The 244,832-nt window shown below is 45.9% G+C and overlaps 4 protein-coding genes across 23 annotated transcripts; 2 read left to right on the top strand and 2 right to left on the bottom strand.

The window, feature by feature from the left end:
• The first annotated feature begins 29,921 nt into the window (after positions 1 to 29,921).
• CISH (cytokine inducible SH2 containing protein) lies at positions 29,922 to 40,217 on the top strand. The gene is made up of 4 exons (XM_048857712.2): positions 29,922 to 30,024; positions 30,489 to 30,795; positions 36,167 to 36,393; positions 36,911 to 40,217. Exons 2-4 carry the CDS (start codon positions 30,749 to 30,751, stop codon positions 37,411 to 37,413), a joined length of 777 nt encoding a protein of 258 aa, XP_048713669.2. The 5' UTR covers positions 29,922 to 30,024; positions 30,489 to 30,748; the 3' UTR covers positions 37,414 to 40,217.
• Positions 40,218 to 63,320: 23,103 nt separating this feature from the next.
• On the bottom strand, positions 63,321 to 168,448 carry HEMK1 (HemK methyltransferase 1, mitochondrial release factors N(5)-glutamine). Of its 13 annotated transcripts, none has more exons than XM_048857816.2 (13): positions 168,242 to 168,441; positions 167,641 to 167,787; positions 165,657 to 166,171; positions 165,025 to 165,116; positions 163,869 to 163,962; positions 144,659 to 144,820; positions 137,652 to 137,716; positions 129,809 to 129,858; positions 128,209 to 128,314; positions 126,421 to 126,516; positions 123,637 to 123,750; positions 123,260 to 123,294; positions 120,621 to 122,397 (listed from the first exon to the last, which is right to left on the bottom strand). In XM_048857816.2, exons 3-13 carry the CDS (start codon positions 165,906 to 165,908, stop codon positions 122,363 to 122,365), a joined length of 1,101 nt encoding a protein of 366 aa, XP_048713773.1. In that variant the 5' UTR covers positions 165,909 to 166,171; positions 167,641 to 167,787; positions 168,242 to 168,441; the 3' UTR covers positions 120,621 to 122,362. The 13 variants fall into 13 exon arrangements, 11 of the variants coding, with proteins under 11 accessions (XP_048713773.1, XP_074986720.1, XP_048713772.1 ...); XM_075130619.1 differs by having other exon boundaries at positions 166,064 to 166,171; positions 168,242 to 168,370; XM_048857815.2 differs by lacking the exon at positions 167,641 to 167,787.
• A 2,113-nt stretch (positions 168,449 to 170,561) lies between these two features.
• Positions 170,562 to 191,651, top strand: C7H3orf18 (chromosome 7 C3orf18 homolog). 2 transcript variants are annotated; one of them, XR_007357763.2, is made up of 6 exons: positions 170,562 to 171,057; positions 175,437 to 175,844; positions 179,146 to 179,171; positions 181,023 to 181,152; positions 187,236 to 187,573; positions 190,642 to 191,651. XR_007357763.2 is itself a non-coding variant. In XM_048858781.2 (5 exons), the coding sequence occupies exons 2-5, from the start codon at positions 175,611 to 175,613 to the stop codon at positions 187,314 to 187,316; spliced, it is 471 nt and encodes a 156-aa protein (XP_048714738.2). In that variant the 5' UTR covers positions 170,562 to 171,057; positions 175,437 to 175,610; the 3' UTR covers positions 187,317 to 190,605. The 2 variants fall into 2 exon arrangements, 1 of the variants encoding a protein (XP_048714738.2); XM_048858781.2 differs by lacking the exon at positions 190,642 to 191,651 and having other exon boundaries at positions 187,236 to 190,605.
• A 7,759-nt stretch (positions 191,652 to 199,410) lies between these two features.
• Positions 199,411 to 239,245, bottom strand: LOC125640350 (uncharacterized). Of its 7 annotated transcripts, XM_075130613.1 has the most exons (8): positions 239,026 to 239,245; positions 234,747 to 234,852; positions 234,241 to 234,288; positions 225,928 to 226,160; positions 219,368 to 219,451; positions 217,883 to 217,930; positions 208,526 to 208,616; positions 199,411 to 203,035 (listed from the first exon to the last, which is right to left on the bottom strand). In XM_075130613.1, the coding sequence occupies exons 4-8, from the start codon at positions 226,018 to 226,020 to the stop codon at positions 202,950 to 202,952; spliced, it is 402 nt and encodes a 133-aa protein (XP_074986714.1). In that variant the 5' UTR covers positions 226,021 to 226,160; positions 234,241 to 234,288; positions 234,747 to 234,852; positions 239,026 to 239,245; the 3' UTR covers positions 199,411 to 202,949. The 7 variants fall into 7 exon arrangements, with proteins under 7 accessions (XP_074986714.1, XP_074986712.1, XP_074986713.1 ...); XM_075130611.1 differs by lacking the exon at positions 234,241 to 234,288; XM_075130612.1 differs by lacking the exon at positions 234,241 to 234,288 and having other exon boundaries at positions 234,747 to 234,847.
• Between the last annotated feature and the right edge of the window lie 5,587 nt (positions 239,246 to 244,832).

Below are 244,832 nucleotides of genomic sequence, written 5' to 3'. Positions count from 1 at the left end.
CATGAGGCTGAAGCCCTGATACCTCCCACCCTGCTGGGCAGAAGCCCCTACTCCACCACCCTGCTGCAACGCAGAGGTCCTGAGCTCCTTTCCCTGCAAGTCTGGTAGGTGGAGAATTGGGGGAGGGGGGACCTCCGCGAGCCGCACTTTAACTGTAAAAGAGCCGCATGCAGATCACAAGTCACAGTTTGGCCACCCCTGCCATATAATGTTAGCGATGTTTTGAACAGCAGACAGTAGCAGCACACTGCAGTCGTCTCTCAAATCACATTGTATGCCAAGCTCACCCAGAGGAACTGAATGTAAGTTCTGCACGGATGGCTGTGTTGCGATCCAGTAGGCTGAAATGACCCAGTTCCCGTGACTGAGATCTCATACTCATAACCTGCAGGGATGCCCTGCATCACAGAGAAACATCTGTGAGCAGGCTGCCAAATACGTATATGCATCTATCGTGTCCAGAGCTGTGCTAACATACAAAGGCTTCCATCTCTTTGCCACCTCACACTGCTAGTCCACATGGCAAATGTACTGACCTAGAGAGCCAGCTGAGACTTTTGCTATCTGCCACACTTAGCCTGCTGGACTTTTGTGCTGGCTCCAGCTAACCTCAGTGTAGTGGCTGTCTCACATCATCATCTGAAGAGCCACTGGACAGGCAAGAAACTCAAACAAATGGGATTCTGTTCTCATCTTCTCACAGGACAACTATTATGGAGTGACTGCTATTCACTCCACAGTTACGGTTGCAGCTAAGTTTCTGTTTAAAGCTGAATTTTTGCATCCTCTCTAAAATCCACAGGAAATTTAAAATCAGCTTGAAAATTGGTAGGTCGGGTCTGGAGCGAGGGAAACTTTGAATTCCTTTGACCAAGAGGTTCCCAACATAAGGCACCCTAAAAATCAGCTGTTTTAAAGGTACAAAATTCTTTGAACACTTTTTGTGAACAGCTATGGAAAAAACAATGAGTAGGAATACAGCAAACATATCTCATTAGATTCCCCTTGATAAGATCCAGTGTGTGGTTGCAAAAGCAAGGTCTACCATTTGAAATATAAAAACGTATCAGATCTTGGTTTTGGAAGTAAAAAGCAGCAGAACTAGGGGAACTACACAAAAAGGAGGAGGTTAGTGAAACAGAAATTAAAAGTGAAATCCCTGCAAGCTGCATGGAAATGGTTTAAAGACCCCATAACAGAGGCTCAACTTAAATGTATACTCCAAATTAAAAAAACATAGTAAGAGAACCAAAAAAGTGTCACTGTGGCTAAACAACAAAATAAAAGATGCCGTGAGAAAAAGGCACGATGCAAAAAGGCATCCTTTAAAAAGTGGAAGTTAAATCCTAGAGAGGAAAATAGAAAGGTGCATAAACTCTGGCAAATGAAGTGTAAAAATATAATTGGGAAGGCCAAAAAAGAATTTGAAGAACTAGCCAAAGACTCAAAATATAGCAAACATTTTTTAAGTACATCAGAAGCAGGAAGCCTGCTAAACAACCAGTGGGGCCACTGGACGATCGAGATGTTTAAAGGAGCACTCAAGGATGATAAGGCCATTGCGGAAAACCAAAATGAATTCTTTGCCTCGGTCTTCACGGCTGAGGATGCGAGGGAGATTCCCAAACCTGAGCCATTCTTTTTAGGTGACAAATTTGAGGAACTGTCCCAGATTGAGGTGTCATTAGAGGAGGTTTTGGAACAAATTGATAAACTAAACAGTGGGGCTGTCAAGCGATTAAAAAAATTTATCGTAATTAATCGCACTGTTAAACCATAATAGAATACCATTTATTTAAATATTTTTGGATGTTTTTTACATTTTCAAATATATTGATTTCAATTACAACACAGAATACAAGGTGTACAGTGCTCACTTTATATTTATTTTTGACTAAAAAACAAAAGAAATAGAATATTTCAATTAACCTAATACAAGTACTGTAGTGCAATCTCTTTATAATGAAAGTGGAACTTACAAATGTAGAATTATGTAGAAAAAAAACTGCATTCAAAAATAAAACAATGTAAAACTTCAGAACCTACAAGTCCACTCACTGCTACTTCAGCCAATCACTCAGACAAACAAGTTTCTTTATATTTACAGGAGATAATGCTGCCCACATCTTTCACATGGCGTTCGCATGGCACTGTTGTAGCTGGCATCGCAAGATATTTATGTGCCAGATGCACTAAAGATTCATATGTCCCTTCATGCTTCAACCACCATTCCAGAATACATACGTCCATGCTGATGACAGATTCTGCTCGATAACGATCCAAAGCAGAGCAGACCAACGCATATTCCTTTTCACCATTTGAGTCAGATGCCACCAGGAGAAGGTTGATTTTCTTTTTTGGTGGTTCAGGTTCTGTAATTTCTGCATTGGAGTGTTGCTCTTTTAAGACATCTGAAAGCATTCTCCACACTTCGTCACTCTCAGATTTTGGAAGGCACTTCAGATTCTTAAACCTTGGGTCAAGAGCTGTATCTATCCTTAGAAATCCCACATTGGTACCTTTTTTGTGTTTAGCCAAATCTGCTGTGAAAGTGTTCTTAAAATGAACATGTGCTGGGTCATCATCTGAGACTATTACATGAAATATATGGCAGAATGTGGGTGAAACAGGAGACGTACAATTCTTCCCCAAGGAGTTCAGTTACAAATTTAATTAACACATTATTTTTTTTAATAAGCATCATCAGCATGGAAGCATGTCCTCTGGAATGGTGGCCGAAGCATGAAGGGGCATATGAATTTTTAGCATATCTGGCACGTAAATACCTTGCAACACTGGCTACAAAAGTGCCATGTGAATGCCTGTTCTCACTTTCAGGTGACATTGTAAATAAGAAGCAGTCAGCAGTATCTCCCGTAAATGTAAACAAACTTGTTTGTCTTCACAATTGGCTGAACAGGAAGTAGGACTAAGTAGACTTGTAGGCTCTAAAGTTTTACATTGTTTTGTTTTTGAATGCAGTTATGTAACAAAAAAAATCTACATTTGTAAGTTACACTTTTACGATAAAGAGATTACATTACAGTACTTGTATGAGGTGAATTGAAAAATACTATTTCTTTTATCATTTTTACAGTGCAAATATTTGTAATAAAAAATAATATAAAGTGAGTACCGTATACTTTGTATTCTGTGTTGTAATAGAAATCAATATATTTGAAAATGTAGAAAAACATTCAAAATATTTAATACATTTAAATTGGTATTCTATTGTTTAACAGTGTGATTAATCACGATAAATTTTTTTAATCACAGTTAATTTTTTTGAGTTAATCGCGTGAGTTAACTGTGTTTAATCAACAGCCCTACTAAACAGTAATAAGTTACCAGGACCCGATGGTATTCACCCAAGAGTTCTGAAGGAACTCAAATGTGAAATTGCAGAACTACTACCTGTAGTCTGTAACCTATCATTTAAATCAGCTTCTGTACCAAATGACTGGAGGATGGCTAATGTGACGCCAATTTTTAAAAAGGGCTCCAGAGGTGACCCCAGCAATTACAGGCTGGTAAGCCTGACTTCGGCAGTGGGCAAACTGGTTGAAACGATAGTAAAGAACAAAATTGTCAAGACACATAAATGAACATAATTTGTTGGGGAAGAACCAACATGGTTTTTGTAAAGGGAAATTATGCCTCACCAATCTGCTAGAATTCTTTGAGGGGGTAAACAAGCATGTGGACAAGGGGGATCCAGTGGATACAGTGTACTTAGATTTTCAGAAAGTCTTTGACAAGGTCCCTCGCCAAAGGCTCTTAAGAAAGTAAGCTGCCATGGGATAAGAGGGAAGGTCCTCTCATGGATCAGTGACTGGTTAAAAGATAGGAAACAAAGGGTAGGAATAAATGGTCAGTTTTCAGAATGGAGAGCGGTAAATAGTGGTGTCCCACACGGGTCTGTACTGGGTCCAGTCCTTTTCAATATATTCATAAATTATCTGGAAAAAGGGGTAAACAGTGAGGTGGCAAAATTTGGTGACGGGGAAACAAAATGGCAGATGAAATTCAATGTTGATAAATGTAAAGTAATGTACATTGGAAAACATAATCCCGAGTATATAAATAAAATGCTGGGGTCTAAATTGGCTGTTACCACTCAAGAAAAAGATCTTGGAGTCATTGTGGATAGTTCTCTGAAAACATCCACTCAATGTGCAGCGGCTGTCAAAAAGGCTAACAGAATGTTGAGAATCATTAAGAAAGGAATAGATAATAAAACAGAAAATATCATGTTGCCTCTATATAAATCCATGGTACACCCACATCTTGAATACTGCGTGGAGATGTGGTCGCCCCATCTCAAAAAAGATATATTGGACTTGGAAAGTTTCAGAAAAGGGCAACAAAAATGATTAGGTATGGAATGGCTGCCATAAGAGGAGAGATTAATAAAACTGGGACTATTCGGCTTGGAAAAGAAATGATTAAGGGGGATATGATAGAGGTCTATAAAATCATAGTTTGGTGTGGAGAAAGTAACTAAGGAAGTGTTATTTACTCCTTCTCATAACACAAGAACTGGGGGTCACCAAATAAAATTAACAGGCTGCAGGTTTAAAACAAACAAAAGGAAGTAATTTTTCACACAACCTGTGGAACTCCTTGCCAGAACGTAAGAATGGCCAGACTGGGTCAGACCAAAGGTCCATCTAGCCCAGTATCCTGTCTTCTGACAGTGGCCAATGCCAGGTGCCCCAGAGGGAATGAACAGAACAGGTAGTTGTTGGGGACACTGGGGCATGGCCACTAGGTAACTTGAGGGGATGGAAGACCACCAGTGTCAATGAAGCCCCCTCGCACTAGGCCCAGGTGTCCTTGGTCCCCCCTCCCGCCTGGAGGCACTCGCAGCAGCTCTGCGTACTAGGCCCAAGTGTCCTTGCCCCCCCCCCCCCCGCCTGGAGGCACACAAAGCAGTTATGCTGAGAATCTGCAACAATATGTTGCAGAGTCAGACTGCCTGAAACTAAGCAAGGCCACACAGGGCAGATATGGAAGAACAATGCTGAATAAAGCAGCTTTATGTATAGTTTAACAAATGATACAGAGAACCAGGGAACTAGCTGGGAACTGGATTGGCTGGCTATATGGATACTTAGGGCAGCTTGCTATTGGATAAGTATGCTGGGGAAAAGGATGTATAAAAGCCTGTTTCAGAGGAACAGCCGTGTTAGTCTGTATTCGCAAAAAGAAAAGGAGTACTTGTGGCACCTTAGAGACTAACCAATTTATTTGAGCATGAGCTTTCTCACGAAAGCTCATGCTCAAATAAATTGGTTAGTCTCTAAGGTGCCACAAGTACTCCTTTTCTTTTTATAAAAGCCTGTGTAACTTCCTGCTCTGGGTACAGGATTTGAGATTCAAATTTCCCTGTACCTTTTTGAAGATTCAAATAAACTTTTCTGCTTCTCTACCCTGTTGTGATTATTGGGTGTAGCACACCGGGTCGCGAACCAACTCAAGCTGTTGTTCAGCCTCTCGGCAGTGTGGCTGCTAGTGTGGAGGCAGGAAGAGGCCTTATCTCTGGGGCTGTCACAGTAGTTCTGGGGCCACCGTAGCTCCTTACACAGCTTCCTCAACAGGCAGGCCTCCTGCAGGATAATCAACAGGGGGGACTATTGGTCTGACAAGCCAAAAGGAACCTCATCAGAAAGGCACTACCTGAGGAGGAGGAAAATCACTTCCCTTGAGGCCAGGGGGCATTTCTGTGGGGGCTACATGGGGAAAAGAAGAATGCTAGAGGGCAGGGTTGATTCCTTCTATGCTGTGGCAGACTGTCTCGCCGGGTGTTCAATGATCGCAACATCAGAACACACACTAGACTTTTAGTTTATAAAGCAGCAGTAATCCCAACTCTCCTTTACAGCTGTGAGACTTGGGTGACCTACAGAAAATATCTGAAAAACCTGGAAAGCCAGCACCAGCACTTTCTTTGGAAGCTCCTCAAAGTGAGAGGATCGCCACACTAATGTCAGGGTCCTCACAGAGGCCAGCATCTTCAGTGTTGAGGCCCTGATTATCCAGCACCAACTGAGGTGGAGTGGGCACTGTGTGTGCATGCCTGAGGTATGCTTACCAAAACAACTGCTGTATGCCCAATTCAACAAAGGAGAAAGGAAACGGGAGGCCAAAAGAAATGCTTTAAAATCATCCTCAAGATAAACATCAAGAGATCTGGTGAAGACTTGTCAGAGAAGAAATGTCCACTTTTGAGGGAAAAGGTCACAGAAAAATGCCAGAAAAGAAAGGACAGACCACCATCATGCAGCAATTGTGGCCCAACCCTGACTTCCAACGCTAGCTATAACATCTGCCAATGAGCCTTCGGCTCAAGGATCAGACTCCTCAGGCACCAAAGGACCGAAAAAAAATAACACCTGTGAAAGAGATCATCCTTGACCTCGAGGGATTAACGACAATGATGGAGGGATGTTTGGGGAGGGAGGGGAACCAGCAGGAATAAGGAAGGGAAAGGGTAATGAATGGGTACATGAGGGCATGGATACTTTGCCCCCCATTAGTGTTGCCAGGGCAAGGGAACAGAACCCTTACCTGCAGGAGCTTTAGACATTTTTCTGTGTGTCTCTATCTCCCCAATCTGTGAAGATAATGTCATTGAAAGTCTCCCCAACTATTATCCATCCCTCAGCCTGGTCTTCGTACTTTTCCTTAGTCATGTTGCAAATAAGTGAGTAGTGACTGGAGAATATAACCGACTATATATATATATATAGTAGAACCTCAGAGTTACAAACTCCAGAGTTTCAAACTGACCAGTCAACCACACATCCGAAAGCAGCAATCAGGCAGCAGCAGAGACGAAAAAAAACCCAAAAAACAAAAAGCAAATATAATACAGTACTGTGTTAAACGAAAACTACTGAAAAAAAGGAAAGGAAAAGTTTGGAAAAAAGATTTGACACAGTAAGGAAACTGTTTCTGTGCTTGTTTCATTTAAATTACTGTGATTAAAAGCAGCATTTTTCTTCTGCATAGTAAAGTTTCAAAGATGTATTAAGTCAATGTTCAGTTGTAAACTTTGGAAAGAACAACCCTAATAATTTATTCAGAGTTATGAACATTTCAGAGATATGAAAAACCTCCATTCCCAAGGTGTTCATAACTCTGCGGTTCTACTGCATATAAGAATGCTATAATATGTGGTGCAATCAGTGATGCCTATAGTTAAGGTTACCTGACACTTTCCATTTTAAGACCCCATTTTTCAAATCCTTATAATTTTGTTAAATTCAAACCATTCAGGCTTAAAGTTTCTATGCCAGGTGTCTGCCTAAGGCAGAATTTTTGGGGAAATTTTAAGCTAAAATGGTTCTGAGAATGAAGTTAGGGAAAAATACATTATTTTGCTTACATGAAAATATCCTTACAACTGTTTAGTTGAGAAGATCTACCACCTCCATCCTTTGGCGCAGGGACTTGATATTTGGCACGCTGTCAGTTATATGCCTTTTGTCACCACCATTAAAATTCATTACATTTGGCCAAGTTATCAGCCTCTGAAAAATCTGTTTGCACATGCTCAGTAGAGACTCATTTAGTTTGTGCTGGAAATGGCCCAACTTGATTATCATACACATTGTAAGGAGAGTGATCACTTTAGATAAGCTATTACCAGCAGGAGAGTGGGATGGGGGGAGGTATTTTTTCATGCTTTGTGTGTATAAAAAGATCTTCTACACTTTCCACAGTATGCATCCAATGAAGTGAGCTGTAGCTTACGAAAGCTTATGCTCAAATAAATTGGTTAGTCTCTAAGGTGCCACAAGTCCTCCTTTTCTTTTTACTCATTAGTTTGGCAGTTAAATTCTCTGAAGATTCCATCTGCACGGAACATCCTCCCTCCCCTTGCATCTCTTGCATACCAGCTGGACTGCACATGTGCCAAAAGTGCCATCCTTACACAGCATGTAAGTGTGTGTGCTCCATGCTGGGACTGCAGGAACTTAGCAGGGCTTTCCCTGCAATTGATCCCACAAGCTGCCGGGCCTGCTGTGGCATCAGGCATCAGAACTGAAAGCAGGGAAACCAATCTCTTCTGTGCTCTTAATGCTCCCCCTGCTGGCACCCAGATGGCCTGGAGAAGGGGAATTCAGCCTGATTCCCTAATGCAGAGGAATGAGGAAGACTGGCAAGGGGGAAGAAATGCGGGGACGGGGGCAGGAACAGGAACCCGGGGGGGTGAGGTTGATAGGAATCAAGGGAAAGGGGGTTCGGAGCTGGAGGCAGGGACAGAAATGAATGGGTGCTAAACCAAGCTCCCCACCCAACTCCCTTTCCCCGCAGCACCTCTCGCCCATCCATGGCCCTGCTGATCCACTCCTCCCCCACCCTCCAAGTGCCTGCTGGCCCACATGATCAGCTGTTCTGCGTTGTGCAGGAGGCGCTGGGAGGGAGGGAAAGGAGCAGGGACGGGGCGCGTGCAGGGGAGAGGGTGGAAAGAGGCAGGGTGGGGGCGGAGCGGAGATGGGAGAGGTGGGGTGGGGCGGGGCAGGGGCTTAGGAGAAGGGATGGAGTGGGGGCAGGGCCTGTGGCAGAGGGTGGGGTCGAGTACCCCCTTCCCCCGGTAGAAAGGAAGTTGATTCTAATGAATACAGGTACAAGGTGGGGAGAGGGGCAGGAGCAGAGGAAGGGAGTAGGAGTCAGGTGAAGGGACAAGGTAAACTTTTCCTGTGTCCTATAATCCAGATAGTCTAACTGGGTGCAGTATGATATATTTCTGTACCTGCTCATTGTTCACCCATATCTGTAAAATAAACATTTGCTGACGGGGAGGTCAGCTTCCCTAGTGTTCTGTGGCCTTATTATTGAAACAATTCATCACAGCTCAAGCATAAGAATGGTCTTCCAGCAATGGCTAGTGCCAGATGCTTTAGAGGGATTGAACAGAACAGGACAATTTTGAGTGATCCCCTGTCGTCCAGTCCCAGCTTTTGGCAGTTGAAGGTGGGGTTGCATCCCGGACCATCTTGGCTAACAGCCATTGATGGACCTATCCTCTGTGAACTTACCTAATTCTTTTTTAAATCCAGTTATAGTTTTGGCCTTCACAACATCCCCTGGCAACAAGTTCCACAGGTTGACTGTGGATTGTGTGAAGAAATATTTCTTTTTGTTTGTTTTAAACCTGCTGCCTATTAATTTCATTTGGTGACCCCTACTTCTTGTGTTATGAGAAAGTGAATAAGGACGTGTTATTTACCCTTTCTCCACAGCAGTCATGATTTTATAGCCCTCTGTCATATCCCTCCTTAGGGTATGTCTACACTACGGAATAAGGTCGAATTTATAGAAGTCGGTTTTTTAGAAATCGGTTTTATAAATTCGAGTGTGTGTGTCCCCACAGAAAATGCTCTAAGTGCATTAAGTGCATTAACTCGGCGGAGCGCTTCCACAGTACCGAGGCAAGCGTCGACTTCCGGAGCGTTGCACTGTGGGTAGCTATCCCACAGTTCCCGCAGTCTCCGCTGCCCATTGGAATTCTGGGTTGAGATCCCAATGCCTGATGGGGCCAAAACATTGTCGCGGGTGGTTCTGGGTACATATCGTCAGCCTCCCGTTCCCTCCCTCCCCCCGTGAAAGCAAGGGCAGACAATCATTTCGCGCCTTTTTTCCTGAGTTACCTGTGCAGACGCCATACCATGGCAAGCATGGAGCCCGCTCAGGTAACCGTCACCCTATGTCTCCTGGGTGCTGGCAGACGCGGTACGGCATTGCTACACAGTAGCAGCAACCCCTTGCCTTGTGGCAGCAGACGGTACAGTACGACTGGTAGCCGTCATCGTCATGTCTGAGGTGCTCCTGGTCGCCTCTGTGAGGTCGATCAGGAGCGCCTGGGCAGACATGGGCACAGGGACTAAATTTGGAGTGACTTGACCAGGTCATTCTCTTTAGTCCTGCAGTCAGTCCTATTGAACCGTCTTATGGTGAGCGGGCAGGCGATACGGACTGCTAGCAGTCGTACTGTACCATCTTCTGCCGAGCAGTCATGAGATGTGGATGGCATGCAGTCCTTCTGCACCGTCTGCTGCCAGCCAAAGATGTAAAAGATAGATGGAGTGGGTCAAAACAAGAAATAGACCAGATTTGTTTTGTACTCATTTGCCTCCTCCCCTGTCTAGGGGACTCATTCCTCTAGGTCACACTGCAGTCACTCACAGAGAAGGTGCAGCGAGGTAAATCTAGCCATGTATCAATCAGAGGCCAGGCTAACCTTCTTGCTCCAATAAGGACAATAACTTAGGTGCACCATTTCTTATTGGAACCCTCTGTGAAGTCCTGCCTGAAATACTCCTTGATGTAAAGCCACCCCCTTTGTTGATTTTAGCTCCCTGAAGCCAACCCTGTAAGCGCCCCTCCCAGCGTCAGAGCAATGGCAAACAATCGGGCATCTGAGAGTGCTGTCCAGAGCAGTCACAATGGAGCGCTCTGATGGGGCTAAAACATTGTCGCGGGTGGTTCTGGGTACGTGTCGTCAGGCCCCCGTTCCCTCCCTCCCTCCGTGAAAGCAAGGGCAGACAATCATTTCGCGCCTTTTTTCCTGAGTTACCTGTGCAGACGCCATACCACAGCAAGCATGGAGCCCGCTCAGGTAACCGTCACCCTATGTCTCCTGGGTGCTGGCAGACGCGGTACGGCTTTGCTGCACAGTAGCAGCAACCCCTTGCCTTCTGGCAGCAGACGGTGCAATACGACTCGTAGTCGTCCTCATCGTGTCCGAGGTGCTCCTGGCCGCGTCGGCTGGGAGCGCCTGGGCAGACATGGGCGCAGGGACTAAATTTGGAGTGACTTGACCAGGTCATTCTCTTTAGTCCTGCAGTCAGTCCTATTGAACCGTCTTATGGTGAGCAGGCAGGCGATACGGACTGCTAGCAGTCGTACTGTACCATCTTCTGCCAGGCAGGCAAGAGATGGGGATGGCTAGCAGTCGTACTGTACCATCTTCTGCCGAGCAGCCATGAGATGTGGATGGCATGCAGTCCTTCTGCACCGTCTGCTGCCAGCCAAAGATGTAAAAGATAGATGGAGTGGGTCAAAACAAGAAATAGACCAGATTTGTTTTGTACTCATTTGCCTCCTCCCCTGTCTAGGGGACTCATTCCTCTAGGTCACACTGCAGTCACTCACAGAGAAGGTGCAGCGAGGTAAATCTAGCCATGTATCAATCAGAGGCCAGGCTAACCTCCTTGTTCCAATAACAACGATAACTTAGGTGCACCATTTCTTATTGGAACCCTCCGTGCAGTCCTGCCTGAAATACTCCTTGATGTACAGGCACCCCCTTTGTTGATTTTAGCTCCCTGAAGCCAACCCTGTAAGCCGTGTCGTCAGTCGCCCCTCCCTCCGTCAGAGCAACGGCAGACAATCGTTCCGCGCCTTTTTTCTGTGCGGACGCCATACCACGGCAAGCATGGAGCCCGCTCAGCTCACTTTGGCAATTAGGAGCACATTAACCACCACACGCATTATTCAGCAGTATATGCAGCACCAGAACATGGCAACGCGATACCGGGCGAGGAGGCGACGTCAGCGCGGTCCCGTGAGTGATCAGGACATGGACACAGATTTCTCTGAAAGCATGGGCCCTGACAATGCATGCATCATGGTGCTAATGGGGCACGTTCATGCTGTGGAACGCCGATTCTGGGCTCGGGAAACAAGCACAGACTGGTGGGACCGCATAGTGTTGCAGGTCTGGGACGATTCCCAGTGGCTACGAAACTTTCGCATGCGTAAGGGCACTTTCATGGAACTTTGTGACTTGCTTTCCCCTGTCCTGAAGCGCATGAATACCAAGATGAGAGCAGCCCTCACAGTTGAGAAGCGAGTGGCGATAGCCCTGTGGAAGCTTGCAACGCCAGACAGCTACCGGTCAGTTGGGAATCAATTTGGAGTGGGCAAATCTACTGTGGGGGCTGCTGTGATGCAAGTAGCCCACGCAATCAAAGATCTGCTGATATCAAGGGTAGTGACCCTGGGAAATGTGCAGGTCATAGTGGATGGCTTTGCTGCAATGGGATTCCCTAACTGTGGTGGGGCTATAGATGGAACCCATATCCCTATCTTGGCACCGGAGCACCAAGCCGCCGAGTACATAAACCGCAAGGGGTACTTTTCGATAGTGCTGCAAGCTCTGGTGGATCACAAGGGACGTTTCACCAACATCAACGTGGGATGGCCGGGAAAGGTGCATGATGCTCGCATCTTCAGGAACTCTGGTCTGTTTCAAAAGCTGCAGGAAGGGACTTTATTCCCAGACCAGAAAATAACTGTTGGGGATGTTGAAATGCCTATATGTATCCTTGGGGACCCAGCCTACCCCTTAATGCCATGGCTCATGAAGCCGTACACAGGCAGCCTGGACAGTGGTCAGGAGCTGTTCAACTACAGGCTGAGCAAGTGCAGAATGGTGGTAGAATGTGCATTTGGACGTTTAAAGGCGCGCTGGCGCAGTTTATTGACTCGCTTAGACCTCAGCAAAACCAATATTCCCACTGTTATTACTGCTTGCTGTGTGCTCCACAATATCTGTGAGAGTAAGGGGGAGACGTTTATGGCGGGGTGGGAGGTTGAGGCAAATCGCCTGGCTGCTGGTTACGCGCAGCCAGACACCAGGGCGGTTAGAAGAGCACAGGAGGGCGCGGTACGCATCAGAGAAGCTTTGAAAAACAGTTTCATGACTGGCCAGGCTACGGTGTGAAAGTTCTGTTTGTTTCTCCTTGATGAACCCCCCCACCCCTTGGTTCACTCTACTTCCCTGTAAGCTAACCACCCTCCCCTCCTCCCTTTAATCATTGCTTGCAGAGCCAATAAAGTCATTGCTGCTTCACAGTCATGCATTCGTTATTCATTCATCACACAAATAGGGGGATGACTACCAAGGTATCCCAGGAGGGGTGGTGGAGGAGGGAAGGAAAATGCCACACAGCACTTTAAGCACAGCACTTTAAAAGTTTACAACTTTAAAATTTATTGAATGACAGCCTTCTTTTTTTTGGGCAATCCTCTGTGGGGGAGTGGCTGGTTGGCCGGAGGCCTCCCCACCGCGTTCTTGGGCGTCTGGGTGTGGAGGCTATGGAACTTGGGGAGGAGGGCGGTTGGTTACAGAGGGGCTGCAGTGGCAGTCTGTGCTCCAGCTGCCTTTGCTGCAGCTCAACCATACACTGGAGCATACTGGTTTGGTCCTGCAGCAGCCTCAGCATTGAATCCTGCCTCCTCTCATCACGCTGCCGCCACCTTTGAGCTTCAGCCCTCTCTTCAGCCCGCCACTTACTCTCTTCAGCCCGCCACTTACTCTCTTCAGCCCTCCACCTCTCCTCCCGGTCATTTTGTGCTTTCCTGCACTCTGACATTATTTGCCTCCACGCATTCGTCTGTGCTCTGTCAGTGTGGGAGGACAGCATGAGCTCGGAGAACATTTCATCGCGAGTGCGTTTTTTTTTCTTTCTAAGCTTCACTAGCCTCTGGGAAGGAGAAGATCCTGTGATCATTGAAACACATGCAGCTGGTGGAGGAAAAAAAAAGGGACAGCGGTATTTAAAAAGACACATTTTATAAAACAGTCGCTACACTCTTTCAGGGTAAACCTTGCTGTTAACATTACATACATAGCACATGTGCTTTCGTTACAAGGTCGCATTTTGCCTCCTCCCACCGCGTGAACGGATTTTGGTTGAATGCCAGCAAACATACACTGCAATGCTTTGTTCTACAGTGATTCCCCAGTACGTGTTGCTGGCCTGGAGTGGTAAAGTGTCCTACCATGAAGGACGAAATAAGGCTGCCCTCCCCAGAAACCTTTTGCAAAGGCAGAACCGCAAATGCCAGGGCAAAGTAATCCTTTCACATGCTTGCTTTTAAACCATGTATAGCATTTTAAAAGGTACACTCACCAGAGGTCCCTTCTCTGCCTGCTGAGTCCAGGAGGCAGCCTTGGGTGGGTTCGGGGGGTACTGGCTCCAGGTCTAGGGTGAGAAACAGTTCCTGGCTGTCGGGAAAACCGGTTTCTCCGCTTGCTTGCTGTGAGCTATCTACAACCTCCTCATCATCATCTTCTTCGTCCCCAAAACCTACTTCTGTATTGCCTCCATCTCCATTGAAGGAGTCAAACAACACGGCTGGGGTAGTGGTGGCTGAACCCCCTAAAATGGCATGCAGCTCATCATAGAAGCGGCATGTTTGGGGCTCTGACCCAGAGCGGCTGTTCGCCTCTCTGGTTTTCTGGTAGGCTTGCCTCAGCTCCTTCAGTTTCACGCGGCACTGCTTCGGGTCCCTGTTATGGCCTCTGTCCTTCATGCCCTGGGAGATTTTCAGAAAGGTTTTGGCATTTCGAAAACTGGAACAGAGTTCTGATAGCACGGATTCCTCTCCCCAAACAGCGATCAGATCCCGTACCTCCCGTTCAGTCCATGCTGGAGCTCTTTTGCGATTCTGGGACTCCATCATGGTCACCTCTGCTGATGAGCTCTGCATGGTCACCTGCAGCTTGCCACGCTGGCCAAACAGGAAATGAGATTCAAAAGTTCGCGGTTCTTTTCCTGTCTACCTGGCCAGTGCATCTGAGTTGAGAGCGCTGTCCAGAGCGGTCAGAATGGAGCACTCTGGGATAGCTCCCGGAGGCCAATACCATCGAATTGTGTCCACAGTACCCCAAATTCAAGCCGGCAACGTCGATTTAAGCGCTAATCCACTTGTCAGGGGTGGAGTAAGGAAATCGATTTTAAGAGCCCTTTAAGTCGAAATAAAGGGCTTCATTGTGTGGACGGGTGCAGGTTTAAATCGATTTAACGCTGCTAAATTCGACCTAAAGTCCTAGTGTAGACCAGGGCTTAGTCATCTCTTTTAAAGTCTAATCGTCCAAGTCTTTTTAATATCTCCCCTTATGGAAGCTGTTCCTAACCCTGATAATTTTTGTTGCCCTTTTCTGTACCTTTTCTAGTTCTAATATTTCTTTTCTGAGATGGGGTGACTAGAACTGCATGCAGCATTCAAGGTGTGGGTGTACCATGCATTTATACAATGGCATTATGATATTTACTGTCTTATCATTAAGGCTGCATCTCTGTCACAGAGGTTGCGGAACTCATGGATTCCATGACTTTCTGTGACCTCCGTGACTTCTGCAGCGGCCAGTGTGGCTGACCCCAGGGCCAGCTGCTCAGGTGACCCCAGGAACAGCCACAAAAGCTGCTGCTGGAGCGACCCCGCAGCCAGCCACTCAGGCGGCCCCAGGCAGCTGGCTCTGGGGATCGCCCGAGCAGCAGCCAGTGTGGTTGGCCCCGGGGACCGCCTGAGCAGTGGTCCTGGAGGCGGACAGAGCAGTGACCCTGAGGGTGGCTGCACCAGCTGCTGCTTGGCAGCCCCTTTCTCCTGGCACCGGGGACCGTCCAAGCAGCAGCCAGTGGGGCTGGCTTTGGGGGGCCCTAAGAGCAGCGGCACCCTGGCGCCCCCCAACTAAGATTTAGTCAGGGGTATTTATAGTAAAGGTTGTGGACCGGTTACAGGCCTTGAATTTTTGTTTATTGCCTGTGACCTATCCATGACTTTTACTAGAAATACCCATGACTAAATTGTAGCCTTACTTATTATCTGTATCTTTCCTAGTGGTTCCTAACATTCTGTTAGTTTTTCTGACTGCTGCTGCACATTAAGCAGATGTGTTCAGAGAACTATCCATGATGACTCCAAGATCTGTTTCTTGAATGGTAACAGATAATTTACATCCCATCATTTGGTATGTATAGTTGGGATTATGTTTTCCAGTGTGCACTTATCAACATTGAATTTTATCAGCCATTTTGTTGCCCAGTCACACAATTTTGTGAGATGTCTTTGTAACTCCTTGCAATCAGCTTTGTACTTAACTATCTTGAGTTATTTTGTATTGTCTGCAAACTTTGCCCCCTCACTGTTCACACCCTTTTCCAGATCATTTATGAATAGATGGAACAGCACAGGTCCCAGTAAGGACCCTGCTATATACCTCTCTCCAATGTGAAAACTGACCATTTATTCCTACCCTATTTTTCCTGTCTTTTAACCAGTTACTGGTCCACAAGAAGATGTCCCCTCTTAGCCCATGACTCCTTACTCTGTTTAAGAGCCTTTGGTGAGGGACCTTGTCAAAGGCTTTCTGGAAGTCCAAGTACACTATATCCACTGGATCACCTTCGTCCACATGTTTGACACCCTCAAAAAAGTCTAATAGATTGGTGAGGCATGATTTCCCTTTTACAAAAGCTGGATTGACTCTTCCCCAACATATTATGTTCATCTATGTGTCTGATAATTGTGTTCTTTCCTATAATTTCAACCAATGTACCTGGTACTGAAATTAGTTTTACCAGCCTATAACTGCCCGAATTGCCTCTGGAGCCTTTTTTAAAATTAGGCGTTACATTAGCTACCATCTAGTCATCAAGTACAGAGGCTGATTTAAGAGACTGGTTATACACCACAATTAGCAGTACTGCAATTTCATTTTTGAGTTCCTTCAGAACCCTTGGGTGAATACCATCTGGCCCTGGTGACTTATTATTGTTTAATTTATCAATTTGTTCCAAAACCACCTCAATCTGGGCCAGTTCCTCAAATGTGTCACCTAAAAAGAATGGCTCAAGTTTGGGAATCTCCCTCATAAACTCTGCAGTGAAGACTGATGCAAATAATTCATTTAGCTTCTCTGCAACGGCCTTGTCTTCCTGAGTGCTCCTTTAGCTCTTAATCATCCAGACTGTTTGGCTGGCTTCCTGCTCTTGATATACTTACAAAAAGTAACAGCTATTTTTATTTTTTTTATCTTTTGCTAGTTGATCTTCAAATTCTTTTTTGGCCTGCATAATTATACTTTACACTGGACTTGCCAGAGTTTATTCTATTTTCTATTTTCCTCAGTTGGATTTGACTTACAATTTTTAAAGGATGACTTTTTGCCTCTAACCACCTCTTTTACTCTGTGATTTAGCCATAGTGGCATTTTTTTGATCCTCTTACAGTTTTTTTTAATTTGGGGTAAATATTTAGTTTGAGTCCTAAATAGTTTCCATGCAGTTTTCAGACATTTCACCCTTGTGACTGTTCCTTCTAATTTCTGTTTAACTAATTTTTGCGTAGTTCCACTTTTTGAAGTGAAATGTTTGGTGGGTTTCTTTGGTATTATCCTCCCTCCCCGCCACCGCCCCAGGATGTTAAATTTAATTACATTACGGTGGTTATAACTGAGTGGTTCAGCTATATACACCTTGTGGACCAGATCCTGCCCTCCACTTGGGACTAAATCAAGAATTGCCTCTCCTCTTGTGGGTTCCAGGACAAGCTGCTCCAAGAAGCAGTCATTAATGGTGTCTAGAAATGTTATCTCTGCAACAGATCCTGAGGTAAAATGTACCCAGTCAATATGGGAATAGTTGAAATCCCCTATTATGGGGTTTTCTGTAATCTCCCTGAGCATTTCGCAATCACTGTCATCATCCTGGTCAGGTGGTCAGTAGTATATTCCTACTGCTATATTCCTAATATTCAAACATGGAATTTCTATCTATACAGTTTGTATGGTACAATTTGAGTCATTTAGGATTTTTACTATATTTGACTCTCTGCTTTCTTTCACATATAATGTTACATTTCCTACCACCGTGACCTACTCTGTCATTCTTATATATTTTGTACACTGGTATTACTGTGTCCCATTTATTATCATCATTCCACCACGTTTCTGTGATACCTATTACATCCATATCCTCATTTAATACCAGGCACTCGAGTTCATCCATCTTAGTATTTACATTTCTAGCATTTGTACAAAAGCACTTAGTTGTCTGCCTTCATGTGATATAATTGAATGGGACTCTTTTTCATTTGACTGTCTCTTCAGTTCCTACTGTACTTTATCAACTTCCATTCTCTCCTCTCTACTGGGATATAGAGTATCCCCTTTAATAAATCCTTGCCTAAGGAATATGTCTGTCTGAACCATGGGCTCCTCTGCACCAGTTGGCTTTCGCTTCAGCCCTCAGTTTAAAAACTCTTCTATGACCTTTTTAATTTTACATGCCAGCCATCTAGTTTTGTTTTGTTTTAGGTGGAGCCCATCCTTCCTGTACAGGCTCCTCCTTTCCCAAAAGGTTCCCCAGTTCCTAATAAACCTAAATCATTCCTCTCAACACCATTGTCTCATCCACACATTGAGACCCTGCTGTTCTGCCTGTTTAACTGGCCCTGCACATGATACTGGGAGCATTTCATAGAATGCTACCATGGAGGTTGGACTTTAATCTCTTATCTAGCAGCCTAAATTTGGCCTCCACGACCTCTCTCCTACCTTTCCCTATTTCATTGGTACCTACATGTACCACAACCACCGGCTCCTCCCCAGCACTGCACATAAGTCTGTCCAGGTGTCTTGAGAGATCCACAACCTTCACACCTAGGAGGAAATTCATCATGTGGGTCTCCTGGTCATCATAAACCCAACTATCTATATTTCTAATAATCGACTCCCCGGTTACTACTACCTGTCTCTTCCTAATAACTGGGGTTCCCTCCCCAGGAGGAGCATCCTCAGTGCGAGAGGATATCCCAACATCATCTGGGATCATTTCCCTCCACTCCAGCTTGATGTTCTCCTTCCCTGAGACTTTTATCGTCCTCAACAGCACAAAGGCTGTCAGACTGGGCTCGGACCACTCTACTGTGTCCCTGAAAGTCTTGTCCAGGGGTCGGCAACCTTTCAGAAGTGGTGTGCCAAGTCTTCATTTATTCACTCTAATTTAAGGTTTTGTGTGCCAGTAATATATTTTAACGTTTTAGAAGGTCTCTCTCTATAAGTCTATATTATATAACTAAACTATTGTTGTATGTAAAGTAAATAAGATTTTTAAAATGTTTAAGAAGCTTCATTTAAAATTAAATTAAAATGCAGATCTTGTCAGTTTGGTGTGATCTTTGCCCTTGCTTTTCCTTGCTGAGTTTTCCAATGTCTGGCACGTATTTGGATACTTTAAGCTGCACACAGGCTTCTGAGTGAGCAGTTGTTAACCGGCTCAAAGAGGGACAGAGGACATATTTCATGTGTGAAAATACCTGTTCACACAGGTATGTGGATCCAAATGCTGAAAGCACTGCAAATGCAATTTTCTACAAACAGTTAAATTTCACTGGCAGGGATGTCCAACAGGTCAGAATAGAGGCCCCATGATCTCTCTCGGTAGCTTCAAGTGCACTTTGCAGATCTCCAAATTTTGATGCCCACAATTCTGAGCTGTTAAACTGAATGAGCTGCATTTCAAAATCTTCAACACCCATCCACTGAAATACAGACAAATCCAAGTCGCTTTTGTTGGAGACCCCAGGGCATGGCCACTAGTTAAGTCGAGGGGATGGAAGGCCATAAGGGTTGAGGAAGTCTCCCTGCTGAAGGCCTAAGGGCTTCTTCTCAACCCCCCTTAATAGAATTCAGGCCTGGCTGGTTTGAGTAAGCTCTTTTGCTCTTAAAATAATGTTGCGGCCGCAGATAATGCCTCATAGTGTAAGGTTTGCTGACGCCAAGCTAAAGATAATAGGAGATAGTTACAAGGCCAGACAGAATGTGTTGGTTGTTTAAGTTGCTAGGAATGCTTGTTAGAGGTTGCAGGAAATAAACATTGTTGTAACCCATATAAGGAAGGCAGAGTATTTGTGCAAAGTTTTAATTGGCTGATGTGTAGTGCAGTAGCATTAAGGAATATAAAAGTGTGTGTAATGACATGCTCTGGTGTGCAGGATCTGAGATTCTATTCTCCCTGTACCTTGTTTGCAGCTGCAAATAAACTTTTCTGCTTCTCCACCCTGTTGTGATTATTGAGTGAAACACACTGGGTAACAAACCCCTGCTGCTGTTTTGCCTCTCAGCACTGGGTGCCGGCAACAGCTTTTGGTGCCCAACGTGGGGCGACGAGGCTGCAATTTAGCCTTGCCCGGATCCCTTCCGGAGGTCGAGGATTGCAGCAACAACCGACGCCCAGCGTGCCCTGGTGAGTTCATCGGGGGGCCTCAGAGGAGACGCAGTTTGATCGACCCCGGAGGGCACAACGGTGCAACGCACTCACATAGTGGAGAAGCAGCTGTGGGCAACGGTGGGGAACCAGTCCCTTGGATAAAGTAGAAATCTTTTGAAATCTGGATTATATGATCTGTTGGAACCTGGGGACGCCCAGAGTTACCCTGTAGGTATGGGACAGGAACAGAGCACGGGAGGTAGGGTACGGTGCACGCCCCTAGAGTGTATTTTAGTAAATTAGAAGGTATTTGGATCAGATCCAATGACTAAGGGTAAACTGAAGCGATTTTGTACAGTTGACTGGCCTCAGTACCAATTAGAATTCTGATTCCAGTTCTTGCATGTACATTCCAATCTCATCGACACTGACAGTGCAACGTGTCGATAGCTCATTTACGTGTTGGAAGTAGCGGAAAGTTTAAGTTTGAATATCCCGAGACAAAACTGCTAGTATTACAACAAATGACTTCCAGGCTTCATAAAGACCCGGAACCGTTTGCCCAGTAGCCTGGAGACAGAGGTTGAGTTCCTTTAGGGGAGCGGAGATGTCAGTTAGACACATGAGCTTACACAGCCATTTTTCATCATCCAGTTTGGGGTAGTTTTGTCCTTTTTCTGACAAAAGGGCCTTGATTGCATCAAAACAGTTTACAAAGCGCACCAAAACCTTGCCACGACTTAAGCCACCAAATGTGGCTGTGAAGTGGGATGTCGCTTTTAGCACTGTCCATCTCTTCTAGCAAAGCTTGAAACAGTCTGAGTCAAAGCAGATCGAGCAACAAGGAAATTCACAATTTGCACCACTGTATTCATCATATTATTAAGCTCTGAATTAGAAATTTTAGCACACAGGTTTTCTTGATGGATGATGCAGTGAAATTTGACTGTCAGACGGCCAATTTGATCTTCAAGTAACTTTTACAAATCCCTTCTGTTTTCTGACCATGGCAGGAGCACTGTCTGTCACATAAAATATTTTTCTGATGTCAACTCCTCGTTCTTCAAAATGGTTTAGAAAACTTTCTACTATATCTTCTCCCTTTGTTGTGCCACGCAGGGGTTTTAGGCAACAAAGTTCCTCTTGGATTTCATCAGAAGCACAATATCTTCCAACAACTGCCAAACATGGAACGTCGTTTATATCCACGCTCTCATCAACTGCAACACTAAACACTGCTGTATCTTTTAATGCAGTTGTCTGCTTTTAGTTAATGTTTTTTCTGCCATTTCGCTTACGCATCTCCCAACTGTTCTGGCAGAGACAGGCAGTTCTTTTATTCCAGATACGATCATATCTTTATTTGGCAAATCATTGAACAAAACCTCCGAACTGCTGAGAAAAACTTCTTTCATATATTCCCCAACTGTAAATGGCTTTCCAGTTTTTGCAATGCACTGTGCAATCTTGTAACTCCTTCTGTGGCTTGATTTTTACTTACATTTCAGTATTTAAAAACACTGCTTTGCTTCTCATATCCTGCTACTGCCTTTTTTGATTGATTCAGTCTTGTCTGCTTCATCAAGAAAAGTGTTGCTTTTTTTTGTGCTTCGTTTCAAAATGGTGTCAAACACTTGATGTGCGACAAACACCACTTTCACAACAGAAAGCATAAACAGCACGGTCCTTCTTTTGAATGAATCCAAATGTGTCTATCGAAGAAGACTGAAATGAATGGACATCTAATTTTGCTTTCTTAGGAGCTAACATTTTGTCAAATGTACCCCTCAACTCACAGTGGGGAAAAAAATTGCAACAGACAGCACGCACCATGTCAAACACAGTGCACTGTTCCACGTGGCGTGATAGTTCTGTAAGCAGCAAATCAGGACTTAAAAATATCCCAGTGGCGCTGGAACAATTTTTAAGGTGGGGGTGCTGAGCTGTGCCCCCTCTTGCCCCTGTCTGCACCCCTCACTGCCCCAGGCTGGGACCAGTGGGCCACAGCTGGGGGCGGCTGCAGAACGCCGGGCTGAGGCCAGGAGCAGAGCCCCAGGCTGGTGGTTGGTACCCCGGGCCGGTGGTTGGTACCCCAGGCTGGCAGCGGAGCCCCCCAGACCAGTGGCGAGGACCTGGGGCTGGCAGTGGGCTGAGCAGGGCTGGTGGCTGGTACCCTGGCTGGCAAGGGGCCGGCGGACGGTACCCCAATCCGGCAGCAGGCTGAGCAGGGCTGGCAGCTGGGACCCCGGGGCAGGGCGGGCCTTACCATGAGGCAAACTGAGGCAGCCGCCTCAGGTGCCAGACTGGGCCGGGGGGGACATACCACTAGGACCCAGAGTGTAGAAAATTGTGTCTGCTGCTGGTGCACATGTATTCTCTCTGCTCTAGATGCACAGAGCTCGTGGAGTGCTGTGCTGGAGGAAGGAGGGCACAAGAGACATAACAGGCAGGCAGGAGAAAAGGTGAGAGGGAACAGCAGAAAGCAGCAGGAGCTGCAGGGAGAGAGAGGCGGAGGAGCCTCTTGTGTACCTCTCTAGCACCCCCAGGAGCCTGGACTGATTAACACCAGCTTCTCAGGGAGCTTCCTGTTTCTGCTGCTTCCCTGAACCCACTGGAGGAGAACAGGCAGTCAACTGAAGCAGTAGGAGCCAGTTAGGTCCTTAAGACGCTGATATCTTCCCTCACTCAGGCCCGGCTACCAGCCTGCTTATTTGTCCCCTTTAACTGAGTGTTGAGAGCCACTATAGCCGGCACAGAACAGCAGTCATGAGTGAAAGAAGAAAATGGCCTTCCAAGGCAGCATTCAGAAAAAGAAAGAAAGCAAAGAAAGCTTTTCTATCGAAGCAGGAAGGAGCTCTCCTGAGATACATAGACACAAATGTTCACGGTGAACCTTCTGGCCCCAGTGAGGATGTGAGTGGTGAAGAGATGCCTGATCTTCCAGTTAGTCAAGAGTGCAGGTGACCTGGCAGCTTACTGCAGCATCCATATCTTCATCTCAAATGGATGTAACCCTGCACATTCCTGAAGAAAAGTGTAGATCAGAGAAGACTGCGGTGGAGGTGCAAGCAACAGCTGCTGCTGAGTTCCTTAAGTCTAGATGATCCAGGACTGTGGACCCACTTGAGCAGTAGCGTGAGAGACTTCCTTGTACTGCATGGGCCACAGCAAGGGAAAAACTTCATGTTCCCCAAAGACAATGAAAATAGAAGTTTCCATCCAACACATTACTGGTGTGAAATCCCCAATGGTGACAAAGTGGAGAGGCCATGGCTTATGTACTCAAAAATCCAGAATGCTGCATACTGTTTTTGTTGCAAACTCTTCCAGTCTAACGTTCCAGCCACATTGGGTTCGACAGGAAGAAAGGACTGGAAAAATCTGGCAAGAAATCTGGCATGCCATGAGAAGTCAGCAAATCACCAGAGAGCATTCCTTAGGTGGAAAGAGCTTGAGATGAGACTAAGGTTAAAGGCCACCATAGATGATCAGCATCAAGAGAAGATTGCATCAGAGTCTCTTTACTAACAAAATGTTCTGAAAAGGCTCACTGCCATTGTGAGAATGCTTGCTTCCCAAAACCTAGCACTGCCTGGCACTTCAGATCAGCTGTATGTGCCAAACGAGGGAAACTTCCTTAAAATTCTGGAGCCGATGACTGAGTTTGATGCTGTATTCCAGGAGCATCTAAGAAGAGTCACCACCCACCACTATCTTGGAAAAACAATTCAAAATGAGATCATACAGTTACTGGCGACAAAAGTCAAACAGAAGATTGTGGCACATCTGAAGTCAGCAAGATATTACTGTGTTATTCTGGACTGCACACCTGATATCAGCCATATGGAACGAATGACTTTAATGGTGCGTTTTGTAACAACAACAGAACCTAGTGAAAATGTCCCTGCAATGGTGACTGTCAGAGAGTATTTTCTAGAATTTATTGACATTGATGATACAAAAGGGGCTGGTAATGACAAATGTGCTTCTTAAAAAGCTGGAAGACACGGGAATTGCGATAGCTGACATGAGAGGTCAGGGCTACGATAATGGTGCCAACATGAGAGGAAAGAACAGAGGAGTGCAGACACAGATCAGAGAGTCAAACCCTCGCTTTTTTTGTCCCATGCAGTTCTCATTAATTGAACTTGGTGGTCAGTGATGCAGCATCAGCTTCTAGTGTGGCTGCTGAATTTTTTAATGTAATTCAAAACATCTATGTATTTTTCTCTGCATCAACTCATCAATGGCAAATTTTGAAGCAACATCTGGGAACATCCTCTCTGACACTGAAACCACTGAGTGCCACACGATGGGAAAGTTGAGTGGAGGCGATAAAGCCTATCAAACACCAAATAGGGAAGATAGCTGATGCCATAGCTGCCATTATGGAGGAAAATGCTATGACAGGAACTGTTCATGGGAGAACAGAGGCAGAGGGAAACGGAATCACCAGAAACATACATAACTTCAAATTTCTGTGTGGCTTGGCTTAGTGTTGTGGCATGACATACTGTTTGAAATAAATGTTGTAAGCAAGAGACTCAAGGTATTGACCTTAATATATCTGGAGCAATGGAAGAACTGGACAAAGCAAAGTCATACCTACAGTCTTACTGCTCAGATGAGGGATTTTAAAACGTTCTGAAGACTGCACAGAAGTTGGCAGAGGAACTTGACACTGAAGCTATTTTCCCACCCATTCAAGAATACAAGAGTCACCGAAGAAGAAGACAACATTTTGATTACAAGGCACGGGATAACCCCATAAGAGACCCCAAACAACAATTCAAAGTTGAATTCTTTAACCAGGGGCTAGACTGTGCAATACAGTCAATTGAAGAACGTTTCATGCAGCTCAAGAAACACAGCAGTATATTTGGGATGCTGTATGCTTATTCCATAACTCCTCACTATACCTGAAGAAGACCTACACCAGCAATGCAGGGCACTAGACACAGTGTTGATACGTGATGACATGTGCAATATTAATGTGAGTGATTTAGGTGATGAACTGAAAGCTCTTTTTCAAGATACATTTCAGCAGGATCAACTCCAAAGGCTATTCTGGAATATATGTGCACAAATAAGATGACCACCCTCTTTCCAAATGCTTTTGTTGCTCTGCGCATACTTCTAACACTTCCTGTAACAGTTGCCAGTGGAGAATGCAGCTTCTCCAAGCTGAAGTTAATAAAAACACATCTATGCTCCACAATGACACAGAAGAGGCTGGTCAACCTTGCAACCATCTCAATAGACCATGAGCTGGCCCAGACTGTGGACCTTCAGGAAGCAGTTCAAAACTTTGCAACCAAGAAGGCACGGAAAGTACCACTTTGATTACTCAATGCCAGTGTTTACTATGCAGACAAGAAAAGTTACATTTGTTGTTCAGGCGTTTGAAAGTTAAGTGTTCCTTAACATTTTTGAAAAAGGCATTTTAAGTTATTAGTTCTCCTTTATTGGGGTAGGTAGCAGAGCAGTACCATGAGAGGAGTAGAACAGGAAGAAGGCAGAATTGAGACCTTTCCAAGTTTTGGCCCAAGCGAGGGGGCATGGGGGCGTCATTTGAGCTTCGCACCTCAGGTACCAAAATGTTGTGGGCTGGCCCTGCCCCAGGCCAGCAGCGTGCTGAGCAAGGCAGGCAGCTGGTTCCCACGCCGGCAGCGGGCCGCCGGCCGGGTTCCCACGCCGGCAGCGGGCCGCCGGCCGGGTTCCCACGCCGGCAGCGGGCCGCCGGCCGGGTTCCCACGCCGGCAGCGGGCCGCTGGCCGAGTGGGGCTGGCGCCGGGACCCTGGCTGGCAGGGGGCCAGCGGATGGAACCCCAGGTCAGCAGCAGAGCCCCGAGACTGGCAGCCAGGAACCGGGCCCTGTGAGTGCCACTGAAAATCAGCTTGCGTACTGCCTTTGGCACGTGAGCCATAGGTTGCCGATCTCTGGTCTCGTCTATGTGCATCGCTGTCTCCCTTAGCTCCTCCCGTTCAGCCACTCAGTTCTCAAAAGCCAGTACTCAGTCTCTGAGGGCCATGAGTTGATCGCACCAAATATACACACATGCCACCTGCTCACAAGGCAGGAAATTGTACATGCTGCATTCAGTGCAATGAATTGGATAGCCCCCATCTGCTGTTGCATTTCTGCCTGCATTATTTTTACTGTTGTGGGGTTTTTTGTTCGTTCTTTGTTTTGGGGGGGATTATTGGCCTAAATTTAGAGTGTGTTTGTTAGGCGTGACTGGCTCTCACGCTCCCTTGCAAAACTCCGCTGTTTCCTGCTCCTGTTTGCTAGCTCCTCTGGTGGCTTAGGAGGTGGCTTGTTAAACCTGCAGTTAGCTCTGCCTCCTTGTGAAGGGATCCTACAGGGATTAGGGATCAAATGATAGCAGACTGGAGCAGTTGGGTTAGATTTAAGGCTGTTGTGAAAACCTGACCTATGAATTTCCTGTCCTTTGTGGGTATAACATTTTACATTTAGGGGTAAATGGTGCATGTGAAACATTTCTGGGCCTGATTCTCATTTACAGTAAGGCCACTTTACACCCCTCTGGCAGTGTGAAGCAACTTTAAAGTGGGCAACAATTATATTTAAACCCACTTTAAGGGCCATTTGCACAACTAGAGTCGTGTAAAGTGTCAGTGAAAAGAAGAGTCAGGCCCATTTATCCTTTCGTATATACAGGCATTTACCAGTAGATGGTGATAGTGTGTTGGTGGAATTTCCTAAGGGAGGTTGTCATCTTATTCACTTTTATATTTTTTACTTCCCATTATCATTATTGTAAACCCTCCCAAAGCTTTGATATACTTTGAAATTCTCTCTTAAACGAATTCTCTTCCATTTGGTCAGCAGTAAGTAATGCTGTGTCTTTTAAGTCCCAATTCAAAGTTCTTCTTCTCCATTGACCTGTATCTTTTGCAGACATTTACACCAGTGAGCGCAAAGAGGGTATAGAATCCTACCTAGTCGGAATGGCAGTGGGTTACACTGGCTTTGCACAGGGGTAGATGATTACTCAAGGTGAGGGACAATGGTGAATCAGGCTCTCTGTTTTGTTTATTACCTTTTTTGTGCATTGGTGCAAGCATCAGGGATGTCAGGAATGGGAATGAGAGGCAAGATTCTCAGCTGATGTATCATGATGTAGAGCTATTGAAGTCAATGGAACTTTGAGGATCTGCCTCACCATCTGTAAGTTAAATACAGACAGAAAAGGGAGTGTGTGTAGATCTGACTAAAATGTGGCTGTTCTCCTTCCATATTTCGGTGACAGGTTTTAGTAATAGATCTAGTACTTAGAAACAGGACATTCACTGGAACAGATTTACCCACCACCTCTCAGGGGATTACCAAACTGAGTTACATATATACACACACCAGTATACTTCTTTACTGCTGTGCACACCCACATACCACCACTCCCACAGCACCAAAGAACTGAGTTATCAAATTGAGTGCATTTGTTGATTCTTGGCATTGGCCACTCAGTACTTAGTTATGTACTCCTACTCCTCGGGGAGAGAGAGAGAAGTGTTTTTCAGAAAATGGCCACTAGATAGAGCCTGATTACAAACCTAAGAAATCTGTGAAGATGTCTCTTCCATGTCCTACTGGAGCTGCAGTGCTCCTGCCTAAAATATAATAAATCTATAATCTCAATGAGGAGAGATTAGAGGCTATGAGGAGAGATTAAACAGGCTAGGACTTTTCAGCTTGGAAAAGAGGAGACTAAGGGGGGATATGATAGAGGTATATAAAATCATGAACGGTGTGGAGAAAGTGAATAAGGAAAAGTTATTTACTTGTTCCCATAAGAACTAGGGGCCACCAAATGAAATTAATGGGTAGCAGGTTTAAAACAAATAAAAGGAAGTTCTTCTTCACTCAGCGCACAGTCAACCTGTGGAACTCCTTGCCTGAGGAGGTTGTGAAGGCTAGGACTAGAACAGGGTTTAAAAGAGAACTGGATAAATTCATGGAGGTTAAGTCCATTAATAGCTATTAGCCAGGATGGGTAAGGAATGGTGTTCCTAGCCTCTGTTTGTCAGAGGGTGGACATGGATGGTAGGAGAGAGATCACTTGATCATTACCTGTTACGTTCACTCCTTCTGGGGCACCACTGTCGGTAGACAGGATACTGGGCTGGATGGACCTTTGGTCTGACCCAGTATGGCCATTCTTATGCTCTTAACTCCTGTTCATAACTGAAGAGGAAGATGCACTGTGAATGTAAAGGTTAGTCATTGCCAGAGACTACTACCTGGAAAGTCAGGAAGATGCAAATGGAATTTTTTGGCAGCTTGTAGGGGACCTGCTCTGTTCTCTTCCCCCTTCCCTTTTCCTGAGGCTACATGGCTACGTTAAAAGTGTCTCTGAAGGTAGGGGGAATCACTGGTTTTATAAACCTTACCCGGAGGCTAGGATGGCCTTCAAAGACTAGGAAATTCCCAGGTTACGAGGGCACTTGGCCACCCTATACAGCCCAATGTCTAGTGTTCAGCTGTCTTTCTGACTATAAGAGACTCTTCACTGGCACTCTTGTAGACAGTCACAGTGGAGGTTCCAAGGATTCAATTTCTCTAGAGCAGAGGTCCCCAAACTATGGGGCACACTCTCCTAGCGGGGCATGGAGGAACATTTTTGGGGGGGAGGTGTGGCTGGGGCCAGGCCAGCCCTTACAGGGGGGTGGGAAGGGAGCACCACCCAACTCTGGTCCTGGCCCTGGCCTCAGCCCATGTCTGAGGCTATACCCCCCTCTTCCACCCTCAGCTGTGGCCCCAGCCTTGGCCCCCTTACTCCTGTCTGCATCCCCCACCCCTCAACCAGAGCGGCCGGGAGGGGCACGGACAGGAGTAAAGGGGAGTGTGAGGTAAAGAGTTTGACCACTGCTCTAGAGCTCGACCTGCTTACTGTCTTATCCCTTAAGGTGGTCCCCACAGGTCAGTGGCTGAGATGCATTGGCCTGGGTGGTATTGAATTTATTCATTTATCCATTAATAAATCTAAGTGGAAAACAGAAAAAGGTTTCTAACCATCAGAGGAGTGAGGGTCTGGAACAGCATCCCAGTAGGAGGAATGGGGGCAAACAAACTAACTAGTTTGAAGAGGGAACATGATAAATTTATTAATAGGATTATAGGATGGGCTTGCCTGCAATAGCAGGAACTGGACTCAGTGACCCAGGAAGTTCCTTTCAGTCTTACCTTCTATATTCCTTAGAAGGCGTTTGCTCAGCTGTTGCCCCTGCTGTCCTTGTGTTGTGAATTAAAGAGGAATTATCTCTGGGGCTGTCAACTCAGCACCTTTCACCTTCACCAAATCCACTTGGAAAACATGAATCTGTGTTGAAATCTCAGCCTGTCTGGCCAGACACTGCCAGGTTGGTGAGGAAAGGGAAAGATTGTTTGTTTTTATGAGAAAGCGGGGGTATTGGCAAGGTTGATGCTTCAAGTTAAAACTAGAGGAGGGGAAATTTCTTGATCACAGCCTTGTGGTACATATCAGCCTAACAAGGAGGTTACTTGCTGATATTTGCAGCAGGGGGTGCATTACAGCAACTCTCTGTTTTTACATAGCCATCTGGGAATGGTCAGCGAGGTTTCTAATCTCGCTTTTTCCTAGTCATATGCACTCCAGAGAATAAAGGGCCCCTGGTGATTGTAACTGCTGCCTGCATTTCCCTCCCTCTTTTCTACTGTGTGCGTGCGTTTCTCTGTGACTGTGGGGCTGGGCTCATTGCAGCTTCCAGCGTCAGCCCAGCCTCATTCGCCTCTGATTGGCAGAACTCTGAGGTCCAGCCCAGCCTCGGTTTGCTCTGATTGGCAGAGCTCTATGGTCCAGCCCTGCTTTCCTGGAAAGTTCTTGGAAATCTATCAAAGGTATTTCTTTGAACACATAGAGGGACAGCAGCCAAATGCTTTATAAAACAGAAAACAATTTACAACTTTTCAGCTGGGTCCCTGGAAGGAGATGACCAATCTGACCTGATCCTGCCTTTTTCCTTGGGGATTTTGGTATATTTTGGAGGCTCTTCCCTTCCCTCTTCCCCCCCCCCCCCCCCCCCAATTCTCTGGAGTGCAGTGCTGACATAAAGATGTCCATTATGGACACGTCTATTTATACTTTTTGTTTTTTAATGTCAGAACAGTGATGTGAATACAATACAATTCCAGGAATCCGTCACTTCCTGGAACAGATTAAAAGGGGCAAACAAAAGATTACTTAGTTGTGTTTTTTTCCAGAGCTTCATTACTCCTGGAGCCAGCGTTCAAGTAGGTTGCAGCTCTCCCAGTTCTACATTCAGGGAGATTATTTATTGATATTTATTGTTATTTCGGAGGAGCTTTATCCTGACTTGAAAGGTCGTTCTGAAGGAGATTTCATTCCTTCTTTTAAAATCGTTTTTCCTTTTCTCTGGTCATTTTAATTTGTTTTTCTTTTTAATCAGAGCAAGAATATATTTTCTTATCTTCAACAGTACCAAGACTGCGCATATTTTCCTAGCTAAAGTTGCTGAAAAATCAGTAAAGTCTTTCTCTGGGCAGCCTGATTTGCTTTCTGCTTGGCTTCTCCCGGTGTGTGAACTCCAGAGTGCCGTGGGAGAGGTTTGTTGGGAGCAGTCCAGTCTTTTCTTCCTGTGAATTCCTAACTAAAGACTTGTCCTAGCCCCTCTGGGGAACAAAGAAGAAGAAGGCAAGAAAAGGGGGAAGACCCTTTCCCCATCCTATTGAAGACTTAATGCGTTTTTCCTGGTCCTGGAGTGACATGATCCTCTGTGTTCAGGGGTAAGATTCCTCGCAGCCTTCATTTTAAACGTTTGATTTGAGAATTGTCAATAACAGACTCTGGGGCAGATCCTCAGCTGGTATAAACTGGCGTAGGTCTATTCAAGTTAATGGGGCTATGCTGATTTGCACCAGCTGAGTATCTGGCCCTCAGTACATGTGGGTGTCTTGTATTTCTGGTTTTTTATATCTTTTGTCCAAGAAGGGCATGAACGGACACCCTGATATCCATGCTCTCTCTATAGCTGAGAAATCACATGGCACTCAAGGTCCTTACAGGGTAAACATTAGCTAGGGGAAAAATCTGACTATGCTATACAATGTATCATATGTAAAACTACAGAGGGCAGAAGCACAGAATAATAGGAGCTATCCGATTTCTCCATAGAAACGAACTATTTACTACCTTAAAAGCTTTTCAGGATTTTTTTTTAAACTGTCCTTGTCTAATTCTAAATGAATATATAGAATGAATGCATATTTCTTCTTGGATAGCTTTTCTATAAAAGATTGTGTGTGTGTACACATACATGTGTATACATACAGTGCATTATAAAAATTTAAGATGGGGAAAAGCCCTAGTGCCCCAGATAGCCAATAAGGTGCAAATAAATTCTTGTGCATGCCTAATTTTATCATGTAAGTACCCCTGGCTGGCGCATGCATATTGGCATTTGCATGCTCACATGGCCAGTTAGGCATTAAATGGGTCATCTACATATGTACGTACCTGATCTGCATGAATATATCAGGCATTTGTGCACTTGGAAATATTTGCAAGCTCCTACCTTCATTAATGTCTGGCCATTATGTCATTTTAACCATCCTGTCTGCCACTAGAAGATTTTCCTCACAGTGTTATACTTCTGCTCTGTCTACTTTTAAGTGACTCAAGTGTGGGGATTTCCACCACTTCCCCAAAGAGCCTCCAATGTCTCTCATAGAGCTCACTATTACAAATATTTTCCTGCTGCTCAACCTATGTCTTCCTTTGCTTGATTTCTCCCATGTTTTCAGCCCACATGACAGTGCTCATAGTCAAGCTGCTTGAAATTAATTTTTCAGGTTAAGCTTTGCAGGACACTATCATATACTTTACTGAAGTGCAAATATATCATCTTCAGCATATCTATCATCCATTAATAACCTGTATTTCATTCAAATGGGGGAGGTTTGTCCACTGTTTGTCTTTATAAAGCTGCTTGTTTATTTCTCCAAGTTCCATTGTCCTCTAAAATTGTATGCATTTTGGACCCAATCCTGCCCTTCTTACTCAGGCAAAAGTCCTGTGGGAGTTGATGGGAGTTTGCCAATATAAGGAGTGTAGGACTGGACCCTTCTTCCTGTACTGTTTCACTATGTGTGTTATGAAGTTTGACTTATCACCGAGGGAATGGCAAAGATCACTCTAATTGGTACCGTTTGTGTCTGCGCTCTTGTATCTTCTCCGTTCTCCAGGGCTTTTCTCGAGGTGTCAGAAAAAGTTTGTTTGCTGCTATTTTTAGGACAAAAAGATGCATATCAACTGGACCTGCTGATTTTTATAAATACAGTTTCTTCCACATATTTCTTTATCTGGTTCATAATAGCGGCTGTAGTCACAGTGTATCCTGTTCATTTCTGATCCTTGACCTCTTTTCTTTTTGTCTTGTTTAGTAGCTCAGCCACCTTTGATTCATCATTTATTAGACTCCATTAATGGGTCCACGTTCCTGCCACACATGGATTTTGAAACTTTCTTTCACTGCACTGTGGTCACTAGAGGTTGTCACCCCAGGCTTTTTATATGTATGGGAGGGGACAGGGGAGCACAATCCATGCAGCATCCCCTGTGGCCTTTCCCTGGATATTGTGGAAGAACCCCCTCTGGAAATGCATGGGGGTTTGGGCTCCACGGGTTTTAGGTGGCAGGATAGTCAGGGAGCATATGGGAGCCAGAGGATGAGCACTGTAGGTGAACTCATCTTTCTCCGATCCACACTGGCCCCACTTCACAAGAGCCCTTGTGACTACAGAGAGGGGACTGTACACAGGGGTGCTGGAACAATTTTTATAGTAGGGGTGCTGAGAGCTATTGAACCAAACTGTAAACCCTGTATATAATGGAAACCACTTCAAGCCAGAGGGTACGCCAGCACCTCCCGCACTCCTAGTTCCAGCACCTGTGATTGTACATAGAGTTTAAAGATTTGAGCCCTTTCTACATCTCTGAAGTGAAAAGTGAATGGATTCACAGCTTCCTTTAGTGAAAGGGCCTCCCCAGGGTGGCTTCAAGATGGGTCCTGGAGGTTCAGAGACAGCATTCCACGAGACAAATGGAAGATACAGAAGCAGCATAGTGAAAGCAGGAGCAGAACTTTCAAATAAATGATCAGTTAAGGTTCCTAGTGATTGTCTAAAGATTCCATTCAAAACCGCTTCCTGATCTCTCCATCTCCCTCAGACAAATCTTAATCCCTTTCCCAAATCGGGTGTCTAAAAAGCAAAATGGTTCTCATGCTAGCAACAAGAAAACATTTCTTTAAACACAAGACTTTGCCTGTGGGCATAGCAGAAACATTTCCAAGAAGAAGCAAGCTCAATTTTGGAATCCAAGCTGCAGTGTTATTGTTCTCGAGCTGGGAATGGGGCCTATGCACTATGGGACTCCTCCTCCCTTACTTTTCACCTTGTGCAGTCATTTATACCTGTGCAACACAAACTGCTGGTGTTGAAAGCTACCAAATTTGAATCCTCCACTGAGAGTAAGCATTTGACACCCACTTTGCACAGTGATTACACAAGGTGCAAGGCAGTGGAGGATCAGGCCTGTACTCTTTCTTTTTGAAAGAGTACAGGCAGTGCCCAAAAGCTACTGAATAATACCCAGGTGAGACTCTCCTTGGAGAAAGTGCCTGGGCTTCCTTCATGACAGTGCTACCATGGAAGGGAATCTTAGCCAGAGCCATTGCCTGCAAGACAAGAGCCACAGAGAAACGCTTTGTACACTAGTTATGAGAATACTGGTGAAGACTAGGGGCTAGAACAAAGATTTAGCAGGTGAGGTCTTCTAGGATAGAAATTAATAGGCAGGATTCAAAGTCCATGCATGTCATATCTTGCTTTTTCTAAAGTAGGGATTGGCTGAAGAAGACCAGGGATGTATTTGGCTGATGTTTTAACTCACAACAGTCTCTTCTGAAAGTCTGTGGAGCATTTGATTTTGTGGGATAGGTGTGTCCTCCTTGACTGCCCTTCATTGTTTGAGAATACTGTGTGTCCCTCACTTTAGAGCCAGATTTACCTATGGCCCCATAAAAACTCTCTACCTAGCTACATTTGAAATGCAGAACCATGGAACTCTGACTGCAGCTTGCTCTCTCTCTTAAAGGAAAAGCTCCCCTTCAATCCCCTCCATGCTATTGTTCTTCATATGTCTCTCCTTTTGGGTCTTTGTCCCACAATTGGGATACAGCAGGGTGAGAGGGCTGGAGAGAGGAGTGGGCCAAGTCAAGGTAGGGTGGGGAAGATCAGTCTGTAACCTTATCCCCTGCCTCGTCCACATTTGTGTGCCCATTAAATGTCACTGTCTATACAAAGCACAAAGTTGATAAGATTGGAGGAGAAACGCCAGGGACATCCGTCCTCTCTCGCCCTCTTTTTCCTATGATGTGAGAGAATGCTGCAGCTGCCTTTTTAATCTCCATTAGCTTCAGATAGTCCCTAGGTCTCAAGTTGGGGATTGTATTGCATTTCCCTGGGAACACATTTACCTTATATTTTTTTACCCTAGAGAGGTCACCTTGGTGCCAGGTGCAGTAGAGATAAACATTTGAGATATGCTGTGGCACAGGGTTGAGTGAGGGTGAAGAGTGCCAGAAGATGGAAGGCCCAAGCCAGGCCCAATCAGACCCTCCTATCAGCTGCTCTCTTTTTGTTCTCTTTCCTTTAATTTTGCATTTCATTCTTGCCAGCTCTGTAGGATTTTCACATGCAGGAGCAATGCATGTGGGGTGCTGCTCACCTAGAGCACCGAGACACGTGCTGCTTATTTTCAGACTCCTGCAGGACACGCAGCTTTGTACATTCCCTTGGCAGTGAAAACTCTGGGCTGATTCCTCAGACTTAGAAGTCTGACTGGGAATGAGAGCTCCCTCGTCACACTCAATCATCCTGTACTCTCACCACAGGTCACACCTTCTTTTAGCATTCCCCATGGTACAGAGAAGGACTGACCACAGGGCAATGGGACACATTACAGCTAGTTGCTAGAAGGCTACAATACTGCTCCCTTTGAAGATTTATAACCACACTGAACAATGCTCACCATGGCACTACATTGTTGGAACCCTTCTACCATGATAAATATGCCAGGGGTTGGGTGGTTACACTTTACACTAAGTTTCCTTCATGCCATTTGATGCCAGGGACTGGCTAGTTATTCCTCTGTGATGGCATTTCAAGATCAGCACACGCTTAGCTTCTAACAGGCATAACAAGATCAGGCCAACCTGCAGTGACAGGAGGATAACGTGAAGGAGCTGATTCTTCTCTCAGATACACTGTCATAAATCTGTAGTAACTCCAGTGAAGTTTACACCAGTGAAACAGAATCAGGCCCACTGCATGTCATCAGGAACCCTATCTGTATCTCCTCCCCACAGCCTTATTAAAAATGCAGTATCCTATATATTAGAGCAGTATCTCTCAACCGTTCCAGACTACTGAACCCCTTTCAGGAGTCTGATTTGTCTTGCGTACCCCGAAGTTTCACCTCATTTAAAAACTACTTGCTTACAAAATCAGACATAAAAATGCCAAAGTATCACAGCACACTATTACGGAAAAATTGCTGACTTTCTCATTTTTACCATATAATTATGAAATAAATCAATTGGAATATAAATATTGCACTTACATTTCAGTGTACAGTATATAGAGCAGTATAGACAAGCCGTTGTCTGTATGAAATTTTAGTTTGTACTGACTTCGCTAGTGCTTTTTATGTAGCCTGGTGTAAAACTAGGCAAATATCTAGATGAGTTGATGTACCCCCTGGAAGACTCTGCATACCCCTCAGAGGTATGCGTACCCCTGGTTGAGAACCACTGGATTAGAGGAATGTCAGGCTCTTGGTGTGGAGTTTCAAGGTAGTGTTTGAACTAGTGTTCCTCCCAAGGTGGAAAAAGCCACCCATCCCTCCCTGCATCGAGGGGCTCATCTTTAGCTCTGTGATGTTTGTTTTTTCCCTTTTCTACTTCTGTTGGATACATAAGCATAGTGAGGATCTGTTTACAGAACACGTGCTGTAGCACGCATAGCAGAATCTGAGCTGATAATGCAGCCCTAGGCAAGGCAAGCTAAAAATCATACAATGTGTCCTTTGTTTCAGACCCCATCCTTTGCTAGCAGAGGAGAAGATCAGGAGACAGTCGCTCAGAGGCATTGCAGTGGATTTGTCAGAGCAGATCATGCAACCTCGCTCCGTTACGGTCTTCCAAGGAGAATCTGCTCCTGCCTTCATGGCACCTGCTCCTGAGAATAACCTGCCTCAGATGCGAGATCCTGAAGAAGACCTGCTATGCATTGCAAAAACCTTCTCCTACCTGCGAGAATCCGGTAAGTTTCTACCAACCAGCATGAGGTTACTGGGTGAGGAGGCCACAGGGTATGGGGAAGAACTCTCTGTGAGCTACCTCCAAGAAGAAACTCCTTTCCTAAGAGGGTTGCTGGGCACTAAGGTTGGTCTGCTGTATGTGTCTTGCCCCAGAAACTGTTACAGCGGAAACTTATCGGAGCAATGAGTGGTCCCGGTCTCAGCCACCACACAGCCAGTGTTTATATCACAAAGTAGCCCACCACTAGCATACATGGGAGCTTTGCCTTTAATTTTTCCATTGACAGAAAGAGGAACTGGCTCCTCTGTCTCTGTAAGCCCCAAACACTGCAGCATGGCCTCCCCTCCTCCAGCCTGAGCACACTGATGAAAAACATAAGCTGGAAACCCTGCAGAGCTTGACTATGCCATCTCTACTGTATTTCCCATAAAGCCTGCTCCTGCCTCCCTGTTATGAGCAGCCTGTGTTTTCAGTCTAGTGACCTTTCTTTCTTTCTTTCTTTCTTTCTTTCTTTCCAGGCTGGTATTGGGGATCTATCACAGCCAGCGAGGCCAAGCAGCATCTTCAGAAGATGCCTGAGGGTACCTTCCTGGTACGGGACAGCACCCACCCCAGCTACCTGTTCACGCTCTCTGTCAAGACCAACCGGGGTCCCACCAACGTGCGCATTGAATATGCCGACAGCAAGTTCCGGCTCGACTCGAACTGCCTGTCCAAACCCCGCATCCTGGCCTTCCCAGATGTGGTCAGCCTTATCCAGCACTATGTCATGTCCTGCACAGTGGAGAATAAGAATGAGGCCCCCTATCCACCGCCCTCGCCCCTGTCCCCCGTGCAAAAGGAGATGGTGGCTGCGGCAGTGCACTTGAAGCTGATACGGCCGCTCAGCCGCAAGGACAGTGTCCCCAGCCTACAGCACCTGTGCCGGCTACAGATCAACAAGTCAACAGTGGAGGTGGACCAGCTGCCACTGCCCAGGAGGATGGGGTACTATTTGAAGCAATATCCCTTCCAGCTCTGAGGTGCAGCTGATGGGCCTCTGACCAACAGACTAGAATCTTGATGTCTTTTTATCTTGCTGAAGCATGGCATCAAGGGGGTACAGTAAAGACATGGTCATCAGCAGTGACTGCATCCACTTTTTCTCTCCCCTCCCCCAATTCCATGCCTACAAGGGAGGGGCCTGGTTGTACCAGTGAACTGTGGGACACAATCCGACCTCCGAGCCTCAGAGGCTTGAAGGAAGTGCTCTTGATACGTGCACACTACTTGAATTTCAGAGCTGCCGTGACATTAGGAGTATTACCATTGTTCTTATCACTATTTATTTCCTTGTTAGCCTCTCTCCTGATACTTTAAGGCACCTTTTAGTCCATTGTTTTTGTTTCTTTTCCTTTCAAGGAATTAGGGATGGACCTGGGCTGGAATAAAGGATCCCAACCCAGACCAAACCCAAAACTCCAGGGCAGTTTGGATCTGGATTTGAGTGTCACCTCTTTGACCCTGTCTTTGTAGTAAGCCACTTTATATTCCACATCCAAACACCCTTGGAAGCATGGGGGAAACTGAGATTCAGATGAAAGTCTGGATCCAAACTGTGGCACCTGGGCCCTATCTCTGAAACATATGGTCTATTTCCTTTCTTCACAAACTGGAAATGCTGTGACCTCAGAGTGTATGTATGGCAGGCATCATTATATTTCACTGGGATATCACCACGGTTGGAAGATGGCCCAAGGTTGGAAGAATTTTTGGACAAAAACACCTCTCCCCTGCAAGTTCACAGGTTCTGGATATTGAGTTTGGGACAAGGAGGCCCCACTCTGTTCCCCTCCCCACCCCCATCCTATTTCCTATTTCAAAAGGAAGTTCCAAGTAACACTTTTAAATCAAGTCCTTGGCAACCCAAGTCCCCAGCTGATTATCTTCAGGCATTGGGGGTTGTGAGCATCTATCCCGCATGACTTGTGTTTTCTTCCCATCAGTGTCAATCTCTTGGCACTGCCCTTGCCTTGGTGAAGCAGGGAGAAGGGTGGTGGCATCCTGGCCCTGCTCAAAGCTGGCTCTGCTGAGCTGCACTGATGACACATGGTTTGAAGTTATTTATTTATTTATTCTTTCAGTGGCACAGGGGAAAAAAAAACCTGTCCCTGCTCCATCATCACCATGCTGCCAAATAACCAGCCCCTCTTCCCTATTCAGCACTAAATAACTAGCCAACCACCACCAGGCAGCTTCCATCAGAGCTGTGTATGATTTTTTTACCCCCTGTTTAATTTGCTGGTAGAACCTTCTCACTTGAAAGAGACTTAATTTAACTGATGCCAGTATTGCTTTTGCATCCCATAATAGAAACAGCAATTGAGCTTCCTCCCTTTGCCAGTATCCACACCCTACAGCCCTGCCTTCGCCCTCCCCCAGACCTCTATCTGTGGAATCTTTGATCAATGTCTTGTGACCCTTGCATTCTAAAATGAAGCTATTACCCCCAGCCCTCTGCCTCCGCCCCCATGCAGCAAATCGGTCACAAAGGGCCATATCATCCCCCGCAGAAGGAGGGGGCACAGAGTGAGTGGATTCTGCACAGAAATGAGCATGGAAGGGGGAAGACTGCCTCCTCGGAACCATCGTTATCTCCCACCACTTGCCCAACCTCATGGAGACCAGTCCACAAAGCTGTGGGGGTGGGGTGTGTGTTTGAGGAAGATGCAGCTGGGAAAGGGACACATGGGTCTAGGGGGGCTGCTCCTCTCCACAGCATCTTCCCTCACCTCTGAACCCTTAGGACTTTAGCAGGCAGTAGACCCTGGCCTACAGAGGGCCCAGGGCTGGGTGTATTTGGGGAGAGAAATCCCAGCTTGTTCACAGAGCTGGAAGGGGAGGAAGAGATAGGACAACACCCCAGAGGATAATAGTCTGAAGGAAACCAGTGGAGTTTCCTCTCCACTAGATAGGAGCATCCTGCCTAAGGGGCAACACGGCCCAGTGCATTTAGTCAACGCTCATTTCTTGTCACATTTTACACACTGGTAGTATTGCTGGCTTTGTTTTCCATACTTTGATGATTGACAGCATGCATGTGTGAGGTCAGGTTTCTCTGTTACTGCACCTCTGCCCCCATGCAGAGGCTTTGGAAAGTCAATCAAATGAGAATAGAAAATTAAAAAACAAATAGAAAATACATTTAAAAAAAACCCATAAGACCACTGAACAAGGCTTCCTTTTAGACAAGCTCATCTGTCCGTTGGGTGGAGGTGGGGGTGGGGGGGCTGGAGATTGGGAAACTCCAGCTATGGAACTCACAATAATGATCTTGGGAAACCCGTATGACTTGCCAAGCTGAGCTGCATATGTGGCAGCTCTCTGGGAGAGACCCAGTCACTACAGTAATGTGCATAGGGAGCGGGTAGGTGGTTCTGCTTTCTGAACCATCCACTGGTGACTCCCGTTCAGCTGTGTCCCAACAGCTGACCTTTTTCCTTTGTGGGGCTGGTGCAGGAATCGAGCCTGCAGGTTTCGGAGCTCTTGCCCAAAGAGCTCCTGGGTAGGCAGAGTGGGTGGGAGAAGAGGGTAACAATGTGGCATGCTTGGTCCATCTGAAAGTGAGTGGATGCACAGGGACAACTGGAGGCTGTAAGCTTTTATGGGCAAGGGTGCTCTCTGTGATATTTGTACAGCACCTAGCACATGGGGCCTCTGAGTTCTATTGTAATATAAATAATAATATACATAGACTCCAAAAAGTCACTTTCTTCTAGCCTTGAAACAGTTTTTTTTAAATCATTTGACCTGGATTTTAAATAAAAGTCTGATATTTTAAAGCCATTCAATCTAAAACTCTGTGGTCATATCCAAGTAGGATCATCAAACAGTGACTCTTCATTTAATCTTTTCAAAAACCGAGTCTGAGAACACGGAACAAGCTCTTAGCCAGCCTCCCTGTCCTGCCAAATACACACAAACCCAAGTTTTTATTTTGTAGTTATCAGGAGAGTTCAGAGTTTTAGAAAATTCTGATCTGAACATCACAAGGTGAATAGGAATCTGATTGCCACTCCATACACAATAGTTACGGGCAGCAAAATCACAGGTCTCCAGTTGCCAGGGATGGAAGGAACACTCTCAAATAGTTTATGAAAGCGTCTGACCCATCTTAATATTGCTAGTACCTGGGAGAGAAAACCCTCCAGAGTCTAAAATCTGGGTGTGAGTAGGTGCAATGCAACTAGAAGTCTTTTGAAGTGCACCTTTTTACACCAGTTTTGAATTTGGCCCTACTGTAGGCTATACACCTCTAGCACTCCCTTGGGGAGATGGTAGGCTCCTCTTCTGTACTGGAGTCTTGGGCATAGCCCTCTGGCCATGCTGTTCAGGGTCTCTGCTCCCTTGCATGGAGACCTAAAGTAATCCAAACAAAAAGTCGTCATGCTTTCACAGCCCACAGAGAAGCTCTTAGGGAAGCCAAAGAGAAAAGAAAAAGTACCAGCTCTTCTTCTTTCTGAGAGGGCCTGGGTAGCCAATACTCTCAAGGCATTTCCCTGGTCAGCAACCCATGATTCCAGTGGCAGGGGGAGCTCTGACTTGCAGTCCTGCTCCAGAGAGCTACCCTGCACCAAGCAGGGATCCTTCCTTTTAGGGTATGTCTACATTGCAGCTGTGTGGTGTCGTTCCCAGCATGGGTAAACAGACTCATGCTAGCTCACTAAAAATAGCAGTGGGGATGTTGCAGTGCGAGTGTTGGCTCAGGCTAGCTGCCCAGGCTTGGACCCAGGAAGCTGGCCAGGCTTGGGTTATCTATCCTGAGCCACAGCCCTTACCACAATGTCCACACTGCTCTTCTCAGTGCACTACCTTGAGCTGAAATGGCACACATCTGCCTGCCTCTGCTGGGAATCACATCTTCCAGCTGCAGTGCACACATACACTTCAGGACCTGCCCATCTCCAGGCTTGACAGGCTTCACAGGCATGCCGGGCTGAGGCTGACTGTGCCCAGAGGAGCTCTTTAACTCCTTCCTGATGAGGGTGGGGACCTGCCCCACCACAGGCCCCAAGGATAAAACTCTGCTCTCAGTTACATTGATACTGATCTGGAATAGCTGCATGCACTTAAATGGAGTTGCAGTAGAATCTCGCAACACCTCAGAATGGAGGTTGTTCATAACTCTGACAAAACGTTAGGGTTGTTCTTTCAAAAGTTTACTACTGAACATTAACTTAATACAGCTTTGAAACTCTACTATGTAGAAGAAACATGCTGCTTTCCCTTTTTCTTTTTTTTTTAGTAGTTTACGTTTAATGCAGTACTGTACGGTATTTGTATTTTTTAAAACTTTTTTTTTTGGTCTTTGCTGCTGCCTGATTGTGTACTTGTGGTTCCAAATGAGGTGTGTGGTTGACTGGTCAGTTCGTAACTCTGGTGCTCATAACTCTGAGGTTCTACTGTACTCCAGATTCACCCCTGTGTAAGGGAGTAGAATTTGGATCCCAATCTGGGATTTTTTTTCTTTTTAAAATCCACTGTCTGAAAGCCAAGAATATTATCTTCTGTTTTCATGGGGCCCCCCAAAATCCACACTTTGTTCTCGCTACACTGGCCCTGGAACGGTCATTCACTAACGAACACTCCTGCCAGTACCACACGCATGAGGAGACTTCCACTGCACACCGAGGATATGCGGGCAGGATAATGCTGCTGCTCAAGCTGAAGTTGTTAAACACAAACAGACATGTCTCTATTGGTTCCATTGGAGGGATGGAGGGGTGGTGAAATCAAGGCAAGTCAAATGGAAAAATAAAATCAAGAGGGAAGTTGTGACCAGACTTGGAAGAAATATTTGCAAACAATGGAGAGCATTAAAAAGAAAGAAGAAAAGCGCTAAGAAATTACTTGAATATAATTTTAAATACCCTGAAGTCAAATTCTTCCCTCATTTACAGGTCTGCAACCCCTTGAAGTTGGAGGTAGGTCATCTGGGGTATGCATATGACCCACTAACACACAAAGGTAGTCATGGGTGGTTTTGCTCACAGGTGGTTTTACTGACGCCTTATGTTACTGTAATTATTATTTCCTACTCCTGCAACTTCAGGACATTTTGCCAAGGAAAATGTGTTCATGCTCTGAGAGCCCAGGTGCCAAGTTTTGACCCAGATTTAATTTATTTTTACGGCTGAGTTATATATCTCTGAAAATAGGGGTGTGAATGAAAACCCAGACAGCACTTTAATTATAACATCATGAAAAGTGCTGCTTTAATATCTCTCCCTGGGATGCTTATGTAGTGTGCTAAGTACCATTGCTGCCGGGCCAGCGTATGGTATTCTTTTCTGCATGCATATTATTTCTGGCGAGATGCATACAGATGCACACAGAGTGTTTGAAGCAGATCTCTAAGCAGGCTGGAAGGATATGTGACAGATCCTCCAAACCATGAAAATGTGCTACAGAGATGCCCTGCAGTGCTTCAAAATGAAATAAGCAGGTAAAGTGTGTTCCACACTAGCTCCTATGGTCTCACTTCATGCCTTAAGAAATCACCCTTCTGAGCAGACAGCGTGTGTATGTGTGAGCAGACATCTTTCCCACCCTGCTCTCAAACACAGGGAAATCTCACCCCTTCTCCTGGGGCTTAGCTTTATTATTAACCAGGGAACCAATTATACATTAACGTGGTTTAGTTTCAACCTTCTTTCTGGGTTTCGCTGCTCAAGGGTTCCTTCCCCTGGACTGCTCAGCCCATGCCCAGGATCGTCTCTCTGAAGACGCAGTCCCTTATAATCAAATGGGTTAATTAGTCAGCAAAACTCTCAATGAATCACCACAATCCACTTAACCCTTTTGAGGCAGAACCAACACCCACAGATGCGGTGGGATGTTTCTAGCAAACCCTGCTGGCCTGTTACACTGCATTTCTGGGCCACCGACCATTGCTATTTTCACCAGTTATCAGAGGAAATGGAGACTCAAAAAGCAAAATAACTGGATACTCCACATACAGTTCTTCCACTTCTTCCACTCGGCCCAGCAATTTACTAATGGTCAAGTCCGTGGAAAGCCTGTCTATCTGCAGCTTCCAATATCTTCTTAGCGATCACTGGCGCATATACAATGGATGGTACCACCATTAATGTCTCCCTCCCCCACCTCACCTGCTGTCCAAGAGACTGGAATATGTGGGAGGGGAACAGAGAGTAGAGATGGTCTGAACAACCCACAGCTTTGAATGCAGATCAGAATTTTGCATCTCATCCCCATTCCTAATTGCAAAGTTAAAACATTTTATGCATCACCTTTAACAAGCCCTGCCCCTAGCTCCACAGGTGGGAAATTTTTAAAACCATTAAACTTGGCAGCCCATAATTAGAGGAACCAGCCAAGAGAGAAAAATGAGAGATAATAAAAAAATAAGATCAAATCTTCCTGAATGTGTAATTATCCAGGGAATGGAGCCTTCCCATCGCAGCTCTTTGCCAGTGCTTCATTCCCAGGGCTACATTCCCAGAGTATGCCCTGCCATTCTGCAGAGCACCTGGGCACCTCTTGGTTTGTTAGATTAGCAGCAGCACAGTGTTTCATGTATAAGAGCCAGACAGAATGTGATTTGCAGCACAGGGAGAGCAGGGCAACCTGATGCTGCTGTCCTGCACCAAGTAACTTTCCCCCCATAGCAGGATACCAGAAAATGGGGCGATGGAGCTGTCATAACTATAAAGGGAAGGGTACCCACCTTTCTGTACACAGTGCTATAAAATCCCTCCTGGCCAGAGGCAACATCCTGTTACCTGTAAAGGGTTAAGAAGCTCAGCTAACCTGGCTGGCACCTGACCCAAAGGACCAATAAGGGGACAAGATACTTTCAAATCTTTGTGTGTGGGGGGGGGGGGAGGCTTTTTTGTTTGTGCTCTTTGTTTACTTGGTTGTTCTCTCTGGGACTGAGAGAGGCCAGACAGAAATCCATCTTCTCCAACCCATCCTAATCCAAGTCTCCAATATTGCAACCAGTATAGGTAAGCCAGGCAAGGCGGATTAGTTTATCTTTTGTTTCATGTGAATTTTCCCTGTGTTAAGAGGGAGGTTTATTCCTGTTTTCTGTAACTTTAAGGTTTTGCCCAGAGGGGGATCCTCTGTGTTTTGAATCTGAATACCTTGTAAAGTATTTTCCATCCTGATTTTACAGAGATGATTTTTACCTTTTTTTTTTAATAAAATCCTTCTTCTAAGAACCTGACTGATTTTTCCATTGTTCCAAGAGCCAGGGGTTTGGGTCTTTGATGATTTTGTAACAAATTGGTTAGGATATTATTCTCAAGCCTCCCCAGGAAAGAGGGTGTGTAGGGCTTGGGGGGATATTTTGGGGGAAGACGTCTCCAAGTGGTCTCTTTCCCTGTTCTTTGTTTAAAATGCTTGGTGGTGGCAGCATACTGTTCAAGGCCAAGGCAAAGTTTGTACGTTGGGGAAGTTTTTAACCTAAGCTGGTAAGAATAAGCTTAGGGGGTCTTTCATGTGGGTCCCCACATCTGTACCCTAGAGTTCAGAGTGGGAAGGAACCCTGAGAGGAGCTAAAGGTCTTGATAATATGCTGAGGATCCTGCTCAAACCCATTTTTTCTCAGACACATCCATTCTCCACCCACACCCCAGTCCCACACCTTTTTTCCAAGTGCACTTGAGTGTGGGGGAGCGGGAATGAAAGGAGGCTCAAAACATACTCTCAGTCACTGTGGAACATCATGGTTAACCTCACTTGAGCCTCACGTGGATTCTCCACTCAGAACTATACTGGAAGACAACAAACCTTGTCCCTCATGCTGCATGCTAGGCAAGGAAAGAGGCCATTGGGAGTAGGTGTGAAGTTGCAAAACAGCTGGAAGAGACAGAGGAGGAGAAAGACCTGGTTGTATTGGTTGATCAGAAGACGACTATGAGCTGCCGGTGTGATGTGGCTGTGAAAAAGGCAAATGCGATCCTAGGATGCATCAGGCAAGGTATTTCCAGTAGAGACAGGGAAGTGTTAGTACCATTATACAAGGCACTGGTGAAACCTCATCTGGAATACTTGTGCAATTCTGGTCTCCCGTGTTTAAGAAAGATGAATTCAGACTGGAACATTTGCAGAGAAGGACTACTAGGATGATCAGAGGAATGGAGAACCTAGCTTACGAGAGGAGACTCAAGGAGCTTGGCTTGTTTAGCCTAACAAAACAAAGGCTGAGGGGAGATATGATGCTCTCTATAGAAACATCACAGGAATAAAGATCAAGGAGGGAGAGGAGTTATTTATGTTAAGTGCCAATGCTGACACAAGAAAAAATGGATATAAACTAGCCATCAGAAAGTTTAGGCCTGAAATTAGATGAAGGTTTGTAACCATCAGGGGAGTGAAGTTCTGGAACAGCCTTCCCAGGGGAGCAGTGGGGGATTGGCGGGAACTAACTGGCTTCAAGACTGAGCTTGATAAGTTTATGGAGGGGATGGTATGATGGGACTGCCTATGATGGCATGTGGCTTACCTGTGACTGCTTGTAGCAATATCCCCACCGGCCAGAGATGGAGCACTAGGTGGGGAGGGCTCTGAGTTACTACAGAGAATTCTTTCCCAGGTGTCTGGCTGGAGGGTCTTGGCCACATGCTCAGGGTCCAACTGATCACCATATTGGGGTTGGGAAAGTATTTTCCCTGGGGTCAGATTGCCAGAGGTCATGAGTCACTTGCGGGTTTAAACTAATGTAAATGGTGGATTCTCTGTCACTTGACGACTTTAAATCATGAGTTGAGGACTTCAGTAACTAAGCCAGAAGTCAGGGATCTATTACAGGAGGGAGTTGGTGAGGTTCTGTGGCCTGTGATGTGCAGGAGGTCAAACTAGATGATCATAACGATCCCTTCTGGCATTAAAGTCTATGCGTCTAATAAAGCAAATAGGCCAAAGGCTGCTGTGGTGTAAGGCAAAAAAGGCTTAAAGAAAAAACACAGGCTGGGAATAGGAAGAAAATTAGATTAAAAGCATCTATTACTGGCAAGGGTGTGTGTGTGCACGTAACTGAATGAGGCTTATTCCACAGACTAACTGCAGCTTTAACAGTCAAAATGGGTTACATTATTGGTCAGGGGAGGCACTGGTAGAAGAAAATTTACACTGGATAAAAGAAAAATCTGCCTAATGTTAAAGTATATTAGACTGTGAAATAATCTCCAGAGGAAACCCATGAAAGGGATCAGACATTTGTATGTATAACAAGAATATCCAAAATTACACTAATGTTAATAAACATTTGGGAAGGGAAATTAAACCTCAGTCTGCAAGGCATAAACCAATCTCTAACTACTAGAGATCTGGATGATACCTTACATGATGGGGGTGGGGGAAGATTATCCCACATCTGCTGCCATGGAGTTCTGACATCTTCCTCTGTAGCATCTGGTGCAGGGCCCTGTCAGAGGGAGGACAGTGGACTAGGTGCACCTTGGGTCTGAGCCAGTCTAGCAATCCCAATGTTCCTAGGAAAGCCCTGTCACTTGACTAATTTAAAATAGGGCAGGGCAAAGCACTGGAGGATATAATATAGGGAACGGTCCCACCTCAACAAAGGATTGGGTTAGGTCAGTGCGGTTTCCAATCACTGGCACATATACCAGACACATGGACTTCGGGCTTTTGTTATCAGTGCTTTAAGGTGCCCCTCTGACCCTTACTAATGACCTTCTGTGCTAGGCCCTGAAGTGCCTGACTATGGTGAAGAAGCTGGAGTCTAGTAGCGCAAGCTCTGTGACAGAGTATGCACAAATGGATGTGATTCAGGAGGCGTCCCTTATGTCTGTGATTTTCATTTTTTATAACACAGGCATTTTAAGAGAGGATTCCATCTATGCAGGTAACTCGCTTGCTCCATCGCTCTGCCCCAGACAATTATCATTGTTATTATTTGTCTTGCAGTAGCACCTAAAGTCTCCAGCCAAGTCCGGGGCACTGGTGTTGCAAAATGCTGTACAAACACAAAGTGAGAGGCATGCCTTGCCTAAGAAAGCTGGTGATCTAATCACACAAGAGAGACAGAGGGCAAAGAGAGGTGCAGTCAGTCTGCCCAAGTGCACCCAACAGGTTATGGCAGAGCAGGGGATAGGACCCAGGGCTCACGGGTCCCTGGCAAGTGCCCTATTCACTGAACCACACCACACGCCTGTGAAGAAGGGCACACAGCACAACCTCTCACCTGTTGAACTTTTCTGGGTGCAGCTGCTGGTGGGTGAGCACCCACCAGAACTGGGTGGTGCTCTTCCTGAAGCATCCCTACCTGTGAAATCTGCAAAACTAAACGAACTATATTCAGCCCTCAAGTAAATACATTCCCATCAAAACGATGAGGAGTCCAGTAGCACCTTAAAGATTAACAGATTTATTTGGGCATAAGCTTTCGTGGGTAAAAAACCCACTTCTTCAGATGCAGAAGTGGGTTTTTTACCCACGAAAGCTTATGCCCAAATAAATCTATTGGTCTTCAAGGTGCCACCAGACTCCTCGTTGTTTTTGTGGATACAGACTAACAGGGCTACCATTCCAATCAAATTGCATACATTCTCATCAAATTTAATGGAAGATGCACCTATTATGCGGGGGTTGAATGTAGTCCTATCTACTTATTACGCACATATTTTTACGTTCCTTTAACCTATTTCTAAATTATGTTTAAAAATCTTGTAAAAGCATTTGTAAAAGCAGGTAACACAGTGTAGGAAATGAAATGATACAGCAACAGCCATGCTTCTCAGCCACCCCAAAACAAGACTCAAGAAAATTAGAAAGGCTACAAAGGCAGAAAATGCAATAGTAATGGGGGATTTGAACTTATCCTCATATTCACCGGATATATATCACCTTAGGACTGGATACAGAGATACAATTTCTAGACACCATCAATGACTGCTTCTTGGAGCAGCTTGTCTTGGAACCCACAAGGGGTGAGGCAACTCTTGATTTTGTCCTAAATGGCACACAGGATCTGGTCCACGAGGTGAATATAGCTGAACAGCTCAGAAATAGCAACCCTAATTTTATTAAATTCAACATCCTTATAGGAGAAAATGTCAATGAAACCCACTGCAGCAGCATTTAACTTCAAACAGGGGAACTACACAAAAATGAGGAAACTAGTTAAACAGAAATTAAAAGAAACAGTTACAAAAGTGAAATGCCTGGAACTTGCATGGAGGCTATTTAAAAACACTATTACAAGAACTTAAACTGAATGTATACCCCAAATTAAAAAAACAAAAACAGGAAAAGGATAAAAAAATGCCACCCTGGCTGAACGGCAGAGTGAAAAAGGTGGTGGGAGGCAGAAAGGCATCTCTTAAAAACTGGAAGTCAAATCCTACTGAGGAAAATAGACAGGAGCATAAACACTGGCACGTCAAGTGTAAAAGTATAATTGGGCAGGCCAAGAACGAATTTGAAGAGCAACTACCAAAAGACACAAAAACTAACAGCAAAAACAAATTTTAAGTACATCAGAAGCAGGAAGCCTGCCAATCAGTGTGCCCGCTGGATGATTAAGGTGCTAAAGGAGCATTCAGGGAGACAGGCCATTGCAGAAAAACTCAATGAATTATTTTGCATCAGTCTTCAATGCAGAGGATGTGAGGGAGATCCCACACTTGAGCCATTCTTTTTAGGTGAGAAATCTGAGGAATTATCCCAGACTGAGGTGTCAATAGAGGAGGTTTGGGAACAAATTGATAAATTCAACAGTAATACATCACCAGGTCCAGATGGCATTCACCCAAGAGTTCTGAAGGAACGCAAATATGAAATTGTAGACCTACTAACTGTGGTATGTAACCAATCACTTAAATCAGCCTCTGTACCAGAGGACTGGAGGATAGCTAATGTAACACCTAATTTAAAAAAAAAGAGGCAATCCTGGCAGTTACAGGCTGGTAAGCCTGACTTCACTAACAGGCAAACTGGTTGAAACAACATATATGAACATGATATGTTGGGGAAGAGTCAACAGAGCTTTTGTAAAGGGAAATCATGCCTCATCAACCTTTTAGAATTCTTTGAGGGGGTCAACAAATACGTGGACAAGGGTGATCCAGTGGGTATAGTATTCTTAGACTTTCAGAAAGCCTTTCACAAGGTCCCTCACCGAAAGCTCTTAAGCAAAGGAAGTAGTCTTGGGCTAAGACGGAAGGGTCTCTCATGAATCAGCAACTGGTTAAAAGACATGAAACAAAGAGTAGGGATAAACGATCAGAATGAAGGTTTAAAAATAGCAATATCCTCCTCCCAGTGGCATATCAAAAAAATAAAGAGTACTGCATGCAACTGTATGTGAAGATCATCTGGCTATGTTCTGTGATTGTCTGGCACACAGATTATCAATGTACAGCAAAACCCTGCTCTTAAAGCAGAGCCAAGCCAGCAGACTGTATCTGGATTGCTGCCTGGAGGTGCATGAAGGATTCAACATGTGTCAGATGGGTGAGAGCTGGGTGGAGCTGGATAACAGGCAGCGCAGAGCAGTTTGTGGAAGTAATTTATTAGCTCCGGTCTGTGCCACCAGAGTAATCGTTACTGAATGTGAAAAGTAAAATAAATACGGCGCATCTTTTCAGCTGTGTACTTTACAACAACATCACTGCAACAGGGTGCTTCCCTGCTACTTTATTGACCAATCTACTCTTCCCAGCTAGTTCACACACCCTGAGGCACTGAGGTTATTACAGCAGCTCGGAACTGGAGTATGTGAGCGCCCCTGGGTCAAAAGCCTGTCAAGACACTCTGTAATACTCTGCCCTTCTGTAGTAAGGACTGCATGATAGGTCCTTCCATACTGAGGAAGGACTTAGGTACCCTCTGTTAGCTTATTCTTCCGTGTCTAAAATGGATTAAAGGTAGTGTGGAGGCAGCATACTCAGCTCCTGGTGAGAACTTCACACTTCTTAGGGGTATTCTACCCAGCCCTGCTGTGCCAGAAGGACAGCTTCCATGACACAGGGTGGGCAATAAGCTACAAACAAATGGGAGGTGGGTGAAGGGCAAAGGAATCCTTGGGGTCTGGGAGGCATGTGAACAACAACCTGAAGACAAGAGTGTTGAAACATTTGTTTTGAAACTGTGCTCTGCCCCTTGTGCATCTTTCACATACCTTCATATAAAGTGTTACCTGGATTTTGCAAAAAAAGAGACAAGAAAATAACGAAAATCAGTCACAGTTTAGGTTTTCCCAGAAGGGCGGTGTCCCAGTCTGATAGGTACCACAACAGCGTGTTTGCTAATAGTTAAGTATTTCACACATATGCTCTCTAACACACACCGCATCTGCTGTGCAAAGTGCCAGAAAACAAGTGCATATGGGCTTACACGTAGCACTTTGAACTCTGTGTCTCCAAGGTTTAGCAATGAATGTTAAGAGGTTTACATGATGGGAGGGATCGTGACCAAGCTGAATAACTTCTGACAAGCACTATATCCCGATGGCACTGCCAACTCTCAACTTGATTTTGAATCATGCTGCTGTGACAGAGGAAGTGAGCATATAATTCTCACAAGACAATCCTTATGATTGAGAATATTAAATCTTCCCAATTAAGGTAAGGGGTCCCAATCAGTGAGTCTACACTGAGCTAGCAACAAGGGTCCAACAAATAAGAAAATGGGGGGGATGCCCCAGGAGCTTTAGAATGTGTCTTAGGCCCCCAGGTCACTAGTGCAAATATAGCCCAAGTCAGTTGTGTCACCATCAAATAGTTCTTTACTGGTCTATGAAATGAGCTTGATTAGGATGACACAGTGCCCAGTCCTGTCCATCTAATTCTCAGTGGGCAAATGTCCACATCAAGAACTGACATTAAATGTAGTGCTAATTGGTATCTTTGTGGGCAGTTTCAGCAGAGGGGCCAAAAATTAAACAGACAATGTGCAACGACTGCCTCTTTCTCCTTTAGTGATGGTCCCTCCAGATCAGGGATTGTGCACATTGGGGGGGCCAATGTGTGGGGGAAGCTTGCCCTGTCCCAGCTGGTTTTGTACCTATTCTGGGAACTGAGGTCTTAGTATTGAGGACTGGCAATCCAGCACCTTTCACCCACCCTAAACTCTCACAAATTCAAATGGGGGTAGAATACCCACTAATCTTTATCTCAACCAGTCACTAATAATCGATGTATCTCTGGTGCCAGACTGATATATGTTTATTCTGATGTGCATGCTGTACAATTCAGTATATGTATTTGTGTAGCCACCTCTGTACTCCTGGCAAATGAACCCAGAGTAAAGAATAAACTACACATGGTAAAGAGAACATTTTTATCAGATTCCTGAATACCATGAGTCATAAGAATGTAACAACAGCCATACTGGGTCAGACCACTGGTCCATGTAGCCCAGTATTCTGTCTTCTGACAGTGGCCAGCACCAGAAGCTTCAAAGGGAATGAACAAAACAGGGCAATCATCAGGTGATCCAGCCCCTGTTGCCCATTCCCAGCTTCTGGCAGTGGGGGGTTTAGGGACACTTAGAGAATGGGGTTGCATTCCTGACAATCTTGGCTAATTGAACCCAGTTATAGCTTTGGCCTTCACAACATACCATGGCAATGAGTTCCACAGGTTGACTGTGTGATATGTGAAAAAATACTTCCTTTTGTTTTAAATCAGTTACCTTTTAATTTAATCAGGTGATACCTAGTTCATGTGTTATGTCAACGGGCAAATAACACTTCTCGACTCACTTTTCCCACACCATATATGATTTTATAGCCCTCTATCATATCCCCCCTTAATCGTCTCTGTTCTAAGATGAACAGTCCCAGGCTTTTTGATCTCTTCTAATATGAGCTGATGTTTTCAGAGAACTATCTATGATGACTCCAAGATCTCTTTCTTGACTGGTAACAGCTAATTTAGACCTCATCATTTTGTACCTATAGTTGGGATTATGTTTTCCAATGTGCATTATTACTTTGTACTTATCAACACTGAATTTCATCTGCCATTTTGTTGCCCAGTCACCCAGTTTAGTGAGATCCCTTTGTAAGTCTTTGCAGTCAGCTTTGGACCAAACTATATTGAGTAATTGTGTATGGTCAGCAAATTTTGCCATCTCACAGTTCACCCCCTTCATAATATCATTTATGAATATGTTGAACAGCACAGGTCCCAGTATAGTTCCTTAGGGGACCCTGCTATTTACCTCTCCCCATTGTGGAAGCTGACTATTTATTCCTACCTTTTGTTTCCTGTCTTTTAGTCAGTTACTGATCCATGAGAGGGCTTTCCCTCTTGTCCCATGACTGCTTAGTTTGCTTAAGAGCCTTTGATGTGGGATCCTGTCAACAGCTTTCTGGAAGACCTAGTACACTATATCCACTGGATCAACCTTGTCCACATGTTTGTTGATACTCTCAAAGACTTCTAATGGCTTGGTGAAGCATGATTTCCCTTTATAAAAGCCATGTTGACTCTTCCCCAACATATCATGTTTATATATATGGCTGATAATCATGTTCTTTACTATAGTTTCAACCAACTATGTTTTAAATCAATCCTATGTTGCAAGTGGGTTCGCCTGAAACAGCTGTGTTTGGGGGGTATAGGGGCCTGGAATTATATGATTGACTCCTTTTAGCTACAAACAGATGAAAAACTAAAAAAAAATTAACAGGATAAGATCATGTCCTTTTCCAGCTCCATCAGCATTGCGGCAACAGGGTGTCCAGACTCTGCGGGGTCAACCTTCTCTAGCTGACAGAACCTAGCTCCTTAATGTGGAAGACCTCCATCCAAGCCACCAGTATGGATCTAGGAAACCAGTTACTCTTCCTGGAGGATCTCTTTGGCTTGAGTATACCTTCCAGTCCAAGCCCTAGCTGTTCTCTTGGGTCCCTGTAAGCAGAATGCCTGCTGAGAAGTAAGTGGGGATCTCACCTAGCTAGAGTGTGACTGACGAAATACAACTAAGCTTCTTATGGTCTAGTCGAGAAAGGCAGACGTCCTTACTGAACTAAATGAACAATCAGAATATATAAGTGATTGTTTCTCCTCTTAACAGCAGCAAAGAGGAGAAAGAGAAGGGTATGCTCTAGTTCATCCAGGAATTAATTCAGGGAAGTTCTATGACCTGTGTTATGCAGGAGGTCAGTCAAGATGACCACAATAGTGTCTTCTGACTTTATAGTCTATAAATCTAGGGTATGGTTGATGAGCGATAAGTAGCAGGGGCAACTGTGTCTGCTACTCTTAAAGAGGTGCTATTTGCATAAAGAAGAACCTAGCTCTGGGTCTTTGAACAAAAAATATTTTTAAAAATAGATTAAATAAGTAAATAAATAAAAATACCAGCAAAAATAAGCTTTCATTTCTGCACAGATGAGTGGTGCTTGGACCTTCTACAACTGAACAGGGTATACACTGCTTCCCTTTGCATTCCCTGGAACTCGGGATTACCAGTAGATAACAAAAGCTTGTTCCATTATTCATCATAGTCAGAGTGATGCAGGAGCTTCAGTTGGGGAGATAAAAACCAATATGAGGACTGAATGAACATCTCCTACATACTAATGTGAAGAGATGAAGAGATGGGGTGAGCATTGTCTGTGTCTCCTGCACTGGTAATCTGTCTCTGCATCTTTAGAAAATGATCTGAGAGATCTACCCATCCAAATTTCTCATCTGGTGACCTGCTTCATTTCAGCCTGACCTTGAGATGCTACAAAATTGAGCAACTGAGAAGGAAGCAGGAATATTACCAAGTATCAATTTAACAACGTTTGCTTTAAAATGACAGCTCTCTCTGCAGAAAGTAGGTCATTTCTTCAACATCAATTTCAGTGCAATGCAGAGCATAGCTAAGTTTGTTTTAACCGGTTATTCCAGTTACTAGGCAATTCCTGTTTGTTTTAAACAAAATAATCCTTTGCAGTGAATAATCCTGGAGCAAAGGGTGCGGTTAAATCACTCCTTTACTTAAACAGGTAACATACGTCTAAGCTGGCTATTCATATTTCATCTATTTAATATAACACAGAACATAGACTAGGGCCAGTGAAAGGATTACAACCAGCACATTTCATATCCTACACCAATCACTACCGGCTGCAAAGGCCAGGAACCTCCAGATTCTTGATATATTGCACGTTTGTCAGCCACCAAACAAATGGATGGAGGGGGCCCAGGGATGGCTAAAATATATGGGGGCATCTCCAGCCCCTGCAGCAGCTCAGGCCTGGGAGAAGTCAAGGGTGGCTTGAAGGTTCCCTATTCCCTTACTCCTGGGCTATGAGTTCTGTGCTGTTCTGAGTCTAAGGGTACGTTTATGCAGCAAATAAAAAACAAACCCTGCAGCAGCCTGGGTCAGCTGACTCAGGCTCGTGGGGCTCAAGCTATGAGTCTAAATAGAGCAGTGTAGAGATTCCACTCGGGCTGGAGCATGGATTCTGAGACCCACCCCCAAAACCGGGTTTCAGAGCTTGGGCCCCAGGCCAAGCCTGAACATCTACACTGCTATTTTTAGCCCTGCAGCTCAAGTCCCGTGAACCCAAGTCAGTTGAACCAGACTCTGAGATTCCCTGCTGCAGGTTTGTTTGTTTTTTGTGTTTTGCTGTGTAGACGTACCCTAAGAAGCTCAGTACAGCATTCCACCCAGAAATTTGGGCTGGGAACAAGGTAAGAACTGAAGCAACTGGGACACTTTCTGGACACACTGGTCCAGATCTCTAGCTGGCATAAACCAGTATGGCTCCTGTGAAGTCACTGAAGCTACATCAATGTATATCAGCTCAAGGTCTGGCCCAGTGCAACCTAAAAATAATCTAATTCTTAAGGAAAGATTCTGTCTAGCAGAGTAAAACAGAGGGCCCAATTTTCCACCTTGTTCCATTTGGTTTATGGCAGTGGAACTCCATTGACATCAAATGGGCAAAGGACAGGGCAACAGGATCTAGAGTCAGGCACAAAGCATTCTACATCGAGGTGAATACCTCTGTAGCCCTCTACCAAACCAACAGTAGGGCCACTGGCTCAGGTCCTAGTGGGGACTATTCATTGTAGACCCTCTGGACCCCCTTTCTATCCTTGGTTACACCTGGTCCAAGCCCACTGAAGGGCAACAAGGGAGCAAAGGGACAGAAGAGGAAAGAGAGAGCAAAGGGGACTTTGCTAAACGTTGTCCTCCCTTCTTGCTGAAGGAATCTGCTGCATATCACATGGAGAAAAAGTCACTCTCTCCAGTAATGGCTTTAGAATATTCAGGCAGTAAAGCTGCCACAATGGCTTCCTTAAGCACAGGGTTTCCCTCTGGTTCTTTCCCCTAGAATGGGGAGGAAAATCAGGCAGTGCCTCCCCTCCGCTAGGGAATCAGATCATGAGTTGCTATGATTACTTCATGAGCCTTTTGCTTGATTGAGTCTTAAACTCAGCCCTGCAATCCCCAATCTTTTGGCAGCCAGGAGCCGAATACAATAAAACATAATTGCTGGTTGGTAATCCATTATTACACGACATGGCTGGAGCAGCACTCCCTGTTTACAGCAACAGAATTCCTGAACAGGGTTAATACCTATGCTGGCTAATGAGCTTTTCGTGGAAAACTGATCCTAGCTACACCCTTTGGTCCTAGCTACACCCTTTCTATATGTGACAGAGAACGCCTATTCCAACTTGACTTTAACTGCTAACTGGCATCACTGGAAGGTAGTCAGTTACACTAGAGTGTCTTCCTCCTGCTGTTTTATGTTGCCTATTGAATACCCTATCCCCTATTGAATACCTTGAACCTCAATCCCCTCTCATGTATACCAGTGTAAGTCAGAAGGGGCTCCACAGAAGATGGTGGAGCTTCACGGATATGAAACAAGGTGAGTGAGAGGCAAGTAAGTCCTCTGAGTATGCACCACAATCAACAATGACTGTGGGAACTGGAGAGCCAGCAGGGTGAACTCATGCGTTGCTGGGTTGCTCGTGTAATCTATGGGAGAAAGAAGTGTGTACCTTTTTCAGATTTCTCAGTGGCTAAGAGGAGAATTAATATTTGCAATTTGGTGTTGAGAAAAAGTTTTGGCTTGCCAGCCCTGAAGCTCTTTATCCACAAATGAAGTATAACCTAAGTATCAGCATGCTGCTTACGCTAAATCTGGAGGGAACACCTCTGGAGTCAAGAAGATAATTTCATCTTTTATCCCATTTAGTCCTTGACCAGAGACTAACAGCGATGACACTGACAGCAGATTGCTAGGAACAGGAATGAGCTCAAGTAATTTCTGAAACAGTCTTTGCTCGGGTAGTGATAGCTTTCAGTCACTACCAGTCTAGTGGTGCTCTCCAGGAAAAAAGCTTCATGCACCATAGCCTCAGAGCCAGAAAGGGCCCCAGTTTTGGTTTTAAAATACTGTACAGTCAGTGAGCCAAATTAATCCCTAATATAACTTCACTGATGTCAATGGGAGGTTCACCAGAGATGAATATGACCTGCTGTATTTAGACTCCAACTGGATTCCTAAAGTGAGTCTAAGTAAGGGAGCCCAAATTATAGGTGCCAGCTGTTTGATCACTTCCTCATAAGCCACACAGCATTCTGAGTCATGACTCAAAAATTATAGGCGTTTGCTTTGGAAGCAGGAGAAGAGAATGGCTTCCATCCTTCCCACAGGGACTAGGGAAGATAAAGATGCAAGATGCAGTTGGTAAGAAGATAAAGAGACAGCATGCGGGCTAGAGATCAGGTTTCAGCTCCCCAATTCCATCTGCCTGTAATTCCAAAACCAGAGTGTATATTGCTTTGTTATTTAATGTTACATTTCATGTAGCTGCCCAGCCCTCAGATGAGGGGCTATTTCTCCATTCTCTGAAATGACAAGTGGAATTTGTCTCCACCAACCAGTTAAGAGACATTTAGATTTTAGAGGCAAGAAACTTGATATGAGCCTGAACCACCCCTTACCCTCCATATCCCAGCATTTGTCCAAGTCTGGGTGCTGGTGAAGGTGGAAACAAAATCCTCTTTCCATAATGGGCCGGACCCAACCCCGTGATAAGAACACCTCAAAAGTATAAGGACAGTAGGTGCTGAAAGTTGCAACTCAAAGTCTGTCCGTTAACGAACTAAAAATAAACACGTGAAGAGAAATATCCCAAAGACAGGAACAAAATCTATGGTGTAGGTAAGAAAGAGAGAATGTGGAGTGGGGTAAGGAGTGTCTGACCTACAGGGTTTAAGATGGTCAGAGCTAGGCTGAAGTAGCTCTTTGATCCCCCCCAAGAATACCCCTGATACGTCTTTACTGAAACACGGAGTGGTTAGCTGTTGCCTTTGGCAAGCAGGAGGCTGGGAGCTCCAGGACTCAGATGATGAGTGACCTGGCAGAAGTTGTGTGCAGCTCTCCCCTTCCCTCCCTTTCTCTGTCAGGCTGCAGAAAGGAAACAAAATGAGCTTCAAGACCTATCTCCTCTCAGTTAGCTCCTTCTGCTCCCGCCCATTCCTCCCTGGAGTCATTTTCACTGGCACTCGGCTTCTTCCAGGAACCCAGACATGCAGCAGGCCAAGTCATTCCTCTGCCAGCAGCCCATCAGATGGCAGGGAGTAGAGATTTTTGAAAGGAAGCTAATTAAGTATGTTTTATTAAAAAAACCTCTTGTTTATGTATGAATTAGGTGACGCATGAGAAACAAACACAATACAGGGAGATGCCTGGGCATGAGGGTACTGCAGGCGTTGTTCTGATGAATAACTGTGCTCTCTCTTTCGGAAAGGGAATAGGGACATATTCTTGGCCTGCACTTTACAGCTTGTCTGTTGGGTCTCAGTTGAAGACCTGGGAAAACGGTGGTGGAGTTTTACTTGTAGGCTTCATTGTGGACTTTTGGGGTGGGAATCACTTCTTGAGTTCACACTGGGAGAGGGGTTTCTGTTGCTCATACACCTCATTTGGCAGTGGTGAGCACATCTTAGCCCCCACTTTCCCTGGGCTTAGAGGCACAGCACAGAATCGCACTCCTAATATTTTGCCAGACACAAAAAGCCGCTGTATACTTTCAGTTTCAATGACTTCTTATTTGACACTAAGGGAAAACCAACAAAGGAAAATCTCCCTGAGAGAGCAAAGTGTGCATCTCTCCCCTCTGTAGCATGATGCATCTGGACTCAAAACAAAATAGCAGATGCCTGCTGGAGATACCTAGAAATATAAGATGCAATAGATAGGGCATATGGTCATAGCTATGATATACACCACATAGTTCATTTTAGTAGGGGGAAGTAGCTCGCCAAGTTCCCATGTACTTATAATGTTCTGCCCTTCTATAGAGCCTTTCAGCGGAGGATCTCAAAAGGCTTCACAAAATATGGGCCAAATTCATCCTTAATGTAACTCCTCCATAGTTTGAATGACCCAGCCAACCAGTTCAGGGGATGGCCTCTCTAGCACTGTTTAGTCTCAGTGACTCACCTTAACACTCCCCACTGTTTTTAGTTCCTGTAGGCGCTATGGTAACCTGCCCTCCATGGAACAGAATGCAATCACATATTCATAGATTCCAAGGACAGAAGAGACCATTGTGACCTCCCGTATCACACAGACCATAGAATATCCCCAAGAACTGATCCTTGAGGGACCGCACTGGCAACGTACCCACAATGATGATGATTCCCCATTTACAATTACACATTGAGACCCATCAGCCAATTTTGAATCCATTTAAACCACTTTAAACCATTTCATAACAGCAATATAGTTGGTCCCTAAAGACATTGCATGGGATTGCAACATCTGTCACATTGGCCCCATAAAGAAGTGGGTGTAACTAAGGGACTTCACTGGCAACCAAGGGTAACCCACCAGTTTATTCCCTGGGTGGTGCAACAGCCAGCAACTTTTATAATTTCCAATAACTACCAAGCAAGAACATTGCAAAAGAATTTAAAATGTGCATGCAGGGGATGAGCCACTTCCTTATTTTGTGCTAATTTAAGAGGAGATGGAAGCTTCATATGGCAAAACGGATGGGGAAGCTCATGTTCCTTGCTCCTGGCATACGTCACAACAAAGACAGAGGGCTTTTCAGGATTGTGCTGCCACCAATATTCACTTCTTTCTAGCTGCCAAAATTCCTCCCTGTGCCACCACCATGTTCACATTGTCAAGGGGTCCTGTCACCAGTGTGCAAGTGCCATTACACACATTGAGTGAGATTCTGTGTTGCGTCCCCTGCTATGCTCGAAGCAGAACTCAGAACACAGCAGGAAGCGGGGCAAGGCAGTGTCACTCCACATTTGATCCCCGTGCCCCCCAAATTCCAGGCTGCTCCAGGGACTGAGAGGGTCCATGGAATCCTTTAGTCAGCTCAAGGGGCTCCTCTGAGTTATGTAGCCCAACCCAGGTTCCCTACGGAATGTTACAGTGCCCATCCCCTATTCAATGCAATGCCAGTGAAAGAGAAATGCTCCCTTTGCTGCCCAAGGGGCTTTTATAACAGTGTAGAGGGTGAATCCTTGTCATTAGAACATCTGTTCCTTGTAGGAAAGGATACAAGGTCTCCTCTGCTTTCTCTGAGATTAAGCCACTTACTTTGGAGATGTTACCTGCAGAAAGAGCCGAGTCTTGCTAAGTGCTCTGCACATCATCACCTCCCAAAGCAGGCTACATATATCCTTCATAGTGTATCCTTCCTATGAGGGACTCATGCATGGGGTGATATATGGTAAACATAAGAACAATCCCAGTTTTCCCTCACCTGAGTGCGAGCCATATGCCAGGTTCAGGTACCCATCCTGGCCTTCATCCCTGAGGGGGCCAAACCACCATCCTTTCAGTTAAGAGCCAACCATGTAGAACAATTTCACCAATGCCATGCCCAGGATTTAGCACACTCAATTCAAAAAGAATTAAAGGAAGGTAATATAATTAATGCCAATCAACATGGGTTTATGGAAAATAGATCCTGTCAAACTAATTTGATATCTTTTTTTGATGAGATTACAAATTTGTCTGATAAAGGTTATAGTGTTGACATAATATACTTAGATTTCTGTAAGGTGTTAGACTTGGTACCACGTGCCATTTTGATTAAGAACCTAGTAAGATAAAATAAACATGGCAGACATTATATGGATTAAAAGCTGGCTAACTGATGGATCTCAAAATATAATTGTAAATGTGGAATCAGCATAGAATGAGTGTGTTTCTAATGGGGTCCCACAGGGATCAGTTCTTGGCCCTAGGCTATTTAACATTTTTATTAATGACCTGGAAGAAAACATAAAATCAACACTGATAAAGGTTGCAGATGACACAAAACTTGGGGAAATAGTAAATAGGAAGTTCACTGATTCAGAGCTATCTCGATTTCTTGGTAAACTTGGCACAAGCAAACAATATGTATTTTAATATGGCTAAATGTACATGTGTACATCTAGAAACAAAGAATGTAGGTTATACTTGCAAGATAGGGAATTCTATCCTGGGAAGCAGTGACTCTGAAAAAGATTGGGAATTGTGGTGGATCACCAGCTGAACACAAGCTCCCAATGCGATGCTGCAGCCAAAAGGGCTAATGAAATCCGTGTATATATAAACAGGGGAATCTTGAGTGGGCAGCAGAACTGGACACAATTCAAGGACACTGGTAAACTGGAGAGGTTTCAGAGAAGAGCCATGAGAATGATTAAAGGATTAGAAAACATGCCTTATAGTGACACACTCTAAGAGCTCAATTTGGGTTAATAAAAAGAAGGTTAAGGGGTGACTTGATTACAGGCTATACATACTGTAACAGGGTCTGGTCAGATGGCTACAGGAGAGTGATAGAAGGCATATATATTAGCCCCAGGTTAAGCAGGTCCCTTTTCCCTGTGTAAGGTAACAGGGAAGGTTCCAGAACAATCAGGAACTTTCTGGAAACAATTCAGACAGACAGGCTGATTAGAACACCTGCAGCCAATCAAGAAGCTGCTAGAATCAATTAAGGCAGGTTAATCAGGGCACCTGGGTTTAAAAAGGAGCTCACTTCAGTTTGTGGTGCGCATGTGAGGAGCTGGGAGCAAGAGGCACTAGGAGCTGAGAGTGAGAAGGCGTACTGCTGGAGAACTGAGGAGTACAAGCATTATCAGACACCAGGAGGAAGGAGGTCCTATGGTGAGGAAAAAGAAGCTGTTGGGAGGAGGCCATGGGGAAGTAGCCCAGGGAGTTGTAGCTGTCGCACAGCTGTTCCAGGCGGCACTCTAGACAGCTGCATTCCACAGGGCCCTGGCCTGGAACCCAGAGTAGAGGGCGGGCCCAGGTTTCCCCCAAACCTCCAAACTCCTGATCAGACACAGGAGGAGTTGACCTGGACTGTGGGTTCACAAAAACGGCCAAACTGAGGGCTTCCGTGAATTTCCGAGGCGAGTAAATCTGCCAATAAGCGCAAGACCCACCAAGGTAGAGGAGGAACTTTGTCACAGTACCTATATGGGGAACAAGGATTTAATAATGGGCTCTTCAATCTAGCAGAGAAAGATATAACATGACTCAATGCCTGGAAGTTGAAGCTAGCCAAATTCAGACTGGAAATAAGGTGTAAATTTTTAACAGCAAGGGTAATTAGCACTGGAACAATTTATCAAGAGTTGTGGTGGATTTTCCATCACTGATAACTTTTAGGAAATCAAGATTGAATGATTTCCTAAAAGATCTGCTCTAGGAATTATTTTGGGGGAGTTCTCTGGCCTGTGTTATACAGGAGGTCAGACTAGATGATCACACTGGTTCCTTCCAGCCTTGGAATATATGAATTCATCACACTGACTGCCACTTCATAGCTTCTGTCTGTTTTTAGTTTGCCATAAAGGCAAAAAGTTTTCCTTTAAAAATATTACTATTGGAGATTTTCTTGCATGTAAATAATATCTGAAGCCTTGATGGGTTCTTCACCAACATGAGCATTAGCTGCTAATAACTTTGCATACTACTGAGCAAATTTGTAAAATGTGACACCTGTAGCTACTTACACCAGCGAAAGGAACTGAAACACAAAGAATCCTGGGCTTGGTTTGCTTTTAAACTCAGTATGAAATTGTCTGGCTCCCCTAATCTCCATCCTGTTCTTTTCTTGAAAGGAAAGAAACAAGCAGCAAAGGCAAATTATTTTAAACACACCTACTTCTGCTTCTCCTGACAGTAGCTCAGCATGGCTCCTGCTGACTTGGCCAATGGGAGGGTGCCCTTTGGTTCACCTAGTAGAACTGCTGCCTAGGATGCCACAAGGTGCCTTGGTTCTCATTCAGCTGCAGTGAAATGCAATCCCAAAGCCAGAAGGGACCACTGTGATCATCCAGTCTGACCTTCTGTATAGCAAAGCACACAGGACTTCCACAAAATAAATAATTTCAAACTAGAGCAGATCTTTTTTTTAAAAAATCCCATCTTAATTTAAAAATTGCCAGTGATGGAGAATCCACCACAATCCTGGTTAAGTTGTTCCAATGGTTAATTACCTTCACTGTTACAATGTATACCTTATTTCCAGCGTGAATTTGTCTAGTGTCAGTTGCCATCTCATAGCAAACCCATCCCATTATGTACAGACACACAGTGAAATGCAAGAAGGGGGTTAAGGTCGTGGTTTGGATGTGAAGTCTCCAAAATCTGTCATCTGATCCTCAGAGGGTGACTGGGGGCAAATCTAAACTAAGGAACAAGTGCTGAGTGGAAACAGCCAGGTTAAATGCATAGATCCTTCGACATTAAGGCTGGAAGGGACTATTCTGAGCATCTAGCTTGACCTCTTGGATAACATAGGCCAGAGAATTTCAAACCATGATTCCTGCCTCAAGCTCAATAACTTATGGCAGAGCTAGAGTATCTCTTTCAGAATCTGTTAAGAGGGGCTGCCCGACCACTTGGGAGTTAAAACTTGTAAGAGAAGAAAAATAGGTACTAATGTGCACACTTGTAACAGGGCTGCACATAACCTATGACAGTGCTTTTGAGCTGAATGCCCACTTGTCAAAAAATTTTCCCGTAATGCTGCTGCTGATTTTAAGTCACCCCATGGTGCCTAAGTGGTGCTGCACAGAAGGGAGATGGACTATTAAAATAACTTAGGATGGTGAGAACACTCCTCCCCCAGACTGAGGAGCAGATGTGCATATGGCTGCTGACAGTGAGCAAAACAGGGTTACTTTGTACATGCCATGCTGAGTCTGTTTCCTTAACTGCTTTGCAGGTTTACTGGAGAAATCTCCTCATCATTTCCGGTTTGGAGAGAGCAAGTGACAAATCCCTGACTGGGTTGAGAATGGGTGAACAATTAACAGAAGCAACATAGTGCCAGGTGGCACCTGCTGTCTTGAGTTACAGCTTAAACAACAGGACCATTTTCCGTTGGTGGCTTTCTGGGTCCTTTTATTCATGGCCATGTGGTTGTGTGAGGTTGGTTATGGGTGTCTCCCAGGTCTGACACTGACACTGACCTTTCACAAAGAGGTTGTGGCTGATACCTGAAAACTCTGACCTTTTTACCGTACCTCTCTTTTAAAAATTCCTGTGGTCACTACAGCTATCTCCTTCTGTCTGTGTAGCGAGTTCTCTTGCTCGCTTTTTCATGCCAGTTGCCCTGACGTTAAATAAAGTCCAAAAGCCAAACAACCAACTGAATTACAGGAGAAAAATATTAATCCCTTCTATCTCTGCTGCCTCCAAACTCTTGCTCCTAAGTCTTTGGAAGTTTAAGGTCACTGAAATAATTATTTTGTTTTCCTTCAAATAGAAGAGAGAATTCCAGGAAGTTTCCGCCAGGACCCACAACTGCAATTCCTAGAACTGGAATTCACAGCTGCTGACTCAGCTTGAGCTTTCCTAGAACAGCTGGGCCTCTGGTCACCACCCAGGGCTGGGGAACTCATTCTAAAGGAGGGAAGAAAATGAGAAAACATTTTAGAAGTCAGGGGGTAGGGGGTGCAAGTGGAGAGAGAAGAATCACAGAAAACAGGCCGCATTTCCCTTACCCCTTCACCACCCCATGTTCCAAGGATACCAGAACCTGTCCCTCCCCTTTTATTCAAATCCCAGCAAGATTATTTTCATTTTATTTTTAAGTATCAGAAAGTGCATGAACCTGAGCTGTGAGCCCAGCTGCAGCCTGTCTAGGACATCCACTCATGCAGGCTGCCCCCCATTCCCACTCTTTCCATGCTGGAAGGAATTCCCCCAGCTGGCTCTGCTCCCCACTGCTGGCATGTCTTGGAGCTTGCTTTCAGTAATCACGTCTCTCAAATTTAAGAATGACTCAGGGACAGGACACAGCAATATTTGAGTGTTGATGGTCTCTCAAACTGGATTTTATTCTCAGTGTTCAAAGGACATTATGCAAAGTGTTGTCTTGGGTATGAATAGTTTAGGGTGAAATGGACCCCAATGCAGCAGGGTTTAAACTGTGTGTTGGGGCCTGTGCGGAAGATCTGTGCTGGGATGGATTTCCCCCAAGGGATGATATCCTTTATAAGCTTTCACTTGCTGGCAGGTTTCATGGCTAATGCCTGTGATGTGTCTTAAAGGAAACCTGTGATTAACACATTGAAAATAAACTGTTTTATAGAACAACTTCCTGGCTTTTTAAAGTAACCAGTTTCCCATATTTTGTGTCTCTATTGTGACAGATATGGCAATCTCCTGAAATATTCTCAGAAGACCTTACTGTATGAAGTTTATGTATTAAGGTGGGCCGGGATTGCATGTAACTTCCCTGGGGGGAGATGTGACAGATGTGAGACCTGGGAAGTGTAAAGGAGTTCAAAAAACTTTTCTGAAAATGTGTCAGACAGGTATGGACTTCTGGGACAATAAGTGTTAAGTGGATTTCCTGGGGAATCCCCAGGGAGAGGTTAATGCAAATTCCCCAATTCTGGTGATGAAAAAACCTAGCCTTTTGAAGCTATGCCATCAGGAGAGGGTCATTGTCTTCTGATGTACCTGTCACAAGAGGCCAAAATCAAAGGCCTGAGCAGTATAAAATAATGGCTGATCTGCCCAGCCTTTGTTCTGGTTGTGGATCTAAAACAGATGAATTTGTAACCATGGAGAAAACCCAGCTGGGGGTTCTGAAGGACTAAAACCTACCAGAGCCCTAGCTTGGAGTTGGAAGTGACCTCTGGTAAGCCTTCTAGCATGTGTGCAGGATCTTTTATTGTTTTAATGTTTTCTCTGTAATGCTTTTATCTTAAGAATATTAGAAGGAGCAGTGTGGTAACATATAACTACAGGTCATACACTAGTCATAGCCCTTGGAGAGAAAGCAAAGCACAGGTGCTAGCCATTTTAGGCAGTCTGGCTTGCTGGGGATAACACAGTATAAGGCAGGGAGCTGTTCAGACTTAAAATCCCAAATCAAGAGGGAGGGAGACATGGATTTATTCCACCCAAGAGAGGTGAGAGCTGGGAGCCAGAGGAGTAAACGGGGTGCCCTTTCGGACCATGGATGGGGAAAACAGGTGCAGTTGCCCTGAGATTGTGACATAGAGTGCATGTGTGTGAATCAGAAACCAACCAAATGGAATGCTGGGAAATAAACTGGACTGTGGGCCAAATTCTCTTCTCCACTACACTGGTACAACTTCATGAAAATGAGGGAGGGAGCACGTGAGAGCTAAGAGAAGAATTTGTCCCCAGATGTGACTGGCTAACGTTGTAGACATTTATTCCCTAGAAATGCACTTTACAGCCAAATGTGTAATGGGATATACATGCAACTTCTATGAGTAGGGCTAAGAGGAGGCAGCTCCCATTTGAATGTATTGGAAAGCATTTATATATATGTATATATGTATATATATGTATATATGCTTTCCAATACATTCAAATGGGAGCTGCCTCCTCTTAGCCCTACTCATAGAAGTTGCATGTATATCCCATTGTATTAATATTGTATTAATATATATATTAATACAAAAGAGTTGACACACCTGCTGATGGGTTTGAGGTTACCAGAAAAAGGCAGTCTTGGAAGGGAAGAGCTCTTAAAATAATTAACTGACTGAAAAATAAAAGCAAAAGATGTGGGAGGAGCCAGGAGGAAAGTAGACTGGGAAAGATGGTAATAAGCTAAATGGATTTCCTTGCTCCTCCATTACCAATTTCTCTTTCCAATTGTGTGCACGGTGGTGGAAGGTGACAACTTGGTTCCATTTCCTGTCCTGTCCCCAAGGTCAAAATCCCGTGTGTTTATTTGGTTTACAAAAGGTTGAGAGAGGATGTTTGTGTAGCAGAGAGAAATTACTATGGACTTTCACCCTCAGGATCTCCAACTGAGTGTGCCAGTGTCCAGGAAAAATATTTATTGTTGCTCAAGTACATTGAACGGGGGCTATGAAAGGGAATAGGGAGGAGATCTCTCATTCTTTCTCTAACTGCTCTCCTATGTGGGTCCTAGCCATTTGGTTTCTGCAGGGCCAGGGAAATGAAAAAAAGAAGAGGAAATTATTCAGACCTATAGCCTGAGAATATTTTCAGGCCATGCCACTGAGCCTATCCAGCCACTGGTGTCATAGACAACAGGGAAGTAGTCAGCAGTATGAATTATTATGTACCTAAAAGGCTAAATTGTGGCTTTGACACAAGCGCTGGGCAAGGAGCAGTACTTAGTTTCATTACCCTTAGTGTAGACCAGGAACCAGATAGTAACTCAGACAGTCACATTCTGGTCCCCAGTTCCCCTTTGCTCTGGGAGATGCCATTATCCACTATCAAATACTGACAAATGCTGAACTGTTGTAAATGCATTTTAGGCTTTCGAAAATAAATATACATTTTTAAAAACAGAAATCCAATGGCAATAATAACGAGAGGCTTCAAGATTATTTTGTGTATGCCACTATCCTAAAGCCTTTTAAGTCCAAAAGAAAGGTTCTCTCCTCCCCTCCACCAGACTCCCTCTGCCAGTTTAGTTATAGTCCTTTGCCCATTTGGAGTGACCACTGGGGTAGTCGGCCGTGAGAAGCAGGATTAGGAACCTGGCATTGCTCCACATCTAGTCCCCACTTTTCCTATGGGAACCAATGCAAAGTGAGTTTAAACCAACAGATGGAAAAGCCTGTACCCTTGGGCTGCCTCCAGAGGCCAGTATCAGGTGACTTCCTGTAAAGGTCCTAGAACTTGAGTCATGTCATTTCTGGGTAGTACGGCACTTCCACCTAACACAGGCTACTGAGGTCACTGTCAGGATGTGATGCAGACAAAGTTCGGGAGACTGAGTCACCTACTCCCTAGCAGCCAATCCCCTCTCTTGACACAAAATGGAAGAGTGCAAAAGGGAAGGGGGACAGGAAACAGTAGAAAGTCACACTGATGTCACCAAAGGCAGTGTCAGAAGGAATGAGCATCCCCTGTCTGTAGCCTCTCTCACATGTTCTGCTAGATGATGGAGCAAGACAGCGCTAGTGCTGGGTTTCCAGGAGGGGAGGGCTTAGCACATCCTCATCATCTGACACTGAGACAGAATGATATAAACAACCCTTTTCTGGGGCAGCAAGAGGAGATTATCAGGAGGGCTGGTCTACAGTGTTATGAAGTTCCTTTACTCTACAGGGTACTGCAATTGGCAGTGATCAGCTCTCCTTACATATGCTGTTCTCTCTATGATTGGTCACCCTTACACAGCAGGTACTCCTTGCTTGGTTCCACCACAGATTCAGACTGACATTGCCTCTTTAAGACCACATCCTTGAGTCTGCCTCCTTCCAGGGTTTTCCTGATTGTTACACATCTACAAACTAGATACAAATTAAACATGTAAGAGCAAAAAGAACCACATCTCAGCAAAATGGTTTCATCAGGTTGGCCGACTGAGGAGAAAAAGGATGGATGGGGCAGCCCTGAAATTATTATTCATCCATTGCAGAAAACAGATATTTTTCTCACTCTTCGCTCAAATTTGGCTTATGTACTGAGTCCGAGCTATAAAAGGCTCAAAAATACAAAACAGATTTTTTTCATATGAAGCAAATTGCACAAACAAAATTGAAATCTGACCTTTCTGTAAAGAGCTCCTAATATGGTCTGTACAGCCCATTGCCAATGCCAGTTCACCCAATCAACTCAACTTTTTGTGGCAGCTGCAGTCCTCCATAATCCCCTATTTCTGGCCTTTATTCCTTCTTATAACCCTGGTGGTGGCAACACTCCTTCCAGCTTCACACAACTTAACGAGCTTCCATTCTTAGCCTGTGCACTTCATTCTGAGGGACTGGGCGAGATCCCCCCTTCCGACCAGCTGGCACTGCATGTGCTGCTTCTGCAGCACTCCCAGCCCGGGATCAATATTTAATTCAAATCTACATGGTGGTGACAGCCCTGCCCATCTGCTACCACATGGTTGGGCCAACCAGAAACTTACATTTTATACCATTCCTACGGGAGTAAGATTCCCAGCAATATGGTGATAGGAGAGCAGGTGTTTAAGGTTTATAGTGGGCTTTAAAGATCACACAATGAATTGTAGAAGCGATAGCCAAGATCTCATGGCCATAGGGAGAGCGTGGGAATACTCAGCCCTAATCCAGCACTGCACAGAGCTACCATGTTTTAGGCAAAGGCTGTTTTTTCTATCCCTCTCCCACTTTCATTCTCTCCTTTCACTGTTTCTTTTTTCTTTCTTTGTTTACCACTTGTTTTCTCTTTCTCTGGAAAGCAGTATCTCCTTGCCTCTTATTCTTTGCAGCCTTCCAGTCCTCCCTATGTGTACAGTCCCTCCTCAATTACCCCATGTTCCATTCTCATCCCATCTTGCTTACCTCTGCCCTGGGACCTTCACCTTCTTCTATTTCCCCAGCCCTCTTTAATTCTGGCCTTAACACATATGCACCCATCAGTGGAAAATGACTCATATATTTTAAATTAAGTTGAATAGCAAGACAGCCATTTGCTTGACATCAGATGGACCTACAGAAAGATAGTGTCTGCACTGTAAAGAAGTATCTTTTCCCTTTTTTGCTGATTTCACTTTCTTCTGTTTCTGTAGAGCTCTCTTCTCCTTCACAGTATGGCCACAGGGCAGGACAGCACAGTGCTTGGTCCAGCCAGCTACCGAGAGTCATTTCTCATGTAATTTCTTCGGCTCTAAAAAAACCTGTCACCTCCTTTTTCTACATACCACGTGAGCCACTGGTGCACCTCACACGGCTTAGTACCCACACCAGTGCTAGTGCCTGAACGCTTAAAATAAAGTTTGAAATAATTTCTCAGGGAGCTGTTTTTCGCCACCAAGATTGCCTTTACTACCACTCAGAAATTCTGTTTCCCTTTCACAGCTTAGTCTTCATCCTCTCTTGACTTTATTCAAGGCCTGTGTATGCCACGATCCTGCAGCCAAAGAATTTGCCACACAATGCACCCTTCCCACAGAACTATGCACCCAGATTTAAGCATTTATTAAAATAAAAGTGTTACTAGCCCCTACGGCTGAGAAGCAAACCTCAAAAACCATGAGCTAAGCGTAATCCGATGCAATGCTGTTTGTCTGAGTCTGCAGAGAGCCTGAAGCAATACTGTTGTAAACTGCAGTGTTCACACTGAAACTTAAAAATGACAATGTAAATGCCAGTGGTAAATATCTCACTGCTGATGGTTTAAACAACCAGCTCATGTGTTCATCTCCCAATCCCATACTATGTCCCCAGGTGCCAAAAGCCCCAACTGTACCCTATCCAGCTGCCAAAACATCTGGATTTCCCCCCTTCCTTGATGGCAATATGGTCTGAGTCACATCATTGGGGGAAAGGGTTCAAAAGAGAAGAATAAAATATGTGGAGCAGAGAAAACATGGTGAAAATGAAATGGGAGGCAGAGGGGTAATGGGTACGTGACCTACACTGTTGAAAGATGCCCAGAGCTGATGCCTTTAAGAGCCAGACTGGAGTGTCTCCTTTGTGAGGATGCTCTGATATAGTTTCTTAAATGAGACTTGGAAGCACTGAGCTAGTACCTATTTGGGTAGGCTGTAAGGGGCTCTAACAGTGTGATGATGAGTGACCTGGCACAGCCTGTGTGCAGCATTCTTTCCTCTTTCTCCGTCAGACTGTGGCAATATAACATAATGAGCTCTAAGAAATATCTCCCCGCTCTGCCATCAGCTTTCTGCAGAACAGCCTGTGCCTCCCCTCTTCTCCCCGTGGTCATTTTAGCCAATAGCTGGAATCTTCCAGGAAATCAGACAAGACAAAAGCCGAGTCACTCCTCTGCCAGCCGCCCAATCACACAGCAGGGTGAGGAGATTTTTTAGAGGAAACTAGTTTGAAAAAAAAGGAGCTCTTTGCTTTTTCTCAGGACCTGGCTTCTGTGCAGCATGACACACACAAAAAAACCAACCACTTGGATGACGCCACCCAAATGAAAACCAGGCAGAAGTAAAGTGGGGGATGGTGGTGTGCAAAGCTCTGAATTAGGCTTGGAACATGCACAGCCCGAAGTGCATGTCAGAACAAGAGTTAAAGGCTTGCTTCAGGAACCCAAGAGAAATCCAGTCCCCTCCCCTGTCATGCTCCTGTATCAGACACAGACTGACTAAAGAGCTTTTACTTCTGAGGAAGATACACACCAGGCATGTTCATCATAAGATCCTTTAATGCTCTGCCAGGTATGGCTGAGGTTAGTTTAAGTGAGGTATTTTACACACACTGCCACCTAATGGCTGAACAGTACAATACAGTTTCACATTCCATTACATCTCTCCATTTAAGTTCTACTTTCCTATCATTTACAATATTTACACTAAAAAAAAGGAGGACTTGTGGCACCTTAGAGACTAACAAATTTATATGAGCATAAGCTTTCGTGAGCTACAGCTCACTTCATCGGATGCATTCAGTGGAAAATACAGTAGGGAGATTTATATACACAGAGAACATGAAACAATGGGTGTTACCATACACACTGTAACCACACTGTTCCCCACCCCCTACCCCCGCCCCCCCCCCCCCCGCTCTCCTGCTAGTAATAGCTCACCTTAAGTGATCACTCTGGCTACGGTGTGTATGGTAACACCCATTGTTTCATGTTCTCTATGTATATAAATCTCCTCACTTGTATTTTCCATTGAATGCATCCGATTAAGTGAGCTGTAGCTCACGAAAGCTTATGCTCAAATAAATTTGTTAGTCTCTAAGGTGCCACAAGTACTCCTTTTCTTTTTGCGAATACAGACTAACACGGTTGCTACTCTGAAACCTGATAATATTTACACTATCACACTGTCTTTGAAGTTCAGGATGTATCAGTCTGTTAAGTGTCTCTGAATTGTACTTGTTTTCCAATTACACAACCCGAACATGCAACCACTTAGCCATCTGACTGTCCATTAGTTGCAATGACTGGCTGCAGTTGGTCCCGAATCCTTGAGTCTTCTTCTGTTCTCCATCCACCATCTGTAGAGTTTGCTCTGTTCATTGTTCTTTCTGAGGAACAAATTGTAGATGTCAATGGTTTCTGTTGAACTCTCCACCATTATCAGTCTCAATCGCATATGATCTGGGCACTGAATTCTTTTTCTTTATGACAGCTGGAGTTGTCAACAGCTTTTCTCCATCCATCCAGCAGTCACTAGGTTCTAGACCTGGCAGTTCTCTTACTGAATGAAATCTGTTGCAAAAGCGTTCATAAGCTCTTTAAGCCTTTTTATCCAATTTGGCAACTTTCTTCGTGTCTGGCCACTTTGGAGCTGGATTCTTTTCCAAAGTTGGAACAGTAGTTCTGAGTTGTCTTCCCATCAGGAGTTGTGCTGGGTTATGCCCAGTAGCTGCTATTGGTGTTGATCTGTAACTCAGAAGAGCAAGGAATGGATTTTCCTGTTATAGGATTTTCTTGGCTGTCTGTAGAGCTCTCTCAGCCTCTCCATTCGCTCGTGGGTAATGTGGGCTGCTAGTAATATGATCAAAATCTTATTTTGTTTGGAATGACAAATTCTGCTACAATGAATTGTGGTCCATTGTCCGTCACTAGTTGTTCTGGAATAATGAAGTGCACTTCAGTTTCTCGATAACATTGTGACATGTTATGTTTTTCAAGCACCTTATTTCTATATACCTGGAAAAATAGTCCATGACGATCACGTAATGATGTTCTCTGAATCTGTGGCTAGTCTCTTTAAAGATCTCTCTAGTAGAGGTGTTGTTATTAAAGTTTCTTTGTGTTGTATTTGTCTGTTAGTTCTGTAGTGTTCACATGCAGATACTTTCTTCTTTGTTTTTGCTGGTTCCTAGCTACTACACTGACTAGTTGGTCCATTAGCAGCATTTAGTTAATCATAGACTATCAGGGTTGGAAGGGACCTCAGGAGGTCATCTAGTTCAACCCCCAGCTCAAAGCAGGACCAATCCCCAATTTTTGCCCCACATCCCTAAATGGCCCCCTCAAGGATTGAACTCACAACCCTGGGTTTAGTAGGCAAATGCTCAAACCACTGAGCTGCCCCGCCCCCCAATTGTGGATACACTATTCCAGTAGTGGTTGCACCAGTGCCAAATACTCTCTGATAATCCTTGATGTCCTTCATGGATAAGGTTTAGGATTTCTCCTCTCATTTTGTTTGGAATTAAGATGCAATTGTCTTTAATTGTAAGTCCATTTTGATTCACTTAATTGTCCACGCATTGCAAAGCAGTCTCTTGTCACTTCCTTGTTGTCCTTTAGATATTTGGACCAGCTGGCTCGAATGTAACTTAGAACTTCCTGAAGTAGTGTGTCTTTCAAGGTTGCTTTCCATAACTGGTGTAGTCTCTTTTCTGACACAGGGCTCCATGACAGAGTATCTGCTACTACCAGATTTTTCCCAGGATCATATTTAGAAACAGGGTTAAATCACATTAACCCGAAAAATAGATGTTATCATCTCAGTAGTGCTTGATTCAAGTCTTTTCCATTGTTGAGGGTTACAAGCGGTTAGTGGTCTATCATCAGTATAAATGAATCCAATCCACACAGATATCTGTAATGAATGCCCATACGCTTGCCAGGCACTCCTTTTCAGTCTGTGCATATCGTTTTTCTGCTTCTGTGAGTATGTGAGAGCAAAATGCAATTGGCTTCCACTCATACCCACTTTGTTGAAACAATACACCCTCTAGGCCAGGGGTTCTCAAACTGGGGGTTGGGATCCCTCAGGGGGTCACAAGGTTATTACCAGGGGGGTCGCGAGCGGTCAGCCTTCACCCCAGTCCCTGCTTTGCCTCCAGCATTTATAATGGTGTTAAATATATAAAAAAGTGTTTTTAATTTATAAAGGGGGGGTCGCACTCATGGGCTTGCTATGTGAAAGGGGTCACCAGTACAAAAGTTTGAGAACCACTGCCCTAGGCCATAGCTGCTTGCACTCACACTGACCATGGTGGGTTTGTTCACAACATAGTACTTGAGAACTGGAGTTACTGAGATAATTTTGTTTACCTTTTTGAAGGCAATGTCTTGATTTGGCCTCCACACCCAAGATGTGTTAGACTTTAACCATTCATTCAATGGTTTTGTCACTGTAGAAAGGTCTTGCGGGCATTGACAAAGGTAATTTACCATCCCCAGGATGTGTCTCAGTTCTGGAACATTAGTTGGTGCATTCAATTCTCAAATTGCATTTACTTTTTCAGGGCTAGGACTGATTTCATCTTTGTTTATTGTCTGTCCCCAAAACTCGCTTTGGGGTAGGCAAAAAATGCATTTTTCCTTGTTTAGCTTCAGTCCACAATGACTGATTAGACTTAGGACTTTGTTGAGGGTTTTGTTATGTTTTTCCATCTAAGATCCATATATCAAAATATCATCCATGAAAACTGCAACTCCATGTGTGTCCGATATTCTTTGACATTCTTTGGAAAATGTCAGGTGCACTGGTAATCCCAAATGGTGATCTTTGAAAGCAAACTCCCCCAAAGGATGTGATAAATGCAGTCAGTTTAGTGCTTTCTTTGGCTAAAGGAATTTCTCAGAATCTGCTCGAGGCATCCAGCTTGGAGAATACTGTAGCTCCTTTCACTTTGGGAAGGAAGTCGTCCAGTCTTGGGAGGATATAGCTTTCTCTCACAACTGTTTCATTAAGTCTTTTAAGATCCACACAGATTTGTATTTTCCCATTTGTCTTTATAACTGGTACCATTGTGGCACTCCATGCTGTTGGCAGAGATTTTCTCGATTATGCCAATCCATTCCATTCTCTTTTTAACTCAGTTTCTGCTTTATGAAGTACTGGGATTGAAATCCGGTGAGGTGTATGTACACTATATGGTTCAGCATTGCCTCTTTAGGTTATTTGTACTGGATCTCCTTTCAAAAGTTCAATATCACTGAATATTTCATTAAGTTCTTCCACCTTTCTCACTAAGCTGAGAAGGCTGTTGGTGTGTTTGTCACACTGTGGCTGAGAAGGCTGTTGGTGTGTGATCCTTTGATCATGTACACTCTGAATGCATAGCTTTTGCAAGTTGTTCCTATGATGAACTGGCCCACACAGTTCAGTATACCTCCAGGGCTAGTCAGAGCTGTCTTAGGTGACTTCAGCTCTGGGAGGGGTTGATGATTATTGTAAATCCCGTCCGAGATGGCTGTGAAATTTGCTCCTGAGCCAATTTTAAAGTCAATAATCTTGCCATGAATATTCAGTTTCACTCTCCAGCAGGCTCTGTGTCACTGCAAGTGACAGATTCCAGAAACAATGGCTCCTGATTGTCTGTAATATGAGTCAACTTCCTGACTGCTTTGGTGCAGCAAACAGCTGGAAAATGTCCATATTTCATTCATTTATTACACCGTGTGTCTCTGGATGAACATGCATCATCTCTGGGGACATGACTTCTTCCATACCTGTGCACGTAGGCTGAAGTTTGTCCCTCTTAGTCTGGGAATTCTCTCTTCTTGCCTCAGGGGTTTTATGATGATGTCTTTTAACACTCAAGTATCTGTTTATAGTGTCTAAGCTAATTTCAGGTTTTTCAAGTTGCTCCTGCCTTTTGTTCTGTTGTTTGACTAATTCAGACTGCTTTGCTTTCTGTACATCTGTGGCTAGGATTAGGTCTGACTTCAGTTGTAACTGCTGTGAAAGATTTTTATGTTAACCCAATAACTAGCCTGTCTCTTATCTTTTCATAATTTGCATTTCCAAAAAATTCAGTTTTCAGCCAATGGATGCAGAGCTCTTGTAAACATTCAATATTTCCCCCGGTTCTTGAATTTTCTGGTGAAAACATGCTTTTTCACAAAATATTGCTTCCAGTATGTCCGTTGAGAAGGTTTGTCAAAGCTGAAATTCTCTGGGTCATTGAAGAATGGCATGCTGATGAGATCCTGCAACCTTTGTTGTTTTGTTCCTCCTGTTTGCAACCTTTGTTGCTGTTTTCCTTCTCTTTCTCTTCTTAGTTTACTTTTGACACCATGCCATGCTCTTGTATCAGATACAGACTGACTACAGAGCTTACTTCTGAGGGAGATATGCATCAGATGTGTTCATCATAAGGTTCTTTAGTGCTCTGCTAGGTGTGGCTGAGGTTAGTTTAAATAAGGTATTTTACACACAGCACTATCCAGTGGCCGAACAGTACTATACAGTTTAGCATTCCATTATACTCCTAGACTTGTCTACTTGAAGAGTTGTAGAACTCCCAGTCATAAGCCTGATTGGCCCATGCTTTTAAAATACAAACACTTCATGAACTTACCTTAAATTCAGCCCTGACACCGGCATCAGAACACTTTTCCTTCGGGCAAGAGGAGAAGGTGCCACTAAACAAAGAAGGCCTGAGGAAAATGGTGTAAATCCAATGCAAGTGAGAGCAGAAACAGGCCCAATGTTTTTAAGGGAAGCATTTGGCTCTAAAGGGGCTATAGGTCCCCAAATATGCCACCTGTTCCTTATGGTCCGTATGGGTTTAGGCAGCACTGTGGCTCATGCTCCACTAAAATTATCACAAGACAGAACCTATTTTCAGCATTTCTCATTGGTGGTATACATGTGCGTGTGAAGGCAGCAATAGAGAACTACTATGATCCTTTAAGATCAGGGAAGTTAGATAAAAGCTAGTGAGGAAATGCTTAATTATAGCAGCATGAGCAGTGCTGCTACAATGCACAGTGCTGTGTGCGTAGATCTCGATCTAGAGATGGTGTTGTCTGCTGCTGAGAGCAAGGGCTTGGGGATTATGACTCTTGGAATGTATTTATAGATTTTAAGGCCAGAAGTAACCAGTGTGATCATCTATTCTAGTCTGCCCCCTTGCATAAGATGGGCCATAAAAATTCCCTGAACGATCTCCTGTTTGAACTAGAGCAGATCTTTTAGAAGCCTGTCCATTTCTGATTTAAAAATTGCCAATGACAGATAATCCATCACAACCCTTGGTAAATGGTAATCTGTAAAAATGTGCACTTTATTTCTGGTCCAAATTTATCTAGCTTCAACTTCCAGTCATTGGATCTCGTTATATCTTTGTCAACTAATTAAAAGGGCCCAATAGCAAATATTTGTTCCCCAAGTAGGCACTTGTAGATTGTGATCCAGTCACCCCTTGGGCTGTAGCCCACGAAAGCTTATGCTGTAATAAATTTGTTAGTCTCTAAGGTGCCACAAGTACTCCTGTTCTTTTTGCTTATATGCTTCTGTTTGTTAAACTAAACAGATTGCGCTCCTTGAGTCTATCACAAGTTTTAAGACATCTTTTCCAACCCTTTAATCATTTCCCATGGCTCTTCTCTGAACCCTCTCCAATTTGTCAACGTCTTTTTTGAATTGTGGACACCAGAACTGGACACAGTATTCCAACAGCATTCCAACCAGTGCCAAAAACAGAGGTAAAAGAACCTCTCTACTACTCCTACTCAAGATTCCCCCATTTACGCATCTAGGATTGTATTAGCCCTTTTGACCCCAGCATTGCACTGGGAGCTCATGATTAACTGATTATCCCCCATGATTCCCAAATCTTTTTCAGAGTCACCACTTCCCAGAATAATTCCCCCTCGCATCCCATCCTGTAAGTATGGCCTGCATTCTTTGTTCCTAGATGTATGACTTCACATTTAGCTGTATTAAACTGCATATTGTTTGTTTGCACCCAGTTAATCACGTGATCCAGATCGCTCTGCATCAGTGACCTGTCCTCTTTCTTATTTATCAGTCCCCCAGTTTTTGTGTTATAGCAGTTAAGAATGGCTGGGAGACCTACCCTTAATTCACAGAATAAACCTTTCCAGAGTCAGTCGCAATGTTCTCACAGATGGGGGATCCCCCGCCTCTTTGGTCCTATATGGACTAAAATAGTAATCTCACATTACTAATCTATAAAACAGTAACAGTCAAACAGGATGGAACTGGTGAGTCCTCATGGCAAGGGAAACTCAAGCTCAGACTACAAAATAGAATACATGACAGGACAGTATATTCATCACCATTCCAAGAATACTATGGAGAGTGGGCAAAACTAATACCTACTTCTACTAATTTCAATACATAAATTCAGCCAATGGCAATGCTCGGCCCAGAACATTTACATTGTCAAATAGAATCATAGAATCATAGAATATCAGGGTTGGAAGGGACCTCAGGAGGTCATCTAGTCCAACCCCCTGGTCAAAGCAGGACCAATCCCCAATTAAATCATCCTAGCCAGGGCTTTGTCAAGCCTGACCTTAAAAACTTCTAAGGAAGTAGATTCTACCACCTCCCTAGGTAACGCATTCCAGTGTTTCACCACCCTCCTAGTGAAAAAGTTTTTCCTAATATCCAACCTAAACCTCCCCCACTGCAACTTGAGACCATTACTCCTTGTTCTGTCATCTTCTACCACTGAGAATAGTCTAGAACCATCCTCTTTGGAACCACCTCTCAGGTAGTTGAAAGCAGCTATCAAATCCCCCCTCATTCTTCTCTTCTGCAGATTAAACAATCCCAGTTCCCTCAGCCTCTCCTCATAAGTCATGTGTTCCAGACCCCAATCATTTTTGTTGCCCTTCGCTGGACTCTCTCTAATTTCTCCACATCCTTCTTGTAGTGTGGGGCCCAAAACTGGACACAGTATTCCAGATGAGGCCTCACCAATGTCGAATAGAGGGGAACGATCACTTCCCTCGATCTGCTGGCTATGCCCCTACTTATACATCCCAAAATGCCATTGGCCTTCCTGGCAACAAGGGCACACTGTTGACTCATATCCAGCTTCTCGTCCACTGTCACCCCTAGGTCCTTTTCCGCAGAACTGCTGCCTAGCCTTTCGGTCCCTAGTCTGTAGCTGTGCATTGGATTCTTCTGTCCTAAGTGCAGGACTCTGCACTTCTCCTTGTTGAACCTCATCAGATTTCTTTTGGCCCAATCCTCCAATTTGTCTAGGTCCCTCTCTATCCTATCCCTACCCGCCACCGTATCTACCACTCCTCCTAGTTTACTATCATCCGCAAATTTGCTGAGAGTGCAGTCCAACCATCCTCCAGATCATTTATGAAGATATTGAAGAAAACCGGCCCCAGGACCGACCCTTGGGGCACTCCACTTGATACCGGCTTCCACTAGTCATGGAGCCATTGATCACTACCCGTTGAGCCCGACAATCTAGCCAACTTTCTACCCACCTTATAGTGCATTCATCCAGCCCATACTTCTTTAACTTGCTGACAAGAATACTGTGGGAGACCGTGTCAAAAGCTTTGCTAAAGTCAAGAAACAATACATCCACTGTTTTCCCTTCATCCACAGAACCAGTAATCTCATCATAGAAGGCGATTAGATTAGTCAGGCATGACCTTCCCTTGGTGAATCCATGCTGACTGTTCCCGATCACTTTCCTCTCCTCTAAGTGCTTCAGAATTGATTTCTTGAGGACCTGCTCCATGATTTTTCCAGGGACTGAGGTGAGGCTGACTGGCCTGTAGTTCCCAGGATCATCCTCCTTCCCTTTTTTAAAGGTGGGCACTACATTAGCCTTTTTCCAGTCATCCAGGACTTCCCCGGATCGCCATGAGTTTTCAAAGATAATGGACAATGGCTCCGCAATCACATCCGCCAACTCCTTTAGCACTCTCGGATGCAACGCATCCGGCCCCATGGACTTGTGCACGTCCAGCTTTTCTAAATAGTCCCGAACCACCTCTTTCTCCACAGAGGGCTGGCCACCTACTCCCCATGCTGTGTTGCCCAGCGCAGCAGTCTGGGAGCTGACCTTGTTTGTGAAGACAGAGGCAAAAAAAGCATTGAGTACATTAGCTTTTTGCACATCTTCTGTCACTAGATTGCCTCCCTCATTCAGTAAGGGGCCCACACTTTCCTTGGCTTTCTTCTTGTTGCCAACATACCTGAAGAAACCCTTCTTGTTACTCTTATATATCACCAGCATCAATCCAGTATGTATGTTTCATTAAAAATGATGCAGCCATTTGTCCAATGTAACTGCTTGGTTTTGCTCTGTGCTAGAACATAGGGTTATAAGGTTAAGAACATTTTACATCCTCACAGTACAGCTAGCAGTGCATCCCCACTCGGTACTTTGAAAATCTATCCTTAGAATGCAAAAAAAAAAAAAAAAATTTTTTTTTTACCCCACAAATATTGCTGAGTCCATGACATTGGCCAATAAGAGCCACCACTAGGAGTTTTCTAACTATTCAAATAGACAGGCAAGCTCACCTATGGTTAGGGGACACTTCCTTTCAATAAAGCCAACGGCAATCTTATGGATGTTTTTGTCCATGTCATATCAGCTATTTAATTAAGGGCAAACGTTAAGTAAATGAAAAATGCACTTGTTTTTCCTCCTGGCCCAAAATCAAAAGGCAGGAAATTCCCAGGGAAGAACAACCTTAGCTTGCTCCCCTTTACCTATATACAGCACTAGACTGGGTAAACATGTGAGAAGGGTCTGCATACTATCTTTATTCTGTACTTAGAATCAACAAAGTGAATTGAGGACAGGGTAGCAGTGAGTGAACAACAGACTCTGAGCTTTAACCTTAAATATCCTGGCTTGAATGCAGCCATGCAAAATTGCATCTTAAGGGGCCTTTGCCAAACGGTGGCAGATTTCAAAGTGCAGTGGGCCTGAACCATGGAGTTCAGATTCAGATTTTCCAAAGTGTTCGGATTCAGGGCTCCTCGTCCAGGGGGACTGGACAGGGAACCAGTATTCACTGATACACAGGAATCTATGCAGAGATGGGAAAGGAAAGTACGAAACAAACTACACTCCAGCTTAATGGGGGTTTGGTCCAGCCTTAGTAATTTTAAAGTTTGCCTGAGAGTGGCCTGAACCCTTCAACTGCATTTTACTGTGAAGCAGTACATGTACTGTAACAAATTCCAGCTTCCCAGAACTTCAGGGTCGTCACTGTTACACTGTGGCCATTCGGAACTTCGGAAGGACAGAACTCTTGTCCACAGGGCCCTGTCATTTGAGTTAAGAAAGAATCTCCTTTAGCTGTTAGCAGTACAGGGACTACATACAAGCAACTGAACAATTCTGATTCTATCCAGCAGAGAGCTGTGGTACACACACGTGCACTGCAGTACATTACAACACATTCTTCTAACAAAAGCTCTATTGAAAGAATGATACGTGAAACAAACTGATCAAAGCAAGGAAAGGAACAATGACATGCACAGTTTCTTAGTGGAAAGGAGTGTGCGGGATGGGTGGTGTGGGTTAGAGCAGTGGTTCTCAATCTTTCCAGATTACTGTACCCCTTTCTGGAGTCTGATTTGCCTGGTGTATTCCCCAAGTTTCATCTCCCTTAAAAACTACTTGCTTACATAATCAGGCATAAAAATACAAGTGTCACAGCATGCTATTACTGAAAAATTGCTGATTTTCCATTTTTACCATATAATAATAAAATAAATCAATTGGAATATAAATATTGTACTTACATTTCAGTGTACAGTATATAGAGCAGTATAAACAAGTCATTGTCTGTATGAAATTTTAGTTTGTATTGACTTCACTAGTGCTTTTTATGTAGTCTGTTGTAAAACTAGACAAATATCTAGATGAGTTGATGTAGCCGCTGGAAGACCTCTGCATACCCCCGGGGGTATGCGTACCCCTGTTTGAGAACCACTGGATGTTTGGAAATACAAAGCAGTGGTTCTCAACCTTTTTGGGCTTAGAACCCATTTGTCAATGTTTATGGCCTGTCACGACTCAGTAAATAGTCTGGGGGTGGAGGCCCTGGGGTGGTTTCAGTCAGGTCCTGTCGCCCAAGTGGGTTGGGCACTCACCCCACAGTGGCAGCTCCTGTGCCGTGGGGCCGGCTGGGCTTGGCTCTCCACTCCAAGCATTGCAACCTCCAGGGTTGCAGCACTGCTCAGGATTGGCCCCACTCTCAGACTGGATCAGATTTGTCTGAGTGGAGTTTTGACCTGGCTCACGGGGTTGCAGTGCGATTCACTCAAATTTGGCCTACACGGACTCCTGTCATCATGACAGCTGGGCTAAACCTCAGTGGCACTGGGACCCCATAGGTTGCAGGGCCTGGAGTTGGGAGGCGAGCCCAGCCAGCCCTGTGGGACAGGAGTCACAGGAGCTGCCACGCCACCCTTTGAAACATTCTAGCAACCCAATTTTGGGTCCCGACCTACAGGTTAAGAAACCCGACATTAGATCTTGCCAGGACTACTGACTTTATTGTGGGGGAAGGTGAATTGAAAACTGACTCACATAACTTGGGCCAGGGAGAGTAACACAGAAATGATCTATTATTCCTAGAAACTAGGGGCAGCTGCCATCCTTCTGCCAAGGTACACTCCAGTCCAGAACCTATTAACTGCAGATTCCTTCCCCTGCTCCACCTTCCATTGTCAGGGCAACACTCCCCGGCGTTGACATCAAAACTGCCTTTTGTTCACTTGAACAGTCTTTCCCTTCTGCTGACTTGTCGGGCTGAGGCACAGAGACAGCTGTGTAGCAAACTCTAATTTGGATTGTATTTCCAAACACACCCCAGTGCTTGGGAGAAAAGTCTCCTTCCCATCCCAAGAATTTCAAGATTTCCAAATGAAAATTCAAAGTGTCTCTCCACCTGAATAAATGCTCTTCCACCGCTCCTTGCATCATTAATCATCTCCTTATGACCCCTTTCTGAATTCTTGCCCTGTATCTTATCTAGTGTTCAATTGTCTTGAATTATTTAGATGGCAAGATCAAGGGCAGGAACGGCCTCTCTTTCCTGGCGTGTGACATACAGCATAAACCTATTGCTATGTCAGGGATACTAGGAGAGAAAAAACCCTGCCTGCCTGCAGAGACAATGTTGCATTTGGGAATGGATCTCCACATGTGCCAGTGTAACTCTCAGTGATGCTGGAGAAGTGGGGGAGGGAGGAGATTAGGTGGTACTATGACACCTTTCCAACTCCTTCAACCTGGTGCAGCCAGGGGCCAAACTGGTGTAAGAGACTAAACTCAGCAGGACTGCTGTGCCACACAGGATCACAGCTGGGCACATTGTGCTTCACTCTTTCCCCTTTTGCTGTTCCCATACTCACCACCCCTGGAATGTTTCTTATTTTAGGGGAAACAGGGGTATGGGCTGGGCTGGCTATGTCAACTCGGGATAGCCTCAGTTTCTGCTTTAACTAGGGCACTTGGGAGGGGGCCCAGTATCTGGCCCTTTAAGTTTGGGTTAGTGCAGGCAGAATAAGGCTGTAGACCAGGGGTAGGCAAGCTATGGCACATGTGCCAAAGGTGGCACGTGAGCTGATGTCCAGTGGCACTCACACTGCCTGGGTCCTGGCCACTGGTCCGGGGAGCTCTGCATTTTAATTTAATTTTAAAGGAAGCTTCTTAAACATTTTAAAAGCCTTATTTACTTTATATACAACAATAGTTTAGTTATATATTATAGACTTATAGAAAGAGACCTTCTAAAAACGTTAAAATGTATTACTGGTGCGTGAAACCTTAAATTAGAGTAAATAAATGAAGACTCGGCACACCTCTTCTGAAAGATTGCTGACCCTTGCTGTAGACAGACATTACAAGCTGGAATCAAACCATCCATTGCAACTTCTAACTTTTGCCTTTAAATGCCCAAGGCTCAAAAAGGAATCAGAATAAAGTGCAATGACAGAGTCACATATGCATGTAGGGATTGACAGGATAACTAGCTGTTGAGAGCTCTCCCAGTTTGAGACGCCTACAGTCGCTGGCTGTTGGAATTAGAATCTGCCTACATTTTGAATTCCTGGCTTTTACAGCAATGCCCTGGGCACATGCTATAGGGAATTCCCTCCCTTGCTGATGCTCCACTCTCAGGTGTACCACAATGATTCTTCTGTTCTTGAAGTGGGATACAAGGCTCTGGGTTCCATTCTCCAAATATAGGAGTATATAAGACAGAAGTTGGGGGTGTCTTTACCCTTCTTAGGAATCTGAAATTAATATATGGCTTCATAGAGAATGACTCCCAAGGGCAGGGCTACTTTTGTTTGAACACTTCTGTGACAGCCCTGCTTACTTCGTAAAACCATAACTGGATGGAATGCAGGACAATTATCTCCATACTGAGACATGGGGTCATCACCGCTGGCTAGTGGAGTTTTTGAGCTATTAGCAGCTACCAAGTCAGAGGAGAACACACTCCTGCTGGATGGCAAATAGCCCTTTCCTCTATCATCTCTGCTGTCAGAGTGGCAGAACACTATAACCTCACCCTAGGCCAAAGTCTACTCCGATTCCCAGTAACATGTAATCTGAAAGTTAGAATAGGACTGCCAGTACTTAAACTCACAGCTTGGTCACCACACTTAAATAGAGAAAGCTGAACTTCCTGGAAAACTAAACCAGGTCACTACTTATTACCTGGGTAGTGTGAGGAAATCTTTACTCAAGAACTTACTCTTCTGAGGCTGGGAGAAAAAAAAAAGTACTCAATGAAGACTCTGAATATAATGCTACTGCCTGCTCATGTTCTTCAGCCAAAATACAAGCAAACTCACAAAAGAAGCAGAGGGGCATGTTGTTCATTCTCCAGCTCTTTCCTTAAGATCCTTCCAGTGTTCTCAGATAAGTACTGAATGTACTCCCTCCTGCTCTGTTAAGTTAGACTTTAACACATCAGAAAGGATGTTCCATTTTGCCAACTCTCTTATAATGAATTCTGAGACAGGAAGAACTGAACTACCCTGAGCCCTGGCTTCATGATGCAAAATTTACAAGAACACCTGGGCTGTGTCTATAGTGACAATGGTTGGGAAATCTCCCGCTACAGCCTGTGCTATGATAGCAATAGTGGGAGTGCTATGCAGACAGGACTTAGGAGATTTTATCATGTTTCATATATTCCAAGGCAAGGAGGGATGATTGTGCTCATCTAGTCTGACGTTCTGTATCGCACAGGCCATAGAACTTCCCCACAATAACTCCTAGAGCAGACTTTTTAGAAAACTATCCAGTCTTGTTTTAAAAATTGACAGTGATGAAGAATCCACCATGAACCTTGGTAAATTATTCCAATGGTTAATTGCTCTAATTGCTAAAAACATGTGCCTTATTTCCAGCCTGAATTTGCCAGGCTTCTCAAAGCAAGTCTGGATAACATGATGGCAAAAACACCAGGGGCCTGCCTGTACTAGTGTTCCCACTGGTGGGAGATTCCATAAAACTGCCAGTGTAAACAATGTGTGTAGGCCCCACCCAGGTTCTTCCTGCAACACAAAGCCATCACACAGCCATGCCTACATTCTTTTCTCTGGTTTCTTTGCACTTCATCCGATGAAGTGAGCTGTAGCTCATGAAAGCTTATGCTCAAATAAATTCTTTTCTCTGCAATCATAAAGGCTTGAAATATCTTTTTATATATATATATATATATATATATATATATAATAAAAATGAAAGCTGAGATTCTCACCTAATCACGTGAGTCCAGGAGCTGGGGCTTTAAGAAAAATACCAAAGAGCGACAGCAACTCCAACAGACACTGCACCACTCACTGCTACAGAGTGATGCTCTGTGTCAATGCTAGGTACTTGCAGATGCTGTGTCAACTGAGGTAGTGGTGTAGGAAGGCACTCTTTACTGACCATCCATACAAGCCATTATTACCTGCTGAGAGGTGTGCGTGTGTCTGGCAAGAGCCTGGCTCAGTTTGCATGCCTCAGCCCCTGATATCACACCAAATGCAGTCCCTTGTGGAACCTGACCTTCTTTCTCCAGTTCCACTCATCATGCTATATCCAGATTATGCAGGATGATGACTCTGTTAATAAACTTCCTGTCCTAAAGTGTGTGCCTTTGTGTGCATTATAATTTTGGGGTGTGTACAGGGCTATTTCCGAGTAAAAAGAATAGGAGAAAATTTTCAACTAGCTCCTGTTAGTTCCCATAGGCCGACCAACAATCTTTATTGCCTTCCACAACGTGCGATCAATGAACGGGTCTGTTGTGTACTGGCTCCCGGGGGACTGGTTCTCCACTTAAAATCAATGGGGACAAATAGGAGGATTTTAGTGGAGCCTGTTGGAATTTCCATTCTGGTTTAAAGCCCCAGCTGCCTTTACATCTCTGTCTCTGTTGTGCTTGCACTGGGGTATCTGGCTACAGAGATGTAAGAAAGCAGCACTCCTGTGAGAGGATGTGAGTCAAGGAACCTGCACTGTTTCAGGGGGAAGTGTGACTCAGTGCATGTAGTGCTAGTCTTGTTCTCCAAGGCCTTGCGGGAGGTGATAAGATTGTGTAATCCCCAAGACAGCTCACTGAACATCTTAATTCTGCTGATTCTCCCAGGGGAGGGGTGCCTCTACTGAGTACTGTATGTTAGCTGATTTCTTAGAATAAACGACCACAGCTCCTGGTGAGCTCATCAAGTCGGAGTCAGGATGCTGGGCTGCCTGCCATGCTGCCAGACGAACAAGGAGCAGCAGAAGCACTGAATTTATCAAGAGCTCTGCAACTATTTGGCAGAAGCCTCTTGTTTAGTCTACTTGCTCCTTCTCGGTTGCACAGGGGGCACAAGTGCAAAGGCCATAGTGAAAAGCAGTCAGAAGGCGGGTTAAGGGGAGAGAGCAGAGAGACTGCTGAAGGGTGGGAGATAAAGGGAAAGGAGAGGGAACAAGAGACTATTCAAGGGGGTGAGGCATGAGAGGGATGAGAAGGAAAGACAGGGAGTAAGGGACATCCAGAGTGGTTGGGAGAGATGGGAGAGCAGGGAGACGAGGGGAACTGGGTCGGGGGGAGAGAGATGGGAAGCACTGAAGGGGTTGGTGGAAGAAGAAAACATTAGAGGGAGCAAGAGAAACTTTGGAGGGAAGCAGGGAGGGGATGAGGAGAGCCCAAAAGAGCAGGAGGGGAATGAGTGAAACTGAGGGTTTTGGAGGGTGGAGGGAAAATAGAAGAAGAAATTGTCTGCTGAGGACAGGCAGAGAAAGAGCAGGAAGGCAGCAGGCAGCTGCCTGAGGGAGGACCCCTCTTCATTCTCAGCACAGCCCTAAAGCCAGGGATTTCTAGGTGTTGGGTTTCTAGGTATTTACTGTTTCATGCCTGTTCACCACAAAGTTGGGCACTGGGGGAATCTCACATGGTATTATTAGCACCAGCAAGATTCCCCACCTGGTCCAGAGCCAGTTCTCTGGGCTTGTGCTGCATTTGTGTAGCACCTACCACAGCAGGGTCCTGGCCCATGACTGGGGCTCCTGGGTGCTACAGTATTACTAATCTTACTACTACTAACTGGTGCAGGAAGCTTTCAGACATCTTCACAAGCTCAAAACTGGCAGACCATGTTTCCATCACTAAAAACAAAACAACAACCAACCAATCATCTCCCCCCACAAACTATTCTCCTCTGGGCCAAGACCAGGCCTGGAAAATTCCTGCCCCAAAGGAATCTGTGCAATGTCTGAGCGATTGAAAAGAGAGATTGGTTGTGAAAATTGTCAAGTGCTCACTGCCCCTGAACACAGTAATATTCCTGTGCTGGTGAGAATGCAAGTATGTTTCTGCTGTTTCTCAGCAGGTCCCCCAAACCTGTCACGAGCACTTTTATAAAGGCACCTTTTATTCTCTCTTTCTCAGTTTATCTGTCTTAAAACCCACAGGAAAACTCATGATACAGTGGGAGGTGGGAAAATCCAGGCCCTGCTGCATGGAAAGTTAGCTTTTAATAGGTATATTTTCTAGAGAGGTCTTCCCAGAGAGCATGGCTTTGCTATAGATTTTCAAAGAGGGGTGTGCACAAGTGGTCTTTAGCTCAAGCTGTAGAAGGCTTGTGATTTTTGGAACTGGAGGGCTGAGTTCTAGTCCCACTTGCCCTGGAGTTCTGAGTGCTTGTGATATGCTGCTGAGCAGCTGTAGCAAAGACCGATGCCTGCAGATTTGCTACAATATTTATGCTTTGAGGTGGGAGGAGATGAATCTTCAGTTTCTGTGCTCTTTAGAAACCCACTCTAACTCTACATTGCGAGGTGGTGTTGATACTAAACTGGCTGGCTCCCTGGAGCCCTGGGTTCCAGTCCTGTTTCTGCCACTAGGCTGCTGTATCACCTCAGGCAAATAGCTTCTCTGCTTTGGGCATGTCTTAGGGCTGTGGGGAGCAAATCTCCAAGCCTGAGGAGACAGGCTCAAGGTATTATGCTACAAATAGCAGCAGTGGATAGTTAACTGGAGTGACGGCTCAGGCTAACCACTGGTGCTCAGACCCACCTGTCCCCCTGGGTCTGAGGTCAGGTGGCTAGTCAGTGCTGTGATGGCCACATTGCTATTTTTAGCTCTTGTCTGTCTGCTTGGCTCCCAGCTGCAGAGTAGACATACCCCAACTGCCTTGTTTCCCCTCCCATCATTTCTCTGTCTTGCCTATTTGGAATGTAAGAGCTTTGGGCACAGTATGTGTCTATGTGCCCCAGTCTCTGTAGGGTACTCTAGGTGCTCCTCTAATATCAGTCATAATAAAAGCTCTCTGCTTGATATTTCTAAGATTCATTTCATGGCAGTATGAAAGAGGCTCTTCTGGACTAGCGTTATGGGGCCATGCCTTCTATGAAAGAGAATACTGTAGCAGTGTTTTAGTCTCAGCAGGGAGCAACTGATTCCAGAGTTTCTATAAACAAAAAAACAAAAAAAGTTGGTTTTAATCCACATACCCAACCACCCCTGAAAAATGAGAAATGACAACTCATTCAAAATTCTCTAGGCACTTCAATTGGTTGGAATTCTTTGCTCGGCTTTGTGAACAGTGTCACTGGTTTAGCAGTGTGGTGAGTGTGTGTGTGCATGTTAAGCTCTCGCTAACTGGTAGAAGGGCAAGCAGAAGTCAGAGACTGTTACTCAGCAATAAGGAGCAGCAACATGTTGTTACCATAGGCAACATGTGAGATCACAGACCTGCAGGGAAATCCTAGTTAGTATGCTACTTTGGACAGGCACTGTCATGCTGCCCCCTACCTTCCCCTCCCCTTCCCATGGTGATGGCATCTGGATGAAGCTGCCTCTGGAGCGGAGTGTAGGGATGGGTGGATTTTTCTGAGTTAGCTGTTTTCTATGAGTTTGACTCAGCTGCCAGCACCTCTTCACCACACAGGATGTCTCAGCTCATCTTGCACTGCTCTGGTTTTCCCTTTGCAGCAACGTTTATAGGAACGCATCAAGTGGAAGTGTGCTTATTTTTCTGGTTAGTGTTTTTTCAAGCTGCTGCCTGGCCTGAGCCGATTCCAGGAATCGAGGCAGCCGAAGAGAGAAACTTGAAAGGCTCCTCAACACCACAGTCAGTGCTGTGTCAGGGTCCCAACGAAGCGCATCAAGAGCAAGAATTCACACAGACCCAGAGGAAGCTGCACGTAACAGGACGGCTGAGCCACACAGTCAAAGAACAACCAGAGCCTGAGACCAAGCCCGGTCTGACATGGCACCTTCTCCGCTGCTCAGTGGAACCCAAGTATGGCAGCAACAGCAGACGTTTGAGGCTGTCAGCATCGTAATGCAAATGCCACTGGCTGGGCCATACACACATCCCCAGAGCACAGGGAAGGGCAAAAAGTTTGCTATTGCCCCAGCCCGCAGAGCCTGCTCTCTGGTAATGGGCCATACAGAGGGCAGAAGGAGAAAGGGGTATCCATGCAACTGGTTCTCTGTGTTCTGGGGAAGGGCTTCCAGAGCACGGAGAATGTTTGTTTGGTGCAGCTTTACACCATCAGGTTTGGGGACTGCTGAAAGTAAAGCCTTAACCTGAATGTCTGCAAGTTCCCATGTTGACAGTGTGTGTGTGGGGGGAGGGGCGACGAGGTATTAAGCATATAAAATTAAACCAGAGTGGGTTTTCTCCCTCTTGAACACGGACTTTCCCATCAACTAATCCCGGAGTGGATGATATGGCAATACCTCCTAGGCTCTTCTTCTGCAGACCATTTACACCAAGGAAGGCAGCAATGAGAGTATTCACAGATGGTCCCCTCATTCCACACCACAGCTAACCAAGTCAGGGCATCTGCCATAGTTTGCCCCAGAGCAATTTCCAGCCCATCAGTCCCCCAGCTGGCCTGAATGCCCCAGCTTAGATGTCTGGAAAGCCACACACTTCAGCAGGGCTCTCTCTGTCTTTCCTGTTCTTGGCTCTCCTTAACCTTCCATCGAAGACTAGCCTTCCCAAGAGAAGACAATTTTTTGTCTTTAGTCTGTCTCGGGGTTTTGTACTGCCCATCCATCACCGCAGTATCTGAGTGCCAGATTCTCCTGTCCATCAGGACTTGTTGCAGACTTGCTACCTTAGGAAAAATGTCCTCATACCCCAACTACTAGACCTGTTCCTGCCAGACTCTATTCCAGGAACTAAGGAATCTATTGCTCTAGCTTTAACTTCCTCACTGATCACTCATTTTAAAGCTTTCTCTGCCACCACTCTGTATTGAAGTTAAAAAGAGCATAGCACATCAGGGACAGAGTGTGAGACTGGACTGCAGATCCCTCACATGGCTGCTCAATTAGAGCACTGGGCTAGCCTGAAGAGAGAGCTCTTCTATCCCTGACTCTGAACTGAGCAGCCTCGCAGGGAGCACCTCCCAAGTGGCATAGTAATAATTTGTATTTCTATAGTTCTTTCCCTCTGAGGACCTTCCAGACATTAATAAATCCTCACTGTCCCCCCTGCAAGGTAGTTCTGTATCATTATGCCCATTTTACAAATGGGGAAACTGAAGCAACAGGTGATGCTATGATTTGCCCAAGGTCACACAACAAGTCTGTGGCACAGTCAGGAAAAAAACCCAGGCCACATGACTCCCCAAACCATCCACCTATCTATGGGCCAAATTCAGACCTGATAGAAGTGATTATAACTTCATTTGATTCAATGGAGTTTGCAGTCAGTCACTCACACCAGGTCTGGATATGGCCCTAATAGCCTGGTGTGAAGTAGCATTAATATCTTTTGTGTCCTCAAGTAGCATTAACATTTGAATACCCTCCTCTCCAGTATCCCCAGGGCATAGTCACAATGGAACTGTCTGTTACAAGACAAGTCCACCTCCTGGGGTAGTCACATTCGAATGGCCCCTTGCTCCACCTGTTCTGTGTTGCAAGGCAAGGTATCTCTTCAAACACAGACTCTGTGGAATAGTTGGCTGATAGATCATGTGGACTGGCTGAACAGCTGACGTTACTTCAATTTGCTAAACAAAGAAAAAAATTGGCCCTGGTGGAACTCTACTGAACTCGCTGGAATTACACCAGAGATGAATTGGGTACATGATGTTACATTATAGTCTGAATATGCTAATTGCTCCCAAATTCCAGGCTTATGGGAGAGAGCCCTGTACATTTTTTGAGGACCCTGAGAACAACTATGTGGTCTCTTTTGATGCAGAGTTTTATACGTGCACTAGTGAGGGAGAAGGATTCAGAGTTGCTCGTTTTTTCTGTGCAAGCAGTTCCTGACAGCAGAGAATGCTCAGATCTCAGTTACTTCCAGGAACAATGAGCTAAACTCAGCTGCTCTTCCCAGCACCAGCTGAGGAGGCGGCAGGCAATGGAACACTGTGTTGTTCTTGGAAGGCAGAGGAAAATAAGGCGTTGGCAGGGCTGTATGAGCACTCCTTCCTTGCCAGCTCTGCAACTCCTTGCTCTAAAGCTGGGCTCGTTCCTTTTATCAAATAACTTCCTGGACATTGTAAGCAGCTCACAAGCAGAAAGAGGCTGAATTCATCAAACCACCAAAGATCAGATCACTAGGTGAGTGATCATTCCCTCCGTTTCCACCACCACCACCGCACGGCCTGTTCAGTTACAGTGTGACCTACTGTATTTTTTAAACTTTTCCCAGAAATAAATACAGAACCCTCCAACATCACCCAGCTTATGGAAGCTATTTTGGGCTATTTTATCAACATGCAATACAAATTCCAAAAGATGACTGGAAATTGGGCTCATTCCCAGCAGAGCTGTCCATGGAGGGAGTTTACAATAACCCTTACCCGGTAGTCTCCAGTGAAAACTTCTATAGAAAGGGACGTCTCCATTTTTAAAGGCAATAATCTGGTTCATAGGTGAAGTATGCTGAGAGTGACAAGGAGCAAGTGACTGCCCACGGTGCCACTCAGAGCAGAGACAAATAGCAGTGCTCAGCATACGAATGGGAGAGACACAAAGGGAAAATAAAAATCAGATTGAGTCTACTTTACTCTTCCGGGAGCTAGCTATGAAACTCAGGAGGGGTGGTAATGAGCCAAGACAAAAGGGAGCTCTGTTGGAGAGGCTAGTGTCTGGGCAGCTTGCCAGGATGAGGCATTACACAACCTTTCACCTTAAAGCCCTGGTTCAACCCCAACCTTGGCTAGCAGTGACTGCAAGTCATTATTGTCTGAAAGTTATTAGCCAAGGTGAACTGAGTGGGAGGGTCTCAACGGGGTTCCTAGTAGACCAGTGTCCTTGGGAGTTTCAGCAGAGAGGCCAATGATTGAATGGTCTGTAGAGCACATCAGTCCTACAGTGACCACTTGGTGAGGGCCAAGACAACTTTCTACTGAGAAAGATGTACAAGCAGCTTCCATTGCTGTTCCCTATGATGCAGAGTAACTGGTCAGTTGGCAAGTTAGAAGACTTCAGGTTCCAGGGCTATTGGTCCATCACAAGTGCTAGCCACATAAAATATTTCCTTAGCTCCAACGGAGCAGGATGTAAATGAGTCTGGTCATGAGGCTTCTGCAAAGTTCTCTGCACTGCCAGATCTGTCTCTCAGGTTTCACAGCTTGAGGGGAATATATTTTTATTACCTTTAGCTGGCTTCAGCATTGCTCTGTTGCAAAAAGGAGGACAGGACCAGAGATAGCAACATCTCCAGCAGAGTGAGCAATGCAAAGTCGTCAGCAAACCACTGGGCTGGTTTGCATGTAAATAAGCATTTTCAACTCACCCACGTTATGATTTCAGAGTTCTCAGACACCAAACGCCACCCAAAAGGTTTAATTGCCCTGCTGCTCCTTAGAGAGTTCTATTCCCGATTGACCTGAGGCATTATTCAGTATTGCCATCTTAACACTGGAATCAGGAACCGAAGAAGCTAGGCTTTTTGCAGCCACTCGGATCGCCATTGGACCAAATACGCACCTGGTGTAAATGCTGAGGTATATCAGGTGAGGATCTGGCCCATTAGCTTTCATTAGAGATGGGCCCAAGCAACAAAATTTAAATTTGGGCAAGGATCTCAAGCACCCCCATAACCCGGGATCTAGGGTTTTGATTTGGGCTCATGTCTATATTTAGTATACTGTACTGTAACTGAAGCACTAAAAATAGATTAGTTTCCGAGCATTTAATCAAGGACCTATTCCTAGAATCACGGAGAGCTGAAATTAAGGCAACGGAATTCATGGTAATCAGCCTGATGGAAAGAGAAGGAACCTCACATCAGTTTAAACTGCAAACACCCATTCTGGTCAGCTAAACATATTTCAGTTTGAGCCAGATGTAGCTGCACCAGGGCCCAAAGATCTAGAATTGCATGAAACACTTGTGAGCTATCAGAACAGTAAACTCAGGAGGCTGCAGTTAATGCACAAGGAATTACTGAGTGTGGTCTAATTCCAAGAGGACTAACTGTACTTGGCAAACTTTCAATCAGTTTGAAGAACACTGATCCCCCCAGGCTCAGAGGCTGTGGTCACTTTGTCCCATAACTCCTTCCAGGTTTACTGGAACACTCCATGGACGGATTGTACTGTAAACTGGCAGGCACAGCATGTCCTTTGAATGTTATGTCATGGTAGTCAGCCATATTTTTGTGTATTTATAGCTAATACTCAGGCTTTCCCATCTGAGTAGGTCTCCTGAAATCCCAGGCCCTCTAGATAATGATGCAGTTTCGATGCATGGATCTTCATTTTCTTTCCTAAACCTCTAGGTAACTATGAGCCACCAGCTCATGCCAAGGCCCCCAGGCCTCACTGAACATTGATAAAAGCATAGTGAGAAACCAGTCTGGCTCATCTGTGTGCTAGCATTGTTAACATAGATGTTAATTTGCTAAGAATGTGTTGAGTGTTTAGTCTTGATGAAATGCTTGTAGGATGCAGCATGTATTGATCTCACTTGGTATGGTTATGGTTGGACCATGGTATGAAGTTATATGGAGTGTTTGCTTTGTAAACCTCTGTAATCGTGTAACTCACCAAACAGGAAAGAAGTGTTAATTAATGTAAAGCATTGGTCCTGCACACAAGAAGGCCAACTGAAACCCAATAAGCCATAGCGAAACATCAAAGGACACTGGCAGTGAAGATCGCCCTCCCATGCCCCGCACACCCATGAAGAGGAGGCAGGCACCAATACTTGGTGCATCCATGTGAGCTCTGGGGGAAGGGAATAAAAGTCCCTGACCAGTCGGAACTGTACCACTGTGGAATTTGGAGAAGGCAATATTTCTAAGCATAAGTAAGGGATCCCAAAGCTGCTCAGCTTGGGTTAGCCACAAGGAACATATAGAGTTTGCATATTACAGCAGCTTCTATTGCCTTTTGAAACCTAAGACTGTAACTCATTTGTATGGGTATATATGTTTACCTGCTTTAACCTTGTAATTAACTCTCAATTTTTTTTCCTAGTTAACAAATCTTTAGTTGGTTTATTAGAGGATTAGCTACAGGTGCTGTCTTTGGGGAGAGATCTAAGGTACAACTGACCTGGGGTAAGTGACTGGGAGTAACCTGAATATTGTTGTGATTTTTGGTATAAGAGACCATCTATCACAAAGGCAAGCTTGCGTAGGTGTCTAGATAGACCCGAGTGCCCAAAGGGACTGTCTGTGACTCCATGTTAATGGCTGTTGTAGTGCTTGAGGAGTTCATACTTGATACTTGGTTGATGAAATCTAAATATAGAACACACAACCAGTTTGGGATTTGTGCCCTGTTCCTTAACAGTCTGTGCTAAGCTTGGCACTCATGGTCATAAGCCACTCTAGTTAGCTTGACAGTAACGTTATTGTAATGTTTTTTCTAGCCCAATGGTGACTGTGTTCAGTGTTGGATAAAGTGATGTTTGTGAACATGTACAGAGCAAAATTCTCTCCTGAGACTTGAGATCATGCTATGGCATTAACTATAGCTGTATGGACACTGTGGGTCAGACTGGAGCTCAGGCTCTGAAGCCCAGGGTGGGGGGTGGCATCCCTCACCACAGGCTTCAGAACCCAAGCTCCGCCTGAGCCACAATTTAAAAGCATTGTCTACACAGCTATTTTTAGCGCAAGCCTCAGTCTGTCGATCTAGACGTGAAGGCTCATGGCCACTGGCTGTGTAGACATACCCAGTGGGTACTCAGCACTTCTGAAAACTTAGTTGGGGGTAAAAATTTCCAAAGCACCGAACTGACTCAGGAGCCTATATCCCACTGAAAGGCTCCTAAGTCAGTTGGGCTCTTGGTGAATTTTACTCTAGGAGCCTAACTTTAAGCCTCTCTTTTTGAAAATCATGGCCAACTACCCCACATGATTCTCTGCAGCCTTCTCTCCCTCAACTTGTTACTCAGCCTCTTTAGAATGAGATGAAAGTTTCTCCTACACTGATACTATGGTGATGAGAACATATAAAAACCTAGATATACCGATTGGTATCAGCTGGGAGACTGTGCCAGCCACCTCTCTCTTTGCTTTGCACTGGATTCTCTGTTCTACCCCATAACACAGGCAGCCCTCGAATTCTCTCCTCCATTGGGAACGTGACCCATTCTTAGCACTGCTCACGATCAAGGTGCCAAGGCTCTTTTTTAAACCTCCCACCTATGCAGGTATGAATCCAGTTGACTCAGATCACCATAAAAGACACTCAGCAAGAACAAGCACCAGGAGAGGTGTCTGTCTCAGCTGCTGCCAAGCTCTGTGCGTGCTTCACTGTTTGCTTTATGCAGCAGTCACAAAAAGCCTCAGTCTGTGCATATATGATTAGATATTTTACATCTTTCCCGCCTCTTTAATTTAGGATGAAACACAACGAGACTTTCATGTAACAGAGCAGGGAGGGGGAGGACTGTGCTTACAAACCACATTTAACGCAAGATCATTCCGTGTAAACACAGTGCTTGTGCTTCAGAGGGCTCCATGCAAAAAGCAAGAGTTCTGAAACAGCACATGCTTAACCCATTGGTCTGGAGCTATAAGCCCTTGCTTCTCTCCTCTCAGGAGCTACACTCAGCATGTTTCCAGGAGCACCCTGACCAGGTACTTTTCCTCCCAGAAGCTGCACCCAGAACCCATTCAGTTCCTGTTCTTCTCCAAACAGGATGGGTCATTTCAGAATAAATCACTTAATGCAAACACATTTGGAAAAAAAACTATTAAGCAGAAGAGAAATAGAGAGAAAAACTTAAAAGCCTTAGTGATAAATTTAGCTCTGTCTTCCTTAACCAGCTTCAATTTAAATGTAAACCCTTGGAGATTTATACAGTACATGGTGCTGTAGCGTGCAGTCAAAGACTTATTAGCACAAATTTAGGATGGCTGCATTATTCACAAACATCAAAGCCACAAGAGAATGAGTTATGCAAATCATCCCAAACGAATGCTGAGACAACCTTTATCCCACTCTACTACATTGTGTGCATATACCACATTTTACAAATGAGCTAGTTTAGAAATATTTGAGAGAGGTATTTTTGTTAAGGCTGTTTTTTAACTCCCTCTGCATGTAAAGCTAAGGGGCTTTAATACCCCATGGGCAACTGTAGAGGGCTTGGGGGTAGAGGAAAAGGATAATTTTAGAAACCTGTAAAAATACCATTGGTGTGTGTATGTTGGTGGTGGTCTCACTGTATTTGTACTTGTACAGCTCCCTGGCATGAACAATAGCTGGAGAACGTAGGATTCTCTGGATGGCATGTGCTGGCAGAGAGTGGTCAACTGACCATTATGAATGTCCTGGAAAATTAGGATGAAATGCCCAATCCTTCTTACTTCACTCATCAGCTTTACAGTCTGCTGCCTATCAGGGAGGCTGGATGAGTCTGGTTGATAGGTAATGAGTCACAGAGCACCACTCACTTGAAGGGCACCAGAACAAATCTGGCCTGAGTTTATGGTGACGACCTATCTGAAAGGAGCTGGTCTCAGCCCTAGAGGGAAGTCCAGTTAAAAAAGCTCCCTTTTTCCAGGTGGCCAAACAGATTTTGAACAAGCTAAATGGGCCTGTTTGTCTTCCACTGAATTGTTCAATGGAAGCCAAATGAACAATTCAAAAAGAACCTTCTGGAATTTCCACTAGGGTATCCATTTTCTTGTGGACAGAAGCAGCATTACAAAAGTGCACCAGTCAAATAATTGTTGGCAAACTCAGTAGGAAGGCAGAGGACCGAATGGACTTGAAAAAGTGAATAACACTCTGTCTCCTAAAGCAGTGGTTCTCAACCAGGGGTACACGTACCCGTGGGAGTATGCAGAGGTCTTCCAGGGAATACATCAACTCATCTAGATATTTGCCTAGTTTTACAACAGGTGACATAAAAAGCACTACCGAAGTCAGTATAAACTAAAATTTCATACACACAATGACTTGTTTATACAGCTCTATATACTATACCCTGAACTGTAAGTACAATATTTATATTCCAATTGATTTATTTTATAATTATATGGTAAAAATGAGAAAGTCGGCAAGTTTTCAGTAGTAGTGTGCTATGATACTCTTGTATTTTTATGTCTGATTTTGTAAGCAAGTAATTTTTAAGGAAGGTGAAACTTGGAGTATGCAAGACAAATCAGACTCCTGAAAGGGGTATAGTAGTCTGGAAAGATTGAGAACCACTGCCCTAGAGAAGATTCCTGAAGGTTCAGGACACCTCAGCAACGTGGTGCAGACAAGCCTGGACTTTTGTTGCTCATGCTATACTTACTTTGCGGGGATAGACAAAGGGCTGCAGTCACAAGAGCTGTTCATCCGGCACCTTTCACTTCATCTGCAAGAAGAAAAAGAAAAAGGAAAAAAAAGGGCTCAGAAATCCACATTCTAGCACAGATATATGTGGTATTATTTGCAATCTGTGTGGGATCCTCCTTCTGACCAGAATATGCTTAACTTGCAAATCCAGGACTATCATTCAAGAGAAAAAATATCAGTTTTTATTTGGACTCCATAGTACACACTGAATACGCTAGGGTGAATTTGGCACATTGCCTTGAAACCCTAACCCATATTTACTTTTACAGAGATTTTGTTTTTCCCGATACTCTCAGAACTGCTGAGTTTTTACATCTCTGCTGTAATTTGATCCAGCTCGTGCCTGTCATGTGACTGGCTCAATTTTTGTTATTTAAAGAACAAAAGACTAATATTTTCCACTCTCTCTTGTACCTCTTATTAGATAAAAAAATAGAGTGGAGATCTTATCTTAACTAACCATTGCCACTCTGAAATGGGTAGTGGAGCACAGAGACTATATCACTTTTAGCTCCTCTCTGAAGGATCTATTCCAGGGGTTCCCAAACTTCATTGCATTGCGGCCCCCTTCTGACAACAAAAATTACTACACAACCCCAGGAGGGAAGATGGAAGCCAAGCCTGTCCAAGCCCCGCCACCCCTGGTGTGGGGGGCCAAAGTCCACGCCCAAGAGCTCCATCCCTAGGCAGGGGGCCTGTAACCTGAGCCCTGCCACCCCAGCAAATTTAAAACAGCCCTGGTTTTAAAACAGGGTGACCCCATTAAAACAGGGTCATGACCCACTTTGGGGTCCCGACCCACAATTTGAGAACTGCTGATTTATTCTACAATAACTAACTCACATGTATTAGGTACTCATAGTGCCTAATATGCTGTTAGAGTGACACACAATTAATAATGAGGAGCAAAGCTATGAAATGAAAAATAGAAATGACCAAAATGAAAATTTTCAAATTTTCAGGGTTTTTTTTTTTTTTTTTGGTTGATTTGTTTTCAGGTTTTTTGCAAGGGAAAAAATGGCATTTTTAACTTTGTCTAATAAGGACCTTACCTTCTTATATCTATCAAAATGAATATTTTTATATTACTTTGGGGTCAGACTTTTCAAAAGCAGTCAGTGTTGGTCTAACTTTGCTCCCATGGAAATGAAGGGCAGTTTTATCACTGATTTAATTGGGATTAGAGTTAAGCCAATGCTAAGTGCATTCAAAATCCCATTTTTAGCATACATCAGCCAGCAAGACTATTTTTATTGAACACATGATCTGAAGACAGACAAAGCAAAATGTCTCCCATGCTGACACAGCCATCCTATCAAGATCATAGTATATTCATACATATTGACATAATAAAGCAGCAAGAAAAGTTGGATGCGGGGGGAAGTTATTTCTACACTTGTAGTGTTTCAGAATGTCGTGCAATTAACCACAACTGAAAAAAAGAAAGAAAATTATGCACTTTTCTACACTTTTCTCTCCCTTGCTCTTTATACATGATGGGAATACCATAGGAAGAATTAGGAATACAATTCAACAAACTTAATATAGCCCCTATTACCACCTGGCTCAGTCCATCTCTGTTTGGGTGGACACCAATCTGTGATGGCAACTGCTGAATCTCAAGTGCTGTTAGGTGACTGGTCACTATCCCTAGCTCTGGGTCTCTCAGGCAAACACCAGATACATAGCCCAGTGTCTGAGACCCTTCTTGGACAGTGGAACCCCACAGCCCAGCTGCCAAGATCCTGGAACCAGTGTCTCAGCCCTCCTCAGCCTCCAGTTGCTTAGGCACGTTCCTTCCAGTGCAGAATGGAGAAATGGAAACTTGATTGCATTTGGCTGTGAAGAAATGTGTCCAGTGAGGCCCTAGTCTGGCAGTGAGCCACAAAAGGCTGTACTGTGTTGTCTACACAGCAAAGATCTGAGTGGCAGATGATACCTGCCGTCGATGAAATTCTGACCCCTTGGGGGAGGGATAGCTCAGTGGTTTGAGCATTGGCCTGCTAAACCCAGGGTTGTGAGTTCAATCCTTGAGGGGGCCATTTAGGGATCTGGGGCAAAAATTGGAGATTGGCCCTGCTTTGAGCAGGGGGTTGGACTAGATGATCTCCTGAGGTCACTGATAGTCTATGATTCTATGAAATAAATGGAAAAACTCCCACTGATTTCAATGGTGGCTAGGATTTCACTCCATGTACATGGGCAGCATAGGAAGGGTTAAAGACAGAGTGGCATCCCTGACTTGTGGGGTTTATCTCAGAATCTTACATTGTTTTAGTTGACTTCTGCTGGGCCTGATCTCCTGCAAGGCACCACCCTGTGCTCCAAACCCAGACCCTTCCTGGTTTCCACTGCCACGTCCCCTCCTTCCACTGTGCATCTATTTGTCAGTATAATTTTAGTGCAGTGAGAAGCCTGTGTCCTAGCTTTACTTGTCCTGAGACATTAAAAGGAAATCTGGTCATTTTGGGGACATTCCTGTTGCCAGCAGGGGCATCCATCCTCGTCACTGGTCTCCTGACACCAATCAGCAGTGCGCCTCTGCGGTAAGACAGCTTCTCCAGTCAATCCTTTGAAGAGCCAGACACAGGGGTAAGAGGCCACTCGGGGTCAAATCCAGTGCAAGTATCTTGTCTGGGCACTGGGACTCTCTGCTGGGGATGGTGGTTGTCAGAAGGTTTCCTCCAATCCATGTGGGAGAAGAGCAGGGTAACCTTAGTGGGCCTAGCACCCTTTACTCAGTTCATTTTGTCAGCTCACCCTCCCACCCCCTTTGTCTATTCTGTTTGCCTCTTGAGTCCAGTCGGACACCCTACGCTGTGAGCACTCCGGGGGTCCTGATTGAACTGATTCTGCTACCAACAGTCCTTCCACATCCAGCAAGCTATGGGCAGAATCTGCCCCTCCAGGCCAGACTCTGCTCCTAGCCATGGTGGAATCTGGCCGTCTGGTGAGAGCAAAAGGTGAAATGACTAAAGGATAGCATTACGTCACTTGATGCTGAGCCAAGTTAAAAAGGGATTGGGTTTGGGTGTTGCTGCGTTCCCTCCCCTGCAGGAGCAATAAAAGGGGTATTTATAACCTGTTGTGGCTGGCTCATCTTTCAGGGAAAGCTGCAAGATCCAGTCTGCTAGTCCTTTGAGTAGAGATCCAGTCTGCAAGGGAGGAGAGGAAGAGGAGAGGCACAAAGCTCCTTGTGCCTTCCTGATGATGGCAGAGCTCCTTTTCGGCCATAACCTTTTCTCCAGGACGGCAGGGTGCCTGGCTCTCTGCAAGCAATCACACTATAGTGATCTCCCTCTGAAAGTGGCCTCAGTTGCTAGGGCTGACAGAGGTGACATTCAGCAAATGCGAAGGGTTTTAGAATGATAGAAAGAGAGAAAGAGGGGTTCTCTTAAATCAATGTCCATTCAAACCTGGCTTCTCCTGTCCTGTCTATCAGGGGTTGCCCAGCACCACCTGGGGGACACAGCCTCTCCTGGGTGAAGAGAGGAATTCACTCTTCGGGATTACTCAACACAGGGATTCCCCTTGACTGTTCTTGAGGGGGTAGGACTGCACTTGTGTGTGGGAAAACTCATCTGTTGATTTAAAAAACCTCCTTATTTCTTTCAACATGACCATCTTGGTTAGCTCCCCAACTAGCTTCCAGTTTCCTTTTATTGGAGAAAACTGATCGGGTAGCTCCGGGAACATTTATTCTTCCAACAGCTTGGTGGTGAGGGCTGGCCCCATGCCATCATGTCACTGGGACAGCTCCTGTGAACATGGTTGTGTGATTGATTGTGTTGCCACTTGCCTGCATTAGCCTACTCTGCACTGAGCATCTGAGGAACCCTGGGCACCACAAAGGAGAGGTTACCCATTTTTGTGACTATTTCATCAACCTAAAGTGGGAAAACAAAGCCACACAAGAATATGTTAATAGGAGACCTAGCTGAGCTCATTGCTGTGTCTCAGATGAAGTCTGGTCCTGCGGCTAAAGCATATGACCAGTAGCCAGAAGATGCGAGTTTTATTCCTGGCTCTGACACTGACTTTGGACATGACACTTGAGACTTTTTCCAAGTAGCTAATGATTTGGGAGAATTGTTATGTTTGGTGCCCAATCTGAGCTCTACTGATCATGAGTTATAGGATTGCTGAGCACCTGCAAATTCCACTGGCTTCAAGTAGTAGCAGACTTGTAACTGTGAAAACTCAGCACGCGTGAAAAACAGCTGCATGGTGCTCAGACACTTTGCAGGAACTCATGCTGCAAAAGTGGGCACAGGGCTTAGGAAAAATAAAAAGGGAATGATACTTTTCCCTAAAGCTCACTAAAAGTTTCCTCTCAAAATATTGCCTATGGGTCGGATCCTGTGCACCTCTGAAATTGACAATGTTGCCGATTACTTAAATGGAAGCAGGGTCAGGTTTTCAGAGCCCCAAACATTCTGCCCGTTGTGGATTACTCTGAAGCAGTTTCTAAACCTTTATAAGGAGTGTGTGAGGACAGAAGTGGAAACATCAGCTAAGTGCAAACTAAAAAACAACATTCAATACACTGGAAGGGCAAAGAGTGCCATACACATAGCCAAAGACAACCGACACTAACACGACAGACAAGTGGATCATGCGCCACGCTAGTTACTCCGTACCTGCTTCTCCATTGCACAGATGTAAAGAACTGCCCAAGAGGCAGAGCAAAGGGGATGTGAAAAATGACCATTCTGATTGGGTGTAAATAGCTACACAAAGTGTAGGACAACTGAGAATTGGGCCTTCTGTCTTCACCATTGCTATTTGCTGGGTTACTGAACGAGATGCCAGGAGGATACATAAGGGTTTGTCTACATACAGAAGTTCAACCATTTAACTAACAGAGTTTACAAACCAATTTGGTTGAATCAATATAAGGCACTCAAACTGATTTAACTTAAGCTGTCAGAGAGAGTGGAGTAGCAAAGGAAGAGAGAGAAATAGAAAGGTTAAGGGGGTAGAGAGCTATAGAAGTGTGATTTCACTACTCCTTGGTACATGCTGTACAGCCTACACTGTGAAAGTTTGTAGAAGCTCTTAGAAGAGAGAGAATTTCTCCAGGTTACTTTTCTTACCTATGAGGAAAATGTTCTCTATTCAAAGTACTGAGTAGATCCTCTGCTCCCATTCACTTAAAGAGAGGATCTTGATCTTTCGTATGGCATGTAAACTCATTGCTGCTCAGGCAGGTTTTCTAAACTACACTGGAACAGGGCTACTAGGCAGCATTTGGCCAAGTGGATGAGGGGGCAGCATCTTCTGATACAGAGGCAAACAAAATTAAATCATTCTCAGAGAGACCAAACTGTTTGCACCTTCCAAATGAAGCTAAAATGAAATCTCTGCTACCCAAGGATTACAGATCCAGGCCCTCCACACATGAATCTCAGCTGTGAACGTCTTGCAAGCAGACAGAAATGCACCCAGACTCCACACCTTGGCATCTTGGTTTCTAGAATGCTTAGAACCCCAAACTACAAAGGTGAGATAATTATTCTCTCTTGACAAATTCAGAGCTGCTAGAGCTGACAGTCTCCAACTGGTGAGGAACACTCCTTGTCTTTCAGTAACTGTTAATACTGCTGGCCTTCAAGTGCTGCTGACAGGGCTGTGAAATGCAGAGCTGTGAAGGCTGCTCTCAATAGGCTGTGCTCATTGGCTCCTTGCTCATCTTTGTGTCTGTGTAAAATGAGACTTAGGCTTCAGTTCTGTCTCTTTGCCTTTACAGTATGTGGAAGAGGGCACTGGGGAGATCACAGAGAAACATGGGAGAATGTTTCTAAAAGCCTGGCAGCTGGAGAGGGTACTGCAAAGAGCCAGCCAGTAGGGGCAAGCAATGCTCTGGAAGGTACTGGAGCTCCTCACCAACGTCTAGCTTCCCCAGGTCACTCATGTACAACCACAGTAATACGATGGAGGGAAAAGAATTGCACTGAAACCAAAGGATCAAATCAATACCTGCCTTGAGAGTGAACTTTACTCCAACAGAGAGAAGTGCTCCAAGGTCTCTGGGCCCTAAGGTGTGTGCTTCCTGGGAGTGGAGGTAAGGGAAATGGACCATTGGTTGGGTTGAAGAGGACAGCAGTTTGTTAACTAGTGGAGCCTCTATCAGATCATGCTGGGCTCAGCCCGCAGGATTCCCCCGCACTGAAACTCTGATTCTAACAGAAAGAGCTTTTGAAAACATGGAGACAGTATGACTCAGGGAGGTGGCGAAAAGCAAGACTGACAAGGCCAGATTACCTTTCCCTCTGATACATTATTACCAGAATTCTTGAGTTCCACCCAAGCCTCCTGGGAGGTGTGGAATATTTCCCAGTCACTTTCTCCCTTAGCATCTCTCCCTCTGGTTTGTATCAGCCATTAATGGCAACTTTTAAGCTGCTTTGCTTATGCAATTTGTCTTACTGCCAAGCCAGTATCAGGCAGGAGAACAAACAGCTTGTGTCTGCTCATGAGTCACAGAGAAAGCACGCAAGGAAGTGAAAATTAAGCAGAGCTGCATGATGGACATTTTAGCAGGATCCAAGAGAAAAGCAGATTGTTGCCAGATGAGCAACTTTTTCTCCAGCCTCCCTTGACATGCTCGTGATGCCCTCTGGGTCAACTCTTAGTTGCACATCCCTTTACAGTCCTTGGGGCCAGAATCCCCCCCACCCATCCACCCACCGAGAAAGAGGCTACTCCTGTGAGGTGCTGAGCATCCTCAACTCCAGTTGACTTCAGTGGGAGATGAGAGAAACTGAGCACTCTGCAGTAATTTGTACTCGGTACTTGGGGGAAATGGGAAGCAAAGTATGTACCCTGGACACTAAAATTTGTCACTGGGAACTGAGGCAGCCACCTGCTCCATATACTGGTCCTTCCTCCACTGCCCATGTTCTTCTCCCAGTCACATACGGGGGCAGTTCTTCCTTTTTGCAACCCTTCTATTTCTGTGCTAATTCTGTCTCCTAACAAATTTGTCGGCATTCTCAGTAACACCTCTTTACCTTTTTGTACTGGGAGCTAGTTCTTCTGGCTTGGCTGTTCACATTTCCCTTCCATTTTCTGTCATCCAAAGGTTCAGATTATCCTACAGGAGAATGTTTGTGGCACTCAAAGCAACACCCAGGAACCCCCATATTCACCACTATCATATAATTATGATATGTTTTGTACACAGTATGCCTTGTGAGGTATCATTTTAAAAGTCCTGATCTGTTGAACATTAATATCCTGTTGGATTGAATGTGCTATCATTGTATGTGAGGTTATGAAATATTGCTGTATAAGTTACTGAAATACGTTGTGAGTTTGGGAACACCCACATCCAGCCTTTCAGGTACAACAGTGGAGTAGCCAGATGTACTGATGGCCCATTAAAGAGAATCCACTATCCCAGGAACTATATACAATGGAAACTTCTCAGGGAGAGCACGCAGACAATGGAGACTGCTTGACCAACCTCATAGCAAAACATCTTTCCAACAAACTGGAAGAAATTATAAAGAGGGGAAGCGACATCATGACTTGGCCTCATTCCCCCCATAACTCAACACCTGGGGAGAAAAAAATTCTTATATTATTCATACCCCAATTTGCTCTCATGAAAAAGGCAACAAAGAACACATACTGTTTTGTGGAAAGTGAATCTGGTTGAGCACACTCCTGGGAATAGGTCTTGGGCTATTTTATTAGCATAGGTTCAGCAGCTGCTCCTATAGGCTGGCTCCCCCCATGCACTTCTCCCTGGTCCAGGCAGTGGAACCAGGTTTTTATGTTATAAGTATATACTAGCCTTGACTCAAACGCTGCCATCTTTTTCCTCCTCCTACGTGCCAGGTCCTGCTGTTACCAGGTCTTTAACTGGAGCTCATTCCTGTCTAGCTGTTGGCATTTCCATTCCTCCTTGTTGCAGGTCTTTGCCTGATGGATCAGCCCTCTCTCTAGCACAATAGAGTCCCCTATGCTGGTACCATTGAAAAAGCTTTTCATGTATTTATAGCATTGAGAAACTGGCAACCCTGGCTGGATAAGGCCAGGCCAGCACAAGCAGACACAATACAAGCTTCCCCAAGATTCTTTATAGCTTTAAAGCACTGGTGTGCTTATTGTGCAAAAGGAGATGAGAAATGGAATGGTTTTTCACTACAGAATCCTAGTCTGCCCAACCCTGCTGCCATCCCAGTCCTGAGCTGCACCATAGCACTGTCAAAGCACCCGCAGCTCCTTCAATATTTTAGTCGTGGTGCCAATGCACCTCACTCCAGACCTGCTGTTCCACCAGCTATTCCAGTCCTGGGCCTTTCTTGAATAAAAGTGATAATCACTGAAAGGTAACTTCATAAAGAGCTCCCACCATAGCAGCAGCAAACAAGTGACACAATAGCGAAGTATCAAATTACAACACATTCACCCCAAGGCATGATGGGAAAGGAAACTCTTTGGTCTATCAATTACGGCAGCCTCCAAACCATGTGTGGCATCCCCAGCTTTCCGGCCACCCTTGTATTTTATTTTCTGGAATGCATTTGTCTTGCTTGTTTGGGCAGTACCTGTCAGTGGCCTGGAAAGAGAGGGACAGAATCTTCTAAGTTCTCTACCTTCCTGAGTTCTGAGATACCATGATTATGAAACCTGGGGGTGAGAGCACGCAATCCCCTCTCCAAGTTAGGGGCACAAAGAATCTGAAGACCATGCTCCTGCCACAGGATAACAAGAGTTTATCTCACAGTAACCAATGCCAGGGAAGATATGAGACATTACAAGCAGCGCTAAAATACATTGTGGAGGGCAGAGGAAAGAGATGACCAATGCAGTGGATGAGTGCACTAGTCGTGCACTAGCCCTTCACTAGAACCCAGGCTTAAATCCTGACGTAGACCAGAAATGAAAATCAGACTGGTTGTCTAGGTCCGGTATGTTCATATCACAAACCCTCTGTGGCACCATTGTCAGTCCCTTTGCTGGAGGGGCCCAGGAGCTAGAATGACACTGGTTAGCAGTGAGGAGCACTGGCCGAACGTTTCTAAGGACACACGGCAGGAATTAATAAGTGATGCTGAGGATCGGGACTGAGGTATTTATGTAGGGATCCAAGACTTGAATACCAAGGGTTGTTACAGCGCAGGTAGAAGTGAATCAGCAGAGTGGATGGAGGAAGGGGGAGAGGTCAAGTACTGGACTAGCAGGGAACTACAGGTCAGGACTGAAGTGCATTAGAAGAGCCTTGTGGTAGGGGTGGGAGGAAGATTCCAGGACTAGAACAGCAGGTGGAGATGCTAGTCAAGATGGAGCTGCAATGGCAAAAGTGTGTGGCACTATGTCCATGTCAAACCAGCACTGAGAGTGTCACACTTTCACAAGCACTAAAGTTACCCCCACATTAGCAGCAACTGGAGTAATTTGTAGCTATTGATGAGGGTAGGTTTTTGTGACAGTGGGGAGGTCACCCGGTGCACCCCCTTTCAGTCAGGCATGGCACTGCAGGTAAGCCCTGACAACATTTCTCCTCACAGGAAGCCAATAACTCTACTTTGGGCCCTTTTGAGTCAATAATACCCTCCTTGGGGCTGGTATATTACAAAACCCCACATAAACAGTCCTGGAAAGTCCCAAATAAGCAAATGATCCTTGTGGCTTTCAGGGCTCCTCTGAAGCCTGCCTTCCGAGCTCTGTTCCCAGCCCTCTGTCTCTCCTTAGAGCAGGAGTCCCAGCCCTCCTGGAGCTCGGCAATTATTATCTCTCTCCTTAAACTACAAATCTCCAGCTCTCCTTCTGGAGTTGACTGTAATTTCGCCCACTGTAGGGCTTTAGCCAGCTTCTCCCTAGCTGGCCCTTTCTTCCCCCATTAGTCCTCAAGGGTGCAAAGCAGGCCCATCTTCTCCTGCTGGTGTCTGCCTTGCTAAGAAGAAGGCAGCATTTATGCTGGTCCCTGTCTCCCAGCTCATCCCCAATTGGCTGGGGGAGAGGAGAACCTTGCCCCATGCTCTCTGCAAGGCTACTGGCCCCAGCCCCTTAAAGAAGCAGGAACAGAATTTTCCTTCTGAACACTTCTTACTCCCAGGACCACTTCCTCTCTCCCAATATTTCCCAGGTCTTTATATATGTAGTCGGACCATCGAGCCTCTTAAAGGGCCATGCCACATGATGGGGTGGGCTGGCCATTAGGCTCCACCACCCTTAAGGGGCAGACTACCTCATCACAGTTTTATTCTGCCTTTCTCCCCTGCAGGCAAACCAGCAGCCTTCTCTGTTCTCGCAGCTACCACCAAAGCAGCAGCAACTCTAAGCTCCCTTTATACAGGAAAGGTCACACCCTTTGCGTGGGAGACTGAGCATTTCATCTGTCTCATGTGCCTGAAACTAAAATGTTAAATCCCACACACGCCTCTGCAGAACAGACCTATCCTCTTCAGGGGTGGGCAGGAATCCCTCCTCCTCCTCAACACACAGACAGTGCCTTTCTCCCTGATGATTTCCACCTGCCTTGCTCCTGTCTGGAACTTTAGGTATAGGCTATTAGCAATGGTAAATACCCAGGCAAAATCCAGAATTTACCCATGCAAAGCCTGGAGACCAGAAGCTCACACTGTAGGATCAGAGAAGGCCTTGAGTTCCAGTCTTGGATCAGGAACTAGAGGATGTTGTGCCCTTTTAATCCACTCCTTATCCCTGTCTCTCCCCTTGTAAGAGAGGGAAGAACTTACTACTGCCACAGGCCCTGGCTGGGAAGAAGGAAACCTTTCCGAAGAGAGGGAGTCTATTCTCCCCCTTTCTCCCACATTGGCTTCTATCTCCTATCACAGTCAGTCCAAATAGAGGGACATGCCCTGGGACAGTCAGTTCTGTTCTCCTGGCATTGCCATTACTGACCAACAAGTACGACATGCTCAAACAGTGTCTGAAATTACACAAGTTACAAAATAACAGCTTAAGGCACTACCCGAATTAAAACTGTGGACTTTGCTGGTACAAATAAACAAACACAGAAACACAAAATCACTGACCTAGCAGTTGAAGCACAAGACCTGTTCGCAGCCTGAGGACCCCTGCCCACGTGGATGGATGGAAGAGATCTCATTCAAGCAAGATATGATCTTAATCTGCTATGTATGAGCATGAAGAGCATGAGTGCTGGTAAGCTGCTGGCAGCACAGCTCCAATCCCAGCAAGCCCCATCCCTAGCATAACCACATCAAGGGCAATGCAACGCTTTCTTTGGTAGAGCTTTTTGTACAAAACATATCCTCAAATTATCTAGGGTTAAGAGATACATTTATCCAGTCCAATCATAAACAGTGAGAGCAGGGGAGATATGAGAGGAGATACTGGCAAGGGAGAAATGACAAGTCTTCTCTGGAAACTTGAAGAAAGATGGAAGGCGAACAAAGAGGAGAGAGCTAGGAAGGCAATTCCAGATGTCAGGAGCCGCAGAGAAGGGTCTTACAACAGCAGCAGGAAACAGGCTGTCAAAAGGGAGAGATAATGTCTGTGAGGTCAGCTGGGGCAAGTCCGCAGACGTGTTCTAAAACAAGAGCAGGGTGGTTACTTCATCCTGCTGTGGGCCAAATTCAAATGTGGAGCAGGAAGATGCAGCTCCACTGAAGGCAATGGAGTTGCACCCACTTATACCCGCTCTGAATTTGGTCCTGGAACATCAAAGGCATCATGCAAACATCGCTAATTAACCATAACTCAAATGATAGCTGGGAATGTTGCAATTTCTGCCAACATCTCTATACACCAGAGTTAGGCAACAACACCAACAGCCTTGTTGATGGCACTCAGACAAACCTCAGTAACAGACACTGAGAAGCTACAGTGGGGAAGCCGGTCTTCTGTTGGTTATCATTATTTACTATTTCTATGATGGCTGAACCTGAGGATCCCAGCACAGGAACGAGGCCCCATTGTACTAGGCACGATGCAAACAAACCACCACACAGAGAGGCTGTGCCCCAGAGAGCTCACAATATAGCTTTTAGACAGTCATAAGTGGTGCAGAAACTGACAAAGGGAGTGTAGAGGGAGGAAACAAAGTAACCTAAGGACAGGTGTGTTTGCATAAGATTTAGTAAGCATAGCAGCCTGCCAGGAGAAGATTGCTTAAGACACCACATCATTAAGTACAAGGTGGTCCCTGCTGAGGAAAGGTTATCCGCTGAATCTCATACAGCCTGCCAAGAACCAATGCCAACAATGCAATAGCTGCTTACAGAAATGAAACACAGTGCTCCCATGCCTTCGCTGATCCCAGGGGAATAGCAGACACCAACCCCCATGATGTTGTGCTGTGTCTGCCATGGGGCTCTCTTCCTGTTTAAAACCTAGGCCAAGTTGCCAGTCTAACAGGACGAGGGGACTGGTTCCCTCCTTTGCACACCGTTCCCCATAAGGGGTTAATGGGGTGGGGCACTCATCTCCAATATGTGGTCTTCAGTTTGTGGGACCCAAAGCCCTCCCTGCATCATCTCTGGGAAGCAGAGAAGGAATACATTCTAAGGTTGCCAATTTTGGTTGGACGTATTCCTGGGGGTTTCATCACATGACAGTCCTGGAGGGTTGGCAATCCTAAATACATTAGAGTGGGAAACCTCTTCCAAACCCCTAATACATCACAAATGCCAGCATTTCCTAAAGCGGCTTGGCCTTCTCCGTAGTGATCATGTGCCTTGTTCTTACCAACAGTTCCTTTCCCCTTCTATCATGTGACAAAATGAGGAAAACTGCTCTTCCCATTTTTGTCTGTTTAGATCCGGGGGCATTTGGCAGTGGCTCTCATAGCAATCCATGCTGCAAAAGGCATTCTTATAACAAATACTGAGAGCAAGGGATGCGATGATACTCGACATGTCTTTGAGTGATAAATTCTCCCATTTTCCTTAAATAAAGAGGAGTAAGAATGAGATTCTCCTGCTTCCACAGCACTATCATCCTCCCAAAATAGCAGGTTCTGGGTGACAAATGGCAAGGAATACTCAAATGCACTGCTTTAACAAAGGACTTGAAAATAGCATAGAAGACGATCCAGTAGGTAGGGCACTAAACTGGTAGTGCTCTGTTCCGAGCCATGAACCTCTTGGGTGACTTTGGGTCACTTCCTTTGTAGTGTCATCCCACTCTTTGTTTGTCTTATCTATTTAGATTGTACAACTCTTTAGGTCAGGGATCACCTCTAATTACATGTTTGTACAGTGCCTAGAGCAGCTGGGCTTGGAACCTTCAGGCACTATTCTAGACCACACAATAATGAGGCATCAAACCTTCATGACAGTATTTACACACTATAAAGCGCACATGAACGCCTGTATGTGGCTGTATATTGATTTGCTTACGCCAGATCTAATTTCCTGCATACAAGTCAGGTGACAGATATTCTAATTGACAGTGAGGCAGATCCAAACCTGGGATCTGACGATCCCCCTGGTTCTGTCAGTCTCTTATATCCTCACAAATAATGCAGTTTGTGGAACTGGAATTCAGCTGATGCTTTTGTTGATTACAATGTGTGAGGCAGAATAGACTCTAGCTCATTGTCCCATTACAGGGCTGTAAGGCACCATTTTGTAGGTAAACAGGGAGACACTCAGAGTCAGAAGGTACCACTTTAACATTGTTACTTTTCTGACTATAACCACACACGAGTGCTAGACAGACCACACTGTGTACCAGTACTTCTCTTAACTGTTATTTATACCAATGAGATATTAGACTAACGGGTTTATGTACTGTAAAAACACCACTGTTTTTGTGAACAGGATGTAGGCTCAACTTTCTCAGCACTAGGCAGTAGGCTGGTTTATGTCTGCATGTCGTGTTCTCATGCACTTACAGAAAGATAATTGCTTTAGAAAAGCAAGCGGTGACAAGACAACTTGCTCCCACATCCTTTGGCTTTGCATTGGCATACAAAACATTTCTTGGAGTTAGCACAGCAACGATGTACCATTCATGACCCCATCTCTGCAGCTGGGCATGCATAGGACACTGGTCAGCACAAGAGACTTATTTATTTAATGAGGGTTAGATTATGCCCAGGCCTGTATGGACATGCACTAAGGGAGGATGGTTAATAGGTACGGTCAAGGCCCTTTTGGTCTGTCTATATAAGGTACTTATGTGCCCCTCGTTATCGTAGCAGCTGACCGCTTTCCAATCTTTAATGTACTAAAACAACATCACAACATCCCTGTATGGAAGGGCAGAGCTATTATTCCCACAGTACAGATGGGGAAACTGAGGCAAAGAAAGGCTAAGTGACTTGTCCAAGGTCACACAGGAAGTCTCTGGAGAAGCAAGCAACTGAGCCCAGGTTTGCTGAGTGCCAGGCTAGCGCATTAACCATCATCCCTCTCACTTTGATCTCACCTCCTAAGGTCTGTCAAGTCTAGGGCAGATAGCAGAGTTAAACTTCACAAGAGAAACAAAGAAGGGCCAGTGGTCATGCCTCCCTTCTGCACCATCTGGCGGGGTCGGGGAGTGCAAGCTACACTCTGTTACTGGTTGGAGCAAGGCCCACTCAGGCACAAGTTGCTCATGTCAGGGAGCTGCTGCCAGTGGGTAATGGCTTAAAGCCACAGTCTTTTCTCCAGCATATTACTTGTCTGAGCACTGAAACACAGCAATACGTGCTGAACTGTAAAACAAACTGCCACTTAGAAAAAGACTGGCCTTTTTAAAAAAGGCTCAGAACTAGCAGTCACCAGGATAAAACTTTAAGCTAGGCATTTAAATGGGACAGGTTACCTGCCTCATTACAAACACTGACACTTAACATTCTTTAACCAGACCTTCTCTTCTCTGACACTTACCTGATTGGGATAGCATGTGTTTTGGTCCACATCTTTCAGGTACACATTATTTTTGTAAGCCAATATTGTTGATATGTTGTCATTTACGTAGAAGAACAAGTCAAGAGCTAATAGAATGGCATGAAATAAATTAATAAACCACCAATTAAAAATTCAGCAACTGGCTTGTGCTATTCTAGCCCCTTCTGAATGCAACTCGGGTGATCACAATTTGTCAGTCACACACAGAAGCTACTCAACATAGACATTTTTAAATAGACAAGGTGGGTGATGTAAACATTTTTAAATCAGCGGGTCCAGATAGCTTGCATCCAAGAGTTTTAAAAGACCTGGCTGAGGAGTTCGCTGGACCATTAATGTTGATTTTCAATAAGAAAGCTAAAGTTGTGCCAATTTTTGAAATGAGTAAGCTGGGTGACTCGGGTAATTATAGGCCTGTCAGCCTGACATTGATCCCAGGCAAGATAATGGAGGGGCTGACAGAGCACTCAATTAATAGAACTAAGAAGAACTAATGGAGGGTAAAGTAATTAATGCAAATCAACATGGATTTATGGAAAATACATCCTGTCAAACTAACTTGATATCTTTGTTTGATGAGATTACAAGCTTGGCTGATAAAGATAATAGTATTGACACAACATACTTAGACTTCTGTAAGGTGTCTGACTTAGTACCACACAACATTTTGATTAAAAAACTAGAATGATATAAAAGTAAACATGCCACACATTAAATGGATTAAAAAGTGGCTAACTGATAGATCTCAAAACATAACTGTAAATGGACAATCATCCATCAAATAGGTGTATTTCCAGTGGGGTCCTGGAAGGATCGGTTCTTGGCCCTATGCTACTTAACATTTTTATTAATGATCTGGAAGAAAACATAAAATCATCAACAATAAAGTTTGCAGACGACACAAAAATTGGGGAAGTGGTAAATAATGAAGAGGTCAAGTTACTGATTCTGAGCCATCTAGATTGCTTGGTAAACTGGGCATAAGCAAACAATGTGTGTTTTAATATGGCTAAATGTAAATGTATATATCTAGGAACAAAGAATGCAGGCCATACTTAGAAGATGGGGGACCCGATCCTGGGAAGCAGTGACTCTGAAAAAGATATGGGGGCAAATAATCAGCTGAACAGGAGCTCCCAGTGTGACACTGTGGCAATCCTGGGAGACATAAACAGGGGAATCTCAAGTAGGTGTAGAGAGGTTATTTTATGTGTGTCTTTGGCACTAGTGCGATCGCTGCCAGAATACTGTGTCTGATTCTGGTGCTCACAATTCAAGAAGGATGTTGATAAATTGGAGAGGGTTCAGAGAAGAACCACGAGACCAGTTAAAGGATTAGAAAACCTGCCTTATAGTGATAGACTCAAGGCGCTCAATCTGCATTGCTTAACAAAGAGAAGGTTAATGGATGACTTGATTGTAGTCTTTAAGTACCTACATGGGGAACAAATATTTAATAATAGGCTCTTCAGTCTAGCAGAGAAATGTATAACATGATTAATGGCTAGAAGCTGAAGCTAGACAAATTCAGACTGGAAACAAAGTGTAAATTTTTAATGGTGAGAGTGACAAACATTGGAACAACTTACCAAGAGTCGTGGTGGATTCTCTGTCACTGACAATGTTTAAAACAAGACTGGATGTTCTTCTAAAGGCTCTACTCTAGGGATTATTTTGGAGAAGTTCTCTGGCCAGTGCTATGCAGGAGGTCAGACTAGATGATCACAATGGTGTCTTCGGGCCTTGGAATCTAGGAATCTGTGTGTTCTCAGGGCACAGCAGCAGCCAGCACATCAAGAGCAGTGACCTGTGACGTTATTGACTTGAACTGGGACCGTATAGATCATTGTTGCAACCAAGGTCCCATAGTGGCACCAAATATTGTACAAAGGTTGTTGTGTGAGGTGTCTATGGGAAAGTTATGATTGGCTGGTTATAATTATGCTATCTGTGTATGTGTATCATTTTGTAGTTGAAGTTATGAATATTGTCTCTATGCTGTCTGTATTTCAAACTTATGCTATGCTTCTGGGTGACACCCCCGACAAGTTAGTGTCAGCTCTGCCTAGCCTGTTTGATGGCCCACTAAGGACCACCAGCTATGCAACTGACCCACTGAGAGAAGGCACACACACCTTGTGACTCAGCAAGGTATGCAGGGACATGCCTATGGACAGAACTCTGAGGTTTTTCCATGTCATGTGATGGGCAGCTTGTCTTTGGAACAAAGAAAGACAGACCAGATGGCAAGAGAATATAAAAAGCTGCTGCAGCTCCTCCATCTTGTCTTCAATCCTGCTTCATACCTCTGGAGGGACTTTGCTACACTGAAGCTTTGAACCAAGGACTGAAAGACCCATCCCAGCTGTGGATGTACTCCAGAGACTTAATTTGAACCTGCAGTTTATTCCATCACTGCTACAAGCCTGAACCAAGAACTTTGCCATTACTATATGTAATTGATTCCATGTAACCAATTCTAGCTCTCATCTATATCTTTTTCCTTTTATGAATAAACCTTTAGATTTTAGATTCCAAAGAATTGGCAACAGCGTGATTTGTGGGTAAGATCTGATTTGTATATTGACCTGGGTCTGGGGCTTGGTCCTCTGGGATTGAGAGAATCTTTTTTTTCTTTTACTGGGGTATTAGTTTTCATAACCATTCGTCACCATAATGAGTGGCACTGGTGGTGATACTGGGAAACTGGAGTGTCTAAGGCAATTGCTTGTGTGACTTGTGGTTAGCCAGTGAGGTAAAACCAAAGTCCTCTCTGTCTGGCTGGTTTGGTTTGCCCTAGAGGTGGAAAAACCCCAGCCTTGGGCTGTAACTGCCCTGCTTTAAGCAATTTGTCCTGAATTGGAACTCTCAGTTGGGTCCCACCAGAACCAGCATCGTTACACCTGTAAACCACTCTCTCGCCACCAGCAGGTGCAGATGAAAGAGACAAGCCTCTGACAAAGGGCAAACCTCAAAGAGGTTTGAAGACCCAGATTCTCTGCTATAGCCAAAATCTGCTTGGTATAGTTAGGGATTCAGGGATGGGGCATGGGGCAGCTGGTTATTGTTCCTTGGGTCCCTACCTGGCTTCATCCCAGCCACAGCACATGCTAGAGTGCCCTGGAGGTCACCGCAGCCCCTGGCAAGCCTCAGAAGGACAGCCTCTCAGCTGGGGACAGCTTGTACACAGCATGTTCTGGCCATGTTCCCAACACTTGGGCTGCAAGAGGCAGGTGTTGTAAGAGCAGCTATGCTGGCCCTAAACCCTCTGGGGGACTCCTCCAAGCTGGGGAGATGCAGGCAGTTTCAACTGTAAGGGACTGGAGCAGGACTGTACCTCTGGCCCTCCCCTCAGGTTGCAGAAGCATCTGAAAGTCCAGATGCCCATCCAAAGAGCATCTGAACCTCTCTGAAAGAGACATTGGGCTGGACAGATCAGACTTTCTTGAGATTTCCAGCACTCTCTGGTTTGGGCACCCAAGGAAAGCTTACCTCACTGTATTTCAGTATCCCAGCTTCTGGACGCAGGCTGGAGCACAAGCAGGGCACAGAAATGGTCTTTTAAACAAAATTAAACCCAACTTTTCAAACCTCAAAGAGAAAGCAGTTTGGGGTTGGCTCTTACTGTTCACGAAATGGCTCATCCCTAAGGCTAAGATTTTGTCATGGTTATTTTTAGTAAAAGTCACAGACAGGTCACTGGCAATAAATAAAAATTCACAGAAACCTGTGACCTGTCCCTGACTTTTACTAAAAATAACTGTGACAAAATAGGGAAGGAGGGTCCAGCAGCCACCGCAGCTAGGGCTCCGGGGTCCCCCCTGATGCTCACGGTGGCTGAGAGCCCTGGATTAATGACTATCAGGTACTCAAATAGCCCTCATCACTGTAGTATCTAGATTAGAATGCTATAAACAAAGATAGTGTCTGTATTTCAGAACAGACTTTTCAGAAAACATGGTGACTCTGAAACAAATAACAATGCATCCGATGAAGCGAGCTGTAGCTCACGAAAGCTTATGCTCAAATAAATTTGTTAGTCTCTAAGGTGCCACAAGTACTCCTTTTCTTTTAACAATCCTGTAGTGAGGGTTGCCAATGTTGATTGGATGCATTCCTGGAGGTTTCATCACATGGCATATCCTTTAATTAAATAATCTTTAATTCCTGGAGACTCCAGGACAATCCTGGAAGATTGGCAACCATACCTGTAACCAGAATGGTTCTCCCTCTACATCTGTATCTTCCTGCTTAAGAGCAGTCACCAACACCAATGCAGGATCACAGCGCCACCTACTGGGCCATGCAGTTTGCAGCCCCTATTCCAGGAAATGGTCCCAGCAGATACATCAACAGCCCCTAAAAACAGAACCTCCAACCCCCACAGAAAAAAAAAACAAACAAACCTCTGCAAATGTTGTTTCAGAAAAACAAGCTACCTCCTTGATAAGACTCCATGGAATTAAAGCATGTGCCAAGTAACTGAGAATGAGCCCCAATAAGTTACTTGATTGTGTAAAATGTAAGCAGAAATGTTAGTCTTCTTGCAGCTTCATTAATCAATTGCAAACTTCTCAGAGAGCTAATCTCAAACCCTAAAGTTTACATGTTAGCATCATCCCTCTCTGGGTGGATAACTGCCCAGCCCTCTAGGAAAGCAAGAATTCTGGGAGTGCCAGTGGCTCCTTCACAGCTGTCACAGCCGTTTTGAAAAGTTTCTGCACCAAAAAGAGTTTGGCCAAAGTAGTATCAAGCACTGTGGAACACACTAGACAAACACGTTCCCTGAGCTGGGACATGCTGGCCAGTAAACCCAGCCACATCAGGGATAGAACAGGATTTCTCCCCACTCCTGTCCTTAAGAGAAGATCAGCAGTGTCACATGATCTTCTGTACCACAGAATCACAATACAATGGCTGTGATGTAATCAGTTTTCTAAAAAAGAGAGACAAATGTTGGAAGATAGTAGTTGCCCTGCTGGATTAGACCATGACCCTGCCTAGTACAGTGTCCTGTTCTTGGCTGAGGCCAGTAATCAATGATTCAGAGGAAAATAACGCTCCTTGCCACCCGTTCATTTATCTGCACAGGGGCAGCTTGTTCTGGACTGCTGCAGGTGACCACTTACGCCTAGAAGAATGCGGTATGATGATACTGAAGCCTCATCTAGTCATTAAATCACCCAGTCATTAAATCACCCAGTCATTAAATCATGCTTTTAAAAATCCTGCTGGAGTGAGTTATAGGTTGTCTATATGCTCCATAAATAAGTACCATCTAGTGGCTGCACCGATTGCTGAGTCTGAGAACTCCGTTGAAACTCAGTTTAAAAAGACAGTTCTAGGTCTCCATTTAGGTGGAAGTGGTTTTTTTGTTGTTTTTTTAAACAGCTTGGTCTCTCCCTCGCTGGCCTGCAAAACTGCTAAGAATCATCTCAGCTGGAATGGGGGTAAAACTAAGACAAAACATGGTTCCCCAACTCACAAACCCTGGGTGAGCATCACTGCAGATGCAGCCCTGCTGCTCTTTCGTTAAATTTCTCTTAGCATGTTCACATGAAGTAGGGTCCTTTTCTATTTTGAAGGCTTTTGGATACCAGATGCACTTTTGGGGGAAAGAAGGGGCAGGGACATGATTGTGCAATAGGCAACAGCGGGACCGAGGTAAAGGCTGGGTTGTGAGTGATGGTGGGGTGGCTCTGGCTGGGATCCAGGCTGGGGTTTGGGCATTGGCACATCAGTCAGGATTGAGGTGACTTGCAAAGTTGCGTGCAAGACTCCAGAGGGAAAATGAGAATGAAGGAGCGGGCAAGAGTGAAAGAGTGATTATGAAAGCAGCGGAGAGAGAGAGGGAGGATGAGAGTGTGCTGCTGTTTAGTAAAGTCCTTGGAATCTGGTGGTGCTTTCTAAACAGCCTCACACGTATTTGCTGAGGCTTGATGTAGGCAGCACTGACGCAGGTCCCAACTAAGTGTCTGGGAAGGCACTCACAGCCCAGCCTTGGAGGATATCCCAGCAGCATGTCCTCCTGTGCTCAGAGACCGCAGAGGTCACCAGCTGGATATTTCCATCCCATGAGTGTGCGGTCCATTCTAATGACCTCTAGGAGCTTTCCTCTGAGACCAGCTCAGACTCCTTGACTTGGCTATTCCTTCCTGCTGGCCAGGAAAGGAGCTACTGACTGCGAAACAAGAAAGCAACTTGGCTTTAAATCCTTCCATTACTTATAACAGACTGCTCTGGCTCTCCACGCCAGTGAATTCTTCCCCTGCTCTTTCAGGCATCTCTACTGCTTGAGTCACTTCCCCTGATAGAACAAGAAAATAAACCTTCGCTATTCCAGCTGCACTGCTTGAGGAGCCAGGAGACCTGGCTGCTATTCCAGGCTAAGCCACTGGCCTGTTGCATGACCTTGGGCAAATCACTTCTCCCTGTGACTAAGTTTCCCCACCTGTAAAATGGGGATAATGCTTGTGACCTCCTTGGTAAAGTGCTTTGAGATCTATGGGTAAAACATGCTACATTGGAGCTAGGTATTATCATCTGATGGGGAGTGTGGATGAGGGTTTTGATTCAGGCCCACTGCAATACGTAAAAGAATTATTTTACTCTTTACCAGCAATTCTTGTGTGTGATGGTTTGAACTGAGGCTCATTTCCATCTACAGAACATGCAGCACTGGTTTTATTAGGTTTTTATATTTGTTACCTGTAACATTCACAATGTGCTAGGTGTTATATAAACAGAAAGCTCAAACTGAATATCGGAAGCTTTTCTCCCAGTCCTCTAGAGCAGTGGTTCTCAAAGCTGGTCCGCCACTTGTTCAGGGAAGGGAGGCCAGCACGCCCCTTGGCCCGCAGCCCCCACTGGTCTGGAGCAGCGAACCGCGGCCAGTGGAAGCTGCAATTGGCCGAACCTGCGGACACGGCAGGTAAACAAACTGATCCAACCCGCCAGGGGCTTTTCCTAGAGCAGTGGTCACCAACCAGTCGATCACAATCGACTGGTCGATCCTAGAGGAACTCCCAGTCGATCGCAATCTCCGGCAGCAGTGCAGTGTGGCTGCCGCTAAGGCAGATTCCCTGCCTACCCCGGTCCCACAGAAGCTCCCAGAAGCGGCCACTGCAGCCCCACGGCCCTGGGGTCTCCCTCCACGCGCTGCTCCTGCCTGCAAGCATCGCCTCTGCAGCTCCCATTGGTAAAGCTGCGGGGACAGTGCTTGCAGAGAGAGGCAGCATGTGGAGCCACGTGCCCCTCCGCCTCCCGCACCCCAGGGGCCACAGAGGCATGTTGGCCCCTTCCAGGAGTGGTGTGGAGCCAGGGTAGGCAGGGAGCCTGCCTTAGCCTTGCTGCACCTGCCACCAACCAGGAGCTACTGGAAGTAAGTGCTGACTGGCGGGAAGCCACACCCCAACCCCCATCCCTGAGCCCCCTCCTGGAGCCAGCACCCCATACCCCCTCCTGTACCCCAAGCCCCCTCCTGCACCCCAAGCCCCATCCCTGACCCCCCTCCCCGAGCCAGCACCCCATACCCCCTCCTGCACCCCAACCCCCGCCTCAGCCCTGACCCCCCTTCCAGAGCCGGCACCCTGTACCTCCTCCTGCACCCCAACACTCTGCCCAAGCCCGGAGCCCCATCCTGCACCCAAACTCCCTCCTAGAGCTTGCACCCCTCACCCCCTTCTACACCCCAACCTCCTGCCCCACACTCCGTCCAGAGCCCCCTCTCACACTCTGAATCCCTCGACCCCAGCCCAGAGCCCGCACCCCCTTCCGAACCCCAACCCCTTGCCCCAGTGAAAGTGAGTGAGGGTGGGGGAGTGAGTAGAGCAGGTCTTTGGGGCCTCGGGGAAGGGGCGGGGTAGATCCTGGGTTGCCCTTAGATTCAAAAAGTGATCTTTGGAGTAAAAAGGTTGGAGACCACTGCTCTAGAGCTAAAATAACAGGACCTAAAGTAACAGGACTCTGGAAATAAACCAAGGATGGCAGAAAGAGCTACTCTTTCTAAAGTATCAGGGGGTAGCCATGTTAGTCTGTATCCACAAAAACAACAAGGAGTCCGGTGGCACCTTAAAGACTAAACAGATTTATTTGAGCATAAGCTTTCGTAGGTAAAAACCCCACTTCTTCAGATGCATGGAGTGAAAATTACAGATGCAGACATAAATATACTGACACACGAAGAGAAGGGAGTTACCTCACAACTGGAGAATCAGTGTTGACAGGGCCAATTCGATCAGGGTGGATGTAGTCCACTCCCAACAATAGATGAGGAGGTGTAATGAGCCAGCCACTCCCAGTCCCTATTCAAGCCCAAATTAATGGTGTTAAATTTGCATATTAATTTTATTTCTGCTGTTTCTCTTTAAGTCTGTTTCTGAAGTTTTTTTATTCAAGTATAGCTACTTTCACGTCTGTTATAGAATGTCCAGGAAGATTGAAGTGTTCTCTCACTGGCTTTTGTATGTTACCATTCCTGATGTCCAATGTGTGTCCATTTATTATTTTACATAGGGACTGTCCGGTTTGGCCAATGTACATGGCAGAGGGGCATTGCTGGCACACGATGGCATATATCACATTAGTAGATGTGCAAGTGAATGAGCCTCTGATGGTGTGGCTGATGTGGCTGGGTCCTCTGATGGTGTCGCTGGAGTAGATATGGGGACACAGTAGGCAACGAGGTTTGCTACAGGAATTGGTTCCTGGGTTAGTGTTTCTGTGGTGTGGTGTGTAGTTGCTGGTGAGTATTTGCTTCAGGTTGCGGGTTTGTCTGTAAGCGAGGACTGGCCTGTCTCCCAAGGTCTGTGAGAGTGAGGATCATTTTCCAGGATAGGTTGTAGATTGTTGATAATGTGCTGGAGAGGTTTTAGCTGGGGGCTTTACGTGATGGCCAGTGGTGTTCTGTTATTTTCCTTGTGGGGCCTGTCCTGTAGCAGGTGATTTCTGGGTACCCGTCTCGCTCTGTCAATCTGTTTCCCCACTTCCCCAGGTGGGCACTGTAGTTTTAAGGATGCTTGATAAAGATCTTGTAGGTGTTTGTCTCTGTCTGAGGGACTGGAGCAAATTAAGTTGTATCTTAGGGCTTGGCTGTAGACAATGGATTGTGTGATGTGTCCTGGATGGAAGCAAGAAGCATGCAGGTAAGTATAGCAGTCAGTAGGTTTCTGGTATAGGATGGTGTTTATGTGACCATCACTTATTTGCACTGTATGTCCAGGAAGTGGATCTCTTGTGTGGACTGGTCCAGGCTGAGGTTGATGGTGGGGTTGAAACTGTTGAAATCCAGGTGGAATTCTTCAAGGGCCTCCTTCCCATGGGTCCATGTGATGAAGATGTCATCAATGTAGCACAAGTAGAAGAGGGGCGGTAGGGGACGAGAGCTGAGGAAGCGTTGTTCTAAGTCAGCCATGAAAATGTTGGCATACTATGGGGCCATGCGGGTACCCATAGCAGTGCCACTTACTTGAAGGTATAAGTTGTCCCCAAATCTGAAATGGTTGTGGGTGAGGACAAAGTCACAAAGCTCAGCCACCAGGTGTGCCATGGCCTCATCAGGGATACTATTCTTTACAGCTTGTAGTCCATCCTCATGTGGAATATTGGTATAAAGAGCTTCTACATCCATGGTGGCCAGGACGGTGTTTTTGGGAAGATTACCAATGCATTGTAGTTTCCTCAGAAAGTCGGTGGTGTCTCGAAGATAGCTAGGAGTGCTGGTAGCATAGAGTCTGAGGAGAGAGTCCAAATAGCCAGATAATCTTGATGTAAGAGTGCCAATGCCTGAGATGATGGGGTGTCCAGTCCTCAAGTCTTCAGATACAAGGCTTTCCCCTTCCTGTCTAAAACAAGATTTGCCAAAGAAAGGAGTCGATTACCACTAAATTCTGGTTTAAACCCATCCCACATCCTCCTCACAAAGCATTCCATTATGGATCCCATTGTCTGAGATGAAAAATACTGCCTGTTTGGGAATAATGGCTGCACATGTGCTGGTTTGTTACTGAAAGGTCACTCCGGAGGGCAAGACTGTGCATGCTGGCTTGTTGTTGGAGGGCTGCTCAGAAGCAACAGGCTGCACTCGGTGCTTTGTCATGGTAGGATCACTCAGGAACAACAGGGGTTGCTGGGACAGAACTAAATCTGAAGCATTCGTTCTGGAATCTCCAAGCATACCCGCCAAAAGAATTCATAGGCTTTGAAAGTGGAGGTTTAAAAAAAAATAATTAAAAAGAAGCAGACCTACCAACAACCTTAAGTTCTTTTTCCAGAGCAAGACCTAAGCTGTTCATTATGAACTAAAAGTGCCATCCGATGCATGGAGAAATTGTATTTTTATCATATGTATTTGCAGCATCAACAAAAATGAGATGCTTGGAATTGAGATTCCCTCTATGCTAGGTTCTCATACTTATTTCTTGCTTTAGCTGACTGAGCTAATAATCGGTGTCGGACCATCCATGGGAGCTGAAACACCTCTGCAGACTCAGACCTCTGCCCCACCTCCTTTCTAGTGATCCTTCAAGTAAAATCCTCTGTCAGCAATGGATGCACCAGTGACCATCTGCAGAGATCGGAATGCTGGGAAATGCAGTGGAGGGTCCGGTTCCTATTGCTGTGCAGGGATCCCATAGACTACTCAGCAAAAAACTCAAGGGAGATGAACACTGGATCAAGCAAAGCTGTTCTTGTTGATGCAGTCACCTGCTTTATGCTTTTGGATGTGTAGGAACCTCGGCCTGTTGGGGACAAGAATGAACATGGCATTGCATTTTGTCAGGGAGAATATGAATCCACACCCACCATATAAAGCCACAATTTTCCATGAACGGTAATCCCATCAGATAATGTCAACACTAAGATATGTCAGGAATGCTTGGCAGTGCCCCCACTTCAAGGTAAACTAGAAGTTTGCGGAGTTCGAAGAATGCAGGTGTTTAGGAAGGGGGTGCACGAAGTTGGTGACTGAGTCCCTCTGAGTTTAACCTCAAGACACGAGGATGCAGAGGGCAACTGTACCCAGGGCTGGATGCAATTGCATAAAGTTGAAGGGAACAGTCGGTGAAAAAGAAAACACTTACTTGCCAAAGAAATCCTTGTGGATGGCAGAGACAGAAAGAGACAGGTCAGGGTGACTCTGCAGCCAGTTCTCCACCATCTCTGGGTGTCTGGGATCAACTTCTAGAAACACACTCCTGAAAACATGTGTGTGGGGATGTGGAGGGGAAACAAACACATTTTGTTTGACCAGCTTGGAAATATAGACTCTCTCTATAAAGACACCAGACTCTCTTTCCTAGGATGGTCCAGATGTCTTCATAACTCAGCCTGACAGAATCACCCTCATAAAACGACCAATTATAAGAACACACGAACGGCCATACTGGGTCAGACCAAAGATCCATCTAGCCCAGTATCCTGTCTTCCGACAGTGGCCAATGCCAGGTGCTTCAGAGGGAGTGAACAGAGGAGGTAATCATCAAGTGATCCATCCCCTGTCGCCCATTCCCAGCTTCTGGCAAACCGAGGCTAGGGACACCATACGTGCCCACCCTAGCTAATAGCCACTGATGGATCTATTCTCCAAGAATTAATCTAGTTCTTTTTTTAACCCTGTTATAGTCTTGGCCTTCACAACATCCTCTGGCAAAGAGTTCTACAGGTTGAACACATAGCAGGGGATCGTACAAAGGAGAGAGGGGGACAGGGAAAGGATCTAGATAGGAGGAAGGATGGTCTAGGGGTTAGGCCGCTAGCCTGGGACTTGGGAGACTGCGGAAAATTCCCTTTTTTGCCATGGACTCTGTGTGACATTGGGCAAGTCTCTCTGGGCAAGTCTCTCAGTCCCCCTTCTCTAAAAAGGGGATGGGAGTCCTGCCCCGCCTCACTAGACTCGGATACTATGGTAATGGGGACCATCTAAGTACCTAACAGACAGAGATGAGGCTAAAAGGGAGCGCGTGATGATGGAGGCCACTGCAGTATGAACGACTGTGATCCTGAAGCACTAGGATGAGTGGAGAGGGCTGGCCAGACCTGAGGTACACAGGTGTCTGAGTCCCCTCTCACAGCACCTTCACACCAGGGTAGCAACACTGAGGGAAATGGTGTCACACCACCAGTGTGACAGGAGCCTATATCTCCAGGCTGCTTGTCTGAATCTGGTCACCTGACAAGTGGTGCTCTACACATGATGTGGTGTTGGTCTCAGTCCAGTTCCTATTGGACAGGGACCCAACTCAAAAAAGCCACCACCTCGCCAGATGGCCCCCTTGCCGGATGTCTCAGCAGAGAGGCCAAAGACTAGCTGGGCCTGGACTCTATACTCTACATTGCATCCATTGATGTAGGTGCTGCAGGTTGCACATGACTCACATCAGCAGGGAATGACACTGCAGGTTTGTGCTGCTGCTGCTCATACCGTTCCAGCTTGGTGAATACTTAGGGCACATCAGTTTCCAGAACTGTCAACCCAGCAGCTTTCAGCAGCTGTAAATTCACTCCAGTATCAAACTAGGGACCTAGGAATATATAGCTTTCCATGTACACAGGTAGTGCTATCACTGAACTATCTGAATTCACCCCTAGTCTTCTGGAACTGATTACAGCTTTTGGCAGTTTCGTAGGCTATACCAAACTGCAAAAAAAGAGCCAAACCCCAACCATATGCTCCTCTGAAAATCCCCAAACCTTCCCACACTGAACACTTTCTTTACCTCAGCCAAATTAATTACATGCCTGGATTTGGATCTCATTCCTGACCTTAAAAACTCCCTCCCATCAACATTGGCTCTACCTTAAAATACAAAATAAGCACTCTACAGAGCTTAATCCTGTGAAACTCTGAAGAGGATTTTGTGCTTTAGTGGTCACATCAAAGCTCTAAGAATGAATATGGCTCCATGTCTGCACCCCTATAGCACAATGACACTGAATATTCCTGGTCCAACATTGCACAACAGGAGATTTTCAATGAATTCTCTTGGGCTGGTGAAAAGTCAGGACTGACACAGAAGACACTTAGAATGTCCTGGCTAAGTGGAGGGCTCCAGTGCTGATCTCTAGTATCTCATGAGGGACATCACAAGGTAGTGAATGGAAGCAGGAAATCTCCTTGTCATTTATCATGGAGAAGATTAATCCCTCAAGAAACAACCCCTGGGATCAGAGTAGCAGCCGTGTTAGTCTGTATCCGCAAAAAGAAAAGAAGTACTTGTGGCACTTTAGAGACTAACAAATTTATCTGAGCATAAGCTTTCGTGAGCTACAGCTCACTGCATCCGATGAAGTGAGCTATAGCTCACAAAAGCTTACGCTCAAATGAATTTGTTAGTCTCTAAGGTAACACAAGTACTCCTTTTCTTTTAACCCCTGGGATGTTTTTTTCCCCCTCCTGGGGTGTTTTATAAGATATCTTACCACAGTCCATAAATATCAGTGACCCAGGGGTGTCTACAGTGCTTCTCTCTCCAGATATCTCTCCGCTTAACCGTCTTCTTCTTTTCTGCTCTCCCTTTTCATCTCTTCCCCTGCTATTCTCTTCTCTCTGCTTTTCCTCACTTCTTTAAGTTTCAGGTACCCACTTAAATAATGACCAAGCAACAATACCAAGCAGCTGGGGTCACCAGCATGGTGCATAATCCCCTGGCTGATTGTATTAATATCAGTAATTCTTTACTAATGCACGTGACATTCTTATGTTAAGAGGGAATGGCTTTTTTCCCTCTTTTCTTATGTGCATTTGACTCCCCCTCGTATTTGCTTATATTTCTGATCATAAAAAAGTGTGAGGTGGGAATAGGCAGAAGATATGAAAAGTCAAATGTAGACAGGCATTAGGATTTTAGTTATGTATCAGCGCTTACCCATGATCCTTCAGGATACAAGGAGCCAGAGCCAGAATTTTTTTGATCACTGTCATCCCATCATTTCCCCCATCCAGGGCACCAAGGTCCTCATAGCTGGAGGTTGAAGACAAGGGATGAAATCTCTCCATTATCCATCATTACACACAGCAGTAAAATGTGGTGTTAGTAGCATCTCCCACTGGGAACAAGCACTAGAGGGGTCTCTGGGCACATGGCACATGAAAGCGATGGCTTGTGGGGCTGCGTCCCAGTGGAAAAGTCACAGTAACTTTGGAATCTGTAAAGAGGGAAGATTGTAAGACCCCTCTGGTGACTCAGATGGGTGGTATGTGTAATAGAGGAAGTTATTCAGAGATTGCCACTGTGACTAGGCTGAGAGAGTCTTGGGGCAAACATCATCAGGCATTCTTGATCTCCTGATGACCGCTATAGCACTGCTCCTGCCGGTCACGTTTAATAACAACAGTAGCAGTAATTCTTAGCTTTGGCACAGGCCTTTTCCTCTCAGAGTGCTTCACAAAGGTGGATAAATGTTTTACTCCCATTTTACTTTGAGTAAACTGAGGGGGGAAGAGGTTAAATGATTTGTTTCAGGTGCCACAGCATATTCAGGGCGGAACATGGACTAGAAACCAGGTCTCCTCACTTGCCATCTGGTGCCCACCACGCTGCCTCCTCAGCTTAAGGGCGCTCACCAGAACTGCAACTCACTTGGCCAGTAAGTGGCATTATTATTATTCAGTGCTTCAATTGGGCTGCTAGGTGCAATTATATCAATCCATACTTCTCATTGGTGCCAGTTGGAAGGGAAAAGTGGGTGGGTGAGTAGGCAACAGGGCAACGTATCACTTTTTCTCCAGGCTCAAGCACTGCCAACAGCCAAGTTGAGCTGCCATCTAACCTAACACACTGTGGTACAATACAGAAGGATCTACTTAGTTCAGAAAAGTTTGAATTTGCACATCATTATGACAGGAAGTTTCCACCTTTCAGGGATGGGGGTGATTTGTTTTTGTTATGGGGGGGAGGGAATACCTGGCATCATGCCAGACGTTGGGCTCAGGAACCAGTTCTAACCTCCAGTTAAATCAATTTTGTGGGAAACAGGCAAAGAGGAAGGTGATGTATCGCATCACATCATAGGTCCAGCTACTGTCCCCAAATGGCCTTACTCAGAGCTTTTTCATTAGACAAAAGCCTTGTAACAGATGGTGGCTCTTGTTATAGCTATCAGTGGAAAGCAAGTCAGTTCTAAGCTCTTGCCCCTCTGAGCTGCAGCCTGATTACTACAACTGGTCCACTGAACCCTGAGGGAAACACTACCCAGGAGACATTAGGGAGTGTACTACGGTGAGTTAGCACGGGAATTTGCCAGGCATTCAACACCACTCCTGCTCTCCCAGAAACCAGGGAAAGTGTTTCCAGCTCACAGACCCTTTCTCTAAGTCATGTAGCGTTTTCACATGTCTTCTGCCCAATTCCTCACAGTATCAGAAGGAGGCAAGCTCACTAGGGAACAAATGGGCCAAGAGGGAATCTCTGAACTAGGTCTGAAGGAGAGAAAATACCAAGATCCTCAGTTTGTGCAGGAATTAAAGGGACGGGCTTCCAAAAAAGTGTATAGGCAGGTGGTTGCCCTTCTTGGACTGCATTCCGCCACTCCCCATCCCCGACGGATATCTCCTAACTTGTTAGTACTAAATACCTGAAACTTCTCTACAGAGAACAGAAGAGGGTGAAATAATGCATGGGAAAGAGAAAGATAGAAAGGTCTTATCTGACCACCTGAGGATCTCTTCAGCCAGGTGAGTCATGTCTCCATGGAAGACATAAGGTGGGTTACTGACTATAGTGTCCACAGGACCCCAGGGGAGGAGCTGCTCCCAGGAACCTAGAGCAGAAAAAGAATGAAAACCAAATCTCAGCCATAAATATGTACCTTCAAAACTCATCACTCAAGTAAGATCTTGATAACAGTGACTCTATAGGCACAGGTTTGTCTCTCTCTCTATGGACAGGATTTAATTTCACATTTTTGTTAGACTAACCTGAATTGGTTCACCTTCATTTAAAGGGCATGTCTACATTGCAATCCCAGGTGATGGCATCTTGGGTAGACAAGTCTGTGCTTGCTTCATCTATGTTAGCATTGCTAAAAATAGAAGTGTAGACGGCGGCATGGGCTTCAGTGCAGGCTAGCAATGAGAGTATGTCCCCAAGGTCCTGGGTGGGATTGCACAACCTATGCTGAAGCCCATGCCACCATGTCTGGCCTGCTATTTTTAGCAATGCTAGAGTAGGTCTGTCCACCCAAGCTGTAAATGCACCATAGGCTGCTGTGTAGACATACCCACAGAATACGATAACAGAGAGCTAAGCACATGGAAAGAACCAATCATTCACACAAACAATGTGCTGCAACACAATGCCTTGATGTAGTCGAGGATATTGAATCCATCTGGATCCAGAGTGAAGAATACCATACTCATCTGAATAGGATGCAAATGTTAAGCGCACAGTTGTGCACACATTCTCCTCTGTACACCGGTGCCTCTGCAAACTGAAAGTACGGCCAGGAGAGCTTTGAAGATACAAGCTTGTACTGAAGAGTCTGACTCTCAGTTCTCACAATATGTTTCCTCTGCTACTTCAATACTGTACTGACACCTGACATTCCACAGCAGCATAGGGACCTGTGCCCCTCTCAGGTGCACAGTGTGTTACCAGCCTGCAGTCAGCCATATGCAGGCGTGAAAGTAACTTAAAGGACTTACCAGTACGCCGGAGTCCTGAGCAGGGGGCGTGGCCTCAACCAGAAGAGGCAGGGCCTCAACCAGAAGAGGCAGGGCCTTTACATTCCCTGGCCCTTTAAATCACCGCTGGAGCCCTCCCGCCGCTATTCCAGGGCTCTAGCAGCGGGGCTCAGGCAGTGATTTAAAGGGCCCAGGGTTCCCCACAGCGGTCGGAGCCCCGGGCCCCTTAAATCACCGCTGGAGCCCTGCCACCGCTACCCCAGGGCTCTGGCAGCAGGGCTCGGACAGTGATTTAAAGGGCCTGGGACTCCGGCCACTGTAGGGAGCCCCGGGTCCTTTAAATTGCTGGCCTGGGGAAGCTGGTCCGGTCTGGCACGGTGTACTGGCTCTTGTCGGTATGCCGTACCATACCGGCTTACTTTCACTTCTGGCCATATGCACATAATGTGAGATGAGATCTAAGCGTAGCAACAACCAGAAACATGCACATGCCAGAGCTGTCTCCTGAGTTACCCATCAGCCAGGATTTGGTCATTCCTGCCCCAGTTGCCTATTGTTTTCATGCCCACCTCCCCTCAGTAAAATAAAATGGAGAAAACATCAGGGGAGGTAGAAATATAAAAAGAAATTACCGGAGGAGACATTGTAGCGGAGAATTCTTATCCTGTCCTGTAGCTGCAACCTGCAGGCTCAAGAACAGAGAAAGTAAGAGATACACTCAGGTCATTCAATGGCACACAATTAAGGCTAAGATTTTGTCACAGAAATTTTTAGTAAAAGTCAGGGACAGGTCATGGGCTTTCAAGAATTTTTCTTTATTGCCCGTGACCTGTCCCTGACTTTTACTAAAAATATCCCTGACAAAATAGGGAGCCGAGCTGTGGGCTCCCCACACTGCCTGCAGAGGTTGGGCAGCTGCAGGGGCCGCTCTGAACTCTGGGGCTTTGAAGGACCCCCAGCAGCTCAGAACACTGGGGGCCTGGCTCAGAACTCCGGGAAACCTCTACCATCTGTGGCAGCTGGAACCTTTGGGGTACGCCCGCAGAGCTGCCGGGGCTCCCGCTGCTCGCAGTGGCTGGGAGCTGTGAGGGGCCCACACTGCCCGAGGCAGTCAGGAGCAGCAGCTCTGCCGTCCCGGCCAGCCGGGAGCTCTGAGGGGCCCCCACTGCTCGTGTTTGCTGGGAGCTGCGGGAGGGGGGCCCCGCAATGCCCGCTGCGTCCCCACGGCAGCTGGGAACTCCGGAGGGCCCCTGGCACCTGTAGCCATGAGGAGCTGTGGGGTCCCCCTGCTACAAAGGGGGGACCCGGAAGCTCCCGACCGACAGGGTTGAATTCATGGAGGTCACTGGAAGTCACGGATTCTGTGACTTCTGCAACCTCCATGAAAAAATCATAGCCTTACACATAATTAAATACAGGATATCACACCTACCCATGCAAACCCCAGCCACAATCTGCAGCACTATTACCTAGCACAAAATCTGAGGCAAGTCATGGGTCTGTTCTTTGCTTGCAAAGCAATTAGGTGCAAGTATTCAAAGCAAGGCACAACCTGTGCACCCAGAAAGACCTCTGTGCGCAAGCCCACTGTGCACCTCAAAATTTCCTTTCAAACCCCTGTGCATATCCTTTTGTGAGAAAGTGGGATTTTTTTGTAATATTTGTGTGACCCCTATGCATGCCTCAGTTTCCCCTATATGTTGTACTTTTACACAGTGGCGGGGGAAAGGACTGTTGGTTTGGAGACACAAGTGTGTGTGCTGCCTAGCTGTCCGAGCCTGAATGGGTCATTACAAAGGACTGGCCAAGGCTGACTCCAGTTAAAATGACCCAGAGGTAGATGCATTTCCCCACTTCTCAGCAGGGAAGCTAAGGAGGGACCCCAGCTTGAGAACAAAGGACTGGGAAGGTGTGAGGTGGGGGATAAGAGTTGGCTCTGGAAGGAGTCAGCGCTCTCACCTGGGAACTGACCAAGGAGGTCAGACAGCTTGAGGCAGACAGAGCCTGAACATGGGGTTCACTTTCACTTCAGCTTGGCCGGGCTTTGGCTAACCAGACTAGACTATATGTTAACCGTCAATTCTCTATGCTAAAATAAGGACTTCCTGTGCTGTGTTCCAGCTGACTAATAAACTCTACTGTTCTGATAACGCTGCCTGAGTGGTGCTGTAAATACTTGGCAACGTGCGCTAATCCCCAAAATATTTATGTCTCTACCAGGAGTCTACTTCAGTTGGACTCTCTGAACAGTGGGGTGAGGGGAGAGAAAACCTTTTGTAGTAATAAACACCCATTTTTTCATGGTTTGTGTGTATAAAAACATCTTCTGTATTTTCCACAGTATGCATCCGATGAAGTGAGCTGTAGCTCACGAAAGCTTATGCTCAAATAAATTGGTTAGTCTCTAAGGTGCCACAAGTACTCCTTTTCTTTTTGCGAATAGAGACTAACACGGCTGTTACTCTGAAACCTCTCCGAACAGAGCTCATGGTGTGAAGCGGGAGCATTGAAGCCCCAGAGGTTCAGTCCAGGAGGTGGTGAGGCTGCATGGCCTATTCTGGAGGAAGGGTGAGACCCCTTGGGAGTCTGGCACATTGAAGGGGTTCCTCCTAGAGACTGTTGCAAAGCTGAGGTTGTAGCACCAATCCTGTGGATCTGTGACACCTTTATAGCCTCATCCTCTCCTTTTGCATGCTGTGACAAAGTTCCTCCTCTGCCTTGGTGGGTCCTGCACTTATTGGCAGATTTGCTTGCTTCAGAGATTCATGGCAGCCCTCAGTTTGGCCACTTTTGCTAGTGGCTCAAACCTGTCATTCACTCAGCTAACCTCATCACTGGCCAGCATGGGGAAAAGGAAGGAGAACAATCCCCGTAGTCTCTGCTGATCCACCTAGTGGGTCAGGGGACAGGCCAGGGACCTTCCCCTCTGGTGGGACCCACAGTCCAGGTCAACTCCTCCTGTATCCAATAGGGAGTTAGGGGGACAGGGGGAACCCAGGCCCGCCCTCTACTCCAGGTTCCAGCCCAGGGCTGTGTGGATTGCAGCTGTCTACAGTGTTTCGTGTAACACCTGTGTGACAGCTACAACTCCCTGGGCTACTTCCCCATGGCCTCCTCCCAACACCTTCTTTATCCTCACCACAGGACCTTCCTCCTGATGCCAGATAGTGTTTGTACTCCTCAGTCCTCCAGCAGCACTCCCTCTCACTCTCTGTTCCTTGCATTCCCCTCACTGACTGAAGTGAGGTCCTTTTTAAACCAGGTGACCTGATTAGCTTGCCTGTCTTAATGGATTCTAGCAGCCTCTTGATTGTTCTGGAACCGCCCCTGTTACCTCACCCAGGGAAAAGGGACCTGCTTAATCTGGGGCTAATACAGCTGCTTTCTATCACTCTCCTATAGCCATCTGGCCCGACCCTGTCACAATGCATACACATACATATTCACCTAGTGCACTCGCCACCCCACCTCATCTGTACATTAATTATGCCTGCAAAACCTCCTACGTGCGAACCCACCACACCTGCAAAAAACAAACAAAAAACCCCCAACAACCCTCAATTGCTGGCTTCAGACATGCAAAAATGGGGTTCTGTGAGTGCGAGGGGCACGCGCACGTTTTTCTACATGCCTCTTCTACCCTGCTTTGAAAACCTGGCCCTTGCAAGAGTTGTGAAATGTGAATGTATTTGGCTCTAACGCCACAGTGACATTTAGGTGTTTGCATCTAACATGCAGTGTCATGGTGACATGATAATATCATATGCTCATGTGAGGCAGGGAGTGAAAACAAAAGCATCACAATGCAGCTGATTCACCAGGCAGAACACATACTAAAAGGGTGGGACTTATTTAGGATTAGGTCCATTATGGCGCAATGCTACAGAAAGAGGCTTTAGGGCTTCTCAGGTACAATATCCTTACATGGGCTCTCCCTCCACCCCTGGCACCTCTAAGAGAACACACAGCCGTAGCGGTGCCTCTCAGCTTGAACCGTACCTCACTGAACTCTCTGCACTACTTAGATTCCCTAGGGACTCAGGAGATGTGGGCACTTCTCTCTTGCTGGTGAAGAGCAAGACAGTAAGCACATGGCCCTGAGAGGCCCAGGTGACTTTCTGACATATTTCTGAACCCTCTGATCCTCAAGGCTGCCAGAGGCCAGACCACCCCCTTAGCTGCTGCAAGTCAGAGGGGCAAGCCTTGGGGCTGCCAGGGGATGTGAAGGGCATTATGCTCTAGTCCCACCCTGTCACAGTCCTGCCATACCCACTCCAAATCTGCTCCATAATGTCCCACATCCTAGGGGGCAGGGGCCAGATGAGGATTCCTTTTAACTAGGGGAACTCTTACCTGTAGCCCTCATAACCACTGTAAATCCCCTTGGTGCTGCTGGGGTGGAGCACAGTGGGTCCAGGCATGGGAAAGCTATGATTAAATTAACCTGCTACGTTGGCAGTAATCCCATTTCACAAATGGGGCCACTGAGGCACAGTGCAATGAAGTGACAAGCTCCAGGTTGCACAGTGAGGCCAGGTCTACCCTACAGATTTCTGCCAGCTTAGCTCTGTCTGTCAGGGGGGTGAGATGGGATCCCTGACTGACAGAGCTGGGCTAGCAAAAGAGCAAGTGTAGATGCAGTTATACCAGAAAAACTGATTTTACCAGTCTAGCTTATTTTGTTTGGGGGGTTGGATGGTGGTGCTGGAAAATAAGCTATACCAGCAAAAGCACAGCTTTGCCAGGTTAAGCTGCGTCCACACTAGGAGCGCTTTGTGGGTATAGTATACTGGTACGGCTATCCCTGGAAAAGCGCTCCTATAGTGTAGACGTGGCCTGAGACAGTGGCAGTAAGGCATAGAACCCAGCAGTCCTGATGCCCCCTGGCTGTCTGCCTTAATCACAAAATCACCTCTCTCTTCTGAACACCAGATGATCACTTCTTTGCAAAGCCACAGGATTTCTCAGGGTTTGCTGGAGGAATGAGACCCAGGCAAGAGGTGACATCCAGGTCAGCATGTTACTGAGAGCATTCTGTGAGGATTCCAAAAACGCTTCCCATTTCCCTACACTGTATTTATACACTGAATTAGAGGCAGCTTTTCAAAAACCATCCAGCTCCTCCCAGTACACACTCTCCCTCCATGCAGAATAACTCACGTAGCAGACTAAAACCCAGTCAAGGGAGTACAGCATCCAGGATTTTCCTCACCAACTTTTCTATCCAATGCACTAGTGTATTTGGGACACATAGGGGGCCTCATGCTCCACGGGGCGAGAAAGAGTCCTGTTCCATTCCTAGACCCCACCTTGTGCTCCCTAAGGGAGCAAGCACAGAGGGTGCTGTAAGACCAGCACACATTGGTAGTGGGGAAGAAACAGTGTGATGGATGTAGCAGGACAGACTCAGTCCTGTGCTCTATACTAACTCTATCAGCATGTAAGGGCCAAACTGTATTGCAAGGAGCTGGGGCAGAATTCCCCATTGCATAGGGCCACTTAGGCAGCCCTATGTTGCACCCCTCCCCCCGCTTTGTAAGTCTTTGCGCAAACAGTGTGTAGGGGCAGGACGGGTGGGTGGGACAGGGAGCACATAGAGGGTAGAAAGGGGAATCGCCACAGTGCACACCACTACGAAGATTTGGGACTGCTCCAGACTGTAGAACAGCCCTCTGGGAATTCTCAGGAAGCTGCTGTAAATTAGAGCACCTTTGAGGCTGCTCTAATCTACACCAGTGGCCATTTCAGCCCCTAGAGCAGCCCAGAATCCTGGGGATGGACGAGTATGATCAAGCCACCTGTCCTCCTCTTCCTGCAGGTGCAGCACAGGATAGGTCCCAGGATGCAGAGACACGGAAGGAAGCCAGATTCTGGTGTCAGTTACAACTCGTATTAACTCACATGGAGCCATGCTGGATTTCCACTGGTGTAACAGAGAGCAGAGTTGGCACAGGGAGCTGACGGGTAAATGAGACGGTGTAATTCTGACACCAGCACTGTCCTGGCCATGATTTCACTGTCAAGTGACAGTTATGGCAGAGTGCATTGTGGCATTAGACAGCTGCAGAGTAGAGCTGATTCTGAAGCCCTTAAAACTGAGCCACAGCACAGGTGGCTGCTGTGGATTGTAGTTCATTTGGTTACAAGTCAGTGATAGCGACAGCCCAGAAAAGAAGAAAGATCCTGTGGGACACCACACCAGCACACCCAGAAGTCTAGGTGCTGCCTGAGGAGCAAGATAAAATCTAGACGTAAGAAAAGAAGCAAGGCCTGAAAAGGGAGTTGTCATAAATATAAAGGGAAGGGTAACCACCTTTCTGTATTCAGTGCTATAAAATCCCTCCTGGCCAGAGGCAACATCCTGTTACCTGTAAAGGGTTAAGAAGCTCAGCTAACCTGGCTGGCACCTGACCCAAAGGACCAATAAAGGGACAAGATATTTTCAAATCTTTGGGGAGGGGGCGGGGGGGGAGGGGGTGGAAGGCTTTTTTGTTTGTGCTCTTTGTTTACGTGGTTGTTCTCTCTTGGGACTTAGAGAGGCCAGACAGAAATCCATCTTCTCCAACCCATCCTAGTCCAAGTCTCCAATATTGCAATCAGTATAGGTAAGCCAGGCAAGGCGGATTAGTTTATCTTTTGTTTTATGTGAATTTTCTCTGTGTTAAGAGGGAAGTTTATTCCTGTTTTCTGTAATTTTAAGGTTTTGCCCAGAGGGCGATCCTCTGTGTTTTGAATCTGAATACCCTGTAAAGTATTTTCCACCCTGATTTTACAGAGATGATTTTTACCTTTCTTTCTTTCTTTCTTTTTTTTTTTTTAAATAAAATCCTTCTTTTAAGAACCTGACTGATTTTTCCATTGTTCCAAGATCCAGGGGTTTGGGTCTTTGATGATTTTGTAACAAATTGGTTAGGATATTATTCTCAAGCCTCCCCAGGAAAGAGGGTGTGTAGGGCTTGGGGGGATATTTTGTGGGAAAGACGTCTCCAAGTGGTCTCTTTCCCTGTTCTTTGTTTAAAACGCTTGGTGGTGGCAGCATACTGTTCAAGGACAAGGCAAAGTTTGTACCCTGGGGAAGTTTTTAACCTAAGCTGGTAAGAATAAGCTTAGGGGATCTTTCATGCGGGTCCCCACATCTGTACCCTAGAGTTCAGAGTGGGGAAGGAACCCTGACAGGAGTCAATATGGTGTAGTGAGGCAGAAGGAGCCAGGCATTCTGGATTCTGCTATTGGCTTTGTCACTGACTCACTTTCTGACATAATGTGACCAAGTGCCAATTTTCTGTAATATTTTTATTATGCCTTTGTGTGCCTCAGTTTCCCCATGTACTTTACATTGCTATCCAATGGTTGCAAAAAGGGTTAGAATGTGGCTTTTGGGGCAGAGCGGGGGACATGAGGTGCTGTGTCACTTCATTGTCTGGGGTGGAATGAATGGATTGTTAGAGGACTGGCTGTAAGTGACCCATATCAATGAAGCCTCCAGAAAGACAAAGGAAGCTGCACCGAACCGAACGACTGACATTGTCCCGGGAACATATGAACTCAGCATGGGTCAGCAGGAAGGGGATAAGTTTGGGTTCTTGGAGGGACTCTGCAGCTCTCTCTAAGGACTGACAGAGAGCCCGAAATGGAGTCCATGGCAGCTTGGCTGGCTGACTGGCTTGGCCAGTATGGACCATGTCTTAACCCGAGATTCTCTACACTCACCTCAGGACTAGCCGTTGCTGTGTTCCAGTCAACTAATAAACCCTGTGCTGTTTTAGAAAAGGCTGCCTGGTGTCACTGCAAATCCTCACAGACAGCCCTGAATGGTTACAGTACACGCCTCCTGCAGGAGTCCTGCTTGGCTAGACTTGCTGCAGGGAGCCACAGAAGGAGAAAGGGTTCTCTGGTGCCCGAAGACCCAGTTTCGGTGTCTCAGAGGCTGCAGCCCTGCCCTGTGGAATTGTGTGGGTCCTTGGGGCCCAGAACACTAAAAGGGTCACTCTCAAGGCACTGGTAATAGCCTGTGGCATGGACCAGAGTCTGGTCTCACTAGGTCTCAGTTTTCCCATTAACAAAACAGGGACAAGTCTACTGACCCAAAGTACTTTGGTCTCCTTGCAAGAAAGGTGCAACGTAAGTACAAAACATCGCTATTATGCCATTTCCTTCCCAGCTGGTGGTCTGGCAAAGGGGATTCACAGGTCAGAAAAAGGGTTTTTTTAACCAAAATAAAAATTCAGGGAAAATTTGTTCCAAAAATTTCTAATTTTCTCTGTATTTTCCAGAGGTTCAAAGCATTTAACGTACCCTGGCACCTGATGGTGATGAACATGATATCCAGCCTGTGGCTGAGACACTGGGCATATTTGAGAATCATAAGCCAGGACTTTGGTGGCTATTCACTTGTCTCAGGGGATCAGTGTGAGGGGTCCTAGGAAGCAATGGGCACTCACAGAGAGAAAAAATGAGCAATGCATATGTTCCTACCTCTGAGCATTCTCTCTGGTGAGATTCACAGCAGCTTCCTCTTTATCCACAGCTATCACCCGGCTCTGGCACAGAAGGAAACAAAATACACATTATATCACCAACATTACTGCTGTTAGCTGATGACTGGACATACAGGCTGTGGCAAAAGGGGCAAATGAGACAGATGATGCCAATATAATGTCTTGGAAAAGGTCTCTCTGTCTTTCTAACACCAAAATCAGATATAGCCCCTGAAGAATCCATCTTAGGACTTCCACGGAAGCAGGATACTTTGGGGTTGTGTAGTCACACAGGGCTGACCTTATCATGAGGCGAACTGAGGCAGCCGCCTCAGGTGGCAGACTGGGTGGGGGTGGGGGTGGGGGCCACTAGGACCCAGAGTGTAGAATATTGTGTCTGCTGCTGGTGCATATGTATTCTCTCTGCTCTAGATGCACAGAGATGGTGGAGTGCTGTGCTGGAGGAAGGAGGGCACAAGAGACATAACAGGCAGGCAGGAGAAAAGGTGAGAGGGAATAACAGAAAGCAGCAGGAGCGGCAGGGAGAGAGAAGAGGAGGAGCCTCTTATGTACCTCTCTAGCACCCACAGGAGCCTGGACTGATTAACACCAGCTTCTCAAGGAGCTTCCTGTTTCTGCTACTTCCCTGAACCCACTGGAGGAGAACAGGCAGTCAACTGAAGTAGTAGGAGCCCTTAAGACGCTGATATCCTCCCTCACTCAGGCCTGGCTACCAGCCTGCTTATTTGTCCCCTTCAATTGAGTGTTGAGAGCCACTATAGCTGGCACAGAACAGCAGTCATCAGTGAAAGAAGAAAACGCCCCTCTGGGGCAGCATTCAGAAAAAGAAAGAAAGCAAAGGAAGCTTTTCTATCGAAGCAGGAAGGAGCTCTCCTGAGATACATAGACACAAATGTTCACGGTGAGCCTTCTGGCCCCAGTGAGGATGTGAGTGGTGAGGAGATGCCTGATCTTCCAGTTAGTTAGAGTGCAGGTGACCTGGCAGCTTACTGCAGCATCCATATCTTCATCTCAAATGGATGTAACCATGCACATTCCTGAAGAAAAGTGTAGATCAGAGAAGACTGCGGTGGAGGTGCAAGCAACAGCTGCTGCTGAGTTTAGTTCCTTAAGTCTAGATGATCCAGGACTGTGGACCCACTTGAGCAGTAGCGTGAGGGACTTCCTTGTACTGCATGGGCCACAGCAAGGGAAAAACTTCATGTTCTCCAAAGACAATGAAAATAGAAGTTTCCATCCAACACATTACTGGCGTGGAATCCCCAATGGTGACAAAGTGGAGAGGCCATGGCTTATGTATTCAAAAACCCAGAATGCTGCATACTGTTTTTGTTGCAAACTCTTCCAGTCTAACGTTCCAGCCACATCGGGTTTGACAGGAACAAAGGACTGGAAAAATCTGGATAGAAATCTGGCATGCCACAAGAAGGCAGCAAATCACCAGAGAGCATTCCATAGGTGGAAAGAGCTTGAGATGAGACTAAGGTTAAAGGCCACCATAGATGATCAGCATCAAGAGAAGATTGCATCAGAGTCTCTTTTCTGGCAACATGTTCTGAAAAGGCTCATTGCTTTGTGAGAATGCTTGCAACTCAAAACCTAGCACGGCCTGGCACTTCAGATCAGCTGTATGTGCCAAACTAGGGAAACTTCCTTAAAATTGTGGAGCTGATGTCTGAGTTTGATGCTGTACTCCAGGAGCATCTAAGAAGAGTCACCACCCAAGAAATGTACACACACCATTACCATGGAAAAACAATTCAAAATGAGATCATACAGTTATTGGCAACAAAAGTCGAACAGAAGATTGTGGCAGATCTGAAGTCAGCAAGATAATATGCTGTTATTCTGGACTGCACACCTGACATCAGCCATATGGAACGAATGACTTTAATGGTGCGTTTTGTAACAACAACAGAACCTAGTCCCTGCAATGGTGACTGTCAGAGAGTATTTTCTAGAATTTATTGACATTGATGATACTAAAGGGGCTGGTATGACAAATGTGCTTCTTAAAAAGCTGGAAGACACGGGAATTGCGATAGCTGACATGAGAGGTCAGGGCTACGATAGTGGTGCCAACATGAGAGGAAAGAACAGAGGAGTGCAGACACGGATCAGAGAGTTAAACCCTCGAGCTTTTTTTGTCCCATGCAGTTCTCATTCATTGAACTTGGTGGTTAGTGATGCAGCATCAGCTTCTAGAGCGGCTGCTGAATTTTTTAATGTAATTCAAAACATCTATGTATTTTTCTCTGCATCAACTCATCAATTGCAAATTTTGAAGCAACATCTGGGAACATCCTCTCTGACACTGTAACCACTGAGTGCCACACGATGGGAAAGTCGAGTGGAGATGATAAAGCCTATCAAACACCAAATAGGGAAGATAGCTGATGCCATAGTTGACATTATGGAGGAAAATGCTATGACAGGAACTGTTTGTGGGAGAACAGTGGCAGAGGGAAACGGAATCACCAGAAACATACATAACTTCAAATTCCTGTGTGGCTTAGTGTTGTGGCATGACTTACTGTTTGAAATAAATGTTGTAAGCAAGATATTGACCTTGATATATCTGGAGCGATGAACAACTGGACAAAGCAAAGTCATACCTACAGTCTTACCAGTCAGATAAGGGATTTCAAAACGTTCTGAAGAGTGCACAGAAGTTGGCAGAGGAACTTGACACTGAAGCTATTTTCCCATCCATTCAAGAATACACGAGTCACCGAAGAAGATGACATTTTGATTACAAGGCACGAAATAATCCCATAAGAGACCCCAAACAACAATTCAAAGTTGAATTCTTTAACCAGCTGCTAGATTGTGCAATTCAGTCAGTTGAAGAACGTTTCATGCAGCTCAAGGAACAAAGCAGTATATTTGGGATGCTGTATGCTTATTCCATAACTCCTCACTATACCTGAAGAAAACCTACACAAGCAATGCAGGGCACTAGACACAGTGTTGATACGTGATGACATGTGCAATATTAATGTGAGTGATTTAGGTGATGAACTGAAAGCTCTTTTTCAAGATACATTTCAGCAGGATCAACTCCAAAGGCTATTCTGGAATATATGTGCACAAATAAGATGACCACCCTCTTTCCAAATGCTTTTGTTGCTCTGCGCATACTTCTAACACTTCCTGTAACAGTTGCCAGTGGAGAACGCAACTTCTCCAAGCTGAAGTTAATAAAAACACATCTACGCTCCACAATGACACAGGAGAGGCTGGTCAACCTTGCAACCATCTCAATAGAGCATGAGCTGGCCCAGACTGTGGACCTTCAGGAAGCAGTTCAAAACTTTGCAACCAAGAAGGCACTGAAAGCACCACTTTGATTATTCAATGCCAGTGTTTACTATGCAGACAAGAAAAGTTACATTTGCTGTTCAGGGGTTTGAAAGTTAAGTGTTCCTTAACATTTTTGAACAAGGCATTTTAAGTTATTAGTGCTCCTTTATTGGGGTAGGTAGCAGAGCAGTACCATGAGAGGAGTAGAACAGGAAGAAGGCAGAATTGAGACCTTTCAAAATTTTGGCCCAAGCGAGGGGGCATGGGGGCGTCATTTGAGCTCCCCGCCTCAGGTGCCAAAACGTTGTGGGCCGGCCCTGCGCTTGTAGCTAGGCCTTCAGCATGACTGAATATTTTCATTACCATTGCTAGCATTTTACCTTAATAAAAAGTCTTAGGGCCAGACCTTCTGCTGGTGTGAATCAGATGGAGTCAGAGGAGCTACACTGATTTGCATCAGCTAACGACCTAGTCCTAAATATATCTGTGATTCTGGCAGGCCAGGTGCCAGCTCATGCCAAGGCCCCTAGGCCACACTGAATATTGACAAATGCATAGCTGGAAACCAATCTGGCTCACCTGTGTGTTAGCATTGTTAAAACAGATGTTAAGTTTTTATAAATGTATTGAGTGTTTGGACTTAATAAAATGCTTATGACTTGCTGCCTGCATTAATCTCACTTATAATAGCTATTATTGGGAGATGGTAATAGTTAAGTGTTTGCTATGAAACTGGAAACCCCCACTGTCAGGAGAGAAGCATTACCAAGTGTGAGATACCAGTTTACCACAAGAGGTGAGATCTCCTACCCAACAAAAGAAGGCCTATAGACACCAGATGAACCACTGTGGAACGTCCGCAGACAAAAAGACTTTCCTGATTGCTCCCCCCGACACCCAGGAAGAGGGGACATGCACAAACCCTCATCCCATAACAGTTTGAAATCTGGGAAAGGGAATAAAAATCTCTGATCAGAAGGCTGCGTGTCCCTATGCTGTTTGAACTTCAGTGAGGAGGCAAGACTTCTAAGCATAAGCAAGGGATCCCCAGCTGTTTAGTTTGGGTTAGCCCTAAAGGACATCTAGAGCTTGCAAATTACAGCAGCTTCTATTGCCTTTCGAAACCTAAGACTGTAACTCAAGTGTGTGTTTACCTGCTTTAATCTTGTAAATAACTCATTTATTTTTCCTAGTTAATAAATCTTTAGTTAGTTTATCACAGGACTGGCTACAAGCACTGTCTTTGGGGAGAGTTCTAAGGTACAATTAACCTGGGGTAAGTGTCTGGGACAAGAAGTAACCTGAATATTATTATGATTTTTGGTGTAAGAGACCATCTGTCACAACGGCAGACTTGTCTGGGAGGCAAAAGTGCCCAAGGGGACAGTCTGTGACTCCAGAATAAGGCTGTTCTAGTGCTTTAGGAGTTCACAGTTGATATTCTGTTGGCAAAATCTAATTATACAACATGTAACCAGTTTGGGATTTGTGCTCCAATTTGTAAGGCTGCCTTGAGGCTGGCACCCATGTTTGTGAGCCACTCCAGACAGCTTGACAGTATCAACTGGTAAACTGGGACAGTGCAGCCCAGCAGCGAGTGAGGGGTAGAGAGGGAAGAGCTTCATAGGTTCCTCATGTCTGATGCAGAAAGAATCCATGCCCTAAGGAATCCACTCCAGATTTAAAAGGAGATACACTGTATGCTGGGACAGGTGACCTGGGGTACACAGACTGTTCTGCGGAGAGCTCTATCCTTGATATAACCATACATGACAAGTTGCTAGTTCTTTATCTTAATGCAGCACTTTAGGGCCAAATTCTGTCTTGATGTACATGTCATAGACATTAGTATGGTTGTGTGGTGCGTAAGCCTGCACAGATCTAAGCTGGTGTATTCACTCAAGGCTCATGTATGTTGGCCATTTGGGGAAGGGCTGACGTAACATATAAGGACAGACTGACACAGTCATTTATGTCTGAAAGGCAAGGAGAGCAGCGTGGTGCTTGAGTAGGGAAACCAGAGCAATTTATAATTTGGCCTAGTGAAAACTAAACATCAGCCCAACAGGTCACCGGGCAAAGGGACTTGAGCTACAGGAATGACCTTCCATAGACCTTACAAACTAACCCTCGATGCTTCTTCTCAGTGGCGTGCCAGGACAGTTTTATTAAGGCATGCAACAACTCACTGGCACACCTTAGGCATCCAAAATAGTGTCATCCATGCCACGTGACCTCGCATGTACCATATGGGCCAAGGTGATGCTGTTTGGAGTTGTAGTGGGGTGGTCACCCGCTCCGGCCTTGAAGGGCTTAAAACAACCAGGAGAGGGCTGTGGCTAGGAGCAAGCAGTTCCCAGGCTGATTGGGGAAGCAGGCTCACCTGTGGCCATGCCCCAATCAGGGCTCAGCTGTCCCTTATAAGAGGGCAGTGGGCCAAGAGCAGACAGAGTCTCCTCTAGCTGTGGAGGGAGATCGGCCTGGCTGCTGGGGAGTGTACCAGGGTATCTGAGGTGAAGCAGGGCTGGGGAAGGCCAGAGGAGCTGGGAGACTCCGGACTAGAAAAGCCCCTGGCTGTAGGCTTGGCAGACGGCCTAGGGGAGGTACTGGGATTGCAGGGGGCAGCCCAAAGGTAGGCAGAGGCAGCAGGTCCAAAACCCCCTTGCCTGTGATGATTGGTTTATACACTGCAGTCCGCCCCAGTGTGTAGGGGCTCAGTGGTCACTGGCAGTAGCCAAAGACTGAGGCGAGGTGGGGATAGTGAGTGAGGGATCCCTGGGGAAGGGAGACCCAGGGACTGTGGGGGTACTGCCAGCGGGCAGCACCCTGGGTAAAAGGGACACCGGGGTCCAGGAGGGACACGGGGGCCAGCAGCAAGAGGGACACCGGCCTGCAGAGGGCACTCTGGAGGCTGGAAGAGCTAATTCCCTGAGAGACCAGCAGGAGGCACCGCAGGGGTGAGTCTTGCACCGTTACAGGAGGACACGATTTTGTTCTACCAAATGGTGTCCTCCATCATGAGAGCTGGATGGAGTTATTCTGCGGACCGGATGCGGCCCACGGGCCACCAGTTGGACAACACACTGTTGGTCAGCTTGCAAAGTGTGCCTTGCATACATAAACGGCATACTACTGATTCTTCTTCAAGGATGATAATCAGCCTGGATGAGTCTGAGGGATGAACTGATGACCAGATCTGGAGCAAGGGAAGGCCTTTTTCTCTCCACAGCATGTGGGTGGGGTCATTCTTTCCCTCCTGGAGCACTGAGCAGGGATTATTCACTGTGGTCTGGGTTGGGGTGGGATATATCCCAAGTGATTGATAACCTGAGACTGAAGGGGGCTTTAGTCACTTATAGATCCCAGTCCTTCCCGTGACTTTGTTTCCTCCTTGACCGGTGAGGAATTATGTTACTGGGGAAGGGACAGGCACCAAAATGGGCTCTTGGCAGTGATCAGGTAGCTCGTGAACTGTGACTACTGCTCATCGCATTGCTCATAAATGCCTCATTCTTTCCTTGTGCTCTTTTGTCTGTCTGTATCCACCTGTTGTCTCTTGTCTTATACCTAGACTGTCAGCTCTTTGGGGGCAGGGACCATCTTTTTGCTACTTGTCAGTACAACACCTGGTGCAATGGGACTCAGTGCTACCATAATACAAAGGATGAAAAGCTCACCCACCGTGGGCAGTTTGCTCAGTAAACTCAGTGCAATGGCCCCTGAGCCACAGCCGATTTCCAGGATCACCGGGTGAGAGACAACAGTGGGGCACTGGTGACCCACATTAACTGCAGGGCTCCCGTTCCTCTGGATTTCTTCTTCCAACACCAAGGAGACAAGATCCTAGCAGAAAAGGAAAAGTGAGCTGTTTCTGTGGGAGTCTGATGATGACTCAAACTAACACCCAAGAGCTGGGGAAAAGGAGGGTGAAAGAGCCCCATTTCTCACCTTTGCAAACAAATCAAATGCATCTTTGTATTTTAAAAAAAGCAACACATGCCAGCAGCAGGACTGAGATCCCAGAAACAACTTCAGCTCCACATAGTGCTTTGACTGTAATCAAATCTGCAGGTGCCCTACAGATCCTTTGATATCTTTTAGGGCATTTGAAAAGAATAAGCAGCAGGAACACACACACGTTGCCTGTCCCCCATTTCTTTTGCCACAATCATTAACTTTTATCTCTGAAAGCCTCACTACTCACCAGTCTTAGCCTAGCCTTGTCCGAAACTTTACTCATGGTTTGAAATCCCTTAAGACCAACCCCTAAAGCACTAAGCCAACCAGCAAATCGACAAGAAATACAGTAAATGGCCCAATCAAGTAGGCTTCCTGTTTTGGCTTGCATTGCACAACTACAAATGCTGGTTTGTTATTGCAGGGTCACACTCAGGAATGGCTGGTTGTTAGCATGGATTTTTATTTTATTTTGACAAGTCAGCACTAGGATCTTTATTGTGAATCACATATAAAAACCCACAACAAAGAACTGTATGGATTTTGCCAACAGGTATATGAGCAGAAAGATGCTCCAGGGTAAATTACAGGCCTCCCATTCTAACTAGCAGCATTTTATGTGAATCCAGTGTGACAAAGTTCCTCCTCTACCTTGGTGGGTCTTGCGCTTATTGGTTGCTCGACCATCTGGCCAGACCCTGTCACACCATAAAGTAACAATGAGTGACTGGTGGGAAGGTCAAAGTCCTTTATGTAAAATGCTAGATTTTTCTCAGGAGCCAGCACTGAGCTGCCTGCAGAGTGAACCCTATTTGCATGGACATCCCAGTATTTTCCCACACCCTGCTCTGGAAATCAGGCCTAAAGTGGATTAGAGAGCACAGGAGGCCTCAAGCAAAACTGCTTGGTTCATCTGCCTTTGCTGGTTATTCCACACCACAGACCAGTTTGTTGCATCACAGCAAGCTGGTGTGGAAACAGCTAAGATGTTGCAAACAGGTGAAGAAATAAGTAGCTGTGGCAGACGAGCCCTTAAGAAACAAAGATCCTATTTCCATGCAGCAAGCTATCCCTAGCAATAAAGGAAGACGAGCAGGTGAAATACCTGGGAGAGGTCAGTTGCCTTCCTAAGAAACCTCCAGAAACATTTTTGTACAATGCATGAGCTGCTCTTCAACCCATTAAAGAAAAAATCCACATACACTGTGTCCCAAGCGAGAACTGGAGCTTGTAGCTGATGAGCAGCCTGGCTTGTTTCAATGTTCCCCTGACCTGGACCTGACTGTGGGAAAGGCAGTTTGACTGTCCCATTTTTAAAGGGAGCTCCTTGTCTGTGGATTCCTCCTGCAACAGGGTAAAAGCACATGCAGGTGTACTCAGGACGCAGTGTATGAGGGTCTAGCATGCCTCTGGCCAGGTCTACACTACAAAGTGGCATAACTACATTGGTCAGCAGTGTGAAAAAACTGCCCCCCAGCCAACAGGAAAACCCCCCAGTGTAGATGCAATTTGGCTGATATCTTGGCTCCTGTCAACCTAGCTAACGTCATTCAGGGAGGTGGTGTAAATATGCTGCCAGAAAAACTTCTGTCGGCATAAGGTGCACCTTCATTAGCGGACTCTGCCAATATACCTATTCCAGCAAAGCATGTGTTGTGCAGACAAGACCCCTCTCTTGGAGCAGAATCAGCTGGTTTTGAGGAGGCTGGCTGCAGACGTGAAGCAGCACCCTTCCTTGTGTCCTCGGAAGGGGTTAGTACCCAGAAAGCTTGGTCAGCAAGAGTGCCCTTGCATGCTGGCCGTCTCTGATCACTTACGAAAGGGCTATGCTTACAGGAACACTCCAGTGTGACAAAGAGGAGACAATCACAGGGAGTGAGTACAGAGCAGTAGTTCCTTCTTATCCTATGCCTCAATGATCTCGTATTGCCAGAGTATTTCCTCATGAAGCTCTTCCAGGTCTCTCTCCAACAACAAATGCTGTTGCTCACTGTTTTCTTCTTTTGCCCTCAGGCAGGCATATTCCTGGTCCAGTTTTATGGATTGAGCCAAGACACTGTCCCTGGAGGAATGTATCTCTTCCAACTTGGCCTACAAATCCGTCTGGACTTGGCTGACCTGAAGACTTATTTCCTTGAGCCGGCTGTTCACTATCTCATTGTTTCTCTGCTTCTCCATCGGCACCACTTCTTCTCTAGGTCCAGCGCTCCTTGATCCCAGATACTAGCAGTTCCCACTATCAGACCATCTATGTTGTACAGTGCCTGGCATTTGCCATATTTATGAGCTGCTAGTTTCTCCTGCATTTGGATCATCTCAGCATTCATCTGCGCATGCAGATGCTGGTGCTGCTTCTTTAACTGCAGGGCTTCATGGAGGCAAACCCAGATTTTTCTCTGAAGAATGACATACTTGTTTTCCAGTGTGTTGATTCACAGCCACAACGAAGTGGCTTCTCTCCTTCTCTGCAACCAGCTCTTTTTGCCTGTCTTCTAGTAGCTAGATTTGTTCGGCCAGTTTCAATAAGAACCCAGCATCTAGGACTGCAATATCACCTAGGACTGTTTCAATATCACCATCTGAACCCTAATGACACCCACTTCCCGGGACCTTTGACTGCCTCTAAGTCTTTGCCCTGGTTCTCCCAGTCTGGGAACCCCGCTGTCCTTTGGAGTAACTAACTGTGTCTTTTTCAGGCTCCTATATCAGGTTACTCAAGATCCTACAACCCTCATGCTGTGAGGATGACAAATAAGTCAAAGCATCCTCGGCAAGTTGGAAATAATCTGAAACCCATGGCTGACCTCTGTCCCTGAAGCTTGCCCCCCAGGCTTGCCCACAACTTCAGTATCTTTTCTTCGGTGAGAGCCCCCTGGTCCAAAGTTCTTAGAGGGCAGCATCTTCTAACAGGCCCCTTTTCCCCCACACTTATTTACAAGTTACCCCCAGGTTATCACTCTTCCTTACCCCACACTGTGTCCCCTCAGTCCTTTGTTCAGTTTCTGCAGATGTCTGGGTCCCAATATCCTTAATAGTCCAGACCGGCCCAGGTGCCTCAGTGTCCTGTCTTGGTCAGCAATCCAGATAGTCTCTGGTTTCACAGGGGCAGACCCAACCTACATGCCCATCTTGGCAACAGCCAGTGCACCTGACTGGCAGGACCGCATGTCTCCTCCCCTTTCAGCTTTTAGGATGGGCCAGCCTGTCCAATCGCTACCCTTGCTGAACCTACCACCTCCCCCCACACCATGCCAGGGACCAGAAGGTCTGGGGTCATCACTGTTTTCTGTCCCCCAGCCTGGGAGGTTGGACGTCTCACAACCAGGGCGAGCACAGGCACCTCTCTGCATTCTCATCCCTCCTTGATGGCAGGGCATTTTCAAGTCCATATCCAAGCACCATAAGTAAAAGTATGGGCTGTCCCTACAGGCTCCCTTGTGGCGCAGTCCGGTGCTGCAGATGTGCCCCACCTTGACTCCTCCTGATTGGGATGTCAATAGATTCACTTGAACAGCCCAAGATGGGGTGGGAGCTGGGAAAAGGAGAGGCCAACACACTAACAAAAAAGCAAGTTATCTTTACATAAGGCTTCAAGGCAGGAACAATTACAATAAACAAGTCATAAAGCCCTCACCTCAGAGCCCTGCTTATGCTCCCAAACTTAATGTTCACAATCAAAGACTCTAGTTAGGTCAATTTCCTAGAGCCTGAGCAGAAACAACCCCACTGCCCTCCTGAAGCCTGTATGGCTTCTGCTCCTCTCTCTTGCTCTGCTTCCTCTTCCTGTTTACATAGCCCAGCCCTAGGGTGGGGAAAAGCCTCCTGGATTACCTCCAGGCTGCCCTAGCTGTAGGCTCCAGACCATCCCTCAAAGGCGCAGTATTCTCCTTCACAGACCCCATCCCAGGGCAAGCGCCCTGGTATTTAATTTGGGAAATATGCTCACCTGGGAGAAATCAGCTCTCATGTGAATACACAGCCAGGAGACTAAAGGTTTGTCTACACAGGGAAATTGATCAGCATTGCTATAGCAGAATAAGGGTATGCCTACATGACAATTAAACATGTGTGGCTGACGCATGTCAGCTGACTCAGGCTCACTAGGCTCAGGCTACAGGGCTGTACAATTGCAACAGAGATGTTTTGGCTCGGGCTGAAGCCCGAGCTTTAGGACCCCACGAGTGGGGAGGGTCCAGAGCTTGGACTCCAGTCCGAGTCTGAATATCTACACTGCAATTTTAAAGCCCCACAGCCTGAGCCCTGCGAGTCCGTGTCAGCTGACAGAGGCCAGTGATGGCAGTTGCATTGCAGTGTAGCCTAATTGTTCCTCTAAAGTTGTGTCAATATAACACCCCACCGAGGACACAATTCCAGAATAAAAGTGACTTTATTCTAGAATTCCAGAATAGAGTGTCCACAAATGGGAGTTATACCGGGATAGCTATAGCAGGATATTCCTCTACAGCTGTGCCAGTCAATTTCCCTAAACAGACAAACCCTTGGCAAATAGGCTTGTATTCAGATGGAAATTTCATTCCCCAGATCCTACTCTACATCATCAGACTGGAGCTTCCGGCTAGGAAGTAGCATTAAAATGGAAGTATTAGAGACGCCAGCACTTGACATAGAGAAACTGAGCACAAACCTCACCACCTTGCACTCCAAGTACAAGCTACATTTCTTTGACCTTATATTCCCTAACATAAATATACAGCCATATGTATACTAACCCCTTCCCTCCTAAATACTATCAGAAACCCCTCTCCACTGCACATGCTGCTCCCCTTTGGGAGAGGCTGAGAAAACAAACATGTGACAGGTTTTAGGTTGCTTAAGGAAATACTGGAAAGTGCTCAAATACTTTGGTGATGAGCACGCTATAAGAAATATAGATTAGAAATAGAGGTTTCTAAAATGGCTTTACATATTAATTATACAATATATAGTATATAGTCTCATATTGAGAGTATTCACTGAGCTAATTACTGCTATAGAATGTAGATTTCCTTTCAGTCATCTCAATCCACTAATCTAGCAGACAAAGGCATAACAAGATCCAAGGGCTGGAAGATGAAATTATGAAAATTCTAATTGGAAATCACAGGAAACATTTTAATAGTCAAAGTAATTAACCTTTGGAACAGATCATCAAAGGATATGGTGAATTCTCCATCACTTGCTGTCTTTAAACTAATTACATTGGATGCCCTTCTAAAATATATGCTCTAGTTCAGACACAATTTGTTGGGCTCAGTAGTGCCAATTACATAAAAAGGAATAGTAATTCCCCCTACTGCAGGAACTACATGCAGTACGTTAGACCAAATAATCATACTGCTCTTAAAAATCTACAAAAATTGAATATCTAGTCATCCTATTTAGCTTAGATGTTTGTATGTCCCCATTAACTACAGTATGGTGAGCACCTATCCCTATTTAAAGTATTTATCCACACAACACCCCGTGAGGTAGAGAAGTGCTATTATCCCCATTGTAAAGATAGCAAACTGAGGCAGAGAGAGACTGAGGCCATGTCTACACTATGGGCGATAGAGTAGCACAGTTGTAGCTATACTCCGGTAGCGCCATAGCATAGATACTTCCTATATTGATGGATATGGTTTTTCCATCAATGTAGGTAATCCACCGCCCTAAGCGGTAGTAGGTAGATCAATGGAAGAATGCTTCTATTCTGGGGGCTAGGCCAGCGTAACTAAGCAAATGAGCAACACTGCTTGGCTGATCTAAATTTAAGTATAGGCCAGGCCTGAGTGACTTGTCTGAGGTCATACAAGAAGAAGGCTGTGGCAAAACAGGGAAGTGGCCTAACCTGGGGCATGGGAGACCCAAGTTCATTTTTTCCCTTTTGGCATAGCTCTGAAAACTTGTGCTGAGTGTCTCCCTCTCAGGCAGCTGGGAAAAGTGAAGAACAGAAAGGTCAGAATCAGATGGTGCAGATCATGTCAACACAGTGCTTGGTTACCGCCAAACTATTTTTTTGTTTTCCTTTTACTGCTGCATATTAAAAACCTAAGACACATATTAACAATTCACCTTAGAAATTCGACCCAGTTAGATATTTATCACTGGGCACTGGAGAGGTGTGTTATCCACTTGATGGAGAAATGCTCAATTACGGGGCTATTAAAATGCAAATTATTGCTTACAATAAATGTCAGAGCCAGTGTGCATGCAGCTCACACGCTCAAAATCCTGCTGACCTGAGTCATTGCCACAGATAGTGGCAGAGCTGCTGGATTTATACTCCTTTCTATGCAACTGAGTGTGTGTGAGGAAAGGTTGTTTAAAAGAAAATTCCCCATCTAATCCCAAGAATAACCCCTACCAGCACCTTTGCTCTGGCATGCAGTAGTCTTTAGGGGGAGAGGGAACAGGGGGAGAGGGGACGGACTGTGAGATCCTCCTCTCCTTTTGCCAGTGGAAATGGGACCCAGGCACCCTTTGGCATGACCCACAAAGCCATTAACAGCCTCCAAGGAGAGATTGTACATTTCTCCCAGAGGCTGGATACCTAAAGGTGATCCACAGCAGAAGGAAAGGCTGCAGAAAGGAGGGAGAGAAGAGGATGGTGACCCTAGAGTGTAGCAGATGGAGTGAGGCAAGGACAGAATACTGACCCCAGGAGGGAAAGAGTGACAAGGGGATAGAGTAGAGATGATTGACTTGACCAGTGATGCATTTAATGTGGGAGTTTCACTACCAGACGAAAGCTTGGAATTTCCCTCCCCAGACGAGGCGGCCAGTTTCCTCCAGTCCCACCCAGGGGGGCAGGGGCAGAGATTATTGCCCCACATCTGCAGCGCTCCTATCCTTACCCACATAAGGAATGCCCATCTGCTGCACTCTAAGTCCAGCAAGCAGGGGCATGGCCCACCTTCGTGCTGTCTATTGTCCAGCACAGCTTTGCTCTATTGCCTTTGGTTAGCCCGCGAAGGATGGATGGTGCTGCAGCAGGGCTCCAGGCTGAGACTCAGGAGACCACGGGTTAATTCCTAGCTCTGCCACAGAATGAGAAAGTCATGTTCTTTCTTTGTTCCTCAGGCTCCCACCTGTACAGTGGGGACAATGATAATTCCTCATCTCACAGGGGCAGTGTGGGGATAAATCCACAAATATAATAGCCCCATCCATGGTGATCCATACATAATACCTGTGATCCATACACTGTGTAATCATCTATAGGATGTTGGGCTGGGGATGTAGGAAGAGGGTAAAGGGTTGCTATGTGTGGGGATCCAAGTTTGGCACCCCCATTGAACCAGGCTGGGAGAACTGCTCACAAGTATAACACTCTTCAGCTTATACATCCCACATTACATAGGTCTTGTCTACAAGGGGAAATTGACTGGCATAGCTATAGCAGAAATAGCTATGCTGGTCAATTTTCCTGTGCTGCAGACAAGTCCTTACTTTACAGCAGTGCTTCTCAAGCTATCTGATGTGGGGGACCAGCAATTTTTTTTCCAATGTGTGCGCAGACTGGTAGCCGATAGCTCACGGACTGGCACCGGTCCGCGGACCACCACTTTGAGTAGCACTGCCTTACAGTTCATGTAGGAGGAGTGGTGAGTGAAATTCTGTGGCCTGCGTTGTGCAGGAGGTCAGACTAGATGATCATAATGGTCCCTTCTGACCTAAATATCTATGAATCTATGAAACTTCAGAGGCCGTGAGCTCCATGAGTACATTGCTTTAGTGACCCTCTTTGGCAGACAAATGGGGTGCTGTTCGCAGCCTCTGGAGGCAGTGATTTCCAGCCCCTGTTTATCTTTGACACAGGGAGGGAATTTAAGAAGAGACTGGAAAAGGAATGGAGCAGGGCATCCTTGGAGTTGGTGGGGGGGAGAGGGGGAAGAGCTTTCCAAACAATCTCCTTTACCAAGCAAAAAAAAAAAAAAAAAAAGTGTATCCACTGTTGCTTGATTCCCATCATTCCGAGGTTCTCAAACTTTCGCCTGCCTTAACAAAGCAACCCACCGAGTCCTCAGCCGCTTTTCCAAAGTGACTTGTTTGACTTCACTGTCTGAATCCAGCTAACTTAATGCTATGGTTTATTTTTTCCACTTCCCGAGCTAATTGTGAAATAAATGTGTACATTTGCAAACACTCCCAGTTCCCCATGAACCCTAACTCCACCCCTCCAGCAGACACATTCTCACAGGTTCTCGGTATTAGCTCCCCCCTCCCTGTGGCCGGGTCTCTCGTTCACTGTGTTTCTTGGAACTGCAGCTGCACAAAGAGAAAGTCAGGGCACCGCTCGCCAGAACCCAAACCACAAGCTCTCCACCTATGCAGCTCCATCCGGCAGATAGTATATGGCCAGGCAGCTTGCAATGCAAAGATGGGGAGGTGGAAATACACTTGAGAGTCTCATGACTAGAGCTGAGCAAATACCTATAAAAATCACCTTACCCTGTTTGTTACTATTAGCGAGAATCAAAATGCTGAATCTGAACTGGCCAGGTTCACACCCCTTTCCACTGTCTTCTAGAGAGACGCTTACATATGCCCCGGGATATCTAACCTCCTTGCAGTCATTAATGGGTTTATTCTCACCACCCTCCTGTAAGAAACTCTACCCCCATGTTACAGAGAGGAAACCAAAGGACAGGAAATCTGTGGCTGAACCCAGATCTCCATTGTCCCAGTCCCCCGTCCAATTCACCGAATGTCCTTCCTCTATTCACTTTCCAACAGCAAAAATATTCAAGTAAACAACAAATCTAAGATTCAAAGTACAAGCACCCACCTCGGAAACTTGATTCCTAGGCCTGAACTACACTTAAAATGTTGAGCAACCTAGCTACATCGCTCAGATGCAAAAATTCACACCCGGGTGTTGTAGCTCTGCTGACCTAACCCCCCCACCAGAGTACAGGCTGGTAGGTCAATGGAAGAATGCTTCTGTCAACCTAAAAGAAAAGGAGTACTTGTGGCACCTTAGAGACTAACCAATTTATTTGAGCATGAGCTTTCGTGAGCTACAGCTCACTTCATTGGATGCATACCGTGGAAACTGCAGCAGACTTTATATATACACAGAGAATATGAAACAATACCTCCTCCCACCCCACTGTCCTGCTGGTAATAGCTTATCTAAAGTGATCATCAAGTTGGGCCATTTCCAGCATAAATCCAGGTTTTCTCACCCTCCACCCCCCCACACAAATTCACTCTCCTGCTGGTGATAGCCCATCCAAAGTGACAACTCTCTACACAATGTGCATGATAATCAAGTTGGGCCATTTCCTGCACAAATCCGGAAATGGCCCAACTTGATTATCATGCACATTGTGTAGAGAGTTGTCACTTTGGATGGGCTATCACCAGCAGGAGAGTGAATTTGTGTGGGGGGGTGGAGGGTGAGAAAACCTGGATTTATGCTGGAAATGGCCCAACTTGATGATCACTTTAGATAAGCTATTACCAGCAGGACAGTGGGGTGGGAGGAGGTATTGTTTCATATTCTCTGTGTATATATAAAGTCTGCTGCAGTTTCCACGGTATGCATCCAATGAAGTGAGCTGTAGCTCACGAAAGCTCATGCTCAAATAAATTGGTTAGTCTCTAAGGTGCCACAAGTACTCCTTTTCTTTTTGCGAATACAGACTAACACGGCTGTTACTCTGAAATCTGTCAACCTAGTTTCAGCCACTCAGGGAGGTGGATTACTTACACTGATGGAAGAAAGCCTTCCGTTGCTGTAGGAAGCACCTACACTATGATGCTAAACGGCTGTAGCTGTGCCAGTGTAACACCCAGAGTGAGTCAAGCCCTAAGAGTTAATGGTCATCCACTCTGGGAACAAAAACCGCAGGGTGTGATGCATGTTTCCAATCAAAATGAACCAATGTTTCACATGTACGGAAGATCACAATGAACTGTTCGCTAATGTTTCGAGGGCCATGATTGTTCAGGAAAATTATCTGACAGATTAATAGAATTTTGCAAGCCATTCACAGGAAATTTGTGAATTAAATTTAAAAAAGTCAATTTCATGGAATAAGTTATTCATCACAAACTATTCACTGTGTCCAGGCTCATTACAAGAACAAATCATTTGAAAAACATCTTCCTTAAGAAACTAGTTAAATGCTGAAAAGCCCCTGTGTAATTAACCTCTTCACCCCAAGCACTTCTCTGCAGCTCAGGATGGAACACAGTGCGAACTTTGGTCAAGCACTGCTTTGCTGATGTCATCCTACGTCCCATTTGCATTAGGAGACTGCAGTGCGAAAGCTGTCAGCAGAGGTATAGCAAGCGATTCAGCTTAGAGTTTGGTGGGGGGCTCATGCAATCTCTTATGGGTTACAAGCCAAAAGAACCTGCTGATATCTAGTCATCCTCCAGTGGCTGTATAACAGTACCACAGAAACCCTGCAGTTTGGTGCTGCTGGCAGCCTCTGTGCTTAACAGTCTTAGGACGGGGTGCTGCAGTTCAATACTGTGTATACTGGAGGGTAGGACAGGTACCACAAGGTGGGCTGTAGGCCAGGGCTGAGGTGCAGTGGCAGAGCAGTGTGTGGGCCCAGCAATGGGATGATAGAGTATTATAGGTTGGAAGCTCATTGGAACAGGGACTGCCTTTTTGTTCTATGTCTGTACAGCGCCTAGCACAATCGGTTCCTGGTCTATGACTGGGGCTCCTAGAGGCTATGATAGCATAGATAATAAATATTAATAATCAGTACTGTCAGAAAAACTGGAGAGTAACCCCATGTTTTTCTTTCACAAAACACAAAATTAACAGCTGCAGGGGCAGGGAGATAGCATGTTAACCCTCTTAGCACCCCAAACGCTTCCTACAGGCTGACTCTGATGCTTCTCAGCACTCCCTGGGAGCATCCCTTTGAGTCCTGGCTCAAGTGTCCTGAGGCAGCAGGGACAATGAGGTTTGAGGGTCAACATTCAGGGTGGTGTTCTGCCTATGAATCTCTCAGGTTAGAGTTGGGAAGCAGGGGGAGACAGTGAGCGATACAGAAGGCTGGGTGTACACCCCTGTCCAAATACCCAGAGACACACACTCTCGCTTCCTGGGAATGTTTTTACATGTGTTTTTTTTCCCCCAGAAACTGCACTTTCCAGAATCCAGGACTCCCTGCAGAGCCTAATCTGATCGCCCCCTTCCTGTCTGTTTGTCCATTGGCTCCCAATCGATCTGCAACAGGGCACACGGAGGCCAAGCAGGAAACGTGAGCATATGGAAGCCATGGAAATTCCCCCCTGACCCCTTTTAAACACAGGGCCTCCAGGCCAGCTCCATATTCAGATGGCAGCACAGCTCACAGCAATCCCAGTTCATCCCCTGGCTGGCAGTGTGGGGAAAGGGACACACCTCACAAGCCTCCCACACAGACCCTAGACAACTCCATGCCAATGGGGTGCTGAGGCAGCCACGCTAGTGCTTTCGGACACAAGGCCACTGAGGGGGGCCTTTGATCCTATACGGACCAGGAGGCAGCTACATGGATGCCTCCAGCGTTAATCTTCATCCCCTCATAGCTGCCCCTGAACATTTGCAAAATGCCAGCTTCCTCTGAAGCTGCGGGTGCCACTGTCAAAGACAGGATCCCAGACAACATGAACCACTCAGCTCATCCTGTCTGGCAGGATTCTGTGTTCTTAAAACCCCATTTAGGCTAATGTTGGTGAGGGACAAAGGAAATGGGTTGTGGATTCTGTGCAAGCTAATCTGCAGGCTTTATTCAAATAACTCTTCCCAATTACTTTTCTGCGGTAGTTTCACACAGCTCTAGTCCTGACTTCCCACCCTGTACTTTAACTGCTAAATCACACTGCCTCTTAGCTAAGGACCTGAAAACCTTTTGTCAGCAAGGTGGTTGGCTTTATTTCTGTGTTTACATCCCAGATTTACCTATATCAGCAGTTTGCATGAGTGGAGATTTTCTTGCCAAAGGTTGGCTTTTCTCTACTTTTGATGTACTGTTATGTATCTTATTTTTTGGATTGAAGTGGTGCCTAGTAGTCCTGAAAGCATGGTAACTAGCAGTGGCACAGGCTAGTTACCATGAGTACAAACCCGCCTGAACCCTGTGGGTACATAAATCAGGGCAGCTGGATCAGGATACCATTCCCCAGGCTTCTGTGGCTACACTACTCTTTTGAGCTAACGTGAGTCTCTGCAATCTAGGAATCACACCCCTAGCTGAAGGGGGCAAGTAGACAGCAGTGGTTTTAGTGCATACTCCCATTCAAGAACATCAGAGTTATAAATAAAACACAATACCCCTGCTCTTGCCAGAACAAAAACAAAAAACAAACAAACAAAAAAAGGAGTCAGAAACCTAAGAAATGCACAACTAAGGATGCACGTTCCCCAAAAAAACCTTAACTCTGCCCCACAGCAATGATAACCAGCTAGCCATCCCTCTTCCTGTCTTTGCACACGGAGTATCGGAAACGTGCATCATAGAATATGGGGTTTACGATTCATACACACACACGCACACATCTCTCATGCTGAATGTGCCTCTTAGTCCTGACTCCATCCTTTCCTCTTTACAGGTCAGGGATCTATTTCTATGATCTAGCCCCCACAACTAATCTAAGACAGGCTTGTCTGGGGTTAAAAAGCCTCCTACAGCTCTGAAATGGTGCTGATATCCCAGCCAGCCACAGGGCTGTGGAGGTGTCAAAGGTTGTCATGATGAATCCCCTAAGGCTCAAGTGGGGCGTTGGGCCCTGACAAGGCCTAAGAGGAGGGTCAGAGGTAGTGCTAATTAACCATTCTGTGGCTTAGGGGGCAAAGCCTCCTAAGGATAACTGGAAGTTGTCCCTTCCTGTGGCTCTCCATTCAGCAAGTCCACAGGAAGGAGTTTCAGAAGGTTCTGGATGGAAGCAACTATCCCTCTCTGGCAGGAAAGCCATCTCCAGGGGAGAGGGATTTAGAGGGAGACAATGTTTACTTCTAAAAGCAAGCCTTAATTTGCCTAAAAATACAGCCTCACCAGTCAGGGAGGAAAACAGACACCGGAAACTCTGTTAATCATCAGCTACAGGAAAATAATTCCTGGACGTCAAATGAACCTAGAGAGCGAATCTGAGCCTGGAGTGCCCTCTAGAGGTGAGACGTGTATTACCAAAATAATCTAGGAGGTAAATAATAGGATCAAATTAAAAACTCATATACGTGAAATTATGAGGAGGCTTAATTTAGCCTGTGCTTACACAGGTAAGATAATATATGGTTTGCCTCTGGCTTGAGGCATCCTTCACATTATTTTGTTTTTCTCTATTGCATAAGAGGCTAAAACACCTGTACATTATGCAGAAGAACAGCACACAATCTAGCCTGGGAATTTGTGGAAGGTGTTTCCCCAAAAGACCAAGGACCCATTGTGAAATTATACTCTATCTAGACTGTAAATTCTTTGGGCTAGGGACGGTCGTTTTGTGTTTCTACAGCACCTAGGACAACGGGGTCCTGGTCCATGCTGGAGACTACTAGGCACCACTTCAATCCAAAAAATAAGATACATAACAGTACATCAAAAGTAGAGAAAAGCCAACCTTTGGCAAGAAAATCTCCACTCATGCAAACTGCTGATATAGGTAAATCTGGGGTGTAAACACAGAAATAAAGCCAACCACCTTGCTGACAAAAGGTTTTTGGTGTCTTGAGCCTTTCACTTTGATTCTCAGAAATCTTAGGCAGCCCTTGAATAGGCAGAAATTTTCTGAGACAGAGTTTAGTATCAGTTTCTTAAAGAAATCTGGCAAGGATCTGAACTGAACGAGCACTCATGGACTCAAAGCCAATTATTAGAGCTTAAAAGAACTCTGGTTTCACATGGAATTTCAGCTTCACCATGATGGGTTTCAAAGGAATCCAAATGCTAATGTAAAATACAAGAAAGGGTGTGAAACCATATAAGCTGAAATGAATGCAAAAAAATGTGGGTTGAGAGTTTACACACCATGGAGATGGGTGCAGCGTAAGAACTTGAATAGAGTAGAAAGTGATGAATTTCAAACAGGTGAAAAAGAAAACTAGAAAAAGGTGTTTATTTTTCATTTATATATTTGCTCATACAATCAAATATTATTCTGCTGGTTTCACACCCCTTACGTGTCTGTTTCCTTATTCTTTTTTGTATTAATGTAGCACCTTGGGGCCCCAATCAAGAACCAGGACCCCATTGTACTAAGTGCTCTACAAATGTGTAATAAAGACAGCCCCTTCTCCTAGCTTGTGTCCATGTTTACAGGCAGGAACATTTGTGGAAGCAGCCAAGTTTCACCAAGTAGCAACAGGAAGCACATTTTGTACTTGTAAATATATCTGCATCAGAGTCTCAATAGTAAGAGTTACACTCAGTCAATCAGGGAACAGAAACATGCCAGATGACTTGCGTGCAAACAGAATGAACCAGTTCAAATATGGGATAACAATTACTGGCAGTGAGCTGCCTGTGCATGATCTACAGACCAAGAATTATTCAGACGTTATCTGGTGAATGATTTCTAACCACCAATCGCTATGAGAACATTGCAAGTTGCTTGCAGACAAATCACAAGCAGGAAGACAGCTCAAATGTACTGACTACATTATTTGCTCAGAAAATAAATCAGAGATTTTCCTGTTGCATTTTTAAAATAAAATGGAATTCCTGAAAAGTTACATTGGCAACATATGCAAAGCAACATTCACCCCTGAAACACACCACACAGAGTTCAATGTCTGAAGCAGCAAAGTGAAAGGAGCTGAACATCCACTCAGCTTGTGCAACAGCTTATACACAGTACGTGGTGCTTGGAAAGAGTACATGCACAAAGCATCACCCAGCTGGATGGTGCTCAATATCTGGACCTGTCCCTACCCACTTCCTATCCAACTATCCTCCCCCAAAGCTGGCCCAGGAGTGCTCCCACGTAGTGTCAATGGCCTGTCAACTGGGCCACGTTTGTTGTGATTGTGACATAAATGGTCTTGCCCACACACCTTCTCGAGACAACAAACAACTGAGTTCCCAATGTTTTTGTTAGCTTGACATTAAACTAGAGGGCACGGCTGGGAATGGTGACAGTGTAGGATGGGATTAAGGCCAGACAAAGAACACACAGATCTTCAGCCGTATCTCTCTGCATCAGATACCAGAAGTGGCTGGCTCAAAATACAGCAGCTTCATCTGAGCCAGCAGCAGGTGCTCCCATTATTTAATGTAGGATCAACAGAATCAGACCTGAGCAATACACAGACTTACACAGCAGCAAGAGTGAAGCTCAGCATACCTCACCATCTCTTGCCATGCCACTGCTGACCAGCATATGACATTATAGAAATGATGATGAGACAACAGAAAGCCAAGAAACAGCAACAGCTAAAAGAGAAGCAACAGCAGCCTGGGATATATGCTGCTGCTGCTGCGCTTTCTGAGTATGACAGATACTTACTCTGCCACAGGGTAGGTTCCCCTCTAAACCCTACTCATCAGCACCCTCCCACTACTCCTCCCTATCACCCTCACTCATCAGATCCTTTGCTATTTCCTCTTATATTTCCAGATGAAATGATACATAGGACAACTCCTCTGTCCTCCCAAACTCAGCAGCAGCACAGACCACCTGCCCGCCAGCCTCTGGCCTCTCACAAGTGCCTGCCTGATTGCTTCCTCCTTCCAGTTAGGCTTGGCAAATTAGATGTAAATTAGTGGGTGGCAAGACATGCCACGTCTCTCTGCAAAGGAATTCGCTGACATAAGAAACGCTCCCAGGAACCTCAACAAAGGGGAAATTTAAAGCCTTTTGAATCTCTAGGATTGTGCCAACAAAGGGTTTGGCACACATGTGCAGAACAGGGGTGACCCTGAGGAGATTTCAGCTGGGATCCATCGGGTGGAATGAAGGAATGTGGCTGCATTTTGTTGGTTAAAAAGGCACTGTGGCTAGGATATCTATGCCCTTGTCTGCATGGAAAAGATTTTTTGTTATAACCTAAGGTGGGCAAACTATGGCCCGTGGACCACATCCAGCCCACGGGACCGTCCTGCCAGGCCCTTGAGCTCCTGACCAGGGAGGCTAGCCCCTGGCCCCTCCCCTGCTGTCGCCCCTTCCCCGCAGCCATGCCACTGTGCGGGGAGTGTGGCTGGCTCTGGCCGGGCAGCGCGGCTGCCTGTCCTGCCACTCTGAGCGGCATGGTAAGGGGGTGGGGAGCGAGGGCACTGGATAAGGGGCAGGGGTTCCCGGGGGGGCAGTCAGGGGGTGGTTGGATGGGGCAGAGGTTCTGGGGTGGGGCGGTTAGGGGACGGGGAGATTGGATAGGTGTGGGAGTCCCGGGGGGGAGGGGAGGGGGCCTGTCAGGGGGCGGGGGTGTGCATAGGGGTCGAGGCAGTCAGAGGACAGGGAGCAGGGGGGGGTTGGATAGGGGGTGGGGTCCCGGGGGGGGGGGGGCGGTTAGGGGTGGGAGGTTCCGCGGGGGGAGGGGGAGTGGTCGGGGGCAAGGAGCAGGGGAGGTGGCGGGGACCAGGCTGTCTGGGGAGGCACAGCCTTCCCTACCCGGCCCTCCATACAGTTTTGCAACCCTGATGTGGCCTTCGGGCCAAAAAATTTGCCCATCCCGACCTAAGGTGTGAACCACTGTAGTTATACCAGGATCAACTCCTATGTGGGCAGTCTTATTCCAGTTTACAGAGACCTCCTTTAGGTTTAATTTATGTCACTTGTGAAGGGATTCAAGCTATACAAAAAAAAAGCCACTCTTATACTGGAATAGGAGTGTCCACACAGTGGGTTATAGTGGTCTAACTGATAAGACTTTCCCTTGTAGACATGGCTTCAGTTAGCTTTTCACACTGGGTTCCTGCCTGCGCTGAACACCTTTAAATGCAGCATGTTCCAGCACACTGCATTGTAATTTGGGCCAGTGGAGATGTATTTACCAAACAATGCAAGCACATGGGCAAAACCAGCAATACTCTCTTGCATTGGCAATCATGGCCTGCTCTGTATGCAATAGGCCTTTAAGAACTGGCGGGGCTGGTGCTGCATGGAAAGAATTGGAGCACAGCACCTAAGGAAGCCTCATCAGCAGATGTTTTGACTTTCAGAACATACAAGCTCCCTCTGGCATTTGTGCCAACATTGCAGCGCTGAATTAGAAGAGGGTCAGAGGCTGGAAATGCTCTCTGAAGTTGAGAAGAACAGGACTACCTATGCAACACAGCTGCTAGAAACTGTCCTTTTTGGCGGTTGATTTTGGATGTAGCTGTTGAGGGGCAGCTTTCTAACTAAGAAAACAATAATTCAGGGCCCCTGCTCCAAACTGAATAACCATAACCAGCAAGATAAAAGCAAGGCATCAGACACAACTCGGGCAGTCTCCACTCTTGGATGCGAGCACTACATTTAGAGAAAGCAATCTTGGTGCAATTTTGCCTAGTAGGTAGAACTCTGCATGGATAAAAACTTTGTATCTGCATCCAATCCACAATCTGCAAATATGGTTCATGGATGCAGATAGGCACAGATTTCCAGGGCTCTATTAGTAGGAAACTAATGAGGTTGCGCTGATGTCACAGTCCTGAATGGGACTCCAGCGCTGAACATTCATACGGTCACTGTACAAGCGAGGGTAATGGGATTCTTCACCGAGGGCCTGCTCGTCCTCCCATTAAAATCAATGGGAGCTTTGCCATTGACTTCAGGAAGAGCTGGATCGGGCCCCAATTCTCTTGCCTAACCAAATAATAGAAATTTTTTTTCCCAAATATTTTATTTTTGGTTAATGAAAGAAGCAGGATGAAAAACCCTGGGACTGGAGGTCTTCTCTTTATCTACAGATCAAGTACAGTATATCTAGGTGCTTTCCACACAGTCTCTCTCCCCCCCTCAACATGACTCACCCCTGAGGTAGCAGATCAGTCCTATATGGGTGAGGTATTTCAGTCTCCATGACTCACTGCCTTTGGCACCTCTAAGACTGCCAGCAAGGGGGCTAATTGTATCGGTCATTTTTGTGACGTGGGCACCTGCCTAGGAGGAACTGAGCAGTGACGCACCAATTTAGTTCATAATGGCCACCAAGCTGTAGTCAAATGGTAAAAGTACTTAGTTACTAACCAGCAGGGAGCAGATCTGAGCCAGAGAGCTAGAGGTGAAAAGCTCCATGGCCAATCCTCTTAGCCATCCAGTTTCCTTACTTTCTCATCAGTCCGGGCAGATGAGGAAAACATGGTGACTCAAGGGGTCGCTGATGAGATATGGACCCCACCATGTCTAGGACACTGGTTCAAATCCAGCCCATGCCAGAAATGACCGGTTTGGTGGCCTAGGGAATGAGTCAGTGATCTGAGTCCTGCTTCTTCAGTGCCTGTCCTGCAGAAGCTACCCAAAGGGACCAGCTTCCATCCCCTACTAACTCAGGCTCAATCTGAACCAGCAAAGACACAAATACCCACTACCAATATCCTGAGATTTCAAGAAGAGTGATTGCTACCTCCAACCACAGGCTGATTTTGTTAACATAAACTCTGAATAGCTGCAGGCTTCTTATTCTGGTATCAAAGTACCAAGCCATTAGGCTCCATTAACAATGTCCTTAGGGTATGGAGAAAGCCATTACATAGCAGAAAAAAAGGAAAACGCTCCAACTACTTCCACTTGGGGTTTCCTTGTGACTGGCCTAGGTGAAATAGAATCGCTAACAAAACCTGCCTTAGTGTGGGACTGGGAGAAACACAACCTCTCCCCCAACAGCATGGGCCAGGAAGCAAAGTTCACCTACAATAGTCTCATATCTCCTTTTTTGCCTCCTCCCGCACCCGACCCCGAAGGAAGAGTGAGATGGTCAGTCTGGGCAGCTCATCACCTATAGACTCTCATAAAGTACAGGGCACATCTGTAGCAACGCAGTGCATGGAAGAGCAGCTTAAACACCTCCTTTCCAAGGTCTTACCTCTGTCTCAGGCCGAGGAATGAAGACTGGGGGTCTCATCTTGAGGGTCAGTTCCCAGAAATCCCACTCACCAAGGATGTACTGCACAGGCATCCTGCAACAGGAGGGGGTGGGTTACACATCACATTAGGACTAGACTCCCCTGTTACAGACAAGCCCTCAATCACCTTCTTATCAACCTCCAAGCCATGGGCACTGTCATTGCCAGCAACTTCACTTCAGGGGATGGAGGGCAATGCCTAGCACTGTTAAAGATCCTTGGATGTGGAACTGAAGGGGTCTAACAAGATGACCCATGAACACATGGGCAGTGAGGGGATAATACATGAAGCCCAGCATCCACTACTGACACATGATGCCTCTTCTAGAATCCCCAACAGACTCCTCTGTCGTGCATCGCATTGCTAACCCTCACTGCAGGACACAAGCATGTTCCACAACCACCAGTCACATGGATAATTGGGAGGATGTATGTCTGCAGTATCCAAAGGGTTAGGTTTTTTTCCATATCTCCTCTAGGCTCACTCCAGATGCCTTCTGGAGGTCTCAGTTTTCTCAATGATCCAAGTCCCTAAGCATTTCCTCTCCTCACAGACTGCCACACCATCTCCAATTCCAGGTGACTTGCAGACATTGGCCAAATTCACCCCTGTACTGAGAGATCCTGGGGGGAAGGGAGGGGAATACTGGGTTTTGCCAACTCTACAACAGCCAGAGAGACCCCAGCATCAGGAAAATTCCCCCGAGGCTGGATCTGCCATCTCTGGGGTGGAACGTGACAGCTATTTAACACTGCACAGCAACACTGCACAACAGTTGAGGTCAGGGAGCCAAGAAGAGGACTGTAGCCAGTGGAAACTGACAGGGGAGTGGAAGCATGAGGCACTACTGATAGTTTCTCTAATGGACTCAGAGCTAACATCCAGCTGGGCCTGGCCTCTTTTGTAAAGTTCCACCCGATGCAGCCTCCTTGCTCCAATGGCAGACTCCTATTACCGCCACTCCCTGGTCATTCAGCGACAACACAGCACTAGCGTCTGCTCTAGCCCATTGAATGTGAACACAACCCTCCTCGCTCTGTTTGTTTCCTCCATGCTACTTCCTTCCCACTGGAAGGAAAAGATGGTGGGATGGTTTTAAAAGGGGACGCTCCTACCTTTGTAGCCGCTTCGTACTCAGCTTCTGGATCTGCTGCTGCTGCTCCAATGTGAGCGGGGTGGAGAGGCTGCCAGCACCCAAGCTGTGAAACTGAAGAGGAAATAGCTTTAATACCTGCCCAACTGTGCAGCTTGCTCACCTCCTTCTCCTGTCCCTGAACAGCACCTTTAAAGGGTATTGGAACATTCACCAATAAATAACACCCCAGACTTTCTGAGATCCCAAATCAATAGCAGAATCTACATAGAGACTTAGAAGTGACTTACTCAAACAGTTCCTCTGCATTTACCTGCTAAGTTCTGGGGTTCAGGAGAGTGGGCCAAATTCAAGGCCACATAGCCATAGGTCCGGGCACAATCTGGGTGCCTGTTTCCCATGCTATAACCAGTGCTAACTCTGGCAGACCCCTGTATAGAAATCATTAGAGGAGGGCAAAATGCTTTACAAACATTAATGAATTCAGCCTCACCCCAATCCCCGTATGAGACAGGGAAGTGTCAGTCTCCCAATTTCATAGCTACGGAAACAGAGGCCCAGAGAAATTCAACAATCTAGTCAAGATCACCAAGTCCACTGATGAATCAGGAGTGCTGTGACTACACAACCATAATCCTTTCTGCACCACTTAACTGTCTTTGCTCCCAGGACGTAGGAAACGATATATTCGCTGGATTCCTGTGCTTCAGGGATCCCGTTTGCCTCAAACACACCTCGCCAGTAGCTGACCAGCTCAGTGGCTGTCATTTTAGCACTGAAATTCTGCTTCCGAAGCAGGCGGTGAGGGTTTAGGACACAGCATTTGGCAGGACTCCCTCCCTCTCCTTCATAGAGATTCAGGAGGCCCAACAGCATCCGGCGCAATGGGCTGGTGAGGAGCCTCATCTCGTCAGACGCCACTTCTAGTTTCCAAGATGCCACGTGTGTCCTTCCTTCCCAGGCCACCTTCACCAGACCTAGTCAATCTCAAGCCTCAGCAGGCCGGGGACATGGTCTCCTCACCACCTGACACTCCCACATCACAGCTGCTAAACGCCCACCAGACACTCGGCCACTGCGGGAGTCTTCTCATGCCCACAGGCGTTGTGAAAGGCATCCTGTGGGCATCTCCTCACATCAAGGCACCAGCTCAGGGCATCATTCCTCTGCTGAGAGAGAGAGAGAGCACATGTAGCTTATGGGCTAGTGAGTCAAAGGGAATCCATCCACCAGAGAGCAGGGTGCTTTCCTCACTCCCAGCCAGAAAGGCACTCACTGTCCACAGGAAAACACAAACAATCATTCATGCTATCACAAAACGCATCTATGTTTAAAGGGTTGAGATTAAACAGCAGGGAACTAGTAGAGGCAGGACACTGGGAATGGGGAACGGGGCTTTTCGCCTGTCACCAGCTCCGTTTCGCCTTGGACAGTAGCAACTGAGAGTTACAGTGCAAAGGGTGACTCCTATGTGAAATGAGTCCATAGTCTCAGCCCCCTGCCTTGTCCACACACCAAACCACTGCCATAACTGGCTCGATGTGCTCCCCATCCTCTTGCTGGCATTACAGAAAAGGCAGCGAATAGATGCAGAATCCACACTCCCCTGTCACTCCTATAGGTGGTCCTTGCAGGGTTGAAGTACGTTGCTGGAGCAGCCTGTAGAGACCATGGCATGCTGTTGCTTGTGCTGTGGATAAACAGACTCCAGGCTTCGGCACCTCTCCTCAGTACCAAAACCTGCTTGCAAAGTGTAAAATAATTCCACAAACACAATGACTCATGAAATCTAACTGGGGGCGTATTAGTCTCTCACCTAGAGAGTGCTGCCTCTGGAGTCCATATCATAGCAACGCTGCTCAGCTTTGCAGGCCTGTCCCTCTAAGGATGGGCCAGTCACCACATTTGGTCTGGGAGAAGCCAGTACACAGCTATGGCTAAACAGCCACCATTTCTTGGCCTGGGACCTTTTGTCCCACAATGCACCTGAGGTGGCTGCATTGGATGGTGTGTCCTGCTGCCTTGGTTCTATTCTCCCCAATTCACCATCTCTGTATCCTGCCACCCTCGTTCTATTTCCAGTCTGTCCCAAATTCTCCATCTTAATGTGAGCTCATGACATTCACCCACTCTTGGAGTGAAAGAGTGAGAGCCTTGCAAATTCACTGCCAGTCACCCTCCAAAACACTCTCATCAGCTGCATTGGAGAGTGAGCGGGAGCTGGGCTCCAGTCTCCATGCAAAGAGGTTGGGCATGGGAAAGGAGAGAGGACAGACAGGTTGGGAAGAGGGATAGAAGGTAGATTGGCTCATGAAGGGTAGGAATGAGGGGGAGAGAAACACGCTAATGTGGAGAAAGCCCAGGTCAGGACAGGAAAATCTGCTAGAGGGAAGCCCTGGGCATCTTGGGGAGAGAAGAACAGCTGCATCCATGCATGGAACGAAGAGAAATAAACAGGAAGTCCAGGAGGGAAAAGAGAAAGGGAGCCAGAACTCTATAAAACAGCTGTTCAACACCGCACTTTGGAGCTGTGATTTAATGGAAAACACAAGCCAAAACTTTCCCCAGTTTTGCTCTGTGAGGGGATGCTCTCCCTTTTCAGTCCCTGCTCCCTGCAGTTGCTATGGCTTCTCCTTACCCCCACATTTTCTTTTTGGGAGGCTGATGGGGTGCTGCTTAACAACCCTGCGAGATGCCTGTCCCCAGTGCATAGAGAGCCATTGTGAAAAGCAAAATAACCTTTCCCAGCTGCAATATGGTCTGGAACAGAACGGCAAAGGTTTTCCTATGAGGAAGAACACGGGAGAGAGCCAATCAGGTGAGAATTAAAGGGACCGAGTCAACCCACCTCTGTCCAAAATATTGGGTTTTGTAACCTCCCCGTTCGCCGGAAGTTTTACTAATTTTACTAGGGGAAATGTTCGCGCCTTGGTTTGTTTTTAAACTAGACTAGTGGGAACAGTGGCTTTTAACGACACACACTGCCACATCCCCCCTCCCTGCAGCATTTGCATTCCCAGCGCGGCAACAGACCAGAGGGGAACTGACTAGAAGCAAAAAGAGCCAGACGGACTCCGCGGATTTTATCCTGCTGTGCTGAGGGAAACGCAAAAAAATAAAATAAAAACCAACCCCAGAAACAACCAGCCAGAGGGAGGAGGGGAGTTATTTGGGGTTTCCCTCCTGTTTCGGAGCCTAGGTGCTGGGACAGCAAATCCACCGGGTTATTTACAACATACCAGCGACCCAGACCTCCTGGCAGCCCCTGCTGCCTTTTCCCCTGTCCGGCCCCGAGCCCGCCGGCGGGTTTGAGTCAGGGACTCCCCGGGAAAAGCCGGAGCCTGCAGCGCGCGCAGCAGCAGCACGTTCTATCGACGAGCACGCGGAGCACTTCCTGGTGGGGCTGCAGGCAGCGCAATCCAGCGTGCAACCGCGGCCTCCGTGCACGGGTTCCCTCAGCTGCACTGTTCCCCCGCCAGCAGGACTCCAGGGAGAGCGGCTGCTTCGGGGAGAAGAGGGAGAGCTCAGGGCAGCAGCAGCCGCTCCAACAGCCCTGCCACGCAGCTGGGAGGAAACCGGGGAGGGGGCTGCTTCCCCACCCTTGCGCCCTGGAAAAAAGGTCCCAGTGCAGAGGTGGGTGACAAGGGAGCGTCCCCGAACAGTGCCATTTGCACTGTAGTGACTGCCACGTCCCGGCTGGGGTAATTTTCAGGATTTCAGACCAGATATTCCCCAGTTTCATTAAACCTCATTATGCAATCAACAGTGCCCTTCGTTGGAAGACTCAGGCAGTCACCTTTGAAGACTGGACCCAATGCCTCATGAATCCAGACATGGGATCTAATGCACCAGAATCTGTTCTACTTAGACTGGAAGACCTTTGGGGGCAGGGACTGATTTTTGGTTGTTACACCTGTGCACAATTCCAATCCTCAGCCCCCCATAAAACCTCTAGGGGCAGCCACAGTGTAAACAATAAACAATAATTCAGGGGACTGGTTTCAGCCACTAACACAAGGGTCTCGTCTCAGGAACCTGGAAAGTTTCTCTCTCTCACCAGCAGAAGTTAATCCAATAAAATATTTAAATTGTTTTATTAAAGCTAATGTTAAAATTATCAAATACACAGGTTAAGGAAAGAGTGACTATACATCTGGGTGTAATGCTTGAATTGTTCCAAAAGTACAAAGTTAGGTTTAAAAGTCATAAAATATATATAGTACACAATCTGCAACATCCCAAATTCAGGTTAATAAATTTAACAAAAAAGTTTAGATATTAGCATCCAGATATTCAGGTACATCACTCATAAAAGGTTATACTAAAGGTTAGCTTGTGGAAAGCAAATATAGTAATAAGTTTAGATTGTCCCTCAGTAATTGAGAATTTAGGATGAATTGTATTTACTGAGGGACTGTATGACTGGATTGTATTTACTGAGAAGTATTTCAGTTACTTTCCTGACTTCGCTTTTCAAAGACACTCCAGCTTCTCCCTCCTGGTATTGCCGATGTCCGGGGATGTTTTCTAAATAGACAGGTGAGCAGTGTGCATCTGATGCCGATGCTGCTTCCACTTAGAGCAGGTTGATTTTCTGCTGGTGAAATGTCATAAAGCTGATCTTGACTGACCCCAGTGTAAAGGAGCTTGATTTCCACTGCCTCTATCTTCCAAATTCCTTCCCACAGAAAGGTTTTAGAGTAGCAGCCGTGTTAGTCTATATTAGCAAAAAAAAAAAAAGGAGTACTTGTGGCACCTTAGAGACTAACAAATTTATTTGAGCATAAGCTTTCGTGAGTGAGCTGTAGCTCATGAAAGCTTATGCTCAAATAAATTTGTTAGTCTCTAAGGTGCCACAAGTACTCCTTTTCTTTTTGCCACAGACAGAGGCTGAAACTACAAGATTGGATTGGAGGCGCCAGTTAAAGTTATACTTCAGTTAATATATATATATAGAGAGAGAGAGAGCGCCCGCTTTGAGATCCTCAGATACAAGATGCAAGACGCAGGGGTGCTGGAACTAGGGATAGCACCCCCTCGCTTGATGGAGTAATAACAAAATATGTGGTTTCTGATTTCAACACCCCCACTATAAAAATTGTTCCAGCACCCTGGCAAGACAAGAGAGCAAAGTACCAAGTGTCATGACCATCACTGACAGGGACCTGAGGCAATTGCACTGGGTAAAAGGCACGGTGATTATGGGTGGGGACAAATGCCCTCTTGGTGGATTTCCCCTGGGAAGACTTGGGCAAGGCTGGAATTCCGTATAACCAAGCCCGATGGCAGCACTGCAAAGCGAAACACAATCCTAAAGGTTATACAGGAGCTAAAATCTCCCAGCCCCCGCGCCCCCGCCAATTCTGTGGGGGCAATGGCATGTGGCATCCTTCCAGGCTGAGAGTGCATGGTGCTACAAATCCCAGTTTCCCACTGTTTAACCTCAATCTCCCTGCAGCAGCAAAAGCTCATGAGTGACAAACAGGCTGGCCAACCCTGAGCCAGAACCCCGTCCTCTCCCTGCCAATCCCCGGCAAAAAGGAGATCAAAGCAGGAGATCAGAGAAAGGGGAGGAGGGGTGGGCAGCTCCTGGCATCTTGGAAAATACAATGGCAAGCAGCGCACTAACAGCAGCCGCGGGTCCTCTATCTCCGGTACAAGCAATCTGAGTTCCACTGCCCAAGGCGGCTCGTCAGCCCTGTCTCCACCAAACCAAGAATTATCCGTCTGCTCAGGTCGCTCTCTGCTGTCCATTGGAAGCAGCTTTCTGTATGAGAGGGCAATTTGTTCCTATCCCCTAGCGTGCACGCACTCACACACACATCACCCAACGTTTTGCACTTCTGCTCTTGTCCCAGTTGTGGTATGAGACGACGAGGTTAGACAGACAGACAGCAGCTCTCCGGGGACAAGGCCAGCGGCTACTGTTTCTGTGTGGGCTGTGGGTACTCCCCCTGCCTGCCGGCTCGGGAGGCTTGGCCTGGGCTACTCTTCCAGTCTGAGACGGACGGCTGGAACCAGAAGGGGACTCGATTCCTCATCTGGGAGGAATTAAGTAAGTGCTGATGTCACGGTTTTGTTCAGGCGGTTAGGGAGGAGGGAGCATGCACCAGCTTGTTACACTGAAAGTAAGTGGGAAGGGGATGAATCCAGAGCAGGCCACTGGGACTGAAAGCTGATGTGAGAAGCAGTAGCATCAGCCTGGCCCTAAACAATGAAAGCATATTGCTGTGTGAATATGCATCACCCAGCAAGGACATGCAGCTACTTCTGGGGTGGAATTTGTCGGCCATCCTGTAACAGCAGTACTGTAAAAAGATATTTTTAGAAGAGGGGGTGAAGAGTAACTTTAATTGGAAATGCAGGGGGTTCAGGCTATTTTATATAGGGAGAATAGAAGTGATGGAGCTGGAATTTGGCCAGGACATTGGGGTTAATACAGGCAGGCAATGAATTTCCCCCACCCATTCCCCTTATTCTAGTATGTCATATCCCACCCAAGACTGAATGAAACCAAGAGTGAAAGGAGAGCTCTGCAGATGTTTCATGCCTCAATTTCCTCCTCTGAAGGTCCCCTCAGCCTTCCCCACATAGGGTGGAGTTAGTGATGTGGCTTAGCCCTCCATCCAAGTCACTAGCCAAAACTTAACCTGGGTAACAAGAGTCTATACAAACAAAAAGTTCTTCTGCTCCTCTTGGACTCCTCTCCAGTCTGTCCTCTGGGCTCAGTTCCCAGTCCCTTCTGGGCTCTTTTTAAATCTCTCTGCAATGAAGCCCTGACTCCCTTGCTTCTTCTAGCCCCTACTTCAGGCCCTTCCATGGGCACCCAACCTTTTCCCTATGGTTCCTCCTCTAAACTGCATTCTCTGCCCTTAGAAGCCCTTGTATTCATAAGATTGTCATTTGACCCCAGTTAATCCTCTCTTCTTCAGCTGGGAGGTAGCTAATTATGACATAGGCAGGGCTGGTCCCATTGCCCTTGTGACATGCTCTCATACAGCAGGCAGACTTGTCCTCAGGGACAGGTTTGAAATTCAGCAGTCATGGATAATCCTGATAGAAATGCAATGTTGAGTAACAGTCTCTCCTCCAGGAGAGACATGTCCCAGCCTCTGCTCAAGAGAATCTCTCAAGGCCCCAAAATGGTTCAGGCTGGGAAGGCTTGGTTCATTGGAAAAGTCTGAAGGGACACTTCCCAGTGCTGGGGGAAGTGACTGTCCATGAAGCTAAATCCCTGAAACCCTCTCTGCTCAGACCCCAGCACCTTGCTGTGACAGGCAACTCTGCAGAATTCAGTTGTCTCCTCTAGTCCTTGAAATGGACTTGGGATGGCATCTGCCCAAACCCCACTCTGCAAAGGCTCACAAAAGTTGGATAATTGATTGGTCTGGGAGACGCTGTGGAGCCAGCCACCACCTTCTAAGTGAGATCCTGTTATACTGTACCTAAGGACAGATAGTGAGCAAATAGTAACCCCAGGGCAGTCCCTCTCCTGCCCCACACATAATGGGGAAAGATGTCAAGGTGAATTTTCTCAACAAGATGCAATGAACATTCCTGAGAGTAGTGGATGAAAGAGCAGACAACATGGCAGTCCTGGAATAGAGGAGTAGGAGGAGGGGTAGGATGGAAGTCTGCTCAATGGATGGCCTCTCTCTCTCTCTCTCTCTCTCTCTGCGGAAAGATGATAACCAGAGCGGCAAGGGGCCTGTGGGAGTCAGGCTGTGCCACAGAGGACTACATAGGAGGCTGAGGGGCCATCCACCTACAGGGTGGAAACCTGGAGGAAAGGAGGAAACCTCAAGGTCTCACTCTGAAAACCCACATCCCATGAGGCTGCAATGACCAAATACCACTTGTTAGAGATGGTGGTTGATATTGAATATACTTCTCTTGGGTGATAGGTCCAGCCATAGTAATAATGTACATCCTAATAATTCCTTGTCCTTTTTATCCAGACATCCAAAGCCTTTCGGTAAATATCAGTGCCCTGCCATACAGATGGGGAACTAAGCATAGAGATATTAAAACTAAAATTGTCAAACCTGCATAGGCGCTGACTCTGTGGGTGCTCTGGGGCTGAAGCACCCATTGAAAAAAATAGTGGGTGCTCAGCACCCAGGAGCCAAACCTTGAGTGTGGAATGTGATACAAAATTACTCAAGATTGCAGTCTGCTTTGGACTTAAGAGTTAGGAAGGGATCTCTCAAAACTGGGTGATTTGGCAACAAAATGGCAGATGAAATTCAATGTTAAATGCAAAGTAATGCACATGGCAAAATATAATCCCAACTACACACAAAATGATGGTGCCTAAATTAACTGTTACCCATCAAGAAAGAGAGCTTGGAGTCATTTGCAGTACTCTAGAAGCACTATGTTTCCAGAGTACTACAAATTTATAAGAATCTTTTTCACTGTGCCTGGATTACTCTGAACTCATTCTCCAGCTTGAGAAGATTTAAAAATCATCTCCAGTCATCAATGGGACAGTCAACTGAATAATGTAGCTGGCCTTAATGTGCATCAAGGCAATACCAGGGAACTAGATGTAAATAAGATTGCTGGCAGTTTCATCTTGAAAGCTACAGTGAGACATAATGTCTTTAAACTGGGAGGTTAGCAGTGGTGCAAGTAGAAATAATTTCTTGCTGGTACTACACTCATGGGAGAGACACAGGGAGGCATGTGACCTCCCCACGTGACCCTCCATGTGACTCCTCCCCGCCCTCAGTCCGGGACCCTGATGCTCTCCCCATCCCCTCTGACACTCCACTTTGTATATACAATCATCAACATGCTTAACTACTCACTTTCCCCCCAAATATGTAGTATTTCAGTCTGTTTGTATGGAATATGGGAGTTGGGTGAAGAGCTCTTTCAGCATATGTATGACTTATTAAAAGATAAATTTTAAGTAGAACTGTATACTAAACTGCTTTATGGTATTGTACCCAAATATGGCATTTCAATTGGGGATCAACTTCCTTTATAGGAGCAGACTCCTAAAACTCTTACCATTCCACAAAAGTGGTCAATAGTCATGCAAATAGTCCCATTGTGTTCAGTGGGATTGATCAAATGATTAAGGGTTACAGGATTAAATTCCAAGTTTGTAAATTGTTCTGGATGAAACTGACAATGCCTGAGCTGTCAGATCAGAAGGAATTTCATTCAAATAAAGGTGGGCAGATGTGTGATAAGTCTTAGCTCTGTTGCTAAGATGAGGAACATATTTTCAGCAAAATTCTTGGCAGATTCCTGAGGTAGCTGGTTTAAGGCGGTCAGTGTCTGCCATTATAATCTTCACTTATAGTTCTTTCACCCACAAAGCTGAAAAATGAGGCATTTGTTTTCATTGTTTTGCTGTTCCACTTCTAGTTAACAAAATGCATGTTAGACTAGTTTGGCTGCAAAGAAGAATTCTGTGTACACTGGGGACAACACCTGATTCCTGTAAGGCTGCAGAATTGGGCTGACATCAGAATCCACACATCCTCTGGTCAGTGCAAGCAGAGGAATTCCTCTAATGATTTGGACTTTATGTGATGTAATATGGATGTCATGGATAATTCAGACCAATGGGGAAAACAAAATAAAAAACACTGTTTAAACACCTTCCGTCCCTCCCACCCCTCCCCTCTTGAGGACTCCTGACCAACCAACAAACTTAAACAAAGCCTTTGCTTAAGTTTGTTAGCATATGTATTGTGCTGTTAATGCCATTTAAAGATTGAATGCCCTCCCTAGCCACGTTCTGCTCCTTTAAGCAGAGGGGGGAGCTAGTTCCAAGTCTTTCTGGTATCCTGTACCCGCTAAAAATCTCTTGCTGGTACTGTGTACTGGAGGGTAGTGCCCTATTTTCACTCCTGGAGGTTAGTGAAGACAGCTTGTAGGTGATTGCAATTATTTTAATATACTTTAATTTATGAAAATGTAATTATGTAGTTCATAGCCATTTAATCGTTATTAAAATAGTAAAGATCCCAATATAGATGCATTCAATAACTAGAATATGAAATAAGTATATGAATATGCTGAAAATAGCCTCCCCCCCAAAACTGGCAGTCACATACACCTCCTCAAAAGTACCCACCAGCAAAAACAAAAGTCAGCACCTATGCAAATCTGGGTGTCTGAAATTAGGCACGTAAATCAGTATTCTGATTTTTAGAGGTGCTGATCACCGACAGATCCCACTAACTTCAACTGGAGTTGGAGGCACTCAGCATCTCTGAAAAGTCAGCCACTTTCCATCTCAGGTTGAGCACCCAAAAATACTCTCTAAGCCTCCCCTATCCCCACAATTATATCTAATCTATCTCATACTCAGAATCAGTTGCCATTTCAGAAAATGTTGGTCATGTATCTTTAGGACTGTCACCTTGTGCATCTGTGACTCATAAAGCTTCTGCTTGTCTCTCTCAAACACAGGGAGAAGCAACAGGATTCCCTCAAAGAAGGGCCAACAAGGACGATGTTGCACAACAGTGCTCACAGGAGCGCCCTTGACATAAGGAGAGACCCTATGACTTTGTAGCAGAAATCGAAGCGTCCCGAGTGGGTGGAGACAGTTCACTAAGAGAGGACGTGGGGCTCTTGTCCAGGATGAGTTATAGCATGCCCTCTGTATACGATTTGTACCGCAGCACCACTGCCACCTCTGTGCCAGACCCAGCGTCAACCATGGACAGGGCTCTACCAGAAACTGCTACCGTAAGCCCTGAAACCACCAGCTTTAACAGCACCAAAATCCCAGATGTGGTCAGCAGTGGGCCCAGCCTAAGCACAATGCTTCTCTCATTTGGAATCATTACTATGATTGGGTTGGCTGTAGCAATGGTAAGAGAGACCCACTCCATCCAGCATTCTAAATACTTTTCTTTCTAAAGTAGGGAGGGTGGGTGTGATTTATCAACACGAGTTTTAGTCCCAGTAACTTGATTGAACCAAGAAAGAGCCACCACACCGGAGAACCATACAAAAGTTTTGGGCACCGAAAGTGTCGGAGATCCACAACTTTTAACTGTCTTTATCCAGTGCTCAGAAAGAGCCAAGTCTGGGAGGTGTGTGTAGGCTCCCAGTAGGAACCCAAATCGCAGCACAATGATCAGTGCTTCTGGGATCTCCCAGGACTTCAGTCCAGGCAGGCTGCCCAGTAGTTTTGAGGATGCCAGGAACCAGTTCCCATATGTGGTATGAGCATTTTTTAGATTCTGCTCTGAGTTGTAAATCTGGGTTACAGAATAACAGCCATGTTAGTATGTATTCGCAAAAAGAAAAGGAGTACTTGTGGCACCTTAGAGACTAACCAATTTATTTGAGCATGAGCTTTCGTGAGCTACTCTACTCTGTCCTATGTAGGTTTTTATACCGTGCTTATCACTGTGGCATCTAAACACCTTCCAGTAGTGCATTAAGCCATATGACTATCCATCTGTTGTTTATGCTCTCATCCTCCCCCCAGAGGAACATGCATGTGCAGTGGAAAGTCTTGGTCTGGTAGGGTGTCTTTTTTTAATAAAAATATACCTATTACTAAAAGTGTGTTAGAAGAGACAAGGTCAGAGAAACGTGCCTTGCACTTGGAGCAGATAGTGAGGTTTGTGATGGCTCTTAGTTCCTGGGGAAGTTCATTCCACAGTCTCTGCCCCTGCAGAAAGTTCTGTCTCCCTTGACTGAGGTGGAGTTGGGGGGGGGCTGTCTAGCTTCCTGTGATACGGACACAGCAGAAGTAGGTCAGCACTTCAGATTACATGAGGTGATGCACTGTTAAGCAGTGAAATATTAAGAGGGGAAATGATCTCCCCTCCCCTTCTTCCCCCATTGTCATGTTTCCTTTCAAAGCCAGCTCCTGAGTAGATCCCTTGGCAATTTGGAAGTAAAAAGACTTCTGAATGTGTGGTAGGTTTCCTACATAACACCTAACCCATCTCCCATACGGAGAGTTAAAGAAAAAAGGAAGGTTCTGTGATTGTACAAAGAAGCTGTTATCCAAATAACAACTGGCATGTCTAATGATGTGTGGTGTGGAGTCCGTCACACTCTTCCCGCGGGATATTGAACAAATTCCCCGAGCTGCTCCACAGAGCCAGCCCTTCCATCTCCACTATAGGTAGTGGCTTTCTAAACCTTTCTTCTCACTTAGTCCTAAATGCGTGTTGCTCATAAAGAAGGCAGCGCAAAGGGCTGGGGTCCTTCTCTAGTAGAATAAGCTAGTTTATCTTTCAGAAGAAGATGGGTGTTAACAACAAAAATCAGTTCCTAGGGTCAGCTTCCCTTACAAACTGCAACAAGTTAATTTGTGGAACTTGCTGCTGCAGAATTTTCTTGCAGACTTTCGATAAAGTTTTCAAAGACAAAAGCAAGTCAACCTAGACCAGTGGCTCTCGACCTTTCCAGACTACTGTACCCCTTCCCTTTCAGGAGTCTGATTTGTTTTTTGTATCCCTAATTTCACCTCAAAAACTACTTGCTTACAAAATCAGATATAAAAATAGAAAATTGTCACAGCACCTTACTGCTGAAAAATTGCTACTTTCTCATTTTTACCATATAATTATAAAATAAATCAATTGGAATATAAATATTACACTAAATTTCAGTGTATAGTGTATATAGAACAGTATAAACAAGTCACTGTATGAACTTTTTGCTTCTACTGATTTCACTGGTGCTTTTTACGTAGGCTTTTGTAAAACTAGGCAGATATCTAGGTGAGTTGACGTACCCCCAGAAGACCTCTGCGTTCCCCCATGGGTACATGTACCCCTGGTTGAGAACCCCTGACCTAGACCATCCCTGTCAGCTGTTGTTCCAACCTTCTCTTTAAAACCTCTAGTGATGGGGATTCCACAACCTCCCTCGGAAACCTATTCCAGAACTTAACACCTGTTATAGTTAGAAAGTTTTTCCTAATATCTAACCAATCTCTCTTGTTGCAGATTAAGCCCATTACTTCTTGTCCCACCTTCAGTTAACATGGAGAATAGTTGATGACCATCCTCTTTATAACAATCCTTAACATATTTGAAGACTTATCAGGTCCTCCCCAGTTTTCTTTTCTCATGACTAAACTTGCCCAGTTTTTTGTAGTTTTTTTTAACTTTTCCTCATTGGTCAGGTTTTCTAAACCTTTCATTATTTTTGTTGCTCTCGGCTGGACTCTCTCCAGTTTGTCCACATCTTTTCTTAAAGTGTGGCACCCAGAACTTGACCCAATACTCCAGCGGAGGCCTCACCAATGCTTAATAGAGCGAGACAGTTACCTCCCATGTTTTACATACAACACTCCTGTTAATACACCACAGGATGATAGCTTTTTTGCAACTACTTCTCATTGCTGACTCATTCCATTTGTGATCCACTATAGCCCCCAGATCCTTTTCAGCAGTGTTAACACCTAGCCAGTTATTCTCCATTTTGTAGCTGTGAATTTGATTTTTTTCTTCCTAAGTGAAGTACTTTGCACTTGTCTTTACGGAAGTTCATCTTGTTCAATTCAGACCAATCCTCTAATTTGTTAAGGTTGTTTTGAATTCTAATTCTGTCCTCTAAAGTGCTTGCAACCCCTCTCAGCTTGGTATCACCTGCAGATTGTATAAGCACACTCTCTACTCCATTATCCAAGTCATTAATGAAAATACTGCTTAGTACCAGCCCCAGGACAGACCCCTGCAGGCCCCTCGAGGTACTCCTTCCCAGCTTGATAGCAAACCATAACTCCTCTGAGTATAGTCTTTCAACCTGTTATAAACCCACCTGAGAGTAATTTCATCTAGACCCAAATTCCCTAGTCTGCTTATGAGACTATCACCTGGGAGTGTGTCAAAAGCCTTACTAAATTGAAATATACCACATCTACTATTTTACCCACCCGCTCGGCCAGTAACCCTGTTAAAAGAAGGAAATTAGTTTGGCTTGGTGTAGTTTGTTCTTGACAAATCCATGTTGGCTATTCCTTGTAACCCTATTATCCTCTATGTGCTTACAAATTGATTGTTTAGTAATTTGATCCAGTATTTTTCCAGGACTGGTCTGTAATTCCCCAGGTCCTCCTTGTTCCCCTTTTTAAAGATAGGCACAATCTCCTGCTCCTCTCCTCACTGGAACTGTTTTAATGGTGTTTCTCTTTCTCCTCTAGGTTCTCTATATCAGGAAGAGGAAGAGGTAAGTGCAGTCTGCTTTTGGGGAATCTTAATGCATCAAAGCTAAGGCAAAGACCAGGTCATCTCTAGCAGACAGAGAGGCCAGGGGAAGGGAGTCAGATGGGAATGCAGAGTTCCCTCCCTTTCTCCCCCCCCCCGTTGTAGATTTCTTTCTCAAAGCCAGCTCCTTGCCATTTGGGAAGCCAAAAGTCCTCTGAATGTGTGGTAGGTTTCCTACACAACACCTAACTTATCTCACATAGGGAGGGATAAAGAGAGGGGGAACGTTCTGTGTTTGTACAAAGAAGCGGTTATCCATATAACAGGCATGTCCTATCAGTGGTGGAGTCTGTCACATTTCAGCCAATCTCAAATGCTACGCTTACAGGCAGGGCTCCTCTGCTCCAGCTGCCTTATGTAATGAAGTTTGCCTGGCAAGGCTACATGTGCCAGACCCCAGTTCTCCAAAGCTTCGGCTTAGCTTGGCAAGGGCTGTGGGCCTACCTTTCCCCCTGCTTTCCTCTGTTTATGGCAGTGCTGCTGGGCGGAATGATGGACTCCACATTTCCCCTGGATCCGGTTTTGCAAGACACTAAGTTTCCTAGCTCAAGATTTAGTGGTCTCCCCCTCACCCACCCATTAAGCTTGCTGCTGAAAATCAGGCGAAGGATGGCAAGCAGGGAAAGACATCTCTCCTTGATTCTCCTGCTATTTCCAAATGGACACAGACATTGGTGAATTTCTGTGCCATGGACGGTGCCTCACTTAGTGACTGCAGTGGGCAATGCTAGGCTACACACAGTGTGCAGGATACATTGCTACTAGCCAGAAAACTTACAAGCTGGTTCCCAAAGCAGGGACTTGAGAGAAACAGAAGCAGCTAATGGCAGTGCTGAAACATTTAGCCTGTAAACATACTGATGGTTTAGTGGGCAGAACCCAGCCAGAGGCAGGCAAGGGTCATGTGGAGAACGTCATCTGAGCCTGGGCCAAAAGGGATATTTGTGGTGGTGAACAGTTCAGGAATCCCTGCCTCCCCACAAAGTGACACCCACAGCATATGCCGGGGCTTTGACAGCTACACACAAGTATGCCTGTGTGATGGGGTCAGCAGTCCCTCTCATCATTGCTTTGTCTAGGCCAGCATGAAGGGAGACTCTTTGTGGGGTCAGGCTACATTGTTAGTGTGAGAGCAGGTAAGCCACACAGAACTACAAAGTGTTTGTGTGTCCATCAGCTCCCTCAAGAGCTCCTTTTAGATTTTACGTACCAATCCCGCCTTCCTCCTTCCCAGGTTGTTGGCAGAGACTGAACTCAGAACCAGACACAGGCCTCTACCACTTGAGCTGAAGATGTAATTCTGCCAGCAGTAGGAGGTTTTTATCCAACATGTGGACTAGCCACTGTGGTTGGGAGGTGGGGGCGGGGGGGTGTACAGCACACTGAGCCAGCGTGGTACGTGCTTCCCCCTGCCACATAAAGCTTATCCTGAGATTCTAGGTCAGTTTAAATCCCCACATGAGCCCCTGCTGTGCAGCCACAGGTTACCGGGAGTAACTGAACCGTGCACATTCAGTACCGACCGCTTCCACTTTGTCTAACAAAACAACCTGGTTAGCGGGTAGCAGCAGTTGGATCTTATCCTTGCCCCTGGACGGGGACATGACACTTAGTGAGTTACAGCCAAATCTTCTCTTAACAGCAAGAAGCACCCTAAAATATAAAATATAGCCCTACACACAGATCCATACACACGTTTCAGCAGCTGCCCAGCAAGAGAGTGGGGAGGGAAGACTAACCAGTCTATTTCACTCTCCCTCTTTCCTCAGCCACAGGTTTCGATGCTGCACTTTGCTCTTCTTTCCTTTGGCAGGTTAGAGAAGCTGCGGCACCAGCTCATGCCCATGTACAATTTCGACCCCACAGAAGAGCAGGACGAGCTGGAACAAGAGCTGCTGGAGCATGGGAGAGATGCTGCATCTTCCCAGGCCACCCAGAGCAAGGTAGCAGTTGCCTTCCACAGTCACATCACCCTTCTTTCTACCCAACCCACTCAGGGACGTGCAGGCCTGTTATTACTGAGCCTGGCAAATGCATTGGAGTTAGTCTTGTAATGAACGCCGTGTGTGGCATAAGCCACACGGAGCCTCTGGGGTCTTCATTAACCACGTGGTACAGGCTTGGGTAGAAGGCCAGAGCAGCTTGGAAAGGAACAGGGAAAGGGGAAGGTCACAGGGTTGTCATTACAGAGAGATGGTGGGAGGGAAAATGCAAAATTTGGCAAACTAGAAGAGGGGGAAGGGAGGGTTTCAGCAATTAGGGGATAGGTTTCCTATAGCTAATCTCTCAACATGCTGCAAGGGCCTAGCAGAGCATCAAATGGAGTTGGAGCCGGTACGTGCTGGGAGTGGGAGCTGACAAACAGAGCCCAGCACATGCATGGCCAAGTGTGCAGCCCTTGCACAGGCCATGGAGAAGGGCATCTTCACCTCATGAGCACCCCTTCCTCTCTAGTGATAGCATTGCATGGGGTCCTGGTCTCTAGCATTCCTCCTTCTGGGCTCTCCCTGGGGCTGCAATGGCCTATCTCAGGCCACATCTTCCCCTGACTCCCTCTCTGTGGTTCTGCAGGTTGGTCATCTAGCCAAACCAGATAGAGTCTAAACCCCCTCCGCAGGAGCACAAACTAACAATCTAAATAAAAGTCCATATCAGTCTTCACACTAATAGCGCTTCTGCCCCCTCAGGCTTCAGTGTAGTTCCCTTATTTTCCTCTGCCTCAGAGGTTCCCTTGTAGGAACCTAACCTGCCCCTCTAGCCTAGAGTTCTTTCACCATTGTTTCCTGCCTATTAAACTCTGTCCCAGAGCACCTCTCCACTAGTATCTGCCACCTCAGCAATCTCTCCCAAACTGAGCTCCACAGACCAGCTCTACCTCCTCTGGTCTGGAGGCAATTAGTAAGTCTCCCCTCCAGGTGCAGAGCATGCCTAGTTGCAGTTCTGTCTCTTGCTTTGCAGCTGGTGGGGGTTAAGCCCCATCAAAGGGAGTAACCAATTTCTCATCTGCATGAAGGAATCTAACCCTCTGGCTGGCCCATAAGGCAGCTGTGGAGAAGTGTGTCTCAGCAAGGGCCTTGCTGTGGAGGGTAGGGGTGCAGCCTCCTGTGAGTTTCCAATCATTGCAGTTAGCACACATTGCATTTCCAAGTAGAGGAGTGATGGTGAAGTATGCATGGACTTGGCTAAGCAGGTTACTTGAGTGCTACTGCATACAAGGCTTTAGAAGAAAGACCGGGAGGCAAGTTTCTGCTTTAGCTCAAGTGGGACGGGCTTTTGCAGCAGAAGCGCCCAGGCTCTAGGTTTGACAGCTGCTGCAGACCTCTGAATGGCCACGGCATGCACCATAATGACAACTGCAAAGTCCCACAATGCTGCCGTTTTGCTACACTAGAGAGATTTGAGAAGAGGGTCTCCACTAGTGGTTTTCAATTGCTATTGGTATAGTCTTTGCAGTATCTCAGCCAACATGTTAGCTCTGTGCCAATTTGCCCAGGGCACCAGGTTGTGGGAGGAGCAGGGAAAGGAGCTACTTACGACTCTCAGCCAGTTTCACAATCTTCTTTGTTTTCATTGTGGGGGGAAAAAGTTCTTATGAAATGCAGAGGCATCAGGGATAGCTGGAACAGGTACGTCTTGGAGCAAGTGATGTGAGGGTGCAGCCCCTCTGTAGAGTAAACAGCTCCCCTTCCTTAGATTTCTTTTCAGCTGTACCAACCAGCCCACATATTCCTTTCCATTTCCTATGGAGCTTTTCCTTGGGGGTGGAAAGTGCTCTTGTTTTCACACACATACTTCACTTTATATACTTAACTAGTTGGCAGCAGATTAATGGAGGTGAATGTGGGAGAGGAAAAATATGTAGAAGTTGTAACTGTAAAGCCTTTTTCCCCAAAGGAACCTCCCCTATTGCCTAAGCACACATGTAAAAATGTAGTAGCAAACTGTCATGTGGGCAGGTAGAGACACCTGAGGTAACAAGTAAACAATGGCAGCTTTTGCTTCTGTATCTTCTCCTTCACAGAGTCATCATCTTAAAATTCTGCTTCCAGAACTAACAGTATGCATCTGATGAAGTGAGCTGTAGCTCACGAAAGCTTATGCTCAAATAAACTGGTTAGTCTCTAAGGTGCCACAAGTACTCCTTTTCTTTTTGAGAACTAACAAAGCGTCCCTGAGAATACACACTGCTGCGCTTGACATGGGCACAAACTACAAAACTTTGATCTGCAGGCTGACTGCCCTGAAATTCACAGGGCTTTTGGATAAGGGGTTTTGATAGTTCCATTGTCAGAATAAAGGCCAGTGGCCAAATTTGGACCCAAATCTGGATTTAGATTCCAGTTGCCTGCCCCAAAATGTGGGCTGTTTCTTCAAACCCAACTCTACTAGACAGGATAGAGCAGGGAGTTGGGTTACTGCATTTTAGGTGACCGGTTCTTCTGGGATCACTTACCCCTTGTATCACTGCTTGTGTGTATGTTTTGGAGGGATTGTTGGTGGCAGAGGGTTGTGTGTTTAACATGTTGATTTTTGAAAAGTAGAGGAATAATATATAAAGTAGGGATTCTGACTAAAATGCGACTAGGAAGAAATACAGGATGCATAAGGAAGAGCTCATTCAGATAATGAAGTGTGTGAGGGAGGGAAACAATGGCACAGTAGCAATGCCAAAGGCAACTGATTAGAACAGGACTGTGCTGCTGGACTCCTCAGATCTGCCTGGGGCCTGCTGCCTCACAGCTGCCTCTGATGATAAATGGCAATTGTAAAGGTTCGAAAGAGTAAGAGAGAACATCCAAAATGGAGCCACTGTATAGCATGTGGCAGGTTTCATAGGTTCCAAGGTGCAAGAGCCATAGGGCTACAACAGTTTGGAAGTGACTGCCTTGTACATACAAATATTGATAAAGAGATAAGCCATCCAAATGATGCAGGGAGAAAGAAAGTGTTACATGTTGTTTATCCATGCAGCCTGGATAAACTACATCTAATGATCCCCATTGTCTGATGGTGTAAATTGGCTTGTCTCCATTGACTTCAATGTCTGACCTAATATATATATTTGGGTCACATATTTGTTAAGCCCAGTGTTTTCTAATCAGACTAATCCTGGTGATGAATGTAGGCATAGGCGTGCGTACAGGGTGTACCCAGGCACACCCTAATGCAGGGCTGGGTAAGCTCGTCCTGCCCGGCCCACCCCGAGCTCCCGGCCAGGGAGGCTCCCCATCTTCCCCCGGCGCCTCAGCGCGCCGCGTCCGGGAGCGGCCCTGGACAGCGCGGCTGCAGCGGGACCTGAGCTCCCGCCGCTCGGAGCCGTGTGGTGAGGGGCGGGGCTGCGAGTGCAGGTCCCGCCGCTGCAGCGCTGTCCAGGGCCGCTCCCGGACGCGGCGCGCTGAGGCGCCGGGGAGAGGTGGGGCTAAGCGGCACGGTGAGGGGGCCGGGAGTCCTGGGGACAATCAGGGGCTGGCTGGGGCAGAGGCTCTGGCGGTCAGGGGACGGGGGGTTGGAGCGTGGGAGTTCCGGGGGTCTGTCAGGAGGCGGGGGCGTGGATAGGGGTCGGGGCAGTCAGGAGACAGGGGGGTCCCGGGGTGGTGGTTGGGGGGGGCGGTCAGGGAGCAGGATGGGTCGGGGATTACGAGGGGGGCAGGAAGTGCGGGGGGGGGCCAGGCTGTTTGGGGAGGCACAGCCTTCCCTACCTGGCCCTTCATACAATTTTTGACCCTCGATGTGGCCCTCGGGCCAAAAAGTTTGCCCGCTCCTGCCCTAATGTCTCCACAAAAAAAAAGAAGAAGACGGGGCTATGCGTTTTAATGTAACCGCATGATGCGCTCGGCATGGAAAGCCCACAGTCGCTCCAGCGTGCGTCCCCACGGCTGCGGCGCCGCATTACCATTGGCCCTCCCCTCCCCTCCCACCACTAGTCTAGAAAATTCTTTGATCTCTATCAGGGGTTGGCAACCTATGGTAGGCGAGCCAGTTTTTAATGGCAGGCTGCCGTCTGCCGGACACGGGCAGACAGCAGCGTGCCACCAAAAATCCGGCCCGGCCTGGCCCGCTCTTTTCCGCCCCCCCGCCCTCTCCTTGCACGGCAGGCAAGCTTCCCCCTCCCCCGCCTCTTCCCCCAGCATGCTGGGTTCCTGCGCTTCCCCCTCTCCCTCCCTACTGCAGATCAGCTGACGGCCCTTGGCAGGGAGGGGGAGAGGGAAAAGCAGAGCCACAGTTCGCTCTCTGCTCCGGGGACCTTGGGGAAGGGGATGGAGTCAGGGGATATCCCCTCCAGCCGGCTGCTGTGAACCGCTCACGGCAGGGGGCTGGGAGCACCCCCATGACCCCCGCCCACACCCCCAGCTCTCTGCCCTGACCCCTGCACCCCCTCACACACCCCTAGCCCCCCCTGCCCTGACTCCTGCACCCCCCACACATACCCAGGCCTCCCCATGCCCTGACTCTTGCACCCCCACTCCCACCCTGAGCACTAAACGGGAGCTCCTGCACACACACACACACATTCACACCTGCACCCCTCATACCAAGTGGGAGCTGCCCAGGTAAGCGCTCCACACCCAAACCTCCTGCCACAACCCTGAGCCCCATCCCTCATTCTAGCTCCTGGCCAGACCCTGCACACCAATCCCCAGCCTGCTTCTTCACCCCCAGCCCTATTCTCAGCACACTCCCACCCTCATCTCAGTGCAGAGAGAGGAAGAGAATGGGCTAGAACCAGGGAGAAGGTAGGTACCTACTCTATGCAGACGGGGCCGGGACTCCAGACCGGCAGTGGGCTGAGTGGGACTGGCAGCCGGGACCCTGGCTGGCAGGAGCCAGCAGACGGAACCCCAGACCGACAGGGGGCTAAGCGGCAGTGGGCTGAGCCGCTCAGCTCACTGCCAGTCTGGGGTCCCGGCCACCAGCCCCGCTCAGCCCACTGCCAGTCTGGGGTTCTGGCTGCCGGTCTAGGTGAACGGAACCCCAGGCCGGCAATGGGCTGAGCGGGCCAGCGGCGTAAGATCAGCATTTTAATTTAATTTTAAATTAAGCTTCTTAAACATTTTGAAAACGTTGTTTACATACAACAATAGTTTAGTTAGGTAATATATAGACTTATAGAGAGAGACCTTCTAAAAAACGCTAAAATGTATTATTGGCACGCAAAACCTTAAAGTGAATAAATGGAGACTCGGCACACCACTTCTAAAAGGTTGCAGACCCCTGACCTATATAAACGGCTGCGTCAGGCATGCCCAGCGCAGTGTCTACAGTGTTTGTAAGCTTTGTCACATGTACTCTGCTGAAATAGCCTAACAAGCCTGTGGCTTTACGTTTTAATTCAATCGTATGACACCCCCTTTTAATTTTAAAATATGGATCGGTTCATTGTTAAGTTAAGAAAAGGAGCAGACAAGCTGTTCATGTGAAAGAGCCTTTTCGAAACTAGCACATGTAAAAAACAATCTAAGAAGTACAGTGTCCCAAAACAGCGCCTCGACTCACTCATGATTTTGTACATTGAACAAGAATTGGTTTCGTCAGTTAATTACAACGATGTGATTGAGGAATTTAAGTCCATAACACCTGGTGAGCGAAGTCTCACTCTCTAGGACAGGAAGATGAAGAAACCTTAATCTGTTTTGGTCGGTTTGGGTTAGCTCATTATCTGGTTAAAGATAAAGATCATGAAAATTTACTATCTTTGTATACGCCTGGTTATCACTACAGCAAAACTTTGGTATTTTGTGCCTCATATTTTAAGTAAAGTTTAGTTGTTAATTTAAAAAAATTAAGTTAAGTTTTAGTTTATTTAGTTTGTTTGATGAATAAAAATAATGTCCTTTATGACTGAGTAATTCAATAAATGTTTGCCTTTTAAAAAAATTCCCTGGGTGCACATCCTAATGAAATGTGCTGCGCAGGCCTGTGAATGTAGGTAAGACACAGTGTGTAAGTTTATGAAGAGACATGTGGGTTTGCAAATATCTCTGCAGATCCTTGCCTTGTCTCATCTCTCATTGCTTCATTTTTGCAGATCCTCCTGATGAGCCAGGGAACCGTCCAGAGACCCAGCCGCCTTGTGTTCACAGACGTCGCTAACGCTATCAATGCGTGAACGACACCTGCCCCTGCTTTGGATCACGCTGAGATCGGGGAGGACGGAGCCAACCAGTTACATACCACAAGCATGGATGAGGATACCGAGCTTACCGACCACCCCATCAGTTTGTGCTGTGACTGAGGAGCAGTTCTGGGCATTTACACACTTCAGGCAGCAAATGCTTGGTGGTGGCTGGCTGCAGCAACTTTTGGTGCGTCCGTCGCTACCAAAGGGCCCTGAGCTGCCATGCTCAGATTTCAGGAGCGATCCTGGTTAGTGCCGTCTTACCAAGCTGTGCAGGGTTGAAGATAAACTGTCTTGAAGCTAAATCGGTCAGAACACAGGACCCTACCAAGTCATGGGATCGTGGCAGGGGTGGGAGCACTTGTTTTGAAGGGCTTTCCCAGTGGTTTTATACCATAACATCTCATGGTTGGAGTCCTGCAGTGTAATCTAATGGTTTCCACGGAGCTTTAGCGGGTGCCTGGAGGCAACTTAAGCCTCCTTGAGCTGGAAGGCAGTGCAGCTGTGCCTGTCTCCTCGGCAGTGCACATGATATTATCCCAAAGGCAAGCTCATCTGTCTTGCCTCTTGTGCTGCCTGGATTGTTCATAAACACACTCACGGGGTAGCACTCAAAGATTCCTTGTGGTCTTCCATTGGGTTTTGGTAGCACTGGAGTTTCACTAGTTTTAAAGGTGAACCAAAGAGCTTTGGAAAAATAAATTGATTACATAAATCTAAAGAGAGGAAATGGTTGAATGTCCCAGATCAGTGATGTAATAAGAATGTAAGGACAAGCCATTCAGCTCGTAGAAGCTGGGACCTCTCATCTCCCTCTGTAGAGCTCCCTCTGGCTTAGCTAGGAGTGGCAGTGATTGGTGACCGGATACCACAGTGGTAGAATTAATATAATAATAATAAATAAATGGGATTGGATGTAATCCCATCCACTCCTGTGCTTTGGCCAAGGAAGATGGTTCTTACAGAGCAAAGTTTTCTGAGGGAAGAACAACACTTTGAGGAAGTCTGTGTGTGTGAGAGAGAGAGAGTGAGAAAATATAGGACAAATACATTTCAGTACATAATAGTCAAAAGTGTGATCCTTACTTATTTACCTGCCAGAACCTGGATTCAGGGTTCTTTGCTTCTCCTGCTGAAATAGATGACCCCATCTAAAGCAGTGTACAGCGTATAAGAAAACGCTCTGCTTTATGTCTCAGTCACATCAGCCAGCAATGCAGAAGAAATGCAAAATCTTGAACTTGGGTCTTGGTAGGTAAAAACAAATCCTTTTGGTTCACCTTTATCACTGGTGCACTTCTCTCTCAGCTGTGTCATTAACTGATGGGCGAGTGCTGAAGAGGAAGCTCCTGGGCAAGAGTGCTGTTATGGTGCCTACCAGGCCCCCACTGCAACTGGCCAACTTAGGACACTGCAGTATGGAGCTGGCACTGTAATAAGCAGAGCTTTCTGGCAGTCACCAAGAGGAAGTGCAGTATGGCCAGGCTCTGCAGGGAGAACATCAAAAGCAAGTAGCAGGACCTAAGCAATGATAGTAGGAAAGTGTAAAAACAGGCTGTCTGTAAGTTTCCCTTCACCCATGTCCCCCAGCAGAGCCAGATCATAAGACAATTGTAATACCAGGTGATGGGTCTGTACCTATGGATCTATATAGATATAGTCAAGAGATCCAGCTGTCCCACCAATAAGTTTGAGACCTGATGTATGCAGCACATGCATGTGTCCATCACAGTTGATGCACTGATTATCTATTGATTTTCCTTCAGCACATGCATTTGTCAAACAGAACTGCCTTCTGCCCAGGTGCTCCAGAGCAGAGAGAGCCAACTACATGACTCTCAAAGTAAAGAGCTCTCTTTAAATTGGCAGCCAAAATCTGAATGCATACCTATATTTAGAAAGTGGGCATTATGCAAAGAGGCAGGTGACTGGCTGTCAGAGTGTCCAGTAGTTTGGGTATTCATCGAACTGCACAAGTCAGGACTTGCTGGTCAGCGTACCCGCCCTCAAATCATTTTCTGACAAATTTCCCCCTTTCATATGTGCACATACCTTTCCTGCTTATGGGCCCGATCCTGCAACCCCTTCTCATGCAACTTGTCCTTACCCAGCAGAGTATTCACTGACTACTCACCTGCATAAGACTTTGCAGGACTGAGCCTTTTGGGAGGTTTATTTTTTTTAAACTTCCCCTCCCTGTTAAAAGCTTGAGGATTCTTGGAACCTGTTTGATCCTGGAGTCTGTAGCTGCCTTTGGGAAAATGGCCCTCAGCTCATAGCCAGAAGAAAACTGGAATCTACGAAAAGGCATCCCAGCACCTTAGCTACAGGCTGCCATTAGTGTTCCCACTCCAAAAGGATTGCTTACAACAGGGTGAGGTGTATGGAAATAAGCTTGATCCTCAGCTGGTGTAATACAGCCTATCTCTGCTGGGTTTGGTGGACATTGTCAATGGCCCAGATCCATAAACGTATTTAAGTGCCTAATTTAATGGGAGTTAGGTGCTAATACCTTTGAGGTTCTGAGCCCTGGAGGCTTCAATGCAGCTACACTGATTTTACCCCAGATGAGAATCTGAACCAAACACATCACATACTTTACTCTGCTTTGGGAGAACCATCATCTCTTTCTATTGGCTCAGAAATGGCTTCCAGCAACTGAGTTGTCAGATTTCTCCCTTGTAGATTTCAGCTGTTGCTGTAAGGCCCACTGGGGCTTGGCAGGCCTTAGGGCTTCTGAACTATTTGAAAACTAAACAACATTGGCTTTTTTCTTTTTAGGGGAACATTTTTCAAGACTCCTTATCACTGACGTGAATTTTTTTAATTCTTTGATTCAATACGCAAAACGGTAACAGGAAGTATTTCCTAAAAGCAACAATATGCTTTGCAAAGCGCTGTGAACCCCTTCCTTGCATTTCTCAGGCAGTTGCTGAGTGATGCACTTACTGTGTATCCAGAACGAAACCCATACCTTGTCATGTATTAGGGGTAAGACCTATATTATATAATAAATGGACAGAATTCCACTCAGATTCAAACAGTTCTCTTATATAAGGGGGCTCTGTCCTGTGCTGGGGGCCGTTGAATCAATGTAATACAGATAACAAGACTAAAAGAATATTTCCACTATTGGCTGGGCTTTAGCATTCTTTTAGTGTAATAGCACCTCCTTACAGGGTACTGGACATATACATATAATTTAGTAGATGTGTTAAGGTGTAATTTAACTCAAGTTTTAATCATTCAGATGTAATTAAAGTATTTACATGAAATCTGGCATGATTTTTAGTCTTTTTTTCTTTTCATTTTTCAGGAAAAATGGCTGAGCACATATACCCAATGCATGCTGAATCAGCATGTTCCAAGCACAGTACTAGACACTGAATACTTGAGCAGAAACACTCCCCCTCCATGAGAAAAAATATCAACAGGTTGAGATCGACAAAATCGGGCTTGCAGAGTTTCTGCTGAAAGCTTCTCTCTGGGGAGAACAAACTGGGGTGAGACAACCCACATTGCAGATCACAAGGATGCATGATCAAGGAGTATAGAAGCCAGGGCTTCTGTGGTTGGAACTTGTGCTCTGGCAGCCCAGTTTCTGGATAAGCCACATTCTCATGGACATCCCCACTCATACCAATAATAATCCTTCTGAGATTGCAAAAAAAGTGGGGATGAATACTACTTGAAGAAGCCCTGAGAGTCCCTTGCTGATATACACTAGACTATCTACCAGGATTGCAGAGACAATAGGAATTGTAGAAAATTGATAAGGGAGGCAAAAGGACACAAGCAAACTCTACAGCCAGCAAAGTTAAGGACAACAAGGAGGTTTCTTAATATATTGGTCTATTACTAGATGGAAATGATAGACTTATCAACAACATAGACAAGGCAGAAGTGTTTAATAAATATTTCTGTTCTGTATTTGGGGAAAAAACAGATTGTCATGTCATCTGATGATGACATTCTTTCTATTCTATCTCATGGGGATATTAAACAGCAGTTACTAAAGTTAAATTTTTTTGAAATGAGCAAGTCCAGCTAACTTTCATTCAAGAGTTTTAAAGAACACTGAGGAGCTTGTTGGACTGCTAATGTTGATTTTCAATTAGACTTCAAACACTGGGGAAGTTCCAGAAGACTGGAAGAAAGCAAATGTTTTGCTAATATTTAAAAAGGGTAAACAGGGTGACCTGGGTAATTATAGACCTATCAATCTCAGGCAAGATAATGGAGTGGCTGCTAGAGGACTCAATTAACTAAGAAATAAAGGAAGGAAATATAATTAATGCCAATAAACATGAGTTTACAGAAAGTAGAGCCTGTTTAAAACTTTTTATTTTTTGACAAGATTACAAGTTTGGTTCATAAAGGTAATAGCATTGATGTAATAGACCTCTGTAAGCCATTTGGCTTGGTACAGCATGACGTTTCAATAAAATGAAAATGATATAAATATAATGGTACACATTAAATAGATTAGAAGCTGGTTAACTGAGAGGTCTCAAAATGTAAATTGGAATTATCATTGAGTGGGTGTGTTTCAAATAGGGTCCTGCAAGGATTGGTTCTTGGCACTACGCTATTTAACATTTTTACTTAGCACATTATGACCTGGAAGAAAATATAAATTAACTGATAATGTTTGCAGAAACACAAAAGTTGGGGGGAGTGATTAAATAATGAAGAGGACAGGTCACTGATACAGAGCCAGCTGAATCTCTTGGTAAGCATAGCGCAAGCAAATATGTGGTTTAATATGGCTGAATATAAATGTATACATCTAGGACAGTGGTTCTCAAACTGTGGGTCGGGACCTTGTTTTAATGGGGTCACCAGGGCTAGCATTAGACTTGCCGGGGCTGAAGCCTGAGCCCCACTGCCCAGGGCCTAAGCCTAAGCTCAGGTTACAGGGCCTCTGCCTGGGGCTGAAGCCCTTGGGCTTTGACTTTGGCCTTAGCCTCCCTGCCTGGGACAGCAGGGCTCAGACTTTATTTTGTCCCCCACACCCAGGGCAGCAGGGCTTGGGCAGGCTCAGTCTTCAGCCTCTACTCCTGGGGATGAGTAGTAATTTTTGTTGTCAGAAGGGAGTCACAGTGCAATGCAGTTTGAGAACCCCTGATCTAGGTACAATAAATGGCCATCCTTTCAGGATAGTGGACTCTATCCCAGCATGCAGTGACTCAAAAAAATTTGGGGGTTGTGGTGGAGAATCAGCTAAACATGGACTCCCAGTGCAATGCTGTGACTAAAAGGACTAATGCAATCCTTGGATGCATAAACAGGTGTGTCACAGGGTCCACTCACCGTTGGTGGCACCTCCTCCTGGCCATCCTGGGGATTAGCTCTGGCCAGGCATTGTGCCCTTCTCCCATGGTGCCTCTCCCGCTGTTCTCTCGCCAGCTGCCCCCCACGGGGCTCCCTCTTCATGACTTGGCCCTGTGGCCAGGTCACCACATGTTTCTCCTTGCGGGGGTGGGGGGGACACTAGCCAATATCTCCGGTCCCAGACACGAACCTAGGAACCTCCCTCTTGCAGCGTCCAGATATGCCCGCTGGGCGCTGCAAGCTTATATAAGTTCGTCAATTTAACAAAGAAATTGATATATATCAGGCTTGTTATCCCAAGGGGAGCCTCTGACACACTTCAAACCAAACACACTGCTTCAGGTAGAGTAAACAAACAAATTTATTAACTATAATGATAGATTTTAAGTGATTATAAGTCAAAGCATAACAAGTCAGATTTGGTTAAATGAAATAAAAGCAAAACACGTTCTAAGCTGATCTTAACACTTTCAGTGCCCATACAAACTTAGATGCTTCTCACCACAGGCTGGCTGGTTGCTCTTCAGCCAGGCTCTCCCCTTTGATCAGTGCTTCAGTCGCTTGGTGTGGTGTCTGTAGATGTCGGTGAGAGAGAGCGCACGCGCACAGGGCAAATGTCTCCACCTTTTACCATGTCCTTTCTTCCCTCTTGGCTTTTCCCACCCCTCAAGTCAAGCAAGGTTGAACAATTTCCCTGGTGTGGCCTCATGCAGGTGAGTCATTGCATTGTAGTTCCTAGACTGGACAATGGCTGTTGATGGATTGTTTGACACCCCACCCAGGCATTGGTTACTTTCCTTGCTGTTGCCTCTGGGTAGCTAATATCTGGCTGATTCCCCCAACTTACAGCATATTTTAGTGACAACCATACTACACAGTTCTCATAACTACATATATGGATAGAGAAATTACTTTCAGTAGATCATAACCTTTCCCCATGATACCTTACAAGGCATACTTTTTACATAAGATCACAATTATATGAAAATGAGGAATATGGGGGTTATAACATGCTCCCCCAAGGTATAGAATGTCATAACCAGATAGTCCACTGTTCTCTACCTGGTTGGTGCCACATTCCAGGAGGCTGGTAGGAGAACCCATGCCCACTCTTTTCTCTAGATTCCAGCTCAGGGGCCCTTTAATCAGCAGCCAAGATCTACACTCCTATTCTTTGCTACTTTTCCCCTAAGCCGCTTCTCTTGCTCTGGGTTCACAAGCCTCCCAACACACCTCTACAGAAAGTAGCCATGACCTATCCTCTACAAACCTAAACACTCCTTCTAAAGAGTGACTGCCACCTACTTCCCAGCAGCCCCCAGCTCCTGGGCTTTATACAGGCCCCTCCTATTCCTGTCCAGCTGAGCCTGCTCCCAATTAGCCTAAATCTCTTCCCTGCTTGCTGCTTAATTGGTTGATTGGACCCCCTGGCCTAATTCAACCCTTTTACAAGGTGAATCTCAAGTAGGAGTAGAGAGGTGATTTGGTACTGGTGCAACCGCTGCTGGAATACTGTGTCCAGTTCTGGTGCCCACAATTCAAGAAGGATGTTGGTAACTTGGAGAGGGTTCAGAGAAGAGCCAGAAGAATGATTAAAGGCAGACATGACAAGTCTCACTCACTGGATGTGAGACTCACTTGTTAGCATGCTATCTCACTCTCACACATATTCCTAAACTTATCTCACTCATTTTGAGTAAATATACAAAGATTTAAAATACTTTTACTCAAGGGCTGAAAGAGACAACAATACACCTGGGGCCTCAGGCATAGGGCTTGGAGCTTGGCAACCACTTTCAAAGCTTGTGTACTGTGGTAACCATAAAGACTATAGGCCCAAGAGACGAGGCTATCCGGCAGTGAGGTATGGTTGTGTGTGTGAATACTTGATGCTCAAAAAAATGAGTTCGCCCAAAAAAATGAGCAGGACTTGATTGAAAGATTACAGGTTCTGCAAAATCCAGTTCAAAATTTAAACCATACTGGACAAATCCATGGCCCTTCATTGTCCCAGTAGCAGGCAAGACTTCTTTTTTTAAATTAGGTCTTCTCAAGTTCCCATTACTGTTCACAGTTGCCAGGCTTGTCTTAGTTTTATCCCACTCAAATGCAGGAGAAGAGAGAGCGTTCAGTCTTGTTCGAAAGAATAAGACACCATTCAAACCAAACCTTGGACTAGAAGGGCCACTGGTCTCTATTATCCAAGCGAAGCTGGCAAATCCTCAGCCATGGTACAAGTTTAAGCCACCAAAAGAAGTTATAAAAACAGCAAAGGGGGTCTCATGGCGATATAACAAAGCACACAAATAAAACGTGAAACCAAATTAAATATTAAAAGAAATGTGGAATCTGAATCCTTTATCTATGGTTTGTTAACTTCAAATTAATTAAATTTAATTTGATTATTTTATGTATTTTTATATTTATGAAATGTATTGTTTGCTTGTGGTTTATTTTAATTATTTAATTTTAATGAATTTATTTTGCATTTATTTATTTTGGAATCTGATCATTTTAGTTTGTTGTAAATGTAACATGAGCAATGTTACCCAAACCAAATAGTATTTGTACTTATAAAATGTTTTTCAAATGGATGATTACTAGGACAAAGTGATATGCAAAATAAACATATTGTTGTATTGATAAAGCAGTTTTTTCTTTTTTATTAAGTTTATATAAAAACAGTTTATTTTTGAATATTTCTCGTTTTGTCCACTGACTGTGTGCCTAAACTAGGGGTTATTAACTGGCTGAGGTGACCAGACAGAAAACTGGAAGGGCTGCACCTTCCCTAGGCATGAGGCCCCATCCCTCCATTGGCACTGTCCTCATCTGTGGCCCTGGCCTGGCCAGGCCAGGGGCTGGAAGCCAGAGCTGAGCTGGACAGAGCGGGGCACTGGCTGGTCATAGCTGGTAAGAGCTGCTTAGGCAGGAACCCAGCTCCAGGGCTGACAGAGGCCTCAGGGAGCAGCAACCATGGAGGGTGAGGCCCAGGAGCCTGGGCTGAAGCGGGTCAGTACAGGCTGCTGTTGGGAATCCCGGACCCTCCACCTGGCCTGAGCGGCATGCTCCAGTGGGTGGGAACATGGGATGGGGCTGCTCTTGGGCCCCCCAGCCCTCTGCCCTCTGTAAGAAGGCTTACTTCTGTGTTGCTGCTGGAGCTAGGCACCCAGCCAAGAGCCGCCACTCTCTACACTCCGCCTTCAGAGCTGGGTGGCTGGAGAGTGGCAGCTGCTACAGGGGGGATAAGGCAAATTTTGGGGTGGCTATAGCCCCCCACAAGCCTCTCCTAGCACCGCTCCTGAGCAATGACTTAACACTCCATCTGGAAAGTCTCGCTTTTTGTCATTGAATCACACTCTTTGGGGCTGTAAATCTCACTCTTAAGGACAGCCAACCCTTAGCATCTCTGTTAAAGGATTAGAAAATATGCTTTATAGTGATAGACTCAAAGAACTCAATTTAGTTACCTATCAATTACTTGATAATGGGCTCGTCAGTCTAGCAGAGAAAGGCATAACATGATTCAATGACTGAACGTTGACCGATGGCAGGTTTCAGCTGTGTTAGTCTGTATCTGCAAAAATAAAAGGAGGACTTGTGGCACCTTAGAGACCAACAAATTGATTTGAGCATGCATCCGATGAAGTGAGCTGTAGCTCACAAAAGCTTATGCTCAAATCAATTTGTTAGTCTCTAAGGTGCCAGAAGTCCTCCTTTTCTTTTTAACATTGAGAGTAATTAACCTTTGGAACAATTTGCCAATGGTTGATGTGGATTCGCCATCACTGGCAATTTTAAAATCAAGACTGGCTGTTTTTTTAAGAGCTCTGCTCTAGGGATTATTTTGAATAAATTCTCCAGTCTGTGTTATACAGCAGGTCAGACTGGATTGGGGTGGGCAAACTATGGCCCACGGGCCATTTTTAAGCCAGCCTGCGAGCCGCACCACGTGGCTCGGCCCTGCTCCGGCTGGGTTGGGGGTCAGACCATGCAGCTTGACCCTGCCCCGGCAGGGGTGCAGTGTCGGGGGCTGGACCAGTGGCTTGACCCCGCTCTGGCCAGGGTGCAGGGTTGGGGCCACACCACACAGCTCCCAGAAGCTGCGGCATGGCCCTGCTCTGGCTTCTATGCACTCCAATGGGAGCTGCAGGGGAGGTGCTTGTGGATGGGGCAGCGTGGAGAGCCGCCTGGCCGCGCCTCTGTGTAGGAGCCGGAGAAGGAATATGCCACGGCTTCTGGGAGCCGCTTGAGGTAAGTGCTGCTTGGAGCCTGCATGCCCTGAACCTCTCCCCATGCCCCAACCCAGCCCTGATCCCCCTCCCGCTCTCCAAACCACTCAATCCCAGCCTGGAGCACTCTCCTGCACCCCAAACCTCTCATCCCCAGCCCCACCCCAGATCCTGCACCCTCCCAGCCAGAACTTGCACCCCCTGCCCCAGCCCTGATCCCCCTCTTGCCCTCCAAACCCCTTGGTCCCAGCCCAGAGCACCCTCCTACACCCCAAACTCCTCATCCCCAGCCCCACCCCAGAGCCCACACCCCCTCCTGCACCCCAACCCCAACTTTGTGAGCATTCATGGCCCACCATACAATTTCTAGTCCCCGATGTGGCTCTCAGGCCAAAAAGTTTGCCCACCCTTGGACTAGATGATCACAGCGGTCCCTTCTGACTTTGGAGTCTGTGAAGGCTGCATTTTGCAGTGGCTCCCTGCGTTCTTCCACCATATTTGCAGCCCTTCCTGACCCAGGCAGCCCAAACACTGCAGAGGTGTAGCTGTCTCTGAGCTGTGAATCAGGGCTTGGGGGGAGCATGCTGCAGAGTTACTGGTTCCCTTTCTGCTCTACCTCCCACTCTAGCTTTAGGTCCCCCTGACCTGTGCAGAAATGTAGGGCAGCCCTATGCAGGGAGGGAAGATGTTCATAGTAGGCATAAAACCAAGTGGGGCTTCAGGGTGTACAGGGAAAACTCTGAATCTAAGGGGGAAATCCCCATACAGTTAGTTCTCTGCCCTATTTCCCTGCCTTTTGGGGAATGACAGCCGATCAGAGCTGCTGCACATGCTTAGGGACCAGCTTGTCCATTAGCATGAGAAACAGGCATTGCTCTTGCCAACACAGGGCTGGAGCTTTCCTGGAATGATCCAGCCTTGAGAACAAACAGCCTGCCCTGGCAGAGGGGGAAGAAGTAGCCCTCCTCTCCCAGGGCTTCAGTTACAGCCCCACAAAACCACCTCTTTCCAGGAGTATGGTGAAAAGCCCTCCAGGGCTGCTGCCACTCCCTCAACCACAGATCCTGTAAAGAGGTGTGTTTGGGAACAGGATTGATTAGGATGAGGGATAGCATATGGGGTCAGAATTGATGGAGAGGTAGGACTGACTGAGGACACATGCTGTGCTGGGGAGTTGTGTGGGGGTGAAGGACTGACCAGCAGGCTGTGGAATTAACTGGTGTGTGTGTGTGAGAGCAGAATTAGTTGTACAAAGAACTACAGAATTAATTTTATTGTGGGATGTGTGCATTATGGAATAAATTGTGGGAAGTATGCGTTTGTTCAGGGGGAAGCAGAATTAATTGTTACTCTGATTAAACCAATTCCAGTTTATGCACCTTTAAATTTACTGTCTTTTTATCAGAAGATGCTGGTAAATAAGAATTTAGGTGTCTAACTTTAGGCACTCAAGTTTGAAAATTTGGCTTATGTGACTTGTCTGTTAGGATATAGATTTTCAGGCCTGTCTGTAAAGGCCTGTACTTTAAGAATTTAGGTGTATTCTTATCACTTGTCTAGTTAGAGATATAAAAGAGAGAATCAAAATCACTGTCTGCCAATGTAAGGTCCTTCTCTTACTGTGACAGTCTGGGGCCCTGTTCTTAGGCTAAGGCCTTTGGCTAAGCGACAGAGGCAGCCATAAGCTGGGAAGCAACCGGTCACATCCTCACATTCCAAAGTAGTCACATGGAAAGAAGGTGCTATTGGGCTGTTAGGAATACAATCCTGTCCTGATAGTGCCTATCAGCTCCAGAGAAAGGGAAGTGCCTAGAAAATGTAAAAGAAAACTTAGTTTGATAGCATCCTGTCTGGCAAGAACTCACTTATCAATACTGGGATGTGAAATCCTCACTTCTGTATTGTCTTGCCATTATAGTTCCCACTTTCCTATTGTTTGTCTGTATAATCTCTGTCTGGTTCTGTGATTGTTCCTGTCTGCTGTATAATTAATTTTGCTGGGTGTAAACTAAATAAGGTGGTGGGATATAATTGGTTACAATATGTTAGGATTGGTTAGTTAAATTTTAGTAGAATGATTGGTTAAGGTATAGCTAAGAATATTACTATATAAATTAGGGGCAAACAGGAAGTAAGTTGGGATTCGGAAATAAGGAAAAGGAACTTGTATTTAAGCTTGCTGGAAGTTCACCCCAATAAACATCGAATTGTTTGCACCTTCGGACTTCGGGTATTGTTGCTCTCTGTTCATGTGAGAAGGACCAGGGAAGTAGGAGAGTGAAGGAATAAGCTCTCTAACATCTGTTCGTTCTTCTGCTGCATTCCCTGGAGTTCATTATCTATCATTTTTGTGTAGACCCAAGGGTTTGTGTCATACAGACCAATTATTATTTTATAATCTTTGTTTAAGGTGAAGGAAGAAAAGCTCAGATGTCCTGTGGTTTGCAAATGCCATGCACTCTCACTGGGTTCATCACTCAAAGAGAAAGCACAAAGAACAAGAAAATTGAACCCAGAGGTGCTGTCTGACTTACATCTTTATTAACAAAATTAAAAGCTAATCCCAAATTAACATTATCATTATCCATGGGCCAAAACCAGAACCATTTAGCTGATCCTACCAAACTTTAGAGCACATATAAAATGGGATGTGGATCCAAACCACCGCAATTTTTATTCTGCAAAATCAGAATCTGGCTACTGAGATTTTGAATCTGTCTGTCTTGTAGTTATTTTGATTTGATTGCAGGACTTGATATATTTGATCTGATTGCATTGCAAACTAAATTCATTTGTTTAGATGCAGGGTTTTGGTTCTGGCCCATTGTTTTGCACAGACTGAAAAGTCAAACATGGGGAATAAAAAGCGTTCTAGTTTTTTTTCCTAAGAACTAATAAAGCTATAGGGTGAAATCCTGGCCCCATTAAAGGCAACAGCAATTTTGCCATTAACTTCAGCTGGGCCAGGTTTTCACCCCCGGTCTCTACAGGAAGATTGAAACAAAAAGTACAGGTAGGTTTTTCACAGCACCAGACTCTTAAAAGGAGCAGACACAGATTATCTCCCAACAATATAGAATTCTGCTTGTTGTTCCCAATATAGCCATGCTTTTATGGCAACTTTTTCTGTTGTGGTTGCTGAGTGAGACAGCAAGAGGTAGCAAAGACTGACCCGTTTTACAAGACAGAGGACACTGATGTGACCAAAGGGGAACTGCCCTCCCTACCTGAAACTAACCAGATTTTTCAGTCATTTGTGTTAAAACAAAAGCCAGTCTCCTTTCCCTGTCGTTGTGCACGCACACCAACTGAGAAAGATCTAGATAATATACTGAGAAATGCCTGAACGTCAATCACGATACAGTAATTAACCAGACCACATATTGTACAAATGCTTACTCCAAATCCATTTCAGGTGAAGAGAAAATCCAAGTCTGGCATTTTTGCCTGTCACACTCACAGATGAAAAATATTAGCTAAATCAGCATTTAGAGTCTGGCAGACAGAACTCCTACAGTCTGTCAATTCACCTGGAGTCAAGAACTTGAAATGGATTTCTGTGTCCATCCAGCACAGCCTTTGAGTTGTGAGATGAGCCACAACTAAATGATTGTATCCACCTGATACGAAGCCCAGCTCCAGTAGCTGAACTCAGAAGAGCATAAAATGGATCCTCTAATGGAATGTACCAAAAAATATGAATCTCACCCATTATGCCGCTGCAGCCAGGTTTGGGAATAGTTAAAAGTGGTAAGCAGTGGAGGTATCTAAAAAAAATTAAGGAAAATGCAGCAGGAAACATGCTCACCTTTCCCCTTCCAAAGCACCATCATTGCACTCATGGAGAAGGATGGTGGAAACCACAAATAATATTTTGTCCATCTGGGGAAGATGGACTATTCAGCAAGAATACTTACAAGAAAACTATAGGTGAGTGAAATATTATTCCTTCCTTCCTCATCAGTTTGCATCAGCAGCATAGTCCAGGGCAGTTTTTGTGCCTGTGCTGATAAATTTTCATGGAAATTTTGCAAGGCTAAAATTTTCTCTCTGTATATCTGGGAGGAGATTTATTGCTTAGGAAAGCCATTACATTGTCAGCCCTGGGACCTAAATTCCTCTACTTATCTATAGAACAGGGATAGCATAAGTAGCAGTGCAATCTTCCCCAACCCTCACCCACCTGCTTCATTCTTGACTTGGGGGTGACCACCACATTGATAAAGTCATTCAGTATCTGCACCACTTCAGCCTTGCCTGCTCTGATAAGACTGTCAGAAGAGCGGAAATGGTTATTGTGATGTGGTGTTCCACTAGGAACTCAGCTGAGTCATTCTAACTCATTTCAAGTAGACTACCATAGAGCAGCCATTAGACAGAAACAACTATTAGAGCAAGAAGTCCCCCTGCGTGGAGTCAACTACAGGATCAAGGTCTTAATCCCTTTGGAACTGGGTCTTAGATGCCAAACTTTCATTAAAATAAATGGAAGTTAGGGGTCTAAAATCCTTTGTTACTATTATGTTGGATTGGATTTGATCTCAGAGCCTAGAGGTGAAATGCCCCAAATTCTATTACCCATCTCCAGAGTTAACCATTCCTCCTAAAAAGCTACAGGGATTTTTCTATGTGAAATAATTACCTGCTAAAGGAACAGATCTTTGGTAAAAGGTCAACATTTGAGCTCAATAAATCCAGCCATTTCACAGGTTTCTGCTGTTGCTTCCCTAAATATATAGCCAATTATGTCCTACTAAATATTTTAACGAGTGTAAAAGCTGTCCACTTTTATATCTTGTCCCATATAATTGAAATATCTACTCCGCCGATTTTATGAGGCAGGAATTCATTCCAAGGGATAGAAAATACCAGTGGATTTCCACTGCGTGGGACTGGATATTAAAAACACCCTGGACCCCAAGACTTGGATAGATCAAATCTGGCACAGAAGCATGATGCCAACAGCCACTTGCAATAACCCAAAACTGACTGGCTATCACTATATCCAAAGGCACTCCTGAAATTGGAGTGTATAAAGATCAGAGGATGCCATATGTTTAGTTTCTAAACATGCAGACACACCAGGGGGTGACTGAATTTCCAAGGTGGTTTTGGAGTTGGTAAAACCAGTCATGAGGCTCAGTAAAGAAGCAACCCTTTTTTTTGCAGACATGCCTGTTAAGAATCCAGGGGTCTTTACTCTGTGTTTATCTAGTGCTTACTCATGAAATATTCTCATTGACTTCACTGAGAGTTGTTCCTGGGTGTGGACTGGTTGTGGGGATATGGCCCCCCAAATAACCCCTGGACTGACACTAGCTAGGATAAAAAATAAGGTTCATCAACCCAAATGTTTCAGGGAGCAAGATTATCAACAGGGGAGGAAGACCTACCCCTCCCCCGCCCAGCAGTCCAGCTTTTTCAAGTCTTACGTTTTCCTCCAAGGTCTCTAGACTGAAGCAAGGGTAACTGACTAGATGAAGCACTGGCCCATGGCAGTTTGGCAATTCCCATTGTTTTTTCTATTTGGGGAGAGTGGGAGAAAGGATTCTTCACTGCCCGAGGAAATGAGCAGCAACCAATCCAGGAGCTGGTCCCCAAAGGCTTTCTCAATGCTCTCCTGAAAATAGAAGCTTATGCCCCATTCCCCCTGATGGTGTTACTAGGTGAGCTCAAAGAGTGGCAGTGTGACTAGGTCACCTGCACTGTGTTTGCATATATTAAGTCCCCCATTCCCTGTGGGACTATGGCTATTCCTGACAGCACAAGTTACAAGTTGTAAAGTCTTTTTAAGAGATTAATGTAACCGTAATTCCTTGCAAAGGTCTAATACAAACCAGGTGGGGGAATCCCCTTCACAAGGAGGCTGCTGTTTTTTCAATACAGCTTTCTGGCTGTCATGCCTGAGATTGCTGTCTGGGTGAGCAGGAGGGCAGCAGGGGCTCTGGGTTTGCCAAAGTTATGGGGTGGAGGGTATTTTAAGCGTGAAATTAAGGTTGGTTGGTTGGTTGATTTTCCTAATCCTTGTGGCTTCAGTACAACATCAGCAGGCAGGGTGCTACTGTGGTGCAGCCGGGGCGGTGCTCAGAGATCTCCTGAGGCCTGTAGTCCTGCCCGTCCTATGAGAATCTTTTCCAGGAGCGCCTAAAGGGAGATAGCATGAGAAAGATGGGGTTAGAGCTCTGGAGTCCCACACACCTCCCTGTTACAGCGACAGCATTGGGTTAAAGAATTCCCAGCACCATGTGCAATAGGGGTGGTCCCTGAGCATCATGCAGCCTTGAGGGGCTCCTTCCAAATCCCCAAGGTACAAAGACCTGAACTACAGTAGTTAGGTGCACCTGGGCAGCAATGCTCAGGGGTGGTTTCAGTGGCCTGTACCAGACTTTCACTGGAGCTATAGCAGGAGAGATTGGAAGGACTGGGAGGGTGTAGGGAGAGCATGGAGTGGGAGTTGCACAGCTGTTTGAGGTTGCTGAGGAGCAGGGGAGGAAGGAAAGGAGGAGTCAGAAAGTAAATGGAGGATTGCGAGGAGGTGGGTTGAAGGGAACTCATAAAGGACTTGATCCCTGACTCAGTGACGTCAATGGCAACACACTCAGCGACTGCAGTGGGTAGCTAATCAGGCCCAGAGTCCACATAAATATCTGAACCTTGCAGTGGTTACATGAGTGTGTGCTCAGAAAGGTCAGAGGTTATGGGCTGGATGCAGGAGTCCCTGGGGGAAGTTTTCTGGCTGGCGTTATGCAGGAGGTCAGAGCAGATGATCAGGGAGCTCCCCCGACCTGTACCTGGCTCTCTGCTTCAGGGAAAGCTGGGATGGCTGTTAGACTTGGTCCTGGGAAAGGAGTGGCTCCGCGGTTTGCCAGTGGGCTGAACTCTCACACCACCAACCCGACTGAAGGGAGGAGGCGAACGGTGGGAGAAGGGCAGGGAGGAAACAAAATACAAATTTCCCTCCTGCTTCTGGCTGGGTCCTGGCAGCACTGATTGCAGAGTTGGGGGCTTCTCTTGCTCCCCTATGTTTCACTAGAAAGGATGATTTATTTTTGAAATAATAAAACAAAACAAGTCAAGGCTTCCTCTGTGGTTTTGGGGAAGTAGGTGATGTCAGGCTCATTAATCATGCAGCACTCTGTCATGAGGGGTGGCAGGAACACCCAGCCTGGGCAACTAGAGAAACTTCAATGGTTGAGCTGCAGTTGGTGTCATCACAGGATATAGGCAACTGAAAAGTAATGAAATCTACGCAAAGCAAAATCTCTGAGCTGTTAGGAAACCCCAGAATCAGCACCCTGGGAATATCACAGAAAGAAGGGGTTCAGGCTGCACAGGGCCCAGGAAACAAATCACTCTTTCTGGAACAGTTCTCTCAACTCTTTGTCATTGCCTCGCCCACAGCACTTTTGCAGGAGCCCCTCCTCTCTGATTCTTCCCCTCCACTTCCCTCTTCCTCCTCCAAGCTCTCATTAAGGAGAGACCAGCAAGGATTCAGGCCAGACCACGTCCAGTTGGATATTTCCAGGTTTGTTTTTTTTATTTGTGTATTAATATAGTGATCACGACACAAGGGACCATCAGCCCCAGTAGAGCTGTGCATAGGGCAGTTCCTAGAAGGTGCAAGCTTCCTGACACGTTCCTATCACAGGTTTCAGAGTGGTAGCAATGTTAGTCTGTATCAGCAAAAAGAACGAGGAGTACTTGTGGCACCTTAGAGACTAACCAATTTATTTGGGCATAAGCTTTCCTGGGCTAAAACCCACTTCATCAGATGCATGGAGTGAAAAATACAGAAGGAAGATATATATACAGAGAACATGAAAAGATGGGGGTTGCCTTACCAACTCTATCGAGACAAATCAATTACAGTGGGCTATTATCAGCAGGAGGAAAAATCACTTTTATAGTGGTAATCAGGATGGCCCATTTCAAACAGCTGACAAGAAGGTGTGAGTAACAGTAGGGGGAAAATTAGTATGGGGAAATAAACTAAAAATTATGTAATAACCCATCCACTCCCAGTCCCCACAAGAGATCCACTTCCTGGACACTACAGTTCAAATCAGCGATGGTCACACAAACACCACCCTTTACCGGAAACCTACTGACCGCTATACTTACCTACATGCCTCCAGCTTTCATCCAAACCACATCACACGATCCACTGGCTACAGCTAAGCTCTAAAGACACAACCGCATTTGCTCCAATCCCTCAGACAGAGACAAACACCTACAGGATCTCTATCAAGGATTCTTAAAACTACAATACCCACCTGCTGAAGTGAAGAAACAGATTGACAGAGCCAGAAGAGTACCCAGAAGTCACCTACTACAGGACAGGCCCAACAAAGAAAATAACAGAACGCCACTAGCTGTCACCTTCAGCCCCCAACTAAAACCCCTCCAGCACATCATCAAGGATCTACAACCTATCCTGAAGGACGATCCCTCATTCTCACAGACCTTGGGAGACAGGCCAGTTCTCAATTACAGATAGCCCCCCAACCTGAAGCAAATACTCACCAGCAACCACACACCACACAACAAAAACACCAACCCAGGAACCAAACCCTGCAACGTACCCCGGTGCCAATTCTGTCCACATATCTATTCAAGTGACACCTTCACAGGACCTAATCACATTAGCCATGCCATCAGGGGCTCGTTCACCTGCACATCTACCAACGTGATATATGCCATCATGTGCCAGCAATGCCCCTCTGCCATGTACATTGGCCAAACCGGACAGTCTCTTCGCAAAAGAATAAATGGACACAAATCAGAAATCAGGAATCATAACATTCAAAAATCAGTAGGAGAACACTTCAACCTCCCTGGTCACTCAATAACAGACCTAAAAGTGGCAATTCTTCAACAAAAAAAAATTCAAAAACAGACTCCAAAGTGAAACTGCAGAACTGAAATTAATTGGCAAACTGGACACCATCAGATTAGGCCTGAATAAAGACTGGGAGTCGTTGGGTCACTACAAATCCTAAACCTAATTTCCCCAATACTAATTTTCCCCTACAGTTACTCACACCTTCTTGCCAACTGTTTGAAATGGGCCACTCTCATCAACACTTCAAAAGTTATTTTTCCTCCTTTGGTATCCTGCTGTCAATTGAATTGTCTTGTTAGACTGACCTCACACTTGGTAAGGCAACTCACATCTTTTCATGTATTTATACCTGCTCCTGTATTTTCCACTCCATGCATCTGATGAAGTGGGTTTTAGCCCATGAAAGCTTATGCTCAAATAAGTTTGTTAGTCTCTAAGGTGCCACAAGGACTCCTTGTTCCTATCACAGCATCTCAGTCCTGTCCTGCAAAAGCTCAATAAAGACAATAGACATCTCAGTGATTAGCTGCCCTAGAGATGTCACACTCAGTGTGGAGAGTGCAAATCCTGTCCGCAGCATAGCACCCAGTTTTTAAGTTAGTTGCAGATGCATGGACCTGGCTCACATTCAGAAACTAGTGGTTTGGAAGCAGCTACAGCTGCATCACATTCCTGAATGAATCTGAAATCTAGAAAGTCTCCAGCAAGGCAGCTTAAAGGCTCCGCATACAAGACTGCATCCCAGATTCATTTTCAGGCTATTGTTTGAATTAAAATTGCTATGAATGACTCTAGAGAGGAGGAGAATTAGATTTCATACTATGCATGCTTTTGTATTACCTTCCACACTTCACTCCAGGACACAGCAGCTTTCCTGTCTCCAGTGCTACAAATCTCTGCACCTCCAGGAAGTGAACCACACACACTAGAAGAAAGCATCCCCATCTGTGTAGCAGAAAGTACTGAAGTAACTAGCTGGCTGTGTTACAGTACCACATGCTACACTGCCATCTCACACTCACTGCAGCATCTGCTTATCCTAACACATCTGTGCTTGCCTGTCGGTGTAACAGGAGGGAAATGTATTCCACATGCCAGTGCCCTCAGTCCTGCTCAAACTGAAAGGGTGCGGTTTTGGGTGATGCTAAGAGCTCTATGAAAAGCAGAAATAAGACAGAGAATTGGGCAGGAAGTGAGGTCATCACTTATAAGCCTGGGGCTGTGCTGATGTCATCATGCAACTCAGTGGCAGGAAGTGATATGGGAGCAGGAGTCAAAGAGGAAACCGAATCAAACAACTGAGGTTAACAAACTTGGCATTCATCCTGTGGCATCTCCAGGGACTTTCTAAGAAATCAAGATTGGGTTTGGCTCCCCGACGTCAGTTAGCTTGCTTTGCACGCCAGGTTAAACGCCACCAACGGTAAAGGGATGAGGGTGCAGCTGTGCTGACCGCATGTCAGTGTTAATGACAACTTCTACCTCTTGCTGGTTCCCTTTCCCTACCCACTCAAGGGAAAGCATTAAAGGACCAGTTTCCTGCAAAATTCACTGATGGTAAAACTTCATTCTGCACAAGTCTTTGTGAGAGAAATGGGCTCAAGCTGCAAAGGTCAAATCTGGATTCAAACTTTTCCAAGGGTCTGGTGTATTCAGAACCAAGGTTTTAGCTGTGGCCCATCTCTAAATTTATGACAATGGTATTACTTTTACCCAGCACCATTCATCCTAGAGAATCTCAAAGCACTTTACAATCGGATATACACACTATATGCTAAAAGAAAAGGTGTACTTTTGGCACCTTAGAGACTAACATATTGATCAGAGCATAAGCTTTTGTGAGCTACAGCTTACTTCATCGGATGCATGCAGTGGAAAATACAGCGGGGAGATTTTATATACACAGAGAATATGAAGCTAATGCTCAAATCAATTTGTTAGTCTCTAAGGTGCCACAAGTCCTCCTTTTCTTTTTGCGGATATCGACTAACATGGCTGCTACTCTGAAACCTGACACTATATGCTGCTGTCATTTCATCGACCACTGAAATGTTAGCATCTCTGGTAAAATCCCAGCCACCGTTTAACAGCACACAATACTAACCGAGAGTTTACGACTGGAAGGGGAGAGGAACAGCATACTGGAGGCAGCATGAAGTTATCCAGAATGGAATTTATCCATGACAATAACAACTTCCACACTCTCCTGAAAAGAGCAGAAGAGCCTTCACTCCTATTTTTAAGGCCAGAAGGGACCTCATCTAGTCTGACTTCTTGCATAACACAGCCCAGAGAATTTCATCCAGTGATTCATGCATCAAGCCCATAATTTCTGGTTGATCTTAAATACATCCAAAGTGGCCAGAACCTCAGTCTCATAACTTCTTGGAAAACCAGAAGTACAGTGCTTCCTCTCTCTGCCTGTAACAGCATGCTGGACTATTCAGTACTGATACAGAGGGAAGTGTCATATACTGGCTTTGCATACTGATGCAAAAAGAAAAGGAGGACTTGTGGCACCTTAGAGACTAACCAGTTTATTTGATCATAAGCTTTCGTGAGCTACAGCTCACTTCATCGGATGCATACTGTGGAAACTGCAGAAGACATACTGATGCAGTGTTCCTTGGAGGTCTTGCATTCAAGTACTGACACACACAACACTGCTTAGTTTCTAAGATCCAGCAGAGTCCTAGCATATGGTGTTATAGATGCTGGGATATATACATGGTTTACTGCAAGGATGGCTGTATATTTTAACTGTGTGTAATTCTGTGTATCTAATCCCAAACCTCCTGTGGCAGGCGGTGAATTAGAATTCAGGTCACTGCTCTCTTGGGAATATCCTTCCTGAGTTTCTTTCTCCTGGATCAGTAGCTGAGGCTGTAAAGAAAAAACAAACAAACCACCAACAAACAACACAGAAATCATGTCAGAGAAGATAAAATACAACCAAACGAATTAGATCCGAACAAAAAAATCTTTAATTAGTGCCTTTTAAACAATTAGCTGTGCAGGAGTGAGGACAGGCCCATCTTCTCAGCCTGTGCCCATGCTGGCTGTATGTGCGCATGCACTCAATGTGTATTGTGTGTGGTGTCAGGATGTGTTCCTGTGGTATATGCGTATGTGATGTCTGAGAGTGTGGAAATGGTTGTTGAAGGCATTCAGTTATTATGCTATTTGTGAGGGAGGCAGCCCCGCAGCCTGTGCAATGTCGGTTTAGTGGGGAACACTCTCACCTATGATGCAGGCGCACAAGACAGCAAACCAGCAATTCCAGCCTGCCTGTGGAATATCAGAAATAGAAATCGATTGCAGTCTATGAAACTAGAGGGTAGCCATTCAGCTCTGCTCTCGTCTCATTTCTAGCCCATTTAACCCATTTGCAGATGAAAAATAAAGAGGACCGTATGTGCACCAGTGTGCTGGATTTACAGAAAGTTTGATACTCATATCAATTTACCATAGATCCTGAAACTATCAAGATAAACCCATTGGTCTATTCCTCCTTGATGCTTTATATCACACTGAGGATAGTAAAGGATGGCATCACAATAGGACACAAGCCACTGATCAGATTTCACTATCAGTATGCATAGATTCCAAGACCAGAAGGGACCATTGCCCAGGGGTGGGCAAACTTTTTGGCCTGAGGGCCACATCTGGGTATGGACATTGTATGGTGAGCCATGAATGCTCATGAAATTAGGGGTTGGGATGCAGGAGGGGGTGAGGGCTCTGGCTGGGGGTGCAGGCTATGGGATAGGGCCAGGGATGAAGGCTTTGGGGTCCAGGAGGGGGTTGGGGGTGGAGCAGAGGGGCTCAGAATAATGGAGGGGGCTCCAGGATGAGGCAGGGGGTTGGGGTGTGGGAGGGGGTATGGGCTCTGGGCCGGGGGTGTGGGTTCCAGGGTGGGGCCCGGGGGCTCTGGGCCGGGGCTGAGGGGTTCGGAGTGCAGGAGGGGGCTCCAGGATGGGGGAAGGGGGTTGGGGTCTGGGGCGGGGGGTGAGGGCTCTGGCTGGGGGTGCGGACTCTGTGGTGGGGCTGGGGATGAGGGGTTTGGGGTGCCGGAGGGGGCTCCAGGCTGGGATTGAGGGGTTTGGAGGGTGAGAGGGGGATCAGGGCTGGGACAGGGGGTTGGGGCACGGGAGGGGGTCAGAGGTGCAGGCTCCGGGCAGCGCTTACCAGAAGCAGCGGTATGTCCCCACTCTGGCTCCTATGTGGAGGCGCAGTTAGGCAGCTCTGCACACTGCCTGGTCTGTGGGCACTGCCCCCGCAGCTCCCATTGCCATGGTTCCTGGCCAATGGGAGCTGCAGAGCCTGTGCTTGTGGTGGGGGCAGTGTGCGGAGCCCCCTGGCTGCCTGTACGCATAGGAGCCAGAGTGGGGACATGCCGCTGCTTCCGGGGGCCGCATGGAGCCACGGCACATGCAGAGCGGTGCAAGCCCCTGACCCGGCTCCCTGGCGGGAGCTCGAAAGCTGCATTAAAAGGTCTGACAGGTTGGATGCAGCCCGTAGTTTGCCCATCCCAATCTACTTTGACCTTCTGAACAACACAGGCCACAGAGCTTCCCCCAAATAATCCCTTTTAAACTAGAACATATCCTTTTTCTTTTTTTTTAAAGGCATCCAATCTTGATTTAAAAATTGCCAGTGATGGAGAATCCACCATGACATTTGGCACATTGTTCCAATTACCCTCACTTAAATATTTACACCTTATTTCTAGCTTCAGTTTCCACCATTGGATTATGTTCTACCTTTGCCTGCTAGATTATAGAGCCCATTATCAAATCTTTGTTCCCCATGTAGGTACTTATGGAGTGATCAAGTCACCCCGTAACATTCTCTTATGAATTGGTTGACTTGCACCTGTGCTCTAGTTTCCTCCCTTGCTGGTTCTTCTGTGCACCATGGTACTCTAACTACTAAGGATGCTTCATGGAAAGAGGGCTCCTAGATACCACTGTGTCAGGGGCTTAGGTCCAAACATCAGGCTGACCCCAGCTCCTGGAGTCCTATTAGCATTTTACAGGTGTTCATTAAACACCAAAAGGCATTGTGCTTTACCCACCTGGGCTGTAATTTAATCCATTTTCATAAGCTAAGGAAGAGTTGGGCCAGGTCAGTACGTGGAAAGATGACCTCCAAGGAAGAAACAGGAGATGCAGGAAGTAGTAGTGGTGGCTTAGTAAGGATTTCTGTCAATACTAAGCCAGTGGCCCTCTATGGCACCAGGGAGAGCTGCGCTGCAGGATAAGATGTAAAATTGAGGTCCTGGCCAATTGTGGTCATTAAACATCCCATGGCACTTTTTTCAAGAGCAGCGGTGTAAACCACAAATTCCATCTTGGGAAACTATATTTTACCTCCCTGGATTGCCCTTATAGTTTTATATGCATAAAGTCTCTTTCCTTTCCTCCTCTCCTAAAACTCTTGTGTAATGTTGCTGTGTTCTGTTAAATGCCTGCTCTATTCCACCCAGTCTCATCCTCGGCACTGAAAGAGGCAGGGGTCCTGTCGAAAAAAATAGTATGGGATCAGATAATTAAAGACTGTATCATAATGCATCGGCACAAAGGAACAAAATTTGAGTTGCACAGGCATCCTTAATGCTGGCATTCCTAATTTTGGGGTGTTTGACTTTGCAGCTGTAATGTCCTTTTAACTAGAGCTGGTTCAAATCAGAATTTCTGTCCTGTAGAAATGGCGATATTGTGAAATTTGGTTTCAGCTGGAATTGGGACGGAAAAGTGAAATATCACAGAACAGTAAGTGCAAAAAAAAGGTTGATTCAAAACCTTTCATTTCAACATTGCTGAATCGAACTCTTTCATTTTGGTTTGTTGAGCCTGTTGAAATGTTTTGTTTGAGGTTGGTTCAGCATTAATCTGTGCCTGCATCAGCTGCTATGGTGTCTCATAGACGTTTCAATTCAAGGTCCCCCTATTCTCCTCTGTGGGCTGGCGCTCTCTGGCTGGACCACATCTTCATGATGGAAATGCATGGTTACGTTAACTCCCATGATGCATCACATCATTTCAGCCAGAGAGAAGACTGTGGTGCATAATGGGAGATGCAGTCTCGTCAGGGAGTCTGGCCCATAGAGAAGAACACGGGCAGGAAGCACCTGAACTACCGTCTCCCATGAGACACTGCATCAGCGGACACAGACTAACACCGAACTGCCCTGACACAAAACTTTTTGATTCAATTTGAGCTGAAAATGTTCTGATTTGGGTCAACCCAACCCAAAAGGATCTATTTTGTTTAGATTTTTCTGATGGGAAATAAAAAAAAATTCCCTGAGGGGAAATTTTCAATTTTGTGAAAACCAATTTCCAATGAAAAAACATTGGTGGAAAATTCCCAACCAGCTCTACTTTTTAATGTAGTTTTTTTTGTGATGTAATACATAAAAATGTGAACGGATGTTTTAGCTGTCAAAGGACAGTGCAAGGCTATGCCACATAGGGACAATTCTTTATTTTACTTGGTTTTGTGTTCAAGAACCCTCGGTAACTGTATTTGGATACTCGCTGCCTTTTCTGTCTGTCTGAGGTAGTTAGTTATATGGTCCTCATTAACATGGTATCTTAGTGTCTCACAAGCTTTAATATGTTTATCCTCATAACACCCCTGAGAGGCAGGGCAGGACTGTTATCCCCATTGTACAGATAGGGAAACTGAGGCACAGAGAGACAGACTGACTTACCCAAAGTCACACAGGAAGTTTATGGCAGAGCAGAGAAATCAGGCCCCAAACTAGTGCCCTAACTGTTGGACAATACTTCCTCTGCTGGAACAACCTTTTCTGCCTAGCTCAATTATTTCATGTTGGAAGAATGTCTTAGTCCTTCTCTCTCAGTTCTTCCTACTCCTCCTCACCTCACTTTCTCTTTAGAGCCCCAGGGAGATATCCATATGCCTTTAAACTCATGCCTGGCTGCCCTCCCCTCCACCCATTGCACTTCAAATGCCACCTGGGGTGATCCTGGTCTCTACCCATGTCAGGCACACTGAACAGTTGCGAAGTGGGCTGAGAATCATGGCTAAGCCAGTCTCCTTCCTACATGTTAGTGTCAGTTTAACCACAGGGCAGACTGTGCCAGCAGGTGTTTGACAGCTGGTTAGTGCTTACCCCCCTCCCGTCTAAGTCATGCTCTTTAGGGAGCCTCAGCTTTCTGTGTATTTACTTGCTTAGATTTCTGCAGCTCTATAATAATAGTGCTTTCCAACTGCTGCTAAACTCATTGCTCAGATAAACAGAGGCATCACTATCATGATGACAATGTTTCATGCACTCATCCCAACAGAGACCCACCAGAGCTCCGCTCACACAAGTATCCAGCCTCACCTATCTTCTTACTGACCTAGGAGAAAAGATGCGTCTTGTGGCAATAACTAGAGATGAACCAACTCAGATTATTACAGACCAATGGGTAAATTTATCAGGAGTATAAACCAACCACCACTAACTCTCATCAAGGATTGGCAGCTTCTCCCTTTGCATACACCTACTGTAGCTTGATGGTAACACAATTCACGGGCATAGGACACCTTTGTCTATCCCCCTTGACTGAGACCCCTTTTGCCTCCTATACCTCTTCTTAGAAGTTCAAGTTTGCTGCCTTCAAGGCCAGACTGCTTGGAACACCCATATGACAACAGATCTCCTTAAAACTACAAGTGGTGAGAATAAGAACAGAGAAAATGGAATTTAAACAAAAGAAATGTTTTGCTTAACAACCCTCAATTTACACTTCTCAGAAGCTGAACTAGCTGCTGCCTTCTCAGCTCAGTTACAGAGAAGAAAAGGCACCCCTGTGTATTTAAAGAGCAATTACCTTCTCCGGCCTCCCCTGTCATGCTGGACTAGAAAGAGTTTCCACCACCCTGTTTATCAAGTATCCTGAGGTCATCTTCTATCCCCCCAAACATTTTTTTCTGCCAACCTCCCCAGCCAGGTTAACCCCCAGGGGAATCTCTCTCTTCCCAAGTTTCAAGTTCAGCAGCTTACAAATCATTCTGAAGTTCCTACCTGTGTTTGTACAGCACCTAGCACAAGGGGAACAAGGTCCATGACTAGGACTCCTAAGCACTACAGTGATCACCTCCCCCACCCCCGACCTTTCATCTGTCCCAGAAGGACTATCGATGTACTCCTCAGCTAATCTGCTTGCTGTGTACAGAGTTTTGGGTTTCCGATCCATGAGTTACACTTTCAACTCCTGAGCGCACAGCATATAAAACTGTTCCATTTCAATCAGCCCAAAGGCCTCTTCTGTTGTGATGAGTCCTCTCCCATATACCCATCTCCTCCAAACTGAGCAGCAACTTCAGAATACCCCTCAATACCCTGCTTCCAAGCTCCCTGAAATTTCTTTCTGTATGAGTCACAGGTCTCTTCAAATTTCTGCAGCAAAGTGGTTTTAAACTTGTCATTCAAACAGTCTTCACTGGCCATTGAGATCATGCTGCTAACATTAACCATTCGGTAAGGGAGCTAGAAACTGCATCTTATCCACAGCAGCTACCCAGTTCAGTGTGCACCTTCATTCAAAGCCTTTAGAAAACATAGATGGTACCACCTTCTTTATGTTTAGGAAACAGCTCAAGAGCTACATTGCCTGTGGAATTAGATGTGTGATTTCTATCTCCACTTACCCAATAGCTTAGCCTCTGGCTGTGCAACCACTCAGTGACCACTTCATGATAATGCCGTCTGTCATGTTCTCCCTTCTTATGTTGGCATTTTAATTCCTACTCCACACACTATCTTTCCTGCAGCTGTAGTCACTTTGTCTCCAGCTGGTCTTTCTTCCACTCCCAGACCCATTTGCCCTGAGCACTCTGCCCAGGTGATGCTCTGCTGTTCTTCCTGTCACTGCAGACATTCCATTCATCCTCCAAGCTCCCTGCTGAGGTCTCATCCTCCACCTTGGATTCTCCAGCTTCTCCTGGCCTGCTGTGGCCCTGGTCTCCCTCAACTTCCTCAGGCCCTGACCTGGCTCCTGGCACTGGCTGTGACTGGTTCCTCCCTTGCGAGGTTTCTCCATTCTCTGCAGTTCCTGAGCCTCCATTTGGCTGCATGTGACCATGGATACAACACTTGCTTTTGTTGGTTGCTGAAGTTGCTAAAGTAGTTTTCTTTCCCCACACAGCTCTATTGCTACTCCTCCTTTAACATCTCGTAGCTCACCTCCTCCTTCTGCCTTTTCCTAATCTTAACCCAAAAAGAAAATAAGTATAGAACAGATTTTCTTTCCCCCCTCTATAATTCTTGTTTTTTCACCTGTTGCTTCTTATGAGTTTTCACCACAGCCAGACCCAATATGCTGCTATCACTGCAAACCAAACACTACCTCCAACTCCCATCACCTAGGTCCTTCAGCCTCACCCCTTGCGTTTGCCTGCCATAGCCTGAAGGCCACACAACTCAATGGGATAGGACACCTTTGTCCATGGCCCTTGACCAAGACTGGGAGGAGAGCGTAAGTTCCAGAACTCCTTTTGCCTTCTGTACCCTCCTTAGAGATTGCTCCCTTCAGGGCCAGGGCTAAAAGCCCCACACAACAGTGGATTTCCTTAGAATTAGAGGCATTGAAAGTAAAAAGAGAGAAGAGGAAATTAAAACAGAAGAAGTGTTTAGAGTATTGCCTCTGGATTTACACTTCTCACAAGCTGAACTAGATGTGGCCTTTTCTCAGCTGGATGCCAGAGAAGAAAAGGCCATTTGATATGTAAATAGCATTTCTCTTCTCTGGCCTTCCCTGTGGGAGATTCAGCCCTGAGCTATGTCCAGAGGACATTCCTCCCTCACGAACTGTTTGTCAAGTGCTTCCTCCTAGGAGTACTGTATTAGGGGAGGTTTCAGAGGAACAGCCGTGTTAGTCTGTATTCGCAAAAAGAAAAGGAGTACTTGTGGCACCTTAGAGACTAACCAATTTATTTGAGCATGAGCTTTCGTGAGCCACAGCTCACTTCATCAGCAAGGGGAGCTCACCTTGCAATCCTTCCAAGTTGTGGCACTTCCCCCATGGGAATTCCCTCCCTCCAAGCCTCAAGTGCAGCCCTTCATTGGTTGCTCTGAAAGAAGCCAATGAACCTATCTGGCTTATATGTTTATCATGGGTCTATCCATTGTTCTGGGGATAGGTATCAGAGCATGACTTCAGTCTGGCTTCAGTGGAGTTTTTTAATCCTATCCTCCCTCCGTACTTATCTTCCTTGGTTATAAATATATATTATTGATGAATCAGATCATCTGTCACAGGAAGGGTCTCAACTTGGACCAGTCTGGTCAAAGCCATAAGAAGGCTTGGGAGTAGGAAGCTTGCAGAACTGATTTAACGCAGCATTAGTTTCTGACACAAGTTTCCCCTCATGCCTGTGGGTTCCCTGAGCTCCAACTCCCATCTCCCACAGCCTTCTTATTACATTCTTAGGGAGGAATTCCATGGGCATCATCTTCTGAGTTCATAGATTTTAGGGCCGGAAGGATGCACTGTGATCATCTAGTACAGTGGTCTCCAAACTTTTTACGCCCAAGATCACTTTTTGAATTTAAGGGCAACCCAGGATCTACCCCGCCCCTTCCCCAAAGCCCCGCCCCACTCACTCCATCCCCCCCTCTGTCCATCACTCGCTCTCCCCCACACTCACTCACTTTCACTGGGCTGGGGTAGGGGTTTGGGAGGGGGTGCAGGCTCTGGGATGGGGCAGAGGGGTTTGCAGTGTGGGAGGGAGCTCTGGGCTGAGCCTGGAACAGGAGGTTTGGGTGCAGGAGGGGGTGAGAAGTGCAAGCTCTAGGAGGGAGTTTGGGTGCAGGAGGGGGCTCTGGGAGACTGTATGGGCTGCTGGCTCTGAGAGGGGGCTCAGGGATGGGGGTTGGGGTGTGGCCTCCTGCCGGGCAGCACTTACCTCTGGTGGCTCCTGGTCGGTGGCAGGTGCAGCAAGGCTAAGGCAGGCTCCCTGCCTACCCCGGCCCCACGCCTCTCCCAGAAGGGGCCAACGCACCCCTGTGGCCTGGGATGGGGGCATGTGTCTCCTCGTGCTGCCCCTCTCTGCAAGCACCACCCTCACAGTTCCCATTGGCCACAGCTCCCTGTTCCCGGCCAATGGGAGCTGCGGGCACGGTGCTTGCAGGCAGGAGAAGTGTGCGGAGGGAGACCCCTGCCCACAAACCCCCCAGCCCCGGGCCATGAGGTGTGCTGGCTGCTTCTGGGAGCAGAATGGGACCAGGGTAGGCAGGGAGCCTGTCTTAGCAGCAGCCACACTGCGCCGCCAGAGATCGCAATCGACTGGGAGGTCCTCTAGGATTGACCAGTCGATCGCGATAAACTGGTTAGTGACCACTGATCTAGTCTGACCTCCTGCATAACAGGTCACAGAATTTCACTCACAGATTCCTGCAACTAGCCCATATCTTGTGGTTGAGCTAGATCATTCTGTTTAGAAAGACACCGCATTTTTACTTAAAGACGTAAAGTGAAGAGAATCCACCATATTCCTTGGTAAATTGTTCTAACAGCTAATTACCCTCTTTGTTACAAATGCACATCTTCAGGCTAGAAATAAAGCATCTAGCTTCATCTTCCAGACCTTGGGTCTCTTTATGTCTTTGTCTCCTAGATTAATGAACCCTCTGCTGTCAGAGTTCTAGGTTTCTCACTCCAGTGACCTTCTCTTTCCCTTGAATTCTAAATTCCCCTTTTGAAATGAACCTGAAATCTATGAATCCCTCTTACTCCATCAGAATTCCCAAGGAAAGCACAGTTCTTGCTGAGAAACTCAGGAATCTTTGCTTTTGAAGCATCAGGAATAGGGAGTGGAAGAGAGTTGCTTCCTGAATTAAGTGTAACATATTGCCAGAGGTTCTTGAATAAGAATGTTTTTGCAGCATGTTCAGCCCCTGGGGGTGGCAGGGGAGAGGAAGGAGGAAGAATCTTGCTCTCCTATCTGGCCAGGTCAGTGCTCAAGACCCAAAGAAGGTTGCATCAGGGCTTCCTAGGCTGAAAGAGCATCAGCACAGCTAAGAAGCTTGAGAAGAGGAGCAGACCAGAAAGATGGGGGATCCTCTGGGCTTTGAGAGAAGGAACTCAAGGAGAAGGAACAAAAGAGGATTTTGATGTCATTGTACTTACCCACTTTCGGGGTCTCCCTCTTGGTCTTTTCTCAGCTGAAGATTCTACCTTTAGTTATAACAAAAGACATGATCTAGTCCTCTTTCATAACTTATTGCACTTGTGATCAACACATTAAGGCCATGTCTGCATTACAGTGGCACAGCTATAACATTGTAGTGCCATGCTGTAGATGCTTCCTACAGCAATGAAAAGGGTTTTTCCATCACTGTAGGAACCCCACCTCCCCAAGTGATGGTAGTTGGGTCGACAGAAGCATTCTTCAATTGATCTAGCTGCATCTACACCATGCGTTGGATCAGCATGGGTACAGCACTCGGGTGTGTGTGTGAATTTTTCATAGTGACAGTGTTCAGAGATGTGAATTTTTTTACACCCCATAACACTGTAGCTATGTTGCCCTAACTTTTAAGTGTAGGCGAGGCCTAAACTTGGTCAGGGTGACTTCATTTTAAAGTCTTCCTGTGTGACTGCGGATTATGATTAGGAGTATACTAACTAGGAGGAGGTGGCAGGGTCTTAGGAGGAAGAGGAGAAGGCAAATAGTGGTGATGACCTGGTAGAGACAGAGGAAGCAGAGGAGGTTGCTGGCCAGGCATCAGAGAGGAGGAGGACAGGCAGACGTGGATTAGGAGCAGGCAAATTAGGATTAAGACTAGGACACCTAGAAGGAGGAGCTCTATGGGAAGGAGGACTTGGGAGATGACTAAACAGATGAAGCAGAAGACGGAGGCAGCCTAGAGGAGGATATCAACCAGGCAGAATTGGAGGATGTCAGAGGAGTAGGCAAATTAGGATGAAGACAAAAACAAGTAGGAGGAGGCGGAACCAGGAGGTGGAGACTTAGGAGAAGGACTGGGCAGTGGAAGCGGAGGCAGTGGACTGAGGGAAGGAGGAACATGATTAGGAGGCACAGAGTGCCAGATGGGGACTACGGTGTAGGAGAAGCACGAGGAGGAGGAAAGACACAGTGGAAGAGGAGAAGGATGAGGAGGAGGACCACCACTAGGAGGAGTAGGGTGAGGAGGAGGATAACTATGACTAGGAGGACAATTAGGATGAGGAGGAAGATGATGCTGAGGCTGACAATGACTAGGACGAAGAAAAGAAGGAGGCAGCCCTTTGGGTGCCAGAGGCTTAGTGTGAAAAGGCTTAGGATGACTACAAAGAGGACTAGGCAGGGCTGACAAAAAGGGAGAAGGATGAAGACGACTAGGCAGCAGCAGATGATAGAGGACAATCAGTGGTGGCAGACAGAGTGCAGAGGGTGATGATGTAATGGTAACAGTGGGAGAGGAGTGTAAAGTTTGTCAGAGCTTAAAGACTTAAACAAAACTGAAAAAGGAGATGACACAAACTGCCTGCCTTTAAATGAGAGAGCGCCTCTCTCGTGCTCTCCCAGCAAAAGCCTGGAGGAGAGAAGGATTTGCTTTCTGGTGAGCTCTGCATCCTCCCATAAGCTGAGCACGTGCCATGGTCTCTTACCGTCTGCCCATCGCGGGCATTCCGTTTTTTGCTTCCTTTTGGCCTTCCTCGTGGTTTCTTTAGGGGCAAAGGTCCCAGAAGCTCCTGCTTGGACAAAAAGAGGGTAACTGTTACTCTGACACTCTGAACACCAAGCAGTCAAACGATAACTTCAAGTATGTAGCCCAGTGTATTTCCTGCTGCGGCCCGTGGACCAAGAGCGGCACCCAACACACTTGATGGTGTTCCACAGAGTGCTGGCTAGTCACATGGCACTGGCTCTGCTCCTTGTTTCCAGTGGCTAAACTGCATTAGAAGACAGTTAAAGTACATTTGCAGAACATACAGTATCCAGGGAAGAAGGAGGGCCCAGTGGTGAGGGTGCTAGCCTGGGACTTGACCACAGGGGTTCAATTCCCCACTCTCTACCACAGGCGTCCTATGCGACCTTGGGCAAGACACAATCTCTCTGTGCCCCAGTTCCCCATCCTACCTCACATGGTGGTTGTGAGGTGCTCTGATACTACAGCAATGGGAGTCAGAGACATTCTCAAGATAGATACATACTTTCCTGTGCTAAAAATTGCTAAAAGGATGTTATGCAGCTGGGAATAGGAGGTGTCCCTTGTGCCCCCCCTCCCCCCGAAAGCATGATAGAACTCCTGATGTAACCCCTAAAGGTTCCCAGGAAAGTATACACCTTATACCGGCTGCAAGGGATCACACGTTCTAGAGCTAAAATGCAGCCACTGCTGGGTATGGAACACAGCAGCACTACAGAACAGTGCAGGACAGCGAGCAAAGAACACCTGCTCCAATTTAAACTGCCGAGGGAGTTCAGGAAGTAGTTACCTGAATTGGAATTTTGCCAACACACCAGGGTTAACTTCTCAACTCTCGCTGAAAGTACCAAGGGACCACAAGCAGTTAGGAAGCCCTTGATTTTATGTCACCTCTGAAAGACAGTGCATCTAAGCAGCACAGTGCCACCTATTCAGTACTGACTCAGAAGGCATCTTGCTTTCACTGGATCAGTACCCACAGGAGAATAAAGCTTTATAGAAGCATAGAAAGGGAAGAAGAGAGAAAAAGTATTTGGTTGTATAAAGCAAACCTATATGAATTGGCACATGCACAGGAATTGGCTCACATTCTGTGGGTTCCTTATTTAAACTCTGATGGAAAAAAGTAAAAACAAGCAGGGTTCTTTGTTTTAAGTTTGTAAATGAGGAGAGTGTGAGATGTATTATGTTGAAAGCCCTGGAGGCAGAAGTCCTCTGTTTATCCATAGGACAGAAGCTGTACAAGCTCTCTCTTCCCCTCCCTATTAATATGCCTTGGTTCTGCCCTGAAAGGCTGACCTCTATGGAGAGAAAGCAATTCAGCTATGTGATGCATAACCATGTTATGGTCCACTAAGAAGTGGATTTAGGCCTCAGACTCATTTCACACAAGCTACCAAACAGCCATCAGGTGCTACTGGCTTTCCATCACTCGTGACCTGATCTCAGTTGGAACCACCATGACCAAGACATGAAAGGATCTATACAAATCCCATTCTGAGCCTTCTAGGAGCCACCCACCTACGTAGATAGCTATAAGGAATTCACAACATGTCAGCTCAGTCATCAACTTAAAACAATCCTTTTCAATAATTGCATTTTTTTCAGAGTAGCAGCCGTGTTAGTCTGTATCCGCAAACAGAACAGGAGGACTTGTGGCACCTTAGAGACTAACAAATTTATTTGAGCATAAGGTTTCGTGGGCTACAGCCCACTTCATCAGATGCATTGAATGGAACATATAGTAAGAAGATATAGATATATACAGATATATAGATAAAGATATATACACATACAGAGAAGGTGGAAGTTGCCATACAAACTGTAAGAGGCTAATTAGTTAAGATGAGCTATTATCAGCAGGAAAAAAAAACTTTTGTAGTGATAATCAAGATGGCCCATGTAGACAGTTGACAAGAAGGTGTGAGGACACTTAACTTAGGAAAAAGAAAAGGAGTACTTGTGGCACCTTAGAGACTAACCAATTTATTTGAGCATGAGCTTTCGTGAGCTACAGCTCACTTCATCAGATGTTTACCGTGGAAACTGCAGCAGACTTTATATACACACAGAGAATATGAAACAATACCTCCTCCCACCCCACTGTCCTGCTGGTAATAGCTTATCTAAAGTGATCAACAGGTGGGCCATTTCCAGCACAAATCCAGGTTTTCTCACCCTCCACCCCCCCACACAAATTCACTCTCCTGCTGGTGCTAGCCCATCCAAAGTGACAACTCTTTACATAATCAAGTCGGGCTATTTCCTGCATAGATCCAGGTTTTCTCACATCCCCCCCACCCCCATACACACACAAACTCACTCTCCTGCTGGTAATAGCTCATCTAAACTGACCACTCTCCAAGTTTAAATCCAAGTTAAACCAGAACATCTGGGGGGGGGGGTAGGAAAAAACAAGAGGAAACAGGCTACCTTGCATAATGACTTAGCCACTCCCAGTCTCTATTTAAGCCTAAATTAATAGTATCCAATTTGCAAATGAATTCCAATTCAGCAGTTTCTCGCTGGAGTCTGGATTTGAAGTTTTTTTGTTTTAAGATAGCGACCTTCATGTCTGTGATTGCGTGACCAGAGAGATTGAAGTGTTCTCCGACTGGTTTATGAATGTTATAATTCTTGACATCTGATTTGTGTCCATTTATTCTTTTACGTAGAGACTGTCCAGTTTGACCAATGTACATGGCAGAGGGGCATTGCTGGCACATGATGGCATATATCACATTGGTGGATGTGCAGGTGAACGAGCCTCTGATAGTGTGGCTGATGTTATTAGGCCCTGTGATGGTGTCCCCTGAATAGATATGTGGGCACAATTGGCAACGGGCTTTGTTGCAAGGATAAGTTCCTGGGTTAGTGGTTCTGTTGTGTGGTATGTGGTTGTTGGTGAGTATTTGCTTCAGGTTGCGGGGCTGTCTGTAGGCAAGGACTGGCCTGTCTCCCAAGACTTGTGAGAGTGTTGGGTCATCCTTTAGGTGGGGTGGGAGGAGGTATTGTTTCATATTCTCTGTGTGTATATAAAGTCTGCTGCAGTTTCCACGGTAAACATCTGATGAAGTGAGCTGTAGCTCACGAAAGCTCATGCTCAAATAAATTGGTTAGTCTCTAAGGTGCCACAAGTACTCCTTTTCTTTTTGCGAATACAGACTAACACGGCTGTTCCTCTGAAACTTAACTTAGGGAAACAGATTCAATATGTGTAATGACCCAGCCACTCCCAGTCTCTATTCAAACCCAAGTTAATGGTATCTAGTTTGCATATTAATTCAAGCTCAGCAGTTTCTCGTTGGAGTCTGTTTTTGAAGCTTTTCTGTTGCAAAATTGCCACCCTTAAATCTTTTACTGAGTGGCCAGAGAGGTTGAAGTGTTCTCCTACTGGTTTTTGAATCTTACGATTCCTGATGTCAGATTTGTGTCCATTTATTCTTTTGCATAGACACTGTCCGGTTTGGCCAATCTACATGGCAGAGGGGCATTGCTGGCACATGATGGCATATATCACATTGGTAGATGTGCAGGTGCATTGTTTGTGTATGTGAAACTAAAGTCCTGTCCCTGTGGCCTGACTCACTAACATCTCTCTCCAGAATTCACCCTGTCTATGAAACTTACAAAAATATCAGATGTTTGCCTTCCTTTCTGACCTATTGTCGGATTCCTAGTCTTAAAAAAAAAAAGTGTCTCATTCATGCCTAAGTATAATAATCAGTTTGTATACAGGGCTCACAGATGTGGGATGACAAGTTTGTCCGGCCATGATGAGGACTTTTTCTTTTAAAAGGGGAAGGAAGGGGAAAAAGGAAAATAAATACAAGAGCTATCAGGAAAGTGACACAAATAAAGACAATGAAGATGATATCAGAAGGCACGTGTTGATTTCAGTTCCATGTTCTCAGTTGTTACTGTTCTGGAACCTCACTCACTATCTGAACATGCTGAGGGTCCTATTCTTAACTTGTGCGCTCAAAGTGATTTTCAAATTCATAATGGTGCTGCACCAGATTTTACCTTTCATTTATCCATTATACCTGAGACACTCCCATTTTTGGAGGGTTTCATGGATTAATATTTCTGTATTTGCTTCATGAGGGTTATTCTGAGAGCACACTATGAGCTTAACAGAGTATACAGCTGGTGAGGTGAGGCACAGGCTGCATATATGTAGACTTGGTAGAATTCTTTTTGTGTGTGTAATTTTGATGGATATATCAGTTTATTTTAAGCATTTTTTCTATTTATATAGATTTTAAATTTTCATAGTTGCAAAAAATTATGGGTTTTAAGAATTTTTTAATGGATTTAAATGTTCATAGTTGTGGGAAATTATGCTGGGGGGGTGTCCGACAATAAATATTTAATGACCGTCAATGTTGAGATTCAAAAAGTTATAAAGCTTTATAACTCTTCAAACACAAATTGCATGGCAAACTATACCAAGTAAATATCCTTAAGTCAAACACTAATAAATTCTCAAGCAGCATTTTTCTTACTTTGCCTATCTGCAAATTTCAGTGATCACTGATGGAAATATTTTTTCATTGATTTGTGTGCGTAGGGTGAAATCTACATTTACTGACATTTAGCTATAAAAATCTAATCCTTCCAAGCCTACATATAGGTGTGTGCATAGACAGAAGGATGCCTTAGCATCTGTGGGTGTCACAGATTCACAGAACTCGTGCTGTCTCTCGGCTCCATACAGTCCCTGGGAGGAACCCCCTTCAGTGTGACAGCCCTTTTCCGGGGTCCACTCTCTCAGGGGTTAAGCTGTAGGCTCCTCCGCTTCCTGGAACCGCACCTCTCTGAGCCTTCAGCACACTTGTCTCTCACCGTGGGCCCCCTCAGGGAGGCCACTCGCTCTGGACCCCCAGGGCCTCCATTCCCAGAGGGAATGATGCAACCCTGATCTCTAGACTGGAGTGACTCTCAGCCAGCATAAAACAGAAGGGTTTATTGAGCATCTGAACACAGCACTGGAAACTTCTGGGCCCTCGGGCCTAACAACCCTCAGCACAGTACATCTTGGTCTCGCCTGTATCCAGGTGGGCTCTGGCTGCTCTCTTTCCCCAGTCCAGAAGCCCACTCCTTCCAGCCGATCATCCTATATCACCTCCCACAACAGTTCCTCCCCTGTCCTTTGTCTTTGGTCCTAGGTAAATAGGTCATCTTAGCCCTCTTTCTTCCATCCTTCGTTCCCACTGGCTGGACCTGGCTGGTCAGGTCACCAGGGTCCTCTCTCCTCATCCCTTTGTCCTCCCACTGGCTGACTGCCAAGCTGGGGTGGGCCTCCTGGTCACCAGGTCACCGGTTGCTAGGGTCCCCCATATCCAGGCAATTGTCCGGGGTCCTTGCTGCTAAGCGAGGTCACACCTGGTCCTCTGCAACAACAAACTCCCTCTCCCACCACCTCGTTAAACACACAGCACACAGGGAAACTAAGATCCACACAGTATTCATGCAAAACACTAAAAAAATTCTCCACTTCGTCACAGTGGATATGTCTGTGTGTAGTTATGCACACATTTCATTACACGAAGGTGCATATGCTGATGCATATATTTATTAATTTAGCTGCACTCTATCTATATATTGGTGCATATATAAACACAAATGCATGTATTTGGTTTTGTAGGCATATGAACCTGAGTGCATTGTGTATATATGTAGGACAAAATTTTGTTCATTCGAGCTGTGATGCATGGAATGAGGAGTGAAAGAGCATATATCCTCTTCTCCCCACCCCCAAGTCATGCGCACAGAAGCAAAACAGTAGTAGAGCTTGGGGAATAACTGATTTTTCAGTTCAGTGGATGAACCAAAAAAATCCGCCCCGATATTTGTTTTGGGTCAAATAAATAGTGTTCCATCTGAAACTAAACACGTCATTTCATTTTCAAGTATTTTTCACCCTTTTGTGTGTTTTTTAGTAAAGATAGCTGAATTTTGAAACAAAGAGTCAAAATATTTTGTTTAAACTCTTTTTAAACAAAACGTTTCAATTTATCTGGAAGTTCCTTCCCTTTTTCTGTGGCCAAAACGATTCACCATATTGAACCTGATTTGCAAATCATTTCAGTCAACCCCAATGTGCATTGTTCAGTAAATAAACTATTCACCAAACAAATTGCACCCAGCCTTATTCCCCGGCACTCATCAGGTTAACTCTCCTGATGAGGCTCCATGGCCCAGGTGGGCGTGGGCTGCCAATTTGGAGACCTGGTTGAGACAACGAGGTGCTTGCCATTGGTGGCAGATAACAGGTAGTGTACCATGCTGTCCCTTTCTTGAGCAGCAGCAGTGTTTACTACAGAGCGCATTGCTCCCAGACCCCTCACACTCCTTGTCCTGCACAGCATAGTTTAATTTAGTTTAATAATTTCATTAATGCCAGCTTTTCTTGGTGCTGCCAGTGAGCCACTGCCTGCTCAGTGGCTACTTATTAATCTAACAGTCTAACAACACAGCATTCTCCATTGTCTTCCTAAGGCCTTGGGTACTCACCTGTGGCTGCTTCTTTGGTCTTCCCCTCTTCCTCTTTGGTGGCTCAGGCAGAGGGGATGAGTCAGGGTCCATTTGCTTCTCACTGCTGCTCATGGTGCCCCTTGCCACGTCTTCCAGATGATGACCCAATAGGCTATTTTTCCATGGGCAGCTGAAGCAATGGGAATGAAAATCGCACCTTCTTGCTCTCTTTCTCTTCTGTTGCAAGCAGACCCCGTCTCCACCTGCAAGAACTGAAGATAGAATTAGGCACAACAGCATGTCACCATTCCTGCTCATGAGGAGGGTCTGAGGACACAGCTGCCTTCTAGAAGCACAAGAACATTTTGTAAGCAGTTATTTGTTCTCCCCACCTGCTCCTCTGACATGAAAGCCTTGCGCTGCTATTTATTTTTAGGAGGTGAATGTGGCGTTGGTGATAGCTCTTAAGGTAGAAGTTCTCTAATTATTCACGGACTGGGTACCAGATGGACAATGACAGTATGGGGTAAATTCAACCCAGGGATTGTAGAACATTTAGCTCCTTTGGATGACAGGTGCTGTATCAGTGATACTGTTTCCAGTAGGATGGAGTAACCTGTGAAGGATACAGCAAGCATGTACAACCTAGGGCCAGGTCTCTCTCTTGTGGGTTTTCATTTCGACACATTATTTTGTTTGGTTCCTGTATAACTGCTTTAGACAAACTAACATCGAGGGAAAGATGTCAGAAGAGCAGAACTGTTTAATGTCCACTCCATCCCTTCCCATCTGACCCTTCTCTCCCCAAGTCCCATTGAGAGCTCTCTGTGGTTGGAATCCGCTCTGGCCTTAGTGCATGTATGGTTCCAAGTAGTAACTGAGGCCATGAGCTGTTGAGAGCACAGTGGGGACCAGTCATTTTTCTTGTTCATGCTTGTTCTCCTCCAGTCCTGTTGCCAGAGAGAAGAAGGAAGTCAGACTGTGAAGCTCCTCACCCTCTGACCCCAGGGCTGGTGATGGGAGATTGGGTCAATGGACCTTCTCCCTGGGTTCTGTTGTCAGAAGAGGGTGGTGGAAGTGGAGCAAATCCGGCCTTGAGTTGAGGCAGATAGGTGGAGCCCCCAGCAGTTACTTGTGTTGGTTATGTGTCAGACCATCCCTGGTGGAGGGCTGAGCAGCCAGTGCCTGCCTGGTTCTCAGCACAGCTTCCAGTTTGCTGCTCTGCCTGGGAAGGATGCTTACTATGCTTGCTATCTGACCTGCCAGATCTCTGCTCTTTATTTCCTACTGCACTGAATACAGAAAGCATCTAGAAGACTATGCTAAGCCTAGCGAACTGAGCCCTACTGGAGTGACTAAGCAGATGGAGATTGCAGCCTTATCTGAATCCCCTTTCGGCAGGAATTCTGATCACAAAATAAATAGCCAACAATAGTGTGGCCGGGGAATCAAAACCATTCTCTGCTCAGGAATCACAGCATTGAATATGGAAAGACAATGCGTCTCTCTCCCCCCGACAGAAAGCCCTTAGCTCTTTCTCCTCTTCTTGCCAATCTCAAGACTCCTGGTCCATTTAATCTCTCCTCCTGTGGAAGCTCCATCCCCTTCTCAACCAAGGAGCATTGTTATTGCCCTTTTCAGGGCCAATTTCTTTCTCCCTTTCCTGAATGAGGGGTTGGAATGGTGAGTGCTCACCACCAGTGTGCTCCCATGCGTTAGGGTGTAATGTTGCATGGGGTTTCATCTCCAGCATGCCCATCAGGTTGTCTGTCTTTGCACACCACTCAGCCCTCCAGCTGAGAAGTGAATAGTCCAAACCCCTTGGGAGGTAACACCCCATCCTATTCTCAACCCTTGCCTGGGGTTCCACTGCCTTCCCCAGCTCTGGTATCCCACACTGGTCCACCCCATCTTAGTCTTCCTTCAGCCCTTCAGAGGAGCAAGCCAGCCAACTGCTTCTCCCTGCGTCTGAACACTCTCAACTTACTTATAAGGCCCAGGTATCAGCTAGCACTTGATCTGTCTTTAAGTCCTGCTCCTTCTGGCTGACAAGTAGCTATCTAACCACCATGCAGGTGGAGTGAATGTTCCTAAGTGACCTTTAACCTTTTCTCGCCCACGATGGGGTTCCCCTCATCCCAGGGGTAACATTTTTTTAAAGAATGCTCCTAAGTCACTTAGGTGAATCACATTTTCAAAAGTGATGTAGGTACTTAGGAGCCTACATCCCACTGGCTTTCAATGAGATTTAGGCTGCCGAGTGCTTGAATCACTGTAGAAGATTTTACCCGAGGTGACTAAAGTGGAACACAGTATCCCAGGTGATGGTGCACTGTCGATTTATAGAATAGCATAAGATTTTCTGTATTGTTCTAAAATAATGCCTAGAAGTTCCTGTTCTCACCTGAATGGCAGTGTTTGTTAAATTCTACCCAGTTGCACCTTTGGAAACTGGGTTGCACAGGTGTCCCGGAGGGCCTAATTTTTCCCTCAGTTTCTTGTGGCTTTGACACTTCTAGAATAGTGGTGGAGAGTGGGTTGTGGAGGCTGCTTGTGGCGTACGTAGAAGAGAAGATGAGTAAACAGGTAGAATGGACATGGCTATAGCATGTATATGTGAAGTGCATGACAAGATGTTAGTGAAGCTGGCTTGCTGAGCAAAGCAGTGGTGAAGAAACTGTAGTCATGCAGGTAGCCTGTGGACAGTGGGTACCTACTGTATTTGGAGAAATGCCACTCAGACAATGAAAACAATTTACTTTCAGTGGACATTTTTGGACAACCTCTAATGCAGAATGAGAGCATTACTGATGGGGAGTGGCTGACATTGCCAATGAAATAATTATAATACCTAGCCTTTATATTGCTCTTTTCATCAGTAGCTCTCAAATGGCTTTACAAAGGAGGTCGGTGTCATTATCTGCATTTCACAGATAATGAAAACTTGGGCAAACTGAGGCCCAGAGCAGCGAAATGATTTGCCCAAGGTCACTAGCAGGCCATTGGCCAGACTGGGAATACAATGTAAAGGATGTATTTGGAGGGGGAGTGTGCAGGGACAGGGGGCAGAATTAAGGTTGCTATGGTACCTTAATTCCGCATTTCCATATTTTTAATTGTTTGGGTTTTATTTTTAAGTTGTGCAGGCTTAACTTAGAATTTTGTTTACAACATTTGTTTATTGTAAACCTACAATGATCTAATAGGATTTTACCTTATGTGTTGATATGATCTTTCAACCTTAATCCTAGCTCAACCAATCTTTTGCATGGGGAATTTTCATCCCCCTCTGCCCCAGCCCACTCTATTTGTATGGATTGATCTGACACACCTCGGCGTTGCAGTCAGAACTTTGAGTCTAATGACGCTTGTAATGAGTGCTGGATCCAACAGAGGTCTTGACAAACCCCTGGAACAGGAGCTCTGGGTCTTGTGCTGGATCTGCCAATGAAACTTACAAATCCCTCCAGCTTTCCTTCTAAGTTCTAGCAAACTTCCCAGGGGATGTGTGCATGCAGGGAAACTATCCCCCTGCTGAGTAGCTTAGGGGTGGACTAACCCCAGACTTTGTGTGTTGGGTGTACATGTTCAAGCTTAGCAGGCATAGTATGCAGAACTCAAGTGTTTTCCTTTGTACAGATTCGGAGAGGCCTAGTCCCCGTACAGGGACACTTTCTAAATCCTACCAGACCGATGGCAAACTTTATAGTGTGTGGCAAGCTTCATAAAGTCTATTAGGCCTGCAGAAAAATGTATGAAGGTCACCTGGAGCTGACAGTGTGTTCATACATTTTTTCCCCAGAGGTGTGTATTTGTTGGGGCATGGGGATTAGAAGAGACTGGCAAGCAAAAGTCCTTGGAGGGGTGGCTTCTAAACACCACAGGAGTCGATGCTAGGCTTGTACAAGACAGCAGCACTTGTAACAATCATAGTACCTAGTTCTTACAGAGCACTTTTCATCAGTAGATCTCTGGGCTTTACAAAGAGGTAACCTCATTCATGTTATATTGGTGGGGAAACTGAGGTACTGATAAGCAAAGTGACTTGCTTAAGGTTACCCAGCAGGCCACTGGTAGTCATGGGACTAGAACCCAGGTGTCCTGAGTCCCAAGACAGCACTCTAGCCATTACACCATGAGATTTATAATTGCCATAAGAGAACTTGTGGACCTGTGATGAATTTTGCAAAGTGCACCAGGCCTGAATGACAAGAATGCCCTCAGTGGAGGCCTGTAATGTATTCACACCTTTCTATTATCTCCAAAACTGAACACCCCACTTTCCAGAAACACTCCTGAGCACTTCATCTCCTTAGGGAAATCTGCAGTTGCTAAGTCAGTTTCGTTTTGTAGAAATACATGCCAAAAATACATTTGTTTTCTGTAAGACCCCGACCTCAGAAACGGTTTGTATGATTGCCAGAAACCTATCCTCCAGCCACCATGCACACCTGCAAAATCTGGAGTACACACAACCTTTTTTAAAGGACTATCGAGGGGGTAGATAATGGAGCCCTTGTTATAGCCTTGACTATAGAACTGTGGCTTTCTCTTCAAAAGGAAACATTCACAGAGCAAAACTCTCATTTCACAAAAAAAAAAGAGCCACAGTCCACTCTCATTTATTATGATGTAAGTCCAGAGTAACTCCACTGACATCAATATGGTCAGGCGTGATTCACACCAGTAGCTGTGAGAGCAGAATTTGACCCAAGCCCTGTATCAAACTGAGGACAGAATACTGAATACACAGGGACTGAGAAGGCAAGGCAATGCAAAGAGAAACCTTTCGTTTCAATGACTGTAGCAAGAATGATCTGCTTTAACCTTATGGGAAATTACTTTCACCTTCCGAGAAACCAAACACTCATGTCTCTACAGATGCTGCTGGCAGATCAAGAGATATCGGGGCTCACTGTCGTTTCCTATGAACTCTTCAGAAAGTGCACTGCGCTGTCTGGGAAGTTAAATGTTATCTCCAGGAGAAGGGGACAGTGGCAACAGTTTGGAAAACATCCCCTCCCTGGAAGATTCCTATATGGAAATGAAGCCATCCTGTCTAGCCTGTCCCTGACATGTCAGAGAAATACACTTGCAGAAACAGTGCAGCACCAAATCACCTGGAAAAATTCCGCCCTTGCGCAATGTTAACGAGGTGAGTTTCCAAGTGTGTATAACCAGCGCCCCAGGAACCTGCAGAGATGAGTACCAGTTCTGCGTTTTCTATGCCCATCACTGACAACAGAACCCTTTGCTTTCAGGAGAGGGAGAGGTGGGCTGCCTCTAAAGCAAACCATTGACCAGGTATTTTATAGTGGTGGTGAAAGGTTCCCAACTCACAGTGCAGGAAACTGGAATCTTCTCTTTAGTCCCATAAGGTACAAGGACAGCAGGTGTGCAAGCTTCCCTGCTTCACACCTGTCCTGAGAAGGCCAATTCGGGGGTTGAGGGAGAAGCTCTATTTGGGTTCTGAGGGTTCCGTTCCTCACAGTACCAGAGATTCTCCTGGGCATCCCTGGAGAAGTCACTTAGGCTCTCTCTGTGCTTCAGTTTCTCCAACTGGAAAATGGGAATAATCCTTTAGGTGCTCAGATACTATGGTGATGGGCATGGGATAAGTACCTGAATAAGCCAGGGGGGAAGAGTTTACTCTCTGTCCATTCAGTCCCTCCATAGCCAGCAAGGCTGCTGAGTCCTGCCAGTTGTGATGGCGGCTTTCAGGATCAAAGGACTGTCTGCTAAGAAACAGACTAGTGCCACCAGCTCATTTCACATAGGGGCCACCAGACAGCTACCTCCACAAAAGGGCTATTTACTGCTGACCTCGGCTGGGTTTCAACCAGTGATGTAGGTGTAAATGTCTCTATTTCCCATTACCCAGCTCCTGAATCATCCAGTTTCAACCCGCTGTAAGAGGGATTTCTAGACAGAAAACCCATGTTTAGTGCCATTCTAGTCAATCTATTTGTCTGCCCAGCCACCTGGGTGCCAATGAGAGTAGTGTCTAGGTGCAAAATTCATTAAGTTAATCATATAAATCATCCCAGCGGGCTCTGCTCTTGCTATCCCAGAGTCCAGCCACACAGTCCAGAATTCTCCCTCTCCCCCTGCCCTTCTCCCAGGAAAGGGCAGGTTTTGCCCCTGCCTCTAAAAACAGACAGACTAGGTGTGAAATCCTGGCTCCACTAAAGCCAATGGAAGTTTTGCCACTGACTTAAGCTAGAACTCTTCCAGTAAGAGGTTCCACAGGCAAGGACCCAGCATTAAGAATGCCGTGACTCCAGCTTGTGCCAGTTTCACTGTAGCCCCTTCTAGTTTGTGTCCCCAGTGAGCACCGCTGTCTTGGTGGAGCATATACGGAGAGGAGGGCCCTGACATACCCTGATTCAAGACCCTGGAGGACTTTGGGCAAGATTTTCAAAAGCATTAGGCACCAAGTGTGATTTTCAAAAGTGCCTAGGCACCTAACTCTGACTGAAATCAATGGGACTTATTTTTTTCCAAAGGTGCCTATCACACTAGGCACTCCTCTGAATGTTTAGGCTCCTAAATACTTTTGAAAATCTGGTGCCTGGAAGATTAGGACTACGTCCTTCAACTAGATGATTTAGAAGCAATCAGGGAACTGGTGTAAAACATGCAGAACCGATCTGATGTGCTCACAGCTGCCAGCCCACAGCCTGGAGTCTAACAGGCCTTGGCCGGCTGCCTTAGGCAGCAGGGATTACAGTACCACAGTCTTGTGGAGATGAGCACATGAGTCACGGGTGGTAGGCTTTCATCTGAAAGGAATGGGACTGCTGGAGCCTGGTCATTGCTACTTTTCCGATGAGTTTGCCTAGGAAAGGTACTTTGGGGAAGGTTAACATCCCAGGTCACGCTGGCTGTCAACCCAGCTTTATGTGTCGCAGGGAGGTGCCATTAATCTGAAAGCTGACATGGGGAGGTGGAATTGGAGGCACAAACTTTTTTCCTTTTTATTCTTCCATTGCCTCAGCTTTTGTCTTCTCCCCTATCCCCCGCAGGGGCTGAGTGCGTGCTGCCAGGTGTGCACTGTCCTCTCTAACAGTGTCTTACAGTAGGAGCTGTCCCTGGCCCTCAGGATTCCGTACACAGGAGGACTGGTGGTATTTAGGACTGACTACTCAAAAATAGTTAAAAGCCTAAATAAAACTTAGGAGCCTAACTTCTAATGAAGTTAATGGAAGTTATGCACCTAACTCCTTTTGAGCATTCAACTCTTAGTCCCTAGCAGCTATGAGTCCCCAGGGTGTCTTCCTAGGAGTATTGGCACAGGAGGGCATGTGCCATCACATGGAATTGTTAATTTCCTGTACTGTGGATGGCCATGTTTCTTACAGTGACTGGCAGGCTCCAACAGCCCCTCCCCCAACATCTACCAGGGTCCTGGAGCCTTCACAATCAGGACTCTGACCAGGCAGAGCATGGAGGAACCTTGAGTAGCACTGCTGGGTGATGGATATGAACAGAGGTCAAATGTCAATACTCACACAAGGGAGCTCTGCCCAGTGGTTAGAACCAGGGGATAGGCACTCAGGAGATCTGGGATCTAGTCCTGTGGCTCTCCCACAGCCTCTGTAGCTGCTTTGTGCCTCAGTTTCCCTGTCTAAAATTATGGCATAAGTAATAATTCAGATATTAATAGTCATCTACCTCCGGGGATGGGGGAAATGGCGGGTTAATTCACTACAGTTTGTAAAGCACTTTGGGATCCTCAGGGCGAAGGAGCTAAAGAAGGGGGCCGTGATTATATCTGATAGCTCACTGCACTTGCTGTGCTAGTGAGCACAAGGGCAAGCCCTGGCTTAGGAGATGATGGGGAGGCACCAAGGGAGGCTGTGCTACAGCCCAAGATTTGTGGGCACATGTAGGAATTGCTTGCTACACCCTGCTGCGTGGTGAAGACAGCCTTGTGTCTCCCATGGGGCCAGGTTGGCAGGAGATATGTTGGCACAAAGTCATGAGTTAGACTCCCCCCCTGAAATCCTGGGGCCATGGCAGCAGCTTGAGTACAGGCTGGGACTGCTGGGAGCTGGAGGGTATTGCTGAAATGCTCAGCTAAACAGGGTGTCTGAGCCACGTCCAGCCCCAAGCTAGAGAGGAAAGGTGGGATCAGAGCCCAGCTCAGGGAGATTCACATACAGGGGTGGTCCTGAGGTCAAGGGCATGGTCCTAGGTCCCAGACTCCCCCAGCACCCTCCCACCAAAAGTACCAAGGTCCATGTCTGGATCCAAGACACCTGAAGCGCCTCCCAGGTTGAAGACCCCCCTAATCCAATCAGCAGATCCCTTTCAGGGTCTTTGTCCCAGGTCCCAGATTCCCCTACTAACCTCCTTCCTCAGCTCTGAGTCCTAATTTCCCTGTCTAGACACCTCTCCCTGTGGAAATCCAGAGCAGACCCAGTGGGAATAATCCAGAACCAGCAGAGAAATAAGAGAATAAAGAGAAACCTATTAGCACAAACTAAAACAATCCTATGCTTCTCTTATCCCAAATAGCATCCAGTCCCTATGCAAAGCTCCAACCCTCAGCAGTCACTGGGGCACCCAAATCCAGTAACTGGCATTTACTATGTGGTGTCCTCATGCACACACCCAGGAGATGGTCCTCTGCATGGCCAGTGAGCAAAGACATCTCAGGGATCTGGCAGAGGGATGGACTAGGACCAGATGTTGCTCCATGACCTATTTCTGTGCAGAGCTTTCTGGTTCCCAAGATGCAATTAATAATCATTGCTTTCCCAGAGCTAGGTGATCTCTCCATTTCTAACACATGAGCTGTGCACATGCATTTCAAATGCAGGTTCGGTAACGCGATAAGAAAGAAGCAAAATTACCTGTCAAGAACTTGGACAGCTCCACTTGACCTGGCCCCAGTAGAGCTAATGGTGAAAACAGGGGAGAAAGAGACAGAGCTCTCCAGTGACTGACACGCCTCCTGCACTGGGGAGAAGGAGCTAGCTTAGGTTTCTACACACATTCATTTCAGGAGCCTTACAATGAGCCGCGCGCTATTTATTTCACTCCCAGTTAGTGATATGGAAAGCAGTGCAAGCGTTGCCTGTGATCTCCTTCTGATGGCAGTCCTGAGTAGTGACAGCAAGTGAAACTGAAAAAAAGTTCACTTTAACTCAGCTGGAATCTTGCAGTAAATTGACCAAAAAAAAAAAAAACTCCCCAACTGAACCACTGAGCTAGGCAGCCCTTACAACTGTCCTGCTTACTAAAAATAAGAATAGAAGGGACAGATCGCTTCACAAATTCCCCACTTCCAACAGGGGTGGGTTATATTTACTCTGACCTTATTTTAAGACCGTTAGAGAAGAAAAAAACCAAGTGTAGCATCAGTCTGGCTTGAGATGAGACAAAGTGGTTACTATGCCAGGTCCAAAATAATTGTAGGGACTTTTGCCATGAGCCATAGTTAACACCCAGGGTTGGAAAGTGGCCCAGGTTAGGGTTAGGTGTGCTTTGATGGGAGTTTAAAGAAGTGATATTGTCTTGCTATGTACGTATCATATTGATGCAAGTGTTAATCATGGCTGCTGTGAGTATTTTGCAGATGAGAATACAGACTTTTAATATGCATGGTGTGGTTTCTGGCATACTGGTATGTATTTCAGTGTCAATTAAAACAGGGAGTTTGAGTAAGAGCCAAATTCTACCTGCACTCCACACCCTGTGTAACTCAACTGATCTACCTAAGAGCCAAACTCTGGTACCTCAAGGCAAGTAGTAACCTACACAAACAATACATTGAAATGAACCAGCAGCCTAATAACTCTCTTTCAGAATGGTACATAAAGACTTTCCTTGAGATTTAGATTCCTGAGTTGCTTTGAAAATGGAACTTAGGTTCTTCTTGAAAATGTTACCTTTGAACTTATTTGTACAGGAAAATTGGCCTGGTGTTAAGGCACTGGACTGGGATTCAGGAGATCTGTGTTCAATTCTTGCCTCTGCCACATAGAGTTTAAGGCCAGAAGGGACCATCAGATCATCTAGTCCAGGGGTTCTCAAACATGATTGCATCGTGACCCCTTCTGACAACATGACCCCAGGAGGGGGAACCAAAGCCTAGGCCCACCCGAGCCCTGCTACTCTAGGTGGGGCAAAGCCCGAACTCCCCCACCCCGAGAAAGGAGCCAAAGCCCAAGGGCTTCAGCCCCAGGCAGTGGGGCTCAGGCTTGGGCTTCAACCCAGGGCAGTGGGGCTTGGGCTTCAGCAAATCTAATGCCAGCCCTGGCGACCCCGATCGCCTTCCTCTGTAGCATGGGGCATGGGTCACTTGCTGGAGGATTCTCTGCTCCTTGAAGTCTTTAAACTACGATTTGAGGATTTCAATAGCACAGATATAGATGTGAGGTTTTTTGCAGGAGTGATGGGTGAAATTCTGTGGCCTGCGTTGTGCAGGAGGTCAGACTAGATGATCATAATGGTCCCTTCTGACCTAAATATCTATGAATCTATGAAAATAGGGTTGTGACCCACTTGGGGTCCTGACCCACAGTTTGAAAACCGCTCATCTAGTCTGACCTTCTGTATAGCATAGGCCACCCCAGCCACCTATACACCAAGGCTAACCATCAAAATTAGTGCAAAGTATTACAGCCCTCAGGACACTAAATTATGGTGTGCCATAGGCAGAGAACAGGAGGGACAGAGGTGTGCCAATGCCCAAGATCCCTGCCAATCTGACCTAGATGAAGATTCCTTCCCACATCCGGTGACAGTTAGAAACTATGCATGTGAGTAAGACGCACCAGACAGTGCTCAAGAAAGAATTCTCAGTGTCACCTCTGAGTACTGGCCACACTGTCCCATGTCCCTTCTTCAGCTGTGGCCATCTCTGCTGCTTCAGAGGAAGGAGACAAAAATCAAACCAGAACAACCACACACCATAATACATTGGGGGTGGCAGGAAATCCCTTCTAGACCTTACAGGTCTACCTGAAGCATGAGATTTTAGGATCATAAGACGTGAACTGGAAGGGATCCCAGGGCTGCCGTGTCCACTGATACATAAAATCCCACTCAGACATTTATTAAGCTCTAGCCTAAAATGAATTAGGTTGTTTGCTCCCACAACTCGTAGCGGGAGGCTGTTCCAGAACCTCACTCCTCTGATTACAAATCTTCCAGTGTGACCTTGGGCAAATCACATTCTCCATCTGTAAAATGAGGATAATAATACTTCTTGTGTCTGCCTTGCCTATTTATGCTGTAAACTCTTTGGGGGAAGAGACCATCTCTCACTACGCGTTTGCACAGTGCTTAGCACAGTAGGGTTGCCACCTGTCCATGTTTTCCCAGGATTGTCCCTTTTTGGAGGCAGCCGTCCTGGGAAATCTGCACGTGAGCTCAGTACACATTGCCAGCTGTCCAGTTTTATGCGCTCAGGAGCATAACAGATGTCCTGTTTTTTTGTAGCTCAGAGGTGCCAACCCTATAGCACAATGGGGCCCTGATCTTGGCTGGAGCCCCTAGATGCTAGTATAATCAAAATAATAATAATAGTACATATGTTATAAAAAGATTGATCTTTCATGCAACCATAGTCATCCACAAAATCAAAAATGCTTTGAGTTTAAGGCTACCAGAATCTAACTAATTAAAAATTGCGTATAGCTCCCAACACTGTAGTTCGTAAATATATCCAAACTGTAATCTTTTTAAGGAGCAAAATAATTGCATGTGCTCCTAATTAGATAGATACCGTTAGAGATGAAGTAACTGTGCAAACATAGAATAACCATAATGCGTGGGCCAGAACATAAAATGACACCCAATATACTAAATCAGGAACTCTTCATGATACAGCAAACCATCAGACAAAGGAAATATAATGCCCAGTTCATTATCCTGCATTATAAACACTAGTTACAAACAAAAGAACTATGTTAAAAGAACATTATTGCTGTTGTAAATTCAAGCCCTCAAAAGTTAGAAAATGAGAGTTACCAAGTTAGCAAATACAATCTTAGTTCAGTTCTCTTGTGTGTACACATTATGAGACAGTCTTTAATTCCATGATCACATACTTAGTGGTTTCAGTTTAATGCAAGAAGGGACCATAGATCATCTAGTTTGATCTCCTGTGTATCAGAGGCAATTCAATTTCACCCAGTTACTCCTGTATTAAGCTAGATAACTTGTGCTTGGCTAAAGCCTATCTTCCACAAAGCCATCCAGAGATGACATCAAGATGACCCCTTGGAGGACATCAAGAGATGGAGGATCTAGCACTTCCCTTAGTAGTATATTCCAATGGTTAATCACCCTCACTGTTAAAAATATGTGCCTAATTTTTCATTTAAATTTGACTGGCTTCAGCTTTCAGCCATTGGCTCTTGTTCTGCCTTTTCCCGCTAGATTAGAGAGTCCTTTAGAACCTGGTATTTTCTCCCTGTGACAGAACTAATGCACTTTAATGCTCTCAGTCTTCTTTTTGATAAACTAATCAGAATGAGATCTTCAAGTCTCTCACTATAAGGCATTCCCCCAGCCCTCAAATCAGTGCTGTGACTCTTTCTGCAGCCTCTCCAATTTTTCAACATCCTTTTTGAAATGTGGCCACCAGAACTATCAGCAGGATTCCAGTATTCATCTCCCAAATGCTGTAAACAGAGGTGAAATCAGCTCTCTCCTCCTCCTCACTGCTCCCCTGTTTACACATTCAAGGATTGCATTAGCCCCTTTTCCCACTGCTTCGCACTGTTGTTTTTCCACAGGACCCCTGCATCATTTAGCGCACAGGGTGGATGGTGCTCAGTGAATGATCAGCTAGTCAAACTTCGTTTTATCCTTATTCTTCAATGTGTGGCCCAGGCCTTGTTTACCGCACACTATTCAAACCCTGTTCTGAAGACCGAATGATTAATTTCCTTGTAACTGAGCTGGCCACCTCCCAAGCACCTCCTCATGGCCAGAGGTGGCTCCAACGCATGCTGCCTCAGTTTCCCTTTGTTTGGATTCCTCAATAACTCAAAGAAAGCTTTCACAGTCTAGTAACACCCCTCCTTGGGGTCTGGGTTTATTAACAAAAAGTTTAAAATAATTCAAACTATCCTCAAAGTCCCAAAATAGTTCAAGTGGCCTCTCCTAGGCTTCTCCTACCTGGAGCTGTTCCACCAGGTCTGCTGCTTTCCTGGTTTCTCAGGGTCCCTGCAGCATCTTTCCACCAGTTTCCAACTGGGTTTAGCTCCTCCTTCCTGAGGAGCCTGTTCTCTGCTCCAGCTCTCAGCCTGTCCCCCCTGACTGTCCACAAGCCTCTCTTTTTCTAACACTCCCTCCACCCCCAAGGCTTGGTTTAGTCACATAACCATTTGTCGCACATCACAATTCATTTCCTCCGTCTGGGGAGTATAGCCTGTGTCACAGGTGGGCAGGGCCCATCTCCTCTTGAGGGGCCAGCCACCCAGTAACATTCCATGTAGGCTGTTATATGGCACTTCACAAACATTGATTAACCTAGCTTCACAACACGCCTGTGAGAGGAGGGGGGGTGTTATCTCCATTTTACAGATGGTAACCTGAGGCACAGAGATTAAGGTCAAAAGCAGAGCTGGTCAAAAGTTGTCTGATGGAACAGGTTTCTGTCTGAAAATGCTGATTTGATGGAATCTAAATGTTCTGCGGGAATGCCTGTTTTGGCTGAAATTTTCAGAACCATGCCAGCCTGAGGGAGACAACTAGCATGGAAACTTCACCTGGACAGTTAAAGCTCGGCAAAGTTACAAGCAACTGAAAACAGGGTTTTCTAATGGGAAGTATCAGGCAACCTTAATACTAGGTAGAGGATCTACCAGTCTGGCCTGTAATAAGACATATAAAGACCAGTTAACATTAAAGCCAAAGGAAGGACTACTGCTGACTTCAGCGGAAGCTGGATCCAGCCCCAAAATAATTGAATTGGGCCCTAAAAGTAGGGACTGAGTTCACACTGTTTGGGTGCTGATCACTGAGATGGTTTCTGGGGTAGTAGTGTATGTGCATGAGCTGAGCTATAAGACAAGTGTAACCCTGGCTCGTGCTTTCCATAGGGCTGGGTTTTTCGTTGAGGTGTTTGACACTGCACCTTTCCTTGAGCTGCAATAAGCCACTTTCATTGCAAGGGGATGATGTTTTTATTTTGGAATTTCCTTTCTTTTTGTTGTGAGGCCAGGCTCCTGCTGCTTCATGTAAACAAAGCAACATGGGGCGAGCTCCCTCTGGCAGGTGTGGTCCACAAGCCCAGGGCACTGGAGATAAGAGCTGGCTTGTTGAGTCAGCAGGGCAGGGAGGTACTCCTCCTCTCCTGAGATCCAGAGTACCACACTTACAGGATGAAATTGATTAGGCCTTGACAAAATTGCAAACTGCTGTGATCTTCCTATGTCATGCTAGCTAGGCATATGTACTGAGGATGGCAATGCCATATAAGGGCTATCCTGTAATTATAAGATGGTCACTAACTCCTTTTAGGAAGGATCCAGATTTTACCACAATGAAAAACCCAGCCCTATGGAATGCACAAACGAGGTACTGTGAAAATCAACATGGCCCACTTCTACTTAAAGACTGGAATAACTTTCACTTAAATTCAAAACTAATTTCAGTTCTGAACTGACCTCCATTGCAGTAAGCGTTAAGGGAGCAGAACTAGCTGAGTGGCGATTTGCATTGAACATCCCCTTTGGGATCTACTGGCCCCAGTGTGCCAGACAGGAGATCCATCCTGATTCAGAGTGGCTATACCTGTGTTTCAGCCCCAAACTGCTGCCACCAAGGTGATTATCTGAGATCAGCACCATGGATCCGATGGCAGAATTTGGCCCCTTTGGAGGAGGGGTGAATCCTGGTGAAGCAAGAACAGCATAAACACAACCAGCCTTGGACGAGTCATAACCAGGTGTGAGCTGAAGGGTGCAGGGAAAGCAGCTCAGAGTAACAGAGACAGGAAACAACTTATCTCAGTGAAAAGCTATGTTAGACAGCCTCTTTCAATGGCAATGTGGCTTCGGTTGGTCTCACATCCTCAGCATAAATCAGTGGCCTGGTGGGACAGGATTTCCACCCTGTGCAGTTTGCGATGGAACAGTGAGAGTTTCCTGGCTCCAGCTGCACACGATGATTTATGGCCACATTTCACACTCCCCAGAAGGAGACGGTTAATGTGCGGCAGATAAGCAGCACGGGGCATGTCGGGAGGACACCTCCAGTGCACGAAAGCAAAGTGCAGCTGCAAGATTAGAAAGGGTCTTACTGGGACCAATACAGGGGTCTATACTGGGACCAGTACAAAGACCAGTACTGGTGTCTTACTGGGATAAGTATGGGGATGAGTACTGGAGTAGTACTGGGATCTATACTGGGACCAGTGTGGGGTTTGCACTGAGACCATTACTGGTGTATCGCTGGGACCAGTGTGGGGGTCTCTATTGGGACCACTACTGGAACCAGTATTGGAGTCTGTACTGGGAACAGTACTGGAAACTATCTTCGGACCAGTGCTGGAGTCTTACTAGGATCAGTACAGGGGACTCTCAGTATTAGTTCCAGACCTGGGCCCAGTAAGACCCGAGCACTTGTTCCAATAGACACCCCAGTACTGATCCCAGTAGAGTGCTGAGCACTGGTCCCAGTTCTGGTCCCAACACTGGTCCCAGTAAGACCCCAGCACTGGTCCCAGTACTGGACCCAGTAAGACTGCAGCACTGGTTTCAATACAGACCCCAGTACTGGCCCCAGTATTGGTCCTAGTAAGACCTCAGCATTATTCCAGGAGGGTTAGATTTTTAAAAGACTAATCTCCTTTAAATAAAAAGATTATAATTAATTTTTTTAAAATGTATATTAATTTACATCAAATTACCATACACTTTATAACAGGAAAAATATCTGCAGCTGTGGTTTGAGGGTTTAATAGACCTAGCGGACAGCAGGCAGATTTAAGAGTAAGATGCACAAAGGGGGCACAGATACTTCAAGTCTTCCCTGCTCACCTAGTGGCTACTGCAGTGGTCCCTGTAGTCCAGATCCTCAAAGGTATCCTAACTCTCATTGAAATTTAGGTGCCTAAATAACTCTGAGGAGCTTGGCCTGTGAGACAAATGCAGCCCAGAACACGTGGTGACTGACAGAAGATGTATTTGCTAGTCAAGCACGTGAGTAGGATGGAGGGGATGTATGCTCATGTCAGCAGCATTTCATTCAGATCTTGGGAGCCCCAATTCTTATAACACCTTTGGGTTTCCACGAACACCTTCCTTGTATGTAGTGAAGGAAGGAAACAATGCAGCTCTCCTGAGTGCTCTCTCCACTGGAAGGGGTCATCGTTGTCTCCTTGCCTTCCACAGACAATGCAGACCAATGCCAACTATCATCCCAGAGGAGGTGAGAACTGATGTGTGCAGCATTTCCCAGGTATCAGTATCGGTTTTGTGCACAATAGCTTGATTTGACATACACACCCTATAGTTTCCTTGGGGACCACCTGACCTTCCCTCCCTGTGCATTCCTTGCAAGTGCTTTTTCAGAGTGCTGGGGATTTCATGGAGGGATTGTGTGGTATAATCCTTCCCCAAACTCCCCAGACCAATGCTGCAAAACAGACCTGTGCCATCTTTCTCTCCCTCCTTTCTGTAACTCCCTGGGTTCTCTACTACATCTCAACTAGGACTAATGATCATTTAAGAGCCACACACGTTTCTAGTGTTCTAAACAAGGAGGCAGTGTTACCCAGTGGTTAGAGCAAGGACCTGACAAATCTAGTCTTGACTCTGCCACTGACTTGTCTGAAGCAAATCACTTAAACCCCTCTGTGCCTCCATTTACCTAACTATATGAGGTTAGCAAAACTCACCCACCTTTGCAAAGTGCTCTTGGATCCTAGGATGAAAGATGCCTTCAAACTACTAAGTGTCTTCATGAATGAACTCTCCTCTGACATTCAAATCTTTCTATTACTAAATACCTCTGGGAATAGCAGTCATAAGCAGCAAGCTGAAGGTAGATAAAGTTCTGAAGGAGAAAAGATCAGACTGGGATAGAAGAGAGAAAGAGCCTTCCCCAAGTGGGACAGAAACCCAGAGTCTACGGGATTGTAATAACAAATACTTTACTACTTAGCACTTCACTGGCACCTTCCAGCGAGGGATTTCTATAAACTTTACAAATAGTGTTAAACCACAGACATCCTGCAAAAGTGGCAAGTATTTTTTTTTAATATTTGTTTTTATTTAGGTTTCATGAAGAAATCAGATCAAAAGAGGTTGAGTCATAGAGTTCAGGTCTTTCACACAAGCCTTTAGTTATGAAGTGATGGAATAAGGAAAACACATGGTGAAAAATCATCAAGGCCCTCATCCTCCAAATACTTATGTACATGAGAAACTTTACATACTTGAATAGTCCCATTGAAATCCATGGGACTACTCATCTGAGTAAATTTCACTATGTGCCTATTTGCATCTTAGATGGCATAACAATGGCTTAGAATGATCCTCAAAGGTATTTAGGATCTAAGGTTAGGTTCTAAATATATCTGTGGATCTGAGCCTATATAAGTGCAAAAAAGGCCCCAATTGCATTTGATCAATATTACACAAGCAGGAGCAATTAAACCTTTGTTACTATCAATTAGCCAATTTTGTAAAGGCATTGTCCATAATCTAAAGCTGTCATTTTGCCAGATAAATTCCAACATTGTGTAAATTGACAGACTGAGTTCCAATTATCAGAAAGGAGAGAGAAAATGAATAAAGAGGGAGTGACACAATGTCACTCCATGCCCCACAGTGTTACACAACTCTGAAACATAGCTAAGTATTGTAAGTATTTAAGTAAATCACCTTCTGATGGTATTGATAAATCATGCTTTTGGGCCAACAGGAGATAATTAGGGCCTGGGTCCTGCAAATTAAAACATGCCAGGGGAATCATTTTCCTGTGCCCCATTAAAAACTTGATTTCAATGGAAGTTATAAATCTAAATGCCTTTGAGAATCTGGGCCTTAAAGTCTAAGATCAGGCTTTCATCATGATTTAATTATTTCAGGTTTTTCAATGGGCTGTTAAAAGAGTTGCTGATTTAGGCCAGATCAATACTGCAAATGTACATTGGTATAACTATGTCGCATGGGAGTGTGAAATATCCACACCCCCAAGCAACGTAGTTCTAGCGACCTAACCCCGGGTGTAGACAGCACTATGTCGACAGGGGAACTTCTCCTGCTGACATAACTACTGCCTCTTGTGGTGCTGGATTCACTACGCTGACAGGAGAAGCTCTCACTTAAAGCACTGCAGCTGCGCCCCTGTGGTGCCATATGTGTAGACAAGCCCTAAGACACTCTATAGAAATGCAGGGGCTCTTTTGTTGACTCACACTAAGCTCAGTGTTTAAACACTGTATTACAATTCAGGGTAAGTGCTGCTGAGACACGCTGGCAGGTGAGTTCAGTTATCTCCAAACAGGATATAAAGGGGGAGAACACAAGTATATGTGAACTAAAAACCTAGGCCAGAGAAAGTAATGGAAAGAAACTCTAAGAACAGCCAAACTTAGGGAGAAGGCTTAGACTGAGGTTTATGTTATGTTTCTGGCATAAAATAAAGCCAAACCCCAGGATGGTACTCAGGAGGAACTTCTAGTACCTACATGGATAGACATACATACAATCTTTATGAAGTCTTGTCTGACAGGGAAAGCTATAGGTAATACCCCCAGCTCCAAACGGTGCTGCATCACTTCTTAGTCTGCATCTATTCTGTCTACCTAGATCAGGGGTGGACAAACTACGGCTGGCTGGCCGGATCTGGCCCACCAGCTGTTTTAATCTGGCCCTCGAGCTCCCACATGGGAGCAGGGTCTGGAGCTTGCCCCTCTCCAGCCAGGGAGCAGGGCCGGGGGCCACTCCACACAGCTCCTAGAAGCAGCAGCA

The sequence above is a fragment of the Caretta caretta genome, chromosome 7 (genome assembly GCF_965140235.1).
Source record: "Caretta caretta isolate rCarCar2 chromosome 7, rCarCar1.hap1, whole genome shotgun sequence".
Lineage (NCBI taxonomy): Eukaryota > Metazoa > Chordata > Testudines > Cheloniidae > Caretta > Caretta caretta.
Note: the sequence above shows the minus strand (reverse complement) of the source record. Positions and strands in the feature narration are given on the sequence as shown.

What these genes read in the sequence shown, in the direction of transcription:
- CISH (XM_048857712.2), top strand. Translation starts at nt 30,749, where the DNA reads ATGCGTTTTTCCTGGTCCTGGAGTGACATGATCCTCTGTGTTCAGGG. An exon ending in ATGATCCTCTGTGTTCAGGG is followed by an intron (nt 30,796 to 36,166) that starts GTAAGATTCCTC and finishes CCTTTGTTTCAG; the next exon opens with ACCCCATCCTTTGCTAGCAG. An exon ending in CTCCTACCTGCGAGAATCCG is followed by an intron (nt 36,394 to 36,910) that starts GTAAGTTTCTAC and finishes CTTTCTTTCCAG; the next exon opens with GCTGGTATTGGGGATCTATC.
- HEMK1 (XM_048857816.2), bottom strand. Translation starts at nt 165,908, where the DNA reads ATGAGGCTCCTCACCAGCCCATTGCGCCGGATGCTGTTGGGCCTCCTG. An exon ending in TACTGAGCAAACTGCCCACG is followed by an intron (nt 137,717 to 144,658) that starts GTGGGTGAGCTT and finishes CTTCTGTGCCAG; the next exon opens with AGCCGGGTGATAGCTGTGGA. An exon ending in CCGCTACAATGTCTCCTCCG is followed by an intron (nt 128,315 to 129,808) that starts GTAATTTCTTTT and finishes TTTCTGCTCTAG; the next exon opens with GTTCCTGGGAGCAGCTCCTC.
- C7H3orf18 (XM_048858781.2), top strand. Translation starts at nt 175,611, where the DNA reads ATGAGTTATAGCATGCCCTCTGTATACGATTTGTACCGCAGCACCACT. An exon ending in TATATCAGGAAGAGGAAGAG is followed by an intron (nt 179,172 to 181,022) that starts GTAAGTGCAGTC and finishes TTCCTTTGGCAG; the next exon opens with GTTAGAGAAGCTGCGGCACC. An exon ending in CCCAGGCCACCCAGAGCAAG is followed by an intron (nt 181,153 to 187,235) that starts GTAGCAGTTGCC and finishes TCATTTTTGCAG; the next exon opens with ATCCTCCTGATGAGCCAGGG.
- LOC125640350 (XM_048858842.2), bottom strand. Translation starts at nt 226,206, where the DNA reads ATGAGCAGGAATGGTGACATGCTGTTGTGCCTAATTCTATCTTCAGTT. An exon ending in GACCAAAGAAGCAGCCACAG is followed by an intron (nt 219,452 to 225,927) that starts GTGAGTACCCAA and finishes TTGTCCAAGCAG; the next exon opens with GAGCTTCTGGGACCTTTGCC. An exon ending in TTCACCGCCTGCCACAGGAG is followed by an intron (nt 203,036 to 208,525) that starts GTTTGGGATTAG and finishes ATCTCCCTTTAG; the next exon opens with GCGCTCCTGGAAAAGATTCT.